We start from the raw sequence: 285249 nt of genomic DNA on the forward strand, positions 1-285249 counted from the left end.
CTATACTAAAGTATATACTAGGTGCATGTATATATTGTCTATAGCAACAATTAATAATTAATCTACCTGCAGGCAAAGATACTTATCAAAAGAATCAAAGTGTGGAGAGACTCCATTTGGGATGGAAAAGTCAATGGATGCCCAAAGTCTTTCTTTCTTAGCATTCTTGTGCTCATCTCCTATCATCGAGCTCCACAGCATCTACTCAGTGATGCAACTCCATTGAAAACCCTTGCAAAATGGTAATTAAACTCTAAGCTCCGTATAATATATACTAAAACTCTTACTAAACTATTGAATAATACATTGTACAGGGTGGCAAGAGATATACAGGAACTTGTGCAACATATTCGAATGGACCCAAACCTGGAGTAAGTCGAAATCAGAGTTCTATACAGCTATATAGTATTACCATGACAACCCCTATAGCCTCCATGTTCCCGGGGAGAACCAAGTGATTATGAGAAAGTATAGTCACTGCCTTCCTGACAAGCCACGCATCATCGACCCGGTCAACCCCTTCAAGAACTTCTACAAACAGGGTCTCTGTCAGATTGAGCCTCAAAAGAGCGACTGCAAGGCACGAGTGACAGTTACTATAGGCACGGACGAGTGATAATCATCAGTATCCATGGGATAATGCTTAGCAACCAAAATGCAGGTTAAATCTGCGCATGCGCGACATGCGATTGCTTTGTCAACCTGAAGGATGTGTATATAGCAACAAAATAGAGTTTCTCCCAGTTGAAGACGAGTTTAAGAGAAAGAAGACGGCTAGCTAAAAGACAAAGAAATAAGACTCTATATAGAACACCAGGAGAGCTTGCAGAAGGCTACTAAAAGATTTGTAGAGAAGTTATACTTTACTGTATCAGAAATATAAAGTAAATTCATTGCGACCATTACTTTAGAAAGTCAGAATTTATATTTTATTCACTATGCATTTATATATTATATTTCCCTCCTACTACACTTTTGCCATGTAGTCTAGTGGGGTTTAACTGTCATAAATTGGCACCTCAGGGCTACAAGGGAAAATATGGCTCAGAAATTGGCACCTCAAGCATATGCAGTAAAAATAAATTAATGGTGTTTTCGATGAATGAAAATGTCTTGCATGAGAAACAAAATGTCATAAATGAAAACATAGAGACAGAGGGTGTAGTCTGTAGACTAGTTCATCAAAAATTCTGCTGTGTGCTTGCAGAAGGAGCTGCTTTAGAGGCACTCTGGGAGAGGGCTAGGGCTCAGGCTGAGCCTTGCTCACTAGCACTAGTACTGCACGCACTGCACTAGGCCTGTTCAGCTTCTGTATTTAAATAAAAAGAAGCCAGTTTAGTAATAATAATTATAGGAGTGGCTATTTTAAGCTTACCTTTAATTTGCTTGCCTACTAGCCTGGCATAGCTGAAGAGAGCTGGCCTAGACACCGTCTAGAGCTAGCTGTGTTGTTTCTTCTGGCTGGTTGCTGCGCAGTAAAGTGGAGGGAGGGGCTGACTAATTGAACAGAGAGGGGGAGTGGCTCTGTACCGTTCGCTTTGAGGGAGGGGCTGGCTGCTCATATTCTGTCCAGGCTGCGCAAGGATTTGAGTGTGGACAGCAGCCCTGGTGTGAACGAGCTATCTTTCCTAGTTGTCTTCTTGTTTGAATAGTGTTGCTATGTGGTAGTCATGCAGCTTGATGCATAGCAACCAGTCAGCCAATCAGATGGGACATATATCAATTAATGCACAGTGCCTCGGGGTTTATGACAGTAAACCACACCTCCCCCTCGGGCTTACGCTCTCGTAGTCGGGAGGTTTACTGTCATAAACCCCTCTACACTGTACATTAACTAATACATAAATCTGGCTCAACTCACACAACCACTGAGAGAACTCCTATCCCAGTCAAGGAGTTTGAGTTGGGACTCACCCCAGGAGACAGCATTCGACCTAGTGAAGCAAGAGCTCCTTAAACCTGTTACACTTGCACTTGCTCTCTAATGCTCAAGCAAAGGTTTCGGCTGATGCATCCTCATACGGTCTAGGAGCGGTATTGTTACAATAATGTCAAAACGAATGGAAACCTGCTGCATTCGCAATGCCGATATGCCCAAATTGAGAAGGAAGCACTGGTATATAACAATGTGGGCTTGCAAAAAGTTCTCAGATTTCATCCTAGGAAAAATATATTATATTGGACAAGTGATCTAAGCACTAGCTATAACAATACAAGGCGGAATTTGCAAGTAATGTGGACAGCATTGACCTCACCAAAGACGCTAAGACGATCCTTGGAGAAGCAAAGAACTGGTTAACAGAAGTAGAAAACTTGCAAGAGACATGTACTTGCGCATGTATATATTCATGCATGGCTGATGCTAGCATATGCATGTGTGTGCGTGTGTTTGTTACTATTGTTAAACTTTTTAACTGACATGTGATTTACACCAATACCGATATTCACTGTGGGAAGACAATCCAACACTATAGAATCTAAACTACCCCTTGCATGCCCGCCATTTTAACTTTTGGCTGACTTGTGATTTCATTAACTAAAATAAAACATAGTTTAGGAAGGCAACGCTATATATAGTAAGTGTGCATGATGTCACTATATTCATTGAATAAACATTGTTTGGGCAAGGCATGCATTGCATGCATGTTAATAAATGATGTCATACACAAAATTAAGTACATATAAACTTCCCCCTGACTTCCACAGTGTATTTAAAGAGCCTGCATGCATCATTTTATCATTGCACAATATTCGAGATGGCTACAGTGCACGAAGCAAAAGTTTTAGTGGACGAACTTGTCACCATACTGCAGGTATAATTATATCATTATGCATGACAAAAGTGTATATATACTTTATACATAAATATTTCCCACCTACTACACTTTTGCCATGTAGTCTAGTGGGGTTTAACTGTCATAAATTGGCACCTCAGGGCTACAAGGGAAAATATGGCTCATAAATTGGCACCTCAAGCATATGCAGTTAAAATAAACTAATGGTGTTTTCGATGAATTAAAATGTCTTGCATGAGAAACAAAATGTCATAAATGAAAACATAGAGACAGAGGGTGTAGTCTGTAGACTAGTTCATCAAAAATTCTGCTGTGTGCTTGCAGAAGGAGCTGCTTTAGAGACACTCTGGGAGAGGGCTAGGGCTCAGGCTGAGCCTTACTCACTAACACTAGTACTGCACGCACTGCACTAGGCCTGTTCAGCTTCTGTATTTAAATAAAAAGAAGCCAGTTTAGTAATAATATAGGAGTGGCTATTTTATGCTTACCTTTGTGTTTGCCTACTAGCCTGGCATAGCTGAAGAGAGCTGGTCTAGACACCGTCTAGAGCTAGCTAGCTGTGTTGTTTCTTCTGGCTGGTTGCTGCGCAGTAAGTGGAGGGAGGGGCTGACTAATTGAACAGAGAGGGGGAGTGGCTCTGTACCGTTCGCTTTGAGAGAGGGGCTGGCTGCTCATATTCTGTCCAGGCTGCGCAAGGATTTGAGTGTGTGGACAGCAGCCCTTGTGTGGACGAGCTCTCTTTCCTAGTTGTCTTATTGTTTGAATACACAGCCAAAAATCCACGGGTCTGTTTCAGGCCGTTAGTTGAAAACGGGCCGTTACAGGCCCGTGAACGGCCTGTATACAGGATGTAGCCCACCCACGGCCTGTATACAGGCCGTTCTCACGGGCTGTAAACAGGACGTTAGCCCACGTCCTGTTTACAGCCCGTGGATACGGGCCTGTATTAGGGCGTAGCATCCACGTCCTGTAATACAGGCTGTTGCAGCTGTAGCTTATGCGCATGCGCTAGCTTGGGGCAGGATGACGTCACCTGACTACAAAAAGAGAATGAGACAGACAGAGCTATGAGAAAAAATCCTGCTGCTTGTCACAAGAGGAGCTGCTGGTCCAAAAAGACAACTTGAAGAGGACTATACACTATTAGTCTACCTGTGAACAGAAAAAGGTGAAGCTGTAGCAGCATGTTATTATATTAAACAGTTATATTATTTTTATTGAACTTTCTCATAGCATGCAGTTTGTGTTCCTCTAGTTCCACAGCTATTTCAAATCTGTAGTGAATTTGACCTCTAGTGTAGTTGGCAGCAAAGGTCTGTAAATTTCACCTCTACTGTATGTTTATAAATTCAGGTTTGCACGTTGTTATGGACTTTTGAAGCTGGAACACTGGCCAATTTTACAAGGTAAACGTTTCGTTTTGCTTCCTTTTTGAAATAATCCTCCTCATCGTAGGCTCCCATCTGAAGTTTTTTCACTATTGATAAAGAGGTGTTGAAGAATGCTCCCAGGTTTGTTATTCTCTTTCACTAGCATTCACATATTAAACACGCAATCAAATTGACTTTAGATAATGCTGCCGAGTTGAAGTCTGGACTAATTACGTAAGTGCCACTGTTCTATTGTGTTTTGTGATACGTTATTGCTTCTGTAGACACTAGATGTTGTCAGAAGAATGAACTAAAGATAAAGCAACAGTTTCCTGGTAATAAAATTCAGCAAGTATGTAATCTGTGTGAATAGCGTATTGGTGTACAGTTGCGGGATATCTTCGAGATGAAAAAGAGCCCTTGTAATGTGTACAGCACACTGTAAGCTGTTGACTGACTTCATAGTACGCCGGTAAGATTATTCACAGTGGACAGTGGTGTGTTCTTCTTTTAATCTTCTAACTCTTCTTCAGATGTTGCAAAACTCAAGGTTTGTTTATTGTTTTCATCTTTAGCACTCGTTACACATGTTATTTAATAGATTTCTTTATTGGCATGCCGAGTTGGAGTCTGGATGTGTTAGGTAAGTGCCATTATTTTGTATGTGTTTGGTGGTGCATTATATGCCTCATAGATTGAAGTTTTTAGACGAATGGTAAAGAGAATGCAACAATTGCCTGGTAAGCAACTTAGTTTAATCTATGTGAATAAGTATTATTAGTGTACAGCTGGTGAGCTATCTTGGAGATGAAGAACGGCCCTTCAAGCTGTTCACTGACTTCATAGTACGCCGGTAAGCAGTGGTGTATTTTTTGTATAATTCTCTTCTCCTCAGAGTCTATCTTTGTACACAAAAACAAGACGAATATAAATACAGTAAGTTAGTATACTTATGTGGCGTTAACGTACGGTTCAACTGGTTGTTTTTATCTGCAGTGCCACCGTGGGGATGTGAAGACACGGACATGATAATGAGAGACATAATGTAGCTGAACAGAAATTAATATAATTATATTATATATCTTGTTCTTGTCTTCTTTGTCTTTGAATTGTGACCTTTTGAAGCATGATACTAGCTTATTAAATTGTGCATGAGAACAGTATGATACAGGCTGAATACAGGCCGTTTGTACGGGCAGTTTACAGGTTGTATGTGAACGGCCTGTTTAGTAGTGTCTACCCAACGGTCCCGTATCAGGATGTGGTAAACGTCCTGTAACGGACATGTAACGGACCTGACACGCCCCGTGGATTTTTGGCTGTGTAGTGTTGCTATGTGGTAGTCATGCAGCTTGATGCATAGCAACCAGTCAGCCAATCAGATGGGACATATATCAATTAATGCACAGTGCCTCGGGGTTTATGACAGTAAACCACACCTCCCCCTCGGGCTTACGCCCTCGTAGTCGGGAGGTTTACTGTCATAAACCCCTCTACACTGTACATTAACTAGCATGGAGCTATTGGCCTAACTGTGAATGAGGTGATCAAGGCTGGCTCTCTAGGACACGGCACTGCAGTTCCAGGAGATTTTGACTTGGACCTTGTCATCTACTCTTCAGGTATTCATGGCTCTTGTATATTTCTGCCTTGGTGCGCATGTGCAAGCAAGGCGGTATACAGTAGTGTGTTTGTGTGTGTGTGTGTGTGTGCATAGACTATTTCAGCTGCTCAATGATCAATGAAGTGCAAGTAAGAGTTTCTATAGGCTTCTAGTCATGTTTTCTTGGCTTGCTATTTGTGGATTTGCAAAATAAAGCTTCGTTCTCGAGTTATGCCTAGTTTTGCTTAGTTGGAATGCCATTGCACCTTTTCAGAAGGGTCCGTAGCAAAACTTGTTCACCGAGTGTTGCTACTCTACTTAGTAGTTAGCTCTGCACTATAGAACGCTAGCTATTGGTAGCTGCAAGAGTGAGAAGAGAGCTGCAAGGCTCTGCTGACTTGCAGCCATTAATTTTGCGTTAATTTTAGACTTGAACTTTTGGCATCGATCGTTTTTAACAACAATTATGACCGATAATTACCCACTATTTGAGTTTCCCTGCGATTGCATGCAGTAAAATTATCATCATGATAAGTGTAATCAATCAATGTGTGCACAAAAGCTAGCTATTATATAGTAGTTTTATGTTATGTAGCTTTGGCACCTCCACCGAGGCATCAGCACCCGCGGTGCTTTCATATATAGACACTGTTTTGTCGGTCTCTATGGGCTTCTTAGTCACGTGGACACCGACAAAACACTCATTGAGATACTAGTATATTATGCGCAAACTTTGCCCTCGAGGTATACTAAGTAAGTTGTACTGATACATACTAAGTCCCGTAGTAGATCTTACCAAGGTCTATATAAAGCATTATTATAGACACTAGAGATATATATGCATGCATGGGAACTGCATGGGAAAAGTGCCTCAGAGGAGATATACTATGGGACTTAGTATATCTATATACAACTTACTTAGTATCTCGTTGTCAAACATTGTTGTATTGTAGTCAAGCCTCGAGGGAAAGTTTTACGCATGCATGCGCACTTACAGTATATATATATATGACTTACACACTGTTTAGAAGCTCTCAGGCACATATATATTAGTACCTTAATTTGGGCTTACCTCAAAAACAGTGTCTAAAAATTATTTAGCCTATAATTATATTATAGCCTTGCTTATGAAAAGACTATTAAATCTCTATAATTATATAGATGTAAATGCAATAGAGATAAGAGACATCGGAGCAAGAGGAGAGCGCACACCTTATGGAGATATAGACACGGGCTATGGAAAGTACTTGCACAGACTGAGAAGCTTCTTAGGCAGCAGTGTGCCGGGAGTGACACTCAACAAAGCCAAACCACATGCAGTGAACTTCAGCTACGGTGGAATTGATGTGGATCTGTTGGTTAGCCCAATCTGGCCAGACCAATCCACATTTTGGAAGTTTCTTCAGGATGTTGATCAAGACCAAATTTTTGAGTGAGTATAATGTTTAATGCAATTATACTGCAAGTCCTATACATCTGCATGATTTAGTTTCTCAGTGAATGCTTCGAAGTGGCAAGTGGAATTTTTCAGCGATGAAAAACAAGTTTCAAGTCAGGTAGCTACTCAAACAGCACAAGCAAATCTCTTCAAAATCTAGAGTATGTATATATATACTATGACATGCAGGTAAAAGAGTTTATCAAGCGTGCTAAGGCTTGGAGGAACAAAAAATGGTCACACAGTAATGTGGGAAAACCAAAGTCATACTTCCTCTCCCTCCTCGTACTGAAGGCATACGAAAATGCACGAGAGCGTGGTGTCAGCACATCATTAATTGCTAGAGAGTAAGTTCAGCAACTGAAACAGAATTTTGACCACTGCATGCATGCATGTACTTCAATAAATACATGCATGCATGTGTATCTATATCTATGCCCAACCACGCATGCAGAACAACAGTTGATCTAAAGAAGATTGTTAAAGATCACAGAAATGCCAGGTATATGGAAAACTTAACTATAATTATATAGTACTAATAATTATACAGAATACATTGGGAAAGGTTCTACCATTTTCAAGGTCCAGCTGGAACTTCATATCCACGATTGTATGTACCAGGTTATCCAAGAATACTCGACCCAGCAAACCCTACAAACAACTTATACGAGACTGGCTTTGGAAAACGCCATGATTATGACAAAGGGGATGGGAACTGGGCAGAGCTGGTCGCAAACATTGACACAATTGATCTCACAAAATCTGTTGAGGAGATGCATGCAGTGCAATAGTTATTATTAGCTATAGCTGTTGATGTACACTGGTTAGCAGTTAGAATTGGCAACTGACAAATTTACTAGAAAAAATAGTTACATGTACTACATGTTGTAACCATTAATGATATTCATTGATGGAGTATTACTTTCTCAAGCAATGATTTTTCACGGAAACCGTATATCCCTTTCCTTACCATTTGTGAAAGTCTGGAACAGGAGCGTCTTTAGGTCGATCAATTAGTGTGGATCCAGCCTCACCACGCCTCCATGTCATTCTATTAGTCTAGATCCGGCTAGCAATTCTAGCTGGGACTCCCAGTTCTAGCTCCTTTTGTTTAGCGTGTCAGAGACTGGGAGAAGATGATTGGCCCTGGCTCCTTTGGATGTACAGCTGTCCAGATCCCTAGAACATACCCTCCATTCTGACAAGTTATCAGTGCATAGGGTGCTTACTAGATTCTTGCCAGCCAGTACAGTTCAAGCTACACACAGCACCGCTCAACTATTCTCTACCCCATTATCTAGCTAAATCTGGTCCAACTAGACAGCAGACACAGCTAGTTAATTCAGTAAAGCCAGGGGTAGCTGTACTTCTACGGTTGTTCAGTACCCACGGTAACAATTCCTCTGGGCTGGGCTAACTAGTTGAGCCACGCCTCCCAATTCTCAAGGCTAGGTACATGTCTCTGTCTAGCTGCTTCTTCAGCTTCTTGCTCAGTTTTGTGGCTTAGAGAAAGGCCAGCTACTCAGGGGGAAGAGTCGAGATGAAAGTCTGGCAGCCAGGTGACGTCCAAACGGTCAGTTATTCTTTCCACCAACTTTTTAATCTAGTCTAGTCCTGCTTGCACTGCTACTACTACTGCTACTCTTCCTACTACTACTGCTGCTACTCTTCCTAGCTAGTCAAAGGTTTCTTTTTTTTTTTTTTTTATAACTACATATGCACAAAGAGACATCAAAGCTTACATCAAAGGACACAGATTTTTAGCCTACTTGACTGATAAGGCCGTTACCTAGACTACAGTTTGTTTGTCAGGGAGGAGCTCACATACAACTTCATCTAATTCATCATAACGATTCGTTACCGTTGTTGTAATTTCTACAACAGATTGCCAAATAATAGTTAGACACTGTTTAGGAAGTTTCTACATGATTTAGAAGCCCAAAGGGCTGGTTGTAGTATCCCGAACGCAGTGAGGGTTCTACTAGCCCTGAGGACTTCTAAATCATATGGAAACTTCCTAAACAGTGTCTAAGCATTTTAGATCATAGCAACCATGAGTATTTAGCCAATCAGATTTGAATGTTCTTATCTAATCTTTGCTACACGATTTTCTATTGAAGTACATGATTTTCTATTGAAGTACATGATTTTCTAAATTGGATAGAACATTTCCTCTAACCAATCAGATTGCAGTATTTATAACAAACATGATCTAAGGAAAAAGATATACAGATCCCTGTGGTTAGGGAAAATGTTAATACAGATGTACAATTGATGTTTTTCACGTGTTTAAATACATATTTAACATGATTGTGTGATAAGGAAAATAAACAAAGAAAATGATTAAGCATGACTTAAATAATAAGCAGTATGTGCATACCATAAATTATTAATGATTAAAAAGGAAGCACGTCTTCAGCAACGAAATCAAGCAGAGAGTCTAGCTCTGCATTAACAGCTACTGTTTAGGAGGGGTTGGTCTTGTCAAGGAAGTTGGGGGCGTTGGGGTTTATTCCACGCATGTGTCGAAGTAGCCTCGATCCCAGGCCGAGTTTTCGCTTTTATAACGGTTAGGCGAACAGTTATAAAAGAGAAAACTCGGCCTGGGATCGAGGCTAGTGTCGAAGCAGCCCACACAGTAGCTGGTAAAGGGTTTTTTTGGAGGATAAGGTTTTCCTTTGTTATTTCGGGCTTCCAGTACATAAAAAGACAACCAACGGTCCAATTGTTCGGCAGTGCCAGATGTTAGGAGCGCTTCAGGTATACTGGAACAGTTGGAAAACGCAAATTCCGCTGCTTTATTCAGTCTAAAAAGTTGCGAACAGCCTAAGTAGTAGAGTAATTTGTGTTTTTTGGTGCTTGTTTTTCTGTGTAGCTGTCTAGGTCTTCTTCAGTGGCAGTTTTAAATCGAGATTCAAGTTGAAGTTTTTGTTTCTTTGTCAAAGGACCTGTCAAAGGACCCTCTTCATCAGAGAACCACCTTCAGGGGCAACATTAAGTTTAAGGTCCATTGAGTAGCCTATACACCAAGTCTAGTAGAACTCATTCTCTACTCTACTTGCTCTTTGTATGGCTAATAGCTACATGTAATAATAAATTCAAAATTGCTGTCAATAGCAACATGCATGCAAGAAAACAGTTATTGACCAATCACACGGTTTGTATGAATATACAGTGCATTCAAACCTCGGGCAAATGCAAAGCCCTCGGGCATCATGCACTGTATATTCCATACAAACCTTGTGATTAGTCTATAACTATAACATATAAAATGCTCGAATCGTAGATCTTATGGCCTATATAGGCCAAAACTGCATGAGTTCTATAAGCAGAAAAAAGGGAACATAGTATATATAGCTATACCGTACGGGTGGAAAATTTCGAGGATGTAAATTTTCGTGCAATTGTCTTATTTGGAAAATTTCGCGGGTAGTAAATTTCGTGGAGTTAGGGTGTGGCACTATCTCGCATGCGTATACAAAGCCTTCCATGGGTTTTAATTTTCGTGTTCTGCAGCCACCCACGAAAAACGCGAAATTAAAAACACCTCGAAATTTTCTACCTGTATGGTATACTGTACCGCAAGAGAGGAGAGTTTCACAGAATATAGGGGCATGCCATTTCTTGTGTTCAAATCAGGATTAAAGACAAAGTATTCCTTGTTGTTGAAAGTAATTAGACTGCGGTTTCTTACTATAATTATTATTAGACTGTGGTTTTGTCATTCTATTAATAGACTAATAATTATTATGTTATATGTCATTATTTGTTTTGATTCTAGAATATTCTGCTAAAATAGTGTGTTGATATAACTGAGAAAATCAGCACTTGTACCTAGTGCATGCAATGTCTAGGTTAACTAGGCTGTATATCTCACTATGGCTGAAGAACGAAAATGGGAGAGAAAACTTGAAGAACAGAGCCACAGGTATTCCGAGGCTTGTAAGGAACAAAAAATTATGGCAGCTACTTTCGAGCATGTCGATGAAGGTTTCAAACCTCAGCCGACTGGTCGTTTCAAAGTGGATGATGCTAGAGCATTGGTGATTAATACAGTTATGAAAGCAACAGAAAGAGTAAGGGCTTAAAATACCAAGCTATCGTATATAGCTGGTTATTTTTGAGACACGAAATTTCCAGGTTTTCGAGGATTGACCCAGAAACACGAAAATTGGTTTACACCCAGTTTAAACCTATCTACTGTAGGGGTGTGGTCATTTGAACCTCTATCCTAGAAATAAAATCCTTGAAATGTTTTATTTGGGCAATCTGCGAAAATAGCCCGCTATATGCGATATTATAATACTGTATATAATTATAGAGAGTCATAATTATATATAAATACACTCTCATTATGTCAATTTGCGTATGCTGCATAATTATATAGAGAGAGTTTCAAAAGGAATGCGGTATTTTAAAGACTAAATTATATGAGGGTGGATCAGTCAAACAAGGTACGATGCTTTGACATTGACCTGGTGCTTTTCTCTAAAGGTAATTTAAATAAACCGGCCATTGTACCTCTCCCTGCATGGCTTATTGGCTTTATTCTAAACACAGATTTGAAATCGATAGATTGCATTAAAAACAAAGGCTATCCTGAGACACTTGAAAAAGTTGACGAGTATTTCGAGAAACAATTCCAAGAAAAGTATCACTGTGAAGATAAACAAGGAGTAACAGTGAAGTTCACATACAAATTGACTGATGATCGTAAAATCACAGTGAAGCTAAGCTTCTCCTGCTACTGGGACCCTGGTAAGCCTGAAGAGCTTTTTGATATGCTTGAAACAATCGACTCACATGAGATAAGAGAACTGTAAGTGATAATAACCATAATTATATATATAGAGCTGGTATATATTTGACGATCATTAACTTGGCTGCATGCGCATGCATATATAGATTCGCCAAATCTCCAAAGTATTTTGGGTGTCAAATACACCATGCATGCATGCTATATAATTATACAGTATAGACTCTTGTTAATCCGGTCACCCTTGGGCCCGGCCGACAGTGCAGTTTTGGCTGCAATAACGATGTGGCTGCGTTTCAGAAAGTATATAGCCACGGCTAAATAGCCACTTCGATAATGAATCACTTTGTTCTCTATATTTATGCTATTGTTCGGGTATATAATTGGCCTAGAGCACGCGATGTGCCAGAATAATTATGCCTCGGTGCGCATGCGCAAGCGAGGTATACGGTAGTGTGTTTGTGTGTGTGTAGACTGTTTCAGCTGCTCAAGGATCAATGAAATGCAAGTAAGAGTTTCTATAGGCTTCTAGTCATGTTTTCTTGGCTTGGTATTTGTGGATTTGCAAAACAAAGCTTCGTTCTCGAGTTATGCCTAGTTTTTCTTATACTTGGAATGCCATTGCAGCCTTTTCAGAAGAGTCCGTAGCAAAACTTGTTCACCATGCAGTGTTGCTACTCTACTTAGTAGTTAGCTCTGCACTAGTATTGGTAGCTGCAAGAGTGAGAAGAGAGCTACAAGGCTCTGTTGATTTTTTTTTTTTGCTGTTTTATATATAGACTCAAATTTTTTCGTGCTATCGCGCGACCTGAGCACCCTTCTACTGATATTCCTAGAAACGCCACTGCTTTCTCATGGCAGAGTTCAAGTTTATGCATGTGAAAATAACTTTTGATGACAAATTGTTATGCCTCGGTGCGCATGCGCAAGCGAGGTATACGGTAGTGTGTGTGTGTGTGTGTGTGTGCGTGCGTGCGTGCATGTCTGTCTGTGTGTGTATAGACTGCTACAGCTGCTCAAGGATCAATGAAGTGCAAGTAAGAGTTTCTATAGGCTTCTAGTCATGTTTTCTTGGATTTTAATTCGTGGATTGGCAAAATAATGCTTCGTTCTAGAGTTATGCCTATACTTGGAATGCCTTTTCAGAAGAGCACGTATATATAGCCAAATTTGTTTAACGAGTGTTGCTACTCTACTTAGTAGTTAGCTCTGCACTATAGAACGCTAGCTATTGGTAGCTGCAAGAGTGAGAAGAGAGCTGCAAGGCGGTTGGTACTTTAATTATTGCATTCTAATCACGTGCACTGTAAACCGTGTGGACGTGCGTCGACATCAAATACTCCGTGACGCGCCGACTCTCGCTCGGCTTATCTTCTGGTGCTGTGCTCAACGTCGACAGTGTGTCCAATGTGTTTGCTGTGTTGACTGTGTCCAATGTGTCTGCTGTGTCCAGTGTGTCCACTGTGTCTGCTGTGTTGACTGTGTCCACTGTGTCTGCTGTGTTTTTGTGTCCGCTGTGTTGACTGTGCCTGCTTGTGTCCTTGTGTCTGCTGTGTTCACTGCATGTGTCTGCTGTGTTTGCTGTGTTCAATGTGTCTGCTGTGTTCAATGTGTCTGCTGTGTCTGCTGTGTTCACTGTGTCTGCATGCTGTGTTCAATGTGTTCAATGTGTCTGCTGTGTCGCTGTGTTTGCTGTGTTCAATGTGTCTGCTGTGTCTGCTGTGTTTGCTGTGTTCAATGTGTCTGCTGTGTCTGCTGTGTTTGCTGTGTTCAATGTGTCCGCTGTGTCTGCTGGGTCTGCTGTGTTCAATGTGTCTGCTGTGTTCACTGTGTCCGCTGTGTCCTTGTGTCTGCTGTGTCCAGTGTGTCTGCTGTGTCCGCTGTGTCTGCTGTGTCCACTGTGTCTGCTGTGTTTTTGTGTCTGCTGTGTTGACTGTGTGTGCTGTGTCCTTGTGCTTGCTGTGTCTGCTGTGTTAATTCACTGTGTCTGCTGTGTTCAATGTGTCTGCTGTGTTCACTGTGTCTGCTGTGTTCACTGTGTCTGCATGCATGCTGTGTCTGCTGTGTCCTTGTGTCTGCTGTGTCCACTGTGTCTGCTGTGTTCACTGTGTCTGCTGTGTTCACTGTGTCTGCTGTGCCCTTGTGTCTGCTGTGTCCGCTGTGTCCTTGTGTCCAGTGTGTCTGCTGTGTTCACTGTGTCTGCTGTGTCCGCTGTGTTTATTTATTTATATTGTTCCGGCTGTGACTGCATGCATGATCATTTTTATTATACGATTATAAAATCTATAATTATATATCATAAATTATTATTATTAATCTATAATTATATATAATTATCATTATATAGCGTCTATCATACTTGCAATTATAATACATGACATTGTAGTTATATAATTATATAGGGAGATATATAGTTTGTAAGTTGAGTTGTCTCATTTTATTAATAGTTTGGTGTGCTGGATTTTCTCTTGAGCGATGTTGGTTTATAAAACTCGTTGAGCTGATCATCAAGAGTCTGAGAAATCCTCTTGCGTTTTAGGCGGGAGGGAGAATTTTTGCCTTCACTGTCACTATCAAGAGCGCCAGTATCCAGACCATCTAATTTAATATACATGATGCCGTCAATGTCAATGCATGCATGTTATAGGAGTCACCTTTTAAAGGGGATGTGACAGTCTCAATCAGTCCAGTGCCGCTAGTCAGAGTATCTGCCTCATGAGCTCCACCACCTTCCATGCATGGCTTTCTCCTGACCACCTAATTGCATGCATGCATGTGTCACTGATATAATGTTCACCTTGTATAAATGTAAATATAGCATGCATATATATAGTCACCTTTTAAAGGGGATGTGACAATCTCAATCACTGCCTGTGTTCTGCTAGTCAGCGCATCTGTCTCAGAAGCTCCACCACCATCACCACCATCACCAGTCTCGCCATCATCTTTCTTACCATCACCATCATTACCAGTCTTGCCGTCACCATTATTGCCATCACCATGCACCACCACCACCATTCTTGCCATCACCATCACCATCACCACCAGTCTTGCCATCACCACCAGCACCACCCCCGTGGCATTCTCATTATCCTGATCGCCTAATAATTATATATACATGCTGTCAATTAATGTCCATGTGTGCATGCATGCATGTGATACAGCTCACCTTGTACGAAATCTGTTGGAAAATGTTCCTTTACAAATGAAAGGCGAAAGGCTGTGACTCTCAGTCTCTTCTCTATTTGCTCTCCCTCCACTATAATTGAATTTTCTTATATATCCCGCAGTAGAAGGAAAGCCAAGATTTGGTAGAGACTTCAGAGCACTATTCACCAGTTTTATTGCGTTTGGTAGGGATTGCTGTAATTGCGGTAAATTTACAGCAATTACAGCCTTTCCCTCTATAAGTGAAGTAAGTGCATGCTTGGTAAACTATATACATGTTTAATTTCATCAACATCGATTCTTCTCGAGGAGGAAAAAAAACAAAAAACCCAAGCAGATGGTCAAAGCCATCGAAGGCCGAGTGTTCGAAAATTAGTTCTGATTTAGACTCTGTGCCTGTCAACGTTTGTGGGATATGCTTCCAAGAAGACGACTTGAACAGTGGTTGCAAACAATGAATGGGTTGATTGCCATAATTGTGGAATATGGATCCATAAATTTTGTAGCGTGTTACATATTTCCCGACATTAATTTTGTGTAAAACATGTTCTGAATAATACCAGATCTATAATTTAATCATAATGTTGATGAGAATGCAACTCGCATGCAGGCATAATTATATGCATCACATGTAGACGTAACACACATAATATAGTAAATTAGTGATATATATAATTATATATGAGAGCTAAATGCATGAACACACACATGCAGCAGACACATGCACTGGACACAATTAAGGACACATTGGACACATGCAGCAGACACAATGGACACAAGCAGACACACTGGACGCAGCAGACACACTGGACACAGCAGACACACTGGACACAGCAGACACACTGAACACAGCAGACACAGTCAACACAGCAGACACAAGGACACAGTCAACACAGCAGACACAGTCAACACAGCGGACACAAAGACACAGCAGACACAGCAGACATGCACAGCAAGACACAGCAGACACAGCGGACACAGCAAGACACAGCGGACACAGCAGACACAGCGGACACAGCAAGACACAGCGGACACAGCAGACACAGCGGACACAGCAATACACTGCGGACACAGACACAGCAAGACACAGCAGACAACACAGCGGACACAGCAGACACAGCAAACACAGCAGACACACTGGACACAGCGAACACAGCAGACACAGCAGACACACTGGATACAGCAGACACAGCGGACACAGCGGACACAGCGGACACAGCAGACACAGCAGACACAGCAAGACACAGCAGACACAGCGGACACAGCGGACACAGACACAGACACAGCAGACAACACAGCGGACACAGCAGACACAGCAAACACAGCAGACACACTGGACACAGCGAACACAGCAGACACAGCAGACACTGGACACAGCGGACACACAGACACACTGAACACAGCGGACACAGCAGACACAGCGAACACACTGTCGACGTTGAGCACACAATGAGCATAGCACCAGAAGATAAGCCGATAGAGAGTCGGCGCAGGCGCGTCACCGAGCATTTGTGTGCGGCAATGATCGACGCACATTCACGCGGTTTACAGTGCACATGATTAGAAGCAATAATTAAAATGGTAACAACGTCCTCTCTCGTAAATACCACACATGCATGACGTACACTTATTATCTCGAGCTCACCTTCGAGGATCGAGGACAGACAGAACTTGAGCAGCAATCGCCTCTTTCTTCATCTCTATACTAACATCTCCAAAAGGGCCCTGAATGTCGCTTGTGGAGGCTTCCTTCTTTTCCAGATTTCAAACACTCGATCATAGCTAGGTGGTTATACTGTCAATTTTCTTCAACCGAATGTCAGTTTTCCCGCCAGGGGTTAATTCCAACGCATTGACATAGAGCTCCACACTATCAAAACAGGCAGCCAAATATGATACATCTTTTTGTTGGATTTCCCCGACGATTTGTGAAGTACGTAGTGAGTTGACATTTGCCCAGCAACCGTTGAAGAGCTGTGAACTCACTGGTTGAGCAGATGATCCTATAATTATACAGTACGGAATGAAACTTAAAATAACACACTTATGCATATAATATACCGCTAAGTATATGAACACTATATATAACAACAAAACAACCAATGCATGTACACACTATAGTCGTGACGACAAAGAACGAGTGAAAAAGGTGTGGACTCTACTGGACAAGAAGGACGAGCCCACATTATACCTCACACAAATTAAAAATCATGCAGTCTATTACATGGGACCTACATGTATATAATTATGAAAGCACCGTGGATGCTGATGCCTCGATGGGGAGGCACAAAATAATATTATGAAGATAACCATATAGAGCGAAATAAAATATAGCGGTGGGTTGACTACTTACTGGAAGCCACGCCTTTAATCTTTGCACATAAATTTTTATTGCACATAATTAACGAACACTTCTCGTGTAGGATTACTAACCTACGAAAATGGTGAAAATTAAGCCCCTCAGGGCTATAATAACAGTACATTGAGAAGTGTATACTGAAGTGTGACACATTAATTATGGTGTGTTCTGACCTGGAAGAGTTCGTTGGAGGACTAACAAGCTAAACTGTCTCAGATTTCAACATGATAGCTTTGATGTGCAACGTGTGCACGCATGCATACACCTCAAAGTTAATCCTCTGCAGTGGCGTAGGAAGTGGGGTGGCTCCAGGGGCTGGAGCCCCCCCTTGTTGGAGACAATGGAGAGCAATGTTTAGCTTGAACTGTTGAGCTAGCATGCTGGCCGGCTGCAGTTTTTTTGTTTTTTTTTCAGGCCCCAGATGGGGTGGTTTTTGCTGTGTAATTATTAGAGGAATGGCATGTACAGTGACAAGGGTACGCGTAAAATAGTAGATAATTATTGTTAATATTAATTACTGTCCTATGTGATGGGATTCTGCTGAGATCAAGTCGATCTCAATGGGTGTCCTGGTTGGATGTCCTGGCTGCATGTCCCACCGACGATCTTGCGCCTCTAATTGCTTGGATGGCTGAGCGTAGGAGGGAGAAGGTTAGGCGACATCTTAGCCAGCATAGAGTTTTATTGTAGGTGATGTCCCATTTCTGGGCAAGTAGTGAGCTCAGGCGTTTGTAGAAGAGTGATGCTTCTACGCCCATGCCTCCTGTAACAGATAAAACTAACGGTGTGAAAGAGGAGTGTTCAACTTTCTGGACTGGACTCTTTGCTGATAAGCCCGTTTCTTTTCCAGTTCGTGTTTTCTGTATGTTGCTGCATGTGACTGCATGGTTTCTGTTGGAGGGGGCAAGGGGGTTGAACACTCTCACATCAAAGTATGTTTTTGGAATCTTCCCCCCCAGACACCATTGGCTGATATATCCAAACGTGCGTTTTCTTGGCTGTTCGCTGAGGCCCCGTTGAGTTGGTCCGCGTTCACAGGTTGTAGGTTGGGCTCCACACACACTTCACTGCATACTTCCGTGAGAAGGATGCTGTGGTATCTCTTATTTCGTTGTGCCTTAACGTAGGAAACCCTCCTTTGGCGCAGGAGAGGGCGTGCTCCACATTGAAGTTTTTGCCACAGTCGCATTTGGAGGGCAAGCGAGTTGGGGTCCAGCCATAGCGTAGTGCCAGGGTATCTTGGAAGGCCGACTTGTGTATAGTGTGAATCCATGGTTCCGATAGTGGGAGAACCGTGAGCCAAGTGGAGGCTCCTTTTGTCTTGAATCGCTCCACTGCCTTCTGGAGCCCGTCCGGTAGCTGTTGATGTATAGAGGCTGCTTGTCTGTTCCTGTTGTCCTTTAACTGACCTCTCTTTTCTTCAGTTGCTGGTCATACTATGTTATATCCATATTCATTGTCTTGAGCTAGGATGTGGTCAGAGAGGGATGAGGTGACTGTGAGAGAGTGGTGCAGTTCTTTGTCCGCTAGCTTGGAGGGGTAGCCTCGAGACCAGCCGTTCGTTATCTGAAAGAACGCCTGGTCAAGTTCCAATGTAGCACTGGTCCTATGGTCCAGGAATTTCTTGGACCGGTAATTGCCCACAAAGGTCCGTCCAAGGTGTATTATACCCATGAATATCATTATGATGCTATAAAACGCTGACTCAGCTAGAACCAGTGCTACATTGGAACTTGACCAGGCCTGGTCAAGTTCCAATGTAGCACTCGTCCTATGATCCAGGAATTTCTTGGACCGGTAATTGCCCACAAAGGTCCGCCCAAGGTGTATTACCCATGAATATCATTATGATGCTATAAAACGCTGACTCAGCTAGAACGAGTGCTACATTGCATGGAACTTGACCAGGCGTTCTTTCAGATAACGAACGGCTGGTCTCGAGGCTATTGGAGGGGATAGCCGGTAGAGCGTATAAAGTCGCATTCAACACTCAATGATGGGCTAGGTTTCAAAAGTCTAAAGTGCAAAGTGATAGATCTACCACAGAGATAGCCTCGAGTAACTATGAGCCTTCTTTGCAATACGAAATTAGGGCCGGGGAGGGCGTGGCTAGACTACTATGAGCCGGTGTCATAAAATTTTGGGCCCCCCCATGTTTAGGCCCCCCCAGGGCCTAGAATTTTAAAATTTTGGGCCCCCCGGGCCTAGAATGTTAACAGTTTAGGCCCCCCAGGGGGTCCAATCTGTTAAAATTCTAGGCCCCCACTGTGAGATTAGGCCCCCCTCTTCTGCTATCCTTTTCTGCACGATAGAACGAAGTCAAAGAGAGATATAATAATATAGTAAGGTTAGCTCTATTAGTTGACAAAGCATCAAAGAGACTGCATGCATGCAAAGACTCTGTATCAAAGTAGCAAAAATGTTTGCATTATTATTCTATCATGGAATTCAAAGTGAAGGAAGATTTACCTTTCAAGTTATACTCTAGCCTCGAGTTACTCATGCTTATAGCTATAAGAGTTAAATGCTTTGATGCAGCTCTGCAATTTTGGATCTGCCTGTAAGATAATCGATGTTGTGCATAGCTATCGCCATATTGGCAACTTTGTGCTTACTTTCTCTGCCAAATTTCAGGACAAAACATGGCGGCGTTATCCCCAAGCGGCTGGCCGCCAAAGGAGGCAAAATTTTGTGAATTCATAATTATTATAAAGTATAAAGCACACAATTTTCAGTGCAAAGACAACAATTCATATCTTCCTCCATGTTTGCCTACATAGAAGATGTAAATTGTTGTGGGGATCCGATGCTCCAATAGCATCACTGGCTCAGATCTCAAGTAATGTGGAATCATAGATAGAAGTCAAGAGAGAAACTGTTGTATCTATGGTGGAATCACAAGCAGTTTCCTTTCAAGACAAGGGTAATCTTGGACAGTCCAGACTCCTGACCAATTCGGGACAGTTGGCACCTATATGTGCTTTGTGCTGCATGAGGCCTGATTCATAGAATGACATGGTCCAGTGTGATGGCTGTGAGACCAGTGCCCTGTGGTATACTACTGTACATGCATGAAATGTGTGTGTGTGAGGAGAGCTGCATTCAGTAACTGGCACTGCATAGACTGTGAAGACCATAGAAGACTGTATTGGTGTATTTTGAGAATGCACTGTCACATAATGTTACCGCTGTTGCGCTGTTAATGGGGGGCCTAAAATTTTAAGAGGGGGCCTAAAATGTTAAAATTCTAGGCCCGGGGGGGGCCCAATCTCATGGGGGGCCTAAAATTTTATGACACCGGCCTCTGGGCAAAAAATCTTCCTACGCCACTGCTCTGCTGCTGTCTGCTACCACCTTGCTATCAAAAGTGTCAATTACCTGAAGTGTAATAATATAGCTCTTAAATCAGCATGTAGGCAGCTAGACTAACAACAGCCTGTCTCACTTGAGCACCTCGACTTCAGAGCTTAGCACTATCGCTATTTAATAACAACTGTTAATTAGTGATAGGACCCAGACCAGATACATTTATTACGTCAAAATTCAAATTGCGCTCTATGTATATAGCCTTATTCTAATGGTCATTTCGTAGGGTAAGCAATTATAGTAAATACCAATGCAGTGATACTTTCAATTGCTTACAGCTGTTTATTGGTGACAGCATCCCAGGCCATGCATATGTCAATTTTCTCTCTTACAATGTCATGTATCTTCACGTTCTAACAGTTTTTCGTAAGGCAAGCAATTTTAGCAGATGGTTTGAGCACCAATGATATAATTATAATGCAGGGCCTGCAGAATTCATGCATTTATATGTTCTGTAGTTGGAGACACTGGAGTGTGACAGGAGCTACGTGTCCACCCTGGCCCACACTTGTGACCAGCTTACAGAGGAGTTACAAACTACCAGAGCCCAGTATGAGAGCCTGGCCCTTGGAAAGCCGTTACATGCAACTAAATGAAGAGGTGAGTTTTATTTTATTCATATAGCTAAAGAATTAAAAAAGCCCCACAAAATCACTTGTACATGTAGATAGCAAACAGAAACATAGCCCTATAATCATCGTTGCTAAGGCTGTTAACGCTATACCTTGCACTATAAATTTCCAATATGATATTTGTCAACGTTAGCACCACTTCTCTCACTTGTTGACACCTATTGCAGTTTGTGTGTCAGTGCAAAGAGCTGGAGGACTCACAGGAAATAATGAAGCAGCTGGAGGCCGATCGACAGGTTAGCACTTCCTCGTAAGCCCACGCTCTAATTATTGTTTTATAAGCTCCCTCTGTTGCAATCAATTTAGCATGGAGACGAATATATTCATGTGCATGCATGCATGTGCTTAATTATAAGAAAAGTTTCCTACAAATTTGCAGAGAACGACCTCAATGTTGCCAACATCTACCATATGTCCCTGCATGACGAGTTATCTCACTCCATGAATAGTCTGGACATGATACTTCACCACGGCAATCAAAACAAACTTCACCACAACCTACAGAGGACATCTCTGCTGATCTAGTGCATGGTGAGTGCATGCATGGCCAATTGTGTTGGTGTGAGATTCTTAATTGATGTAATAAGAGCCTAATTTTTGTGAATCTCATTGAAAGATTGTTGCCCCATATATGCAGGTGAACTTTCTACTGTTCACCGACTAGCACATTGCGTCGTGCGTCAATGCGGTCGTTGCAATCGGGTCTGAGCACTCTTCGCAGAGTGGATCACCAGGAACTCATGGCCGCTTGGTCCACCAGTTCAGACGATGACAGGGACTCCCCCTGTCCAAGGTGGGTGGGGCTCATGTCGTGTAAACATTGCTCTTTGTCCTGCTAACAATTTCGTTTGGCGAGCACCCATAATTATTACAAGTATATAATTATAGTACGTGTGTATAAACATAAAGCCCTACTTAATTGGTTGCTATGCTACGGTGTGTATGTACACTTTACGTCTATACGTTGACATTGTACCCTTAGACTTTTCAGCAGAACGCTTGTTTATTATTATACAATATCAGTAATCTACTCCTGATACAATGCAGGCAGCCGAAGCCTCTTGAGGGTACGTGGCAACGATTAACATAAAATAACTTTTTACAGGTGTAAGAACATGCAGGAGATGGTGACCAACTATCAACAGGAATTGAGCCTCGTCAACAAGCAGCTGTTGTCAGCGGTCGAGCAGAAAATTAAACTGCAGGAACAAAATGAAGCTTGGCAGGTACAGTTATCATAATTATTGGCTGTCCTAAGAAACCAACGAATATGCATGAGTCTTGGAAAATTAGTTGTATTTCGTGGCCCTCTATAATACATACATGCGTGTAGGTCGCATGACTATATAAGCATGTAGGAAGTCTTGTATATAATTATTATGTCACTGTGGAGGGTACGTCCTTTTTTTAATTAAACTCCTGGACCACTGTAATTAGCTAATGCATGATTGAGACTTAATTGGAAATGTGCTCGCATTTCATGTCCTAAACTTTTATGTTTGTATATGCTATACCGTATAATTATAGCGGGTATAATTTGTGGGGTAAAATACTTGTGGGCAGGCTGACCTCAAGGCATCGTTTACCAGAACACATGCAATGCAGTGCACGTATAATGAAGCAAATTTAAACAAGACATTTTTTATTCACGAAAATCACTGCTGTTCAAATTTTTACCCTACGAAAATTACCCGCTATACGGTGCTGTATTTATATAGTTACTTTGCTGGGTACAAGGTTTGCTTATACGCCTATATAATACCGGCAGAGTGACATGGCTGAAATAGTACATCAGAACCTCTACCAGAGACTGGAGCAAGACTCCCCAGCTAGGAAGGAGAAACTGAGCAAATCTCCAAAGAGAAAGATGTTCACTTCGAATAAAGATGACGCAGAAAAGATATTCAAACATGAATTCATAAAACATTCATGGCTCTTTTGAAACTTAGCTTTTGCTACATTTCGTGTTTTTGACTCTGTTTTATACTCATCCTTCTGCTAACACAAGTGCAAAGCCCTGCTGTATAATCTTATAATTATATAGGGTCAATAAGAACAAGGCCCCTCAAAAATAATTTGCCAAACCATTGAGCTATATACGTCTCAAATAATCAATTTTCAAGCAAACAATGCATGGGTGTACATGACTATACATGTTGATTGTACATGTACGCGTGTGTGGTGAGTGATTCGATCTCAGAATAGTCAATTGCAATGCAACCTAGCTATAGTTATGAGTGTGCATGTCACTGTGTTCAATCAACTACATACCCTATAGCGCGAAATTTTAAAAGTACACACGTACATTTCGTGGAATGGCCTCTAAAAGCATTTCGTTGCACAATGTTTGTGGAATGACTGCTACGCTTTTAATATTTGCATGTTATCAAACGATGTTAGTGGACTTAATTTCGTGTAGGATTGCTAACCCACGAAATCAGCGAAAATTTAAGCCCCCGAAAATTTCGCGCTATACGGTAATGTACGATTGTGGTACATTTGGTATACATGTACTACATGCATGGTGCTAACAAACATAATTATGCAGCTGTCATGCACTCATTGGGGAGAAAATAGCAATATTTGAGTCCGGAATTACAAAAGATCCCCCAATAACTGTGGCAATTTGAGAGAGAGCATAACGGCATTTACACAAGATATCGAGTTATTTGGTAGCTATAATTATGCCTCGAGGCATAGCCGCACGAGGGATACGGTAAAGCTGACTGTGTGTGTATTCCAGCTGTAACTGCATGTGCTCAACGGTTGCAATGCGGCAAAAACAACAGCTTCTATAGGCTTCTCACGTTCTCATGGATTTTGATTCGTCGATTAGCAAACTAAAGCTTCTTTCTCGAGTTACTAGAGGATGGCTATATAGTTATACCTATATAATTATGGAGGAGGACTGACATTACAATAAGCTAGGGATAAATTAGCCGCAATGAAAGCAAGCTAGCGAACATGTTAACAGCTATAGATTAAGCATGCACATGAGAACTATAATAATTATTAGTATGAATGCAGTATAACAGTTAGCAGTACTAGTAAGGAGTGTGTGATCACATAATATTGCATTGTCATGGTGTCAGTGATCGGATAAAGGGAACTGGTAGATACCGGATAGCACCATTATTAATTCCGTAAATAATTGCCAGCAGCAGAATACCCTACAGATCTTTTTCTTCCTTATCCTAATATTCACAAGTGGTCCAGACATTCATTGCTTAAATATGTGCCAATACAGCAGAGACTTGCATTGCCAGCACATATCATTGCTGTATATGAATGTAGTTTAAAGGACTAACCTCTACATTGTATCCCAGTTCTTATGTTATCGGCTGGTACTGTTGTAGCAACAGTTTATTGCTATACCATCAATTACCATTAATTATTAGGTCATAATGGAGTGCTAGCTCATAACTAGTGTTCAAGCTGGCGCTGTGCTAATGCCTCTCGCCATGTTTTTGCTTTCGCTTTCGCTTAAAAGTATTAGAGTGTTATATTAGTATTAAAGTTAGCTTATCTATATAAAGTCACTGAGAAGAAAAGACTTATTTACATGCATCTATTGTTGTATTATGTGGCTTACCAGGATCTCAAGAAAGAAGAAAATTGATTCTTCCAGGATCTGTAGTTCAGTGTATATAATATCTAAGAAGAAAAGACCTGTGTACATGCATATTGTTATCTATATTGTTATATGGTAGTGTTTTGTGGCTTATATACCAGGCCCTCAAGACAAAGATGATTCTGCCAGGAGGATCTTGGGATATTATTTTCTCACACATGGGGAATGAGCGCGCATGCGCATTACATCCACAGGAATAATTAAAGGGTGTGTCCAAAGAGATCAATTTCACAAATGGCTACTGCTAGCTAGCTGTTTTAAAAGATATTTTCTGAGTATTGTAGCTAACAAAAAGCTAGCGCTTTAGTGCAAGGCTAACTCATATGTTGAATAGAAAGTTTGTGCGGACAGATGATGCTATGAAAGATTCTGAAGAGACTGCAACAGCCTTCAATGTGAGTCAAACTAGCCATAACTCGAGAAAGAAGCTTTAGTTTGCTAATCCACGAATCAAAATCCAAGAGAACGTGGCTAGAAGCCTATAGAAGCTGTTAGTTTTCGTTACATTGCAACCGTTGAGCAGTTATAGCTGGAATACACACACACACACAGACAGACAGACAGACAGACAGACACACACACAGTCAGCTTTACCGTATCCCTTGTGCGGCTACGCCTCGAGGCATAATAATCAGAAACAACAAAATTTCAACACACACAATAATTACAAAAACACAACGTGCATGAAAATAATAACTACACTTTGGGGATAAAGCTGATCTGTGGGTTCTGTTCTGATATCTTTATAATTCGGAGTGCTGTATTACGTGCACCTTCTCACAGCGCCTGTAAATGGAGGCAATAAAGAATAAGTTAGCTATATACCATAATTATAGCGGGTATATTTCGAGGGTATAAATGTTCGCGGTTTTCGCCTGTACCACGAAAATGTATACCTACGAAAATTATTGAATAGTAGGCGTGTTCAGTATTATTGACCACACCTATCGACAATGAGGAATCAAGAGACAAGGATGCCGCGCCGGTATAGCCAGCTAGCTAGCTTGCTCTATGTCTACTGTATCCCTTGACCATGGCCTGCACAGCAAACGTTCTGCTAGAGGTGGAGGACATAGTGCCTCACCGATTCTTAATTCTATATATATCCGACTAGAAAAACATTTGCAATGTGAAAAATTGCTAGGATTGGCCAGGGGAACCACAAAAAAGCGTGGAAACAAGAAATCAGACGAGAGCATAACTCCAATCCGTTACAACGTCAATCACATGTACTTGTAGTTTTCCATTTTTTGTAGTTTTCCATTTTTTCCCGGCCAATATACAACGCAATTTTTACTGGTGGGGTGATGACCACTCCCTATATATATTTATTATACATACATTGTGCGGGCATAATTATAATCATGATGATTTGTGATACATGCAGTGTTGAGCACAGGTACACACAGTCCATCCATGCGTAGTAACATGCACGGACCGTACTGGTGAACTGCATGGAATGATGTGGTGGATGGAAGCTGGTAGATGGATCTGGAACAGTCTATACTATGTATTGTACATGTTCATGACGTTGTAACGGATTGGAGTTATGCTCTCGTCTGATTTCTTGTTTCCACGCTTTTTTGTGGTTCCCCTGGCCAATCCTAGCAATTTTTCACATTGCAAATGTTTTTCTAGTCGGATTCCCTTTCTTTTCAGTACAAAAGTATAAACTTACGTATCATGACATGCATAAGTGGAACGTCATGAGGCAGTACAGAAGTTCAAGAAGAGAAGACAGGACTAATCAGATATCTTCTTGAATATCTCTGGACTAATAATTATAGTAATGAGTAATATTAATTGCTTGATATGTTGAATTTGTGTTAAATGACAGCCATTTTAAGAGCATGATATCTAGCCAGTTCATATAGCATGACTGTCAGAGAAAGGGAGCTAGAGGTGAACAGTGTGAAGTAAAGCAACACCTCAGGCTCTGGAAAAGCACAGCACTGGGCGCACGGTTTCTTAGCCACGCCTATCTATTATTAATTGGCCACAACGCAATTGCTGAGTCATTAAAGATGGCGGAATTGTCTAGGTAAGAGAAATAGAGACTGAGAGGTCATCTGCCTCATGGAAGCAATCGCAAATCTGAAGAAGCGCTTTGTAATCCAGGTTGTAGTCGTTTGGAAACCCTGTGCAGAATGTCCTGGAGATGGCTGTACTTGGAGCAAATGCTGGGCAAGAAACTTGCTCACTCACTTACTTACTCACTTACTTAGTCAGTCAGACAATGAGCGGTGAAACGTCGAAATAGTGCAATTTTTAAAATGACAATATTCATACATTTAAAACGTTCATGGATTATGAAATGAGAGATACAAAGAGAGAAAAGGCTAAATAAACTATCTGTCTAGCCAGTTTCTTGATGTGGCCTTTCCCTGCAGAGATAGAACAGTTTGAACATGAGTCAAAATAATTGAAATATTGCTAAACACATGCAGGCAAACCCACTGCCAATCCTATGTAAAACCTACTGGTTTTACTAATACGCTAGGCCTGGATTCGAGGCTAACGGTGTGGAGGTACAGCTGCATGTTGATGTGCGCATGCGCCAAAAGGCTGGAACTCAGACCACGAAAATAAAATCCGCGAAAATTTATACCCTCGAAATATATACCCGCTATACGGTAAGTTACACAGATCAGTACACAATGACTGCATGGTGGGTGTAAGACATAATATTTTACAGTTTGTCCGTAAAGTACCGTATAGCGGGTAATTTTCGGGGGACAAAATATTCGTGGCAATATTGAGACACTTTACGTGGGTAATATTTTCGTGGTTGGAGCTTGCACTGCAGGTAAAGGTAGGCAAGGTCGCTTCATTCGTGGGTAAAATATTCGTGGTCAGACCTCCAACCACGAAAACCACGAATACTTTGCCCCACGAAAATTACACGCTATTAGTAAAACCAGTAGGTTTTACATAGGATTGGCAGTGGGTTTGCCTGTGTTTAGCAATATTTCAATTATTTTGACTCATGTTCAAACTGTTCTATCTCTGCAGGGAAAGGCCACATCAAGAAACTGGCTGAACAGATAGTTTATTTAGCCTTTTCTCTCTTTGTATCTCTCATTTCATAATCCATAAACATTTTAATGAATGAATATTTTCATTTTAAAAATTGCACTATTTCGACGTTTCACCGCTCTTTGTCTGACTGACTAAGTAAGTAAGTGAGTAAGTAAGTAAGTAAGTTTCTTGCCCAGCATTTACTCCAAGTACAGCCATCTCCAGGACATTCTGCACAGGGTTTCCAAACGACTACAACCTGGATTACAAAGCGCTTCTTCAGATTTGCGATTGCTTCCACAAGGCAGATGACCTCTCAGTCTCTATTTCTCTTACCTAGACAATTCCGCCATCTTTAATGACTCAGCAACTGCGTTGTGGCCAATAATAATAGATAGGCGTGGCTAATAAACCGTGTGCCTAAAATCAGTGCAGCAGTGCTTTTCCAGAGCCTGAGGTGTTCCTTTTCTTCACACTGTTCAGCTCTAGCTCCCTTTCTCTGACAGGCATGCTATATGCACTGGCTAGATATCATGCTCTTAAAATGGCTGTCATTTAATACTGATTCGCAAATTCAACATAATTATCAAGCAATAAATTATTACTCATTATACTATAATTATTAGTCCAGAGATATTCGAGAAGATATCTGATTAGTCCTGTCTTCTCTTCTTGTACTGCCTCTTGACGTTCCACTTATGCATGTCATGATACGTAAACTGTACTGAAAAAGAAAGGGAATCCGACTAGAAAAACATTTGCAATGTGAAAAATTGCTAGGATTGGCCAGGGGAACCACAAAAAAGCGTGGGAACAAGAAATCAGACGAGAGCATAACTCCAATCCGTTACAATGTCATGAACATGTACAATACATAGTATATTAAATAATAGACTGTGTTCCAGATCCACCTATCAGCTTCCATCCACCACATCATTCCATGCAGTCACCAGTACGGTCCGTGCATGTTACTACGCATGGATGGACTGTGTGTACCTGTGCTCAACACTGCATGTATTAGGAACATCAATTTATCACAAATCATCATGATTATGTGCCCCACATTCTAAAATGGATGTATAATAAATATATAATAGGGATTGGTCACACTCCACCAGTAAAAATTGCGTGGCATATTGGCTGGGAAAACATGGGAAAACTACCAGTATACATGTGATTGACGTTGTAACGGATTGGAGTTATGCTCTCGTCTGATTTCTTGTTCCCACGCTTTTTTGTGGTTCCCCTGGCCAATCCTAGCAATTTTTCACATTGCAAATGTTTTTCTAGTCGGATACGGTATATTGGTTAATGTTAGTGTACAGTGTCCTAGCCTCGATCCCAGCAGCTCACACCAGAGGGCCTGGTAACCACCGTTTGCGTGTGGGTAGATTCAATAGTAAATTTGTTAGTAAACCTCTTTGTAATTTATCAATTAACCTTTTGTACTATGGTCGCCCACGTGGTTGATTAAACTTTTAGTGTCAAGAGAGAGAGAATCGCCATCACAACTCGAGGAGCACTGATCTTATAATTACTGAGATGGCATCAAACAAGCGTCAGGAAGCAAGTAGACTTACCAGAGCCTGTCGGTACTGACAGAAAACTCCCATCACTCTACCACAATAATTATACAAAAGAAGACAAAACCTAACTTTTCAACACTGGAGAGAGCGTGAGCAAGAGCAGAAGAGAAGTAGAAGCCATCACAACAAAACTGGTCACTAGTCCTATAGGCCATAAGTGTTGCAAGTACCTGTGTTATTTTACTAAAACTGCTACTATTTGTGCAATGACATCATTGTAAATATACAGTATACTGACTAATTTACTAAGATATCTCGACCCCCAAGATTCTTGGGGGTAATTGACGCATGCGCAGACAGTGTATACCAGGCCGTCTTTCTCAATTGAGAGCGGCCTGGAATCGAGGCTAACAGTGTCCTAAAAAAACACACAATTTGTTAGTTCCTATATACATGCGCATGTATTCATTTGGTACATAAATGTATGATTGGCTAAGAAATGCTGATGAAATACCATAAAGAATGATTACATGGCAAGCAAAGTGGCAGGTATGTGGCAGTTTATAGAACAGCTCTATAATAGTGGACAATCGCTTAGTGACAGAAATACTTAATGCTAACTATACATACGTAAATTAAGAGACAAACACTCACCTGTAAGTACTGACAGACTTGGTCAGCAACCTCCCCTTTCTTCAGCTTTACTAACATATCCAGAAGGGCACCGAATGTCGCTTGCGAGCGCTTATTTGTTTTCCAGATTTTCAAGCATTTAATCATGGCTACGTGGGTATTAGTCTCTTTGAATACATCATTTTGCTCGCTCAGAGTTAATTCCATCATATCGACATAGAGCTCAGTATTGTCAAAACAGGCAGCCAAAACTGGTATGTCTTTTTGTTGGATTTCACGGTTGATTTGTGAAGTAGTAAGCGGACATTTGTCTACCAGCTGTTGAAGAGCTGTACTCACTGATTGAGCAGGTGATCCTAAAGAAAGGTCAGAAAATACATTCATGCCTATAATTTGTTATGAGCATTAACAACAAAACCACCAATGTCAAGACAACAAAAGAGTTGAGGGAACGAGTGAGTGAGGTGTAGGACTGCTCTACTAGCAGGAGGGACAAGTTCGTATACTTTAGTAGTATACGTATGTATACCCAGGAGTACATAAAGGGGAGGAGACAACTACTATACACACGTTGTTGTCTCTCTACGTCACAAACACTTGAAACTGTGTGGGTTGACATGACCATGTTTGGCTAAGGCAGGCAGGCTACAATCAGAAATTCTACGCATATGCTTGCGCAATACATGTATACATGCAATTATAACCACAGTGTCGTGAGTGTGGTTGTAGAGCCACTTGAGAGTGTGTGTGTAAAACACACATACCGTATATAGCGGGTTATTTTTGTATGGTGGAAATTTCGTTCGTATTGAAGAGCATCATACGAAACGAAATTATTCTACCGCAATAGATTCAACACTATCCTAAACTGTACGAATATTAAAAATATTTCATACGAAAATTTGCATACTCCTATGCATACTCCTATAACAATTCATTCATTTCACTTTAATAAAAATTAATGTGCTAAAACAGTAAAGTAACAGAAAAATCTACATGTGAAAATACATGTATGTCACCTGAAACATGATTGTACTTTTGAGGGGGCTTAATTTTGCTGTTTTCGTAGGTTAGCAATGCTACATAAAACTTGTTCTTTTATTACTTGTTCTTTGATTACTACAACGTGCAAAACATTAACGATGTGGCCTGGGAGTGCTTCCAGTAAGCAGTAAACCACAAAATTTATTCAACGAAATGCTGCTATACCATATGCACGCTATATCATTCGACACAGAAACCATATACTGAGTATTGCATACTCAAAGCGTGACACATTAATTATGATGGTGTGTTCTGACCTGGAAGAGTTTTTTGGTCCAGATTAATAGTGACGATGTTGTAGGGAAACTTTGCACCCACTAGCTTGACTTGGTGGAACAGCTTGGGAGCAGACATTTCATGATTGTTTGTCACCTCAGCCTTCAAGTGGCAGTGTGGAATTCTCCGTCCAGGTTTGAACTGATCAACATGCTTCTTGGTGACCTATAATTAAAGATGATGTACTTTACATGAACATTAAGATTCGCTCACCGTGGGATGAAACATTGGCGTTATTCTCCACCCTCCACTGACTTCGGCACCAGTCATAGGAATATCCAGTGTTATTCTGTCGTCCTCAAACTCAACGATATGATCCACTCCGAGAATGGCTTCTTTAGAGGAGTACTCTTTACTTACACACTATATACAGTGTACATAGACAACAATGAATATGTATAGTATACTGCACTTACTGTTCTATGAATCTCATCATTCCAGCTGACAGCGAAATGTATTTCCCTGCTATGCAGCTCTGAGCCAAGGTAGTAGAGGCTGGCAGTGTACTCTCGCTCCACATTCTCTCCAGTCACCGCCAGTCCACTGAACTGAGACAGTTCCAGTGAACCGTACGATGTCTGATCAGCGAACGAGCCACGTCTTTTGAGCTGCTTGAATGTGTAGGGCAGACTCTCCTGGGAGCAAAGTGCTCTTACAAATGAGAGCTTGGTGGAGCCGGTCATCTTGGCACAGTGATGTATTTCGACTGTCAGCAGCTGCTGGAATGGACACGGGGAATGAGGACGCAACCAGAAGACACCGCTGACCAACTTGAGATTGTCAGGAAACTGGTACCGTCCAGCTACACTGGCCATGATGTCTAGTCGACACTGGTCAACACCAGCTGGCAGAGAGTCCTGGGGTATGTGAAGTTTGAACCCATGGCCATCCCAGACGAAGGTTTGGGATGAGTTAGTGACAATCACATGAGTGTGGGCTACAGCTTCAACACCAGGGAGATCTGAGCGGAGGAAAGGAAAAATAGAGGATACAAAAAGCACGTATTAGTGATTCTGAAAGGGTAATATACACATTCGATACATTCAAGTACAAATAACTTGTATACTCACCGAAACTGTGTTTGGATTTTTGCGGTTGACTGATGCTTCCAGTTGGTAGATGAGGAGACAATATAACATCTTGATAACCTAAGTTGGGTTCATATCATAATTATATGACACGTGCAGTTCCTTACTCCCTAGAGGTAGCAGTCCTTCGCGCTCGGCCAGGATTTGATAACCCTTGTTTTTGAGATACTCCTTTTCTGTGTTGATATTATAGCAGTACCCTAACTGAACATACAGCGTTACCTTTTCTAACTAGTAAATGTTCTTGCAGTCAAGCACGCGTGGAGCACCACACATTAAAGTACATAATACAGTCATGTACATAACTTACTTTCTTTGCTTCTCCAAGAAAACAATTGTTTAGCTTTTTTTCGAGTGATGCCTATATATTTCTGTAGAGTATTAATCACGTTTGTTCGAGATATGCGCTCTGACTGTTGAATAGCGGGTGATTGTAGCTTGTTCAACAACCCTGCACAGAGTAAAAACAGTACTGTACATCATAGTATACTGATCATGTGTGCAGAAAATAGGATAATGTACATGTAACATAATAAAGAAACCATGCAGAAGAGTGATATACAATAAACACAGTGCATGTATTTATGATTGTTATTCATGCACGCATGTTGCATACACTACGGCACTGCCTGCTCTATATACCACTAACTGTATATATGTACCTTGAGGCTGCTGGCCGACTGGAGGGTCGGTGCTCTGACTGGGAGCAGCAGATGGTGCCCCAAGAGACTGAAGATATTCGATGGTTTCAGTATGACCCTCCTGTATTGCATAGTCAAGTGGAGTCCTGCCTCCAGCATCAGTTACACCTGCACATAAGGTCAGCGATACTATAACCAACATATAAATAATTACACTCCACTGTCTACGGCCTAAAAAAATGTGTATCTTGTTTTGTTTGTAAGGGCTATATGCAAACCAGTCATGTGACTAATACGGTATTACTAACTGGATCATCACACTCACTGGTGTCACAGTGGGCTCTCTCCACCATGTACTGTACCACATCTTTGTGTCCATTGTAGCAAGCAAGGTGGAGGGGAGTCTGGCCATTAGTCAATTTTACAACTGGAATAAGACAAAAATTGATTCCACAGAGTAAAAAACAGTTCATATGGACGCAAACAATGCTATGAGGCTGACTCTTACTTATTTCACAATCATTCTACTTAACTGAACTGTCTGATATACTAATTATGAGGCCAGTACAAGCACATGATTAATTATAGCGGTTATTGAATGCAACTAGGAAACAACACTTGGCCCTATGGTTGCATGCAATGTTGTCACAGCTATATAGTTGCTATAATTATGTCTATGGGGGGGGGGGGTTAAAGTAGTGTAAGCGGCACTATCAGAATGAAAGCATAGCAGGTACTGACGCCTGGGTGGAGGTATAACATAAAACTACATGCAGGCTATTAGCAATAGCAAGGGCGTGTGAAAAGAAGAGGGCGTGCAACAACAATCTATCGTATTATAAATGGAGGGAGTTTATGTCAGAATAGTGAAGAATTTATTGCACGTGCACGCACTTTATACTCTTGTTTTTACTCTGTTTACTAGTGGGCAGCTGGCTAAATCTTAATCACAGCAGCATATCCTGCTGACGCACACACAGTATACATTGTGAGTTGCATGCCCTCTTCTCTTCATATGCCCTTGACAATAACAAACATTATATCATGATGAACATTTTTGCATTGCTGCATGCAGACCGAGGCGTAATATAATTATGTACATACATGTACATAGAACTCACTGGTGTCACAGTGGGCTCTCTCCACTAAGCACTCCACCACTTCACAGTGACCATTCTCACTGGCTATGTGCAATGCTGTGGCCCCATCCTGTACAGAGACAAGTGAATAAGTATAGGTCAACTACGTACAACCAAGGTGCGCCTCAAGCATGAGTTGAGCACCCCTAAACAACAAAAATATACCTAAGGGTGTGGTCATCAACATCATCTAGCTTGGATGCTAACCTAGCAACGGCATAAATATGGAAAAAGTAACGTCAATGGCTTGAAAGACTTTTAGATGCTAGAATTGAAAAGTATCTACTTAATATAGTTTTCTCAAGCTTTCTTCCTGAGGATAGCATAGAAGTCCTCGTCTCATGTGCATGACATGTGTACTCGATAATACATACACTACTCGCCATGCTACAGTTTCTAAAACAATCGTCCAGTCATAGAGTTTCCTCCTCACCATGTCCCGGTGATCGGTAAAATGTTACAAACTAGCGTAAAACGAATTCCCCAGATTCTGGGGAACTCAGTTGCGCATTTTCACTATCACCTTGGCTATAGATACTAGGCCCAGTTGCCGACCTAGTGTTATTTTAGAAAGAACTCGACCAGGGACCGAGCTTGGATAATGAAAGCACCGTGAGTGTTGATGCCTCGGTGGAGGTGTCAAAGCTACATAACATATAATGCTACTAATAGCTTAAAAATGCTATCATTATAATGACCATGATGAACATTTTTAATTTTGATGCAGCAAAGGCAAAATCTAGAAACACAAGGAAACTCAAAGAGTGGGTAATGATCGACCATGATTCTTATTAAAAACGATCAATGCCAAAAGTCCAAGTCTAAAATAAATGGCTGCATCAGCAGAGCCTTGCAGCTCTCTTCTCACCCTTGCAGCTACCAATAGCTACAGCGTTCTAGTGCAGCTAGAGCTACTACTAAGTAGAGTAGCAACACTCCGTGGACAAGTTATTCTGCGCACTCTTCTGAAAAGGCTGCAATGGCATTCCAAGTAAGCAAAACTAAGCATAACTCGAGACTCAAGCAGATATTAAAATACAGTTACTAGAAGCCTATAGAACCTCATACCTGCACTTCATTGATCTTTCAGCAGCTGTAGCAGTCCACACACACACACACACACACACACACACACACACACACACACACACACACACACACACACACACACACACACACACACACACACACACACACACACACACACACACACACACACACACACACACACACACACACACACACACACACACACACACACACACACACACACACACACACACACACACACACAACAGATCTTTACCACACCGTACTATTGCAGGGTTCTGCCCAGGAATTTTGAGAGGTGGTTAAAAATGATGGGGGAAAATTCGCCCATGCAGGGGGTGTGTACGGGGAGGGGGACACAAATTTGAACATGCAGCATTTGTTGTAAGCCATGTAAGTATATACAGCTGAAATAATTATATATGTACATTGTTGTACTTGCATCAGTACAGTATGGTGCTATACTAAGATTTCTTCATCACAGGGTCATAATCAGTACTTGGAAGTATTAACTGCACCCAGTTGCTCACTCTCTAGCTTGTCTTTCCCTTAGCAGGTGGTCCAACTCCCTGTTTTAAGGCAGAGTTACAGTATAGCTAGCTAGCTAGCTGCAGTATAGTACTCCTCGAACTCAACAAAGCCATGCAGCTTCAATTAATTGTTCTGGTCATGCGCAGTAGAGTTCAATTAATAGTTAGCTCTATATATATATAAGGCACATCAAGACAGTAAAACTGGTAAGCGAAGGGTTACCAAGCGAAGACTGTACTAGCAGCTAAACTGGACTAGCCAGTACTTGTAGAATGTAAAGCAGTGGTCGGAAAGGCTAAGTGGTGGTCGGAAAATATCTAGTGGTGGTCGCAGCTTACCTAAACGATCACTGTAGGCAGAACCCTGCTATTGTCTTTTTCATAAACCATGCACATACAGATATGCAATCACATAGAAGCGCACTGTGAATGATAGGTAAGGATTATGAGTCTTAAAAGCAGAGCTAAAAGCTTATTAGGTATTATAATTGTATGATGTGCTATTAGCGACTGGAGAGTGTACAGCAATTAATCTCCCGTATCACATCCGGTCAAGTAATTGCACGTCGTCATTGACAGCGTGAAATTACCTGTCAAGTAATTGCACGCTGTTAATTGCACACTGTATTTGATAACGGGTTGTTTTCGAATACGCTGGCAAGGTTAATACGACTTGGCTACGCCTCATGCAATTAGTATCCTTGCCATTGCTTGTTACTCGTGCTATTAATCCCATATTGCACTCTTAGCCATACTATTAATTATGAGCAATTAAACCTCACCTCCTCTTGCATGTCCACCTGAGCCATAGCTGCAATTAACACTTCAACTACCCTCAAGTGACCATTCTGAGAAGCTGCGTACAGCGCAGTAGCTCCAGTCTGTACAGAGTCAAGTGAGGAGTGATGAGAAGGTGAACACACACACACACACACATCAGCTCACAGACCACGTTTTAGGTTGATAAGCCTCACGACACACAACCAGGACATGACAGAGGAAACTTTATGACTAGCTAATCTCTGAGATGTGTACAGTTAGATACACTCACCTCTTCTTGCATATTAACATTGGCTCCAGCATCGATTAGAAGTTCCACACACTTCAGGTGACCATCGTAACTGGCTGACCAGAGAGGGGACTGACCAGACTGTACATGAGCAGTATGTTTATAAGTGTTTGCCAGTGTAAACAAAAGATAATTATGATTGTGATAATTATCACTAATGTTATTCATTTACAACTGCCAGTTAGAAAAAGGCAATGAATATAGTTACTGATCTTTATTCATTGCCTTTCCTGCTAGTTGCGGTTACAACAGCTAGTATCTGTGACGTAGGTCTGGAGGAATGCTTTTTGTGTACAGCAGTCTATTAGAGTTGCATACTGAACTCCTTGTCAATGCTTATAAGGCAATTGCCTTACAGTTATTGGCCTACTAACCCTAACCTACGTACACGCATGCATTTGATGAATACCTGCATGCTTTATTAATTACTCCATAGATAGAGCTGTAAAATACAGATACAACATATATCGACCTGCTTACCGTACTACTAGAATATTTTGCTGGCCTTTGCGAATGAGCAGAAATGTTGACCCGTTGCGATCTAACTATTGCGTTCTGGCAAGGATCATGTGTATTTATTTAGGTATTGCAGATTTTATTGTTCCGAATCATCACAGAGGCCCGGGGACTTTTTGCTCATTCAACCCAACCCTACTATTAGCCCATGCACTGTGCTAATGATCTATCATTATGTGGCCAAAACGAAAGTGTATACCGTAGATCTATAAACTACACTAATTGTTGTGAGGATTGAGCTAGCTATACATTATACTATTCGCCATGCTAGAGTTTCTAAAACAATCGTCCAGTCATACAGTTTCCTCTTCGCCATGTCCTGGTGATCTGTAATGTGCACAAACTAGTTTACTTACAAACTAATGTATAGAACAAATTCCTCAGATGATGGGGAACTTGTGCATTTGCACTATCACTTTGACAATAGATACCAAGCCCAGTTGTCGACATAGCGTTAATTTAGAGAGACTGAGGCTAATTTATTCATTACCCAAGATTGTGTAGATTATGTAGTGTTGTTAATGAGGTTCATCATTGCATGTGACGTCATGCCTCAATGTGTTTGCTGAAACTATTATACAATATCTTTAGCAACAAAAGCGGCTGGCTTAAAAACAAGCTGTTTAGGCCCTCAATAGATAGAGTATGTAAAACACAGAGGCCAAAAACCAAACCGTAGACCTACATATCTATACAAAAAACAAACAACGCAAGTGTGGATTGGTCTGAATGTTTTGGTTCTAAAAGGTGCGCCACTATATCATATAATTTTTGGCTCTGAAATCAATTACTGTAACTGACCTTGCTCTGAGTGTTGACTGTAGCCTTGGCTGCTAAGAGGACCCTCACCACCTCATCATGTCCATTGCTACTGGCTGCGTGGAGAGCAGTCCAGTTGTCCTGTATTAGAGTGAATATATACATTATTGTATACAAGGAGCTTGCACGGTTTGAGCAAATACACTTCACGTACTAGTTAATGCACCGTTGCAAGTATACCGGAAGTAATAATTAGTGGGCGTTCAGAAATTCCAGGCTCTTAAATGAATAGGACTATTCTTAGTGTAGTAGGTAGTTTATGCAGACGTTTCCTCCCGGAGGGACATTTAGGCTAATAACATAGAACACAACGAATATTCTTGCTGATCCATAAGAGATAATATCAGCACAGATTTTATCTAGCACGTACGTAAATTTTTTGGCTGCCACGTGCAGAAATGCTAGAGTCAAAGTTCACTGAGGCTACTATTTGAGAGCGGCTACTAAATGTTTCATTTTGCTAGCAAGGGAGGCCTTTATACAAGAGCGGCCTCTGATCGAGCATATACGGTACATGTAATATTCTTACTGATCCATTTAAGAGACAATACCAGCACAGATTTTATCTAGGACGTACGTAATTGCCTTTTAAAAACCATATACAGTTGCGCAATTAACCTACATGTACATAGAAAAGTGAATGATGGGTAAAGATCACGATTCTTAAAAGCAAATAACATGCGCAGGTCCAGGACACAGAAACAAAATGGTACAGAATTAATGCTTATGATGAGAATACAATACAACAGGGGTTTGCACCCTACTATTGTCTTTTTCAAAAACCACATACAGATGCGCAATAAATGTCTCACATAGATCGCACTTTGAATGACAACCAGGAGATGACAGAGGAAACTCTATGACTAGCTAATCTCTGAGATGTGTACAGTTAGATACACTCACCTCTTCTTGCATATCAACATTGGCTCCAGCATTGATTAGAAGTTCCACACACTTCAGGTGACCATTGCAACTGGCTACCCAGAGAGGGGACTCACCCGACTGTACATGTAGTACATGATCAGTAGTATGTTACACCATAGATATATGTGTAGAACAATAAGAGGGATTAGAAACAAAAATGTTTACGTGAAACACTCCGCGTTATAGGGTGTGGCTAAAACTACAAAGGATTATATTTATAGTCAGCATGCTCATTACCCGTCTTGACTGCCATACAATGTGCTGTATACATAGAAATTGTGAAATTTATGTTAATTATCTAACTATTGCGTTCTGGCAAGGATCATGTGTATTTATTTAGGTATTGCAGATTTTATTGTTCCGAATCATCACAGAGGCCCGGGGACTTTTTGCTCATTCAACCCAACCCTACTATTAGCCCACCGTGCTAATGATCTATCATTATGTGGCCAAAACGAAAGTGTATACCGTAGATCTATAAACTACACTAATTGTTGTGAGGATTGAGCTAGCTATACATATACTATTCGCCATGCTAGAGTTTCTAAAACAATCGTCCAGTCACACAGTTTCCTCTTCGCCATGTCCTGGTGATCTGTAATGTGCACAAACTAGTTTACTTACAAACTAATGTATAGAACAAATTCCTCAGATTCTGGGGAACTTGTGCATTTGCACTATCACTTTGACAATAGATACCAAGCCCAGTTGTCGACATAGCGTTAATTTAGAGAGACTGAGGCTAATTTATTCATTACCCAAGATTGTGTAGATTATGTAGTGTTGTTAATGAGGTTCATCATTGCATGTGACGTCATGCAGTCAATGTGTTTGGCTAGCTAGCTGCTGAAACTATTATACAATATCTTTAGCAACAAAAGCGGCTGGCTTAAAAACAAGATTTTTTGCTGTTTAGGCCCTCAATAGATAGAGTATGTAAAACACAGAGGCCAAAAACCAAACCGTAGACCTACATATCTATACAAAAAACAAACAACGCAAGTGTGGATTGGTCTGAATGTTTTGGTTCTAAAAGGTGCGCCACTATATCATATAATTTTTGGCACTGAAATCAATTACTGTAACTGACCTTGCTCTGAGTGTTGACTGTAGCCTTGGCTGCTAAGAGGACTCTCACCACCTCATCATGTCCATTCTGACAGGCTATGTGGAGAGCAGTCCAGTTGTCCTGTATTAGAGTGAATATATACATTATTATATACAAGGAGCTTGCACGGTTTGAGCAAATACACTTTACGTACTAGTTAATGCACCGTTGCAAGTATACCGGAAGTAATAATTAGTGGGCGTTCGGAAATTCCAGGCTCTTAAATGAATAGGACTATTCTTAGTGTAGTAGGTAGTTTATGCAGATATTTCCTCCCAGAGGGACATTTAGGCTAATAACATAGAACACAACGAATATTCTTGCTGATCCATAAGATAATTATAATACCAGCACAGATTTTATCTAGGACGTACGTAATTGCCTTTCAAAAACCATATACAGTTGCGCAATTAACCTACATGTACATAGAAAAGTGAATGATGGGTAAAGATCACGATTCTTAAAAGCAAATAACATGCGCAGGTCCAGGACACAGAAACAATACTAACAGGGGTATGAGCAATTAAACACACCCTACTATTGTCTTTTTCAAAAACCACATACAGATGCGCAATAAATGTCTCACATAGATCGCACTTTGAATGACAACCAGGACATGACAGAGGAAACTCTATGACTAGCTAATCTCTGAGATGTGTACAGTTAGATACACTCACCTCTTCTTGCATATCAACATTGGCTCCAGCATCGATTAGAAGTTCCACACACTTCAGGTGACCATTGTAACTGGCTACCCAGAGAGGGGACTGACCCCACTGTACATGTAGTACATGATCAGTAGTATGTTACACCATAGATATATGTGTAGAACAATAAGAGGGATTAGAAACGAAAATGTTTACGTGAAACACTCCGCGTTATAGGGTGTGGCTAATCAATGAAATCAATTACTGTAACTGACCTTGCTCTGAGTGTTGACTGTAGCCTTGGCTGCTAAGAGGACTCTCACCACCTCATCATGTCCATTGCTACTGGCTACGTGGAGAGCAGTCCGGTTGTCCTGTATTAGATTGAATATATACATTATTATATACAAGGAGCATGCACAGCATGTTTGGGGTGAGCTTGCACGGTTTGAGCAAACACTTTACGTACTAGTTAATGCACAGTTGCAAGTATACCGAAAGTAATAATTAGTGGGCGTTCGAAAATTCTAGGCTCTTAAACAAATAGGACTATTCTTGTATTCTTAGTGTGTTATTAGTTCTTAGGTAGTTTATGCAGACATTTCTTCGTGGAGGGAGCCACTCATTTGCCCAAAAGTGAGAGTTTGCACAAAACCTATAGTCTTATACAGCTGACATTTCTATTTGTTATAGGCTAATAACATAGAACACAACGCTCCCTCTAGAGGAAATGTCTGCATAAGCCCTACTATAACAAGAATTAGGGAACGTTTAGGCAACAGTTTTAGGATAAGTAGCTATAAACTAAATTTTTACACACAAAACATATTAAAAAACGTGGGCGTGGCTGCGTAATAGCTGATTCAGAGGCCGCTCTTGTATAAAGGCCTCAACCAAGTAGTAACCTCCCTACAGCCGGCCCATTTTCAGTGCAATAGAAGCCGCTCTTAAATTGTAACCTCAGCAAACTTTGAGGCTGCATGGCAACCATGATTCTAAGGTAGCAGCTAGCTAGGTAGCAGCTTGATAGTACTTTTGAAAGACTTTCTCATGGCAGAGTTCGAGTTTGTGCTAAAAAGAACTTTTCATGACAATAAAAGTTGTTGAATTATAAAAGAAGAGAGGGCATGCAACTCACTATCTAGTACACGTAGTTAGCAGAATTCAAATATGGGCGGTTAAAATACCGTATAGCGCGAAATTTTCGAGGGGCTTAATTATCGCGGATTTTGTGGGTTAGCAATCCTACACGAAAATTAAGCCCATGTTCTTTAATTAGAATTATCTGTTATAACGTGCAAAGATTTAAAAGCGTGGCTTCCGATATAAGCAGTCATTCCGCAAACATTGTGCAACGAAATATGGCCAATCCACTAAAAATATAAGTGCCTCGAAAATTTCGCGCTACGTGAATACGGTATGTGAAATTACATGAAGTGCTAAAAATAGAAATTTGTATCTTTAGCACTTAATGCACATTCATCCGCCCACATTTGAATTCTGCTGTTGCATGCCCTGCTGTTTTATACTAGTACGCCCTTGGCTGGGGCTAATAAACGCCTCTCTTGTGAAACATTTAGTAGCCGCGGGCTTTGATCAAGCATAATTATATATGCATAGTAATTAAAGGTCCCAGTCCTTAGACTCGCAAGCCAGAAAAGAGACTGGAAACTCCGTCAAACCCTGTGTAGAGACTCGTGTAACATTTGCCACAATGTTTATGGCAACTCAAGTGGCTAGACCGTACCGCATCACCGCATGCGGTTACCACAAGATTGATAGTGACCTTGAATGCATGCAATGCATGCACCACCATAATTATTATAACCATATATAGGCATTAGCATGCAAGTTGTTTTTGTAGTGTACATGTAGTCTATAGCTAGCTAAGCATCACGTGCAGTACACTGACGTTAAGAAAGCCACAGCCACTTAGAATCTTATCTGATATGCTGTCCCACACAAGATTTTACACTGAGTTTGACCAGTCTACTGTTTGCCATGTAACAAACAGACGGCTCGCGAGTCTATCCTATAATAAACCTGTCATTCAGAGCATCATGTGATACCACTACACCACACATGCATTGAACCTCACCTCATCTGCCTGGTTTGGATCCGCCCCTCCTTCTAGTGCCAACTGAACCACACCCACATCACCCGTCTCGCAAGCTTCCATTAATAATGACTGGAAAGATATTAAGATATCGTTTAATACTGTACAAAAACTGGCCAACTGAATGGAATCAGGAATACATAGACATGTAATACAAGTCACTCACCATCTCTGGATTTAGATCTAACTTTCAGAGTGACTTATAATTATACTGCATCCTCAGTCGAGTCACGATCACTCACTGGTACGTACCTGGTCTCTAGCTAGCTAGCTCTACAGATCTCAGTCATGAAAATCATCCCATTTGGTCTGGGGGCGTATCATCTCAGGTGATGTTACCTCCATTTGGCATGCGCAAGAGCTTTTTATGGTGATCGAGCATGCTACATAGCCTCGATTCCAGGCCGTTAAATTAATCGGCCTTTGAATCGAGGCTAACACCTACGTATAATTATAATTATACTGCAGTTCAAAATTTAATACAGATGAAAATGGGCTAGCTTGCAATGGTACATACTAGAAAAAGTAAATTTTATTGAATAAAATGTAGTGACATAATTTACAAATTAGTAGTCTACGTTTAGGAGCATAAAATTAATGACAATATCTTCGATCGGGACAGAACCGCGCGCAAAAATATTAGACTCATGGTAGGGTCATTTTGCGGCTATTATTTTTAATTTGTCTTATGAATGTTGAATGGAAAGTTAATTTGGGAGTCAGATAGAGATGAGCGTTAATTAAGGCCACTGTTAGTTTCATACTTGCAATTACCTCCCTCCTCAGTTTTGCTCACCTGCTCATTTAATTGCTGATGTCAGCCATTATTTGAGGTCAAAGTCCTTTTTTTTACCATGTGCCATATGCAAGTTGCATTGTGCACCAAAAAGCCAGTGCGTAAAAAAAATTAAACTATTTTTATGTTTAGACTCCGTCCTTTTGTGTATTTTCGTTAGTTAAAAAAACAGGATATGACGTCATCAAATAATGGGATAATGAGTAATGAAGACCTCCCTCCCTCATCTGGGTTGAGCTAGTATTCTCATCTGAAACAAGTATACAACTAACAGTGGCCTAATGACTCAAATTAATACCCGTTTATAACATCGTATCTAAGTAACTTAGCTAGTGGGTTATTTTGAGGCACATTCACGGACTGCCCAAACTAGCTAGTCGCGGATTTTAGAGGTTCAACTGGCCACAGCAGAGATCGAGGTCTTTCAACCTATTTTCGAGATTCAAGGTCAATCCTCGAAAACATTATATAGATAGTGCATCGAGCATGCATGAATGATTCATTGCCTCAATTTAGGACAAACGTGCAACAGTTCATTAGATTCGAGGTATAAATTATATAAGATCTGTCATCATTTTAAGCCACGGCTATTATCTGCCACATCGCTATTTCGGCCTAGCTGGACTGTCTAAGGGTGACCGAGTCTACTGTTCTCATTCAATTTACATAGCAGTGCAGTAAGTAATATATAGTGCACAAGAATAATACCCCCCCCCCTGCATGTACATGCAATCATTCTGGTATATTTATAGCTATTAATAATTATGGGATATCGAAACATTTCAACAATTTACACAAAACACAACATACACAACCACACATAGTGATAAAGCTGATCTGAGGGTTCTGTTCTGACATCTCTACAGTCCATGGACCGGAGTGCTGTATTATGTGCACCTCCTCACAGCTCCTATGCATGGAGGCAATAAAGAGTGAGTTATTGGGTAGTACAAAAACTATCAATGACAGGTGGGTGCAGGGCATACATCTGTTAGGCTATAGACACACTGAGTGTGAGTGGTAGACTATGGGCATAGGACACAAAGTTTGCAATGTAACATTCAAATACCACACTAGCCTCGATCCCAGGCCGATCCGTCTCTAATTGAACGCTAGGTCGCCTCCTCGGCCTGGTATTGATTGTATCTGGGCGTGACCGGAAACTGGTAAGTATCAGCTATGTACTGTAAAATCTTCAGTTTATCACAGTTGGCTAAAAATACAGCGATATAATGATATAATAAACTTGCAAAGAATAGACCTATGACACGGAGTTCTTTGTGATTTACGGAGTAAGTATGCTTACATACACTATTAGTGTTCTATTCTCTCCACCTTGCTCAGGTATTCGCTCTTTTTTAGCGAATACCTGAGCAACCACAGCAACCACAGCACATGCCCAGATACACGCCCAGATACAATCAATACCAGGCCGAGGAGGCGACCTAGCGTTCAATTAGAGACGGATCGGCCTGGGATTGAGGCTAATACCACACATGATGTACACAATAATATTATTATCTCGAGCTCACCTTCGAGGATCGAGGGCAGACATAACTTGTGCAGCAACCGCCTCTTTCTTCATCTGTCTAACATCTCCAGAAGGGCCCTGAATGTCGCTTGTGAAGGCTTCTTTCTTTTCCAGATTTCAAACACTTGATCATAGCTATATAGGTGGTTATACTGTCAATTTTCTTCAACCGAACGTCAGTTTGCTCGCCAGGGGTTAATTCCAACGCATCGACATAGAGTTCTACATTATCAAAGCAGGCAGCCAAATATGATACATCTTTTTGTTGGATTTCCCTGTCACCCAGTTGATTTGTGAAATAGTGCATGAGTTGACATTTGCCCAGAAACCGTTGATGAGCTGTAGCTAGCTATTCACTGGTTGAGCACGTGCAGATCCTACACTATGGAATGAAACTTAAAATAACACACTCATGCATATCCCGCTATAATTATGATACAACAACAAAACAACCAATACACACACTAGTCGTGACGACAAAGAGCGAGTGAAAGAGGCGTGAAACTATACTCTACTTGACAAGAAGGACGAGTCCACTTTATACCTCACATAAATTAAAAATCGTGCGGTCCATTACACGGGACCTAAATATAATTATGAAAGCACCGTGGATGCTGATGCCTCGATAGGGAGGCATAAAATATGAAGCTATAAATATTATCGATTTTACATTCAAAAAGTGGTAAATGATCGACCACGATTGTTGCTAAAAAGATGCCAAAACTTTGAAGTAATGGCTACAGCATGAAACAGCTCAGTGCAGCTTTTTTCTCACTCTTGCAGCTACCAATAGCTATAGCGTTTTGGTGCTACTAAGTAGAGTAGCAACACTCCATGGACAAATTTTGCTACGCAACTGTTCTGAAAGGCTACAATGGCATTCCAAGTAAGCCCACATATACAACTCGAGAAAGAAGCATTATTTTGCAAATCCACATCATTATGTAATCGCGACTAGAAACTCTTACGTGCACTCACTAAGCAACTGTAACACTCTACTCACACACACAACACACACTTATAGTCTAAGACTACGTACCATAATTATACCTCGCTGCTGTTATAATGACACTAACTGAATACGATGAATGCTCCAAAACGTATGGCAATAATTATTATTGTGTTATAATTATGATGGATTGGCCGGTAGCTATAAAGAGGGCGTGAGTGACAACATTCCCTGGCAAGCTCACAAATGATAATATTTGGGCAGCTGACCAATTTTGTAACAAGAAGACATTCTACATCTTAAAAGTACAACACAGACGTCTAGTTAAACAATGAAAGTTTGAGGAATGTGTGAGTTTGGCAATGAATACAAATGTTTATTGCAGCTCAATAGACAGTTATAAGCATGCAGTGCAAACTTGACGGCTGTATGTACAAGTGTGAGTATAGACAACAGTGTTGCTGGTGTGCATCATTAACTAGATACAGTGTGTTTTACTACGACATTGACAGCTTTAAAGACTAAAAAAAAAAGTTGAAGTTAATAACTAGTCGAAGCGATTATCAAATCAAGAGTTAATAGCTACGCAGATCAGTTAGCATTGTATACAAAATGGCAGAGAGGTGCTCACCAGTGGTTGACATGACAATAGAAGAGGCCCTAGAAATAATGGAGGCTATGATGGATCTGCTTAAGGTACGTATATAAGAAATAACTTATATATAATTATATATAATTATATATAATTATGTTGTATACTTATATATATAATTATATATAAGTATACAACATAATTATATACATGGCTATAAATTATACGTAATATATTTCTGCAACTTTAAGTGCTATAATTATAGCTGATTAATAAATAAACAAATTGTTTATACAATGTACATATGGTAGCAATCACTGATTTGCACCAACTGTAATGAAAATTACTTGCAGTGCCACAGAAGAGGTGAAGAGTATTGTATACAACTGTGACAAAGTCAAGTGAGTTATAGCCGGTTATTCATTTAACATAAAGGCGACAAGCTGTTGCTATAACAGTATATAAAGTGGAACCTCGGCTACTCGACTTGTCATATTCAGTTCACCACGATATAATCATGTTTAACTAATAATCAGAAAATGAGCGAGTCCATTAATGTGCATGCGCATTATATCTGTTACCATGCTGCATGCACCATGCATGGAGACATATTTTCTGCGCATGTGCAGACGACCACATACACTAAATTTGCACTGCTGTTTGTTAAGTGAGTAGATAAAGGCGTGGTTTATCCATTTGATTATCCGGTATATAATTATTCAGATATCTGGCCTGCCTCTGGAAATTAAGGTGTCCGGATAATCAAGTGAAGTACAACCTGTGCCTTAATCTTATAAGTGAACCAAGCTCTTTTCTACAGTAAAATTTGTAGACGTGTGCCTTGGCTAGTTATTGTAGCAGGATAGACTCACTTAATCAAATTGATAATCATTGCACAACTGAACTTTACATAAGATCAACTGCTGTTACATAGTTCCTATGACATCATACACTGTCATATTATAAATAGTACCAACTGTCACAAAATTAATCCCCCCCCACGCACGCACGCACGCACACACACACACATACACACATGCAGCATATACTGGGAGCAGTGCTACGCTATGAAGCAGTACCCTACCCTAGTTCCCCCGAGGGCACCTCGCATCATTGACCCGGCTAACCCCACACATAATCTGTACCTTACAGGGCTCGCAAATTTTGAGCCCTACAAAAGGTGTGGAGAATACGACACTGGGACGGGGGATTGGAGTTCTCTAATCAGAAACATTGGAACGCTAGACTTAAGTAAACCAGTAGAATGAATATAATTATCACAGCGTAATTGTGTCTATAACTATTCTATCGAAAAAATTAACATACGAATAGGGGCGTTTCACCATGCAGTATACGTGGGTGTGATTTCAATATAGAAAATATTAGCCTGCATGCATGGGGGCCAGACCTTTTCTCAGAGGGGAGAGCGGCCGAGGGGCAAGAGAAGAAAAGGCCTGGAGACTCTTGCAGCAGTCCATGTACCTACATGCTCTTGGAATGTCAATAATTAGTTAAAACTTGTGATATTGGAGGTTGTAAAGAAGGAGTAGATGTAGCAATACTCTCATTTCGTATTCAAGAGGCAATACTCGCATTTATTTGGGTTAAAAATCACAAGACATAGGATATGCATTTCATTGGCTCTGCATGGCCACATTCTGCAGAGCACACGGAAATGCTGCAAGAGTCTCCAGACCTAATCCTAGGGCTCACGAGGACAATGGCATGATATAAACAGATATAATTATAATTATATATAATCATTATCTATCTACATATTCACCTACAACGTAAATACATGCAAGAGACTGAGTCGAGTCGCAGCCAGTAGGCTACTCAGTGGCTGCGAGTAGCTAGCTAGCGAGTTTAAGAGTATGCATGGTAAAGTCAAAACTAACATTTAGTAACGGGTATTAAGCTTATAGATCTACATACACAGTATACAGTGTGAAGGCATGATCTCAGTCATGGAATAATAGTATATTAAACTGTCAGTACAGTTTGATCCCTAAAAACTCCATTCCATTCAATACCAGATGACATCCGCCGCCGTTCTTCAGAAACTTGTCAGACACTGAGTGGCTATATAGGTATTCACCATGGAATAACTGGACAAGAGCCAGGAGAATCAGAGCTTTCATAAGCTTCATGTAGACTCGCAAGCCGTCACTGTTCACCTGCAACAGTGACGGCTTGCGAGTCTAAGCTTCATGAGCATGCACGGGAAGCCATCTTTGAGTAATAAGGTCAAGTTTGGAATATTCCTGTAATAAAGTGAGTGAAGTAGATCTATATCGAAATATCAAAGTTTGTATCCTTCTGACAAGAAACAAGAGCAGTGGATAGCAGATTATATGAATGGCAGAGCAAACAGCATGATCACCAATTGTAAGGAATTGTATTTGAAGGTGCATCTGGAACACAGTGAAACAATAAAACAAGCTATATATATAGAGACTCCATGGTGGACAAAGTAGAAACACACAAAGTTACATGCAGCTATAAAAATGTTTAAGATTAAGGTCTATATAATTATAATTATAATTATAGACTAGAAATTAAAATAGTTATATACTGTTTCGGATATGTCTACGGGATTTAGAATGTCATGCAAAGGCACTGCTGTAGTATACCCCGAGCGTAGTGAGTGTATTAAAAGTGCCTGGCTCTATAAAAATGTAGCAAAAGACAAAAAATCAGCACCCCCCTAAATGTCTCTAGCTAAGGTAAGCTTTCACTAGACTGAAAAATGAACTCTCCACTAGCGAAGGTTAATCGCACTGTCCACTAGCTAAGGTCAACTCTCTACTATCGAAGGTCATCGTATACTGTCCGCTAGTAAAGGTTAATCGTACTCTCTGGGCCACTGTACAATACAAATTCGATTCACAACGTAGATATACACAAGCTGATTCGAAGGGAAAAAGCATGAGCGTACAAAAGTGACAAGACAGTGGAACCCAATGAGCCAAACTCCTATATTTCATCTCCTTGCTAGCACACTCCAAGAGTATCACGGGGACTGTGGGGAAAGTTCAGCTGTTTTTACAAAGTGTGAGGACAGGTATAATTATGGCCTCTTCTTAGAGTTTATAATTATAATCAATAGTGTACATGAACTGCATGTGTACCAAAAATCACCACTAGCCTATAACCTATGTCCTATAACCTATGTCATTTTTCAGTTGTGTGCTGTGTTTATGTCTATACGTCTAAATTTTGTCTACGTCCCATTTTTTGGAAAAAAAATCAGACACCTGATGCCTGGCCATGCTGGAAAAGACAGTTTGAACAATTTCGAGAAGCATCAGGCCTTGCAGGAGAGTCACAGTCGAAACAAGTCAATACATTTTAGGAGAAGAAGCGGAGTCAGTCCTAGTGTTCACTAATATTACTGCTGAGGAGCGAAGACAGTATGCTGCAGTAGTGGAAAAATGTGAGGAATTTTTCCAAGTACGCAAGAACATCATTCACGAGTACACATTTTTGCGATTTTACTCTCATTCGCAGAATTAGCAGAAATTAATACCCAATTAATTTTTATGCCACCTTTAGGTACAGTATAGAACCTAGCTAATCTGGACCCTTTTTAAAGTTCGGAGACTGGACAAAAAATAATATTAAACTGAAAAGAAGAGGGCTGTAGAATAGACTACTGCACATGCGCACTTTATTAATAAACTGCTCAATACCTCACTGAATACAATGGCTATACTGCAAAGAAAACGAAAAGAGCTCACAAGACTCGCTGTATATTAGAAATTTGAGAAAAAATTAGCTAGCAGCTTTCCTTCTGGCCACAGTAATATTACATGCATGCATGTGCATGTGAGTGTTCTTTGTTAATGATACTTAATGACATCCAAAATTTTCATGTATATTTGAATGGGGGTTTAGTCCCGCTTATTCGGATTAGCGAGGTTCTACTGTATATATATACAGTCCTTTATAGTGCTTTATTTTCGAGGAGCACAATTTTTAAGGTTCGAAGCCAATCCACGGAAACTGTATTTTAGTTCCTCAAAAGTAAAGTACCTTACATTATTGAAACAATAATTGATATGAAGCACTATAATGATGACATACATGTACCTTGCATGCACTATTACGCTTAATAGTCCAGAGCTAAAGACTCTGGGCTAAAGATGATCCGAGAGAAGTACTCTCACCTCCTTCCTGCTCCGTAGTGGCCGGCCAATCCCACCAACAATGTGTACGTCAGTGGCATGTCTGGTCGGAGGAAGGACAAAAGATGGCAGGAATTTGCTACGAAGGTGGACAACATTGACCTCACCATAGACGTCCAGCAGCAGTAGACACTTTACAATGTGCTATTATACGCTATATAATATAGGATATTCCAACAGCTGCATGCACATTTGTAACCTTAGCTATATACTCACGCATGCATCTGTTCAGTGTTTGTATAATTATGGACCAGTGCATGCAACCATGTATATATATTATCTATTATTATTATGCTTCGGTGTGCATGCGTAAGCGAGGTATACGGTAGTGTGTTTGTGTGTGTCTGTGCAGAGTGGTACAGCTGCTCGATCAATAAGTGCAAGTAAGAGTTTCTAATAGGCTTCTAGTCATGTTTTCTTCGAGTCAATAATGCTTTGTTCTCGAGTTATGCCTAGTTTTGCTTACTTAATTGGAATGCCATTGCATGCAGTTTTTTCCGAAGAGCACGTAGCCAAACTTGTTTACCGAGTATTGCTACTCTACTTAGGAACCTATAGCTATTGGTAGCTTCGAGAGTGAGAAAAGAGCTGCAAGGCTCTGCAGTGCTGATGACAGCCCATTAATTAGACTTGAACTTTTGGCATCGATCTTTTTAACAACAATTATGGTTGATCATTACCCACTTTTTGAGTTTGCATGCAGCAAATTGCAAAATGTTCAGTAATCTACAGTACACCAGTAATAAATATGCAAGCCATGCACCCGACTAGATACCATTACCACTACATAGTTATATATTGCTCTAGGTACCGCTGTAAGCGTTGAGTACAGCTACCCATTACCGCAACGCCCCTTGGAGGGTGAGCCGGACCATGACTGAAGGCCGTTATTATTGTTAGGAAGCCCCTCTAATTAATTAAAGGAGTGCAACCTCGCTAATTAGATAATAATTAAGCGTTTTTAATAATTATGTTGCTCCCCTAATTAAGTACTTGGGGGTAAAGAGGTGGCCTAGCCAACAGTCATAGCCACGGCTCAGTCATGTCGTAACGAAAGAGAAGTGTATAGAAACCAAGGGAGGGTTGGGTGTGGGGCTTTAACTCAGATAGCTATAATCAAGCACGAGGTGTAGAGATAATTGCACATGCGCGTAGATGCTGGGCAGTACATAATGCAGTAGGCAGGGCAAGCGGAGTACCTCGATTAACCTTGTTTAACCGTAGATGGAAGAGAAAGGGATTGAAAACGCACGTCATTTGACATCACATTTTGTACGTTGTGTGGGTGAAACCCTTTGAAGTCTAGGCGCGTTACGCCTAGGCTGCTAAGCAAGAACACTTATTTTTGTCTGTAATCACAAAAACAGCTATCTTGTGGTTGGTTCCTCTGAGGTGAAGATGTATATCTATGGACCAAGTCTGTTCTGAGGGGGAGAGGTGGCCGTAACAGTATTTGTTCTACATGCAGTATCAAGAGTCATTGATACATGGAAACCACACCTGGTCTGGCCTGCGCCAACAGGTGCGTCTTCTGTGGTAATATTTCTCGTCTCCCAGGTGCCATATTCATTGTGACCTTATAGTTTCGAGTGCATGGCTTGCATATTTATTACTCAGTGTACTGTAGATTAAATGATGTTTAAGGTAGTTAAACCATAGATGAAGGAAGAGAAAGGGATTGGAAACGATGGGCGTGGTTGAATCCAGGCGTGTTACGGTCATGTAATCATTATTTAGCGATACATTGCGCACGAGATTGGCGCCAATAAGAGAGGCTGCTGTGGCAGTGAATCAAAGCTTATCTTCTTCTCATCAAAGGGCTAACATGGTAAGATATCTTGCTCAGGTCATTATTAGAAGTCATAATAGACAAGCTAAAATAGTCAGAATGCTGAGAAGTCTGCTTAGACCTGGTAACTTCTGACAGGAATAATAATACACTGAAAATACACTTCCACGATAAGACTGAAGAGTTTTGGGCTCAATAAAGGAATGACTACGGTCTCTATTCACAGGATAATGAAAAGATACATTTTATGTTCAGACAACTTTCCAAGAGTAGTATACTTGGTATTTTCTTTATGAAGCACATCTCAGTCGCAATATCTAGCTCTTGTTAACAGTGACAGAACATTCTAAAAAGTGGCAGAATCGACACCGCAGAAAGTTACTGGTAATGGTCTCAGAATTAGAGACAGTCTGCACAGAACACTGTTCTCAGTCCGCCCGTCTCTTGAATATCATCACTGACCACACACACTTTTTCCAACAAACACACACACACACCTTGGCTGCTTGGTGAGGTACTGCCTCAAGGCGAGGGTCACCATTTTCTTTCGCTCTCTCAATCAGTTCTTTTCCTCACTTTATCCTCCTCTTGCGTGGAAACAACCATTGAATCTTATCCTTGTCCTCGGAGTAACCATGCACAGTAGCGGACGATAATTATATTGATGCATATCCTCCTTGTAGTGAGACGTGTACATGCATGCATATGTTAGGTTAACTATTCAGGAATGTTGTGCCAAAATTCCATACCTTAGCCGAAAACGATGGTGTTTTCCATTGCTAAGCGATTATCCACTATAGAAAAATGTTGGTGTTATATAAACCACCACATACCCACCACCTTTGGTTCCCATGGAAATTTTTTTGGACTTTTAGATAATTTGTTCACCAACACAATGGTATATCATCATATTTTCTTAGAAATGTTCCAATCCCAAAATATTTACATTTATGTACCATTACGCACCAAATTGCGTTTATTTACTCTATAGGCTGAATGCACTTGTATGTAAGTACATTATCAGTTTCTTGTTTTGTGATGATTGTAATTAGAACACACTTACATGTATGTCACATCACGGCACTGAGTTTTTCTACAATAATTATGCATGAGTGATGAAATGTGAGTCAAAAGAACCTATAATTATAGCGCGGTTGTTTTGACCGATCAGCTACTATATACCTACGGGAGGTTGCTACAACCTATAGCTGCATGGGCGGGTACTTCTACGTATGGCTGCTGCTGTGCATGGTTGCTAAAACCTACATATTATAGCTGGATGTTTCTACCTATGGGAAGTTGCTACGACCCATTACCAAGGGTGTATAAAAGAAGAGAGAGCATGCAACTCCACTATCAGTATACACGTAGCTAGCAAAGTTCAAACGTGGGCAGAGGAATGTGCGCATTAATTTGCATTAAGTGCTAAAAATATAAATTTCGCATTTCATGCCAGTCATGCACATTCATCCGTCCACATTTGAACTCTGCTCATATGGAGTTGCATGCATGCCCTCTCTTCTTTTATACGCCCTTGCCATTACCAAATATGCTTAAAAGAACCTATATGGCTGGTTACAACAACCTGTAGCTGAGTATTTCTACTTGTTTTAAATGTGTATACTTTTATCTGTTGTTGTAACCCAACATGTGGGTTACTTGAATTGCACATGTTTTAACCAGGGTTATAGTGTGACATGTTGCACTGGGGCAAAGTGACCTTGTAAAAGTCATCGCCTACTGCTACTCTGAGTATATGACAACTGTTCTGCAAACCACTGTTTATATATTGTAAATCCAGCCACCAAAAACAGAACAAAAACTACCAAATTACCTTTTTTTTTCACATCTATATGCAGCAAGTGGTTTCTATGCTGGTTTCTATATCAGAAAATGGTTTTCAAGGCAACAAATTAGTTATTACATGGCAATTCGTACCACAAGCAGTTTATTGGTCCTTGTAGTAGATAATGATCTTGACCTTTGTATTACATGTACTGAGTACTGCACAGGAAAGAGAGATTACTAGAACTGATTATTTTCAGGAATATACCCCTAAAACCTGGTAATTATACAACATAGACCACAATAGTCACCATTACAGAGAACCTTCTAGAATCTTGGAATCTATGAAACTACTTAATTTGATATAAAAGAGAGCAACTGTTTAAAATTAGGCAGCAGTCTCAGACAGGAATTTATAAGTTCAAGATGGCCTACTTTAGGAAACCTACACATGCTGAGGCTGAAGCAGCCATTAGGGAGTTGGTGTCTACTCTACAGGTAATAATGAGGTATATGCATGCAGAAATCTGTATAATTATATATGTTCAAAATGCAGCTTAATTTGTCAAGCTATACTCATCCAAATATTAGAGTGAGCGAGATCGTAAAAGCTGGCTCTATGGGACATGGAACAATTGTGCCTGGAAGCTTTGACATCGACCTGGTGCTCTACTCTCACGGCAAGCAAACCTGCGTGCATGCATGCATGTATATGTAGCTGTATAGAGTCTAGTATAGTAGTAGTAGTCTGTATCTAGCTTAAAAAATTTGAGGCGAAACTATAATTATTATAGACATGATCATCAAAAGCATACACTATGCACGCAAACATATATATTATAGTTGTGGCTTAACTGCATGAATAACACATGCATGTTGTGCAGATGTGAGCGGAGATACTATCATAACTGACGGATATGACCAACACATACGACGGCTAGAAGCTTTCATTAGCAATCGACAGGTGTTTGGAGCAGGGGTCATTACAGAGCCCAACATAACAAGATATGCTGTGCAGTTCAAGTACAAGAGCTACATCGATGTGGATCTCTTGATCAGTCCAGTTTGGTGGAGTGATTATCCAAACGATCCGACAATGTTTTTTCGGTTCCTTCGAGATAGTGTGCCAAGATACAACCTGGAAGTCATGCACAGATTTAGTGTGAACGCTTCCAAGTGGCAAGTGGAGTTTATGAGAAAAAAAGATCAGAAGGTACTATTACATATTAAACAACGAATTTTTAATTTTTAATGTGCATGCTTTGTGTTGCATGAATGCCTATACTTTTATAACGCTTATAATTATATCGTACACTGCATGCGTTCTGCTTGAGTCATCAGTAATATTGCGTGTATATGATATTTATAGGTCAAGGTGTACATAGTCCGGGCTAAAGCATGGAGGAATCGCCTATTGCCTAAAAGTAGAGTAGGACGAAGAAGCCCTAGTTCCTTTCTAATATCCTTGTTGGTGCTTCGAGCCTATGAAAACCAGCAGTTGAGCCAAACTTATGGCTACCGTGGACACAATGAAGCTAGAAGGTAAAATTAATCACCATGCATGCACGTATTATTTCATTAAACTTATAATTATGCAGTACCACTGAAGAGTTGAAGAAACTTGTTCGGAATCACAGCAGAATGGAGTATGTTTACTTAACTATAATTATATAGATAACAAATAATTTGTATACACATGCAGCATCTATTGGGAAGACTACTACAAAGCTAGAGACTACCCCACCCTCTTTCCCTCGTCCACTCCACGCCTGGTCGACCCGGCCAATCCAGCTAACAATGTCTACCTGTCTGGCATTGGTACGTACCCACCCAACAAAAGGCCAAGTGAAAACGAGCAGGACTGGAGTCAGTTTGTGGACAAAGTGCAATACTTTGACCTTGAGAAGAGTGTGGAGGAGATCACACGTTAAGACCGTTCAAGAGAGCTGACTAACTTAAACAGACAATTAAGACTATATAGCATGCAGCACACAATATTATAGTGTAGTAGTGTATTATTATAGTAACTTGTTTCGCTGATGGCTGTACGATGCTTAAACGTATTATTTGATTGTTAAACGTATTATTTTGATTTTTTTAATTCGTTTGCTGACCTTTTACTATAATTATATACACTAATACCCTGAGGCAATTCAGTTGGGTATACTCATTAGCAGTGCATGCATGCATGCATTGTGTATAGTTCTAGAAAATTAACAACTAGTAGGAATACAGGCTTATCCTTTATTCATTGATGGATTATTACTTTTCTCAAAACAATGAATATTCTTAAGGGACTTTTCATGGGAATCAGCTCTAACAGTATAAGAACTGCTATAAGCATGATGATGGTGCAAGACGTGGGTGCAGCTGTTGGGAGCATCAATTAATGAGCCTATAATTATGGACTTTCCCTGGGACAGTCCCTTTGCCCTTTGCTGACTAATCTCATAAACACTACTTAGTCTACTACCGCAAAAGAAAACAAACACACACATACCCCCAATTAGAGATATACACATAGACAAATAAGAACATAACAAATGGATTTTAGGAATTGCCTCCCCACAGCAATGAGCTACTCACTCACAAGGCTGCTAGAGAAGCAACAGATGAGATGGCTACCCTCCTAAAAGTACTATAGAGCAACAGTAATGTGCAAAATTCACTTATCTGCTTTACATGACAGGAACAACAGCCAATTACTATCAGTGAAGTCATCAGAGCTGGCTCTCTGGGACAAGGCACTGCAGTGAGACTTTGATCTGGACATAGTCATCTACTCAAGAAGTGAGCACCTGCTAAACACAGAATAATAGTAAGAACATTATTACCGTAAGAACCTCGATTTAAGGCGACCCTCCAAATTAATATGCGACACCCAGGAGCTTCAAAAATTTTCTGACCCCTAAAAGTAGCGACAGCTGCGTTGACAATTAATGTCGCGTTCTAAATAAAGGTAAATGTAGCCACCCCTATAGCTTCGATTGTAGCCCACTGGAAAATCTAGACTCGCAAGCCGTCACTGTTGCAGGTGAACAGTAGACTGGTCAAACTCCGTGTAGAGACTCGTGTTGCACCGTCAGCATATCTGATAAGATTCTAAGTGGCTGCAGTTTTCGTGACGTCACTATACTGCTGTGCTACGTAGAGTTTTCTAGTGGTACGTCACTATCAACGATCTTGCGGTAACCGCATGCGGTTAGTTGCCACAAATATCGTGGCAAACCTTACACGAGTCTCTACACGGAGTTTGACCAGTCTACTGTTCGCCTGCAACAGTGACGGCTTGCGAGTCTATGGAAAATCAGTGTTTCTAAGCGGCCTGAAATCGAGGCAAGTAGACTCTGTAAAGTTACCTCCAATTAGATGCGACCCTCTAAATATTCGACACCAGGACTTCAATACAATTTTTTAACCTCCAAAAAAAGCGACCTCTGGCTTCGTAATTATTAAAAAGTGTCGCTTTAAATCGAGAGAAGACGGCTAAAGCTAGAGAAGCTTGAGAAATTCTTGAAAAGAAGCAGCGATGTGCAATTTAAGAATAGGACACCTCACTCTGTCCAGTTTCGGTACAAGGACCTCATTGACGTTGACATGCTGGTGACCCCTTGGTGGGACAGTGTCTCCCAGCTGAGCCTGTTCTTAGACAAGATCCCGGTTCAAAAGCGCTTCCTGTGAGTTAAAATTCAAGAACAGAACTGCATATCAAGTATATATATATATATGCATGCATGCCAATGTACATGCAGGTTCTCAATTGGAGCCTCCAAATGCAGGTGCAGTTTATGCAGAAGCAAGATAATGAGGCAAGGGATACATACATTATATTATAGATTGCAGTTCATCTACATGTAACATTGTGCATGTACGTATATGTACCGCAATGGTATAGGTCAAAGTGCTTATTCAGCGTGCTAAGGCATGGAGAAATAAACAATGGCCAAATGTTTACCCATGCAGGACAGAAGAAGCCAAAGTCTTACTTTCTTTCTTTGCTCGTTTTGAAAGCTTATCAGCGTGCAAAGAAGAAATTTGGAAATCAAATCTTTCGCTGAATGAATGGCTGAAAAGTACGTACACGCATGCAGTTATCACATCATAGTATACCCTTACATCGATCTATTCACGCATAATTATACCATAATAGGACCTCCTATGAGCTTAAAGACCTTGTTCTTAGGGAAGATCAACAAGAGTAAGTCGATCTATACATTGTAGAAGTATATACTGGCATTGTTAATCACTATAATTATATACTGTATAAGGTATATATCTAGATCTGTTACACAACCACACACATCACTCATTGAAATACAGTATTCACTAGGACAACGACTATACTACATGGTGGAAGGAACTGGTAACACGATTCTGCATGACACCCCAAAACCCCCTCGCCTCCTGGACCCAGCTAACCCAGCCAACAATCTATTTGACACCGGGTTCACCACTACACGTACCGGTGACAGGTCACATGATGAGGGGGAGGGGAACTGGGCTGAGATAAAGAAGAAGATTGAGACCATCGACCTTACTGTAGATATAACAGCCTAATAATTATAAGAGTATTATAACTCATCATAAAGTATTTAACTTTATACGTATTATGTTGAAATTACTAATTGAGAGCTAGACATGCAGTGAGATTATAGGTACGGTATATAAACTTAACATGTTCCATTATTTACAGTATTTATTCTACTGAGATTACGCCCACCCTAATTGCATGCTACAAAGTAGCTATAGGTGGGATGGGCTTAATTTCGAAAACGATATAATTTTGTCTCGAAATTAAGACCACCCATGCAGGTTATTTGCCTCGAAATTACGCCCGCTCATTAAAAAACGATCTGCATGCGTCTGACCTGCAGCTATTGAAATACAATGCAATATACAACAATGCATAAGTAAAGTAGCTATATAATTTTATATATGTATGAAGAAAAGTATATAAGTCAAGATTCTGCATCAGAGAGTTGTTCCTATATATATATTCAGAGTCTTCAACAGAGATTTAGAGAAGATAGCTCATATAGATCCAATAATTACTGCTATTTGCAAGTAGACTATAGGAGACAAGAACAAATCAGCTCAAGAAATTGTTATTTTTTTTTAGCAGTGGGCGTATTCTCAAGGCAAATTAGCCTTTGCAGGAACTTTCACTCAAAAATGGGGTGGGCGTAATCTCGATAGAGTACGGTAATTATGCAAAAACAACAACCTATACATATTTTCGTGGGTTTTAATATTTCTGCTATTTCTGTAAGTGAGAGTAAAATCGCAAAAAATGTGTATACTTATGTCTAGCAGATAATTGGAAATGCAATGAACTTTGCAGCTCTCTTCTCACTCTTGAAGCTACCAATATAGCTAGCATTCTATAGTGCAGAGCTAAGTAGAGTAGCAACACTCCATATAATTATGGACAAGTTTTGCTATACGCATGCACTGTTTTGAAAAGGCTGCAATAGCATTCCGAGTAGGCATAACTCAAGAACGATTATTTTGCAAATCCACACATTAAAATCCCCCAAAAAACTTTGTAGAATCCTATAGAAACTCTAACTTGCAGTTCATTGATCCTTGAACAACTGTAGCAGTCTACACACATACAGACACACATGCATGCACACATTATATACCGTATATGTATACTTTGCTTGCGCATGCGCACCGAGGCATAACAAACATTAATTTCACAACTGCAGAATAGCAAAATGAGAAATTGTACTGTGAAAATATGCCACCTTAAGGTATTTACAGTGAATACTCCGAGTTCAGAGAAACTGAAATTCATGGGTATATAGCACTACAGAGTATATTCATTGAATTACTGCATTATCACAACTACAGGAATGCAATCCTTGTATGGAGTGAAAATCCCCACACACACACACACATGCAGTGGAATGAATAGAGTGCACGTACATGCAGCAATAAGCCTATAAAGCAATTGCTATAATAAACTAATTGCTATAATAAACTATGGCGACAACCCAAGTCAGAGTAAAGAGGCCATTAAGAAAAGCTCGGATATTAAGCAACAAAGTTAGAACTACACTGATAAAAATAAGTCAACAAACTTTCCAGCTGGAATCTGTTATCAGTGGCTTACTAAATTAATTGACATCACACAGGCATCTGAAGAGGAAGAAATAGACATTGACATATCAGATGTTGTTGTTGGAGGATCAGTGGCTCATGGTACAGCATTACCTGGGCACTTTACATTTTACCTGACGCCAGCTTGGAGTAAGTTCACTCTCAGTATACATAAATATTACGTATATTAAAAATTATTACATACATATCACAGCCTCATAGTCCCTGGGGAGAACCCCTTAATAATGGAGAAGTACTGTGACATCCTCCCAGACCGGCCATGCATGCCTCCTCGATCCTGCCAACCCATTCACAAACTTGTACCGACAAGGCCTCGGGGAAGTAAAACCGAGCGGGGGAAAGGACATTAAAGAACGATGGGAGATATTTGCAAAGAGAATAGAAACACTTAATCTTGTGATGAACCTCACATAGGTCATTTAGCCTTACAAGCACATTTACTAGCTGTTCATTGCAGCTATACATGTTCATGTTTGCTACCATCAATAAAATTGCAATAATAAATGCAGACTCTTGAGTCTAATATTCCAGGAACTATATAAGCAACCAATTAATGTATACACTATACACACATAATTATACAGAATTCATGACATACCACAATATTCACTCCAATACTACAGAAATACAGTTACGGAGAAACTCAATTATTACAACTATAAAAGAGCTAGGACCTCCAATGTGTATACGTATACCTATATACTTTGGATTTCTAACTTCATTTTAGCTGAAAGCTATATTACCCAACATGGCAGCCTCTCATGCCCCAAATCATACTGAAGCTGAGAAAGCAATTGGAGAACTAGTCCTAAAATTACAGGTACTCGACCCATGCGCCACTGTAACTCTACCCTATATAAATATTAATACCCCTATACATATATATATTAGCTATTCAGTACTGTGACAAATCTATATATAATTATATATCACAAGTTATCTATAGAATTTTCAATTCAGACAAACCTTTCAAAGTACACACAAAGCCCCAGTATTAGAGTGAATGAGATTGTTAAGGCTGGCTCCATGGGACATGGGACAGCTGTGCCTGAACACTTTGACATTGACCTGGTGCTCTACTCTAGCGGTGAGTATATACGGGACTATATGCATGTCTTTACAACATTATTAATAAATTACTGAATGCAATTTGAAAATGCAGATGTGAACAGAGATTCAGTGAACAGAATCGGATACGAAAGCTACTTAAAGCAAATAAGAGCTTTCATAACAGATGGCAGAGTCTTCAGGGCAGGAATCGTCACTAACATCAATCTGACCAGATACGCTGTTCAGTTTCAATATGAGGGCTACATCGATGTGGACCTCCTAGTCAGCCCTGTCTGGTGGGGGGGACAACCCAAACATCCACGAGAGCTCTTTGAATTCCTGCGAGATAGGGTGCCTAACGATGCTGAAGCCAGGCATAAGTAAGCATTACTTCACAATCATGTATGCTTTATGCTGACTATAATTATAATGAACGCACGAATGCTCTCTTTGAGTATAGATCGAAATCAATGCATGTATGATTCTGCAGGTTCAGTGTGAACGCATCCAAGTGGCAAGTTGCTTTCATGAAGAAGCAAGATTCATCCGTGAGTTCACCAACACATTATGTTCAGTAAATACCTAATAGATTGTCACACAAACAAACATAAGGTGAAGCAGCTAATCATACGAGCTAAAGCATGGAGGAACCAGCTATGGCAAAAGAGCAAGGGAGGCCGAGGTCGACCAAGCTCTTACTTGCTCACTCTGCTGGTACTTCATGCATACAAGACTTCCTCTGGTACTGCCAAAAGGTACGTAAAAATTACGATATGTACTATATAATTTTAAGTTAATATTTGACACTCCATATAGTACAACACAAAAACTGAAGGAAATTGTTCGCAACCACAGGACAATGAAGTAAGTATAACCCAGAGTGCATGTGCATGTTTTTACTGCACACACTCATGTGCATGGTATACAACTATATTATGTACACACTGTATGAGTCAACGTGCATGCTAATTTTCCAGCATTTACTGGGAGAACTACTACAACGCTAGAGACTACCCCACCCTCTTTCCCTCGTCCACTCCACGCCTGGTCGACCCGGCCAATCCAGCTAACAATGTCTACCAGTCTGGCATTGGGCCGTACCCACCCAAGAAAAGGCCGTGTGACTACGAGCGTGGGGATGGGGACTGGAGCCAGTTTGTGGACAAAGTGGAACACTTTGACCTTGAGAAGAGTGTGGAGGAGATCACACGTTAAGACCGTTCAAGAGAGCTGACTATAACTTTAGTACTTACATACACAGGACTATATATAATTATAGTAGCACATTGTTAGATATTAGAACTTATAGAGTTTCCATGCACGTGTGACCAAAAATAACAAAAAGTATTTTGCAACAAATTAAGGGACTCTCCGTAGCCAGACATACAATATTTAGAATAAAGACTTATAACATGGCAAGACACAAAAGAAGACCAATAGGACGAGCTACATGTAGGGAGATAGTTATAAGCACTTATCTGACATCCTAAACAAGGCCGGACTGTTTATAGAGGCCATTATATGAGTATTTATTATCATCATCGTGTACACATGAGGCATTTCAAAGGGAAGTATTATAGGACATGTAAAAAGGCATCTGAGATATTTGTAGAGGCTCGTTGGGCCAGGGCACCATGCATTGTTTATGAGCACTATAATTATAATTAAGCAATTACTTCTGATAGGTCTCCTTCCGACTAAAAGAGACGTGGCCCAGTTGAAGTTGCTACTGGATACAAAAAACTATATAGGAAAGCTTGAGTTAAGTGAAAATGTGCGTCACTACAAGCATATACCATGAAATAAATGTTACATTGAGCCCCTTTTCATACATGCACATCTATAACGTAATGAGTGCCTATAATTATGAGCCCAAGATTTCACTTCATTAAGCAATTATTGTGACTGCCGGTAGGATTAGTAATTAAGCAGGGGAACATACAACAGCAATCCAATGTAACAAAAATAATCACAGGACCAGTGTTTATATACTTCTCCGGCTAACAACTAGCACTTAACCAGACCCGCACACAGTATTATATAGTCCGAGTATATCACAAGAGCTTTTATAGTGGGAAATCAATGATTATGAATGATCCTGTGAACCTTTCAAACAATAATTATGTGTATTCGAGTGAAATAGGGGAAATGGCTAAGGGAGAGGGAAAATGCCGGGGAAATTAATTTTTTGTTGCAACATTGATAGATTGAAGCTTGAACATGCGAAAAAACGTATCTATTAGGCCAAAAATGTGTGAGAGCATGCATGATTAGCTACATTAACTAGATGAATAGAGCAAGACTAGAGGCTGAGGCAAAACGTTTTTTTATGCAGCATTCACATTACTCATTAGGTAAAGGTCCTTAACCAAACATCCATAAACAAGGAAGGGATCAAGCTAGCTAGCTAGCTTGCTACATAGTATACACAAGGCCATGTGACAATGGCACTGGCTCTGGCAGTACCCATGAGCAAAGCTAGTAGAGTGAGGACTCCACTCAAAAATGTCACAGCATTTGTGAAGAGGGTTAGAAGCATACTAAAAAAGAAGGTGATCCTCATTTGGAACTCTAGATATGCCATGTGCACTGTGTTTTTCTGGTCTAGGAGTCTACTCTGGGCATAAGCATATCTGAAGTATACCTTGGAGGGTCCCTAGGGCAAGAGACAAGTCTGCCTGCACACTTTGATGTTGATCTATGCATCTATTCACCAAGTACAAACACACTATGCATACACTATATATACTACAGTTCATGAGAGCAAATGAGCTATATTAATTCATGTTGTGCATTAGCCTAAATTCATGCTAACCCTACAAGCCCTACAAAGGCTCACACAGACTGAAACATAATTATTGTGCATATAAAAAAATTATAATAATTATGTTCAATCTCAAATTTAAAAACTAAAAATACTTACATGATTATACATAATTATGTTATCTTATGCGTTATGGTATCTTACTATACAGGTCTGCATCCGAGCACGAAAGAGGTATCTGAGGAACAGTACAAATTCATACTGGGCAGAACAATCAAGTGCCTAAGGCACTCCATTACTGACATAAAGAACATTGAGAGGTTGTACCACGGCTGGCGTTTCGAGACCTCTAACCTGAACATTGATTTACAACTCAGTCCTCAATGGAAGAAACAAAACTTGGAGGATTTGTACGACTACCTCAAAGGAATGCATCCAAAGAGGAGGAATTTGTGCGTAACCTTCTTGTCTCTTATCGTTCTATGATATTACTCTCTCTAATTATGCACACACAAAGTCAGGTTTTGCTGTGGACTGTTCAAGTATCAGACAATGCTAGTAAAATCACAACCACAACAAGTACGAAATATTTACGATATCTACAGTATGTCACATGATTTATTAACAGGTAAAAACACTTATAAAAAGATTCAAGGCATGGAGAAACAGAACATGGGACAAGCAGAAAAATGGCTGCCCTAAATCCTACCTACTGTCTATGCTCGTACTGATATCCTACGAACATGCACCTGCTGAGTTAGCACAGGCAGAATCACTAGAAGAACTGGCAAAATGGTGGGTGGGCTATTGATTTGGGAAAAGTTTGCATCCACTTGCTTCTCTCGCTTATATAGGATGACCAAGGATATCAAGAAGCTGGTCGAGAGTATTGCTATAAATCAAGACCTAGAGTGATTTGCTTTACCATTATTTTACCACTATGTACAGTAAAACATTGTGGTACAACATTATGGTATGTATATACTGTACCGTATAGCGGGTATATTTCGAGGGTATAAATTTTTGCGTTCATTTTCGTGGAATAGCAGCCTTTTGCAGCATGCATGCATGCGATATTAAATTCAGGGTTATAAATGTTCGCGGTACATGCTTAATCCGCAAAAACCACAAACATTTATACCCTCGAAATAATTATACCCTCTATACATATATACGGTATATACAGTCATGAATTTGTACAACATTTCATACCCTAAACACGTGCCAGGCTGCAAAAACATTGCAATGCAGTAGCCATTAAAGGAAGTACCAAAAACCTAATACAGACACACAACTACTCTCTATCAATACAGCATTCACGTCCCTGGGGAGAACCCTGCACTGTTAAAAATGTGGTGCTATTGTAACACCCAAAAGTGGGGTAAAACCATTGTACCAAATATGGCACTCATATATGGAGTTATTACAGCACCAGATTTTAGTGTTATTAAAACACTCATTTTGGAGTTGTAACAGCAGAAAATGTGCTGTACTTGCACTTTCTTGGAGTTACTGCAACTCCAAACTGTGTGTAACTTTTACAACTACACCTACAAGGTGTTATTAAAGCACTGGGGATGGGTGCTGCTGTTACTACAGGTACAGTTGTCATTGCTACTCTTCATGCAAAGCATAAAATATTGCATGCATGCTTATTGCACTTCTCGATAAGCTCATGCACTTGACTTAAATGACGTAACATAATTATAGCATGTGTATAATGATATGCATCACGATAGCATACAATAAAAGTATGAAGATATGTATACCTATAACCTCATAAAGTGTTTAATAACTACGACCACAATACACTTAGGCAGTTCGGGACCTTAAAAATATAAAAATAAAAGGGTGCCATGCAGACATGCACGTGGGTACTAAAATGTCAAAAACATAGTACAAGAGTTTCATAGAATGAATCTACTTCATACACTTCTTTCTCTACGATGACGAAGTAGTTCATTGATCCAGATTCAATAGCACTTTTTCTACCTTGAACGAACGTTGCATGTCATCCACCTGCATGTATATATTATGATGGGATAAGGATGGGGCTCACAAAAACAGTAGGCAGTGATATAAGTGAGTAGGAGACAATTATTCAAATAAGCCGAAAGCCTAACACTTTAACAACTGTTGTCACCTCTTCCAAATATCCAGTGTGCATGCATTACTGTGTATAATTATATATGTATGATGACAGGGTTATTCTCGTTATAATAGGCATATACCCCCCCACACAGGATGAATTCAAGGGCAACAGAAGAATCTGTTCTCAAGTATCAAGTATTTGTAACTGTTTATGCATTACATACGTGGAGCAGCAGCTTGACAAATATCATTTGTACTGCATCCTTCTTCTTACAGTATTATCTTCAGAACTGAATAAAAAAAATGTATGTTTGAAGATATGGGTTTCTATTTACCATTAGATTGTGACTGCACCAGTGACTGCATAGTCTTCGACCAGCTCCTGTAGCTTAACATTGTTCTCCTTTGTTCGAATTCTTTCCAATTTACCTCAAAAGTAAATCTATAGGTATCTTTCCTGTAATTTCAAAAAATTCTATTACTACTGCAAACATTTACAGCTATATGCTTGAACACAATAATGATTAATAGTGAACTTACATAGACATAATCGGTCAGTGGTGGATAGAAGGTAAGTATATATGCACATCTGTAACTGCTGGTCGATCATATCACTCCTGATAGCACCTTTGTTACGCTTTGTTTTTGGACTATTCCTTTTAAAGAGCAGTGGTTTATCTTTGGACAGATATTGAATCTCAATTTGCGACGCATATTCTTTAACCTCGTTTAAATAGCTCGACTCCATGAACCCTGCATGAAAAGAGTACCTATAGCTCTTACGATGCGATAATTTTGTAAGAAACAACCATTATCTTCTTGTCATTGGAAATTAATTTAACAATAATCGGAAGACAAAAATTATAATTATGATGATTTGTATGCAAATGTAGATACGTGCGAAAAACCAGTCTGACAGGAAAGTGTTCCTAACGCTCAACATACATCTAACTGACGGACACGTGCCCACAAAGCCCAACATATCAGACTGACAGACAAGTGCCCACAAAGCCCAACATATCAGACTGACGGACAGCTGCCCACTTAGCCCAACATATCAGACTGACGGACAGCTGCCCACAAAGCCCAACATATCAGACTGACAGACAGCTGCCCACAAAGCCCAACATATCAGACTGACGGACAGCTGCCCACAAAGCCCAGCATATCAGATGGACGGACAGCTGCCCACAAAGCCCAACATATCAGACTGACGGACAGCTGCCCACAAAGCCCAGCATATCAGACGGACGGACAGCTGCCCACAAAGCCCAACATATCAGACTGACGGACAGCTGCCCACAAAGCCCAACAAGAATTATTATATAGTTACAATTATAGTAGTGAGTAGTAGACTTGCAGTCCTGTCTATGTCAAGCTTTTTAGCACAACAATGGTTTTGCAGCAACTTACTCTATAGTTCCGAGTCAAAGCAGTGTGCCATCTTGCAGTGTAGTACATCTAGCAACTTAGTCCATGTAGTACCAGAGCATGCACAGTACAGAGCTAGAGTAGGCCTGGCGCCTTCGTACAGTTAAGGTGCACGCAGCTGTGTGCAGAGACTCTCATGCAGGCAGCTGTCTATCACAAGGTTCACGTGAGATCAGTGCTGCACGTCTACCACCCACGATTTTGTTTTGTTTATGTAGTCTTGGCTACCCACCACGCATTTGAGTCTGTGCTCATCAATTAATTATGATCATATCATCAGTGTATGCCCTTGCATGGAAGAGGGGAGGGGTGGGAGCAAAGTAAGAGTTAAATTTGCAGGGCAACTGTACGAGTAGAAAGAACACACTATAAGCCAGCTACTTTGCTAAATACAGGATGTATGATTTTTCAGACGATTGAATTGTTAATAATTATTGTTGGGCATTAATTTGTCCGTTAGCGTGACATGCACATAGTCTAGTCCTCAATAGATGTTGCAACTTCAAACACATAGTTTTACAGTAACTAATAATGATAACTAGTACTGGTTCATCACATAAGTTATAAATACTGAATAGCTAAAATATTGCCGGTACACTTGAAAAGTGCACTAATTTTTTCTTGGAAAGTTCCTCACAGGGCCGATTGTTCCGTCATCAGTACAAGTGTACTGCTTTACTCCTGTATACATAATTACGCATGTGATTAGAATTTATACTGAATAAGTATAATAAATAAGGTGACTATAATTATAATCTACTTGCATGCTTGAATACAAAGGTATAATAATTATACCAGATTCAACTATTTTAATGGAACGGGTTTGTTATACTATATAAGCAACTATTTATTTACACATGCAACTACACGAATCATTATAGACTGGCCTTGATTTGCATGCAGGTGATTTGTAGAGGTGCTTACATTGCACCATGTATAGTGCTACAATCACACAATTCTTATTTGAGTAACACCATCTGGTGTATAGTTAGAGTAATATGATTTTAACAACTAGGTAAGTGCATGCACAACACTGTTTAAAATGTTCCACAAGCACTTTTAAGTGTATAATAGCACCCTTTATTGTTCTAGTAACACGTAGCAGTTACGACTGCACTCTTAGTGTTGTGATAGCACCATTAGGTGAGTGTTGGCATAGCACTTTGGGTGCTATTGTAACTACCCATTTTTAACAGTGTGTGATTATGGAGAAGTACGGTCACTACCTACCCGAGAAGCCACGCATCATCGACCCATCCAACCCTTACAAGAACCTCTACAAACATGGGGTCTGTCAAATTGAGCCACAGAAGAAAGATTCGTTTCCCATGAGATGGCAGTTGTTTCTCAGAGAGATCCATAACTTAGATCTGACTGTTGATCATTCATCCTTGTGTATATTATTTGCTTTGTACAAAAATTTGAATCATTCTTTTAAGGGTATAATTTTATAAGTACAAGCATAAATTGTTATTAAGATAGCAAAACACTTCCAAGAATGAGTGAAATGCCTTTTTTGTTTACCCATAATTATTATTATAGCATATTTCTCAGGTAATGTGTGATTTTCATTAGTTCACGTGACCATCTTATAAGAGAGCGGTGGTCCTGACTATCTACAAAGCATTCTATAGTTCTAACACATCCAAACAAAATGGCACTATTTGGCGGCAAAAGTGGAGCATCCATGTATATACTAAAATCAGTAACATTAACATAATTTTATCGAAGAAGCATTTAAGGCAATCTCAGTAGAGCAGAATCGGAATAACTATAATAATTATATTTCCGAGGTTATTCTCGGAGGATCAGTGGCCGCAGTCCAGGGGAATTATGATGTGTTGCATTCTCACCAAGCCTCATGACACGAAGGAATAATGACGATGCATGCAATAAAGGGCATTAAGCAGTTTACAATTTGTAGTACTAATGGACTAATGTTATAACTGCACAACTGTACGAATACATATAATTTTTGCTTTACTCACAGTATCATAATTATACATCAAACCTTTAATGTACGTACATTTAACATCAAATACTCTTCTTAAATCAGGTGCCCACCCGCAACGACGGGACGTGTCTGAATGGGAAACAAACGGACAAAATCCTAACGGCACGATGCAGGTATTGATCATAGACATACACATCTCGTTGCACTTAATTAGTATACATGTACTATTATAAGGAACATAAGACTATAGGCAGTTACCATGGTGATCGAGACAATACATCATATTATTCTCCTGAAAATCATAAACAAGTCATTCTAACATCTCAAGTTCCAAGTAGGACATAATGTGATCACGAGTTCACAGAAGTCATATTCATCTATATAATTAATATACGCTAAAAGTCAGCAACTATATACATAACATGTACATGTACTAACGTTAGACTACCCAGAAAGTATATATAGTACAGTACAACCATGACGTAGTATTGCCAGCTGGCTATAGATAACGTTTTCCCCTCAGTTTAGTCTGTGTACCCGGGAGTTGCCTGAGAATGACATGACACATTTGGTGGAGGGTAAAGCCCTACATCAAAGTTGTTAGCGCAGAGACAGCTAGGGTTATAAAGTGAGGCTACAATCAGTGCCACACACAGACCTTCAAATAACAGAGTGACAGGATAGAGATACAGAATGGCTCACCCGGACATTTTAAACCACAGAAGAGCTAAAGAGGCAGTTAACGAGATTGCTACGCTACTCAAGGTAAATACATAATAAAATTCATACTAAACCTAAACCACAAGTTGTATAAAGTACTTGGAAATAGTATGACCTACTATTAATACTCTTTGTACATGATGTACGTACAAAGGATAACCAACCAATTGCCATCGGTGAAGTGGTAAAAGCAGGCTCTCTAGGGCATGGAACAGCCGTCCCGGGGGACTTTGACCTCGACCTGGTCATTTACTCACCAGGTAGGCCAAAACAGAGTTACCTGAATTAGCTATGGTATGATAAGCATTGCGTTTTGGTCGCAAATATCTTGTGACAAGTTTGTGAAGAGTTGCAAGTTTTGTGTCGCATATAGCTACACACAATTTCAATTCAGATGTTGATACGCATACGATGCGGTACAAGGGATTTGGTAAGTGGCTAGATCAGCTGGAGACGTTTCTCGAAAGACAGCCCAAAGTCGTGATAACCAAACGGACCAAGTTTTCCGTCCAGTTTAAGTTTGACGACATTATCGATGTTGACCTCCTGGTTAGTCCGTACTGGAACAACCAACACGACTTTTACGACTTCCTCCGAGGTGTCCCAAAAGAAGAAAGATACGAGTGAGTACAGTTAACAGTATATATAGCAGGTAATTTAAACGGACAAATTACATTGCAATTGCAAATACATGGCCATTCCACGCATACAAAGGTGGGGCTGCAGTTTTTAGATATTGCTGTACGTGTGCAGGTACTCTGTGTGTGCAGCTAAATGGCAGGTGGAGTTCTTTGAGCAACAACCTAACCAGGTACTGTATAGCCTAAGGCATGATCGACAATTACACTGAGCTACAGGTGAAGGAGCTTATCAAGCGTGCAAAGGCTTGGCGTAACAAGCTCTGGTCCGAAAGGAAGCTGTCCAACAAGCCCAAGTCCTACCTCATCTCTTTACTCGTACTCAACGCCTACGAGAAGGCCACAAAGAGAATGGGAACTTCCAACACAAGGAGGATCGCCGAAGCGTAAGCTAAAAACACTTTAAACTACACAAATGATATGTATATACACACTATAGCACAATGGATGAGCTGAAGAATCTCCTCCTTAACCGCCACGGCATAGAGTAAGTCAGCAATATATGGTACGTATTAATTTATCTCATGTATGATTGCATTGCATACAGTATCTACTGGGAGAAGTTTTATAGCGTGGGTGGAGGTGTGCCCTCTGGTCCCAACCTCTTCCCAACTTCACTGCCGCGTATCGTTGACCCGGCCAACCCAGCCAATAATCTGTATGACACGGGCGTCGCCAAGAGTCGTGGTCAGAGAGGCGACGGGTGGTCTGAGCTGGTAGAGAACATACACTCAGTGGACCTGCTACAGCGTCTAGTGTAGCCAAGCATGACTTGGAACTATAAAACATTAACCTGTGTGCTTAGAGTATCAGGTGTGTATATATACATTGTAATGTAAGACTAGTTGCCTAGTTATAATAGCTTCAGAGACAAATTTGTGTAAATGATAAAACCGAATGTAAAATGTACATTCGTAAAGCAAACGTGATTTATTGTATACTACCATGCACAATTTTACGTACACGGAAGGTGACACAGTAAGTACCAGAATGACATGGCATATTGGCAAATAAAGCCCCTATATACATCAAAGGATAGCTGTGCCCTACTACCATAGTTCGTTATTCATTGTATGCCTCCACAAAGCCATGAATACTGGTAGTAAATTCATCTGCATCAAATTTTCCATGAAAATATTTTCTGCAAGTCATAGTAGCAGTTCAAACAAACAACCCAAATTCCAAGTATACTATAAAACCTCCCATGCATGCACACACCCACACAAACACATAATCAAGTGACATCTGTACAATGAAGTACACCGTAGGTACATGTACATAACTAGTGTTCAAGCTGGCGCTGTGCTAATGCCTCTCGCCATGTTTTTGCTTTCGCTGAAAAGTATTAGAGTGTTATATTAGTTTCTATAATGAATTTTATATTAAAGTTAGCTTATCTATATAAAGTCACTGAGAAGAAAAGACTTATTTACATGCATCTATTGTTGTATTATGTGGCTTACTAGGACCTCAAGAAAGAAAAAAATTGATTCTTCCAAGATCTGTAGTTCAGTGTATATAATATCTAAGAAGAAAAGACCTGTGTACATGCATATTGTTATATGGTAGTGTTTTGTGGCTTACCAGGCCTTCAAGACAAAGATGATTCTGCCAGGAGGATCTGGATCTGGATCTTGGATATTATTATTTTCTCACACGTGGGGAATGAGCGCGCATGCGCATTACATACACAGGAATAATTAAAGGGTGTGTCCAAAGAGATCAATTTCACAAATGGCTACTGCTAGCTAGCTGTTTTAACAGATATTTTCTGAGTATTGTAGCTAACAAAAAGCTAGCGCTTTAGTGCAAGGCTAACTCATATGTTGAATAGAAAGTTTGTGCGGACAGATGATGCTATGAAAGATTCTGAAGAGACTGCAACAGCCTTCAATGTGAGTCAAACTAGCCATAACTCGAGAAAGAAGCTTTAGTTTGCAAATCCACGAATCAAAATCCAAGAGAACGTGGCTAGAAGCCTATAGAAGCTGTTAGTTTTTGTCGCATTGCAACCGTTGAGCAGTTACAGCTGGAACAGACACACAGACACACAGACACACACACACACAGTCAGCTTTACCGTATCCCTCGTGCGGCTACGCCTCGAGGCATAATTATTACATGAAGTAGGTTTCATCATCAAGTGACGACTATTCTTGGCTTGTCTACAAAATTAGCACGTCATCCTCATGATTAATCATTCTAATATTAGCCAAATATGAATACTGTTCGTAGGAAAATGGGGAAACCCACAACCATTGACTAACCTATATAACAGCTGACTGGTATATAGAAGTTGACCAGTGAAAAGAAAAAGAGAGAGAAGATGGCAAGGAACAAGGACATCACATTTGATGATGCTATGAGAGTTGTGGATGAGCTTGCAAGAGAAATAAAAGTAAGTCAGGATCGATAGTCGATATCAGTGCCACTGATGTGCCCAGGTGGTGGCTAATTCCAATCACACAAATTGCCTGTGGTTTAGCATATTAGTATTATGTGGTAAAACTGTGCCTATAAGAGGTGGTTATTTTTGTCTAGAGCAATTTTCTCGAGGTAGTTTGTACCATAGATTGAAGAGTTAGAGGGATAGGAAACGGAGTGGTGCACGTGATGATTTTACATTGAATCTGCAGTGGAGCCACAAAAATTATCCGCATTACGCCCTATGAACGAGGCTATTAAGCACATTTTTGCCGGGTACCCAAAGCTGTGTTTCCTCGAGACATCATCTCTTTCAGCAACTTATAACACCCCTATAGTCCATGAGCCACGTGTATAGTACTTGCTAATGACTGACCACACCCAGTAAAAAGAGACTTTCCAATAAAGTTATATGTTCCCAAGGCTGTTTTAGAGCTATTGGAACATGTAACGTGTAAGCGTGCTGGTTATGACTACTACAATAGGTATAGACCTAGAAATATAAGTGAGTTGCACGGACTAAGCACAGTTACTTGTAGTTTATTATGCACTGGGTGTAGAAATAGATATTGTTGTGATGGTCTCGATTAAACCGCAGCGTAGCGCGGATGTTACTCGAGATACAAACCGTTTCCTATCCCTCTAACTCTTCAATCTATGTTTGTACTAATCACCACGACCAGGGTGGGAACATATCTGTGTCACATTTACTACATGTATATAATTATGGTAACTAGCATGAACACATATATTCACTAGCATCATAGACATGGCCTGAACAGAGTCCAGGTGCTCAAGGCTGGCTCCCTTGGTCAGTACACAGCCATTCCAGGCAACTTCGATGTGGACCTAGTGGTCTACTCAGAGAGTAAGTTACTCACTTGGCTGCCCTACAAACAATATTTTTCGTGCAGCAAATACATATGCTGAGATAAAATGTCGATACTCTACACATAATCATTACATAACAAACCTCGCTATACATAATTATAGGAAACCTCAAATAGCGGAAGGGGGCTTACTTTAATTAATGAGACTCAAGTACACTTAATTATACAGGTGTGGATCCAGACACTGTCCTGAGTGAAGGATATCGTACGCCTCTACACAAACTGCGAAGCTTTTTGGGAGGTCTACGGAGTGTCATGCTTCAAACACCACTAAAAATGTCTGTGTCACTGAAATACAAGACATATGACCAGCAAGATCGAGAGCTATCGATAGACGTTGACGTCTTGGTCAGCCCAAAATGGGAGAATCCAGCAGATCTCTATGACTACCTGAGGAAAGCCAAACAAGACGGAGCAAAACCTGCCCAATTATTTCGGTAAGCTAAACACACAATAACAACACAACAAGTGTTGAGTTGTAACACTATACCATGCACATTAGATTCTCAGTGAATGCTTCAAAATGGCAAGTTGCATTTATTGAAAAGCAGGATGATAAAGTGAGTATACACATGTACAATGTCACGAATCTGACACACATGTATACAGTAGGTAGGGCATGCGTTTCAATTTGTATACTTAAAATCCTACAGGCTAAAGAACTTATTCGCCGTGCTAAGGCGTGGAGGAACAAAGAATGGCCTGAGGGGAAGCTATGTACTGGAAGGCCAAAGAGTTATCTCATCTCAATTCTGGTGCTTAGAGCTTATGAGCTGGCATTGAAACAGCACTATGGTGGAACTATTGAGCAACGGTAGGGGAACTCCCTTGTGTACAAATAATTATTAGCTTCCGTTTCTACAGAACAACAGCCACTTTGAAGCAGATAGTGAAATCTCACCTAACAGCGGAGTACGTTGAGTCTAAAACTAGCCACACGCACTATATGTGTTAGCGAATTGTGAAAACTAACATAATCACATTATTTTGCTTAGACAAATGACTAAAGTCAACACATGCAGAATTTCAGTGTCAAACGTTTCTTTCACAAGGTATTTTCCAATCTATGCATGCACACAGTATCTATTGGGTTGACTACTACAAACCAGGGGACTACCCAGACTTGTTTCCAGCCAGGCTCCCCCGTATCGTTGACCCTGCCAACCCGGCCAACAACCTCCACAACACAGGCATAATCGGAGGCAGCACCTACACCTCACACTCGTACTACGAGCAGGGAGACGGCAATTGGACGCAGCTGGTTGGAAAAATTGAGTCTGTCGATTTGACCAAAACTATTGAACAGATACAAGCCTAAATTACGTTTTTAAACCACCGAGCACAGACTTAGCTATAACAAAGCACCTTTTTGTATTGTGTATGTTGACATTAGCCGTACAGTCAGTTAGTGCATGTTAACCTGACCTTTAATTTGTTTGACCATTTTGGTAGTGAGTTTTTTTATCCGCATCGTCCATCTTCCAACACCACTCCGTGCCCACTGGGTTGGTATAGTGCCTGCATGGGGGGAGTGCATGGAGCGTTAATTGGGGGGGAGGATATGTGGGGAAACAATTCCTGGGGGAGAGGGGGAGTCATTTTGAATTCACGAAACTTACTTTCCAAATTCACTACAGAGAATTAAGGTATATTAATCAGACTATAGTGAGAGATGGCAAAAACCAACCTCCTTATAACTATAGGTCACAGCACCTGGGAGACGAGAAATATTACCACAGAAGACGCACCTGTTGGTGCAGGCCAGACCAGGTGTGGTTTCCATGTATCAATGGCTCTCGATACTGTAGAACAAATACTTGTGACAATCACCCCTCCCCCTCAGAACAGACTTGGTCCATAGATACATCTTCACCCCGGAGGAACCAACCACAAGATAGCCTACAGAGGGTAGATAATCAACATCATGTAGACATTGGGCCTACTAAAGTTTGAACCCCTGTGACAACAGTACAAACACCATGCACAGTGGCAGAACATTCTAAAAAGCGGCAGAATCGACACCACAGAAAGTTACTGGTAATGGTCTCAGAATTAGAGACAGTCTGCACAGAACACTTCTCAGACCGCCCGTCTATTAAATATCATCACTGACCACACACACCTTGCTTGGTGAGGTGCTGCCTCAAGGCGAGGGTCACCATTTTCTTCCACTCCCTCAATCAGTTCTTTTCCTCACTTTATCCTCCTCTTGCGTGGGAACAACCATTGAATCTTATGCTTGTCCTCAGAGTAACCATGCACAGTAGCGGACGATATATTGATGCATATCCTCTTGTAGTGAGACGTAACTCAGCTCCTCAATTTTCCTCCCAGCCTCGAGTCATATTTTCCTAGAATCCAGAACGTGCTGCTTAAGATATCATCATACAATAGGTCGTTGGGGTCACTTGATGCAACGTACATTTTCTTCATTATTTTGGAGATTCTTCAATTGTTTCTTGTTTCGACATAAAAGGGTATCGTCAGTTTCAACTCTCAAGGCAGAGTTTGCTGATCAACTGGAGGTGATCTGTGAGAATGATGCAACACACATTAATCTCTAATTGTTATGTTTAATATAGCGTGACTATCCGTTCAGCTCAGAATATTTCTCCAAGAAAGATGACAAAATCTTTCTCCGATTTACAGCTAGCAGGGATACCACCGTTGACCCCTAAAAAATCCAGACTAACAGAAGTTTAGAATACTGTTAGGTATGTATACGGGAAAACCGCTACATCTTTTGCACCAATGTGCAATGCAACATGGACAATAATATTATTGCAAATAGATTTCTCTGCTGCTTGTACTCTTCAAATCTGTAAAAAATAATCAGTTCTGTAGCTAGAAGCTGAAATTTACTAAGGTGATATCATAGATAATAGAGGAAGGTATCACAGTAATATTATTCATCAGTGAAGCAAGCATGATGATGGAAGTAATCAGTATTATTAGCTTCTGATTCTATCTAGGCCATAGTCAGAATATAGAATAAACTTCTACTTGTTGGATTTACAATACGTGAATGTTACTAAGAGCTGTTACAGCTAGAATATTCCTCCATCACTCGTACTTGGAGCTTGAAAGAACTAGATCTAGTATTTGCATCATTGCATTCCTGTACATGTCAAAGCCATGTGGACCTGGTACTAATCGTCACACTAATGTGTCTACTTCCACTTTGGTAAAACCATTCATGACTCGCTATACAATTTGGACTCGAAGCTAATCTTAACAAGAGACTCTCACAAAGACCTGGGAGTGACCATCCAGAATAGTCTCTCCTGGGACCAACATATCAACAACCTATGTTCGAAGGCCTACAGTACAGCTGTTTGTACCTTATTAAAAGAAACACTCAATGCATGCTCTCATGATCTCCACACAAAAAGAACACTTTATACTAGTCTACGCTTGTTAGATCTAATTTAACATTTTGTTCGCAACTGTGGAGACCACAGACACACAAGGCCATCACAAAAGTGGAACAAATCCAGAGAAGATCTTCAAAGTTTATTCTGAACCTTACATGTAGATCTGATATTCTCGACTACAAAAGTCGCCTCATTAAACTGGACCTTTTACCACTAATGAACTGGCTAGAGTTGCAAGATGTCATATTCGCCGTCAGGTGTCTCCAAAAACCAGTAGACAACTTCAACATTACTGAGTTCATATCATTCTCTACCAGCAACACAAGACTATCGTCTAATCACAAGCTAGTTCATAAAGGTCATCATCGCTCAAACACAACAAGACACTTTAACTTCAAAAGATTGGTCAGACTCTGGAACACCCTCCCTTTTATAGATCTCTCTCACTCGATGTCAACTATCAAGAATCAACTCTACAAACATTTCTGGGACAGTTTTCTAGAACGCTTTGATCAATCAAGAATTTGCACTTATCACCTAGTCTGTCCCTGTTGGTCTGTATAACTGTATAATTATGTATACATTTTATGTAGATTTAGTCAGGTGTTCCTTCTAGGAACTTCCTGTCAGTATGTTTAATTTCTGACGCACAACAATCTATTCACCTTGTGTAAATGTAAAGTCATACTGTAAAGCATCGATTATTATTATTATTATTATTATTATAAAACGCTTTGAAGAGGCAACAACAAGACTCACTTGATAGCCATTATGTATAATGATGGAAGTACAAATTACAAATTCAAACATATCTCCTTAGCAAATACGTACACACTATACACACAAGTGGAATACTGAATGCACAGTGGATGAGATGAATAGGATACAAACAAGAAAGTTAACAAAAATAATGTTTTACACTTCGACATCTCATATCTGAGTTGTGATCATTTGAATCGTTTCGCCATAACAAACATTTCTGTTTTCTTCACTGAGCTCCTTAAATTTCCTCTCAGCCTCGAGACTTCTTTTCTTAGAATCCAGAACTCGATAATTCAACAGGTCTTCTGTTCTTTCGAAATCAAATCAGATCTTTTGGTTGGTCAGTTCAACAGCCGAGGCGAAGTGTTGCTGATAACTGGAGGTAATCTGTGAGCAATGATGCACTGTAAACTGATGGGTATTTGAGAGAGAACACACCCACTGTTCAAATAGGGACCCCTCTACATTCACCAATTCACCACCCCAGCCCCTCGGATACTATCGCTAGAAATAGGCCAGAATAATTATGGATCAAAAAGACTCACAGAAAACACCTCACTATTCGACAAGGTCACTATTTAACTAGGACACCTACATACGTATAGGTCTAGAGATCTGATGATTATAGGTCTTGACAAATTATGCTTCTTTTGCCTATCATTCTTTTCAAAAAAAAGTCAGCCTATTATAATTCCAGTTTGGTGACCCATTATTTTAAAGACAATTTATTTGTTTGTATTGACTGTAGCAATACAGAAAGCTAAAGTCCCACAACGGCTACAAAACCAGCAAGATATAGCAGAGTTGCACTCTAAGAGCTATTCTAGGTCAGAGGGCAAAGTCAGTGCATGCCTGCCTATAGTGGCTATATAGTGCTTACAGTACAGGTCTATTGTAAAGATGCCTAGCTACATGAACCAAGTGAAATTAGGTTTATACCAGACTCTGAGGGTCAAATTATGCTAGTTTAGTGCCCTATATATTATTCTCAATTATGATAGTTCCTAAAAGTCTCCCTATATTATTCCAAATATTACCAAGCCCTACTGATGATCCAATTAAAGGTTCATGCTTTTCTGATACCGTACAGCAGGAAATTTTTGCGCTTTTCGAGGGTAGAGCACCTAATGTGAAAATTAAAACTGGGGTAAACTCACACGCACCGGTATTTCACATGCAAAGCTCTTGGTGGGTGTTGTTTCCTGGCATGCATTCAAACGCCAAAATTTCTTCTAAGGCTCCGTAACCAAATAGCTTTATGCTTGTATTATTTCTAGCACTACAGTATGATTACTTGAATCTAGATCTCTGTGACAAAATTCCCTCTAAAGGCACCTGTCACAGAACATCTTAAAAGCAACAGACACCAAAGAAAGTTACTGCATGCTAATAAATAATGGTCTCAGAATTAGAGACAGTCTGCACAGAACACTGTTCTCAGACCGCCCGTCTCTTGAATATCATCACTGACCACATACCACCCTAACCTACCCACCAACACACATACCTTGCTTGACTGCCTCAGGGTGTGGGTCACGATTTCCTTCGGTTCCTTCAGTCTTTTTCCTACTTCATTCTCCTCCTACGTAGGAACAAGTATTGATCTTAAAGCCTGCTCCTTAATTGGAGTAACCACATGCAGTACCGGGCGCATATCTCCGTAGGTGTGATATATATTTGTTTATCACAGTGCTTAGTAATACGTGTGCTTCTGAGTCCTGGCCTGTCAATAAGGAAAACACCACATCTTTAGGTCACCAATCTGGACAATTGTAGTCTATCACACCTGAAAATGTCTGTGTTTTCTGGAGCTACAAAAAAAACCTTATAAAGTAGATTCATACATTCGGTTCATAATACCGTACAGCGGGAAATGTTCGCTATTTGGCTCCAAAGCCCTCAGCATAAATTTTCGTGGGTTCTAATATTCGCATTTCAATGCCAGGAACAGTGGCATAGGCGCATAGCCAGGATTTTGGGAAGGGCAGGGCTTGAGCAGGACCAGAGCAGGCGCGAATAGCTTGGAATTTTACCTGGTCATCACTTTTCATCAGCAGTAAGCATGCACAGTACATGGCCCTGCCCACATTTCCATTGAATGACATCATTCTAGTAGCTACGAGTGCAGAATAGATTGACAGATCAAGGTAATTCAAGCTGAGTTGGAGTTGATGAAGCACAAGGGGGGGGGCTCTAGCCCCGTCAGCCCCCCTCTGCCTACGCCACTGAGGAAATCACACCCACAAGAATGTGAAATACCGGTGCGTAAGAGTTTATCTTTTAATTTTCTCGTTTTCTGTCTGCCTCCGAAAAACACGAAATGTTGCACCTCATGAAAATTTCCCGCTGCACGGTAAGTCTACAACAATCTCTTTAGAGCTTGGAATTAAAGAACCGTCGAAGAACCTATATATCATGCTTCAGGCAATGGCAACCACATCGACCCGGTACTAATCGCTAGAATCTATACGAAAAGTTTTGAACAGGCATGCAACTGAATGCCAGCTGACTTATATAGGTAAACTTACACACAAGTTGAATACTGAATGGACCATATGGATGAATAAGAAAGTGAACAATAATGTTCATTTTACGCATATCTCCATTTGACAGTTAAATAGGTATTTGAACTAAAATTTTAAAAACTTTTGATGGAATCGTGATCGTTCACAATAATTATAAGTAGAACCTACACACTTTATTTCTTTTCTGAGACGTTTGTTTTCTTCACTCAGCTCCTCAACGTTCCTCTCAGTTTCGAGGCATCTTTTGCATGGTTGGTCATGATCAATTGGAGGTGATCTGTAAGCAACACCCACTAATATAATATCTGTAAGAGGGTAACTATTCACACTTATTTATATTTATATAGATCTAGTCTCACATAGTTGTACTGCTAGGACATTTCTCCAAACAAGCTGCTAAAATCTTTCTCAGGTGTACAGCAGTCATTATACGTCCTTTGTTTGTGCTGTAGCCAATACTAGATACCCAGGATTCATTTTAATAATAGGAAGGGACTTTCTCTCGCAAGAAGCCACGTGGACTTGGTACTAATCGTAAGAGAAAAAGCTTTGAACAAGCAACAACAATTTGAAGACCATGGCCCAGTAGAAGATTATAAACACATAAATTTTATAAACACATAAATTGAATACTGCACTGTACTGATGCAGATTGTACAATCCTTCACATAAACAAACAATAGCTATACGTATACATGTAGGTATATGCATGGGAGAGATTACATGACACATGCATGCATATGAGTATCGATGGAGTGGTGATCATTTTACAATAGAACCTATACACTTCATTTCTTTTCTGAGACGTTTGTTTTCTTCACTCAGCTCTTCTTTTGATCTGGGACCAATGCAACATCCATTACTGAATAAAACTTAGAAAATATGCCAAAATCTTTCTCGGTGTACAATAGTGATGCCATTTGCGGTAGCCTTTGCCTCTGAAGAAAAATGACAAAAATGACAAGCATTATAATTTATTCTGGAATCAGCCGAAAAACGAATATTTTAACATAATTATCATTAGCCTAGCAACAAATAAATTCGGAACTTATCTATTGTTACTGCATGTGCATGCATGCATGTATATAACCTGTCACAGAATTAGCATATCTTTTGGCCACCATGCAATTAATATGGACAATTATCACACGTGTAGAAGTTTCTACCCTTCCAACCTAGCTACCAGAAGTAGCTTTTTATACCTTTAGGTTTTGCTATACATGAAATTATGCTACACAGAGCAATTTCCAGAATATTCTTCAACATCAGAGCTTGGATTAACTATCTTTGAGCCTGGCATCATTCTGCATTAACGAGTGAGCCTTCTGCATGGTGCATGCATTGGTCAGAGTTTTGCTGATGAACTGGACGTGATCTGTGAACACATGAACATCCATTTGCATGTCTTAGAGCAGCATGACTATCCACACTTACATTGTGTATACTGCTCCGGACATTTCTCCAAGAAAGCTACTAATATCTTTCTCTTGTTAAAATTTCGTGGAGGTCAGCTTGCCCACGAAAATAACGAATATTTTTACCCCACAAAAATTACCCGCTATAATTATAACAATACAGTAGCAGGAGCACAGTAGTAAGAAGCAACAAGAGACATTAATTGATCATGCAAACACGAGTCTTCATCATGCATGTGTGCAGTTTTGTCGGAGACAATGCAGTGTGTGGTACCGACAGTGCTTTGGAATTAGTGACAGTATTATACTGCTCTGAATGGCACCGTGAGGGAAATTAAAAATCAAAAGTAACTGCGGGAAATCCAATAAGAAGCTTTTCAACTTGGTTCGTTGCACATAATTATGGGATATCGAACAGTTTTTATAATTCATTTCAAACACACAATGTACAAAACACACGTACACAATAATAACCACACATTAGGGATAAAGCTAATCTAAGGGTTCTGTTCTGATATGGAGTGCTGTATTACGTGCACCTTCTCACAGCTCCTGTGCATGGAGGCAATAAAGAATGAGTTAGTGGGTGGCTGACTAATCACACTAGATCAGTTCAGTAACCTATATCAATGACAGGTGGGTGTAGGACGTACAGTTTGACAGTGAAACACCAGTAGGGGGAGACAAACATAAGAGTGCGCACACACACCTATATACTGAGTGGTATGGGCATAACTTCCCCTCATGCATAAGACGAAGGTTTGGTGACACTATGATAATTAAGGGGTACACACAAACACTCACTTTCAAGTACTGACAGACTAGGTCAGCAATCTCCCCTTTTCTCAGTTTTACTAACATCTCCAGAAGGGCCCTGAATGTCGCTTGTGAGCGCTGTTTTCCTCTCCAGATTTTCAAACACTCGATCATAGCTAGGTGGTTACTCTTTTTCAACTGGACATCACTTTGTTCGCCAGGGGTTAATTTCATAGCATCGACATAGAGCTCCACATTGTCAAAACAGGGAGCCAAATATGATACGTCTTCTTGCTGGACTTCCCTGTTGACTTGGGCAGTAGTGAGCGGACATGTGTCCATCAGCTGTTGAAGAGCAGTACTCACAGATGATCCTACAGTATGAAAATTAAATAACACATAACACATGCGAGCACATCCCACTATATGAATACTAACAACAAAACAACCAATGTACACACTATAGTCGTGACGACAAAGAATGAGTGAAAAAGTGGGGCACTATTGACAAAAAGCCACATAGGAAAAGTGTATCATAGGAAAAGTGTATCTTTAATGCACTAAGGTAATTTCGTGTGAGGTAAAAACTTGTTCAACTCGAAACAGTGATTTTTGTGAGTAAAATTTTTCGTTTGACTTTATTGCGATTTTATTGCCTGCACTTTCATCGCATGCGTTCTGGTAAGCCACGCCTACGTTTTTGTGGAGGTCAAAAATTACCCGCTATATGGTATGTGTTCTGATAAAAATCATGCTGAAAACTGCCTGGGGCTGTATGTTATTTTTCAATGTAATGTACAGCTGTTGACCAATGAAATCGATTAGTGGTGATGTATACGACGTGTCGGCATAAATCCTGTGACATAAGAAAGCATAGAAAAAACGAGGTAAAAACTTACAGTGTATAGGGTTTGTTGCGGTTTCTATCTGTCTTAATGTAACACTTATATAGTAAATATTTGATAGACTAGTAAAAGATGCCTCTTCAGAAAAGATAAACACGAAGAAGAGTAAACTGTAGTGCATAAAAATTAATAACCTGCTAATAAAATATCTAAATACCTACACAAAAATCAGGTGCGCGTGACATCCTGTCATGCTGCAGGAATGCCATACTTATGTGACCTATTGAGAAAAGGTCAACCCATGTCGTACCTCCTCTGCACTGCCAGACTGCGCAATCACAGTACCGTAATTGATGTAATTACAGCGCCACCATAATTTAAGCGCCACGTCAGCATCAGCATAATTTTTTAGGTCCTAAAAATGCGCCAACCGTTGCTGGAATTATTTTTTTCTGGCGCTTATAAAAAAGGTTTGTTTGAGACATCAAGACAATCATCCTGCATCTTTGACTTCCTTCACTTCTAAACAGTTGTCTAACCCATAGCTACAGTCACTGAATGTTGTTCACGAGTCACTCAGCTCTCAACGATGCAGCTAGCAAGTGAAACTGAGCTAGAACACGCCCATTTTCTCTACAAATTCTATACTAGCTGTAGAACATAAGCGCCACCATAATTTAGGCGCTAGCTTGGGCTGAACGCAATTTTTTGTGTTCTAAAGATGTGCCACTCAGAAGTAGAATTAATTTTTTCTGGCGCTGTAATTACATCAATTACGGTAATACGTATGCATATGCAGTTTCTGGGATTTCTGGGAGGTGTTGCTAACATAACAAAATAGTACTGATTACTGGTGACACAGGAGCAGGCAAATGCTGTTACTATCAGTTCAACATTCTTACTAAAACTACTACGACTCATTAGAGGCAAAATGTCATATATATAATACAAGAGAGACAGACAAGCAAGAATGGAAGAGTTAGATAAAATACTGACTCAGCAGGATCAAAAAGGATCGGTTAAGCGTATTCATGAGATTATTGATGACTAAGTATTAGTTATTGCATGAGCACGCTACGGCCCTCGACGACTAATTTACTACTGAGCCAATATCTGGCATATTCACGAGTGATCATGCGATTTGTTGCGTGGGAGAAGCATATAGTTATAATTAGATTCATGCCTTCTGCATTCCTTATTTTGATACCACGAAAAAGTGAGTTGTATAACTATAGGAACAATATAAAAGAGATCATTCCCAAGCTTTCTGGCTGTGCAAATATATGGCATATTGCACTCCGGTGACTTGTTAGCTTTGATGTGCCTGGCTTCACTGTGTAATATGCCATATATATTTTCACTGTGGTTTCTTTGATCTTTTGCTCAAACATGCAACAATGACTTACGGATGACTGGTAAAATGTTATTTGCGAATGTTTTCAGCTCTATACTATATGGCTGAGTGTGATGCAAGGAGTGTCTCCAATTGCTTTCAAGGACTAGAAAGAATAGGGTGCTATAAAGCTATCATGTCAAGAAAAGGAGCATAGACAACAAAGACAATGCATGGATAAACCAATGGACTGAATTGTAGATTTATAGAGCTGCACACACATGAAAATGTTTGTCTATTGCATTAATTTCTGTTTCCATATCATGTTTATGTTCCGTATCTTTTGGAGAGAGAGGGTCTTGACTTTTTCTGCCTGTGTTAGAGCAAAACGGTAATTTTGCCAACTTTTGTGCTCCCCATTCTTTCCCTTGACTGCAGCTATCCATCAACTATGGAATTCTAGACATAGAAGAAAGCAATACAATAATAGTCTTGATCCTTTAGAGTGTCTGATTGCACTACAAACAGTGTAGCAGCACTATAGCCGTAGCTCAACTTTTAGTATTTTAGCCTAGTCACCTAGTTGGGCACCGCCGCCCTCTATACCGTTGCCAGGAAGGAGGTCGGGAATCAAGCCTATATCCATGCACAGTTTTGTTCTACTGCATGGTGGAATTCCACCAGCTCCAATCGGATTGCAATATCTCAACACACCCACTCAACTGTACCACGTGTGAATTTTCCACATATTGGATTGACTGAGAGACGTGGCCAACACCCACTTTGAGATATTCATCGCTATTGGCTAGCACCCACATAGAATGAATGATATTCATGATTGCGTAACAGGCCAGAACAAAAGTGGATATAGGCTTGATTCCCGACCTCCTTCAGGGAGGCCCGACTACATTTAGCCTACATATCAAGGTATTTTTTTCCACTCAAAATGGCGGACATATGTAACCACGCCCCTTTTTAACAACTGTATATATAACCACACCCCTTTTTCTAGCCTCGATCCCAGGCCGAGTTTTCGCTTTTATAACGGTTAGGCGAACAACTGGGCCTGGTACTAGTTGTCTGCGCATGCGTCAAATTTTCATTGTATATTTGTGGTCGGCAAAAATATTTAATAAATCAATAATGGAAATTTGTACACAGAAAATGCACAGAGTGAGTACACAAAAGATGCACATAGGGAGCTGCTTCACAAAGGCCTGGGGAGTTGCCAGTTGTGCTGCAGCACAATTACAGTGACCCAGGGCAACTTCAGGATGATTGAATGCCTTCAAATTACGTTTCAAAAAGATTTAGCAGGCTGCTGGACTTCTCTGATTCTAGGCCCCAACTCGTAACTCATTGCTTGAGAAAACGTAGATTCTCTTGATGTCTCTGAGCTACCCAGCAACGCTCGAATGAGCAGGTCATACTCCAGTCCTGTGTCTGTGAGTATAGGACAATATTAAAAGAAACCAAAGACGGTTAAACCCTTACCTCAAACTGTCCAGTCTCGTCCGTTAGTATAGCCAAGAGGAGCACTGTTGGGATAGCTGGATATTAGCCATTGCTCCTGTACAGAGAAGTAGACATTTTAAATACGTGTAGATCTATACATATTAAATTTCTCGGTTATAGTGTCATTGTCGACGAGCTGATGATGGCAGCACCAAGTTCTCTAGCTCACACTCTTCACTTGATCCACCATATTAATGATGAAACTATAGTCTACCTACATTCTTGCCAAACATGAACAAGACTTGATAGCATAGCCGGCCATAGGGCCCACACAAAATATCTGACCTTAACAAGCTTGACAAAGCTTTATACCTCTTCCCTTGTTGTTCAGTCTTCAGAATAAGCTTCAGAGAAGAGAGAAGCTTCAGCTAAGAGCCATTCCAAATAATGATAAAACGGGAACTGACTTCTAGTACACGATAGTACACAAATATAAATGTCACGAAAGTGAACGAGAATATCCATTCGTCAGAATCTGACGAACGACTGACGCATGCGCAGACAACTAGTACCAGGCCCAGTTGTTCGCCTAACCGTTATAAAAGCGAAAACTCGGCCTGGGATCGAGGCTACCCTTTTTCATGCTTTTTGAGCGAATCTGCATAACCTCTATATAGAATGTGATAGCTGACTCTGGGATCCATGCAGGAGCCATACTTCTCTGAGACTTCTTTGCTGTGATCCTAGTCCACAGTGCATATATCTATGTGCCACTAAAACCCTGTTCTCAAATGTTTCAGCATGCCTCCAGTCTGGTTCTGTGCTAGACAAATCATACATATCGAACATGATAACATCTGCACTACATGCACTGTATTATATCACTCCTCTGGTTTCTTTGTAATCATGTCACCAGCCGAGGGTTTGTACTTTAGTGCTCTAGTTACCTTGTGTTTTTCGTGTTTCTGCTGTGGGGTTGTTTATGGTGGGTTGTTGAGATTCTACCACTTTCGTTCTTGTGGATTGATTCTGAAGTATAGGTGTATGCGTGTGTAATTTATTATCATTATTATTATATACCTGATCCACGTATTGTATGGTGATTAGTAGTTCTGGCACACAGTCTTGTGATACTTCAAACTCTTGCCCAATTCTCATCTTCACTTTAGTACGTGTGTTCCTCTCACTAGATCTTGTTGTTGTTATTGTGCTGTACGATTCAAAGCAATTGTTTAGTTTCCCAACAATTGAATCTGTCCATGCTCCTTGTTTCTTTAATAGAGCAACAAATTCATGATAGACTCGAGGGTCCTGTTCAATTGAGGTCTCTAAAGTGTACATACATTTCCTATAGCTTTTTCGTCTGGCATGAAACTGCTGTGATGTATGTAATTTTTCACTTCTCTTGAAATCAACCCCTTTGAGTATAGACTATCTCCTATGCTAGCAACAGACTGTTGAAGAACTTGTACTAACATGTCATAACACTCTATAATGGTCTTGTGCTCTGGTGAACTCTCACAAGTAGCTTGAGGATTGAATGTAGCCATTTAAAAACACAAGTATTAGTAAAACCAGTAGGTTTTACATAGGATTGGCAGTGGGTTTGCCCGTGTTTAGCAATATTTCAATTATTTTGACTCATGTTCAAACTGTTCTATCTCTGCAGGGAAAGGCCACATCAAGAAACTGGCTGAACAGATAGTTTATTTAGCCTTTTCTCTCTTTGTATCTCTCATTTCATAATCCATAAACATTTTAATGAATGAATATTTTCATTTTAAAAATTGCACTATTTCGACGTTTCAACGCTCTTTGTCTGACTGACTAAGTAAGTAAGTAAGTAAGTAAGTGAGTAAGTAAGTAAGTTTCTTGCCCAGCATTTACTCCAAGTACAGCCATCTCCAGGACATTCTGCACAGGGTTTCCAAACGACTACAACCTGGATTACAAAGCGCTTCTTCAGATTTGCGATTGCTTCCACGAGGCAGATGACCTCTCAGTCTCTATTTCTCTTACCTAGACAATTCCGCCATCTTTAATGACTCAGCCAATAATAATAGATAGGCGTGGCTAATAAACCGTGCGCCTAAAATCAGTGCAGCAGTGCTTTTCCAGAGCCTGAGGTGTTCCTTTTCTTCACACTGTTCAGCTCTAGCTCCCTTTCTCTGACAGGCATGCTATATGCACTGGCTAGATATCATGCTCTTAAAATGGCTGTCATTTAATACTGATTCGCAAATTCAACATAATTATCAAGCAATAAATTATTACTCTAATTATTATTATTAGTCCAGAGATATTCGAGAAGATATCTGATTAGTCCTGTCTTCTCTTCTTGTACTGCCTCTTGACGTTCCACTTATGCATGTCATGATACGTAAACTGTACTGAAAAAGAAAGGGAATCCGACTAGAAAAACATTTGCAATGTGAAAAATTGCTAGGATTGGCCAGGGGAACCACAAAAAAGCGTGGGAACAAGAAATCAGACGAGAGCATAACTCCAATCCGTTACAACGTCATGAACATGTACAATACATAGTATATTAAATAATAGACTGTGTTCCAGATCCACCTATCAGCTTCCATCCACCACATCATTCACCAGTACGGTCCGTGCATGTTACTACGCATGGATGGACTGTGTGTACCTGTGCTCAACACTGCATGTATTAGGAACATCAATTCATCACAAATCATCATGATTATGTGCCCCACATTCTAAAATGGATGTATAATAAATATATATAGGGATTGGTCATCACTCCACCAGTAAAAATTGCGTGGCATATTGGCTGGGAAAACATGGGAAAACTACCAGTATACATGTGATTGACGTTGTAACGGATTGGAGTTATGCTCTCGTCTGATTTCTTGTTCCCACGCTTTTTTGTGGTTCCCCTGGCCAATCCTAGCAATTTTTCACATTGCAAATGTTTTTCTAGTCGGATAGGTATACAATAGCAGTGGGTGTGTGCATGACTCAGCAAGTTAATGATATTCAATACCAAGGGGCTTATGGACAAACCTAAAGCCTTGAGTTAGAACCACATGATACTCCCTTACACTATTCTCTCCCAATGCACTCAAGGACGACTGCCACCACTCATGGTGGAGTGTGTTCCTCCCCACCCCTCCACTACCCTCACCCCCGACCAATGTCTTCCCCTACGACCAGGAACACTTCACTGCAGCCACTCAACTCTGTGTAGTGAGAATGAGTGGGTGTATATTATTGTGTGGTGCGTGCTTGCATTGTTTACAAAGCCATATGCAGGGGCAGATCCAGGAATTTTGAAAAGGGGGCAGTTTGAAGAAAACTTTTACTAAAAAAAAAGTCATCAACAGTTTTTTTAAAGCCCAATCAGTGTAGCTTTTCTGATCATGGATTGATTGATGACAGTATGACCATAGATAGTAGAGGAAGGGGATTGGAAACGAGATCACGTGAACACAATTTCATGGACTGTCCGTGTTAGACGGAAGCATTAGCAGAATGGCCGGAAGTAGACAGGAAGTATATAGATCTGTGTTGCTGGGTATGGTTGCAGCCTCCTCTGTGGGCCCTCCTGCTAGTGAAGACATATCAAGGAAGTAGGGCTATGTGTGTATGCAAGCTTTTAGTTTTGAAATTCTTTTTTTTGTAGGTTCTTTCTACTCTGGAAATGTGCCCATGCTCTACAATTATACAATATAAAGTATCCATGACAACTCATCATCTATATAACATTATTATGAACTGCAGACAAGCTATGACAATGTAAAGATACACGTACATTATGAACGATATGAGTCAGAATGTGTTGTCAGAGTCCGGTCTTCTGCGTTTGGGTAACGGTTCGTGAACAATTTTTGACAGAACTTACCTGATCAACTATAATAAGTGTAGAAGAGTGATGCTTTCACTAAACATTTAAGGCCAGGATTTTCATCACACAAGTTCAGGGAATCGATGGATCTCAATCAAAATAGCACAGCACGCAGGTGAAGGTAACTTAGGTTGATGAGTTGAGAGAGGGGGTGTAAGGGTATATTCAGAACGTACTGACAAATTCCAAATGAGTTGGCACTGAACACACGAGGTGACGATGACATCAACTCTTAGCAGCTTGACAATGGTGAGCACGTTCTTGACGGCAATTAGTTCAACACTGACTTGACAACCAAGAAGTGGAGAGATTCAAGAGTTGCTGGTCGACTCAGGTAAAGGCTGATGAGAACAGACGGGGGATGTCTGCTGCTTCTTGCTTTTCTTTCGCTGAAAAAAACGCAATTTCTGACTTCCCATGCCCATTGTTTACAATCACACCTGTGTGGGAAAAGAGCAACATGACATTTTCATTGAGGCAAAATTCTTCTTTCGAGTTAGTACAGCTACTATGTAATAGCTATTCTCATAGAGTAAAGCTAAAAGAATCAGAAAATTCACACTAAAATTGTGAACAGTCAGATCAGGACACCCCACACAAAGAAGGCACCCCATTCGACTTACTTCACAACACTGGAGAAGAACAAAAAGCTTACATATCAAAAAAAGGGGCTATCCTGTTAAAGCTCAAGTCAAGGAAACAGCCAATAATTATGCTTACTAGCTTCTAAAAGTGTATCAAAAACTAGATTCTCCCCAAACAGTGCTAAAAACAGGTAAATGGTGAGTCATAGCTAACTTGTAGCTCAACAGGTATATCTTATTACTTAAAACGCTCAAAATATTGTTAGTATAGATTACTACTGACATTAAAGCTCTTAGATAGTCGTTTCTTACCTTTAGAACTGAGTAAAACTCTGAAAAGTCTTTAGCCTGCTCAAAATTAGTCAATTCGCGGTCTAACGCGGATAGCTCAGCTCTCAATGTATGATCTATAGCGCACATGATCTCATTTCCAATCCCCTTCCTCTATTCTATATCTATGGTATGACATACATATAGTAGCAGGAGATAGCAGAAATGGATGAAATCATCTTGCTCTTCAGCTTCAAAAGTCTACAACTAGAGATCGTCTGCTATTCTGCATGCAATTATTGATTGCTGCTCCTGGCTGCTCTAAGTCACACCCACTTCGTGAGCTAGTTTTATTCGAGCTGGTCAGAAAGGGGGGGGGGCACATGCCCCTTGTGCCCTGCACTGGATCCGCCACTGTTAATTTAATATGTACCATGTACGTACTGCTGTACTGTATGGCTGTACATTGTGTATACAAAGGGTTCATTTAGCCTGCTGTAGCTACTTTACTTTTCGTCCTCCCCCACACCCACATTCGTTTTTTTGTGTGTGTTTTCTCTCTTGGTTATTATGCCTCGGTGCGCATGCACAAGTGAGGTATACGGTCGTGTGTATTATGTGTTTGTGTTTGTGTGTGTGTGTGTGTGTGTGTGTGTGTGTGTGTGTGTCTGCAGGTGTCTGTGTCTGTGTCTGCATGTCTGTGTCTGTGTCTGTGTAGACTGCTATAGCTGCTCAAGGATCAATCAAGTGCAAGTAAGAGTTTCTATATATAGACTTCTAGTCATGTTTACTTGGATTTTAATTTGTGGATTTGCAAAATAATGCTTCGTTCTCGAGTTATGCCTAGTTTTGCTTACTAATTGGAATGCCATTGCAGCCTTTTCAGAAGAGTACGTAGCAAAACTTGTCCATGGAGTGTTGCTACTCTATTTAATTTATAGTTCTGCACTAGAACGCTAGCTATTGGTAGCTGCAACAGTGAGAAGAGAGCTGCAAAGCTACTGATGCAGCCATCATTAATCTTAGGCTTGAACTTTTGGCATCAATCATTTTTAACAACAATCATGGTTGATCATTATACCTACTCTTTGAGTTCTAGAAGATTCTGCCTGCATGCAGCAAAATTAATCAATGCAAAAATGTTCATCATTATAATTATAATGATATAATGTGTGTATAAACGCTATTAGTATAGCTTTGGCACCACCTCCACCGAGGCATCAGCACCCGCGGTGCTTTCATTCGTTGCTGTTTTTCTAGCTAATCTCCTGAAGGCTCCCTAATTAAGGCTCTAAATACCTAATTCCCTGCCCTATATATAATGTAAACACTATACACATAACGAGTGTTGCAAGCGTGCGCTAGCTATAATGCCTCTCGCCATGTCTATCCAAAACTTGATCATTTAAAAGCTATTTATAGACCTCAATTGATATGTCTCTGTGAAACTCGGTTGGGACCTGAAATTAATGACAATGATAGTCAAAAAGAAAGATGGCTCCTTGAGGTTTTGTATTGACTATACCGTGAACTCAACTCGATCACCAAAGCTGATGCATGTGTTCCCCTTGCTGAGAATTGATGACCTGCTAGATCAGTTAGGGGAGTCGAAGTTCTTCTCTACCTTGGATTTAGCATCAGGATATTGGCAGGTGCAGGCCGGTTCACCTGGAGTCTGTGGAGAAGACAGCATTCGTCACTCACCAAGTAGTCTATAAATTTCGGAGAGTTATGCCGTTTGGACTCAAGAATGTTCCCGCAGTGTTCCAGAGACTTATGCAGCAAGTGCTTATTAGAGGTCTCAACCCAGAAGAGGGCATGCCGTTTGTGTCAGTATATCTGGATGACATCCTTGTTTTCTCCAGAACGTTCAAGGAACATATGACTCACCTACAGTTGGTAGTGGAAAGGCTACACCGTGCTGGCCTAAAACTCAAACAATCCAAATGCCACTTTATCCGTCAGCGAGTAGAGTATCTAGGGTATTTCATTACGCCGGACGGCATACAGCCAAACCCGCAACGTATATCTGCTGTGAAGGACTTTTCTACGCCAAAGTCTGTACACGAGGTTATAGACAGTTTTTGGGTTTAACGTCTTATTACCGCCGTTTTATTAAGAGCTTTGCCAAGATTGCGCAGCCACTGCATGCGTTGACATGCAAAGCAGCGTAGTCAATGCCAGACTGCATTTGACACTCTTAAGTATCTTTCTATTTCTGCATCAGTTTTATTATGTCCAAATGTTAACAAAGGCTTTAAGGTTACGATGCTATGGGGTGCCGTTTGTCTAAAATTGATTATGTTTTTAACTTTTATTTGACACTTACAAACATAAGTATGCCACCTATGTATAAGTACGCCACTTATATATATAAGAGGGTGACTTATACGTATACAAGTACATCACCCATATACCTCTGCATGATACAACCTTTTTGGAACAGCATGAGATAGATATAGATACTCTTCATAAATACATGTAAAACGTAAGCAATAAGTAAACAGACGAAGGGCTTAAACTGAATTATATAGGTGTGGATCCAGACACTGTCCTAAGTGAAGGATATCGTACGCCTCTACACAAACTGCGTACCTTTTTGGGAGGTCTACAGAGTGTCAAGCTTCAACCACCACTAAATATGTCTGTGTCACTGAAATACAAGACATATGACCATGCAGCAAGATCGAGAGCTATCGATAGACGTCGACGTCTTGGTCAGCCCTAAATGGGATAATCCAGCTGATCTCTATGACTACCTGAGGAAAGCTAAACAAAACGGAGCAAAACCTGCCCAACTATTCCGGTAAGTTAACACACACAATTACAGCAAGTGTTGAGTTGTAATACTAGGTTCTCCAGTGAATGCTTCAAAATGGCAGGTTGCATTTATTGAAAAGCAGGATGATAAAGTGAGTATACATGCACATGTACAATGTCACGAATCTGACACACATGTATACAGTAGCTAGTGCATGTGTTTCAATTTATATACTTAAAATCAGGCTATTCGAGAAACAAAGAACGGCCTGAGGGAAAGCTGTGTATTGGAAGGCCAAAGAGTTATCTCATCTCAATTCTGGTGCTTAAAGCTTATCAGCGGGCATTGAAACAAAACTATGGTGGAACCATTGAGCAACGGTAGGGGAACTCCCTTGTGTACAAATCAGTAAAGCTTCCATTTCTACAGAACAACAGCCACTTTGAAGCAGATAGTGAAATCTCACCTAACAGCTGAGTACGTTGAGTTTAAAAACTAACCACACGCACTATTATGTACAAAACGCAAGCAAATTGTGAAAGCTAACAAAATCACATCAGTTTGGTTAGACAAAATTTAATGACTAAAGTCAATACATACAGAATTTCAGTGTCAAACATTTCTTTCACAAGGTCTTTTCCAATCTATCATGCACACAGTATCTATTGGGTTGACTACTACAAACCAGGGGACTACCCAGACTTGTTTCCAGCCAGGCTCCCCCGTATCGTTGACCCTGCCAACCCGGCCAACAACCTCCACAACACAGGGATAATCGGAGGCAGCACCTACACCTCACACTCGTGCTACGAGCAGGGAGACGGCAATTGGACGCAGCTGGTTTGAAAAATTGAGTCTGTCGATTTGACCAAAACTATTGAACAGATACAGGCCTAAAATAGGCTAAATCACCGTGCACACACTTAGCTATAACAAAGCACCTTTTTGTATGTGCGGTGTATGTTGACATTAGCCGTACAGTCAGTTAGTGCATGTTAACCAGACCTTTGATTTGTTTGACCATTTTGGTAGTGACTGTCCAGAGCTTTTTTATCTGCATCGTCCATCTTCCAACACCACTCCGTGCCCACTGGGTTGGTATAGTGCCTGGGGGGAGTGCATGGAGCGTTAATTGGGGGGGAGGATATGTGGGGAAACAATTCTTGGGGGAGAGGGGGAGTCATTTTGAATTCACGAAACTTACTTTCCAAATTCACTACAGAGAATTAAGGTCTATATTAGTGAGAGATGGCAACAACCAACTTCCTTATAACTATAGGTCACAATGAATATGGTGCCTGGGAGACGAGAAATATTACCACAGAAGACGCACCTGTTGGCGCAGGCCAGACCAGTTCCATGTATCAATGACTCTCGATACTGTAGAACAAATACTTGTAACAACCACCTCTCCCCCTCAGAACAGACTTGGTCCATCGATACATCTTCACCCCAGAGGAACCAACCACAAGATAGCCTATAGAGGGTAGATAATCAACATCATGTAGAGATTGGGCCTACTAAAGTTTGAACCCCTGTGACAACAGTACAAACACCATGTACAGTGGCAGAACATTCTAAAAAGAGGCAGAATCGACACCGCAGAAAGTTACTGGTAATGATCTCAGAATTAGAGACAGTCTGCACAGAACAATGTTCTCAGACTGCCCGTCTCTTAAATATCATCACTGCTGACCACACACACTTCTTTCCGACACACTCACACACACCTTGGTTGCTTGGTGAGGTACTGCCTCAAGGAGAGGGTCACCATTTTCTTCCGCTCCCTCAATTAGTTCTTTTCCTCACTTTATCCTCTTCCTGCGTGGGAACAACCATTGAATCTTATGCTTGCATGTCCTCAGAGTAACCACAGTAACGGACAATAATTATATTGATGCATATCCTCCTTGTAGTGAGACGTATGTTTTCTTAACTCAGCTCCTCAATTTTCCTCCCAGCCTCGAGTCATATTTTCCTAGAATCCAGAACGTGCTGCTTAAGATATCATCATACAATAGGTCATCAGGATCACTTGATGCAACGTACATTTTCTTCTTAATTTTGGAGATTCTTCAATTGTTTCTTGTATCGACATAAAAGGGTATCTTCTGGTTGGTCAGTTTCAACTCTCGAGGCAGAGTTTTGCTGGATCAACTGGAGGTGATCTGTGAGCAACACACATTAATCTCTATAGCGTGACTATTCGTTCAGCTCAGAATATTTCAGATGCCAAAATTTTTCTCCGATTCACAGCTCGCAGGGATACCACCTTTGACCCCTAAAAAATCCAGCCTAACAACATTAATTTTTGGAACATTTAATACTAGGTAGATGTATACGGGAAAACGCTACTGTAACATCTTTTGCACCAACGTGCAATGCAACATGGACAATTATCACTCTGCTTGTACTCTTCAAAAATCGTAATTAGTTCTGTAGCTATATAGAAGCTGAAATTGACTGAATGTGATATCATAGATTGTAGAGGAAGATATCACATAGTAATCTATTCAATGCCAAGTATTAATGAAGCAAGCATGATGATGGCCTGATTCTATCTAGGCCATTATAGAACATGCAGAAACTTACTTTTGTGGGATTCACATGGTGTTACTGACTAAGATATAAGAGCTGTTACAGCTCCTGACACCGCACATTCTGGTCCGAAGCCATACCTGGTACTAATCGTCACACTAAAACGCTTTGAAGAGGTAACAACAAGACTCACTTGATAGGCATTATCAGGAGTACATGAATAGGAGTAAGCAACTACTATGTACACCATATAAATTCGTTATTATCTCACTACGTCACAAACACATGTAGTAGTGTAAACTGTGGTTACTTTGTGTACACATGACCATGTATGGCTGCATGCTAGGCTCACTTAGAATTAGAAATTGTCAACAAGAGTGCAAGTGCATGTGCAGGCTAGGCTGAAACTATATACAAGACTTAGAGAATAACATAGATATAGATCTACTCAGCTAATATCATCTAGAGAATGCTTAACCTTAGAAAAAGACGGAAAATTGGCTGTTCACCATGAAATTGGTAACTAATCTTTGCTGAATAACATGTTTGATGCAATGCGAAGCAGTTAGCATTGTGTGTGGTGCCGGGTTACCGTGTATAGAGAGAACTAAACTAGAGGTGTGACAAGCTGCTAAAGTTGCTCCATCTCTTACTTGCAATGTCATGGAATATTGCAAGTTGTGTGTCTGAGGAAAACAACGTCAACCTTGAGAGACACAGCAGTAACAAGGGATGCCCATGCACTAAAAGTAGGAGTTTCTTCAGAGTCTGAGTCGATTACTTGTGAGTCTTTTGAGAGGTTTATTTCTACCCCAGATGCAATGTAACGTAGGAAATCGTACCACTGAATTTGAAAATTTAAGTATGCATCTTTGCCTTTACACTTGATGTAAAATTGTTTATATTGATTGCACAGGCAGTCTGCAAGCTTCACCAAGCCATCATCCTGTTCCTTAGAGATTATATTAAAAACCTGTTTTCTCCAGGGTACATCTCTAGTTGTGGTAGCTTCTCTACTTCTTCAGTTAATTTTCTCACCAATGCTAGATTATTTTATTCAGTAACAAGCTTTTGGCAACTTCTATCACAGTTGCTTTGCTGTGTTCATGTTTCTTTGCTTTTCTTCATTTTGCAAGAGCTAGCCACCTCTACCAAGTGTGCTTGCACAATGCATGTAATTAACCACACTGTTTTGATTGTGGTTGTAGGCCACCTGAGATGTGGGCGTTTTACACATGTAGTATGACGTGGCATGACACAGTGAGATAACAACACGTTTGTATGGGCTGTATAGTAGTTGCTTACTCCTATTCATGTACTCCTGGCATTATGTATATGGAAGAAATTCAACCATGGCAAATAAGTATACACTATACACACAAGTGAAATACTGAATGCACAGTGGATGAGATGAATAGGATACAAACAAGAAAGTTAACATTACACATCTTACACATTAATGAATCGTTTCGCCATAATTATTATCAATAAACATTCTGTTTTCTTCACTGACTGTGAGCTCCTCAAATTTCCTCTTAGCCTTGAAACTTCTTTCCTAGAATCCAGAACTCACTGCTCTAGATAATTCAACAGGTCTTCTGTTGTTCATGAGATCTTTTGGTTGGTCAGTTTCAACAGTCGAGGCAAAGTGTTGCTGATAATAACTGGAGGTAATCTGTGAGCAATGATGCAGCACACACTGCATGTAAACTGATGGGAATTTGAGAGAGAACACACCCACTGTTCAAATAGGGACACCTCTACATTCACCAATTCACGTGACCCCGGCCCCTCGGGTACTATCGCTAGAAATAGGCCAGAATAATTATGGATCAAAAAGACCCACAGAAAACACCTCACTATTCGACAAGGTCACTATTCAACAAGGACACCTACATACGTCTAGAGTTCTGATGATTATAGGCCTTGACAAATTATGCTTCTTTTGCCTATTATTCTTTTTGAGTGGCATTGAGCTCCCTTTTTCTCTTTTTGACCTCTAACTTGGCAGTAAATGCTTTGTGAGAGCCGCGTGTGTATAGTCCAGACTTCCGTTTAGTATGAGGTTGTAGAGGGGCGCAGAGATTTGTTTGGAGGCATCTATGATAGCACCCCTTTCTCCAAAATCCTAGCACAAATAATTATTATCAAGCCCTACTGATGATTCAAAATTTATGATACCGTACAGCAGGAAATGTTTATGAGGTGCAAATCCGCGCTTTTCGAGGGCAGAGCACCTAACGCGAAAATTAAAACTGGGGTAAACTTTTCCGACCTACAAAGAAAATTTCGAGGATTGAAATCATGCGCATAAATTCATATAGAAGGGTTGAACCAAGGTATTTGTATGCTGTTCCATCATAATACTTTGCAGTGGTGAACGTTTTTCGTTTTGTTGTGATTATCCGCATTAATTTGCAAAACGAAAAAACATTAGTGCAGTGTTTCAAGTGGATTGATCACACCCACTTTACCACATGTGAATTTTGCACATGCTAAAATTGACTAAGAGGATTGGCCGATAAACCATTTCAATAAATATGCGTAACAGGCCAGAACAAAACTGTAGATATAGGCTTGGTTCCCGTCCTCCTTTGTACAACGGTGAGGGCGGCGAGTCAAGAGTCTCCAACAATAGATTTCAAAGTAATAAACGTATAGAAGCCTATAGAAACTCCATTGAGCATATAATTATAGCACTCTACACGCAATATGCAGTGACATGCACACAAACAAATTAACACACTACGTATCATATATATACCTCGCTGCACATGCATGCGCATAACTTGTACACTGAATGCTAATGAACGTACCATCACCTTGAGCCACATTCTGATCACAACAGGCTGGTAAACATAGGTCTTGTAGTGAACTTTAATTTCTTAATTAATCAGGTATTTCTCGATCGCCAGGCAACTTTGTATCATAAAGAGAGTGACCTAACAAACACGGTGAACTTGACTCCTGCTAGAAATAATTTCGGAACTCTGAAATTATCACTTACTTCGTTGATTCATCAAAATAACCACTCGACCGTGTGAGGGGGTGCTCCATCAGTGTACGAGGAGAGGAGGAAGAGGAACACGGAAACAACAGGGAATCAGAGCATGCACTGCAAGAAACATGCAAGATGCAAGAAATACAGAGTATGTCTTTAAAATTAAAAATGCTGAAGAGGTAGCTAGTTAATTTTGAGACAGTCAACACAGATTTAAACTTCAGTCCGCCCGCATTTCTTATATTCATCACTAATCTCACTCTAGGCACTCCGTAGAATATGCTAGTATATGTAACATAGAATTCTTATATTCAACTGAACACGTGTAACACATCACGTGTTACACCCACACACACAGCACTACTAAGGTAATACAATAAAGCACTACTCTAAGGTAATACAATTAAATACAGTAAGTTAGTTTCTATGGTTAGTTTCTTCTAGTCAGTTACATATCTCCTCCCCTAAGATTGCTCGTCCCGAGCAAACCCATATCGATTAGGGGGCTGGTGCTGTCTCCGAAGGGGGTATCGGCCAACCGGTTCAGGGCTCCTCACCAATTGGGCTCCATCATCTTGACCGTCTTCTACTGGGCTAGGGTCCAACGCTTCGTCCACAACCTCCGCTTCAGTGTCCACTGCGTCTCCTGTCCGGTCGTCTTCCGCCAGATTGGCTTCAGTGTCTCCTGTCGGGTCGTCCTCCACCACATCTCTTGTCGAGTCGTCCTGCAGTATTCCATCAACCCACGTAGGGACATGCCCTAAACTCTTTCTGTTCCCACCGTACCAGTAGAAGCCAGTGGGCAAGCCTTGGGGACTCAGCTTGACCCTGGAAATGTGGATTTTCATATTTGAATCAGGGTGATATACTCCCGTTACGCACACATCCGGTCCGCTCAATGTAGTGATCCTATATGGACCATGCCATGGCCTCGAGAGCTTCCGAAGACGTCCTGTTTCTTCTTGGGGAAACCTCACAAAGACCCAATCACCGATCTTGAATGAGGTGCATCTGGCACCCGTATCATAATGGTGTTTGTAGCGATCTTGTGCCTTCTTGATAGTTCTAACTGCTAGATCTCTAGCAGATTGCAAAGTCAACACTACTTGCTCTCGGTAGTCTTCCAGGTCCAAATCTCGAATGGTCGCATCGGATGGCGGCAGCAGGGCAGCCTCGGTAGGTGTCCTACAGTCAACCCCGTAGAGTAGGAAAGATGGTTTTTCCCCGGTTGATTCGTGAGGGGTATTCCGGTAAGCATACAGGACACCATACAGGTATGTGTCCCACTGATCTCCAAACGTCGCGGCATGTTTTCTTAGGGTAGTCTTTAGGGTTCTGTTGAATCTTTCTACCATCCCGTCACATTGCGGATGGTACGCAGTTGTGTTCAACTTTTTAATGCCCATCAACTTACACAAGTCCAGCATCAGATGAGAGAGCAAGTTTGTTCCACGATCAGACAATAAAGCCTCAGGAACTCCGAAAGTAGGGATTACCTCCTCAACAAGAAGTTTGGCCAGTGTAATTGCCTTCTGGTCTTTCACAGACACTTTTCAGTTATTGACGATATTTTATTTTTTGTTGATACTAAGAATGGTGGACAGAAGAGATGTGCTGTACCCAAACACTTGTGTGATCAAGTAATGACGGAGAACCACGGTAGTCCAATGGCCGGGCATTTTGCTGGAGGAAAATTATACAAGTCCTTGTGCCGTCACTGGTGGTGGCCCCGTATGTACAGCGATGTGGTTGAATTTTGTAGATCATGTCCACAGTGTTTAATTGTCAACAGCCATGGACGAGTAAACAAGCCACCTTTACACCCTATACCTGTCCAGAACAGACGTGTCAGTAGGTTGCAAAGTTTGGGAGACAGTTTCGGGGCTAGCTTGTAATAATTGCATGGGGTATGGTTGCTTGTACCGAGGCTACCTGTACTTGCTCAAACTCGGCAACAGGGGGTGTGGGTCCAGTAGGATTCCGTGAGAGTGCATCAGCATTTGCATTCTCCTTACCAGCCCGGTACACAATGTTGATGGTCTTGATCCCACTGCCAAACACCTTCATCTACCATCTGGCATGCTTGCCAGATGGGTTGGGGGTCTCCAACACAGCTTTGACCGCAGAGTGGTCGCTGTACACCGTAACTTCATGTCCATAGAGGTAAGCCTTGAAGTGGCTTACTGACCACACTACTGCTAGGGTTTCTAGTTCTGTTATCGAGTAGTTTCTCTCCTGTGGTGAGAGGGCTCTGCTAGCATATGCCACGGGGTGGTACTTTCCGTCAAGTTGTTCTTGAGAGAGGACCGTTCCCAGGCCTTTAATGCTAGCGTCTGTCTCAAGTCTAAAAGGTTTTTCAAAATTTGGGTAACATAAAATTGGCGCAGAAAGTAAAAGTTGTTTCAAAAAACAAAAGCAGTTTCGCAGTTTTCCGACCACTCAAACAGTGCACCCTTTCGTGTCAGCGCGTGTAGCAGCTGTGCAGTTCGCGCAAAGCTCTTAACAAAGCGACGGTAGTAGGATGTGAGTCCCAAAAACTGGCGCACTTCGTTACCGATTTAGGTCTTGGGAATTCCTTGACAGCAGACACGCGCTGTGGGTTTGGCTTAATCCCTTCTGGAGTGATCAAGTGTCCAAGGTACTCGACTGTCTGGCAAATAAAGTGACACTTAGAAGGTTTAAGTTTCAGTCCAGCACTCTGCAACCGTTCTATGACCAACTGTAGATGGCGTACGTGGTCGTCAAAGGTTCGAGAGAAAACAAGAATGTCGTCCAAATACACAGAGACAAAAGGGACTCCATCGTCCGGGTTCAGCCCGCGGAGAACCTGCTGCATTAGCCTCTGAAAGACAGCTGGCGCATTCTTGAGGCCAAAGGGCATTACCATAAACTCATACAGCCCCTGATGGGTGATAAAAGCTGTCTTTTCCATGGAGTTTGGGTGTACCTGTACCTGCCAGTAACCGGAGGCAAGGTCCAGTGTGGAGAAGAATCTGGATTTCCCCAGCTGATCCAATAGGTCGTCAATTCGTGGTAAGGGAAACAAGTCAGATTTGGTGACTGAGTTGAGCTCCCTGTAATCAACACAGAACCTCAATGAACCGTCTTTCTTTTTGACTAGAACAATAGGGCTCGCCCAATCACTAGAGGATGGTCTAATTACACCAAGACTCTGCATTTTCTTCACTTGGCGCAACGCAAAGGGTGCTCGTCGCGGCGCTTGCTGTTTGGGACGCGCATTGCTCGTGTCTATTTCTAGCTTTACTAGTCCTGTCTCACCTCTCTCTTCGTCATTGAGTGCAAAAGCTTCGTGGTACTGAAATAGTAGTCCGTTCAGCAGATCCCTCTCTTGCCAAGTCAAACTAGCTGCTTCTTCTTTGAAGAGCCTAGCTAGATCGCTCTTACGACGAGTATCCTCATCGTCAGTACTTACCACCCTGACGCTTGCTGATTGTTCCACCTCTAACTCATGGCTTGCCTCTACAAGCGTAGCGGCAGTGGCAGATCCCATGCAAATTCCTTCACTCAGGCACTGCGTGAATCCAGTAGGGTTGGTCACTACCACCTGTGCCAATCCATCCATTCTACTTACCAGTGTTTCACAGAATCGCAGGCCAGCTCCAGTGAAATCTCGAGTAGGCTCTAGGAGTACTGGTCCGTCTAGTTGCTCTCCCCTCTCTACCGCCAGCTGCACTACTGAGCTAGATAACGGCAGCACACGTACGGCTCCCACTAGGCGTACCTTCACTACCTGCTGCTGCATCTCTTTGACAGGCTCTATTCCCAAACTAGGGTGGTAGGACACGATGCCAAGTTGGCGACAAACCCCCTCAGAAAGGAGGAGTTGTTCTGGTGAGTCCATCTTCACATACACTGGTGTATGTATTGTCCTGTCTAAAAAGGTAATGTCTAACATGATCTTGCCATGGAGCTTAAATGGGCGTTGATCATACGTATATGGGGTATCTTATCAGGGTTTTTAAGCTCCCGCTTTCGCAACCGGTTGACAGTAGCAACCTGCCTAAACAAATCTGCCCCAATGATATTAATATCGGCACCAGTGTCGATCACTCCCTTTGCTGGGACTCCCTGGACATGTACTGGAACTGCTCGGAATTTGCTACCCCTGTCTTTCACTCTTATCTGCCCTACTTCTCCATCCTCATCAGATGAGTACAAGTATTGTCTAGGATCCTCTGCTTCCTCTGTAATCATGGCATCGTTCTGCTCTGAGCGGACGGACTTGGTACCAGCAGGTTTGGTTGGTTGGAAATACCTCGACTCTGTCTTCCGTGCCTTACACTGCCTAGCTAAATGATCAGGGGAGTCACATAGATAACATCTCCGACTGATAGGTTGCTTTTGGGCAGATTGTTGAAAACCTCCCTGGGTCTTTGTTGATGAGGTACTGCGAGTACTACTGGTATAGAGTTGTCTACGCCTTAACTCGGCCACCTCCTGTCTGCCATGGCAGCTAAACAAAGCTCTTGGTACGACTGGGCGCCAGACACAGCTTTTTTTTTTTAGAGGTGAGTTTCCATAGAACAGCTTTAACTGTGGTGTGTGGGCAGCTAGTGGAGGAGTGGAGGGTGTCTGCTCTGAGATATGGTCAACGATATATATTATAGGTACGTCTGCATTGATGAGACATTAATTGATACAAGCATGAGTCTTTGTCATGCATGTGTGTGAGACAATGCAGTGTGTGGTGCCGACAGTGCTGTGGATTAGTGACAGTATAATTATACTGCTCTGAATGGCACCGTGAGGGAAATTAAAAGTCAAAAGTAACTGCGGGAAATCCAATAAGAAGCCTTTTCAACTTAATTGGTTCGTTGCATATAAAAACTAAACATATACAATGTACAACACAACCTACACAAGCTAATCTATAAGGGTTCTGTTCTGATATATCTACAGTCGATATGGAGTGCTGTATTACGTACGTGCACCTTCTCACAGCTCCTGTGCATGGAGGCAATAAAGAATGAGTTAGTGGGTGGGTGGCTAATCACAGTTCAGTAACCTTATATCAATGACTGGTGGGTGTAGGACGTACAGTTTTCAGTTTGACAGTGAAACACTAGTATAGGGGGGACACACATAGAGTGCATGCGCACACACACCTATATATATATACTGAGTGGTATGGGCATAACTTCCCTACATGCATAAGACACAGTGTTGGGAAGGTTTGGTGCATGACACTACGAAAAGGGGTACACACAAACACTCACTTTCAAGTACTGACAGACTAGGTCAGCAATCTCCCCTTTTCTCAGTTTTACTAACATTTCCAGAAGGGCCCTGAATGTCGCTTGTGAGCGCTGTTTTCCTCTCCAGATTTTCAAACACTCGATCATAGCTAGGTGGTTACTCTTTTTCAACTGGACATCACTTTGTTCTCCAGGGGTTAATTTCATAGCATCGACATAGAGCTCCACATAGTCGAAACAGGGAGCCAAATATGATACATCTTCTTGCTGGATTTCCCTGTTGACTTGGGCAGTAGTGAGCGGACATTTGTCCATCAGCTGTTGAAGCGCTGTACTCACTGGTTGAGCAGATGATCCTACAGCTGGAATGCAAGGTCAGATAATAATTATACAGTTACATAAACACTAACAACAAATGAAAGCACCACAGGTGCTGATGCCTCGGTGGTGATGCCTCGGTGGAGATGCCAAAGATACATAACATAAAGCTGCTTTTATTCAGTCCAATCATGCATGCAAACTCAATAATGATCGACCACATGATTGTTGTTAAAAACGATCGATGCCAAAAGTTCAAGTCTAAAATTAATGGCTGCCGTCTGCAGAGCCTTGCAGCTCTGTACCAATAGCTAGCGTTCTAGTGCAGAGCTAACTACTAAGTAGAGTAGCAACATTCGGTAAACAAGTTTGGCTGCGGCTCTTCTGAAAAGGCTGCAATGGCATTCCAAGTAAGCAAAACTAAGCATAACTCGAAAAATAAGTGGGTGAGGTGTGGGATTGCTCTATATACTGACAAGAGGGATGAGTCCGTATAGGAAAGTAAACCTCATATAAATGTGTCATTTGGCACAAAAACCATAAACTGAGAGTTTAAGGGTATCACGCATAATAGTTGGTTCTGACCTGGAAGAGTTTGTTGGAGGACCAGATTAAGAGTGATGAATTTGAAGGGATCCTTTGCACCCACTAGCTTGACTTTGTGGAGTAGCTCGGGAGGAGACACCTCATGGTCGCTTGTCACCTTAGCTTTCAAGTGGCAGTGCGGAATCGACTGTCCAGGTTTGAACTGATCAACATGCTTCTTCATTACCTATAATCATTTTATATTGAGACGATGTAATAATTATAAAATTTAAATACCGTAGGATGAAACATGGGCGTTATTTTCCACCCTCCACTGACTTCATCATCAGGAATATCCAGTGTTATTCTGTCCTTCTCAAACTCAACAAAATGATTCACTCCGAGAATAGCGTCTTTAGAGGAGTACTCCTCACTCACACGCTGTGCAGCGTACATGCATAAATGCTGTTGTGAAATGTTGTCACTTACTGTTCTATGAATTTCATCATTCCAGCTGACAACGAAATGTATTTCCCTGCTATGCAGCTCTGAGCCAAGGTAGTAGAGGCTGGCAATGTACTCTCTCTCCAGATCCTCTCCTGTTACCGCCAGTCCACTGAACTGGGAGAGCTCTAGTGAACCGTACGATGCCCGATCTGCAAACGAGTCACGTCTTTCGAGCTGCTTGAATGTGTAGGGCAGACTCTCTTGGGAGCAAAGTGCTCTTACAAATGAGAGCTTGGAGGAGCCGGTAATCTTGGCACAGTGCTGTATTTCAACTGTCAGCAGCTGCTGGAATTGACCCGGGGGATGAGGACGCAACCAAAAGACACCGCTGACCAACTGGAGATTGTCAGGAAACTTGTACGGTCCAGCTACACTGGCCATGATTTCTAGTCGACACTGATCAACACCAGCTGGCAGGGAGTCCTGGGGTATGTGGAGTTTGAACACATGGCCCTCCCAAACAAAGGTTTGGGATGAGTTGGTAACAATCACATGAGTGTGGGCTACAGCTTCAACACCAGGGAGATCTGAGCAGAGGAGAAGTACACAAAAAGCAGTTTTATTAGTGATTCTGAAAGGCAATACCTTTAAGGTTACTATTATCATAGATAGAACAGTAGGAGGGATTGGAAATGAAAATGTTTGCGTGAAACACTCTGCGTTATAGGGTGTGGCTAAAACTATAAAGGATTATTTTTATAGTCAGCATGCTCATTACCTGTCTTGACTGCTACAATGTGCTGTGCATAGAAACAGTGAAATTGATCACTATAGACGCCAGTATATGCAGCGTATAAGATTGGCATGACCGACGAATAGCTTGATACAAAATTGTTGGGAGTTCCAACGCTGAAACCACTGCAAAACAGCCCCACCCCACTACTGCTGCAAAGAAACAGCCCCACCCTACTTACTACTGCTGCGAAGAAACAGCCCCACCCCACTATTTAGTGTAACTGCATGCTGCTCGAACAGCCCTCCACTATCCTCGGCATCATAACCAAGCCAAAGAAGCTCGCCTCTACACTGCTGCAAAACAGCTCAAGCCCCCAGCAAAAAGAGCCGCTTCTAGTGCTATGGTGAAGCAGAATTGACATGCATCACAAAGTCGAGGACTAGGAACACAGAATCTTCCACAAAATGAGCCTTGGACAATTTTAAAACCTGCATGGTTGCAAAGAAAAAACTCCAGCAGTGCTGAACATTCCTGCATGGCTGGACTTACTTTAATTGATACTTGTTATTTCTCATGATACAATATTATTTTAATTTAATTGTCTGTCTGATGCCCAGAGGGGCGTTTTGTGGTTAGTGCATTATGACTTTGCGGTTAGTGCATTATGACTTTCAGCAGTGCATTATGCTGCATACTGCACTTAGCAACAACGTAGCAACGGGATATAAAATCAGTTAGCTGGTATAATTTAGGCTTAAAAATTAATTGTGGATTTGGTTAGTTTCGTGCAAATGCAACCCTAGCTGCTACCAGGGGCGGATCCAGGATTTAGGGAAGGGGGTTCTTACTTCTTGGCTGCGCAAAGCGCGGACAAGAAAGTGTCACTCGGCCGAAATTTTTGGCTGACCACGCCCCTTTTACATGCCACGCCCATTAATTAACCACATTCCCCTTCAACAAAAACAACAAACAGACACACACAGTCAGCTTTACCATATCCCTCGTGCGGCTACGCCTCGAGGTATAAAAACATAAATTATATAATATCTGAAAGAACACAAGGCAAAGCCATTCTCATGCTCTGGGATAGTGATTGCACTTTCTTCTCTTTCAGGAGAGCACCAATGTCCATTGGCTGATCCTCAGCGGAACATCTCGTTGCTTGCTTCGATGAACATGGAGGGGTGATGGAGGTGGCTGGTGGTTCCAGTGGAGCCTGAGATAGTTGTGACTGGAGGAGAGATGGTTGTGACTGGAGGAGAGACGGTGGTGGCTGGAGGAGAGACGTTGATGACTGGAGGAGAGACGGTGGTGGCTGGTGGTTCTCTTGAAGAGGAGACTGGCTGTAGACTTGCCGCATCATCTAGATTATTATATTATTATTATAGAAATTATAATTAATCTATACAGTGTCTATCATTCAGTATGCAGTGCCATGAACTCTCCCTTACCTGAAACTTTACTCTTCTTAAACCAGGAGTCAATGGAGGGTTGCAATCTAGACCTTTTGTTAGGATTCATGGCCAGGCTCAATTATCACTGCGACCATGGCTGGATGAGTCAATATAGCCAGCCCCACCCTCATATTATGCAGAGAGTACCAGCCCCACCCTCACATTATGCAGAGAGAACTTTGTACCCTATTGTCACGACAGTAAGCTAGCTAGCTAGCTATAGCTAGCCAGGTGTAATATAAAGTATCAACTTAGTGGAAGGGTAGTTCGTACGAACCCAACAAACTACCTCTGGATCCGCCCCTGTGCTACTGCTGCAGAACGTGTGTTTTTTCTATCAGTATACACATACATGCATAATTTACCAAATATATCTCTGCTCCAAGTGACAATGCATGATGCATGCATATACATTGTAGTTTGCTAGCTAATCTATTGCTTAAAAAAATGCAGTCTCACGTGTGCATGTATGAGTTAGGTGCACTGCTTTGAAGCTTGGTAGATTTATGTATATGTATCGTTATTCTCAGATTATTATTATGTAAAACCGAAGATAGTATCTCTTACGTGGGGTCAATTGCTGACAGATTTGATGAGCTGTGTCTCCTTTCCCCATTCCCATGCAGAACGATATCCAGTAGAGCTCCGTAAGTTGCTTGATAAGGATTATATCGTTTCCAGATTTGCAGGCACTTCATCATGGCTGCTTGAGTGTCATTTATACGATGCAATTCTTTCACATCGGCAATAGCTAGCCCCATAGAACTCGAATAAAGTTCCACATTATCAAAACATAAGGCCAGTTTTAGAGTATCAGGGTCCTCTATTTCACTGTTGAGTTGCTCGTCAGTCAGACTGTATCGTTTTATTAGTTCTTGGAGCATGACTTGATTAGCAGGTGGTCCTATAGAGAAAGTGAGCATTTATATTAGTGACATGAACAACGTCGATGTACGTAGTCAGACACATGAGTTCTGCATGCTTCAGTTGTTAGGGGCATGCATATGCATGCATCGTTATCCATGAGGGGATGATGCATGCTCGTTGCTGGCAATACAGTATGAATATTAAACTATTGATAGTCATATTAAAATATCTGAAGTCTTACCTGAGGTAGAGGTAGAAGGTATCTGGTGCTCTTCTCTCAATGTCTGTGAAAAGATATAGTACAACACAGTTTCATACATACTTCGAACTGTGATTATTGCAATGTATACATACATGCAGACAGTTTTTGTAATTTTTACTCTAATTATTTATACTAAACACAGAGGGATCAATATCATCATGAGTCACACCAGCTAGGTCCTGTATGTGCATGATAGCAGTATAGTACTAGTAAAGTTATATTCACCATGAAAGCAAAATAAATTCAAGAGAAGTAATCTCATGCATGCAGTGCTCCAGTCCTGGCATGTATACTATACAATCATTGACTGCTGTATACACCACATGAGCAGAAGAGTGCTCCAGTCCTGGCATGTACTATACAATCATTGACTGCTGTACACCACATGAGCAGAAGAGTGCTCCAGTCCTGGCATGCACTATACAATCATTGACTGCTGTACAACACATGAGCAGAAGAGTGCTCCAGTCCTGGCATATACTATACATGCAATATTGACTGCTGTACACCACATGAGCAGAAGAGTGCTCCAGTCCTGGCATGCACTATACAATCATTGACTGCTGTACACACATGAGCAGAAGAGTGCTCCAGTCCTGGCATGTACTATACATGCAATCATTGACTGCTGTACACCACATGAGCAGAAGAGTGCTCCAGTCCTGGCATGCACTATACAATCATTGACTGCTGTACACCACATGAGCAGAAGAATGCATGTTAACATTAACGATACATGCAGTATAACACCAGAGGAAGATTATCCGGTCAATTAAAACATGCGTCCAGAAGATTTTACTCTATATCAGAGGATTGGAGGTACCAAAGGAAGAATAAGACGATCAGAATGTAATTAAAGTTCAGATATAATTATTGTTGACCCTCTCTATCGTATAGTGGGTAATTTTCGTGGGGTAAATGTATAGTCGTATAAATAGTCGTTATTTTTGTGGGAAAGCTGGCGACATTTTTCATCACAAAAATGTAGCCGTAACGCATCTAAACGAAATTTATGCTGACGTAAATCACCGTTTTCCAGATAAACGAATTTTTTTACCCCACGAAAATTATACTCGCTATATATATACGGTATCCCATCCTATAACACAGTATACAGTATGTATACTTTATGTATACATGCAGCGGCCCATATATAATTATATAAAACTGTGTTTACGTGCTGACATAACAATTTACCAAGTATTGACAGATGCTGGTAGCAATCTCTTTCTTCCTCAGATCCAATAAGATCCTAATCAGTGCTCTGAAGGTTGCTTTGCTGGGTTCGTGACCCCTCCAGATTGACAAACAGTTGATCACTGCCACTTGATTGCTTCTACTTATATAATTCTCTCGCCTCACGTCAGCTTGTTCATTTCCAGTCAACTTCAGTGGGTTGAGGTAGAGCTCCACATCATCGAAGTGCATAGCTACTGGAGCATAGTCGTTTTGTGCAATCTCTCGATCCAACTGCTCGTCAGTGACTCCATGCTTGACCATCAACTCATGGAGGCTGGTAGTCCCTGGATCCTACACATGACAGAAACCATTATAGTAACTAGACCCACTAATAGACAGCCCAATCCGGGCAAATCAACAACACTAGGGTACAAGGACACACATTCACCAAATTTGTGCCACGTCGGCAATGATTTAGACCCTTTAGACTTATAAACTTACAGTTTTAGCACATTGAAGTATGTAATTATAATTTATTTTATTTATAGCTATCTCTGCGTAGTTAAGGCCCGGGTCTGGCTGTAAATACCAAAATTTAACACTATGTTCATACTGCTGTATTATTTGCAATATACAGTGTATGCTGCATCAAAATGATCCAAAATGAAGCTCAATGTTTTCTTTTTCCAAAAAACTAATTAGCTTAATTCAATTATGCTAATTAGCCCCAAAAATGGTGATGACGTCATGCCACTTTTAATAAGAAGAACTGCAAATGCGGCCATGAAGATGCTAAGATCAAGCTTCAAAAACAAGGCTAGATGAACTTATCATTGCTAGGTACTAATATCCGGCGGGGGAAGAGTAGGAGTTACTGTATTCTTGAGATACACAGCATAGCCTACCTCTAGAGTGGCTGTCAGAGCTAAAGAAGCCAGTATAGCTAAGGCAGTTTTGCACATATTGACTTCCCCCGCTGGAAATATAATCATGACAACCTACTCTATCTTTTGAGGGCCTAAACAACTAGTCTTACCTTGTGCAAGTCCACCGCATTTGTTGCTAAAGATTCTGTACAATAGTTCCAGCAGCTAGCTAAGCAAGTACCTTGACTTCTTGACACGCGACATCAATTGCAACGAATAAAATTAATAATGGTTATGAATCTCATTAACACTACATAATCTACATCATCTACATTAAATGTTGGTAATGAATAAAATTAATCTTATCAGTGCCTGACCCAGGCCTTAACTACACAGAGATGATACCTACCTATGGAAAGGACAGTATGACTTTTTACACCCTCGTTACTTTGATAACGTGATATCATATCTAGCGCTGGCCTCACGAATTGTTCTTAATTTTTAAAGGCGTGGCCAGGGAATGTAGCATGCAGTCAACCCACGAACGAAAATTAATGCTTTTTAGAGGCCATTCCACGAAATTTAAGTGCCTCAAAAATTTCGCGCTTAAGGTACCAAATTAGAGCAGGACAGTTCAGTGCTTTGATCAGTGGTTAGGTTAGCGTTGCAGGATTACGGTACATATGTAGTTACACACTTGCATGGAAAAGCGAGTTTCTTACAGCCAATATAATGATATAATTATGCATCGTATACATTACCTCTGATAGTAGTGAAATGTGGTGGTTTCTCTGAGACGGTTTAATTCCTTGCTTGTCTGGAACATCTTTGTGATTGTACTCTACTAGTAAAGATACTGCATGTGTGTTGTTTCTGCGTTGGACTTCATGAAGCATTGTCCTTTCGTTTGAGTCGATGTATATTGTATTGATGTCAACTTCATTTTGTTTCAGTAAATCTATATATAGCACTGCTCTAAACGTACTCAACTTATTAGGATCATTCGGAATACAGTTCATGAGATAGTAAAAGGGCGTGTGATCCTTTTCATCCAGAACTTGTATAGCAGGAATGATATCATGGTGAAATTGTTTACATGCGTCAATAACGATGTCAAGGAACCATGACCACTTACTCTCTCTAAAAGCAATGTGGAGAAGGGTGTTACTTCGATCAAGCATGTTAAAGTTGATTCCTGTTAGATTGGATAGGACATTGTGCTGAACACACAGGTTAAACAGTAGCTTGACTGCTGTACGATGTTGCGTTTCGAAAGCTAATTCGATGGGAGTTTGTCCTTTACCGGTTTTTGCATGCAGAATTTTCTTAATTTGCTGCATGAGGATCTCCTTGGACGAAAATACCTATTTTTTTTATCGACTCTAGTGCCACTGAGAATAGCACTATGAACTGGCAAATCTCCATCTTTATCCGTTTTAACCAGCTGTTCAGGAGGCATCTTAGAAATAATTTTCTTCATGCTTTCAAAAGTGAAAAATGTACTGCTTCGAGCTAGGCCATGAGTTACAGTTCCTCCGAATTGCTCATAAACTTTGTCAATTGAGTCTCGATACCCCACATTGAGGGGATTATTATCCACTAGATGTTGGAAATGTTCTTTTAGCCACAGCTCCCAGGCCCACTTCAGACCCTGCAAATAAGCACAAACATCAATGTACTAGAATTGGCCTGAGAAACACCAAAAAGTGTGTTAACAAGAAAACGGAGCTTTACGCCAATACGTATTAAGCAAAATCCTTCATTAAAATCCTTACATAATATAATTTATGTGTATTATCAAAAGAGAGTATCACAATGACAATGGTACATGTGTCTAATATAATATTAAACTAGCTCTAGATCTACCTGCTTTGTTGACATAGTTGACAATGTGTGCCTTGATCAATCACTAGACAAAGAACTACTCATAAGGCCTTAGGTTGATGATCTTCATTGTTCACCAAATATAGTGCTTGCAGTAAAAAAATCAGTAGATCTATACCACAACTGTACCGTATACCTTGCGCGCTGTGCATGCGCAACTACTGGATCAGGCTCAGGTGATCAGGAGCCACGGCTACTAGTAATGATCTTTACCACACTGATTGTTACTCGGGTCATTATAGCCTCGATTCCAGGCCGCAGGGAAAAGCGTTCATAGATTGCGTATCAATTTTATGCGCAAGCTCCTCATTTAATATTTGGTCTCTGTGTTAAATCTTACACGAAAATCGTTCTTAACGTCCAAGATTAAAGGCGTGGCCTGGGAATGTTTCCGGTAAGCAGTCAACCCACGAAATTTAAGTGCTTCGAAAATTTCGCGTAACACTTCCCAGAAACCACACATGCTGATTGCGCAGTTCCTAATACAGGCAGTATGCCCTGGCAAATTATGCCGGCATAATTCGGGGCATAATAGGTTAGGTCATTATGCTGGCATAATTGGGGCACATACAGTGCAACAACCAAAGAGAGTAGATTTTTATTTATTTTCACATTTTGTGGCATATCTAATGAAGTAAAAGTGATATGATCTATTTGAGTGCAGGTACTGAAAGTTAAACTATTGGCGCTTCCATTGGACCACCACCTGTTACATCATATGACATCATCACTATGAAATGGCTGTCTGAAGATGTGTACCTCCGAAAATATGTTAGGAATAGAAGTAGCTTATTTGTTTGAGTTAAGATCTGAAATTTGTTGTATGTACCTGAGTATATTGCTCATCTTTTGAGCTTCAACGGAAGTCTGGGCTACTAGTAAGTTCTGAGAAATACTGCATTTTGTTGTTTTTTGGTGGCAAATATGTTAGGAATACAACTTTCGATTTTATGCTAGTTAAGGTCTGATTTTTGAGAAGGATGTACTACAATAGTGTAAAATTCATTTGCACTAACTTACAGGAGTTAGGCTAGCCTCTTCTTTGCTAGAGCAGCCCTTCTTGTCAAAAATGGTGATTTTGCTCCGTTTTGCTACTTTTGCTGACGTATGCAATGATGTTCATTGATTTGTGACATCATAAATCATCTTGTTGTTATTTGCTACATCCAAAGGTCATGTGATGTCTACCTGCAACTACACAGTTGGTGTGTTGGTCATTCTGTGTCACAGGGGCGTGGCAATTGAGCTTACTGTACTAGTAGCCAAATCGCCCCAAAAGTCATAAAAAGCACTGTTTTTGACAAGATGGGCCGCTCTAGCAAAGAAGAGGCTAGCCTAACTCTTGTAAGTTAGTACAGATGAAAAGTACACTATTGTAGTACATGCTGCTCAAAAATCAAACCTCAACTAATATAAAATCGAAAGTTGAATTCCTAACATATTTGCCACCAAAAAAAAACAAAATGCAGTATTTCTCAGAACTTACTAGTAGCCCAGACTTCCGTTGAAGCTCAAAAGTTGAGCAATATACTCAGGTACATACACAACAAATTTCAGATCTTAATTAACTCAAACAAATAAGCTACTTCTATTCCTAACATATTTTCGGAAGTATACATCTTCAGACAGCCATTTTATATTGATGATGTCATGTGATGTAACAGGTGGTGGTCCAATGGAAGCGCCAATAGTTAAACTTTCAGTACCTATACTCAATTAGTGCTGTCACATGATCTCCAGCCAATCAGCTTATCTGAAAGCAGTCAGGTGACCATGGATTAAATAACTTAATCCACACTTAACTCTTCCCCTACTGTACTCTAGATAATAATTTGCTTATCGTTTTCCCTCAGGCGAACTCAGTACACGTTCAGTGATGACGAGGAGGAGAAAAGAGTTGTCAGGCCAGAGAAAGAAAAACGGTCAGTATAATAGTCTATTACGCAGAAATCATCTTAACGAATGAACTACTCCAGTTATGATGAGATCAAGGAGGTCATTCAGTCGCTCAAGAACAGTGTCAAGATCAAAGATGTAGCAAAAGTGCAAACATGTGAGACCTCTATACCGATTAAACTGTACACCAACTGAGTTATACATTTTCCTTCTTTTGTTAGGTTTTGATGGTTTACAGAAAGTCTTTCTTAAAGCAAAGGCTGTGATTGACAAAGAACCTGAGACCCCACGATTCTACATTCGAGCTTTGATGGAGCTCGAGGATTTTGTTAAGGAGGTAAGGAGGTGAGTAAATGGCACAAAGCAAAATTCGGATCTTCATGCCTACATGCATGCAGAATGTACGTGTATTCATTGTATATACATGTATAATCATGCACATGTAAACCGAATGATAAATTTTATATTGATGGCTTCATGAAGCAGAACCAGCTCCAGTGAAGAAAGAGAAAGACGCTAAATCAAAACCTAAAACTGAGGTGAGTGTTGGCTTTAATTAATTAGCTCATGTTTATATAGTGTTGCAACAAAAAGATTTCATATCTGTGTATCTTTCCATTCCGGATTAGGGTGAGTCTGATTCCGATGACAGCATGGACTGGGACATGACAGAATCCAGTTCCAGTTCTAGCAAGGCTGAGGAAGGCACTGGAACCACCTACCACTATACTGCCGACTACTTCCTCAAAAGGTGGGCGTGGCATACAGGGTTTAATCTAGGATAAACAGTTTGAGGAGGAAGGTTTGGGCGCGTAAGCCTATGATGATGTCATGCGTCTGATGTTGTACTAATGCATGTACCTTAACGTTAAGGTGACATATTTTCACAGGTAGATTTGTTTGCGTTTTTACATTTGCTGGTATAATTTTTTGCGAAATGTCGATCTAAACAAGAGGGCGGCCAATTATTTGCGAGTACTAATTTTTGCGATTTTACTCTCGAAATAGCAGAAATTAATACACGCGAAAATATGTCACCTTAAGGTCTAATGTGATGATATCATTATTCTACGTAATGCTTGAGGTGAACCTTCCCTGCCCCCCTCCCCCCCCCCCCCACTACATGAAACCCTGACATGTAGTTCTTTTGTTTGCAATTGTGTTTCTTGTTGTCACGTGACCTACTATACTTTGATTGGCTCATCTTGTCACATGATTGCAGAGACAAGAATGTGCAGGAGAGCAAGACGCGTAAGAGACGAGAGGAGAGAATCAGGAAACCCATCGCTCCCGACGATGACGATGAGGACTGGGAGACAGTCACCAGACTCGGCAAGCAGATGACCATACAGGTAGGTATGTGTGTTGTGTGTGTGGAACCCTTTTACAATGGATTGGATTTGCAAAGGCTAATTGCTTGAGCTGCACCGCGCCTGTCGGACACTTTTGTAGAACAAAAAAGTGGCCTTTGTTGAGGGTACATTGGTTTTGTACGTTAGCTGTTCATTTATGACATCGGTGCCTGGCCTTAATATATATTACAGGTGACCTTTCTTTAGTAGTGCAGGGTTCCATTGTAGCTCTTGTCCTAATAGCCTTTACATGCACCTCCTTCCAAAATCAACTTTCTACAATATTGGCCCTCTGCTGCACAATAGAAGTGTGTTCCCTGAGTGTCCACAACGTACATGTACACTTACATGTAGTACATGTAGTTCGTAACGTGTATATATCACCCACTCCAGGACAGGACCAAGATGCTGTTTGGCAAAGATGTTGAGGTGGGGCATGACGTCATCAAGAGAAAAAGAGACGAATTTATGATGAATCGCGGAAAAAGACAACCGATCGTACACAGACCACGTTAACCCCTCGTGGCTCCAGGGAGAAAAGACGGTGGCAGACTTTATCTATCGAGTACAATTGTACGTTGAGAGGAAGTTTGAGAACTCTTGTCTGGACCTTCTTTGTAGGATCTATATACGCACCATCGAGCACGCCTACTACAAGGTACAGCATGCATCGGCGTTATAGGATATGTACCTTTAGAGGTATAAATAACAGTCGGTCATCGGTCAATTTCCGAGCAATTAGCCTATTTGACCGGCCATTTAGCTACTTGCTCGGTCATAGTGTCCTAACATGCAAAGATTGAAGGCCAAAGGTCATAGTTATGATGCGCATGCGCACTAAAATAATGATCTCATAACAGCCATGTGTCTTTGTTCATTGCACAAGAGGCCTAGATGTTTATATAGCTATGTAGCAGAGTGATAAGACGACTAGGTAAGCTTTTATTTTGTGTGCTAAGCATTACCTTGCCTTTCCTAAAGCTTAGAGATTACTAAGGACATTGCATGGGTAATTTAGTGTCCGACCAATATCACCTGATAGCAGAACAAAATGTATTTTGCTATGACAACTTGTCAGGACAATCACGATGTGTTATTTATACCTCTGTGCCTTCCTTAGTAATGTTGTGTACGTAAGTGCACCTTCCTCTAGTAACAACAACTAGCCCCTCCCACTGTCTGTATGCTCGTGTTGTAAATCTCAGTAGGATACGTATCTTATCAACTATGTAGTGTCGATCTGGTAAATATAGTTGACATTCGCTGTTTAGGAAGTTTCTAAGAATCCAAAGGGCTAGTTGCAAACATAGATTGGGTGCATGGAGTTACTTCCGGACAGGGGTTTGACACAGTGTTCACCTTATCTTCAACTGCAATACGTACTTTTTTCGTAGTCACGGTTTCTTTAGGATTAGAAGAATATAATTATTATGCACGTGTACTAGTAGTTGGATATACTCTGGATACTAAATCAGTGCTTTTGAGCTTCTAAGTCCCATAGACACCTCTAAAACAGTGTCGGACTAATTATTTATTCAGGGGGTAAGTATAAGCATTAATGTTTATCTATTTGCTTGATCAGAGTCTGATGGGGCTTTTATGCAAAGGAGGCTAGCTGATACCATATATACTGTATAGAGGGTAATTTTCGTGGAGCAAAATGTTCATGGTTGAAGGTCTGACCACGAATAGTTTACCCACGAATGAAGCGACATTGCTTAAAGACCTGCAGTGCAAGCAGTAACCACGAAATGACTAAATATTGCTCAACCACGAATATTTTGCCCCCCGAAAATTACCTGCTATACGGTATATCAAAGCTGCTGCGTGCACAGATTAAAGCTATTATTTGGAGTAAATACAGTAATAGTGCAGTCACGTATAATGTCGTAAATCAAAATCAGAGAAGAGGGGAACCTAGTATATACAAAAAACGATAAATGATGTGATTAACTATACAATACTGAACTAATGTGTCTCCAAATACATGTAAGTTAACTCAAGTACAGTGTTCAATTAGAAGTTATTCAACTCCTCGAGGTAGTGAGGGTTGTAGTGTTTTAGCATTCAATTTGGCTTCGATCGATTCAATACGCTCGTGTAGTTTGTCAATAGCAGCTAGGTTATGTACTCCGACTTCTCTCTTATGTTGTTCTATCTCATCTCCAGCTCCCTCGTGTGTGCAACCTGCCCACACGTATTTACATGGCCTCATTCGCTTTGTGCACTCGTTTTTAACATGGCTTTTGTTTTCTCGGTTAATAGTGAGAGTTATTGTTCCACCACATTTAGCATGCGTATGTTGCCGCTAGTGACCTTATCAGAGTTGTACTGGCTGATTTTCCCACAGTTAGTGCAAGCCTGGTATGTGCAGTCACTACAGGATAGACCAGTATTGTCTTCAAATCTTACTTTACCTTTTCCAATTTCCTTTTTTCCACAATTGCATCGAAAAAAACTCTTCGGTATTTTACAATGAATGCATTTATTGGCAAACGTTTCTTCACCATGATATTCTGCTGTTTTGAAGCGCTGAAAAAATAAGCAATCAACCTAAATTTTGCTAATTAATTGTTTGCTGCTTGCCTTCTGGTGAAGTGCTGCTGGTTGGCCTCTTCTTTCCCATTTGAGCAGTACTGGAGTGACCTCTTTCCTGAGTACCACTGGCTTCTGGTGTAATACTGTTATTTGTGCTTGAGGCTTGTGGTGTGTTTGCAATGGGAGTGGTAGGTTGCTTGGAATTCATAGACACATGTAATTGCATATTGGTAGGAGTGGTGGTAGTTGTAGTGTGAGTCTCCGTTGTGAGTCCTGTTGCTGTGCTAGTTACCGGGGACATTACTGGCATGCTATTTGCTGCAAAAGGTTTAGGATTACTATACTGTAAACATAAACAGTTATTTGTATAGTTACTGTACTACTACGCTTATATAGTTACATTGTACCTCCTTCTACTGGTAGTGTAGTAGTTGCAAGTTGTGGTGTGATGTATTTCTTTGTTATTTTATCGGCAATAACTTTTTTGCCAACAGTAGGATTTTCTAGAGCCTCTGTAATCTGATCCCATGTCAAATCTCCTTGGTCTAGCCTCGCAGTGAGCATCTCACGCAGTCTCTCTGTATTGTTTTGGAGGGTGCCCTCATTTAAAATCCGTTTTAGATCATTTGGGTCTACGTTAAGTTGAAGGCCCATATTAAACCATTTATCAGTCGCATCATATAGTGCTGTGTAGACATCTTTCAGTTTAAGAGAGTTTGGGCTAGAAAGAAGTAAATATATGAGCTTTAATTGTCATTATCTGAATACTAGAACACTTTTTATTACCTGACATACCCTCTGTCTGTATCACCACTCATTTCTTTTAGAGTCTCTTTCTTGTTTTTGGGCCATGAGTGTGATAAATTGTCAATCGTAGTTGCACGTGATCAGGCTTGAGGCTTTTAGCTATGTCTGATTTTTGATGAGTATGTACTATAATAGTGTAGTTTTCATCTACCTACCTTTAGAGAACCTGCAAGAGTCTCTTTCTTTGCTAGAACAGCCCTTCACATTTCTTGTTTTGCTACTTTTTGCTGATGTAAGCAAGGATTTTCCCTGAAATGTGACATCACACAAATCATCATGTCATTATTTGCTACATCCAAAGCTCATGTGATGTGCCTACCTGCAACTGCACAGTTGGTATCATATCAGTCATCAAACGTTGACATTGAAGCATCAAACCAAGATGATGTTTTACACACAAAACATATTGACTTTGCTGTTTCTTGCTTATGTTGTACTGTGCTGGCTATAACTCGAGATACCAACCAAATATACTCCTATCAAGGTCAGCAAAGAAGCCTATAGTCTTAGAAATAATTTATGGCTCCTGCGTGAGATTATGTCCTGCGGCTAAAGCACAATCATAATTCTAGCTTTCTGCTGTAGTAAGCACTAGCACAATTCTATAGCTTTCTGCTTTAGTGACCCTTTTCCATTGTTCCTGGTACGGGATCACTTCAGCTGTAAATACGTGTATACCTCGAGTAAAGGCCGCGTATAGCTAGTTAGCCAACACTAATAGCTTCTTAGCATTTGCTCGCTCGTATTCGACAACGAAGCTTTAATATGAAATTCTGCCACTATTAGAACTAATAACTTGTTGTGTGAAGGCTATCCATGCTGTAAACGCAGTGCTGTGACATCCAGGTGAGGCTCAGAAATCACAGACAGATAGAAAGAAACTCTTACTTGAACTTCGTTGATCCTTGAGCAGCTGTTGCAGTCTATACATACAGACTGGAAAACACACTACCCGGCATATACCTCACTTGCACATGCGCACCAAGGCATAATTACCCACACCATACACCTGCTTACCCCATCTCCATGCATAAACACACACACACACAGTCTGACACCACATGTACCTGGCAGCAGTGGCCGTGGCAGTTCTCTGTTTACACTACTCACAGACCAACAGAGACCTTACACTTTAGCGTTGAGTAGCTAGCTTGATCTGTATCATTATTTATCATATAATTATACTGTACTGTTGTCAATAATTTATGTTTTGCAATATAAATGTAAAGAATTTTGGAACGTAATAATTATGATACAGTATAAGTGTTCATCTATTTAGAGTTGATCACCAGCACCACTGGACTCTGCTTATTGAGAGGTAAATTCTTCTTGCTTTATCAATAGCTCATCAGTATCGAGTCTAAGCTTCTTGATGTATGATGATTTAGCATCAGGCTTCTTGATTGGTGCTATAATGTGGGGAGTGAGGCATGACGTGAAGTGTATGTGTGAAGCATTATAGACATGTGGCTACACCTTGTAAACTGGTGTGAGTTTTCATTAGCCCAGATCCACGAGGATGCCAGTAGATTGGCTCCTTGAGACGGTCAATCTGTCACAGTCATGGTACTTGTAGGTGGAAGCTTGTCGCTAATTGAAGTGAAGATCTCTTGCACAGGCATAAGAGCCTCTTATGCCTGTGCAAGATATCTTAAGAGGTGACCCCAGTTCGTTTTGTACAAGTCTGTTATCCTCCAAACATCATTGATACTACATGCAATAATTATAACAAACAATGTAGTTTTCCCAGATTGCTTCAACTTTGGCAAGGGAATGAAGAACATGGCTTTCAAAATAGGCCGAATACACAACAAATAGGAATATCTTTGGGTTGGCAGTAAGGTGCATTTGTGGGAATAGTGGTGCCATAATATCTTCCATGATATTTGTGGTATCCTTACCACATTTGGCTGGTTCTATGGAACTAACGTTAAGATAAAGAGTCTGACTGTGATTCCGTAAATACTGTACTGTACCTGTTCGTGTTTATTAGTTCTAGTAGTTCCTTTCTAGTTTATGTTCTTATTTAGTCATTTCTGTACTAGTGTTCTAGAAGGTTCTCTCTAGTATTGTTTTTGTATAAATAGCCTGTATTGATGGGGCCACAACAAAGAGTGTGTAGAAGATTACCTGGTCCAAATCCATTTATCGACACTATTATGGGATGGTGTTTTAGCTCCACAAGATCTGGAGCTTGAATGTATATGATGTTAAAGATAATTATTTTATCACGAGGTTGGTACCACAATACTCAATAGCCAATCCTAAGCTTGTCGTTAGTTTCATCTCATCTGCTATCATTTGATGTGGTTCAAGAGAGGTCAAACCGGGTATTCCAGCTCCAGCTTCAATCGCAGGACCACTATGCCCACCTCCTCTCAGTTATGCTAGGACTGCTCTCAATAAAACTCTTAGAGCGTTCTGATAACACACTGGGTGGCCACAATAGGCCTTGGCAAATTATGCTTTTTTCTATTCTCAAAAAGTCAGCCTATTAATTATTCCAGTTTGGTGTACCCATTATTCCAGTTTAAAGACATCAATGAAAAGACAATTTATAGCACTACCTGAGGTAGCCTCGTTGTCTCTATAGCTAGTATTTTCAAATCGGCGAGGTAGCATTACAGAAAGTGAAATATAATCCCTCTAGATAGTGCGGAAAAAGAAAACACTCTTCCATGCCTGCCTAGTGGCTAGTGTTTACAGTACAGATCTATTGTGCATGTATCTAGCTAAAATTAATTATAAGATGTGAAAATTAAGTCTACCAGACTCTGAGGGTCAAATTATGTTAATTTAGTGCATGCACTATTATTCTCAATTATGCAAAGGTCACTGGAATGCAGTATGAACTAATTTTCTAGTGTCTCTGACCTGTGAATCTGCCCTCAAGCATGCAGATTCACAGGTCAGAGACATTAGTACTATCAGCATGATAACTTGTGAAGTTGTGTCCATTATGATAGATAAAAATTATATCCTTTTCTACGTACCTATATGTAGCTGTCTGCATGGCTTGTAGGCAATAATATCATTATCCTAGTGCAAGTGAAGCATTGCATGCATATGTACAGGCTCATGTTAATGGCGTATTAAATGAGCATATATACCAATTGCCCTCCATGCATGCATGCAGTATAACACTGAACAGTAGCATATCTCATATCAACGCTAAAAATGCTATGACTATAGTCAAACTAAATACATTGATATGTTCTCATTGTCCACAATAAGAACATGCAGAGAAACTGCATGGTGGATGAATTACATGTTTGTGTCAGCAATATTAATTTACATACCGTATAGCGGGTAATTTTTGTGGGGTAAAAAATTCGAAAACGGTGATTTTTGTGAGTATAAATTTCGTTTAGTCTCGTTGTCTGCACTGAATTCGGTAAGCCACGCCTACGTTAAAATTTCGTGGAGGTCAGCTTGACCACAAAAATAACGAATTTTTTACCCCACAAAAATTACCCGCTATATGGTATATAAAAAAAATGGTGTTGAGAGTGCATGTAGTGACAGCTATATAAAGCAGATTCAAGTACGTCTATAGATCTCTATACAAGTAGATCTAGCAGTGGTATACAGAGCACCTATTCTTTCGATGCAGCAACTTTTAAAGCATACAATTATAATGATTATGTTGCTTCACCATGTCCATAGAAAACAAGGCAACAGGCAACAGTTTATTTTACAATATTAAAAAAATCATTATACGATAATTATATTATTGACCAGAAACTGGAACAAAAAGGGTCCACGTCCACCTTTAATATATAATATGCATTCTCTTAGCATGATCAGACAAGGTAACAGTGTGCCCAATTAAGAGTCCATCCAGATGGATATCACTGCAGCTATACAGCTACCATGCATGCACTGTAAAAACAGGGTGGTGACCGTCACTACCAAATGTGGTGATGGTCACTACATAAGCGAATCACTACATGGTGGTGATTTATGTATGTGGTGATCCTCACTACCAATCACAGTGACGGTCACTACCTAAGTCCTACCACATAGCTCAATACCAACTGTGGTGACGGTCACTACCAAAGTCCTTCACTACATTCAACCTCCGCCATGTCTCTATAGTACTGTCCTAAGTCCTTCATCACAGTGTGCATGCAGTGGTACCTCTCACTTAACTTACTGTTCCCTGTACCTTCTCATGTGTGAGGTCACAAGCTCCATTAATTATTATTTTATAGATAATTATAGGCATGCAGCATGCAATGTGATACTTTAATATTTCATGGTGAAAGTCACAAGTTGTCATTTTTACGGTCTATCCTGCTACCGTCGAAGACCAAGTCAGAAGAATACAACGGACTATAAATATTCTATATCAGTGCATGACGACTGTTTGGTCGGCTACTTACTATAATTATAATTATACGATAATGTAATGGTGTCTTTTTAATATCCACCACTGACTGTAAACTTGAAACAACATGAAGTTTACCTAACACACTTGCGGTACACAATTTTAATATTGTTCTTGTATAGCTACAATTGCTCCTCCCCTAACAATGATGACAAACTGGGACATAAATAATACGACCACTCCCCACAGGTACAGACGTAAGCTTTGGTTGTAACTTTAAGGCAATCAGCATCAATAATAATTATGCCGTTAAATCTAAGGGAGTGACAAACTCAGGCAGATGCTTGATGGATCTAGTTTGCTGACTAAATATAAAGGCTGCAAAGAGGCCCCATGGTGCCCTGATATCTCACTAAGCTTTTTTGCCTGAGCAGCATTCCATATTCTGCAATAAAAGAGAAGCATGAGATTATTAATCCATAGACGTATAATGTTACTGCTAGCTTGAACAGTTACAATGGCATATCTGCATTCATATTAAGGCCAGTACACAATAATAAAAGATTTTACCAAACAAAATAATTAACAATTGATTCACACACGTATTTACAAATACAATTACTAGTTGAAGCGATGTATTAATTGTGTAACATCTTTGAAAAGAGGTTTCTGTACCTGGTCGATCAACACGCAACACGACTTACTGCTAACCCGTACCAGGTAGATCTAGATTTAGTGGTCTATTTTACAGAAACTGAGTCACCAAGACATAGTCAACACGCAACCCGGCTTACTGTTAACCATAATTGCCTCAGTAAAACAGTTCATGGAATGCTTTTACTATAAGATGTTACACGACATCAACATGCTCCATATCTAAGCTACATGATTCAACACTATTCATCCACACACTACTATTCCTTATCCTTTGGTAGCAGCAATAATTATAAGACTGCCAAATGCCTTTCCTTGTCACTGAATTGAACTGTAATAGGAAGATCTAGTTAGCTTGCTAGCTCCTTCCATGGCCATATCCATATCTTCACTTGCGCGCTCTTGTTTGTTGAATAGACCTATGACCAAATAAGGGCACGTGCAATTATGCAGCTGCAGATTTGCAGCTGCACACATCAACAAAAATTTATTTGCTGGAGTTTTTAAGGAAGCAGACAAGTTGAGCTTTTAGAGAACGCTTTGAGAGTTGTTTGACAAAACTGTGTAACTAGGTAAGTTCCTCAACATGCTGCACAGTTTAAATTAATATTTTATGCAGAACTGAATTTCTCCTGAAGGACAAGCAAAGCGCAAGTAAACACTTCATTAGGGCTTAAACAAGGGGAGACCAAAGCCCATTGCCCTAAGCTTCATTCAGCATGCACAACACAAGTGAGTTAATTAACTATCAGAAGAAGTAGGGACTTCACATTGTAATACTTCCAGGCTAACCCTCTCAGCATTGTAGGGCTTACATTCCTGTACTCTCACAAATAATCGTCCATCCTCTTTCAGCAAAATTTATAGAATTCAAACTACTGATGCATGCTTGTACGTATAAAGTAGTCTTCAATAGAAGCTGGTCTCAAATAGTAGCCTCAGTGAGCTTTGAGGCTACGTGTCTCTGCACTTGCAGCCATATTAATACTGGTATCTACGGTTGCAGCTTAATTGTTAGGTTCAGTGAACTTTGAGGCTATGTGTATCTGCACTTGGCAGCCATATTAATACTGGTATCTACGGTTGCAGCTTAATTGTTAGGTACCGTTATATGCTTGAAGGCCGCACTCAAATAGTAGCCTCAGTGAACTTTGAGGCTATGTCTCTGCACGTGGTTGATTGGTATCTATGGTAGCAGCTAGCTAGGGTAGCAGCTTGCTTAAGTAGTGCTTTTAGAAGACTTTCTCATGGCATAGTTCGAGTAAAAATAACTTAAACAATTAGCTAGGGCTAATAAACACCTCTCTTGAACAATGTGCTCTCTCGAATTGTAGCCTCCTTTGTCAGCAAAATGAACATTTAGTAGCCATGCGCACAGCCTCTGATCAAGCATATACATGCTAATAATATTATTATACAGATGAGCGACACAACAGTAGTTGTGTTTGTGTGTGTATGTGACTGTCTGTCTGTGTGTAGATTGCCATAGCTGTTACAATGAACACGAAGTGCAAGTATAATGTAAAGGCTCTATAGCCATTTCATCGTTCCCGAGTTATGGGTAATTTTGCTCTAATACTTGGAATGCCGTTGCATGCAGTGTTTTGTCTTTAAGTGTCGCAGCAATCATGTCATCATTATGTATTAGCTTTATGTCCCGCTTGGGTTGTATCATAGCAACTGGGTGGAGTTTCACTACCATAAACTCCGTTGCCTTAAGGGCGCACTGATTTTGTTAGATCTATAATACACAAACAGCCAAAAATAAGTTAGCAATGGGATAGGCTCGTTACACATGGACAAGTTAGTGCGTAGCGCTAGAAGTTTAGCACTGGCTATACAAGCTATATATATGCACACGCTTTTCGTTCATTTTCAATAGTTTTTAACTGTTTACTAGTCCTTGCAAGGTGAGTTAGCTTAGGTATATATAGCAAGCATTTTTCATTTCAGTGGGTATAATTATAATTATAAAATTTATGGCAACGTTAAACCATCCTTGGCCTCGAGACTTCGCCTTCGTCCTCGGAGGTTTACTGCCATAAATAGTGGACAAGGCATCAGCACCTGCAGCGCGTTTATTTATACTGTTATTGTTGTTACACACTATTGCGTTCAGTAACTGTTGTAATTGACTTGCAGGATATGAAGTAAAAAAAAACGTGTGGAGCAACCATACTACTGGACACCCTAAGTATAGACATAAATCAAGGTATGTGCATGCTGCTGCCGTATTGCCACAATTTGTTGTCAGTGATTAATATGTTAGTTCTGTTAGTCCTGCTTTTGCACACAAAACAAGAGTGTAACAGTTCATTTTGTTCCAAAAATAATTGTCTTACTTCAACCTCTCTTCGTATCACATCTTTGTACTTAGCCTATAAAGTCAGCAAAAGATTTGTAGAATTGTTGTTACTAGGTTACTAAACACCCCCTAATCTGTATGTATATAAATTGTGCTTGATCAGAGGCCGCTCTTACAATTATAAAGGTGGAATAGTAGCATCTCAATTGCATCTTTATTGGTAGCCTCAGTGAACTTTGACCTTTGCTGAGACATATCTGCAGTGGGAGCCATGCTTATTGATACTGCACGGTATCTATGTGCCAATTAGCTTGGTAGCAGCTTGCTAGTGCTTTAGTTAAGAGACTGTCCCATGGCGGAGTTTGAATGTGTGCAGATGAAAGAAAATTGTACCTATTGGCCTTACAAATTGTAGCATTTTTTGCCAGGAAAATAAGTAACCGCGGCCTCTGATCACGCAAATAATTATGAATCTGCCACCTGTAGCACATTGACCTTAATTTTCAGTATGATTATGATAGCAAGTTGTTCCTCTTCAGAGTTTTAGGCAGACCCATTGTTTACATTCATTTTGAATTATTTATAGCAAGCTATTAATTGTTTTGACAATGCTTGCAGTATAGCAGTTCTTCCAAACCTTATTGTTCTGCTCACAATAATTGATTACTGCTCTATATAGAGTAATAAGAATTTGCATAGCCTCCCTGGCTCTCCACAGTATAGCAGTTCTTCCAAACCTTATTGTTCTGCTCACAATAATTGATTACTGCTTTATATAGAGTAATAAGAATTTGCATTGCCTCCCTGGCTCTCCAGTGTGCTGTTCAGGTATACCACTATAGTCTGGGCCGATACTTCTTCTTGTAAACATAGTTGTGCCTGCTATTTTCTGTAGCTATAATTGGCTCAGCTTCACGCATTGTTTTCATACTCCAGTATTTGTGACATCATGGATTACTTTATTTGGCTTATAATTAATTATACATAGCAGGTAATTACAAAAACTTACCAACGAAAACGTAAACGTGGTTTACCGGTACACATGCGCGTATAATTGAAGCTCAGTAGGTATGCAAAAGTTTTGTTGTTAATCATGCGATATCCCCCGGCACATAATCTAATTTGTATAATTATACACTTCCAACCTACATAGTTGACTCTATTATTAATTTTGTCAATGAAATAAACATACTTTCTCCTTCATGCATACCGTATAGCGCGAAATTTTCGAGGGGCTTAATTTTCGTGGATTTCGTGGGTTAGCAATCCTACACGAAAATTAAGTCCACGAAAATCGTTCTTTACCTGCTATAACGTGCAAGATCTAAAGGCGTGGCTTCCGGTAAGCAGTCATTCCGCGAACATTGTGCAACGAAATGGCTTTTAGAGGCCAATCCACGAAATATAAGTGCCTCGAAAATTTCGCGCTATACGGTATACAGGAGGAGGGAGGAGGTTGGGATGTAAAGACAGCCAAGAACTGATGATCAACTCAAGCCATTAGACACTGTCATTATTATACTCTGTTAGGCTAGTAAGCATAATGCTTGTTATTATTTTCTGTGCACATTTTCAGAATTTTTGTATAGTGATTTTTACTAGTTCTGGTGATGTTCACTACCTAAATGTAGTGATCGTCACTACTTAAATGTAGTGATTTGAAAAAGTGGTGAGGGTCACCAGTCGATTTGCGGTGACTATTGTGGCAGCCGTTTCACTACCTTTTGGTGGTGACGGTCACTTTCCAGTTTTTACAGTGTGCATGCACTGTACAAGCTAGCACAGATAAAACGAAAGTAGCTGATAAATGTTCACTAATAATATTATTATCCTTATTGGAAAAGCGCTTCAATTCGAGTACAAAAAACCTGAAGTTGAGTGTATAATTATAAGCGCTAATAATTAATTCTACAGTACTTTATGTTTTGTTTTCTCACTTTTTATTCCTGTCAATGAGACCATAGATAAAAGAGAGAAATGGATAGGAAACGGATCACGTGATCCCATAAGCTGCACATAAAATACATACACTGAGCTAAGATACAGCCGTGTTTTGCTCCCAAACACCCAGGAAAACTACTTCTATGGCTGTTTTGAAAAATTCAGACCTTTCCAAGTCTCCCTATACCACTTCAATTTAATGTCCCTTTGTACTAGGTATCATTTGGAAATAACAGAAACTTTTTTGGGATTGCTAAGAAGTAGCTATAGAGGTACAGAAACATTGCTTTCACTACTTAGGATGTTTCTTGTACCAATAACACCTATAATACAGCTAGAACAACCTAAATAAGTAATGTACTGTATGTCATATAGCCTCAAGTATTAAACAGAAGTAAAAGTTCAGCAGCAGGGTTCTCACACTGACAGTAAGACAATCATTTGTCTCTTTTTTGTGTTTTTGGCCATTTTTTCCATGTACAGTAGGCGGCCTCGAATGAATCCCAGGGGAAACGCGGATAGTTTTCGAGGCGCTAAGTGTTTCCTATCCATTTCTCTCTTTTATCTATTATGAGACTGAACAGTTATATGAACACACATGGAAAAGTCTCTGTGTTTTCCCCTGGGATCACCAACAACATGTTGATTCCTAAATATTGAACTGCTCCCTCCAAAATGTATACATGTACATACGTAACAGCACACTCGACAAAAATAGTATATACTCGTATAATTTATAATGTAATAATGTTTCAAAGCAAATGCAAAAATGTGTACATGTAATTAAATACCAGTAGGTATAGCAACTGCGGTGTTTCCATAATATTATTATGTATAATTATGCTGTAAAGTTAAAAAACATCGTGACTAATTATAGTATAGCGGTAGGTGAACTACATGTATCTTATACATCTGGTTCATTACTAAGATCTTCAGCAGCAGAGTAGTAGTTGGTATCATCACCGGAAGAATTTTCTAAATCTGTGTGCTGTGAGTACATTGAGATAATATTAAGTAAAAACATGATAAGCATGCATGCATGCAGTGGTCCAGGAATCCCTGTTACCATGCAGCCACTCCTAAAGCGATATAAAAGCCATGCAGGCACCCAGGACCCAAATTTAAACTTTTGCTGTGTATTGGCCAACATTATTTTTGATAAGGAGGGTTCCACCATAATTATAGCAACACAACAAATCAACTGATAAGGTATCTGTTGCAATCACAAAGGGCCTTTGACATTAATTGTGATAAATAATTAGATCAAGCTGCTGGAATTCTCTTGTTAGAAGGTTTAGCCATGCAATATTAGGAAATCGCTCTAAAATACAAGCTGCAAGTATATAGAGTCCAAAGATGATATAGCTTAGGGTGAAAGAGTGAACTTTAGCATCTTACAATGTGACGGAAATAATGCACAGCTGCAGCAGATGTAATGACAAAAGAGCTGCATGGGTTCACAGCCTAAGAGGCAAAGCAAGGTTATCAACTAAATGGCACAAGCATGCAGTGAACAATTGCAACCTTCTAGCAAGTCAGCTGCTCTAGCCTGTTGCAGGCGGCTTCATGTAGGAGTCCCGTCTGAGCTGTATGCCAATCATGTACAATTATGGCTATAGCTTGCACATGCGCGTATAAGTTGGAAATGGAACACGACACTCAAAAGCAAATATTGTGTGCCGGTCCATGACAAACATACTAACATAAAATTGCAACGTTGAGGTAGGGACTTGCTTTGCTCACACTAAAACAGTAAATGGACACAATCATACAGTATTGCTATCGTACAAATTTAAAAGTGAAGATAAGAAAATTAAGGTACACATTTTGTGAAGTTATAGGACAAGATTTTAAGACATCTCAATGTCACTTGAAGCTAATATACGTACTGGGTGCAATAGATTGCCTTGTCAAAAATGCAGGCACTCTGACTCTTGTAACTCTAAAAACTGACATAAAGTGTGTACTCACATTCTGAGCCAAGTACCGACAGACTCGAACAGCTACTTCCACTTTATTCAGTCTCTGCAGTAGCAGCTCCAACAGTGCTCTGAATGTTACCTTGTATGAGTAGTGGCTTTTCCATATTGACAAGCATTTTGCCATGGCTTCCTGAACATTGTATTGAACGAGGGTATTTCTCACAGTTGCTTGATCAGCGGCACTCAGATTCATTGCTTGAGAGTAGAGGTCTACACCGTCAAAATAGGCAGCTATGACTGGGAAATCATCATCAGGGATCTCTCGATCAAGCTTGACAGTATCGACATGGTACTCGTCTACCAACTCTTGTAAACCAGCTCCTCCCATATCACAGGCTGTGCCTACACAAGGAGCACAGCATTCCTACAATAGAATCACCAAACACATTTTTCCCATATTCCAAACTAGCACAGATTACATAGTGGATGCTTCAACTACTTACGCATGCACTATACAGTTTCCAACAGAACATATCATATACATACCAGACATGCAACAAACGTCTGAAGCGGTAGAGTAGGTAACCAATCTTCGCCAGACACCTATATAATCAGCGGCTACCTTAAGGTGACATATTTTCACAGGTAGATTTGTTTGCGTTTTTACAGTTTTGTACATTTTTCGGTATAATTTTTTGCGAAATGTCGATCTGGATACATTAAACAAGAGGGCGGCCAATTATTTGCGAGTACTAATTTTTGCGATTTTACTCTCATTCGCAGAAATAGCAGAAATTAATACACGCGAAAATATGTCACCTTATAAGGTATATTACACGAAGCACAAGACAATTTTCCACAAAACTATAACTATACATGGACCTACAGATGAGTAAGAAAGTAACAGCTTCAGGAAAGAATAACGTGCTTGCAGACTGAATGGTGGTCATGAGAATTGAGAGGTAAAATTAATACACTCATGAATATATCCCTCTATATATGAACACTAACAACAATACGTGTATATATAAATAATGGTAACAAAGAACACACCCTGTGTAGATGAGCGTACGCATTTGGTACTGGATGTTTCCCCAGCGGATAGACGTCTCTTCTGACTAGCTCCTCCTGAACATTCTCCGGAATCTGTGATGTTGGTCAATATATACTGTATGCCGTTAATTAATTACAACACACCCCGCCATACATGTATAAACAAAACTGACCGGCCAACAAAACAATACAAGTTATGCCTAGTTTTGCTTACTTAAGATGCCCATATAGATATAGGAGAGGGATTGGAAACAAAAGTGGCCTCGGAAAACATCCGCGCCTTGCTTTCTTGTTGTTCTTTTGCCTCAATGCTGTCTCTCCATGACTACATGGCAGCAGACATAGCCTAGCTAGCTACGGTACAACAGGAAATTTTTGTGAGGTGCTAAATTTTGCATTTTTCGAGGGAAGACGTGAAAATTAAAACCGGGATAAAGTCTACCAATATTTCACATGCAAAGTTATTGGTGGGTGTGGTTTCCTTGCATCGAAAACGCAAAATTTGTACTCGCAGATAATTGGAAATTGTCATTAAAACTTGCGAGTAATTATGAATAACATCAGGAGCCCATAGAGAAGGAGCGGCTGACTACGGGGATCACGTTTCGTAAGTGGTTATGACCGCATTTCCATATATGCAGAGTCACTTAAGTGGTTGAATCCCTACACGTGTTATACGCAATACAGGGCTGCGGTTTGCAAGCACTTAGTCGCTTCCAAACAAGGAAGTGCGGTTTCACCGGCAATTACGATGTGATCCCCGAGTGTACGTTGAAGTTAGCCGCTCCTTCTCTTATGGGCTCCTGATAACATTAATTTCACAACTTGAGTAAGAATTCGCAGAATTTAATGCCAGCTAAACAGTGAATTCGCAAACAAATCTACCTGTGAAAATATGTCACCTCAAGGTATATGCGGTATATATACCGTATTTCATTTAACACATACGTATTTACTTGGTATACGCCTGGGCGTTTATTTCAGATCGAAGTCTTTAGAGGGGACGTTTAAACGAGGAGGGTGTTCAGGGGCGTAGCCAGGATTTGAGAGAGGGGGGTGCTGGATGAATGGATTGTCTGAATTACCAGTGCGCTTCGGCAGTGCAAAATACGCCCCAACGGGGGCACTCCCCCAGAAAATTTTTGTTGTTACATGCTCTGAGATTGATTCTAACGCAATCTGGCTAAAGAAATGAGGGTACTGCTGCTTTGAGGGTACTGGTGGTTAAGCCACATCTTCATCTGAATTATGTCCTATAAAATGCATTGTTTTGAGTTGTGACAATTAAATCATGCAGCTGCTAACCAGGTTCTGCTTGTGAATTAGCAGGACAGGGTGGCAAGCCACTTGCAGTTTTGCAGTGCTGCTCTGTGAACTGGGCTCAACTGAAAGATGATGATGGTGATAGCTGCTGAATAGTCTGCAACTCTGTGGGAGACCTTGGTCTGCTCAGCCCCCCACGTGGCTTTGCGCATGTGTACTGGCTGGAATGAAATTTGGAGGTGGAGCTAGCTAGTTGGAGGTGGAGTTTTGAGTTGATCGCATATTAAAGAGCTCTAGTTTTCTCATATCAGCTAGCTAGCTACATTGTAGCTTAGCTAAGGAACTTGTGGAGCAGAGTCTGAGGCCATAGGGGGGTGCTGGAGCACCCTCTGCCCCCCTCTGGCTACGCCACTGGTGTTTATTGTTATGTCTCCTCCAAAACTCTTGCACAGCAGCAGTTATTGTGCTCTTCTTGGGCTGCTATCTCAGCTTAAATCTATTTCTCAGCTTAAATTTAAGTTATAGGAGTGCCCTCTGTGTCGGTATCTCTCTCTCTGCCATCGATGCATCATAAAAAAGTATTTTTATTCTATGCTGCCACGCTTGTAACAGGGTTCCACGTGCTATTTCAGCTCCACCCACAGTGCCTACATGGGCGATTATTTAAGATGGGCGTTTATTGACAAAGACAGAGCTTTTACCCTGGGCGTTTAAACGAGATGGGCGTTTATTCAAGGAGGGTGTTTAATCAAGTAAATACGGTAGCTAACTGGCTGAAAGAGACACGATCAACAGCATTGCTAGTGAGGAGAATGTGCAGAGAGCTAGTGGTATTGAATACTTGTTTCACAGTCTATAAATTATTAGAGGATGATTAGTTTCTTGAAATTGTGAAGCTATTTGTGAATGTCAAAGGCTTCTCACTTCAACTACATGTACTGGATGGTAAAAAGAAAACCATCAAGAAGTAACCGCGATCATTTCATACATAATCGTATGATGTGCTAATAGTGACTGCATAGAGAGTGTACAGCTATTAATCCTGTATCACCCAGTAATTGCACGTCGTCATTAACAGTGTGCAATTATACCTGTCAAGTAATTGTATACGCTGTCAATGACAACGTAACAATTTTCGAATAACGGCCACAGCTAAAATGTTAATAAAACTACAGAGCACTTTGAGGATCCAATGAATACATGAGTATAGCTACAGACACAAACACTCCATGCACTGTATACACGAACTGACCTCTCTGTGTGGCTGAGTCACTCGTCCCCAGAGTCTGAGGTACTGAGGAAAAAGAGGAGAGTTGTTAAACTACAAAGATACGCCTATTAAAGGGAAAGTGGTATCATTTTCATCTGTATTATACAGGACCTGTTTGTGCATGCAAAGGATGAATCAGGCCCGGTTTGTGCATTCCAGTGTACTACAATATAGATACTGTAAACTACGTAAATCATCCCCAGAGGAAAGACAAGATTTTGCATACAATTTAGATTCAGATTACTTACAGTCAATATGTAAGATTAGACGATGGCTCTCTTCATCTAAATCGGTTTTCGTCAGCAGAAAGTTTACTGATTCAGAAATATTTTTTTCCTTCAGCGTAAATCTATAATAGATGGCTGGAACAACTCCGCGTCGACTATTAGAATCCAACACTCTTGAGTATCCATCAATACAATCTCTGGACAGCTACAACATAGAAAGTGCATTCATGAATGCACACATAATTATGCATGCACATTGTTTTGTCGCATGTTACCCTCCCCAAGAGTATAATTATGCTTTTTGCTAGTTTTAATATTACCGCCTGTTGATATAATTATTATAATTATGTAGCAAACTATAACTCACAGTGGATGTTACTCTAGTAACAGTCCAAAGCTCTGTATTCTCTGAATGCAGTTCCATCTCTACTGCATTTTCAAATTGAATTTGATCTAGATCCATTTCTTTTGTGAATCCATCTCTTTCTAACGCCTCTCTAATTACCTGTAATAACGAAAGCTCATTATCATGTTACTTAACATTCACTGCGCGGTATAGGCACATTATTGACCGGCTGTGGAAAATATTGAAACCTACCTTTACATGAGTATCTAGATCCTGACATATCACACATTTTGTGTCAATTACATCACAGCAGCGCAAGTTTTTTCTGAAGAGCAATGCACTGTATATTTTCTCGATTGGAAAGCCAAATACTTTACGAATAAAAACACCGAGGCGACTGAAACGAGTAAGCTGGATGGATCCATAGCGTTCACCAATAGGAAAGTGACCACCCTCAAGGATCTCAAACTGTTTGCTCTGATCTGTTGCTCGAGCAAAAACAAGCCTTTGTTGATGGTCAGAGCTTAAACTTGCACAGTATTGTATTTCCAGGACAACAGGTTTCTTGAACTGCACTTTGGGCTCACATTTCACATGATAAATTGAACTGACTAGTTCAGAGTTAGCGGGAATCTCAAAGTCAGTGGATAACTCGAAGGATACGTGTAGGACACACATATTGATACCTTTAGGTAGCGAATTTTCCAGGACAGTAATTTTAATTCCAAAATTGCTGAACTCGTTAGATTTGTTAGTGACTTCCACAACAGCTTCTCCAATGTCACCTGTGCATAAGATATTCTGTCAGCGAAATAAAATAATGACAGCAAAGTATATATAAGGGGAATGTTCGATTGCACAATAGTTTTAATTTTATTGCTCATTGTGATCAGACATCAAAGGATTGTACACAGGATGTGGTCAATATAACATCTAGATGATATTGATATTACCCAGGATGCAACGATTCAATATATTAGCTTGCATTACTTTTACATGACACTGCATGGAGTACATTGATGCATGGCGAATTTCAATTAATGCAATCGGGTGGATCCTGCAATCTGATTGGTCCGTTACGTATTACACAATCAGTAATAAGTAGGTTATTACGTCATGCCCTCGTGCTGTACTGCTGGCTTGAGTTGTATGTACATCTCTCGTGCTTGTAATAACATAATTATGGACATACACCATGTATAGCTGTTTTGTTTTACAAACAAGGAAAGTGGTTAAGAGGATAGTGAATCGCAATACTATATGCATATAGTAATCCCTCCTGGTGATAGCAATGTTAAAATGTACCGTTACAAGGTTCATATGATAATTTACAGGTTAGTATGGGAAATATATACATACTGCTGACTGACCATTGGCAATCAGATCGAAACACAGCGGGCTTATCCCCTCTTTCCTAGACTATACTCTATATGGCTTATAATTATGTCTATCAGTGGCGTAGGAAGCAACTTTTTAATGGGGAGGGGCTCTAGTTTTTTGAATGGAAAAAAGTTTATAGTGCAGCTTGAAAATAAATTTCACAAGCTGCACTATATTTCATCTCTACTTAAATATAGCCTAGAAAGATTGGGGGAGCTCCAGCCCCTGGAGCCCCCCTTCCTACGCCACTGGATAATATCAAGTGGATCCTGGATCGATGAGATTACACTTCTTCAATTAATCTATTCCTGCATGCATGGCTTCTATATCATTCTATTATAATTAGGCCCTGAAAAATTCTGCGTGCATATTTGGGGAATATGTTAAGTTATAACACGGGAAGGAGGGATGTATGGAATATATTGCACTGAAGCACGAGGGCTGAGTGTAATATATGCCATGCATCCCGAGTGCACCTGTTATAACTAGTTTATATCCCGAGGGCATAGCAACATAACACTGTCTTAGTAACACAATATAAACTGCACAAAAAGATGACAAAGACAGCTCTAGACACAGCTCCATCTCTTAATTCTCTCTTCTAGTACTTTTAATGCTGATTTTTCTAAAAAGTAAAGAGAATCTAGCTCTAAAAAGTCGACTAAGCCACGCAGCCACTATCACTAAACAAATAAATGCTATAAAAGAAGGAATAGCCGTTACTATAAAGTCGTGAGAGGTCAAGGCCTGTGGTGTGTCTAAAAGTATACTAAAAGTATACTAAAGCAGTTTGAAGGACGTACTATACTGCAAACGTTTATGAACAGTATAGCTTATCCATAGCATGAAGCCATTCTATGTAGCACTTAGATACATAATAACCAAGTCAAGCAATGTACTTTGCTGTTTTGACTCCACAGCAGGGAAAGAGAAAAATTGACATAGAGTAATTCAATCAACAAAAATTGGAAACAGAGTAAAGACAACCGACTCAGAGCTTGTCAGTGGTATAAACTTACTTATCTAGAGTACCCCCCAGCTTCTGAGTGATCGCTAGTGGATAGGAGAGCTAGAAACAGTTAAAATACAACACAGAACGATCAACCACGAAAATATTTGCGAGCGCAAAATATAACGCGGAGTGTTTCAACCTTTTACACAGGGCGGCCCGGTTGTTTCCAATCCCTCTTACTGTTCTATCTATGCTATTATAGACGGTTAGTAATTTTAGCGTTTTCAGATATTTCTCTGTTTTTATAGGGCACTAATTTATTCGAGAGAAAGTTGATATATAAAGACTTTTGTAGCTACAGTGCCTTCAGCTTTGAGAGTAAATTTAACCACAGAGTGAGTAGTTGTACTTAAATGTATCTCAAGATTGGAACATTTCTAAGAAATTGTGCTGATACCATTGTGTATAGGTGAATAAATAAGCTACAACCTTATTTGAAAATATTTCCCCAAAAGTTGTTGTAGTGGGAAATCATTTTAGGTAAAAATGGGGGTAATAGTAAAATATATGTGTAACATGAAATATCTCCGGAACTAAAGTATTTCTGGACAACTTTTTCGTATCAAAAGATAGAAAATTTATTAACAATTAATGTGCAAAAACAATTAGACCTTAGCCGACAAATTTGCTTGAGTTCCATCGCTAAGCGAAAAGGCACCTAAAATATCCCATAATTGAGTATTAATCAGTACGTGTACTTATGTAAGCTATACGTAACCATGCATATGTTAGCTAAACTATTCAGGAATGTTGTGCCAAAGTTCCATACCTTAGCCGAAAACAATTGGTCTTTTCCATCGCTAAGCGATTGTCCACTATAGAAAAATGTTGGTGTTTTATAAACCACCACATACCCACCACCTTTGGTTGCCATGGAAATATTTTTGGATATGTTTTAGATAATTTGTTCACCAACACAATGGTATCATCATATTTTCTTAGAAATGTTCCAATCTCAAAATATTTACATTTATGTACTAACACGTACCAAATTGCGTTTATTTACTCTATAGACTAAAGGCACTGTAGCAGCTTCCCTTCTGGCCACAGTATTATCATACATCTTCGTTAATGATATTCATAATCACTTAATGATACCCAAAACTTCATGTATTTGAAATTTCCATGTATCCGGCTCTATTCGGATTAGCGAGGTTCTACTATAGTGTGACATTTTCGAGGGGCTCAATATTTCGCTGTTTTCGTGAGTTAACAAATCCCACACGAAGATTGTTCATTTAGAATTATCTGCTAAAACGTGCAAAGATTAAAAGCGTAGCCTGGGAATGCTCGAAAATGTTGTGCTATACGGTATATATATACTGACCGAAACTGTGTTTGGATTCTTGCGGTTGACTTATGCTTCCAGTTGGTAGATGAGGAGACAATATAACATCTTGATAACCTAAGTTGGGTTCATATCATAATTATATGACACGTACAGTTCCTTACTCCCTAGAGGCAGTCCTTCGCGCTCGGCCAGGATATGATCACTCTTGTATTTGAGATACTCCTTTTCTGTGTTGATATTATAGCAGTACCCTAACTGAACATACAGCGTTACCTTTCCTAACTAGTAAATGTTCTTGCAGTCAAGCACGCGTGGAGCACCACACATTAAAGTACATAATACATGCAAACAGTCATGTACATAACTTACTTTCTTTGCTTCTCCGAGAAAACAATTGTTTAGCTTTTTTGCCTATATATTTCTGTAGAGCATTAATCACGTTTGTTCGAGATATGCGCTCTGACCGTTGAATAGCGGGTGATTGTAGCTTGTTCAACAACCCTGCACAGAGTAAAAACAGTACTGTACATCATAGTATACTGATCATGTATGCAGAAAATAGGATAATGTACATGTAACATAATAAAGAAACCATGCAGAAGAGTGATATACAATAAACACAGTGCATGAATTTATGATTGTTATTCATGCACTCATGTAGCATACACTACGGCACTGCCTGCTCTATATACCACTAACTGTATAATATATGTACCTTGAGGCTGCTGGCCGACTGGAGGGTCGGTGCTCTGACTGGGAGCAGCAGATGGTGCCCCAAGAGACTGAAGATATTCGATGGTTTCAGTATGACCCTCCTGTATTGCACAGTCAAGTGGAGTCCTGCCTCCAGCATCAGTTACACCTGCACATAAGGTCAGCGATACTATAACAAACATATAAATAATTACACTCCACTGTTGCTGTAGCTATAAGATACACATTTTTTAGGGCGTATACGGCCTAAAAAATGTGTATCTTATTTGTAAAGGGTTATGCAAACCAGTCATGTGACTAATACGCTATTACTAACAGGGTCATCACACTCACTGGTGTCACAGTGGGCTCTCTCCACCATGTACTGTACCACATCTTTGTGTCCAACGTAGCAAGCAGTGTGGAGGGGAGTCATGCCATTATTCCTCTTTACAACTGGAATAAGACAAAAATTGATTCCACAGAGTAAAAACAGTATAAACAGTTCATATGAATGCTATGAGGCTGACTCTTGCTTATTTCACAATCCTTCTACTTAACGGAACTGTCTGATATACTAATTATGAGGCCAGTACAAGCACATGATTAATTATAGCGGTTGTTGCATGCAACTAGGAAACGACACTTGGCCCTATGGTTACATGCAATGTCGTCACAGCTATATAGTTGCTATAATTATGTCTATGGGGGGGGGGGGTTAAAGTAGTGTAAGCGGCACTATCAGAATGAAAGCACAGCAGGTACTGACGCCTCGGTGGAGGTATAACATAAAACTATATACACAAAACTACATGCAGGCTATTAGCAATAGCAAGGGCGTGAAACAACAATCTATCGTATTATAAATGGAGGGAGTTTATGTTTAAGAATAGTGAAGAATTTATTGCACGTGCACGAACTTTATACTCTTGTTTTTACTCTGTTTAATAGTGGGCAGTTGGCTAAATCTTAATCACAGCTAAATATAGCGCTGACGCACACACAGTATACATTGTGAGTTGCATGCCCTCTTCTCTTCATATGCCCTTGACAATAACAAACATTATATCATGATGAACATTTTTGCATTGCTGCATGCAGACCGAGGCGTAATATAATTATGTACATACATGTACATAGAAACTCACTGGTGTCACAGTGGGCTCTCTCCACTAAGCACTCCACCATTTCACAATGACCATTATCACTGGCTATGTGCAATGCTGTGGCCCCATCCTGTACAGAGACAAGTGAATAAGTATAGGTCAACTACGTACAACCAAGGTGCGCCTCAAGCATGAGTTGAGCACCCCTAAACAACAAAAATATACCTAAGGGTGTGGTCATCAACATCATCTAGCTTGGATGCTAACCTAGCAACGGCATAAATATGGAAACAGTAACGTCAATGGCTTGAAAGACTTTTAGATGCTAGAATTGAAAAGTATCTACTTAATATAGTTTTCTCAAGCTTTCTTCCTGGATAGCATAGAAGTCCTCGTCTCATGTGCATGACATGTGTACTCGATAATACATACACTACTCGCCATGCTACAGTTTCTAAAACAATCGTCCAGTCATAGAGTTTCCTCCTTACTATGTCCCGGTGATCGGTAAAATGTTACAAACTAGCGTAAAACGAATTCGCCAGATTCTGGGGAACTCAGTTGCGCATTTTCACTATCACCTTGGCAATAGATACCAGGCCCAGTTGCCGACCTAGCGTTATTTTAGAAAGAACTCGACCAGGGACCGAGCTTGGACAATGAAAGCACCGTGAGTGTTGATGCCTCGGTGGAGGTGTCAAAGCTACATAACATATAATGCTACTAATAGCTTAAAAATGCTATCATTATAATGATCATGATGAACATTTTTAATTTTGATGCAGCAAAGGCAAAATCTAGAAACACAAGGAAACTCAAAGAGTGGGTAATGATCGACCATGATTCTTATTAAAAACGATCAATGCCAAAAGTCCAAGTCTAAAATAAATGGCTGCATCAGCAGAGCCTTGCAGCTCTCTTCTCACCCTTGCAGCTACCAATAGCTACAGCGTTCTAGTGCAGCTAGAGCTACTACTAAGTAGAGTAGCAACACTCCGTGGACAAGTTATTCTGCGCACTCTTCTGAAAAGGCTGCAATGGCATTCCAAGTAAGCAAAACTAAGCATAACTCGAGAATCAAGCAGATATTAAAATACAGTTACTAGAAGCCTATAGAACCTCATACCTGCACTTCATTGATCTTTCAGCAGCTGTAGCAGTCCACACACACACACACACACACACACACACACACACACACACACACACACACACACACACACACACACACACACACACACACACACACACACACACACACACACACACACACACACACACACACACACACACACACACACACACACACACACACACACACACACACACACACACAAAGGCCATAACAGATCTTTACCACACCGTACTATTGCAGGGTTCTGCCCAGGAATTTTGAGAGGTGGTTAAAAATGATGGGGGAAAATTCGCCCATGCAGGGGGTGTGTACGGGGAGGGGGACACAAATTTGAACATGCAGCATTTGTTGTAAGCCATGTAAGTATACAGCTGAAATAATTATATATGTACATTGTTGTACTTGCATCAGTACAGTATGGTGCTATACTAAGATTTCTTCATCACAGGGTCATAATCAGTACTTGGAAGTATTAACTGCACCCAGTTGCTCACTCTCTAGCTTGTCTTTCCCTTAGCAGGTGGTCCAACTCCCTGTTTTAAGGCAGAGTTACAGTATAGCTAGCTAGCTAGCTGTAGTATAGTACTCCTCGAACTCAACAAAGCCATGCAGCTTCAATTAATTGTTCTGGTCATGCGCAGTAGAGTTCAATTAATAGTTAGCTCTATAATTATATATATAAGGCACATCAAGACAATAAAACTGGTAAGCGAAGGGTTACCAAGCAAAGACTGTACTAGCAGCTAAACTGGACTAGCCAGTACTTGTAGAATGTAAAGCAGTGGTCGGAAAGGCTAAGTGGTGGTTGGAAAATATCTAGTGGTGGTCGCAGCTTACCTAAACGATCACTGTAGGCAGAACCCTGCTATTGTCTTTTTCATAAACCATGCACATACAGATATGCAATCACATAGAAGCGCACTGTGAATGATAGGTAAGGATTATGAGTCTTAAAAGCAGAGCTAAAAGCTTATTAGGTATTATAATTGTATGATGTGCTATTAGCGACTGGAGAGTGTACAGCAATTAATCTCCCGTATCACATCCGGTCAAGTAATTGCACGTCGTCATTGACAGCGTGAAATTACCTGTCAAGTAATTGCACACTGTATTTGACAACGGGTTGTTTTCGAATACGCTGGCAAGGTTAATAGGACTTGGCTACGCCTCATGCAATTAGTATCCTTGCCATTGCTTGTTACTCGTGCTATTAATCCCACATAATTATTGCACTTAGCCATACTATTAATTATGAGCAATTAAACCTCACCTTCTGTTGCATGTCCACCTGAGCCATAGCTGCAATCAACACTTCAACTGCCCTCAAGTGACCATTCTGAGAAGCTATGAACAGCGCAGTGGATCCATCCTGTACAGAGTCAAGTGAGGAGTGATGAGAAGGTGAACACACACACACACATCAGCTCACAGACCACGTTTTAGGTTGATACACCTCACGACACACAACCAGGACATGACAGAGGAAACTTTATGACTAGCTAATCTAGATACACTCACCTCTGCTTGCATATCAACATTGGCTCCAGCATCGATTAGAAGTTTCACACACTTCAGGTGACCATTGCAACTGGCTGTCCAGAGAGGGGACTGACCAGACTGTACATGAGCAGTATGTTATAAAACAAGTGTTTGCCAGTGTAAACAAAAGATATGATTGTGATAATTATCACTAATGTTATTCATTTACAACTGCCAGTTAGGAAAAGCCAATGAATATAGTTACTGATTTTATTCATGCCTTTCCTGCTAGTTGCGGTTTATACAACAGCTAGTATCTGTGACGTAAGTCTGGAGGAATGCTTTTTGTGTACAGTCTATTAGAGTTGCGTACTCTTCCTAATGAACTCCTTGTCAATGCAATTGCCTTACAGTTATTGGCCTACTAACCCTAACCTACGTACGCGCATGCATTTGATGAGCATGCTTTATTAATTACTCCATAGATGGAGCTGTAAAATACAGATACAACGTATATCGACCTGCTTACCGTATTACTAGAATATTTTGCGGGCCTTTGCAAATGAGCAGAAATGTTGATCCTTTGCGATCTAACTATTGCGTTCTGGCAAGGATCATGTGTATTTATTTAGGTATTGCAGATTTTATTGTTCCGAATCATCACAGAGGCCCGGGGACTTTTTGCTCATTCAACCCAACCCTACTATTATCCCATGCACTGTGCTAATGATCTATCATTATGTGGCCAAAACGAAAGTGTATACCGTAGATCTATAAACTACACTAATTGTTGTGAGGATTGAGCTAGCTATACATTATACTATTCGCCATGCTAGAGTTTCTAAAACAATCGTCTAGTCATACAGTTTCCTCTTCGCCATGTCCTGGTGATCTGTATAATGTGCACAAACTAGTTTACTTACAAACTAATGCATAGAACAAATTCCTCAGATTCTGGGGAACTTGTGCATTTGTACTATCACTTTGACAATAGATACCAAGCCCAGTTGTCGACATAGTGTTAATTTAGAGAGACTGAGGCTAATTTATTCATTACCCAAGATTGTGTAGATTATGTAGTATTGTTAATGAGGTTCATCATTGCATGTGACGTCATGCGTCAATGTGTTTGGCTAGCTAGCTGCTGAAACTATATCTTTAGCAACAAAAGCGGCTGGCTTAAAAAAAAAAGGTTTTTTGCTGTTTAGGCCCTCAATAGATAGAGTACAGAGGCCAAAAACCAAACCGTAGACCTACATATCTATACAAAAAACAAACAACGCAAGTGTGGATTGGTCTGAATGTTTTGGTTCTAAAAGGTGCGCCACTATATCATATAATTTTTGGCTCTGAAATCAATTACTGTAACTGACCTTGTGTTGAGTGTTGACTGTAGCCTTGGCTGCTAAGAGGACCCTCACCACCTCATCATGTCCATTCTGACAGGCTACGTGGAGAGCTGTCACGTTGTCCTGTATTAGAGTGAATATATACATTATTATATACAAGGAGCTGCACGGTTTGAGCAAATACACTTCACGTACTATAGTTAATGCACCGTTGCAAGTATACCGGAAGTAATAATTAGTGGGCGCTCGGAAATTCCAGGCTCTTAAATGAATAGGACTATTCTTAGTGTAGTAGGTAGTTTATGCAAACGTTTCCTCCCGGAGGGACATTAGGCTAATAACATAGAACACAACTAATATTCTTGCTAATCCATAAGATATAATATCAGCACAGATTTTATCTAGCACGTAAGTAATTGTCTTTCAAAAACCATATACAGTTGCCCAATTATAATAATTCATCTACATGTACATAGAAAAGTGAATGAATCCTAGCAAGGGAGGCTACTATTTGAGTGCGGCCTTTATACAAGAGCGGCCTCTGATCAAGCATATACGGTACATGTAATATTCTTACTGATCCATTTAAGAGACAATACCAACACAGATTTTATCTAGCACGTACGTAATTGCCTTTCAAAAACCATATACAGTTGCGCAATTAACCTACATGTACATAGAAAAGTGAATGATGGGTAAAGATCACGATTCTTAAAAGCAAATAACATGCGCAGGTCCAGGACACAGAAACAAAATGGTACAGAATTAATGCTTATGATGAGAATACAATACAACAGGGGTATGAGCAATTAAACACACCCTACTATTGTCTTTTTCAAAAACCACATACAGATGCGCAATAAATGTCTCACATAGATCGCACTTTGAATGACAACCAGGACATGACAGAGGAAACTCTATGACTAGCTAATCTCTGAGATGTGTACAGTTAGATACACTCACCTCTTCTTGCATATCAACATTGGCTCCAGCATCGATTAGAAGTTCCACACACTTCAGGTGACCATTGTAACTGGCTGACCAGAGAGGGGACTCACCCGACTGTACATGTAGTACATGAGCAGTAGTATGTTATACCATAGATATATGTGTAGAACAATAAGAGGGATTAGAAACGAAAATGTTTACGTGAAATACTCCGCGTTATAGGGTGTGGCTAAAACTACAAAGGATTATATTTATAGTCAGCATGCTCATTACCCGTCTTGACTGCCATACAATGTGCTGTATACATAGAAATTTATGTTAATTATCTAACTATTGCGTTCTGGCAAGGATCATGTGTATTTATTTAGGTATTGCAGATTTTATTGTTCCGAATCATCACAGAGGCCCGGGGACTTTTTGCTCATTCAACCCAACCCTACTATATATTAGCCCATGCACTGTGCTAATGATCTATCATTATGTGGCCAAAACGAAAGTGTATACCGTAGATCTATAAACTACACTAATTGTTGTGAGGATTGAGCTAGCTATACATTATACTATTCGCCATGCTAGAGTTTCTAAAACAATCGTCCAGTCATACAGTTTCCTCTTTGCCATGTCCTGGTGATCTGTAATGTGCACAAACTAGTTTACTTACAAACTAATGTATAGAACAAATTCCTCAGATTCTGGGGAACTTGTGCATTTGCACTATCACTTTGACAATAGATACCAAGCCCAGTTGTCGACATAGCGTTAATTTAGAGAGACTGAGGCTAATTTATTCATTACCCAAGATTGTGTAGATTATGTAGTGTTGTTAATGAGGTTCATCATTGCATGTGACGTCATGCGTCAATGTGTTTGGCTAGCTAGCTGCTGAAACTATTATACAATATCTTTAGCAACAAAAGCGGCTGGCTTAAAAACAAGGTTTTTTGCTGTTTAGGCCCTCAATAGATAGAGTATGTAAAACACAGAGGCCAAAAACCAAACCGTAGACCTACATATCTATACAAAAAACAAACAACGCAAGTGTGGATTGGTCTGAATGTTTTGGTTCTAAAAGGTGCGCCACTATATCATATAATTTTTGGCTCTGAAATCAATTACTGTAACTGACCTTGTTCTGAGTGTTGACTGTAGCCTTGGCTGCTAGGAGGACTCTCACCACCTCATCATGTCCATTCTGACAGGCTACGTGGAGAGCAGTCCAGTTGTCCTGTATTAGAGTGAATATATACATTATTATATACAAGGAGCTTGCACGGTTTGAGCAAATACACTTCACGTACTAGTTAATGCACCATTGCAAGTATACCGGAAGTAATAATTAGTGGGTGTTCGGAAATTCCAGGCTCTTAAATGAATAGGACTATTCTTAGTGTAGTAGGTAGTTTATGCAGACGTTTCCTCCCGGAGGGACATTTAGGCTAATAACATAGAACACAACGAATATTCTTGTTGATCCATAAGATATAATATCAGCACAGATTTTATCTAGCACGTAAGTAATTGTCTTTCAAAAACCATATACAGTTGCCCAATTATAATAATTCATCTACATGTACATAGAAAAGTGAATGAATCCTAGCAAGGGAGGCTACTATTTGAGTGCGGCCTTTATCGAGCATATACGGTACATGTAATATTCTTACTGATCCATTTAAGAGACAATACCAGCACAGATTTTATCTAGCACGTACGTAATTGCCTTTCAAAAACCATATACAGTTGCTCAATTAACCTACATGTACATAGAAAAGTGAATGATGGGTAAAGATCACGATTCTTAAAAGCAAATAACATGCGCAGGTCCAGGACACAGAAACAAAATGGTACAGAATTAATGCTTATGATGAGAATACAATACTAACAGCGGTATGAGCAATTAAACAAACCCTACTATTGTCTTTTTCAAAAACCACATACAGATGGGCAATAAATGTCTCACATAGAGCGCACTTTGAATGACAACCAGGACATGACGAGGAAACTCTACGACTAGCTAATCTCTGAGATGTGTACAGTTAGATACACTCACCTCATCTTGCATATCAACATTGGCTCCAGCATTGATTAGAAGTTCCACACACTTCAGGTGACCATCGCCACTGGCTACCCACAGAGGGGACTGGCCCGACTGTACATGTAGTACAGAGCAGTAGTATGTTATACCATAGATATAGATACATATAGAACAATAAGAGGGATTAGAAACAAAAATGTTTACGTGAAACACTCCGCGTTATAGGGTGTGGCTAAAACTACAAAGGATTATACAGCATGCTCATTACCTGTCCTGACTGCCATACAATCTGCTGATGTTAAAAAGTAATAGAATTTAGCTCTAAAAGGTCGACAATAAAATACTCTACAAGAAGGAATAGCCCTTACTATGAAGTCATGGGAGGTCAAGGACCGTGGTGTGTCTAAAAGTATACTAAGCCAGTTTGAAGGACAAACGTTTCTGAACAGTACAGCTTATCCATAGCATATAAAGCATTTAGATACAGTAGAACCTCGCTAATCCGGACCCCTTTAATCCAAAACCTCGCAAATCCGGACAAAATGGCAAACTGAAAAAGAGGAGGGGCTGTCAGTAGAATAGAGTACTGCGCATGCGCAATGTAAATTGCTTAGCTGAATCAGCAATACATTTATCGATAAACTGCTCAAGACAATGGCCACTGCAAAAAAAACGAAGAGAGAGCTCACAAGACTCAACTGTATTGGAGAGAAAGTTGAGATAAAGACTATTCTAGCTAGCAGCTTCCCTTCTGGCCACAGTAATATCATAATACATGTACAAAAGTGTCTTCGTTAATGATTTCATAATCAATTAATGACATCTGGTAATCCGGAAATTTCATGTATTCGGATAGGGTCTGGTCCCGCTCTATTCGGATTGGCGAGGTTCTACTGTACATAATAACCAATGTCCTTCACTGTTTTGGCTTCACAGCAGGGAGAGAGAAAAGTTGACATGGAGTAATTCAAGAGTAAAAACAACGGACTTAGAGCTTGTCAGTGATGTAAATTAATTAATTCCCATACAGAAATAACTACCTTGTGGCAAGGTTCAAACAAGCAAGTCTTACAAGGTTGTGGCAAGGTTGCAGCAACCTTGCCAGAACCATGGATTTGAAATTGTTTCAAGCTTGTTTCAAGGTTGTAGCCAGGTGGTTTTAACCTGGTTATTAACCCTTTCCCGGCTTTGGACGACATATGTCGTCCAGCAGACCGAGATTATTCAAAAATTTGCTGTGCGGGCTATGTTGGAGCTATGCACACGCTGTAGGTACCAGCATATGCGCATTGAGCTGCTCTTTCACGTGGTATTTTCAACATCTTGCTTCGAGGTACGCTTTGTGCAGTACCGTCGAAAGAAAAGTGACCGTTTGATGATGACTTCAAGATCTTTGTAGTACAACCTCAGTGGGGCTCTAGAGCTGCTAGACAGTGAGAATATCGATGCTTATGGCCTTGTAGAGTGAGAGGACAGTGACTGGGATCGTAGCTAGGTAGGAAGCTACCTCAAGCTAAAAAATAAAGAGCCTGAGGAGCCTGAAGGAGCTGGACCAAGTTTCTGGATCTGGTAAGTCTAGAGTAGCATTTGTACAACATACTGTATTCTGATAGCTTCAGGATAGCTTCAGTATAGTTTGCTTAGGCTAGTTAGTACAGCAGTGGATATCACGAGCCACCATTGAACTTGTCAACGTGTGTGTAGGTGAAGAACGTTTCCCGGGAAAAGGGCGTCTGCTGATATGACCTCGCAGAGAAGTTTCGGCAGATCCTGATCGAACTATGTCACCGTGAGAACATTGAGAACACTTACTTAGTGTCTATAGTCACTTTGTGCCTTCGTATAATATTGTTTGTGTACATAATTGTGAATGTTTGTAAAAATCGCTAATTAGTTGGGGGTGGTCAGTTGCTAGGTAACGATGATGATGTCATGGTACCCCCGGGGTCTGGGCTACCTGTAGGAAATAGTTACGAGTGATTTCAATGTATGGTTCATAAGATATGGATTTTTAAAGAAAAACATGTATTTATTCTGTATTATTTTGTTTTAATTAAAGCCGGGAAAGGGTTAAGGTTGCAACAAGGTGGTTTCAATCTGGTTACTAACAGGGTTGCAACAAGGTAGTTTCAACCTAGTTAAACAGTGAAATCTATTAAGAGTGAGATAAAAAATAAATAACAGAACAAAGTATATATATAGTATTACAAAGTATAATACTAAGCAAACTATATTATAGTCTCTTCGAGTATCGATTAATGATGAGAGATTGATTGAGTTTCAAACCACTACGCTGCCTTCTCATGGCACGGCGACATGATGCACATTTGTCGTTTACTGCATCGATTAACCAGTGCATGGTTTACTACACAGCTTTCTCTGCGTGCTGGCATAATTATAAGTGTCATAATTATAGGACCATATCTATCACTAATTATATATGCTTTGTGATGAGCAAGAGGGATGGACTATAGAGGTATAGGGGATGATGCTTTGTACAAAATCTTTGAGACGTACATTCAACATTGTTATGCCTCAGGTGTACGTGTAGCCGCAAGAGGGACACGGTAAAGCTGACAGTGACTGTGGCTGTAAATGCTGCAATGCGACGAAAACTAACAGTTTCTATATATAGGCTTCTATAGCCACATTCTCTTGGATTTTGATTCGTAGATTACAAACTAAAGCTTCTTTCTTGAGTTATGGCTAGTTTGACTCACATTGAAAGCTGTTGCAGCTTTCGTAGCATCACTTGTTTGCATAAAAGTTTCTATTCGAGTTATAGTCCTGCACTAAAGCGCTAGCTTTTTACTAGCTACCTAGCTATTTAGTAGCCATTAATTGTGTGAGCTCTTGCAGACATACCCCTATATATATATATAGAGATTATTCACTTTCAAATTCAAATTGAAAAAAGCTTAATTCCCCTTATACTAAGTCTCTAGTACTATAACACCTCTAATAAGAAAGCATGACATAGCAAGGCTAGGCATTAACACAGCGCGCGCAGCTTGCAGCACTCGTTTGTCTGGCTTTTAATATCACATCTTTAAAATGTTGGCATCATAGTACTTCTTGGCCAACCATTGCAGTCTCACGACAGCTACAGCAACTTGGTGCACATTGGAGGAGGGCATGATTCCTACTGACTCCTCTTCGATCCACCTCACCAAGAGATACCAATAGATGTGTCATTCATTTTGGCTTGTAAACCTAAACATCTAGTTGTTCTATTATAGAGTAGTCTGAGTTAGCTAAACTAGTATGCAGTAGGTCTGTCCTGCTCTTTAAAAGCTAGACAGCTGACATTTAAGATATGAAAATAATTCCAATTGGGGTGCACTTGCCATGTCTTTTACAAGGTTGTAAACAGCAAAATGAGCAACCAGAACGCAATGTTGCTGCAACTATTTTACAAGGTTGTAAATCAATTGTACAGAATGACAACCACAATGCAAGGTTGTTACAACCTATTTTCCAGGTTGTAACAACTTTTCTGCAACCAAACCACCTTGTAGCAAGCTTGTTACAACCTTGACATTTCCTATGGGAATTACTTCTCTAGAGTACTTGAGTGATTGCTAGTAGATAGTGGCTAAATACAGCCTCATGCACGGTAAACCACGAAACAGTGCATGCCAATAGCTAGCGTTCTACTGCAGAGCTAACTGCGCGATCGCTAAATTATAACCGCGGAGTGTTTCAACCGCTTATAAGGCAATTGCCTTACAGTTATTGGCCTACTAACCCTAACCTACGTACGCGCATGCATTTGATGAATACCTGCATGCTTTATTAATTACTCCATAGATGGAGCTGTAAAAAACAGATACAACGTATATCGACCTGCTTACCGTACTACTAGAATATGTAGTACATGAGCAGTAGTATGTTACACCATAGATATAGATACATGTAGAACAATAAGAGGGATTAGAAACGAAAACGTTTATGTGAAGCACTTCGCGTTACAGGGTGTGGCTAAAACTACATTTATAGTCAGCATTTATAGTCAGCATGCTCGTTACCTGTCTTGACTGCCATACAATATGCGAATTGATCACTTTTAATGTTGATTATAAAGAGAATCAAGCTCTAAAAGGTCGACTAAGCAACTCAGCCACTATCACTATAAACAAATGAAAGCACCCGCGGGTGCTGATGCCTCGGTGAAGGTGTCAAAGCTACATAACATACTGCTAGCTTTATCAAGATGAACATTTTTGTTTTGCTGCATGCAGGCAGAATCACAGAGAAAGAGTGGGTAATGATAGATATTTTTAATTTTGCTGAAGAGTGGGTAATGCTCGACGATGATTGTTGTTAAAAAGGATCAATGCCAACAGTCCAAGTCTAATCAACAGAATCTTGCAGCTCTAACTATTACGTGCATCCTCTATTATAGATGCAGCTGTAAAACACAGAGGCCAAACACCAAACCGTAGACCTACATATCTATACGAAAAACAAACCACATAAGCACCGCCATGACTATTTTAAACGCAAGTTTGGATTGGTCTGAATGTTTGGTTCTAAAAGGTGCGCCACTATATCATATAATTTTTGGCTCTGAAATCAATTACTGTAACTGACCTTGTCTTGAGTGTTGACTGTAGCCTTGGCTGCTAAGAGGACCCTCACCACCTCATCATGTCCATTCTGACAGGCTACGTGGAGAGCTGTCACGTTGTTCTGTATTAGAGTGAATATATACATTATTATATGCAAGGAGCTTGCACGGTTTGAGCAAATACACTTCACGTACTAGTTAATGCACCGTTGCAAGTATACCGGAAGTAATAATTAGTGGGCGTTCGGAAATTCCAGGCTCTTAAATGATTAAGACTATTCTTAGTGTAGTAGGTAGTTTATGCAGACGTTTCCTCCCGGAGGGACATTTAGGCTAATAACATAGAACACAACGAATATTCTTGCTGATCCATAAGAGATAATATCAGCACAGATTTTATCTAGCACGTACGTAATTGTCTTTTAAAAATAAATTTTTTGGCTGCCACGTGCAGAAATGCTAGAGTCAAAGTTCACTGAGGCTACTATTTGAGAGCGGCTACTAAATGTTTCATTTTGCTAGCAAGGGAGGCTACTATTTGAGTGCAGAATTAATGCTTATAATGAACAGGGGTATGAGCAATTAAACACACCCTACTATTGTCTTTTTCAAAAACCACATACAGATGGGCAATAAATGTCTCACATAGAGCGCACTTTGAATGACAACCAGGACATGACAGAGGAAACTCTATGACTAGCTAATATCTGAGATGTGTACAGTTAGATACACTCACCTCTTCTTGCATATCAACATTGGCTCCAGCATTGATTAGAAGTTCCACACACTTCAGGTGACCATTCACACTGGCTGCCCAGAGAGGGGACTGGCCCGACTGTACATGTAGTACAGAGCAGTAGTATGTTATACCATAGATATAGATACATATAGAACAATATGAGGGATTAGAAACGAAAATGTTTACGTGAAACACTCCACGTTATAGGGTGTGGCTAAAACCACAAAGGATTATACAGCATGCTCATTACCTGTCCTGACTGCCATACAATCTGCTGATGTTAAAAAGTAATAGAATTTAGCTCTAAAAGGTCGACAATAAAATACTCTACAAGAAGGAATAGCCCTTACTATGAAGTCATGTGAGGTCAAGGCCCGTGGTGTGTCTAAAAGTATACTAAGCCAGTTTGAAGGACAAACATTTCTGAACAGTACAGCTTATCCATAGCATTTAGATACAGTAGAACCTCGCTAATCCGGACCCCTTTAATCCGAAACCTCGCAAATCCGGACAAAATGGCAAACTGAAAAAGAGGAGGGGCTGTCAGTAGAATAGAGTACTGCGCATGCGCAATGTAAATTGCTTAGCTGAATCAGCAATACATTTATCGATAAACTGCTCAAGACAATGGCCACTGCAAAGAAAACGAAGAGAGAGCTCACAACACTCAACTGTATTGGAGAGAAAGTTGAGATAAAGACTATTCTAGCTAGCAGCTTCCCTTCTGGCCACAGTAATATCATAATACATGTACAAAAGTGTCTTCGTTAATGATTTCATAATCAATTAATGACATCTGGTAATCCGGAAATTTCATGTATTCGGATAGGGTCTGGTCCCGCTCTATTCGGATTGGCGAGGTTCTACTGTACATAATAACCAATGTCCTTCACTGTTTTGGCTTCACAGCAGGGAGAGAGAAAAGTTGACATGGAGTAATTCAAGAGTAAAAACAACGGACTTAGAGCTGTCAGTGATGTAAATTAATTAATTCCCATACAGAAATAACTACCTTGTGGTAAGGTTCAAACAAGCAAGTCTTACAAGGTTGTGGCAAGGTTGCAGCAACCTTGCCAGAACCATGGATTTGAAATTGTTTCAAGCTTGTTTCAAGGTTGTAGCCAGGTGGTTTTAACCTGGTTATTAACCCTTTCCCGGCTTTGGACGACATATGTCGTCCAGCAGACCGAGATTATTCAAAAATTTGCTGTGCGGGCTATGTTGGAGCTATGCACACGCTGTAGGTACCAGCATATGCGCATTGAGCTGCTCTTTCACGTGGTATTTTCAACATCTTGCTTCGAGGTACGCTTTGTGCAGTACCGTCGAAAGAAAAGTGACCGTTTGATGATGACTTCAAGATCTTTGTAGTACAACCTCAGTGGGGCTCTAGAGCTGCTAGACAGTGAGAATATCGATGCTTATGGCCTTGTAGAGTGAGAGGACAGTGACTGGGATCGTAGCTAGGTAGGAAGCTACCTCAAGCTAAAAAATAAAGAGCCTGAGGAGCCTGAAGGAGCTGGACCAAGTTTCTGGATCTGGTAAGTCTAGAGTAGCATTTGTACAACATACTGTATTCTGATAGCTTCAGGATAGCTTCAGTATAGTTTGCTTAGGCTAGTTAGTACAGCAGTGGATATCACGAGCCACCATTGAACTTGTCAACGTGTGTGTAGGTGAAGAACGTTTCCCGGGAAAAGGGCGTCTGCTGATATGACCTCGCAGAGAAGTTTCGGCAGATCCTGATCGAACTATGTCACCGTGAGAACATTGAGAACACTTACTTAGTGTCTATAGTCACTTTGTGCCTTCGTATAATATTGTTTGTGTACATAATTGTGAATGTTTGTAAAAATCGCTAATTAGTTGGGGGTGGTCAGTTGCTAGGTAACGATGATGATGTCATGGTACCCCCGGGGTCTGGGCTACCTGTAGGAAATAGTTACGAGTGATTTCAATGTATGGTTCATAAGATATGGATTTTTAAAGAAAAACATGTATTTATTCTGTATTATTTTGTTTTAATTAAAGCCGGGAAAGGGTTAAGGTTGCAACAAGGTGGTTTCAATCTGGTTACTAACAGGGTTGCAACAAGGTAGTTTCAACCTAGTTAAACAGTGAAATCTATTAAGAGTGAGATAAAAAATAAATAACAGAACAAAGTATATATAGTATTACAAAGTATAATACTAAGCAAACTATATTATAGTCTCTTCGAGTATCGATTAATGATGAGAGATTGATTGAGTTTCAAACCACTACGCTGCCTTCTCATGGCACGGCGACATGATGCACATTTGTCGTTTACTGCATCGATTAACCAGTGCATGGTTTACTACACAGCTTTCTCTGCGTGCTGGCATAATTATAAGTGTCATAATTATAGGACCATATCTATCACTAATTATATATGCTTTGTGATGAGCAAGAGGGATGGACTATAGAGGTATAGGGGATGATGATTTGTACAAAATCTTTGAGACGTACATTCAACATTGTTATGCCTCAGGTGTACGTGTAGCCGCAAGAGGGACACGGTAAAGCTGACAGTGACTGTGGCTGTAAATGCTGCAATGCGACGAAAACTAACAGTTTCTATATATAGGCTTCTATAGCCACATTCTCTTGGATTTTGATTCGTAGATTACAAACTAAAGCTTCTTTCTTGAGTTATGGCTAGTTTGACTCACATTGAAAGCTGTTGCAGCTTTCGTAGCATCACTTGTTTGCATAAAAGTTTCTATTCGAGTTATAGTCCTGCACTAAAGCGCTAGCTTTTTACTAGCTACCTAGCTATTTAGTAGCCATTAATTGTGTGAGCTCTTGCAGACATACCCCTATATATATATATATAGAGATTATTCACTTTCAAATTCAAATTGAAAAAAGCTTAATTCCCCCTATACTAAGTCTCTAGTACTATAACACCTCTAATAAGAAAGCATGACATAGCAAGGCTAGGCATTAACACAGCGCGCGCAGCTTGCAGCACTCGTTGTCTGGCTTTTAATATCACATCTTTAAAATGTTGGCATCATAGTACTTCTTGGCCAACCATTGCAGTCTCACGACAGCTACAGCAACTTGGTGCACATTGGAGGAGGGCATGATTCCTACTGACTCCTCTTCGATCCACCTCACCAAGAGATACCAATAGATGTGTCATTCATTTTGGCTTGTAAACCTAAACATCTAGTTGTTCTATTATAGAGTAGTCTGAGTTAGCTAAACTAGTATGCAGTAGGTCTGTCCTGCTCTTTAAAAGCTAGACAGCTGACATTTAAGATATGAAAATAATTCCAATTGGGGTGCACTTGCCATGTCTTTTACAAGGTTGTAAACAGCAAAATGAGCAACCAGAACGCAATGTTGCTGCAACTATTTTACAAGGTTGTAAATCAATTGTACAGAATGACAACCACAATGCAAGGTTGTTACAACCTATTTTCCAGGTTGTAACAACTTTTCTGCAACCAAACCACCTTGTAGCAAGCTTGTTACAACCTTGACATTTCCTATGGGAATTACTTCTCTAGAGTACTTGAGTGATTGCTAGTAGATAGTGGCTAAATACAGCCTCATGCACGGTAAACCACGAAACAGTGCATGCCAATAGCTAGCGTTCTACTGCAGAGCTAACTGCGCGATCGCTAAATTATAACCGCGGAGTGTTTCAACCGCTTATAAGGCAATTGCCTTACAGTTATTGGCCTACTAACCCTAACCTACGTACGCGCATGCATTTGATGAATACCTGCATGCTTTATTAATTACTCCATAGATGGAGCTGTAAAATACAGATACAACGTATATCGACCTGCTTACCGTACTACTAGAATATGTAGTACATGAGCAGTAGTATGTTACACCATAGATATAGATACATGTAGAACAATAAGAGGGATTAGAAACGAAAACGTTTATGTGAAGCACTTCGCGTTACAGGGTGTGGCTAAAACTACATTTATAGTCAGCATTTATAGTCAGCATGCTCGTTACCTGTCTTGACTGCCATACAATATGCGAATTGATCACTTTTAATGTTGATTATAAAGAGAATCAAGCTCTAAAAGGTCGACTAAGCAACTCAGCCACTATCACTATAAACAAATGAAAGCACCCGCGGGTGCTGATGCCTCGGTGAAGGTGTCAAAGCTACATAACATACTGCTAGCTTTATCAAGATGAACATTTTTGTTTTGCTGCATGCAGGCAGAATCACAGAGAAAGAGTGGGTAATGATCGATATTTTTAATTTTGCTGAAGAGTGGGTAATGCTCGACGATGATTGTTGTTAAAAAGGATCAATGCCAACAGTCCAAGTCTAATCAACAGAATCTTGCAGCTCTAACTATTACGTGCATCCTCTATTATAGATGCAGCTGTAAAACACAGAGGCCAAAAACCAAACCGTAGACCTACATATCTATACGAAAAACAAACCACATAAGCACCGCCATGACTATTTTAAACGCAAGTTTGGATTGGTCTGAATGTTTGGTTCTAAAAGGTGCGCCACTATATCATATAATTTTTGGCTCTGAAATCAATTACTGTAACTGACCTTGTCTTGAGTGTTGACTGTAGCCTTGGCTGCTAAGAGGACCCTCACCACCTCATCATGTCCATTCTGACAGGCTACGTGGAGAGCTGTCACGTTGTTCTGTATTAGAGTGAATATATACATTATTATATGCAAGGAGCTTGCACGGTTTGAGCAAATACACTTCACGTACTAGTTAATGCACCGTTGCAAGTATACCGGAAGTAATAATTAGTGGGCGTTCGGAAATTCCAGGCTCTTAAATGATTAAGACTATTCTTAGTGTAGTAGGTAGTTTATGCAGACGTTTCCTCCCGGAGGGACATTTAGGCTAATAACATAGAACACAACGAATATTCTTGCTGATCCATAAGAGATAATATCAGCACAGATTTTATCTAGCACGTACGTAATTGTCTTTTAAAAATAAATTTTTTGGCTGCCACGTGCAGAAATGCTAGAGTCAAAGTTCACTGAGACTACTATTTGAGAGCGGCTACTAAATGTTTCATTTTGCTAACAAGGGAGGCTACTATTTGAGTGCAGAATTAATGCTTATAATGAGAATACAATACTAACAGGGGTATGAGCAATTAAACACACCCTACTATTGTCTTTTTCAAAAACCACATACAGATGGGCAATAAATGTCTCACATAGAGCGCACTTTGAATGACAACCAGGACATGACAGAGGAAACTCTATGACTAGCTAATATCTGAGATGTGTACAGTTAGATACACTCACCTCTTCTTGCATATCAACATTGGCTCCAGCATTGATTAGAAGTTCCACACACTTCAGGTGACCATTCACACTGGCTGCCCAGAGAGGGGACTGGCCCGACTGTACATGTAGTACAGAGCAGTAGTATGTTATACCATAGATATAGATACATATAGAACAATATGAGGGATTAGAAACGAAAATGTTTACGTGAAACACTCCACGTTATAGGGTGTGGCTAAAACCACAAAGGATTATACAGCATGCTCATTACCTGTCCTGACTGCCATACAATCTGCTGATGTTAAAAAGTAATAGAATTTAGCTCTAAAAGGTCGACAATAAAATACTCTACAAGAAGGAATAGCCCTTACTATGAAGTCATGTGAGGTCAAGGCCCGTGGTGTGTCTAAAAGTATACTAAGCCAGTTTGAAGGACAAACATTTCTGAACAGTACAGCTTATCCATAGCATTTAGATACAGTAGAACCTCGCTAATCCGGACCCCTTTAATCCGAAACCTCGCAAATCCGGACAAAATGGCAAACTGAAAAAGAGGAGGGGCTGTCAGTAGAATAGAGTACTGCGCATGCGCAATGTAAATTGCTTAGCTGAATCAGCAATACATTTATCGATAAACTGCTCAAGACAATGGCCACTGCAAAGAAAACGAAGAGAGAGCTCACAACACTCAACTGTATTGGAGAGAAAGTTGAGATAAAGACTATTCTAGCTAGCAGCTTCCCTTCTGGCCACAGTAATATCATAATACATGTACAAAAGTGTCTTCGTTAATGATTTCATAATCAATTAATGACATCTGGTAATCCGGAAATTTCATGTATTCGGATAGGGTCTGGTCCCGCTCTATTCGGATTGGCGAGGTTCTACTGTACATAATAACCAATGTCCTTCACTGTTTTGGCTTCACAGCAGGGAGAGAAAAGTTGACATGGAGTAATTCAAGAGTAAAAACAACGGACTTAGAGCTGTCAGTGATGTAAATTAATTAATTCCCATACAGAAATAACTACCTTGTGGTAAGGTTCAAACAAGCAAGTCTTACAAGGTTGTGGCAAGGTTGCAGCAACCTTGCCAGAACCATGGATTTGAAATTGTTTCAAGCTTGTTTCAAGGTTGTAGCCAGGTGGTTTTAACCTGGTTATTAAGGTTGCAACAAGGTGGTTTCAATCTGGTTACTAACAGGGTTGCAACAAGGTAGTTTCAACCTAGTTAAACAGTGAAATCTATTAAGAGTGAGATAAAAAAATAAATAACAGAACAAAGTATATATAGTATTACAAAGTATAATACTAAGCAAACTATATTATAGTCTCTTCGAGTATCGATTAATGATGAGAGATTGATTGAGTTTCAAACCACTACGCTGCCTTCTCATGGCACGGCGACATGATGCACATTTGTCGTTTACTGCATCGATTAACCAGTGCATGGTTTACTACACAGCTTTCTCTGCGTGCTGGCATAATTATAAGTGTCATAATTATAGGACCATATCTATCACTAATTATATATGCTTTGTGATGAGCAAGAGGGATGGACGTATAGAGGTATAGGGGATGATGATTTGTACAAAATCTTTGAGACGTACATTCAACATTGTTATGCCTCAGGTGTACGTGTAGCCGCAAGAGGGACACGGTAAAGCTGACAGTGACTGTGGCTGTAAATGCTGCAATGCGACGAAAACTAACAGTTTCTATATATAGGCTTCTATAGCCACATTCTCTTGGATTTTGATTCGTAGATTACAAACTAAAGCTTCTTTCTTGAGTTATGGCTAGTTTGACTCACATTGAAAGCTGTTGCAGCTTTCGTAGCATCACTTGTTTGCATAAAAGTTTCTATTCGAGTTATAGTCCTGCACTAAAGCGCTAGCTTTTTACTAGCTACCTAGCTATTTAGTAGCCATTAATTGTGTGAGCTCTTGCAGACATACCCCTATATATATAATTATAGAGATTATTCACTTTCAAATTGAAAAAAGCTTAATTCCCCCTATACTAAGTCTCTAGTACTATAACACCTCTAATACTTTTGATAGAAAGCATGACATAGCAAGGCTAGGCATTAACACAGCGCGCGCAGCTTGCAGCACTCGTTTGTCTGGCTTTTAATATCATGAATGCTACTTACTGAACATCTTTAAAATGTTGGCATCATAGTACTTCTTGGCCAACCATTGCAGTCTCACGACAGCTACAGCAACTTGGTGCACATTGGAGGAGGGCATGAATCCTACTGACTCCTCTTCGATCCACCTCACCAAGAGATACCAATAGATGTGTCATTCATTTTGGCTTGTAAACCTAAACATCTAGTTGTTCTATTATAGAGTAGTCTGAGTTAGCTAAACTAGTATGCAGTAGGTCTGTCCTGCACTTTAAAAGCTAGACAGCTGACATTCAAGATATGAAAATAATTCCAATTGGGGTGCACTTGCCATGTCTTTTACAAGGTTGTAAACAGCAAAATGAGCAACCAGAACGCAATGTTGCTGCAACTATTTTACAAGGTTGTAAATCAATTGTACAGAATGACAACCACAATGCAAGGTTGTTACAACCTGTTTTCCAGGTTGTAACAACCTTTCTGCAACCAAACCACCTTGTAGCAAGCTTGTTACAACCTTGACATTTCCTATGGGAATTACTTCTCTAGAGTACTTGAGTGATTGCTAGTAGATAGTGGCTAAATACAGCCTCGTGCACGGTAAACCACGAAACAGTGCAAGGTTACAGCTGCAAATAGCTAGCGTTCTACTGCAGAGCTAACTGCGCGATTGCTAAATTATAACCGCGGAGTGTTTCAACCGCTTATAAGGCAATTGTCTTACAGTTATTGGCCTACTAACCCTAACCTACGTACACGCATGCATTTGATGAATACCTGCATGCTTTATTAATTACTCCATAGATGGAACTGTAAAATACAGATACAACGTATATCGACCTGCTTACCATAATTACTAGAATATGTAGTACATGAGCAGTAGTATGTTACACCATAGGATATATATACATGTAGAACAATAAGAGGGATTAGAAACAAAAACGTTTATGTGAAGCACTTCGCGTTATAGGGTGTGGCTAAAACTACATTTATAGTCAGCATGCTCGTTACCTGTCTTGACTGCCATACAATATGCGAATTGATCACTTTTAATGTTGATTATAAAGAGAATCAAGCTCTAAAAGGTCGACTAAGCAACTCAGCCACTATCACTATAAACAAATGAAAGCACCCGCGGGTGCTGATGCCTCGGTGAAGGTGTCAAAGCTACATAACATAATGCTAGCTTTATCAAGATAAACATTTTTGTTTTGCTGCATGCAGGCAGAATCACAGAGAAAGAGTGGGTAATGATCGATATTTTTACTTTTGCTGAAGAGTGGGTAATGCTCGACGATGATTGTTGTTAAAAAGGATCAATGCCAACAGTCCAAGTCTAATCAGCAGAATCTTGCAGCTCTAACTATTACGTGCATCCTCTATTATAGATGCAGCTGTAAAACACAGAGGCCAAAAACCAAACCGTAGACCTACATATCTATACGAAAAACAAACCACATAAGCACCGCCATGACTATTTTAAACGCAAGTTTGGATTGGTCTGAATGTTTGGTTCTAAAAGGTGCGCCACTATATCATATAATTTTTGGCTCTGAAATCAATTACTGTAACTGACCTTGCTCTGAGTGTTGACTGTAGCCTTGGCTGCTAAGAGGACCCTCACCACCTCATCATGTCCATTGCTACTGGCTGTGTGGAGAGCAGTCCAGTTGTCCTGTATTAGAGTGAATATATACATTATTATATACAAGCTTGCACGGTTTGAGCAAACACACTTCACGTACTAGTTAATGCACCGTTGCAAGTATACCGGAAGTAATAATTAGTGGGTGTTCGGAAATTCCAGGCTCTTAAATAAATAGGACTATTCTTAGTATAGTAGGTAGTTTATGCAGACGTTTCCTCCCGGAGGGACATTTAGGCTAATAACATAGAACACAACGAATATTCTTGCTGATCCATAAGATATAATATCAGCACAGATTTTATCTAGCACGTAAGTAATTGTCTTTCAAAAACCATATACAGTTGCCCAATTATAATAATTCATCTACATGTACATAGAAAAGTGAATGAATCCTAGCAAGGGAGGCTACTATTTGAGTGCGGCCTTTATCGAGCATATACGGTACATGTAATATTCTTACTGATCCATTTAAGAGACAATACCAGCACAGATTTTATCTAGCACGTACGTAATTGCCTTTCAAAAACCATATACAGTTGCGCAATTAACCTACATGTACATAGAAAAGTGAATGATGGGTAAAGATCACGATTCTTAAAAGCAAATAACATGCGCAGGTCCAGGACACAGAAACAAATGGTACAGAATTAATGCTTATGATGAGAATACAATACTAACAGCGGTATGAGCAATTAAACACACCCTACTATTGTCTTTTTCAAAAACCACATACAGATGGGCAATAAATGTCTCACATAGAGCGCACTTTGAATGACAACCAGGACATGACAGAGGAAACTCTATGACTAGCTAATCTCTGAGATGTGTACAGTTAGATACACTCACCTCTGCTTGCATATCAACATTGGCTCCAGCATTGATTAGAAGTTCCACACACTTCAGGTGACCATTGCGACTGGCTACCCAGAGAGGGGACTGTCCCAACTGTACATGTAGTACATGATCAGTAGTATGTTACACCATAGATATATGTGTAGAACAATAAGAGGGATTAGAAACGAAAATGTTTACGTGAAACACTCCGCGTTATAGGGTGTGGCTAAAACTACAAAGGATTATATTTATAGTCAGCATGCTCATTACCCGTCTTGACTGCCATACAATGTGCTGTATACATAGAAATTGTGAAATTTATGTTAATTATCTAACTATTGCGTTCTGGCAAGGATCATGTGTATTTATTTAGGTATTGCAGATTTTATTGTTCCGAATCATCACAGAGGCCCGGGGACTTTTTGCTCATTCAACCCAACCCTACTATTAGCCCACCGTGCTAATGATCTATCATTATGTGGCCAAAACGAAAGTGTATACTGTAGATCTATAAACTACACTAATTGTTGTGAGGATTGAGCTAGCTATACATATACTATTCGCCATGCTAGAGTTTCTAAAACAATCGTCCAGTCACACAGTTTCCTCTTCGCCATGTCCTGGTGATCTGTAATGTGCACAAACTAGTTTACTTACAAACTAATGTATAGAACAAATTCCTCAGATTCTGGGGAACTTGTGCATTTGCACTATCACTTTGACAATAGATACCAAGCCCAGTTGTCGATATAGCGTTAATTTAGAGAGACTGAGGCTAATTTATTCATTACCCAAGATTGTGTAGATTATGTAGTGTTGTTAATGAGGTTCATCATTGCATGTGACGTCATGCGTCAATGTGTTTGGCTAGCTAGCTGCTGAAACTATTATACAATATCTTTAGCAACAAAAGCGGCTGGCTTAAAAACAAGCTGTTTAGGCCCTCAATAGATAGAGTATGTAAAACACAGAGGCCAAAAACCAAACCGTAGACCTACATATCTATACAAAAAACAAACAACGCAAGTGTGGATTGGTCTGAATGTTTTGGTTCTAAAAGGTGCGCCACTATATCATATAATTTTTGGCTCTGAAATCAATTACTGTAACTGACCTTGCTCTGAGTGTTGACTGTAGCCTTGGCTGCTAAGAGGACCCTCACCACCTCATCATGTCCATTGTTACTGGCTGCGTGGAGAGCTGTCACGTTGTTCTGTATTAGAGTGAATATATACATTATTATATACAAGGAGCTTGCACGGTTTGAGCAAATACACTTCACGTACTAGTTAATGCACCGTTGCAAGTATACTGGAAGTAATAATTAGTGGGCGTTCGGAAATTCCAGGCTCTTAAATGAATAAGACTATTCTTAGTGTAGTAGGTAGTTTATGCAGACGTTTCCTCCCGGAAGGACATTTAGGCTAATAACATAGAACACAACGAATATTCTTGCTGATCCATAAGAGATAATATCAGCACAGATTTTATCTAGCACGTACGTAATTGTCTTTTAAAAATAAATCTTTTGGCTGCCACGTGCAGAAATGCTAGAGTCAAAGTTCACTGAGGCTACTATTTGAGAGCGGCTACTAAATGTTTCATTTTGCTAGCAAGGGAGGCCTTTATACAAGAGCGGCCTCTGATCGAGCATATACGGTACATGTAATATTCTTACTGATCCATTTAAGAGACAATACCAGCACAGATTTTATCTAGGACGTACGTAATTGCCTTTCAAAAACCATATACAGTTGCGCAATTAACCTACATGTACATAGAAAAGTGAATGATGGGTAAAGATCACGATTCTTAAAAGTAAATAACATGCGCAGGTCCAGGACACAGAAACAAAATGGTACAGAATTAATGCTTATGATGAGAATACAATACTAACAGCGGTATGAGCAATTAAACACACCCTACTATTGTCTTTTTCAAAAACCACATACAGATGGGCAATAAATGTCTCACATAGAGCGCACTTTGAATGACAACCAGGACATGACAGAGGAAACTCTATGACTAGCTAATCTCTGAGATGTGTATAGCTAGATACACTCACCTCTTCTTGCATATCAACATTGGCTCCAGCATTGATTAGAAGTTCCACACACTTCAGGTGACCATTGTAACTGGCTGACCAGAGAGGGGACTGGCCCGACTGTACATGTAGTACAGAGCAGTAGTATGTTATACCATAGATATAGATACATATAGAACAATAAGAGGGATTAGAAACAAAAATGTTTACGTGAAACACTCCGCATTATAGGGTGTGGCTAAAACTACAAAGGATTATACAGCATGCTTATTACCTGTCCTGACTGCCATACAATCTGCTGATGTTAAAGAGTAATAGAATTTCGCTCTAAAAGGTCGACAATAAAATACTCTACAAGAAGGAATAGCCCTTACTATGAAGTCATGGGAGGTCAAGGACCGTGGTGTGTCTAAAAGTATACTAAGCCAGTTTGAAGGACAAACGTTTCTGAACAGTACAGCTTATCCATAGCATATATAGCATTTAGATACAGTAGAACCACGCTAATCAGGACCCCTTTAATCCAAAACCTCGCAAATCCAGACAAAATGGCAAACTGAAAAAGAGGAGGGGCTGTCAGTAGAATAGAGTACTGCGCATGCGCAATGTAAATAGCTTAGCTGAATCAGCAATACATTTAGCGATAAACTGCTCAAGACAATGGCCACTGCAAAGAAAACGAAGAGAGAGCTCACAAGACTCAACTGTATTGGAGAGAAAGTTGAGATAAAGACTATTCTAGCTAGCAGCTTCCCTTCTGGCCACAGTAATATCATAATACATGTACAAAAGTGTCTTCGTTAATGATTTCATAATCAATTAATGACATCTGGTAATCCGGAAATTTCATGTATTCGGATAGGGTCTGGTCCCGCTCTATTCGGATTGGTGAGGTTCTACTGTACATAATAACCAATGTCCTTCACTGTTTTGGCTTCACAGCAGGGAGAGAGAAAAGTTGACATGGAGTAATTCAAGAGTAAAAACAACGGACTTAGAGCTTGTCAGTGATGTAAACTTAATTAATTAATTACTTCTCTAGAGTACTTGAGTGATTGCTAGTAGATAGTGGCTAAATACAGCCTCATGCACGGTAAACCACGAAACAGTGCAAGGTTACAGCTGCAAATAGCTAGCGTTCTACTGCAGAGCTAACTGCGCGATTGCTAAATTATAACCGCGGAGTGTTTCAACCGCTTATAAGGCAATTGCCTTACAGTTATTGGCCTATACTAACCCTAACCTACGTACGCACATGCATTTGATGAATACCTGCATGCTTTATTAATTACTCCATAGATGGAGCTGTAAAATACAGATACAACGTATATCGACCTGCTTACCATATTACTAGAATATTTTGCGGGCCTTTGCGAATGAGCAGAAATGTTGATCCTTTGCGATCTAACTATTGCGTTCTGGCAAGGATCATGTGTATTTATTTAGGTATTGCAGATTTTATTGTTCCGAATCATCACAGAGGCCCGGGGACTTTTTGCTCATTCAACCCAACCCTACTATTAGCCCATGCACTGTGCTAATGATCTATCATTATGTGGCCAAAACGAAAGTGTATACCGTAGATCTATAAACTACACTAATTGTTGTGAGGATTGAGCTAGCTATACATTATACTATTCGCCATGCTAGAGTTTCTAAAACAATCGTCTAGTCATACAGTTTCCTCTTCGCCATGTCCTGGTGATCTGTAATGTGCACAAACTAGTTTACTTACAAACTAATGTATAGAACAAATTCCTCAGATTCTGGGGAACTTGTGCATTTGCACTATCACTTTGACAATAGATACCAAGCCCAGTTGTCGACATAGCGTTAATTTAGAGAGACTGAGGCTAATTTATTCATTACCCAAGATTGTGTAGATTATGTAGTGTTGTTAATGAGGTTCATCATTGCATGTGACGTCATGCGTCAATGTGTTTGGCTAGCTAGCTGCTGAAACTATTATACAATATCTTTAGCAACAAAAGCGGCTGGCTTAAAAACAAGGTTTTTTGCTGTTTAGGCCCTCAATAGATAGAGTATGTAAAACACAGAGGCCAAAAACCAAACCGTAGACCTACATATCTATACAAAAAACAAACAACGCAAGTGTGGATTGGTCTGAATGTTTTGGTTCTAAAAGGTGCGCCACTATATCATATAATTTTTGGCTCTGAAATCAATTACTGTAACTGACCTTGCTCTGAGTGTTGACTGTAGCCTTGGCTGCTAGGAGGACTCTCACCACCTCATCATGTCCATTCTGACAGGCTACGTGGAGAGCAGTCCGGTTGTCCTGTATTAGAGTGAATACATACATTATTATATACAAGGAGCATGCACAGCATGTTTGGGGTGAGCATGCGTGGTTTGAGCAAACACTTTACGTACTAGTTAATGCACAGTTGCAAGTATACCGGAAGTAATAATTAGTGGGCGTTCGGAAATTCTAGGCTCTTAAACAAATAGGACTATTCTTGTATTCTTAGTGTGTTATTAGTTCTTAGGTAGTTTATGCAGACATTTCTTTGTGGAGGGAGCAACTCATTTGGCCAAAAGTGAGAGTTTGCACAAAACCTATAGTCTTATACAGCTGACATTTCTATTTGTTATAGGCTAATAACATAGAACACAACGCTCCCTCTAGAGGAAATGTCTGCATAAGCCCTACTATAACAAGAATTAGGGAACGTTTAGGCAACAGTTTTAGGATAAGTAGGCTGCCACGTGCAGAAATGCTAGAGTCAAAGTTCACTGAGGCTACTATTTAAGAGCGGCTACTAAATGTTTCATTTTGCTAGCAAGGGAGGCTACTATTTGAGTGCGGCCTCTGATCGAGCATATACGGTACATGTAATATTCTTACTGATCCATTTAAGAGACAATACCAGCACAGATTTTATCTAGGACGTACGTAATTGCCTTTCAAAAACCATATACAGTTGCGCAATTAACCTACATGTACATAGAAAAGTGAATGATGGGTAAAGATCCCGATTCTTAAAAACAAATAACATGCGCAGGTCCAGGACACAGAAACAAAATGGTACAGAATTAAATACTAACAGGGGTATGAGCAATTAAACACACCCTACTATTGTCTTTTTCAAAAACCACATACAGATGGGCAATAAATGTCTCACATAGAGCGCACTTTGAATGACAACCAGGACATGACAGAGGAAACTCTATGACTAGCTAATCTCTGAGATGTGCACAGTTAGATACACTCACCTCTGCTTGCATATCAACATTGGCTCCAGCATTGATTAGAAGTTCCACACACTTCAGGTGACCATTGAAACTGGCTGACAAGAGAGGGAACTGACCCGACTGTACATGTAGTACATGATCAGTAGTATGTTACACCATAGATATATGTGTAGAACAATAAGAGGGATTAGAAACAAAAATGTTTACGTGAAACACTCCGCGTTATAGGGTGTGGCTAAAACTACAAAGGATTATATTTATAGTCAGCATGCTCATTACCCGTCTTGACTGCCATACAATGTGCTGTATACATAGAAATTGTGAAATTTATGTTAATTATCTAACTATTGCGTTCTGGCAAGGATCATGTGTATTTATTTAGGTATTGCAGATTTTATTGTTCCGAATCATCACAGAGGCCCGGGGACTTTTTGCTCATTCAACCCAACCCTACTATTAGCCCATGCACTGTGCTAATGATCTATCATTATGTGGCCAAAACGAAAGTGTATACTGTAGATCTATAAACTACACTAATTGTTGTGAGGATTGAGCTAGCTATACATATACTATTCGCCATGCTAGAGTTTCTAAAACAATCGTCCAGTCACACAGTTTCCTCTTCGCCATGTCCTGGTGATCTGTAATGTGCACAAACTAGTTTACTTACAAACTAATGTATAGAACAAATTCCTCAGATTCTGGGGAACTTGTGCATTTGCACTATCACTTTGACAATAGATACCAAGCCCAGTTGTCGACATAGCGTTAATTTAGAGAGACTGAGGCTAATTTATTCATTACCCAAGATTGTGTAGATTATGTAGTGTTGTTAATGAGGTTCATCATTGCATGTGACGTCATGCGTCAATGTGTTTGGCTAGCTAGCTGCTGAAACTATTATACAATATCTTTAGCAACAAAAGCGGCTGGCTTAAAAACAAGGTTTTTTGCTGTTTAGGCCCTCAATAGATAGAGTATGTAAAACACAGAGGCCAAAAACCAAACCGTAGACCTACATATCTATACAAAAAACAAACAACGCAAGTGTGGATTGGTCTGAATGTTTTGGTTCTAAAAGGTGCGCCACTATATCATATAATTTTTGGCACTGAAATCAATTACTGTAACTGACCTTGCTCTGAGTGTTGACTGTAGCCTTGGCTGCTAAGAGGACTCTCACCACCTCATCATGTCCATTTTGACAGGCTATGTGGAGAGCAGTCCAGTTGTCCTGTATTAGAGTGAATATATACATTATTATATACAAGGAGCTTGCACGGTTTGAGCAAATATACACTTCACGTACTAGTTAATGCACCGTTGCAAGTATACCAGAAGTAATAATTAGTGGGCGTTCGGAAATTCCAGGCTCTTAAATGAATAGGACTATTCTTAGTGTAGTAGGTAGTTTATGCAGACGTTTCCTCCCGGAGGGACATTTAGGCTAATAACATAGAACACAACGAATATTCTTGCTGATCCATAAGATATAATACCAGCACAGATTTTATCTAGGACGTACGTAATTGCCTTTCAAAAACCATATACAGTTGCGCAATTAACCTACATGTACATAGAAAAGTGAATGATGGGTAAAGATCACGATTCTTAAAAGCAAATAACATGCGCAGGTCCAGGACACAGAAACAATACTAACAGGGGTATGAGCAATTAAACACATCCTACTATTGTCTTTTTCAAAAACCACATACAGATGCGCAATAAATGTCTCACATAGATCGCACTTTGAATGACAACCAGGACATGACAGAGGAAACTCTATGACTAGCTAATCTCTGAGATGTGTACAGTTAGATACACTCACCTCTTCTTGCATATCAACATTGGCTCCAGCATTGATTAGAAGTTCCACACACTTTTGGTGACCATTGCAACTGGCTACCCAGAGAGGGGACTGACCCGACTGTACATGTAGTACATGATCAGTAGTATGTTACACCATAGATATATGTGTAGAACAATAAGAGGGATTAGAAACGAAAATGTTTACGTGAAACACTCCGCGTTATAGGGTGTGGCTAATCAATGAAATCAATTACTGTAACTGACCTTGCTCTGAGTGTTGACTGTAGCCTTGGCTGCTAAGAGGACTCTCACCACCTCATCATGTCCATTGCTACTGGCTACGTGGAGAGCAGTCCGGTTGTCCTGTATTAGAGTGAATATATACATTATTATATACAAGGAGCATGCACAGCATGTTTGGGGTGAGCATGCGTGGTTTGAGCAAACACTTTACGTACTAGTTAATGCACAGTTGCAAGTATACCGGAAGTAATAATTAGTGGGCGTTCGGAAATTCTAGGCTCTTAAACAAATAGGACTATTCTTGTATTCTTAGTGTGTTATTAGTTCTTAGGTAGTTTATGCAGACATTTCTTTGTGGAGGGAGCAACTCATTTGGCCAAAAGTGAGAGTTTGCACAAAACCTATAGTCTTATACAGCTGACATTTCTATTTGTTATAGGCTAATAACATAGAACACAACGCTCCCTCTAGAGGAAATGTCTGCATAAGCCCTACTATAACAAGAATTAGGGAACGTTTAGGCAACAGTTTTAGGATAAGTAGGCTGCCACGTGCAGAAATGCTAGAGTCAAAGTTCACTGAGGCTACTATTTAAGAGCGGCTACTAAATGTTTCATTTTGCTAGCAAGGGAGGCTACTATTTGAGTGCGGCCTCTGATCGAGCATATACGGTACATGTAATATTCTTACTGATCCATTTAAGAGACAATACCAGCACAGATTTTATCTAGGACGTACGTAATTGCCTTTCAAAAACCATATACAGTTGCGCAATTAACCTACATGTACATAGAAAAGTGAATGATGGGTAAAGATCCCGATTCTTAAAAACAAATAACATGCGCAGGTCCAGGACACAGAAACAAAATGGTACAGAATTAAATACTAACAGGGGTATGAGCAATTAAACACACCCTACTATTGTCTTTTTCAAAAACCACATACAGATGGGCAATAAATGTCTCACATAGAGCGCACTTTGAATGACAACCAGGACATGACAGAGGAAACTCTATGACTAGCTAATCTCTGAGATGTGCACAGTTAGATACACTCACCTCTGCTTGCATATCAACATTGGCTCCAGCATTGATTAGAAGTTCCACACACTTCAGGTGACCATTGAAACTGGCTGACAAGAGAGGGAACTGACCCGACTGTACATGTAGTACATGATCAGTAGTATGTTACACCATAGATATATGTGTAGAACAATAAGAGGGATTAGAAACAAAAATGTTTACGTGAAACACTCCGCGTTATAGGGTGTGGCTAAAACTACAAAGGATTATATTTATAGTCAGCATGCTCATTACCCGTCTTGACTGCCATACAATGTGCTGTATACATAGAAATTGTGAAATTTATGTTAATTATCTAACTATTGCGTTCTGGCAAGGATCATGTGTATTTATTTAGGTATTGCAGATTTTATTGTTCCGAATCATCACAGAGGCCCGGGGACTTTTTGCTCATTCAACCCAACCCTACTATTAGCCCATGCACTGTGCTAATGATCTATCATTATGTGGCCAAAACGAAAGTGTATACTGTAGATCTATAAACTACACTAATTGTTGTGAGGATTGAGCTAGCTATACATATACTATTCGCCATGCTAGAGTTTCTAAAACAATCGTCCAGTCACACAGTTTCCTCTTCGCCATGTCCTGGTGATCTGTAATGTGCACAAACTAGTTTACTTACAAACTAATGTATAGAACAAATTCCTCAGATTCTGGGGAACTTGTGCATTTGCACTATCACTTTGACAATAGATACCAAGCCCAGTTGTCGACATAGCGTTAATTTAGAGAGACTGAGGCTAATTTATTCATTACCCAAGATTGTGTAGATTATGTAGTGTTGTTAATGAGGTTCATCATTGCATGTGACGTCATGCGTCAATGTGTTTGGCTAGCTAGCTGCTGAAACTATTATACAATATCTTTAGCAACAAAAGCGGCTGGCTTAAAAACAAGGTTTTTTGCTGTTTAGGCCCTCAATAGATAGAGTATGTAAAACACAGAGGCCAAAAACCAAACCGTAGACCTACATATCTATACAAAAAACAAACAACGCAAGTGTGGATTGGTCTGAATGTTTTGGTTCTAAAAGGTGCGCCACTATATCATATAATTTTTGGCTCTGAAATCAATTACTGTAACTGACCTTGTTCTGAGTGTTGACTGTAGCCTTGGCTGCTAAGAGGACCCTCACCACCTCATCATGTCCATTGCTACTGGCTGCGTGGAGAGCAGTAAAGTTGTTCTGTATTAGAGTGAATATATACATTATTATATACAAGGAGCTTGCACGGTTTGAGCAAATACACTTTACGTACTAGTTAATGCACCGTTGCAAGTATACCGGAAGTAATAATTAGTGGGCGTTCGGAAATTCCAGGCTCTTAAATGAATAGGACTATTCTTAGTGTAGTAGGTAGTTTATGCAGATATTTCCTCCCAGAGGGACATTTAGGCTAATAACATAGAACACAACGAATATTCTTGCTGATCCATAAGATATAATATCAGCACAGATTTTATCTAGGACGTACGTAATTGCCTTTCAAAAACCATATACAGTTGCGCAATTAACCTACATGTACATAGAAAAGTGAATGATGGGTAAAGATCACGATTCTTAAAAGCAAATAACATGCGCAGAAACAATACTAACAGGGGTATGAGCAATTAAACACACCCTACTATTGTCTTTTTCAAAAACCACATACAGATGGGCAATAAATGTCTCACATAGAGCGCACTTTGAATGACAACCAGGACATGACAGAGGAAACTCTATGACTAGCTAATCTCTGAGATGTGTACAGTTAGATACACTCACCTCTTCTTGCATATCAACATTGGCTCCAGCATCGATTAGAAGTTCCACACACTTCAGGTGACCATCGTAACTGGCTGCCCAGAGAGGGAACTGACCCGACTGTACATGTAGTACATGATCAGTAGTATGTTACACCATAGATATATGTGTAGAACAATAAGAGGGATTAGAAATGAAAATGTTTACGTGAAACACTCCGCGTTATAGGGTGTGGCTAATCAATGAAATCAATTACTGTAACTGACCTTGCTCTGAGTGTTGACTGTAGCCTTGGCTGCTAAGAGGACTCTCACCACCTCATCATGTCCATTGCTACTGGCTACGTGGAGAGCAGTCTGGTTGTCCTGTATTAGAGTGAATATATACATTATTATATACAAGGAGCATGCACAGCATGTTTGGGGTGAGCATGCGTGGTTTGAGCAAATACACTTTACGTACTAGTTAATGCACCGTTGCAAGTATACCGGAAGTAATAATTAGTGGGCGTTAGAAAATTCTAGGCTCTTAAACAAATAGGACTATTCTTGTATTCTTAGTGTGTTATTAGTTCTTAGGTAGTTTATGCGGACATTTCTTCGTGGAGGGAGCCACTCATTTGGCCAAAAGTGAGAGTTTGCACAAAACCTATAGTCTTATACAGCTGACATTTCTATTTGTTATAGGCTAATAACATAGAACACAACGCTCCCTCTAGAGGAAATGTCTGCATAAGCCCTACTATAACAAGAATTAAGGAACGTTTAGGCAACAGTTTTAGGATAAGTAGCTATAAACTGAATTTTTACACATTAAAAAACGTGGGCGTGGCTGCGTAATAGCTGATTCAGAGGCCGCTCTTGTATAAAGGCCTCAACCAAGTAGTAACCTCCCTACAGCCGGCCCATTTTCAGTGCAATAGAAGCCGCTCTCAAATTGTAACCTCAGCGAACTTTGAGGCTGCATGGCAACCATGATTCTAAGGTAGCAGCTAGCTAGGTAGCAGCTTGATAGAAAGACTTTCTCATGGCAGAGTTCGAGTTTGTGCTAAAAAGAACTTTTCATGACAATGAATTATAAAAGAAGAGAGGGCATGCAACTCACTATCTAGTACACGTAGCTAGCAGAATACCGTACAGCGCGAAATTTTCGAGGGGCTTAATTTTCGCGGATTTCGTGGGTTAGCAATCCTATACGAAAATAAAGTCCTTGTTCTTTAATTAGAATTATCTGTTATAACGTGCAAAGATTTAAAAGCGTGGCTTCCGATATAAGCAGTCATTCCGCAAACATTATGCAACGAAATATGCTTTTAGAGGCCAATCCACTAAAAATATAAGGCTGGGGCTAATAAACGCCTCTCTTGTGAAACATTTAGTAGCCGCGGGCCTTGATCAAGCATATATATGCATAGTAATTAAAGGTCCCAGTCCTTAGACTCGCAAGCCAGCACACGAAAGGAGACTGGAAACTCCGTCAAACCCCGTGTAGAGACTCGTGTAACGTTTGCCACAATGTTTGTGGCAACTCAAGTGGCTAGACCGTACCACATCACCGCATGCGGTTACCACAAGATTGATAGTTACCTTGACTGCATGCACCACCATAATTATTATAACCATATATAGGCATTAGCATGCAAGTTGTTTTTGTAGTGTACATGTAGTCTATAGCTAGCTAAGCATCACGTGCAGTAGACTGACGTTAAGAAAGCCACAGCCACTTAGAATCTTATCTGATATGCTGTCCCACACAATATTTTACACTGAGTTTGACCAGTCTGCTGTTTGCCGTGTAACAAACAGACGGCTCGCGAGTCTATCCTATAATAAACCTGTCATTTAGAGCATCATGTGATACCACTACACCACACATGCATTGAACCTCACCTCATCTGCCTGGTTTGGATCCGCCCCTCCTTCTAATGCCAACTGAACCACACCCACATCACCCGTCTTGCAAGCTTCCATTAATAATGACTGGAAAGATATTAAGATATCGTTTAATACTGTACAAAAACTGGCCAACTGAATGGAATCAGGAATACGTACATAGACATGTAATACAAGTGACTCACCATCTCTGGATTTAGATCTAACTTTCAGAGTGACTTATAATTATACTGCATCCTCAGTCGAGTCACGATCACTCACTGGTACATGCATGATGTACACACTCACTGGTACATGGTACTACGTACCTGGTCTCTAGCTAGCTCTACAGATCTCAGCATGAAAATCATCCCATTTGGTCTGGGGGCGTATCATCTCAGGTGATGCTACCTCCATTTGGCATGCGCAAGAGCTTTTTATGGTGATCGAGCATGCACCTACAAAGCCTCGATTCCAGGCAGATTAAATTAATCGGCCTTGAATCGAGGCTAGCACCTACGTATAATACTGCAGTTCAAAATTTAATACAGATGAAAATGGGCTAGCTTGCAATTGGTTCACATACTAGAAAAAGTAAATTTTTATTGAATAAAATGTCGTGACATAATTTACAAATTACAATAATTTACAAATTAGTAGTCTACGTTTAGGAGCATAAAATTAATGACAATATCTTCAATCGGGACAGAACCGCGTGCAAAAATGTTAGACTCATGGTAGGGTCGTTTTGCGGCTATTATTTTTAATTTGTCTTATGAATGTTGAATGGAAAGTTAATTTGGAAGTCAGATAGAGATGAGCGTTAATTAAGGCCACTGTTAGTTGCATACTTGTTTCAGATCAACCTCCCTCCTCGGTTTTGCTCACCTGGTCTTTCAACCTATTTTCAAGATTCAAGGTCAATCTTCGAAAACCTTATATAGATAGTGCATCGAGTATGCATGAATGATTCATTGCCTCAATTTAGGACAAACCTGCAAAAGTTCATTAGATTCGAGGTATAATTATATAGGATCCGTCATCGTTTTTAAGCCGCGGCTATTATCTGCCACATCGCTATTTCGGCCTAGCTGCACTGTCTAAGGGTGACCGAGTCTACTGTTCTCATTCAATTTACATAGCAGTGCAGTAAGTAATATATAGCGTACAAGAATAATACATGCAATCAATCTGATATATTTAATAATTATGGGATATCGAAACATTTCAACAATTTACACAAAACACAACATACACAACCACACATAGTGATAAAGCTGATCTAAGGGTTCTGTTCAGGCATCTCTACAGTCCATGGAGAGCTGTATTATGTGCACCTCCTCACAGCTCCTATATATGCATGGAGGCAATAAAGAATGAGTTATTGGATGGTACAACCGCAACCTATCAATGACAGGTGGGTGCAGGGCATACATCTGTTAGGCTAGACACACTGAGTGTGCATGAGTGGTAGACCATGGGCATAGGACACAAAGTTTGCAATGTAACATTAAAATACCACACATGATGTACACAATAATATTATTATCTTGAGCTCACCTTTGAGGATCGAGGTCAGATATAACTTGTGCAGCAATCGCCTCTTTCTTCATCTCTCTAACATCTCCAGAAGGGCCCTGAATGTCGCTTGTGAAGGCTTCTTTCTTTTCCAGATTTCAAACACTTGATCATAGCTATAGGTGGTTATACTGTCAATTTTCTTCAACCGAACATCAGTTTGCTCGCCAGGGGTTAATTCCAACGCATCAACATAGAGTTCCACATTATCAAAGCAGGCAGCCAAATATGATACATCTTTTTGTTGGATTTCCCCGTCACCCAGTTGATTTGTGAAATAGAGCATGAGTTGACGTTTGCCCAGCAACTGCCGTTGATGAGCTGTAGCTATTCACTGGTTGCATGAGCACGCGCAAATCCTACACTATGGAATGAAACTTAAAATAACACACTCATGCATATCCCGTTATAATTATGATACAACAACAAAACAACCAATACACACACTAGTCGTGACGACAAAGAGCGAGTGAAAGAGGCGTGAAACTATACTCTACTTGACAAGAAGGACGAGTCCACTTTATACCTCACATAAATTAAAATTTGTGCGGTCTATTACACGGGACCTAAATATAATTATGAAAGCACCGTGGATGCTGATGCCTCGATGGGGAGGCATAAAATATGAAGCTATAGATATTATCGATTTTACAAGTCAAAAAGTGGTAAATGATCGACTACGATTGTTGCTAAAAAGATGCCAAAAGTTTAAAGTAATGGCTACAGCATGAAACAGCTCAGTGCAGCTTTTTTCTCACTCTTGCAGCTACTAATAGCTATAGCGTTTTGGTGCTACTAAGTAGAGTAGCAACACTCCATGGACAAATTTTGCTACGCAACTGTTCTGAAAGGCTACAATGGCATTCCAAGTAAGCCCACATATTAATTATACAACTCAAGAAAGAAGCATTATTTTGCAAATCCACATATTGTAATCGCGACTAGAAACTCTTACGTGCACTCACTAAGCAACTGTAACACTCTACTCACACACACAACACACACTTATAGTCTAAGACTATACGTACCATAATTATACCTCGCTGCTGTTATAATGACACTAACTGAACACGTTGAATGCTCCAAAACGTATGGCAATAATTATTATTGTGTTATAATTATGATGGATTGGCCGGTAGCTATAAAGAGGGCGTGAGTGACAACATTCCCTGGCAAGCTCACAAATGATAATATTTGGGCAGCTGACCAATTTTGTAACAAGAAGACATTCTACATCTTAAAAGTACAACACAGACGTCTAGTTAAACAATGAAAGTTTGAGGAATGTGCGAGTTTGGCAATGAATACGAATGTTTATTGCAGCTCAATAGACAGTTATTATAAGCATGCAGTGCAAACTTGACGGCTGCATGTACAAGTGTGAGTATAGACAACAGTGTTGCTGGTGTGCATCATTAACTAGATACAGTGTGTTTTACTACGACATTGACAGCTTTAAAGACTAAAAAAAAGTTGAAGTTAATAACTAGTCGAAGCTAGCGATTATCAAATCAAGAGTTAATAGCTACGCAGATCAGTTAGCATTGTATACAAAATGGCAGAGAGGTGCTCACCAGTGGTTGACATGACAATAGAAGAGGCCCTAGAAATAATGGAAGCTATGATGGATCTGCTTAAGGTACGTATATAAGAAATAACTGTTAGTGAACAAATGTATTTTATCAATTCTGCCTCGCAGGCAATGCAAAGAGTTACGTATAAGTACAATATACAAGTTTCACTGCAAACACCATAGATACATGTCAAGCGCTTTAGCTGATTAAGAATTTGAACACAAAGCAACTAATTTTAAAGACATTAACTCAGCAATAATGCACAGAAACTTTTGAGATTATTCTATAGCACAAACTGACTTCTTACCTCTAATAGATAATTATAGTTATCATACACGATATAATATATAACATATAGTGCAAAATTTTCGAGGTTGTCGTGCACGAAATCTTTCTGCTATAATGTGTAAATATTAAAGGCGTGGCTTCCAGTAAGCAATCAACCCACGAACGTTATGCAACGAAATGCTTTTAGAGGCCTTTCTACAAAAAAATATAGTGCCTCGAACATTTTGCACTATATATACAGGTATACTTTTATGTTAGTGACCATTTTCAGCAAAAGTTGCCTGTAAGGTGCGGCCTACGAGTACCGGAGATAGTACTAGGAGGGTCGCTAGGCACAAGGACAGAGTTACCAGAACAATACGATGCTGACATCATCATATACTCACCAGGTATATATATACCATGCAGAGGCTTATTACCATAACCACCTGTTTTTTCAAGCAGTTAAAAGAGTTTTGTCGACAATTTAACTCTGCATATAGCTACATTTCAACGCTAACCCTCTCACAGACATCACAATTAAGGAGGTGATAAGGAATGGCTATGGACTCTGGCTAAACCAGATCAATCAGTTAATGCACTCGGAGAAAGACCTAGCTGAGGGGTTCGAATTCCATGCCCTCACAGACAAGGGGTTGCAATTCACATTTGAGGGGATTGAGATTGAGATTATGGTCAGTCCAAATTGGAGAAAGCCAGCTGACTTCTACACCTTCCTAGAGACTTTGAGACCAGCACACAGAAAATTGTGAGTTGGTGCTAATTGGCAGGTAATTTATTATTACGCTTTGGTCTGTCTTTGTATAGGTTTACTCAGTGTGCTGCAAAATGGCAGATCCAGTTTCTAAAAAATCAAGCTACTCGGGTGAGAAAGAGACCGTTTACTATACTATAGGTGTCTTATATGTGAAAGTATAGGAGACGTTTTAGTCTTGCTTACAAGCATGATTATGAGAAAGCAGTTCTGCCATTACAGATAATTTCATTAATACATGAAAAAAGTATCATCACTATGATTATAATAAAATTAATGCAGTGTGAGTTTTGTTGTTTATCCCATTTAGAGAGGTAATTTTTGTCGTGAGTTCATTCGTCGAGCAAAGGCATGGCGTGCGCTCAAGTGGAGGCAGTGTACGGGGGGACGAGGGAGGCCCTCCTCCTATCTGCTCTCCCTCCTGGTCATCCACGCCTACGAGAATGCTCACAAGACACTGGGCGTGTTCTCCACACTCAGTCCAGAGACACTAGCACAACAGTGAGTGGGCGGGTAGAGAGGTAACCAAGGGTACAATGGGCACAATGTACATCAATGAGTGCATGGGTGAATAAGGGAGGTATATATAGCTAAGTACATGCATGCATGTACAGTTAGTGGGCAGGTAAGGAAGTAACTATGAGAGCATAGTATATATATAGGCCTAGCTAATAATTACATAAATCGAAAACATACAACTGTATAATATATATAATTTATATACAACATAATTATATACATTGCCTATAAATTATATTTCTGCAACTTTAAGTGCTATAATTATAGCTGATTACTTACTAAAAAGTATTAATAAATGAACAAAATTAATTGTTTATACAATGTACATATGGTAGCAATCACTGATTTGCACCAACTGCATGTAATGAAATTACTTGCAGTGCCACAGAAGAGCTAAAGAGTATTGTATACAACTGTGACAAAGTCAAGTGAGTTATAGCCGGTTATTCATTTAACATAAAGGCGACAAGCTGTTGCTATAACAGTATATAAAGTGGAACCTCGGCTACTCGACTTGTCATATTCAGTTCACCACGATATAATCATGTTCAACTAATAATCAGAAAACGAGCGAGTCCATTAAATATGCATGCGCATTATATCTGTTACCATGCTGCATGCACCATGCATGGAGACATATTTTCTGCGCATGTGCAGACGACCACATACACTAAATTTGCACTGCTGTTTGTTAAGTGGGTAGATAAAGGCGTAGTTTATCCATTCGATTATCCGGTATATAATTATTCAGATATCTGGCCTGCCTCTGGAAATTAAGGTGTCCGGATATTCAAGTGAAGTACAACCTGTGCCTTAATCTTATAAAGTGAACCAAGCTCTTTTCTACAGTAAAATTTGTAGACGTGTGCCTTGGCTAGTTATTGTAGCAGGATAGACTCACTTAACCAAATTGATAATCTTTGCACAACTGAACTTTACATAAGATCAACTGCTGTTACATAGTTCCTATGACATCATACATGACATCATACACTGTTATATTATAAATAGTACCAACTGTCACAAAATTAATCCCCCCCTACGCACGCACGCACGCACACACACACATACACACGTGCAGCATATACTGGGAGCAGTGCTACGCTATGAAGCAGTACCCTACCCTAGTTCCCCCGAGGGCACCTCGCATCATTGACCCGGCTAACCCCACACATAATCTGTACCTTACAGGGCTCGCAAATTTTGAGCCCTACAAAAGGTGTGGAGAATACGACACTGGGACGGGGGATTGGAGTTCTCTAATCAGAAACATTGGAACGCTAGACTTAAGTAAACCAGTAGAATGAATATAATTATCACAGCGTAATTGTGTCTATAACTATTCTATCGAAAAAATTAACACGCGAATAGGGGTGTTTCACCATGCAGTATACGTGGGTGTGATTTCAATATAAAAAATATTAGCCTGCATGGGGGCCAGACCTTTTCTCAGAGGGGTGAGCGGCCGAGGGGCAAGAGAAGAAAAGGTATGTAGACTCTTGCAGCAGTCCATGTACCTACATGCTCTTGGAATCATTATCTATCTACATATTCACCTACAACGTAAATACATGCAAGAGACTGAGTCGAGTCGCAGCCAGTAGGCTACTCAGTGGCTGCGAGTAGCTAGCTAGCGAGTTTAAGAGTATGGTAAAGTCAAAACTAACATTTAGTAACGAGTATTAAGCTTATAGATCTATACATACACAGTATACAGTGTGAAGGCATGATCTCAGTCATGGAATAATAGTATAAATTGTCAGTACAGTTTGATCCCTAAAAACTCCTTTCCATTCAATACCAGATGACATCCACCGCCGTTCTTTAGAAACTTGTCAGACACTGAGTGGCTATATAGGTATCCACCATGGGATGACTGGACAAGAGCCAGGAGAATCAGAGCTTTCATGAGCTTCATCTAGACTCGCAAGCCGTCACTGTTCGCCTGCAACAGTGACGGCTTGCGAGTCTAAGCTTCATGAGCTCGATAATCGATCATGCACGGGAAGCCATCTTTGAGTAATAAAATTGAAAGGTCAAGTTTGGAATATTCCTGTAATAAAGTGAGTGAAGTGCCGTAAAACCTCTATTTAAGGCGACCCTCTAAATATGCAACATTTGGAAACTCTACTTTCGCAAAACGTAATTATTAAAAAGTGTCGCCTTAAATCGAGGTCTTACGGTGTATCGAAATATCAAAGTTTGTATCCTTCTGACAAGAAACAAGAGCAGTGCATAGCAGATTATATGAATGGCAGAGCAAACAGCATGATCACCAATTGTAAGGAATTGTATTTGAAGGTGCATCTGGAACACGGTGAAACAATAAAACAAGCTATATATATATAGAGGCTTCATGGTGGACAAAGTAGAAACACACAAAGTTACATGCAGCTATAAAATTATTAAGATTAAAATAAACATGGTCTATACATAATTATAATTATTATACACTGTTTCGGATGTGTCTACGGGATTTAGAATGCAAAGCACTGCTGTAGTACCCCGAGCGTAGCGAGTGTATTACAAGTGCCTGGCTCTATAAAAATGTAGCAAAAGTCAAATATAAGGTATAAGGTCAGCACCCCCCTAAATGTCTCTAGCTAAGGTAAGCTTTCACTAGACTGAAAAATGAACTCTCCACTAGCAAAGGTTAATCGCACTGTCCACTAGCTAAGGTCAACTCTCTACTATCGAAGGTCACCGTATACTGTTCGCTAGCAAAGGTTAATCGTACTCTCTGGGCCACTGTACAATACAAATTCGATTCACATGCAACGTAGATATACACAAGCTGATTCAAAGGGAAAAAGCATGAGCGTACAAAAGTGACAAGACAGTGGAACCCAATGAGCCAAACTCATATATTTCATCTCTTTGCTAGCACACTCCAAGAGTATCACGGGGACTGTAGGGAAAGTTCAGCTGTTTTTACAAAGTGTGAGGGCCGGTATAATTATGGCCTCTTCTTAGAGTTTATATATAATCAATAGTGTACATGAACTGCATGTGTACCAAAAATCACCACTAGCCTAGTATAACCTATGTCCTATAACCTATGTCATTATTCAGTTGTGTGCTGTGTTTATGTCTGCGTCTAAATTTTGTCTATGTCCCATTTTTTGGAAAAAATCAGACACCTGATGCCTGGCCATGCTGGAAAAGACGGTTTGAACAATTTTAAGAAGCATCAGGCCTTGCAGGAGAGTCACAGTCCAAATTTTAACAAGTCAATACATTCTTTACTGCCTATAAGAGAAGAAGCGGAGTCAGTCCTAGTGTTCACTAATATTACTGCTGAGGAGCGAAGACAGTATGCTGCAGTAGTGGAAAAATGTGAGGAGTTTTTCCAAGTTTACGCAAGAACATCATTTTTGAAAAAGCTAGGTTCAACCGGAACCAACAAGCAGGAGAGACAGCGGAGCAGTACAATATGGCACTCTACACCCCTTGCCGAAAGCTGTGAATATGGTGAGACAAAGGATGAGATGATTAGAAATCGCTTATAGTAGTGGGCATCAGAGACAATACACTCTCAGAGAAGTTACAGATGGACCCAGCACTCACACTGGAATCAGCCACGATTCGCCAGAGAGAGGCAGTACATGAACAAAAAAATAACTCTTAAACAAGAAGAAGGAGCTGGTAATATCGATTTGTTAAAACGGAAATCAACCTATGGTCAAGGATGTTAGAGGAAGTAATTGATCAAGTGGTAAACCACAAGTGTAGTGATTAGGTGAACTCTTCACTTAGACTGTACATCTAGATTATTCTAGTTAATGTTTATTCTAGAACTGTAGCTGCTGCTGAACTTTGACATTAGAGAACTAGGTAGAACATTCTAGAGTTATATGTGTTCTGTATATAAGTTCTTGAGTTTTGTGCAAGCTAGGTTATGATTAGGTTATGATTAGGTTATGAGTGTTATGCTGTTTCTGTTGTCTACTGAACAAAGTGTGACTAGTGTCAACTGCGATATCTGCGAACAGGTTATGGGCCCAGATCCCTACGGACTTATCACACTGAATTTTGTTCAAGACTAGACTATGGCTACGACAGATGAGAAGTGGGTGATCGATAAGTTAGATGACTCTAACTGGACCACTTGGAAGTTCCAGATGAAACACTTGCTACTTGCAAAAGGTGTCTGGGAAGTTGTGGACGGAACCGAGGAGCTTGCAGAGGATGCGACAGCAGCAGCCCGTGCTGAGTTTTTGAAGAAGTCGCAGAAGGCATTCTCTTCAATTGTCCTGGCGATAAAAACTTCTCAGTTGTATCTTGTGACGTCGTATGAGCAGCCGAGAGAAGCTTGGGATGCCCTGAGAAACCATTTTGAGCGTGACACTCTAGCCAACAAACTTTTCCTGAAGAAGCAATACTTCCGGATGGAGATGAAGGAGGGGACATCGATCGAGAAACACCTGAAGCGCATGAAGGAGTTGACGGACCGATTAGCAGCAATTGGTGCTCCTATCGCTGAAGAAGACCAGGTGGTTACTCTTTTAGGAAGCTTGCCCAAAAGCTACTCCACGCTTGTTACTGCTCTGGAAGCCCGGGTTGACGGTATCTCGCTCAACTATGTGCAGCAAGCTCTAGCTCATGAGGAGCAGAAAATGCTTGGACGAGGACACTCAGGAAACTCTGATGCACAAAGAGGAGATGCAGCACTGTTTGGAGGAGAATCAAAGAGGAAATTCAAGCCACGGAAACCTATTTGCTATGGTTGTCAACAACCAGGTCATTTTCGACGGGACTGTCCCAAAGCAAAGAAGGGACCATCACACAAGGCAGAGACTGCTGGAGAGGAAGACAAAGAATCCGAGTCTGAAGAAGGCAGTGCATTTGCAGCATCACAAGATGGATCTCAAAATGGTAAATGGCTGGTAGATTCTGGAGCATCCAGTCATATGACCTGGGACAAAGAACTCTTGACTGACTACCAAGAATTTGAGGTTCCTGAGAAAGTTGGTTTAGGTGATGGACGGACTGTGGACGCAGTTGGTTTTGGAAGTGTTCACTTGAGGATGTGCTTCAAAGTTAGCCAACCAAAGAAATTTGTTATGTACAAGGTTTTATACGTTCCTAAGCTAGCCTGTAATCTTTTCTCGGTAAGAGCAGCTGTATCCAAAGGAGACTTCATCAAGTTTGGTCACTCTCGATGCTGGATTCGAGACGGAAATGGACATCTCCATGGAATGGGAACATTGGTGGATAAACTCTATCAACTCGATTGTGAAGCGATTCTCTCTGAGGCAGCAACACTGGTGAATGCTCAGAAAGACAACAATTTTGACGTATGGCATTTTAGACTGGGACATGCAAGTGAGAAATGCATCAAAAATATGTCCTACAAGAAGCTGGCTACTGGTATCAAATTACCAAAACGAGCTAAGCTGTCATTTTGTGAGGGATGTATCGCTGGAAAGATGAAACGAAAACCTTTCAAGGCAGTGGGAGAAATACGATCCAAGAGGAAGCTTCAACTTGTGCACAGTGACGTATGCGGTCCAATGCCTACGGACTCTATTGGTGGAAACAAGTATTTTGTCACTTTCATCGATGATTACTCAAGATGTTGTGCAGTCTACTTTCTCAAAAATAAATCTGAAGTTCCTGAGAAATTTAAGGAATTTGAAGCTCGTGTATTCAATGACTGCAGTCAGAGAGTGAGTACATTGCGGAGCGATAATGGAGGAGAGTACCTGTCTAAGGAGTTTAGGAGCTATCTGAAGTCAAAAGGTATACGCCAGGAACTTACGGTACCACATTCTCCAGAACAGAATGGTGTTGCGGAGAGGATGAACAGAACCCTCATGGAGACAGCTCGGTCAATGATGGCTCATGCAGGATTACCTGAAAGATTTTGGGCTGAAGCTGTAGAAACGGCAGCGTACATCAGAAACCGTACTCCAACAACTGCTATCAAGGATACGAAGACACCAATGGAAGTCTGGAATGGAAACGTACCCAACATTGCAAACATGAAAGTGTTTGGCTGTATGGCATATGCACATGTACCTGATGTGCAGAGAAAGAAGCTCGATAAGAAAGCTGTGAAACTTCGGTTTGTCGGATATTCTATTCAGTCGAAAGCCTACAGACTGTTGGATGAGAAGACATCGAAAATCTATATTCGGAGAGATGTGATCTTCAATGAGCAAGATTTTGGACAGAAAACAGAGGAAGTCCCTAAAGGTGATCTACTTGAAACAATTGAGGTAGAGCAAAACCCTGATATCGAATCAGAGACAGAGGAGGAGCAGGCTGAGTCAGAAGAGAGAAGACAATCTGAACGCACCAGACGACCTCCTGTTCGTTTTGGAATAGATGAGTATGCTGACACAGCTACAGCCAGTATTCCACATGTGGCTTATGTAGCACATCAGATTGCTGAACCAAATACTATGGACGAAGCATTGGCAGGTGATCTCTCAAATGAGTGGAAAGAAGCAGCCGATTTGGAGTATGACTCACTCCTACAGAACGAGACATGGGACCTTGTGGAACTGCCAAGAGGAAGAGAAACGATTGGCAGTAAGTGGGTCTTCAAGATCAAGTACAAAGGAGACGGAGAGATAGAGAGGTTTAAAGCCCGACTAAAGATGCTTGAAAAATACAATCTTCAAGATGCTAAACCCGTCTCTACCCCTGCTGATTCAAATGTGAGATTACGAAAGGATGACAATGTTAGCAAGGCTGTGGATTCAGTGATGTACCAATCGATAGTTGGAAGCTTGCTGTATGCTGCCGTTGCAACCAGACCCGACATTTCTCAAGCAGTGGGAGTCGTGTCAAAATTTAGCTCAAAGCCATCAGAAGCTCACTTAACTGCTGTGAAGCGAATTTTACGATACCTCAAGGGAAGCTTGGACATTACTTTGCAATACAGGAAAACGGAGGATGGAAGTAGTCTGATTGGCTATTCTGATGCAGACTATGCAGGTGACTTGGATGACCGGCACTCAACGAGTGGGAATTTGTTTCTCATAAGTAACGGACCTGTCAGTTGGTTAAGCAAGAAACAACCAATTGTCACACTCTCTACCTGTGAGGCAGAGTATGTTGCCCTGAGTACAGCAACCCAAGAAGCTGTATGGATCAAACGACTTCTATCGGATTTCCATGTATCACAGAAACAAGCAACCGTTATCATGGAAGATAATCAAGGAGCTATATGTATAGCTAAGAACCCAGTGGTACAGGCAAGGACAAAGCATATCGACATCCGCCACCACTATATTAGAGAAGCTGTCAGTGACGGCACAGTCAGTTTACAGTACTGCCCGACCGAAGAAATGATTGCCGACATTTTTACGAAAAACCGTTACCCAAGGCAAAGTTTGAGAAGCTACGTCGTAACATGGGACTCAAGAAACTGATGTCTTCCCCACATGATAAATTAAGTGGGAGTGTTAGAGGAAGTAATTGATCAAGTGGTAAACCACAAGTGTAGTGATTAGGTGAACTCTTCACTTAGACTGTACATCTAGATTATTCTAGTTAATGTTTATTCTAGAACTGTAGCTGCTGCTGAACTTTGACATTAGAGAACTAGGTAGAACATTCTAGAGTTATATGTGTTCTGTATATAAGTTCTTGAGTTTTGTGCAAGCTAGGTTATGATTAGGTTATGATTAGGTTATGAGTGTTATGCTGTTTCTGTTGTCTACTGAACAAAGTGTGACTAGTGTCAACTGCGATATCTGCGAACAAAGGAAAAGGTCCTCCACGTAACCCCAAGAAAGTTAAACGAGGACAGCCAAAACAGAACAGTTTGGGGGATAAATGCCGTCGCTGTGGATGAGAGAAGCATTCCTGAGACGAGTGTCCCATGCACAAAAGACGCAGAATGTCATCACTGTAAGCGCAGAGGTCACTACAGTGTAGCTAGTTGCTACAAAAAATCCCTTTCAAGTGTCCAACAAGAAGAAGAGAGCAGTTTTTCAGACACCTCATTCCTGGATGCGGTCACACAACAAGAGAAGGAGAGCTGGACAGCTAACCTCAAAGTCAATGACAAAGAGATACCATTTAAGATTGACACAGGAGCCGAGGTCACTGCCATTACAATTGAGACATACATTACCAGGAGAGCAAAGACCAGACAAATAACGTACTGTCTGGTCCAACACAACAATCACTAGTATAGTAGTAAAAGGACAAATCACATGTGATCTCACTCTGGGTGCCAGGCGAGCCAGACAGAAACTATTCGTCGTCGATCATCTCAAAACCAACCTTCTTGGCTTACCTACTATCAAAGCTCTAAAAATGATTGCCAGAATGGGTTAAGTCCAGGCAACCGATTGGTTTCACCAAGGTATTCAAAGGACTCAGGTACGCTGTCAAGGGAATACGAAATTAACTTGGAACCTGATTGCGAAACCACACGTAATTTACACCCCAAGACACGTGCCCCTACTATTACAACCAAAGGTCCAGTAGTTGCTTAAACGAATGGAAAAGGCAGGAATGATATCAGAGCCGACACGTGGTGCGCAGGTATGGTTGTGACACCTAAAAAGAACGGAAACCTCCGTATCCGTATCTGTCGATCTCAAGCCACTTGTGAGACTAGAAGTCCACCCACTGCCTACCGTCGACGAGACCTTAGCACAGATAACAGGAGCGAAAATCTTCTCCAAACTAGCAGCTTTTGGCAGACACCCCTAGCTCCCTCGTCGTGGCTACTAACCACGTTCATCACTCCAATAGGACGCTACTGCTTCAATAAACTTCCATTTGGTATTTGCAGTGCACCAGAAGTGCTCCAACGCTGCATGAACAAGATTCTATAGTAGGCCTACCGGGAGTATAGTATGTCAGATCGACGACATATTGGTGTTTGGGAGCACCCAAGAGGAACACGACACGAATCTGGAAACGTATTGAGAAAGCCCATGCATGTATATACACTCAGCAAAGAGAAATGCGAGTACAACATGACTACAATCACATTCTTAGGACACATGGTTGGCCCGGACGGTGTCAAAGCATACCCAAAGGAAGCGGAAGCAATTGAAAAAATGAACCCTCCAACCAACACGTCGAAGCTTCGAAGATTCCTAGGAATGGTAAACCAACTGGGTGGAAAATTTCGAGGGTGTAAATTTTCGTGCAATTGTCTTATTTGGAAAATTTCGCGGGTAGTAAATTTCGTGGAGTTAGGGTGTGGCACTATCTCGCATGCGTATACGAAGCCTTCCATGGGTTTAATTTTCGTGTTCTGCAGCCACCCACGAAAAACGCGAAATTAAAAACACCTCGAAATGTTCTACCCGTACGGTATACTGTACCGCAAGAGTAGAGGAGAGTTTCACAGAATAATTATAGGGGCATAATTTCTTGTGTTCAAATCAGAATTAAAGACAAAGTATTCCTTGTTGTTGAAAGTGATTAGACTGTGGTTTCTTACTATAATTATTATTAGACTGTAGTTTTGTCATTCTATTAATAGACTAATATTATGTTATGTCATTATTTGTTTTGTATCTAGAATATTCTGCTGTAAAAATAGTGTGTTGATATAACTGTGAAAATCAGCACTTGTACCTAGTGCATGCAATGTCTAGGTTACCTAGGCTGTATCTCACTACAGCTGAAGAACGAAAATGGGAGAGAAAACTTGAAGAACAGAGCCACAGGTATTCCGAGGAACAAAAAATTACGGCAGCTACTTTCGAGCATGTCGATGAACCTCAGCCGACTGGTCGTTTCAAAGTGGATGATGCTAGAGCATTGGTGATTAATACAGTTATGAAAGCAACAGAAAGAGTAAGGGCTTAAAATACCAAGCTACCGTATATTATAGCTGGTTATTTTCGAGACACGAAATTTCCAGGTTTTCGAGGATTGACCCAGAAACACGAAAATTGGTTTACATCCGGTTTAAACCTATCTACTGTAGGGGTGTGGTCATTTGAACCTCTATCCTAGAAATAAAATCCTTGAAATGTTTTATTTGGGCAATCTGTGAAAATAGCCCGCTATGCGATATTATAATACTGTATATAATTATAGAGAGTCATAATTATATATAAATACACACTCATTATGTCAATTTGCGTATGCTGCATAATTATATAGAGAGAGTTTCAAAAGGAATGCGGTATTTTAAAGACTAAATTATATGAGGGTGGATCAGTCAAACAAGGTACAGCTGTACCTGGATGCTTTGACATTGACCTGGTGCTTTTCTCTAAAGGTAATTTAAATAAACCGGCCATTGTACCTCTCCCTGCATGGCTTATTGGCTTTATTCTAAACACAGATTTGAAATCGATAGATTGCATTAAAAACAAAGGCTATCCTGAGACACTTGAAAAAGTTGACGAGTATTTCGAGAAACAATTCCAAGAAAAGTATCACTGTGAAGATAAACAAGGAGTAACAGTGAAGTTCACATACAAATTGACTGATGATCGTAAAATCACAGTGAAGCTAAGCTTCTCCTGCTACTGGGACCCTGGTAAGCCTGAAGAGCTTTTTGATATGCTTGAAACAATCGACTCACATGAGATAAGAGAACTGTAAGTGATAATAACCATAATCCTATATAATTATACAGTATAGACTCTTGTTAATCCGATCACCCTTGGGCCCGGCCGACAGTGCAGTTTTGGCTGCAATAACGATGTGGCTGCGTTTCAGAAAGTATATAGCCACAGCTAAATAGCCACTTTGATAATGAATCACTTTGTTCTCTATTTATGCTATTGTTTGGGTATATAATTGGCCTAGAGCACGCGATGTGCCAGAATAATTATGCCTCGGTGCGCATGCGCAAGTGAGGTATACGGTAGTGTGTTTATGTGTGTGTGTATAGACTGTTTCAGCTGCTCAAGGATCAATGAAATGCAAGTAAGAGTTTCTATAGGCTTCTAGTCATGTTTTCTTGGCTTAATTGGTATTTGTGGATTTGTAAAACAAAGCTTCATTCTCGAGTTATGCCTAGTTTTGCTTATACTTGGAATGCCATTGCAGCCTTTTCAGAAGAAGAGTCCGTAGCAAAACTTGTTCACCAGTGTTGCTACTCTACTTAGTAGTTAGCTCTGCACTAGTATTGGTAGCTGCAAGAGTGAGAAGAGGGCTACAAGGCTCTGCTGACTTTTTTTTTTTGCTGTTTTATATATCGACTTAAATTTTTTCGTGCTATCGCGCGACCTGAGCACCCTTCTACTGATATTCCTAGAAACGCCACTGCTTTCTCATGGCAGAGTTCAAGTTTATGCAGGTGAAAATAACTTTTGATGACAAATTGTTATGCCTCGGTGCGCATGCGCAAGCGAAGTATACGGTAGTGTGTGTGTGTGTGTGTGTGTGTGTGTGTGTGTGTGTGCGTGCGTGTCTGTTTGTCTGTCTGTCTGTGTGTGTATAGACTGCTACAGCTGCTCAAGGATCAATGAAGTGCAAGTAAGAGTTTCTATAGGCTTCTAGTTATGTTTTCTTGGATTTTAATTCGTGGATTGGCAAAATAATGCTTCGTTCTATAGAGTTATGCCTATACTTGGAATGCCTTTTCAGAAGAGCACGTATATATAGCCAAATTTATTTCAATGAGTGTTGCTACTCTACTTAGTAGTTAGCTCTGCACTATAGAACGCTAGCTATTGGTAGCTGCAAGAGTGAGAAGAGAGCTGCAAGGCTCTGCTGATGGCAGCCATTAATTTTAGACTTGAACTTTGGCATCGATCGTTTTTAACAACAATCATGGTCGATCATTACCCACTCTTTGAGTTTGCATGCATCAATGAAGAATGTTTATTATGTGTATAAAATTAAGCTTTATGTTATGTAGCTTTGGCATCTCCACCGAGGCATCAGCACCTGCGGTGCTTTCATTGAATTAGCTGGAGCTAATAAACGCCACTCTTGAACAGTGGCCTCTCTCGAATTGTAGCCTCCTCTTTCAGCAAAATGAAACATTTAGTATAGCCACGGCTCCTGCATGATCAAGCATATACGGTAATACTATATATAGGACAGCCAGAAGTGACCAATATAAAAGAATATAGCGAGTTGGCTGCGTTTTGAGCAATATACAACATAATAATAATGATCAAGCTAGCAATCGGAGCCAAATGAAGCGACCAGTATATTGAGGTGACCGTATTTCAGAGAGCCAGATTAGCGAGAGTCTATACTTACTGTATATAATGTATACGGTTACCTCATGTATGAGATATGACCACTCAGGTGCATTAAGGCACGTCCAGAATCAAGAAAAGACCAACGTCACATACGTTGAAAAGTGTGCGATATTAAACATATCAATTTGACATTTTGTTTTCTCATAAAAATTTAAGTTTCCTTAATCAAAAATAAAGATCATGTGATTATCATGTGACCAATTAACATGAAATTTCATTGTAAAACTAATTATAAATAAAGCATTTGTTCCAGGTTAGTTAGATCCTATCTTTTCCAGGAATCCTGATGTACATATCATATACTGATGAAATCCTGCTGCGCAAAAGCAGATTCATAGGTAATCATGGTCTATACAAACAACAAGCTAATATTTACCTGAATTGTCCCTGATTTCTCCTCCTAACTTTCTTGCTTGGCTGCACTCTGTCTTGCGCAGCAGGAAACAAGTTCTCTACTATCTAATAGTCTTAGTTAAGGCCTTTAATAGCTACTAGGTAGCCTACAACAAATGCTTTCAGGGTTTTACTCGATCAACTAGCTACGGTCAACTTTAATAAATTAAGTACAGTGTCATGTGACCCAAGCTCCGCCCTCACTAGTAATTGCAGACATTTGCCACCCACGCACGTGATAAACATTCCAAAGCGATGACGTCGCGCACATGAATATCATTATAACAAAATTCCATGTCATTTTAATTTGGACAGTCCTTAATACCCCTGAGCATGCATGCTTTGAATAATTATACTCCGACCTATGCACAGAATTATATATACATGCAGGTTCATTCCTGGTACATTCAAAATGCAGTCTGACTTTATTAAGTGCGTGGACCCTGAAAATCACCCTAGAGGAAATCATAGGACCTGCCAAAACGTAAAAATTATACCTAGAATCATGCAGTTAGTTTGCGAGTGAAGAAAATGAGCCAAATCAGATCAGCAGAAAATGTGACCCTTTGCAAGCTACCATGCAGCATAATATCAGGAGTGTATGAAGAGGAGTATCCAACTGTAGCAGTTGTAGTGTAAACCATGTTTCGGTACCAGTATGTCATACTACGTCACTATCAGACCGCATCTTAAGTGGGTGCGTAGAATTAGTTAAAAATGATATCAGCATACACGCATGTGGTTTGTACCTCCAAGCCCACATTTATGCATGGCTAACAGTTTACACAACTACAAGTGTTAGTGACGGATTCAATCCGAAATATAGAATGGAATGTGCATGGGAGTCGCATACTCCTCTTCATACACTCCTGATAATATATACCAGAGATTTTGCGATTTTATTTTTTTGAAGTGACACAAGCTGGCCTCCACAAATAACGTAGGCGTGGCTTACGGGAACATAGGAATGCAGACAGGCAACAAGACTAAATGAAATTTTTACTCACGAAAACCACCGTTTCTCAATTAAGTTGAACGATTTTTTACCCCACGAAAATTACCTGCTATATACAGTATATACATGCATTGTTATACAGATACATCATCTGATTAAAAGGGCAAAAAAGTGGAGAAACAAACAAGATTGGACAGTCCACACTGAACATGGAGATCTACATGGCGAGCCTGGCTCCTATCTCATTTCCTTGCTAGTGATCACAGCACACTTTCATGTCGAAGAGAAGTTCGGGGAATACGGGTCCAAAACACAGCATTTTAGGCAGTATACAGCCAGGTATATAACCCTTTATAATGTTTATATATCTGTCTGTCTTGACATCTGAGGTTGTACGAGTGTACCTAACAAAAGTCATGAATTATATAGAGTGACTGATGAATTCAAGAGAATTGTTAAGCAGATAGGAGAAAAAGAAGACTTTGGGTGAGCTAGTACCGTATCTGGAGTTCTGTGATGTTATTTTCGTATGAAACCCTATATATAGGCATGGTTTACCGGAATGCATGTATAATGATGCAAAAGAAATTTTTAGTCACAAAAAGTACCGCTGTTCAATTTTTTTACCCCATGAAAATTACTTAGGGTGACATAAAATTATTTTCACCATTGTCAAACGTAGACTTTTCTGCGATTTCAAGTACTGTTTAGTTCATTTTGCTGGTATTAAATTCTGCTAAAAGTTGTGAAATCACAGTGTTTGTAATTAATTACTCGTAATAATTTTATGTGGTTTCTATAATCATTCCCGAGTACACATTTTTGCGATTTTACTCTCATCCGCAGAATTAGCAGAAATTAATACCCAATTTTATGTCACTTTTAAGTACAGTAGAACCTAGCTAATCTGGACCCTTTTTAAAGTTCGAAGACCGGACAAAAAATAATATTAAACTGAAAAGAAGAGGGCTGTAGAATAGACTACTGCACATGCGCACTTTATTAATAAACTGCTCAATATACCTCACTGAATACAATGGCTATACTGCAAAGAAAACGAAAAGAGCTCACAAGACTCGCTGTATATTGGAGAGAAAGTTGAGATAAAATTAGCTAGCAGCTTTCCTTCTGGCCACAGTAATATCACACGCATGCATTTGAGTGTTCTTTGTTAATGATACTTAATGACATCCGAAATTTTCATGTATATTTGAATGGGGGTTTGGTCCTGCTCATTCAGATTAGCGAGGTTCTACTGTATATATATATATATATAAAGTCCTTTATAGCGCTTTGTTTTCGAGGAGCACAATTTTTAAGGTTGAAGCCAATCCGCGGAAACTGCATTTTAGCTCCTCAAAAGTAAAGTGCCTTACATTATTGAAACAATAATTGATATGAAGCACTATAATGATGACATACATGTACCTTGCATGCACTATTACTCTTAATAGTCCAGTGCCTTTCAAAGCTAAAGACTCTGGGCTAAAGATGATCCGAGAGAAGTACTCTCACCTCCTTCCTGCTCCGTGGTGGCTGATTGACCCGGCTAATCCTGCCAACAATGTGTACATCAGTGGCATGTCTGGTTGGAGGAAGGACAAAGGATGGCAGGAATTTGCTACAAAGGTGGACAACATTGACCTCACCATAGACGTCCAGCAGCAGTAGACACTTTACAAAGTGCTGCTATACATAATAATTATAGGATATTCCAACAGCTGCATGCATATTTGTAACCTTAGCTATATACTTACGCATGCATCAGTGCATGTTTGTATAATTATGGACCAGTGCATGCAACTGTGTATATATTATCTATATGCTTCGGTGCGCATGCGTAAGCGAGGTATACGGTAGTGTGTTTGTGTGTGTCTGTGCAGAGTGCTACAGCTGCTCAAGGATCAATAAGTGCAAGTAAGAGTTTCTAGTCACGTTTTCTTCGAGTCAATAATGCTTTGTTCTCGAGTTATGCCTAGTTTTGCTTACTTAATTGGAATGCAAGGCCTCGGGGAAGTAGAACCGAGCGGGGGAGAAGACATTAAAAAACGATGGGAGATATTTGCAAAGAAAATTAAAACACTTAATCTTGTGATGAACATCACATAGGTCATTTATATAGTATGTTATACTGTTATGTCATTTAGCCTTACAAGCACATGTCTCAATGCAGCTATACCTATACAGTGCCTTTAGTCTAGAGAGTAATTTTGCTCCTATATAAATATTTTGTGATTAGAATATTTCTAAGAAATTCTGCTGTTACCATTGTGTAGGAAAAATCACATATTCAAAAATATTTCTATGGCAACCAAAGGTGATGGGTATGTGGTGCTTTATATAACGCCAACATAATTATTTCTATAGTGGACAATCGCTTAGCAATGGAAAAGACCAATCGTCGTCGGAAGGTCTGGAACTCTGGCACAACATTCCTGAGAATAGTTTGCTTAACATAATTTATATTATAATTTTGTTTAGCCTACGTAAGTACACACACTAATCACTACTCCATTACTAAGTTGTTTTTTGAGTGTCTTTTCGCTTAGCAATGGAGTTAAAGTAAACTTGTCGGCTAAGATATTTTTCACAACATGAAATTGTCTATCTTCTGGTAGCAGCAACTTCATTGAAAACGAGGTTAGATCGTAAGTACTCTGTTTCTGTGACGTCAAGGACAAACCGCGATGGTAATGATGTTATACTGGCTTGTAATCTATGAATTTCCTGACTAAGAATCGTGTGGGCAGTGACCAATACCTACCACAATGTTAACGAAGCCATTTCACAGATGTATTGATGTCAATAAAACATCCCTCCAAGATGGCTGCTCCACACACAGTATATAGATAGAAAAAGTAGCACTTAGCTATCCACAGCCTCATTGAAGTGTTTTCACACTCCTAGCTGGGCATATGCATGCAAAGTAAATACATTTACACCAACAAGTGAGAGAACATATTTACTCTAGGCTATAAAGGCACTCTACTGTATAATCATAGATAAAAGAGAGAAATGGATAGGAAACATTTAGCGCCTCGAAAACTATCCGTGTTTTGCCCTGGGTTTAATCGAGGCCGCCAACTGTACATTTAAAAAAAATGGCCAAAAACACAAAAAAAAGACAACTGATTGTCTTACTGTCAGTGTGAGAATCTTGCTGCTAAACTTTTACTTCTGTTTAATACTTGAGGCTATATGACACACAGTACACTACTTATTTAGGTTGTTCTAGCTGTATTATAGGTGTTATTGGTACAGAAACTTCCTAAGTAGTGAAAGCAATGTTTCTGTACCTCTAAGCAATCCCAAAAAATTTCCTGTTATTTCCAAATGATATAGCTACCTAGTATAAAGGGACATTAAATTGAAGTTGTAGGGAGACTTGGAAAGGTCTGAATTTTCCAAAACAGCCGTAGAAGTAGTTCTCCTGGGGGTAGGGAGCGAAACACGGCTGTATCTTAGCTCAGTGTACGTATTTTATATGCAGCTTATGGGAACACGTGATCCGTTTCCAATCCATTTCTCTCTTTTATCTATGGTATATAATATGATGTTTACTATCTCAGGTAGGTTCAGGACTGGGACCTCCCGATTGAAGTCTGCACAAACCTTTGAACTACCTACTACACTAAAAATTTCGAGCTGAAAGGAAGGTTTATACCTCCGGAATTAGAACTAAAAAAGATAAGTAATTTTTTACACACAAAACATATTAAAAATCGTGGGCGTGGCTGCGTTTTAGCTGATTCAGCAATAATTGCTGGTCCCAGTCCTTAACCTACTGAGATCTGATGACTATATAATCAGCGTGCAATTACCTGTTGAGTAATTATACACGCTGTCAATGACAACGTAATGTTTTGAATAACGGCCACGGCTGAATGTTAAGAAAACTGCAGAGAACTTCATCATAAACGATTAGAAATCAATAGTATGGTACTCGTGCAATAAGTACTCAACAAGCACTGTATGGCAAGGTTAATAGCACTCGGCTACGACTCTAGAAGCCTTGACATTGCTTATTAATCCTATATTACACTATTAACCATACTATACTTATTGACAGCCTAACATAATCCAAAAACTATAAGCAATGCACATGCACACACAAATCCAGAGTGAACTATAACAGTATGATAGATACCATGCACAATACAGTAGAACCTCGCTAATCCGGACCTTTTTAGTCTGAAACCTCGCAAATCTGGCAAACTGAAAGAGGAGGGGCTGTCAGTAAAATAGACTACTGCGCATGCACAATCTAACTTGCTTTGCTGAATCAGAACTGCTCAAAACATTGGTCACTGCAAAGAAAACAAAGAGCCGGAGAACTCACAAGACTCACTGAATTGGAGAGAAAGTTGAGATAAAAGACTATATAGCTAGCAGCTTCCCTTCTGGCCACAGTACATATGCATTATTTTGTTACTGATATTCATAATCAATTACCGTTAATCCGGAAATTTCATGTATTCGGATATAGGCTCTGGTCCGGCTCTATTTTGATTAGTGAGGTTCTACTGCATGTACTGATTATGCAGTTACCAAAAAACTCAATAAAAAGACATGGCCATATTATACATAATTAATTGACAACTGATGAAGTTAACTATCTATATGGGCTGCCATAGCGGTGAAGCTGTGATAGATTGAAGTTTCCACAGGGTGTCATATAGGATTTTGAAGTGTAGAGGGGGAAATAAGAAAGTAACCAGAACATTAATTTTTGCTAAAAAAAGGTCAACTGTTATTTTAATACCCTATATGTAAAATTGCCAGCTATGGACACTCAGTCATACAACTAGTACCTGAATGCAAAAAAGGGGGGGTACCCCCCTTTCCCCCTGGCAAAATGGTGGGTGGGCTATTAATTTAGAAAACTTTCCATGCACGTTTTTCTCTTAAGGGATATCAAGAAGCTGGTGAAGAATATTGCTAAAAATCAAGACTTATATATCACTGAGTTTTTGGTGCTCCTTGCCTGTATAATAAAGGAATTAAGAAGTGCATATTATAGAGTGAGTTGCTTTATCATTTACTATACTATAATTTATGTATAATATTATACAGTGCAACATATGCACCGCGGTTGAGTTAGCCCGCACAGAATCAGGGAAATTAGGAACTGGAAAAATGGTGGATGGTCTGCTATTGATACTATGGACATGCAGAATTCTTTTCACTTACTTGCTTATAGAATTATGACCAAGGATATCAAGAAGCTGGTGAAGAGTATTGCTATAAACGCACAACAATGTGTATGTACCATAATAAACACATAACGTATACTATAGCTATAGACAACAAAGATTGCAATTGCATTAGCTAAGTAATATGCACTTCTTAATTCCTTTATTATACAGGCAAGGAGCACCAAAAACTCAGTGATACATTTAGAGATCGAAATCCTCACATAATTGTATATACATCTACATCCAAATAATTGTGTATACAGACACACACAATATAGCTACAACGCTCTATTAATACAGCATTCACGTCCCTGGGGAAAACCATGTATATAAGTACAGCCGGTACGTACACGAGAAGCCATGATCATTGACCGGTCTATAACCCGTACAAGAACCTCTACAAACATGCATGGCGTCTGTCAGATTGAGCCACAAAAGAGAGACTCGTTTCCCAAGAGATGGCAGCTGTTTCTCAGAAAGATCCATCTTATATACATCTAACTGTTGACTTCTAATCATTTTTCTCTTGGACCCTGTGTACATTTATAACATTTACAAGAACAAGATTAAGGGTGACCTGCTGACTCAATAAAACAAAAGTTCCAAGAATGAATGATTATTCTATCTTTTTTGTTTACTGCAGACAACGTTATTCATATTTTTCAGGTAACGTGCACAATGCATGCGTGATTTTCGTTAGAGCAACGTACACACCCATAATCAGTACTATAAGAGTAATGGTCCTGACTATCTATGCACAAAGCATCCTATATAATAGTTCTAACACAACACCAAACGAAATGGCACTAGAACTGGCAGCAAAAGTGGAGCATGTACTAAGATCGGTAAGATCCGTATAATAATTATTATATGCAAGTGTTTTTGGCGATTTGGCAAATCAGGTGAGGTTTGCCAAATTTGTAAAAAAAAAAAAATGTTGTCAAATATAGCGTACCCTATAAGCAATTTCCAAATGTGTAGCAAGCCGTGCAGAGCAGAATCGGAATAACTATTTCTGAGGTTGTTCTCGGAGGATCAGTGGCTTATGGAACCGCAGTCCAGGGGAACTATGATGTGGATTTGGTTGCATTCTCACCAAGTCAGTGACTGATATTACAACAGCACAACAAACTAGAACACATGCACGTACATATCACATAATAACTATAATTATATGTATAATTCTATGTACATGCATATAGCATCACATTTTTAAATCAGACATACATGCATATATTTAACACAAAGTTGTGTTCAATTAGTCTTCTTAAATCAGGTCTTCACCCAAAACAAGGGAAAGTGTCTGAAGATGGGTACAGCACAATACTATAGCCAAACTCAAGATATACCTTCTAGAGCACCTAACTGGGAGATATATACCCCAAAAAATGGAGAAGCAATTTCATGGCTGGCGCTTTACTGCTAACTACTTGCAAGTTGATTTGCAGATCAGCCCTCAATGGGAGGACCCTAACCTGGAAGACATGTATTCCTACATGAGAGACATGCATCCGGACAGGAGAATCTTGTATAGCTATATACGATATTATGGCTAAAGCTATTATATATGAATGCATTATATACGTACAGGTTTTCTTGTGGAACAGCCAAGTACAAAAACTCCTTAATGGAGGGCCAGCCGAGAAGGGTAACTATATTAAAGTATATACTAGGTGCATGTATATTATTGTCTATAGCAACAATTAATAATTAATCTACCTGCAGGCAAAGATACTTATCAAAAGAATTAATCAAAGTGTGGAGAGACTCCGTTTGGGATGGAAAAGTCAATGGATGCCCAAAGTCTTTCTTTCTTAGCATTCTTGTGCTCATCTCCTATCATCGAGCTCCACAGCAACTACTCAGTGATGCAACTCCATTGAAAACCCTTGCAAAATGGTAATTAAACTCTAAGCTCCGTATAATATATACTAAAACTCTTACTAAACTATTGAATAATACATTGTACAGGGTGGCAAGAGATATACAGGAACTTGTGCAACATATTCGAATGGACCCAAACCTGGAGTAAGTCGAAATCAGAGTTCTATACAGCTATATAGTATTACCATGACAACCCCTATAGCCTCCATGTTCCCGGGGAGAACCAAGTGATTATGAGAAAGTATAGTCACTGCCTTCCTGACAAGCCACGCATCATCGACCCGGCCAACCCCTTCAAGAACTTCTACAAACAGGGTCTCTGTCAGATTGAGCCTTAAAAGAGCGACTCGTGTGAGAAACGAAGGGACATATTTGCAAGACAGATTGCAAGCCTCAACCTGGTGATGAATGTCGTGTAGCCTAGTGGCATACTTATATGAACAACATACTATAAGCGTGTATCATTTACAGTACATTTTAAAAGGGATACACTTTAATGAAAAAGAGAAGATACTATAATAGTTTTATTCTACTGTGTTATTTATTAGTAAATTAATAGTGTTGTGGTATTGTGTAAACATTATGACAATTATTAGTACATAATTAATATTTGAACACTCGCCACCCCCAAGTGCTTTGATATTACCTATGGATACCGAAGATTATCACGAGTCTGTGTCAGTAACTGCACGAGTGCCTGCAAGGCACGAGTGACAGTTACTAATAGGCACGGACGAGTGATAATCATCAGTATCCATGGGATAATGCTTAGCAACCAAAATGCAGGTTGAATCTGCGCATGCGCGACATGTGGTTGCTTTGTCAACCTGAAGGACGCGTACATAGCAACAAAATAGAGTTTCTCCCAGTTGAAGACGAGTTTAAGAGAAAGAAGACGGCTAAAAGACAAAGAAATAAGACTCTATAGAACACCAGGAGAGCTTGCAGAAGGCTACTAAAAGATTTGTACAGAAGTTATACTTTACTGTATCAGAAATATAAAGTAAATTCATTGCGACCATTACTTTAGAAAGTCAGAATTCATATTTTATTCACTATGGTAACCAACCAAACAGTCCCTATCAGAAATACAGTTTAGCCTGTCCAATACACTCAATAATTATATGCTGGCTAGTTTCAAATCTAAGACCTAGATGTCGGAGTCAGAGCTACCAAGTTTGTATTTTTCAGAAAGTGAAAAGAAGGAATGGTGGGATAAAATAGAGAAAGGAAGTGAGGCCTTTCTATCAAAAAATGAGGCCCTTCTATCAAAAAAAAAATGAAAAGGTGCTCGAGATGAAGGCGGGGGCTGAAGATACAAAGGGGGTTACGATAAAAGATGCCCAGTCATACGTGGTGAAACAAGTAGTGGACATATTACAAGATGTAAGCTGAAATCTGACCGTTTCTTTGTACTAAATCAGCTTCAATATTATTTTTGCAGAAAGGGGAGTTTCAAAAAAAGTTCGATATAAAAACTAACGAGGTGTATGGAAATGGGTCTCTGAAGCAAGCAATCACAGTGCCTGGAAATTTTAACATTGATTTGGTTCTGTTCTCAGAGAGTAAGTATACATAATCGTTACAGGCAAGCCAACTATAATTATATCAAAATTTACGAATTAATTATTATATTCAGCTTTGTGATCATGACAGATTATGCTTATTATGCCTCGAGGCGTAGCCGCACGAGAGATACGGTAAAGCTGACTGTGTGTTAGCCTCCACCCCAGGCCGATCCGTCTCCAATTGAACGCTAGGTCGCCTACTAGGCCTGGTATTGATTGTATTTGGGCGTGATCTGGGCGTGGTTTTTTAATACATAAAAACAAATTGACTTGTGGTACAACAAAAAATGAATCCTCCAACAGTGGTCTTCAACAACAGCCTCTGGGGCAGTATACAGCAGGAAATACTTCCCAGAAGACACTTCTTTGGCAGTGGCAACCAAATCTTTGTCGATTCCTTTATTGCTACTGAGGATGGCAGCAGAAACACCTCTATTGTTTAGACTCCTGATCTGGTCAATCATGAGTCTCATGATGAGAGATACAAGGGGAGAGACAATTAACAAGAACAACACTTTTGTCAACAGGAGGAGCCTTGGTCCTACCTAGCTTGTAGTCCATTAAAAAGGGTAGCAACTGATATAGCAGAGAGACTTGCCATACCCCGTTGGGAACCAGATAAACACGTCCCTTCCCTCAAACAGGAGCTTGAGAGCCTGGGCCTGTTCTGCCATGAGATCGAGAGTGAGGCCATCTTGCTTCAAACAAGACAACGCGTTGCATGCCATAGCTAGCTAGCTAGCTATAAATTGAGAACATGACACGGAGCTAAATTACTGTAACTTTTACGGGAGTAAAATGCCTCTACGTACACCTTTAGTATTACAGAAAAAAAGCAGGAAACAGAATCTCTGCTTTTGTTTCCTGTTCCTGCCACGCCCAGATACAATCGTATTTTTCAACTTCGTTCTATTAAAAAAAAATCGGCCTGGGACCAAGGCTGACTGTGTGTGTGTGTTGTGTGTGTGTCTGTGTGTCTGTTCCAGCTGTAACTGCTCAACGGTTGCAATGCGACGAAAACTAACAGCTTCTATAGGCTTCTAGCCACGTTCTCTTGGATTTTGATTCGTGGATTAGCAAACTAAAGCTTCTTTCTCGAGTTATGGCTAGTTTGACTCACATTGAAGGCTGTTGCAGTCTCTTCAGAATCTTTCATAGCATCATCTGTCCGCACAAACTTTCTATTCAACATATGAGTTAGCCTTGCACTAAAGCGCTAGCTTTTTGTTAGCTACAAGACTCAGAAAATACCTGTTAAAACAGCTAGCTAGCAGTAGCCATTTGTGAAATTGATCTCTTTGGACACACCCTTTAATTATTCCTATGGATGTAATGCGCATGCGCGCTCATTCCCCAGATCCAGATCCTCCTGGCAGAATCATATTTTTCTTGAGGGCCTGGTAAGCCACAAAACACTACTATAGATAACAATATGTATGTACACAAGTCTTTTCTTCTTAAATATTATAATTATACACTGCATGAACTACAGATCCAATTTTCTTCTTTCTTGAGGTCCTGGTATTAAAGCCACATAATACAACAATAGATGCATGTAATAAGTCTTTTCTTCTCAGTGACTTTATATAGATAAGCTAACTTTATGAAATAATTATGCACTTCCGCTTATAATTAATTGAAAACAAATCTTCTTCTTTGTTGCTTCCTAGATCCTTGAGGTCCTGGTATAAGCAGCCACAAAACACAACAATGATACCATAATTATACAATTGCAAGTCAGTTTTAGACAGATTATTTTATAAACTTTTTCCTCTTCTATACTTTCTCTTCTATACTTTTGAGCGAAAGCAAATCATGGCGAGAGGCATTAGCACAGCGCCAGCTTGAACACTAGTTATAATACAGTAGAACCTCGATTATCCGGACACCTTGGTTCCAGAAGCAGGCCGGATAAGTGAATATGCCGGATAATTGAATAGATAAACCACGCTTGATCCACCCACTTTATTGATAAACAGCAGTGCCACATGGTTGTATGCGCATGCGCAGAAGATAAGCAGGCATGTCTCCATGGTAACAGCTGCAATGCGCATACGCATTTGAGGGACACGCCCATTTTCTGATCTTGTTATCAGTGATAACAAGAAACTGCCAAGCCGGATAATGGAGGGCCGGATAATCGAGGTTCTACTGTACAAAGAAAGGGCGAATAAATTAAAGAAGAGGGTATATGCAACAGCAAAACAGCAGAATTCAAATTGTCCATGGGCGAATGAATGTGCACGAATAATTTATAATAAAGGTAGAAATTTCTATTTTCACATTCGTCTGCCCACGATTTAAATTCTGCTCACTACCGTGTATTATAGATAGTCACTTGCACGCCCTCTCTTTTTTTATGCGCCCTTGCTATTACTATAATTACAAAATATCTACAGGTTTTACAACTGAAGATTATCTTGCTAACAACGGCTATCCTGAGAAGCTGGAAGAAATCAACAAACACATCAGTGAAAGAAAAACTTAAAGACAACTATCAACGCATTGAAATAAAGAAAACGGAAAAGAAAACATACACAGAGCTCATTTTTAACTTCATGCCCACCAAGGACAATCGTATGGAGAGTATCAGAGTGACTTTAATGCTTTTTCCATTCTGGAAGGATACATCTACATGTACTAAAAAGCTCTTTGATTTGATTTTGGCACAGGATTCTTGGGAGAAGAAGCAGCTGTAAGTTTTTGAGATACTTATATCCTGAAGCTATTCTATATGCACCTATATACCTATTATATAAAGCCTCTTCCCTGGTGTCATCAAACTCCAGACACAGTATATACGGAAAGTTGACAGAGATCACAGAGTTTGTCAGAAAGTAAGAGTTAGTCTATTGTGATTGTCAATGATGTTTCTTTTATATAATAATTATGTATAGATACACGTCCTAATTCAGAGGGCAAAAGCATGGAGAGACATTCAAACGTGGCCCGAGGACAGTGATGACTGGGTACTTCAAAGACCTAACTCATACCTGATTTCCATGCTAGTTATCAAGGCGTACTATATTATATGAAGTACCAGAGACAGAAAAAGGCAATAAATTGAAACCTTATGCCACCAAGTAATTATCATCTTAATTTATCATTCCTGCTTTACATTCTATATAACAACAGGGTGACCAAAACGTTTATAAGTATCGTAAAAAGATTAGGACAACTTTATGACTGGGAGTAAGTTTTTACTGTAATATATGTGCAATGGCTGTGACACTATAATACCTTTTGTGCATCCATGCATGCAGTGAATTGGATGAACCTATAGAGACAAGAGTTTGGTTGCCATTAGAATTAAATATGCCTGCCTCCTTCCTGCTCCGTGGTGGCTGATTGACCCCGCCAACCCTGCCAACAATGTGTACGTCAGTGGCATGTCTGGTCGGAGGAAGGACAAAGGATGGCAGACATTCGCGAAGAAAGTGAACACCATTGACCTCACCAAAGACGTTGCATGAGAAGATCCTTGGAGAAGAGAATTAAAACTTGCAAGAGACATGAATCCTCTTGCTATAATTATAGCGCATGCACTTTGATTTTTGTGACTTGTGATACCAATACCAATATTCATTTGGTATAAACACAGGCATTTCAAATTTTCTATAGCACTATAGTACACATGATGTCACTTCTAAAATTAGGTACTGTATATGGTAATTTTCAGGGGACAAAATATTCGTGGTTTTGTGGTTGAAGCTCTGACCACGAATATTTTACCCACAAATGAAGCGACCTTGACTACCTTTACCTGCAGTGCAATCAGTATACCACGAAAATATTATCCACAACATTGTCTAAATATTGCCAAGAGTATATGATAATATTATGTTTGTAGGGATTTGGTAAGTGGCTAGATCAGCTACAGACGTTTCTCGAAAGACAGCCCAAAGTCGCGACAACCAAACAGACCAAGTTTTCTGTCCAATTTAAGTTTGACGACATTATCGACGTTGACCTCTTCGTTAGTCCGTATACTGGAACAACCATGTTTACGACTTCCTCAAGGTGTCCCAAAAGAAAAAAGATACGAATAAGTTGAATGTATATATATACGTACAGTATTGTAGGTAACTTTTAAAGGAGAAATTAAATATTTGACAATTGTAAAATGCACGGTCTATCGATGTAACTATAAGATGGGGCTGCCGCTCTCCATAATTTGCGATAGTCTAAACTCTAATGTGTGCGTGTACAAATATACTCTGTGTGCGCTGCTAAATGGCAGGTGAAATTCTTTGAGCAACAACCAAATCAGGACGGTACGATGTATGTTGACATTAGCCGTACAATCGGCGACTGAGTGTATTGTTAATCTGACCTTTGAACTGTTTGACTATCTAATAGTGATTGTCTAGAGCTCCTTTTAGAATGGTATCTGCATCGTCCATCTTTCAACGTCACACCATGCCCACTGTTGTGCTGGTATGGTGCCTGGGGGAGTGGAGTGTTAAGTGGGGGGGTGGAGTGAGTATGTGGGGAAATAATAAGCATACGTGCACGTGGGAAGGGGGAGGTAGTTTTGAATTTACTTGCTAAGTCAGCTGCAGAGAATTTGTATGGTAAAAGCCAACCTAATCACACACACACACACACACCATGCTTAGTGAGGTATTGCCTCAGAATGAAAATCATCGTTTACCTCAGCTCCCTCAGTTCTTTCCTCACTTCATCCTTCTCCTGCGTGGGAACAACCATTGATTCGTACAACATGTATGCTTGTCTTCAGAGTAACCATAGTACCAGACGATATCATTTATGGGTGCGTATATCCTCCTCGTAGGTGTGGTATATCATAATTATACAGTAGACTCTTGCTTTTCCAGCTCTCTAAAGCACGGCGGCCACCTCGATAATATCGGCCATTTGGTTCAGGACAGATTGCTAGCTATACCGTATTACTAGAATGTTTTGCGAGCAACATTTACGAACTTTGCGATGGTTGATCAATTCGCAATAAAAAAATCCGCAAAACCTAAATTATTACTAGTATTTACACATGATCCTTGCCAGACGCAATAGTTAGATCGCAAAGGATCAACTTTTCTGCTGATTTAGCTCATTCGCAAAGGTTTTTCACCAGCAAAATATGCTATAGTAATACGATATAGATGTTTACTGCACAAAACTCGCCCTGAATGCAGCCACTTGCTATTCTGTATACTGCATGGGCTTCCACAAATACTAAGTCTTCAATGTTTATTACGGCCGGATATGACGTTTTGGGTGTGGTTTGGCAGATAAAATAGAGAGCAATTATCCTTGAGACAGAACCGCACAATTAGTGAGGTAGGTTCGTTTTTTAGCCGCGGCTATTTTCTGAAATGCGGACACCTCGCTATTCTGGCCAAGCTGCATTGTCCCAAGGATAGATAGATTAACAAGAGTCTATACTTATAGCCTGTATGTGTGCTTCTGACTATATACCTGTCAATGGGGAAAATACCACATATTTTGGCTTCCAGATTGGTCTATCACACCTGAAAACGTCTGTGTTTCCCGGACCTACAAAACTATTATTAGCTTGTAGCTAAATATATATTATACCTTGAGGGTTCACATGTCTCTTACAACATCAAGAACCATGGAGAACTTAACTATATATTATTTGAGCCTGGCATCATCATCTAGCTTGCTTCAGGCAATGGATGCATGCATCTCGAAGCAACATGGACCTGGTATACTAATTGCCACAGGAAAAAGCTTGATAGCCTGCCTATCCCTAGTAGTAGTAAAAATACACACAAGTTGAATACTGAATGCATCATAGATGAATAAGAAAGTGAACAATACGTATTCAGTTCACACATCTCATACAGTTGGTATATACGAGGAACTAAAATTTAAAACACTATTGATGGAGTCGTGATCGTTTCACAATTTTTTTCTTCACTCAACTCTTCACTTTCCTATCAACTTTGAGGCATAATATTATGTTCTATAACCCAGAAGGTGCTGCTCTATAGACCATTCAACAGGTTTTCTGGTTCATGCACTTGGTATACTAACATTATCTTCATCAGATTCATTTGAAGCTTTTCAGTCGTTTCGACATCAATGATGCATGGGGTCTTCTGGTTGGTCAGTTTCAACTGTCGAGGCAGAGTTTGCTAATCAATTGGAGGTGATCTGTGAGCATTATGCAATACTCATTGATATATCTGTAAGAGCGTTACTATAATTATTGTGTACTGCTCAGGACATTTCTCCAAGCAGGCTGCCTATATTTAGAGGGCAAAAGCATGGAGAGATGATCCTTAGAGAAGGGTATTAGACTTGTAAGAGACACGATATACTCGTGCTATAGCATTTATGTGTCTTATATATAGTTTATTCATAATCTGATTTGTCTGGCTTGTGATTTACACCAACACCAATATTCATTAGGTACAAATGTTATATAATGATGCTAGTAAATGATGTCACTTCTAAAATTAGGTACTACCCCCTAACTGCATGGCCTCAACAGTTTGTATTTTATAAAGACTTCAAGCCTGCATACATACACTGTAAAAAAAAAAGTGCGGTGAGCGCACTAAAACCGTCGCATATAGCACACTTTTTCAAAAAAGCGTGCTATATGCGACGGTTTTAGTGTGTCCACCGCACTTTTTTTCAATCATTTTTTACAGTGTAGATCTTTCTATATCATAGCATATCTGAAATGGCTCATAAAGTGACTAAAGTACTCACTATAGAGGAAGCAAAAGTTAAAGTAGACAAACTTGTCACTGCATTCCAGGTAATAGCTCTATACATGAGTTCTACCTGCATGACTCAACTGTATAATTGTAAGTGAACATGCTTAAATGTTTATATTACTATCATATACGTATATAGCATGGAGATATCGGCCTAGCTGTGAAAAGAGGTGATCAAAGCTGGCTCTCTGGGACATGGCACTGCAGTTCCAGGAAAGTTTGACTTGGACTTAGTCATCTACTCTTCAGGTATTTATAAGCCGACATTGAGAGTGTTTAGGAAAACGATTATAAAATATATGTATACAATAAATTATTTAGCTAAAAGCTGGCCCATGCATGCATTTCCCACGTACTTTTGTAGATGTAGATGCAAGAGAAATAAAAAACACCAGGGCAAAAAGACAGTGCACAACTTTTGGAGATATAGACACGGGCTATGGGAAGTATTTAGACAAACTGAGGATCTTCTTACGCAGTGTGCCGGGAGTGACGCTCAGCAAAACCAAACCACATGCAGTGAATTTCTACTACTATGGAATTGAAGTGGATCTGCTGGTTAGCCCAAACTGGCCAAATCTAGATGCACTCTGGACGTTTCTCCAAGATGTTGACCGAGAACACCTTTTCGAGTGAGTACAGTAATATATAGCTATACACTGCATGTCATAATGCCATACATGCATCTGTTTCAGTTTCTCAGTGAATGCCTCAAAGTGGCAGGTGCAATTTTTCAGTGAGGTTCCAAGTCAGGTAAGCAAACAATAATTATTCTAAGACATACACATAACCGTATGACATGTATGCATGCAGGCTAAAGAGTTTGTCAAGCGTGCTAAGGCTTGGAGGAACAAAACATGGTCACACAGTAATGTGGGAAAACCAACATCTTATCTCATCTCTCTTCTTGTATTGAAGGCATACGAAAATGCACGAGGGCGTGGTGTCAGCACATCAAGCACCTCATTAATTGCTAGAGAGTAAGTTCAGTAAAGCAGAATTTTAGTTTATATATATAACACAATTGTGTGTATCTATACCCAACCATGCACGCAGGACAAAAGTTGAGCTAAAGAAGATTGTTAGGGATCACACAACTGTTAAGTAAGTCAGATGAATATAAGATTGACACTGATAACCATGCACAATAACATAAACTACAGTATGCACTGGAAGAGGTACTACACTTATAGTGTATCTACTCTCTATCCACGACTATATATACCAAGTGAAAGAGAACCAAGAATTCTCGATCCGGCAAACCCTACAAACAACGTGTATATAAAACTGGGATAAATGGGAACTGGACACAGCTGGTCACTAACATTGACACTATCGATCTCACAAAAGCTGTGGAATATTAAAGTCTTAAATGAGCATGCATGTATAGGTGTAATAGCTAATGGTTAGCATTTCATGCATGTAGTACTAGAAACTGGCACAACTGAAAACTTTACTAGGAATTAATACTATAATGTTTGTCATGTTCATGATGGTTAACCTCAAAACAATGAATATTCTGAAGGAACTTTTCATGGGAATCATCTCAGTACAAAAGTTGCTAAGCATGAAGGTGCGTGCTAGTGAGTGCGGAGCTGGAGGCATTTCAGTAACTACCTTAAATTTAAATGGATGAACTATAAACTAAAAGATGCATTCTGTAGCTATATCTATAGCTATAACATGACATGTGTTTCTTTATAGTCATTAAAGCTGAGGGGGGGGGGGCAGTCAAATTATACACATCAGAGAAAACAACCAATTTTACGTGCCTCTATACAATCAATCCCATTGCCATTAGAGTGCAGTGCACTTATATACGCACACTACGTTACTGATAAAAGTATAACAGCACATGAAAAGCAGCAATGTTGTGGACCATGCAGTACAACCACACGTGCATTTAGTGCTATCCTTTGATCTATATAGATTACTAATTATTGTCAGGAATACATACCAGATTTACCCTAAACTGATAACTATAACACTGACCATAAAATACTATAAGGTGACATTATTGTCGCGAGTATTAATTTATGTTACTTCTGCAAATGCATGATAGTAAAATCGCAAAAATCTGTTCTCGCAGACAATTGGAAATTGCATTAAAACCACTTGCGAGTATACACCAAGTGGTGCATCGCCCAAAATCTATATTCCTTGTTGTAATCTCATACGACAGTGGCTCAGAGTCTGTGTTGAACAAGCAAAACTACTAGAATTGGCAGAATGGTGAGCAGTCTGGACTGGCTAGAGAAAAATGAATTATTGACCATAATTATCACGTATATACAGGATGACAAATGATCTGAAGTATCTAGTTAAAGAAGATATTTTACCTGACGCCAGCTTGGAGTAAGTTCACTCTCAGTATACATAAATATTACGTATAATAAAAATTATTACATACATATCACAGCCTCATAGTCCCTGGGGAGAACCCCTTAATAATGGAGAAGTACTGTGACATCCTCCCAGACCGGCCATGCCTCCTCGATCCTGCCAACCCATTCACAAACTTGTACCGACAAGGCCTCGGGGAAGTAAAACCGAGCGGGGGAAAGGACATTAAAGAACAATGGGAGATATTTGCAAAGAGAATAGAAACACTTAATCTTGTGATGAACCTCACATAGGTCATTTAGCTTTACAAGCACATTTACTAGCTGTTCATTGCAGCTATACATGTTCATGTTTGCTACCATCAATAAAATTGCAATAATAAATGCAGACTCTTGAGTCTAATATTCCAGGAACTATAAGCAACCAATTAATGTATACACTACACACACAATTATACAGTTACTGTATAACAGAATTCATGACATACCACAATATTCACTCCTACTATAGAAATACAGTTACGGAGAAACTCAATTATTACAACTATAAAAGAGCTAGGACCTCCAATGTGTATACGTACCTATATACTTTGGATTTCTAACTTCATTTTAGCTGAAAGCTATATACATACCAACATGGCAGCCTCTCGTGCCCCAAATCATACTGAAGCTGAGAAAGCAATTGGAGAACTAGTCCTAAGATTACAGGTACTCGACCCATGCGCCACTGTAACTCTACCCTATATAAATATTAATACCCCTACATATATATACTAGCTATTCAGTACTGTGACAAAGCTATATATAATTATATCACAAGTTATCTATAGAATTTTCAATTCAGACAAACCTTTCAAAGTACACACAAAGCCCCAGTATTAGAGTGAATGAGATTGTTAAGGCTGGCTCTATGGGACATGGGACGGCTGTGCCTGAACACTTCGACATTGACCTGGTACTCTACTCTAGCGGTGAGTATATATATACGGGACTAGCTATATGCTTGTCTTTACATCATTTAATAAATAATAATTACTGAATGCAATTTGAACATGCAGATGTGAACAGAGATACAGTGAACAGAAACGGATACGAAAGCTACTTAGAGAAAATAAGGGCTTTCATAACAGATGGCAGAGTCTTCAGGGCAGGAATCGTCACTAACATCAATCTGACTAGATACGCTGTTCAGTTTCAATATGAGGGCTACATCGATGTGGACCTCCTAGTCAGCCCTGTCTGGTGGGGGGGACAACCCAAACATCCACGAGAGCTCTTTGAATTCCTACGAGATAGGGTGCCTAACGATGCTGAAGCCAGGCATAAGTAAGCTACACGCATTACTTCACATGCATGCATGCTTTATGCTGACTATATAATGAAAGCACGAATGCTCTCTTTGAGTAAATCGAAATCACTGCATGTATGGTTTCTGCAGGTTCAGTGTGAATGCATCCAAGTGGCAAGTTGCTTTCATGAAGGAGCAAGATTCATCTGTGAGTTCACCAACACATTACGTTCAGTAAATACCTAATAGATTGTCACACAAACAAACATAAGGTGAAGCAGCTAATCATACGAGCTAAAGCATGGAGGAACCAGCTATGGCAAAAGAGCAAGGGAGGCCGAGGTCGACCAAGTTCCTACTTGCTCACTCTGCTGGTACTTCACGCATACAAGACTTCCTCTGGTACTGCCAAAAGGTACGTAAAATTACAATAATATAATTATATACAAGTTAATATTTGACACTCCACACAGCACAACACAAAAACTGAAGGAAATTGTCCGCAACCACAGGACAATGAAGTAAGTAACCCAGAGTGCATGTGCATGTTTTTGCAGTGCATATACGCATGTGCATGATATACAACTGTATACAACCGAGTCTGCATGCATGCTAATTTTCCAGCATTTACTGGGAGAACTACTACAACGCTAGAGACTACCCCACCCTCTTTCCTTCGTCCACTCCACGCCTGGTCGACCCGGCCAATCCAGCTAACAATGTCTACCAGTCTGGCATTGGGCCGTACCCACCCAAGAAAAGGCCATGTGACTACGAGCGTGGGGATGGGGACTGGAGCCAGTTTGTGGACAAAGTGAAATACTTTGACCTTGAGAAGAGTGTGGAGGAGATCACACGTTAAGACCGTTCAAGAGAGCTGACTAACTTTAGTACTTACATACACAGGACTATAGTAGCACATTGTTAACTTATAGAGTTTCCATGCATGCATGTGTGACCAAAAATAACAAAAAGTATTTTGCAACAAATTAAGGGACTCTCCTCTCCGTAGCCAGACATACAATATTTAGAATAACATGGCAAGACACAAAAGAAGACCAATAGGACAAGCTACATGTATATAGGGAGATAGTTAAGCACGTATCTGGCATCCTAAACAAGGACTGTTTATAGAGGCCATTATATGAGTATTTATTATTATACACAATAATCATCATCGTGTATACACATGAGGCATTTCAAAAGAAAGTATATATTATATAGGACATGTATAAAGGCATCTGAGATATTTGTAGAGGCTCGTTGGGCCAGGGCACCATGCATGCATTGTTTATGAGCACTATAATTATAATTAAGCAATTACTTCTGATAGGTCTCCTAAAAGAGACGTGGTTGACGTTGCTACTGGATACAGTATAACCGAGGCTGATTCTATATATAGGAAAGCTTGAGTTAAGTGAAAATGTGTGTCACTACAAGCATATATATAATCAAACAATAATTATGTGTATTCGAGTGAAATAGGGGAAATGGCTAAGGGAGAGGAAAAATGTCGGGGAAATTTATATTTTGCTGCCGATTGATAGATTGAAGCTCAAACATACAAAAAAACGTACCTATTAGGCCAAAAATGTGAGAGCATGCATGATTAGCTACATGAACTAGATGAATAGAGCAAGACTAGAGGCTGAGGCAAAAGTTTTTTTTTATGCAGCATCAACTTGATAAGCAAACAGCAACATTATTTATTAGGTAAATGTCCTCAACCAAACATCCATAAACAAGGAAGGGATCAAGCTAGCTAGCTAGCTTACTATACCAGGGGCGGATCCAGGGGTGATTTTGAGGGGCTGAAGCCCCCCCCTTTTGAAAAAACTACCATGTGTTGTAGTCTGACTCTACAACAATTTTGCCACCAATTATGCATCTGTAGACTCACTTGAAATCACTTCAGAGATGCTAGACAACAGCTACTAGGAGTATAAAGGATCTAGGGTAGCTAGCTGGACGTACCTAGCTAGCTAGCTAGCTGTACGTACGTACGTACATCTGATCAGTACAGTATCACCATAGTATTAAAAGTAAGTGCAGAGGTCAACGTATTCTACTCATTAATATGAACGTTCAAAGGTCAAATCTTGCAAAAAAATTCGCCTCCGGCGAGGCTGCCCTCGTACAGGGCTTCGCCCCTTTCTAGCTAGTCTAGCCCCCCCCCTTTGTTTTTCCTGGATCCGCCCCTGTATACATAGTATACACAAGGCCATGTGACAATGGCACTGGCTCTGGCAGTACCCATGAGCAAAGCTAGTAGAGTGAGGACTCCACTCAAAGATGTCACAGCATTTGTGAAGAGGGTTAGAAGCATACTAAAAAAGAAGGTGATCTTCATTTGGAACTCTAGATATGCCATGTGCACTGTGTTTTTCTGCTCTAGGAGTCTACAGTACTCTGGGCATAAGCATATCTGAAGTATACCTTGGAGGGTCCCTGGGGCAAGAGACAAGTCTGCCTGCACACTTTGATGTTGATCTATGCATCTATTCACCAAGTACAAACACACTATGCATACACTATATATACTACAGTTCATGAGAGCAAATGAGCTATATTAATTCATGTTGTGCATTAGCCTAAATTCATGCTAACCCTACAAGCCCTACAAAGGCTCACACAGACTGAAACATAATTATTGTGCATATAAAAAAATTATAATAATTATGTTCAATCTCAAATTTAAAAACTAAAAATACTTACATGATTATACATAATTATGTTATCTTATGCGTTATGGTATCTTACTATACAGGTCTGCATCCGAGCACGAAAGAGGTATCTGAGGAACAGTACAAATTCATACTGGGCAGAACAATCAAGTGCCTAAGGCACTCCATTACTGACATAAAGAACATTGAGAGGTTGTACCACGGCTGGCGTTTCGAGACCTCTAACCTGAACATTGATTTACAACTCAGTCCTCAATGGAAGAAACAAAACTTGGGGGATTTGTACGACTACCTCAAAGGAATGCATCCAAAGAGGAGGAATTTGTGCGTAACCTTCTTGTCTCTTATCGTTCTATGATATTACTCTCTCTAATTATGCACACACAAAGTCAGGTTTTGCTGTGGACTGTTCAAGTATCAGACAATGCTAGTAAAATCACAACCACAACAAGTACGAAATATTTACGATATCTACAGTATGTCACATGATTTATTAACAGGAAAAAACACTTATAAAAAGATTCAAGGCATGGAGAAACAGAACATGGGACAAGCAGAAAAATGGCTGCCCTAAATCCTACCTACTGTCTATGCTCGTACTGATATCCTACGAACATGCACCTGCTGAGTTAGCACAGGCAGAATCACTAGAAGAACTGGCAAAATGGTGGGTGGGCTATTGATTTGGGAAAAGTTTGCATCCACTTGCTTCTCTCGCTTATATAGGATGACCAAGGATATCAAGAAGCTGGTCGAGAGTATTGCTATAAATCAAGACCTAGAGTGAGTTGCTTTACCATTATTTTACCACTATGTACAGTAAAACATTGTGGTACAACATTATGGTATGTATATACTGTACCGTATAGCGGGTATATTTCGAGGGTATAAATTTTTGCGTTCATTTTCGTGGAATAGCAGCCTTTTGCAGCATGCATGCATGCGATATTAAATTCAGGGTTATAAATATTCGCGGTACATGCTTAATCCGCGAAAACCACGAACATTTATACCCTCGAAATAATTATACCCTCTATACATATAAAATTAATTATACGGTATATACAGTCATGAATTTGTACAAAATTTCATACCCTAAACACGTGCCAGGCCGCAAAAACATTGCAATGCAGTAGCCATTAAAGGAAGTACCAAAAACCTAAATAAATGTACAGACACACAACTACTCTCTATCAATACAGCATTCACGTCCCCGGGGAGAACCCTGTGATTATGGAGAAGTACGGTCACTACCTACCCGAGAAGCCACGCATCATCGACCCATCCAACCCTTACAAGAACCTCTACAAACATGGCGTCTGTCAAATTGAGCCACAGAAGAAAGATTCGTTTCCCAAGAGATGGCAGTTGTTTCTCAGAGAGATCCATAACTTAGATCTGACTGTTGACTTTTGATCATTCATCCTTGTGTATATTATTTGCTTTGTACAAAAATTTGAATCATTCTTTTAAGGGTATAATTTTATAAGTACAAGCATAAATTGTTATTAAGATAGCAAAACGCTTCCAAGAATGAGTGAAATGCCTTTTTTGTTTACCCATAATTATTATTATAGCATATTTCTCAGGTAATGTGTGATTTTCATTAGTTCACGTGACCATCTTATAAGAGAGCGGTGGTCCTGACTATCTACAAAGCATTCTATAGTTCTAACACATCCAAACAAAATGGCACTATTTGGCGGCAAAAGTGGAGCATCCATGTATATACTAAAATCAGTAACATTAACATAATTTTATCGAAGAAGCATTTAAGGCAATCTCAGTAGAGCAGAATCGGAATAACTATAATAATTATATTTCCGAGGTTATTCTCGGAGGATCAGTGGCCGCAGTCCAGGGGAATTATGATGTGTTGCATTCTCACCAAGCCTCATGACACGAAGGAATAATGACGATGCATGCAATAAAGGGCATTAAGGGTGCTGGAACACCTACGCCCACGTACGCCCACACACACGTTGCTAGGGAAAGCTAACTATGAAACTACCTGCAGGGGAGACATGGATCCTTCACAGGATTATGAAGCAACACTCTACTAGTGTGCATTCCAAAAATGGAGAGGAAAGGATGATGACAACAGATTTTACACTTGATTTTCATCATATAGCTAAAAGAAGTTCCGCTTAGGAAACCAGTAGAGCTATGGACTTGATTGTTTGTTTGCAGGTGCACTACACACAGCTCTTCAACATTACGAAGAGCTTTTGTTGTAAAATCCCTTTGTTATCTATTTATGAGAATTTTTTGTCATGACACACCCTCTAGAGAAAAATCTAGACCGTATATGGACAAAGTCAGCCCGTAACTTTGTTCACCTTACCTAATTATAGCAGCATGCTAAATATAGACCAAGTCCTGTACGTAGATAGTCAGATCGAACACTTTTTATATCTGGCTCTAGCGTACGCGTACGCTAGAGTATAAATTAAGACGTAAGCCTGTAGACCACGCCCCAATTGCGTGCGTAGAGTGCAGAATTAGCGTTGAAGATCAAGAGCCATTTGTTAGTAGCCTGAAGAGAAGAGATAGGCAACGCTGGGGCTACAGACAGCGCTGACAATTGGCTGGCTCATGGTAAACTATGAACTAGCTTTGCTAGCTTGATACACAGGGCCTTGCTTTTCACTCCCTTCCCCTTCAGAGCTTCCATGAAAGCCTGTGTGTAATACCACTCTTGGACCTCAGTGTCACCAGAGTGCTGTGCTCCAGGCCAAGTTGGACCAGTCTCTTTGTCTGGGCTGCAGTAATGCTTGGCTTCCCCGGGCATCAGATTGGTGGAACCTCCGCTTTTGTGAGGTCTACACAGCTCCATCTGCTTATTAGCAGACCGAATAGGGAGGTTGGGGAGGCAGCTGATCAGTGAATGGTGTGTTGTAACTGCCTCCATCGCCAGGACATCTGGAAATGAGCTTCTGTGAGTGTGATACATAAAATAAATAATAACACATGATTGCCAACCTTCCAGACGAGTTCCTAGCGTGTTTGTAAGTATAGGTCCTCCATCCCAAGTTTTTTGCCAGAAAGGTGACTGTCCCCTTCATCTGGACAATACATGTGCATGTACAGTGAATAATTATGTAGTGGCACCGGGTCAGGTAGAATCCATCCATAGGAACCAACTTATTTTTGTCATCACCCCTGTTCACAATATTTTTTTCGTACCTGACCACAGGACCATTCTGCTAACTTGGTGGCAAGGATCTCCAGCTTCTGAAGGATGCGATGCCATTGTGTGCTGGAACATGGTGGAAGACCCAACCAGCCACTCAACCGGACGTATCAACATGCAGGTGGCCATTGAGGAGAAAGGACAACACTGGATAGTGCCATGAACAGCTCGAATCGTGGATAGTACACGTCTAAAGCACTGAAGAGAAACGTCTCCACTCGACACAAATGAAGACAGTGTGTATTAACATTAAAAGACAATCCAACCTGCTGTGTGACTAATGCTAGTTGAGGAACTTGGACACTCGTGCTGATTGTACTGAGACTGGGGTCTATTGGCACACTTACGTTTCTCCCATCTACTACTGAAGGCACTCCTTTGCTACAAATCTGGCTCTGTATTTATTGGATTGTGTTATTTTGTTATTGATTTATTAGTTTGTGTAGCTACCTGATTTTCTTTTGCAGCTTGTAGTTAATTTAATTGAAGACATTCTCACAAAACCACTATGTTGTTACTTGTGGTTACTACTATACTAGCGCACGCATTGAAATTAAATACTGCGTGTGCAAGTCTCAGGATCTAAACGTTGCATTTTTGTGGTTAAATTATGTCAATTTGTTACTATGTGCGGGCACCCTTAAGCAGTTTACAATTTGTAGTACTAATGGACTAATGTTATAACTGCACAACTGTACGAATACATATAATTTTTGCTTTACTCACAGTATCATAATTATACATCAAACCTTTAATGTACGTACATTTAACATCAAATACTCTTCTTAAATCAGGTGCCCACCCGCAACGACGGGACGTGTCTGAATGGGAAACAAACGGACAAAATCCTAACGGCACGATGCAGGTATTGATCATAGACATACACATCTCGTTGCACTTAATTAGTACATGTACTATTATAAGGAACATAAGACTATAGGCAGTTACCATGGTGATCGAGACAATACATCATATTATTCTCCTGAAAATCATAAACAAGTCATTCTAACATCTCAAGTTCCAAGTAGGACATAATGTGATCACGAGTTCACAGAAGTCATATTCATCTATATAATTAATATACGCTAAAAGTCAGCAACTATATACATAACATGTACATGTACTAACGTTAGACTACCCAGAAAGTATATATAGTACAGTACAACCATGACGTAGTATTGCCAGCTGGCTATAGATAACGTTTTCCCCTCAGTTTAGTCTGTGTACCCGGGAGTTGCCTGAGAATGACATGACACATTTGGTGGAGGGTAAAGCCCTACATCAAAGTTGTTAGCGCAGAGACAGCTAGGGTTATAAAGTGAGGCTACAATCAGTGCCACACACAGACCTTCAAATAACAGAGTGACAGGATAGAGATACAGAATGGCTCACCCGGACATTTTAAACCACAGAAGAGCTAAAGAGGCAGTTAACGAGATTGCTACGCTACTCAAGGTAAATACATAATAAAATTCATACTAAACCTAAACCACAAGTTGTATAAAGTACTTGGAAATAGTATGACCTACTATTAATACTCTTTGTACATGATGTACGTACAAAGGATAACCAACCAATTGCCATCGGTGAAGTGGTAAAAGCAGGCTCTCTAGGGCATGGAACAGCCGTCCCGGGGGACTTTGACCTCGACCTGGTCATTTACTCACCAGGTAGGCCAAAACAGAGTTACCTGAATTAGCTATGGTATGATAAGCATTGCGTTTTGGTCGCAAATATCTTGTGACAAGTTTGTGAAGAGTTGCAAGTTTTGTGTCGCATATAGCTACACACAATTTCAATTCAGATGTTGATACGCATACGATGCGGTACAAGGGATTTGGTAAGTGGCTAGATCAGCTGGAGACGTTTCTCGAAAGACAGCCCAAAGTCGTGATAACCAAACGGACCAAGTTTTCCGTCCAGTTTAAGTTTGACGACATTATCGATGTTGACCTCCTGGTTAGTCCGTACTGGAACAACCAACACGACTTTTACGACTTCCTCCGAGGTGTCCCAAAAGAAGAAAGATACGAGTGAGTACAGTTAACAGTATATATAGCAGGTAATTTAAACGGACAAATTACATTGCAATTGCAAATACATGGCCATTCCATGCATACAAAGGTGGGGCTGCAGTTTTTAGATATTGCTGTACGTGTGCAGGTACTCTGTGTGTGCAGCTAAATGGCAGGTGGAGTTCTTTGAGCAACAACCTAACCAGGTACTGTATAGCCTAAGGCATGATCGACAATTACACTGAGCTACAGGTGAAGGAGCTTATCAAGCGTGCAAAGGCTTGGCGTAACAAGCTCTGGTCCGAAAGGAAGCTGTCCAACAAGCCCAAGTCCTACCTCATCTCTTTACTCGTACTCAACGCCTACGAGAAGGCCACAAAGAGAATGGGAACTTCCAACACAAGGAGGATCGCCGAAGCGTAAGCTAAAAACACTTTAAACTACACAAATGATATGTATATACACACTATAGCACAATGGATGAGCTGAAGAATCTCCTCCTTAACCGCCACGGCATAGAGTAAGTCAGCAATATATGGTACGTATTAATTTATCTCATGTATGATTGCATTGCATACAGTATCTACTGGGAGAAGTTTTATAGCGTGGGTGGAGGTGTGCCCTCTGGTCCCAACCTCTTCCCAACTTCACTGCCGCGTATCGTTGACCCGGCCAACCCAGCCAATAATCTGTATGACACGGGCGTCGCCAAGAGTCGTGGTCAGAGAGGCGACGGGTGGTCTGAGCTGGTAGAGAACATACACTCAGTGGACCTGCTACAGCGTCTAGTGTAGCCAAGCATGACTTGGAACTATAAAACATTAACCTGTGTGCTTAGAGTATCAGGTGTGTATATATACATTGTAATGTAAGACTAGTTGCCTAGTTATAATAGCTTCAGAGACAAATTTGTGTAAATGATAAAACCGAATGTAAAATGTACATTCGTAAAGCAAACGTGATTTATTGTATACTACCATGCACAATTTTACGTACACGGAAGGTGACACAGTAAGTACCAGAATGACATGGCATATTGGCAAATAAAGCCCCTATATACATCAAAGGATAGCTGTGCCCTACTACCATAGTTCGTTATTCATTGTATGCCTCCACAAAGCCATGAATACTGGTAGTAAATTCATCTGCATCAAATTTTCCATGAAAATATTTTCTGCAAGTCATAGTAGCAGTTCAAACAAACAACCCAAATTCCAAGTATACTATAAAACCTCCCATGCATGCACACACCCACACAAACACATAATCAAGTGACATCTGTACAATGAAGTACACCGTAGGTACATGTACATAACTAGTGTTCAAGCTGGCGCTGTGCTAATGCCTCTCGCCATGTTTTTGCTTTCGCTGAAAAGTATTAGAGTGTTATATTAGTTTCTATAATGAATTTTATATTAAAGTTAGCTTATCTATATAAAGTCACTGAGAAGAAAAGACTTATTTACATGCATCTATTGTTGTATTATGTGGCTTACTAGGACCTCAAGAAAGAAAAAAATTGATTCTTCCAAGATCTGTAGTTCAGTGTATATAATATCTAAGAAGAAAAGACCTGTGTACATGCATATTGTTATCTATATTGTTATATGGTAGTGTTTTGTGGCTTACCAGGCCTTCAAGACAAAGATGATTCTGCCAGGAGGATCTGGATCTGGATCTTGGATATTATTATTTTCTCACACGTGGGGAATGAGCGCGCATGCGCATTACATACACAGGAATAATTAAAGGGTGTGTCCAAAGAGATCAATTTCACAAATGGCTACTGCTAGCTAGCTGTTTTAACAGATATTTTCTGAGTATTGTAGCTAACAAAAAGCTAGCGCTTTAGTGCAAGGCTAACTCATATGTTGAATAGAAAGTTTGTGCGGACAGATGATGCTATGAAAGATTCTGAAGAGACTGCAACAGCCTTCAATGTGAGTCAAACTAGCCATAACTCGAGAAAGAAGCTTTAGTTTGCAAATCCACGAATCAAAATCCAAGAGAACGTGGCTAGAAGCCTATAGAAGCTGTTAGTTTTTGTCGCATTGCAACCGTTGAGCAGTTACAGCTGGAACAGACACACAGACACACAGACACACACACACACACAGTCAGCTTTACCGTATCCCTCGTGCGGCTACGCCTCGAGGCATAATTATTACATGAAGTAGGTTTCATCATCAAGTGACGACTATTCTTGGCTTGTCTACAAAACAAAATTAGCACGTCATCCTCATGATTAATCATTCTAATATTAGCCAAATATGAATACTGTTCGTAGGAAAATGGGGAAACCCACAACCATTGACTAACCTATATAACAGCTGACTGGTATATAGAAGTTGACCAGTGAAAAGAAAAAGAGAGAGAAGATGGCAAGGAACAAGGACATCACATTTGATGATGCTATGAGAGTTGTGGATGAGCTTGCAAGAGAAATAAAAGTAAGTCAGGATCGATAGTCGATATCAGTGCCACTGATGTGCCCAGGTGGTGGCTAATTCCAATCACACAAATTGCCTGTGGTTTAGCATATTAGTATTATGTGGTAAAACTGTGCCTATAAGAGGTGGTTATTTTTGTCTAGAGCAATTTTCTCGAGGTAGTTTGTACCATAGATTGAAGAGTTAGAGGGATAGGAAACGGAGTGGTGCACGTGATGATTTTACATTGAATCTGCAGTGGAGCCACGAAAATTATCCGCATTACGCCCTATGAACGAGGCTATTAAGCACATTTTTGCCGGGTACCCAAAGCTGTGTTTCCTCGAGACATCATCTCTTTCAGCAACTTATAACACCCCTATAGTCCATGAGCCACGTGTATAGTACTTGCTAATGACTGACCACACCCAGTAAAAAGAGACTTTCCAATAAAGTTATATGTTCCCAAGGCTGTTTTAGAGCTATTGGAACATGTAACGTGTAAGCGTGCTGGTTATGACTACTACAATAGGTATAGACCTAGAAATATAAGTGAGTTGCACGGACTAAGCACAGTTACTTGTAGTTTATTATGCACTGGGTGTAGAAATAGATATTGTTGTGATGGCCTCGATTAAACCGCAGCGTAGCGCGGATGTTACTCGAGATACAAACCGTTTCCTATCCCTCTAACTCTTCAATCTATGTTTGTACTAATCACCACGACCAGGGTGGGAACATATCTGTGTCACATTTACTACATGTATATAATTATGGTAACTAGCATGAACACATATATTCACTAGCATCATAGACATGGCCTGAACAGAGTCCAGGTGCTCAAGGCTGGCTCCCTTGGTCAGTACACAGCCATTCCAGGCAACTTCGATGTGGACCTAGTGGTCTACTCAGAGAGTAAGTTACTCACTTGGCTGCCCTACAAACAATATTTTTCGTGCAGCAAATACATATGCTGAGATAAAATGTCGATACTCTACACATAATCATTACATAACAAACCTCGCTATACATAATTATAGGAAACCTCAAATAGCGGAAGGGGGCTTACTTTAATTAATGAGACTCAAGTACACTTAATTATACAGGTGTGGATCCAGACACTGTCCTGAGTGAAGGATATCGTACGCCTCTACACAAACTGCGAAGCTTTTTGGGAGGTCTACGGAGTGTCATGCTTCAAACACCACTAAAAATGTCTGTGTCACTGAAATACAAGACATATGACCAGCAAGATCGAGAGCTATCGATAGACGTTGACGTCTTGGTCAGCCCAAAATGGGAGAATCCAGCAGATCTCTATGACTACCTGAGGAAAGCCAAACAAGACGGAGCAAAACCTGCCCAATTATTTCGGTAAGCTAAACACACAATAACAACACAACAAGTGTTGAGTTGTAACACTATACCATGCACATTAGATTCTCAGTGAATGCTTCAAAATGGCAGGTTGCATTTATTGAAAAGCAGGATGATAAAGTGAGTATACACATGTACAATGTCACGAATCTGACACACATGTATACAGTAGCTAGGGCATGCGTTTCAATTTGTATACTTAAAATCCTACAGGCTAAAGAACTTATTCGCCGTGCTAAGGCGTGGAGGAACAAAGAATGGCCTGAGGGGAAGCTATGTACTGGAAGGCCAAAGAGTTATCTCATCTCAATTCTGGTGCTTAGAGCTTATGAGCTGGCATTGAAACAGCACTATGGTGGAACTATTGAGCAACGGTAGGGGAACTCCCTTGTGTACAAATAATTATTAGCTTCCGTTTCTACAGAACAACAGCCACTTTGAAGCAGATAGTGAAATCTCACCTAACAGCGGAGTACGTTGAGTCTAAAACTAGCCACACGCACTATATGTGTTAGCGAATTGTGAAAACTAACATAATCACATTATTTTGCTTAGACAAATGACTAAAGTCAACACATGCAGAATTTCAGTGTCAAACGTTTCTTTCACAAGGTATTTTCCAATCTATGCATGCACACAGTATCTATTGGGTTGACTACTACAAACCAGGGGACTACCCAGACTTGTTTCCAGCCAGGCTCCCCCGTATCGTTGACCCTGCCAACCCGGCCAACAACCTCCACAACACAGGCATAATCGGAGGCAGCACCTACACCTCACACTCGTACTACGAGCAGGGAGACGGCAATTGGACGCAGCTGGTTGGAAAAATTGAGTCTGTCGATTTGACCAAAACTATTGAACAGATACAAGCCTAAATTACGTTTTTAAACCACCGAGCACAGACTTAGCTATAACAAAGCACCTTTTTGTATTGTGTATGTTGACATTAGCCGTACAGTCAGTTAGTGCATGTTAACCTGACCTTTAATTTGTTTGACCATTTTGGTAGTGAGTTTTTTTATCCGCATCGTCCATCTTCCAACACCACTCCGTGCCCACTGGGTTGGTATAGTGCCTGCATGGGGGGAGTGCATGGAGCGTTAATTGGGGGGGAGGATATGTGGGGAAACAATTCCTGGGGGAGAGGGGGAGTCATTTTGAATTCACGAAACTTACTTTCCAAATTCACTACAGAGAATTAAGGTATATTAATCAGACTATAGTGAGAGATGGCAAAAACCAACCTCCTTATAACTATAGGTCACAGCACCTGGGAGACGAGAAATATTACCACAGAAGACGCACCTGTTGGTGCAGGCCAGACCAGGTGTGGTTTCCATGTATCAATGGCTCTCGATACTGTAGAACAAATACTTGTGACAATCACCCCTCCCCCTCAGAACAGACTTGGTCCATAGATACATCTTCACCCCGGAGGAACCAACCACAAGATAGCCTACAGAGGGTAGATAATCAACATCATGTAGACATTGGGCCTACTAAAGTTTGAACCCCTGTGACAACAGTACAAACACCATGCACAGTGGCAGAACATTCTAAAAAGCGGCAGAATCGACACCACAGAAAGTTACTGGTAATGGTCTCAGAATTAGAGACAGTCTGCACAGAACACTTCTCAGACCGCCCGTCTATTAAATATCATCACTGACCACACACACCTTGCTTGGTGAGGTGCTGCCTCAAGGCGAGGGTCACCATTTTCTTCCACTCCCTCAATCAGTTCTTTTCCTCACTTTATCCTCCTCTTGCGTGGGAACAACCATTGAATCTTATGCTTGTCCTCAGAGTAACCATGCACAGTAGCGGACGATATATTGATGCATATCCTCTTGTAGTGAGACGTAACTCAGCTCCTCAATTTTCCTCCCAGCCTCGAGTCATATTTTCCTAGAATCCAGAACGTGCTGCTTAAGATATCATCATACAATAGGTCGTTGGGGTCACTTGATGCAACGTACATTTTCTTCATTATTTTGGAGATTCTTCAATTGTTTCTTGTTTCGACATAAAAGGGTATCGTCAGTTTCAACTCTCAAGGCAGAGTTTGCTGATCAACTGGAGGTGATCTGTGAGAATGATGCAACACACATTAATCTCTAATTGTTATGTTTAATATAGCGTGACTATCCGTTCAGCTCAGAATATTTCTCCAAGAAAGATGACAAAATCTTTCTCCGATTTACAGCTAGCAGGGATACCACCGTTGACCCCTAAAAAATCCAGACTAACAGAAGTTTAGAATACTGTTAGGTATGTATACGGGAAAACCGCTACATCTTTTGCACCAATGTGCAATGCAACATGGACAATAATATTATTGCAAATAGATTTCTCTGCTGCTTGTACTCTTCAAATCTGTAAAAAATAATCAGTTCTGTAGCTAGAAGCTGAAATTTACTAAGGTGATATCATAGATAATAGAGGAAGGTATCACAGTAATATTATTCATCAGTGAAGCAAGCATGATGATGGAAGTAATCAGTATTATTAGCTTCTGATTCTATCTAGGCCATAGTCAGAATATAGAATAAACTTCTACTTGTTGGATTTACAATACGTGAATGTTACTAAGAGCTGTTACAGCTAGAATATTCCTCCATCACTCGTACTTGGAGCTTGAAAGAACTAGATCTAGTATTTGCATCATTGCATTCCTGTACATGTCAAAGCCATGTGGACCTGGTACTAATCGTCACACTAATGTGTCTACTTCCACTTTGGTAAAACCATTCATGACTCCCTATACAATTTGGACTCGAAGCTAATCTTAACAAGAGACTCTCACAAAGACCTGGGAGTGACCATCCAGAATAGTCTCTCCTGGGACCAACATATCAACAACCTATGTTCGAAGGCCTACAGTACAGCTGTTTGTACCTTATTAAAAGAAACACTCAATGCATGCTCTCATGATCTCCACACAAAAAGAACACTTTATACTAGTCTACGCTTGTTAGATCTAATTTAACATTTTGTTCGCAACTGTGGAGACCACAGACACACAAGGCCATTACAAAAGTGGAACAAATCCAGAGAAGATCTTCAAAGTTTATTCTGAACCTTACATGTAGATCTGATATTCTCGACTACAAAAGTCGCCTCATTAAACTGGACCTTTTACCACTAATGAACTGGCTAGAGTTGCAAGATGTCATATTCGCCGTCAGGTGTCTCCAAAAACCAGTAGACAACTTCAACATTACTGAGTTCATATCATTCTCTACCAGCAACACAAGACTATCGTCTAATCACAAGCTAGTTCATAAAGGTCATCATCGCTCAAACACAACAAGACACTTTAACTTCAAAAGATTGGTCAGACTCTGGAACACCCTCCCTTTTATAGATCTCTCTCACTCGATGTCAACTATCAAGAATCAACTCTACAAACATTTCTGGGACAGTTTTCTAGAACGCTTTGATCAATCAAGAATTTGCACTTATCACCTAGTCTGTCCCTGTTGGTCTGTATAACTGTATAATTATGTATACATTTTATGTAGATTTAGTCAGGTGTTCCTTCTAGGAACTTCCTGTCAGTATGTTTAATTTCTGACGCACAACAATCTATTCACCTTGTGTAAATGTAAAGTCATACTGTAAAGCATAGATTATTATTATTATTATTATTATTATAAAACGCTTTGAAGAGGCAACAACAAGACTCACTTGATAGCCATTATGTATAATGATGGAAGTACAAATTACAAATTCAAACATATCTCCTTAGCAAATACGTATACACTATACACACAAGTGGAATACTGAATGCACAGTGGATGAGATGAATAGGATACAAACAAGAAAGTTAACAAAATGTTTTACACTTCGACATCTCATATCTGAGTTGTGATCATTTGAATCGTTTCGCCATAACAAACATTTCTGTTTTCTTCACTGAGCTCCTTAAATTTCCTCTCAGCCTCGAGACTTCTTTTCTTAGAATCCAGAACTCGATAATTCAACAGGTCTTCTGTTCTTTCGAAATCAAATCAGATCTTTTGGTTGGTCAGTTCAACAGCCGAGGCGAAGTGTTGCTGATAACTGGAGGTAATCTGTGAGCAATGATGTACTGTAAACTGATGGGTATTTGAGAGAGAACACACCCACTGTTCAAATAGGGACCCCTCTACATTCACCAATTCACCACCCCAGCCCCTCGGATACTATCGCTAGAAATAGGCCAGAATAATTATGGATCAAAAAGACTCACAGAAAACACCTCACTATTCGACAAGGTCACTATTTAACTAGGACACCTACATACGTATAGGTCTAGAGATCTGATGATTATAGGTCTTGACAAATTATGCTTCTTTTGCCTATCATTCTTTTCAAAAAAAAGTCAGCCTATTATAATTCCAGTTTGGTGACCCATTATTTTAAAGACAATTTATTTGTTTGTATTGACTGTAGCAATACAGAAAGCTAAAGTCCCACAACGGCTACAAAACCAGCAAGATATAGCAGAGTTGCACTCTAAGAGCTATTCTAGGTCAGAGGGCAAAGTCAGTGCATGCCTGCCTATAGTGGCTATATAGTGCTTACAGTACAGGTCTATTGTAAAGATGCCTAGCTACATGAACCAAGTGAAATTAGGTTTATACCAGACTCTGAGGGTCAAATTATGCTAGTTTAGTGCCCTATTATTCTCAATTATGCTAAAAGTCTCCCTTATTATTCCAAATATTACCAAGCCCTACTGATGATCCAATTAAAGGAATTCGTGATTTTCTGATACCGTACAGCAGGAAATTTTTGCGCTTTTCGAGGGTAGAGCACCTAATGTGAAAATTAAAACTGGGGTAAACTCACACGCACCGGTATTTCACATGCAAAGCTCTTGGTGGGTGTTGTTTCCTGGCATTCAAACGCCAAAATTTCTTCTAAGGCTCCGTAACCAAATAGCTTTATGCTTGTATTATTTCTAGCACTACAGTATGATTACTTGAATCTAGATCTCTGTGACAAAATTCCCTCTAAAGGCACCTGTCACAGAACATCTTAAAAGCAACAGACACCAAAGAAAGTTACTGCATGCTAATAAATAATGGTCTCAGAATTAGAGACAGTCTGCACAGAACACTGTTCTCAGACCGCCCGTCTCTTGAATATCATCACTGACCACATACCACCCTAACCTACCCACCAACACACATACCTTGCTTGACTGCCTCAGGGTGTGGGTCACGATTTCCTTCGGTTCCTTCAGTCTTTTTCCTACTTCATTCTCCTCCTACGTGGGAACAAGTATTGATCTTAAAGCCTGCTCCTTAATTGGAGTAACCACATGCAGTACCGGGCGCATATCTCCGTAGGTGTGATATATATTTGTTTATCACAGTGCTTAGTAATACGTGTGCTTCTGAGTCCTGACCTGTCAATAAGGAAAACACCACATCTTTAGGTCACCAATTTGGACAATTGTAGTCTATCACACCTGAAAATGTCTGTGTTTTCTGGAGCTACAAAAAAAACCTTATAAAGTAGATTCATACATTCGGTTCATAATACCGTACAGCGGGAAATGTTCGCTATTTGGCTCCAAAGCCCTCAGCATAAATTTTCGTGGGTTCTAATATTCGCATTTCAATGCCAGGAACAGTGGCATAGGCGCATAGCCAGGATTTTGGGAAGGGCAGGGCTTGAGCAGGACCAGAGCAGGCGCGAATAGCTTGGAATTTTACCTGGTCATCACTTTTCATCAGCAGTAAGCATGCGCAGTACATGGCCCTGCCCACATTTCCATTGAATGACATCATTCTAGTAGCTACGCATGCAGTAGAGTGCAGAATAGATTGACAGATCAAGGTAATTCAAGCTGAGTTGGAGTTGATGAAGCACAAGGGGGGGGGGGCTCTAGCCCCGTCAGCCCCCCTCTGCCTACGCCACTGAGGAAACCACACCCACAAGAATGTGAAATACCGGTGCGTAAGAGTTTATCTTTTAATTTTCTCGTTTTCTGTCTGCCTCCGAAAAACGCGAAATGTTGCACCTCATGAAAATTTCCCGCTGCACGGTAAGTCTACAACAATCTCTTTAGAGCTTGGAATTAAAGAACCGTCAAAGAACCTATCATGCTTCAGGCAATGGCAACCACATCGACCCGGTACTAATCGCTAGAATCTATACGAAAAGTTTTGAACAGGCATGCAACTGAATGCCAGCTGACTTATATAGGTAAACTTACCCACAAGTTGAATACTGAATGGACCATATGGATGAATAAGAAAGTGAACAATAATGTTCATTTTACGCATATCTCCATTTGACAGTTAAATAGGTATTTGAACTAAAATTTTAAAAACTTTTGATGGAATCGTGATCGTTCACAATATAAATAGAACCTACACACTTTATTTCTTTTCTGAGACGTTTGTTTTCTTCACTCAGCTCCTCAACGTTCCTCTCAGTTTCGAGGCATCTTTTGCATGGTTGGTCATGATCAATTGGAGGTGATCTGTAAGCAACACCCACTAACATAATATCTGTAAGAGGGTGACTATTCACACTTATTTATATTTATATAGATCTAGTCTCACATAGTTGTACTGCTAGGACATTTCTCCAAACAAGCTGCTAAAATCTTTCTCAGGTGTACAGCAGTCATTACGTCCTTTGTTTGTGCTGTAGCCAATACTAGATACCCAGGATTCATTTGGGAAGGGACTTTCTCTCGGAAGAAGCCACGTGGACTTGGTACTAATTGTAAGTTAACAACTTGTGTCGCAGTATCGGGTATAATTCTACGAGTATATCGTTATGCAGAATTACTTGCTAATAATATTATATGCAAACCAATAGCATAATGATATTGGTTGGGGTTCAAGAGCATTGTTCATCTGAATGGGCATCCCCGCCTAGGGGATTAACCCCTCAGCCTTTCGGGGGTTATATTTTAGCCAGATCTTGTTTTCTTTAAAATGGTATTTTACCACAGTAACCTATTACTCAATCTGGTGCCCATGCACATGATTTGCTCTTGTCACAGTGCCGGACAGGGTGCAAACTGACCGACACTGGAGATACAAAAAGAACTAAAAGAACTAAGCATAATTATAAGTACAAGGGGTGGGAATGAGGAGGGGAATGAACTAAAAGAACTAAGCATAATTATAAGTACAAGGGGTGGGAATGAGGAGGGGAATGAATGATGGACGTCTGATATGCTCACAAAGTGACTGCTAATAGTTCTGAGACTGCCACGAGGCTTCAACTTTAGTGCACATGCGTTGAGATGAGTGACGTCATTGCGGCCTGCTCCTTGTTGTTAACCCCATTTAATATGCTATTAAATTCCATTTAACAACTTGTGTCGCAGTATCGGGTATAATTCTACGAGTATATCGTTATGCAGAATTACTTGCTAATAATATTATATGCAAACCAATAGCATAATGATATTGGTTGGGGTTCAAGAGCATTGTTCATCTGAATGGGCATCCCCGCCTAGGGGATTAACCCCTCAGCCTTTCGGGGGTTATATTTTAGCCAGATCTTGTTTTCTTTAAAATGGTATTTTACCACATATCTTTACGTCTATCTTTTGTTTGGGTGAGGAATGAGTCCCTTCGACTCACAAATACTCCCAAGCTGAGCCCAAACAACCCTTTATTGTCATTTATGTACCTTTTATTTACTCAGTCTGACGTATGTTATATTATCTCCATGATATTACAGATCTTTCTTTAGTTAGTGTATATAGGAAGCCTATCTTGATTTCATGTATACCGGTATAATCATCATTATATAGATAATGTACTAAGGGCATGACGGAATTAGCTCCATAATTCAGACACAAGACACAACAACCAAAGTTAGAGAAGAACGATTACTTCTCGGCTCTTTCTATAATTATGATGCTGGGAAAAACGTAGCCAAGGAGTGCATGTGCATGCAGAGCTTGACCATGCAAATAACGCTTGCTGTTAGCACTATTGCTCTGATTCTAAAGGAGTGGCCAGTATAGTAAAGAGGATTCAGGCCAATTGTGGATATGCGTGGACAAAGCGAGATTTTCTGAGTAGTCTACCGTCGTTGAACTGACTAAAACGCCATGTAAGCTAATATAACATAGCATATGCAGAAGTGATTGTTGCGAGAGAGAGCGTCGGCTAATTAGTTATGTATTCCTCTAATATGGGATGCCAACACTGTAAAGTTAAATTTGGCTGTAATAGAGACCAGACATCTCTCCTCATGAGGCTATACCACGGCTGAGTTATCTGATTGGAAACGAACCGAATGTCTAACCCAGCGTTTGCCTGCTGCTATGATCATTTCTTTTATCGATATATAACTATATGGCAATCCTCCCTTGGGTTAGGCCATTGGAGTTGGAACCATTGTCCTGCTTCATAGGCACCGCAGCCCCATGTATAACAGTGAAACTATAGGGTTGTCCTTGATGCAGCGAACGAGCAGGAAGTGGCATGTATTCCACTGTGAAGCAAATGTTGACCACCATTGAATGTCAGAACGTGCAGCGACATTCAGGCGGCGAAAGCCGTCTAAGTGATGGAATGTGGTAGATGCATCAATCAGTCACAAACATGCTGAGGTATGTCCAATGAGGGACAGCAACCCCTTGTCCTCCCCGCCTTTATTTAGTTTAGTGCTCTACAATATTATAGTGAATTCCAATTTAATTGGCCATCCGCCCATCCCTGAGAATTTGCTAAGCTCCAAGAGGGGGGGGGGGGCCGTTGCCTGTTCCGCGGTTGTTTCATTATATCCACTGTATAACGCCGTCTGCGGGAGATGAGCACTTTACTATTCCATTGCATGCGCACCTATATATAGCAATCATATAATACTGATACGATAATTATACTGCAACATATCGTTGTTGATTCTATCATTGACGCTGGCGTTATAATAGATCAATAATAAGCTGCCATGCCATTTGCCTTTTTGCAATGTTAATATATGGGACCTGTCCCTGAGGTTTTATCACCATGCATGCTGCTGCAGGTGTAGTCTTTGGGCGGAAATTTCATGTAATTTGTAAGGAGCCTTTGACTATATCCCAATCTGTTTACGACATACTAACTACATTGGGTATTATCTGGGTGGTGGCTCGGTTCTGCCTCCCAGGTTTCGGCTTTTAATGGTGTGCATGCATTACCGCGCTTCCAGCTGTTGAGTGTAAATGGTACCCTTTAGTTTTGGGCCTGCAGATCATGCATGCATGGTAATGTCTTTTGTAGGCTGGCCCCTTGCTGCCAGGCATGTTGCAGATAGATATAGGTTACCATTAAAGTTAGGAAATACGGGTAAATTAAAAATGATTGTGGTGAATGTAGTGATAACATGGGGATGAACTAGAAAATGTAAACAAATACCTGAGAAGTGGAGTAAGTATACTAAACGTGCACAAGCTAGCTGTTTCATTGTTTTTGTGCAAGAGAGTATATCGCTCTCTTTGGGGTTATACATGCACTTGTGGGCAGCATGGTTTAATTTATTTTGGTTTGCACATAATTATATATACATACAGAAATCGGAGCTGTAGGTTTCCAGTCCCACCAGCCGTAGCTGCTTTGGGGGGTGGAGTCGACAACACCGAGCGACGCTAGTGCCCCTTATACTGGGCTATTTTGGAGCGGCTGCATGCTTGGGAATGGGTCTGAGGAGTTGCAAATGTGACACCAGCCCGACATATAATATTCCAGCCTCCATTTTTTTTTTTTTTTTTTTTACCAATCACGCTGTCCTATATTGCTGCTGCGTCCTCCCGAAGGTTGTGGTCATACGTGGTCCATGATGGAATTTTACTTTTTGCTGAGCTTGGCGATTGTATATAGCCGTGTACATTAGTAAGCATAAGGGGCATGGCTTGCATGGCTGAGAATAACGGCTGTGCATGTATGCCTAGTTCCAATGTGTTTATACCCTATAATAGTGCCACTAGCAATGTATATTATAGTGGCTTGCTCAGCCCTCAGCCCCCCCCCCTTCATGATGGCAATCGATTCCACCATGGAGCGTTTGACTATAATGATAGTGTTAGATCGAGACTACTTTCTTCTTTGTTGGGTAGGAAGCTGAGTATCCGTAGTTGAGAACTCCTGATTGTCAGGGTGTTTAGCAGGCGGGGCATTGATCCGGTACCTGCGGTGAGCCGTGTATAATTTAAAAGTGCTCTTTGCTTGCTTGCTGTAGGGAGGTGCACTTATATCTCCCATGGCTGTGATGGGTGGCGACCATCGTTTAAGGCCATTACTATCAAGACATGTAGGTTTGCCAATACCGCCTACCCTGCCATTTTATTGAGTTTGCTGCCAGTTACCATAACCCGCCTTTTGTCGGTGCCATTTTCTGAGTTTGCCCTGCACTTGTTCCTAAATGTTGTTGAGTTTGCCATACCCCTCCTGTTGTTGGTACCATTTGTTGAGTTTGCCATAGCTATACCCTACTGAGTTTTGCTGCGTTTGCCATACTCAGAGTTTTCCATACCTGCGAACTTTGCGAGATACCTGTGGTGCGTGCAGGAGCAGTTCATAAAGTGTACTGTGGCTCTTTGCTTGCTGAGGTGTATATTGTGTTTGATTGACCTGCCCCGACATTTATTTTGGGGGATGGGCCCAGGGGGGTAAATATGCCATACCCCGCTACTTGAGGTTAACTTGCAATACCAGGGTTTGCCACACCCTACTCGGCTATATTTGTTGAGTGTGTTGCCATTTGTTGAGTTTGCATTTGCTATACTCTGGTTTATTAGTATGCCATTTGTTGGGTTTTGCCATACTCGCCATTATTGTGCCTCGGTGCACATGCGCAAGCGAGGTATACGGTAGTATGTTTGTGTGTGTGTGTGTCAGTGTAGACTGCTAAAGCTGTTCAAGGATCAATGAAGTGCAAGTAAGAGTTTCTCTATAGGCTTCTAGTCATGTTTTCTTGGATTTGCACAATAATCAGTGCTTCGTTCTCGAGTTATGCCTAGTTTTGCTTACTTGGAATGCCAGAGCATGTCAGGGGCGTAGGGAGGGGGAGGGCTTTGGGGGCTGGAGCCCCCCTTTCTCTGCAAAAACTACACTAAGAGCCCCACCTTCTCTGATGATAGTCTCGAATACCCGCCTCAACCTAAAAGCTTGAGTCTGGTCAAACTCACATATGAACTTTGTTCTGCACAGTCAGCAAAGTCAAGTGGGCTACACGCCCACAAGCATAGTGATAAAGCCACCGCATGTTAGGGACAGAACATACACGTACACAGAGGGCTATATCAGACAGTGTATCAATTAAGGCTAGGAGTTGAAAGCCTAAAAGAAAAACACTGAGCTTGAAGCCATCATTGCACAGAGCTAGAGGGCCATGAAACCATGGTCGACGGTCACATTCACATAAATGAGCATTTAGGCTGTTAATTTCGACAAGGTGTTCCAAAGGTCCTGTTGCTAGTCTGGAGAGTTCTAGTATCACATCCTTACAACTCTATCCATCTACGTCGCCTTCTGTCATGTCAGGGGCTAATTCTTCTACTAGTAACAATCCATGCTGCGTGGCGGTTAGCTATAATGATATTCATGTAGACTATAATTTTATTCATGTTCCACACCCACTTGTGGTCAATTAAATGTCCAAGAAATTCCTGGACACACTTGAACCAAACCTCAATGTGAGTTTGACCAGACTCAAGCTTTTAGGTTGAGGCGGGTATTCGAGACTACTCTGATGAGTCTTCAGCCTGGGAATTACTGGTATAGATTAGTGGCAGACAAACAGCATGTCCAAGAGCTAGCTATACTATACTAGTAACTTTGATTCTTTAGTGCAACTAAGCTAGCTAGCTACGGCTAGCTAGCTAGCCTCGATCCCAGGCCGATCTGTCTCTAATTGAACGCTAGGTCGCCTCCTCGGCCTGGTATTGATTGTATCTGGGCGTGTATCTGGGCGTGACTTCGTTATTATTATTAAGTCCATGTGGTGAAATGAAAATTGAATAAAATTAATGATGGCTTCTAAGTTTGTTCTTTGTAGGTTATGTTGCAGCACTGATGTGCCATACAAAACAGAAGATTATAAACATTTGTTCAGCAGTAAGGCTCTCAAAGAAGATATTCCAGGGAGGCTCAGTCTTGCATTGGATCTGCCTGTTAGTGATTCAGATGGCCTGTCAAAGATTGTCTGTCTTTCTTGTATCAAGAAGATAAAGTCCATAGAGGTGTTCAGGCTCCTGGCCAGACGTAGCTACCAGAAACAAGTGTCCAAAGAGCAGCTCCCTAGTAGTCCAGTAAGATCAGCCCCTAAGAAAAGGACTAAGGACACGAGTGGTTCCGACGCATCTCCTTTCACTGTGAGCTCGCGTCCATCAGCAAAGAGGAGTACCATCAGGGTTCGAGGAAAAAGGCTTGCTTTTACTCCTGCACAAAGTAGGAAATTTTTAATGTGATAGTGTTGTAAATAAAATTATTTTTTTAGCTCACATTGATGGTCCACATAATGCCAGTGCCTCGACATCATCTGCAATCGCTGTGGAGCTAGAGGGTAGGTCAGAAACTATCCAGTTTGCAGCCAACATTGGAGCACCAGGAGGGGCAAATGCTCTAAGCTCACCTAGGTGTGCATAGGCAGGACGAAAGTCAGAGCTCCTACAGAACATACATAATAATCACAACGGGAGTTATTAATAACTTACCACTTGTAAACACAGTGTGCTTCGTCCACAGCTATTGCCACTAAAGAGGAATTGAGTGGAGGCTCTAGTAATAGCATCCTCCAACGATAGTCTTCAACAACAGCCTCTGGGGCAGTGAACAGCAGACGGTACTTTCCATCCGACACATCTTTGTTAGTGGCAACAAGACTTCTGTCGATTCCCTTATTACTACTGAGGATGGCAGCAGAAACACCTCTAGTGTTCAGACTCCTGACCTGGTCAATCATGAGAGACACAAGGGGAGAGATGACAAGACTACACTTCTGGCGACAAGAGGACCCTTAGTCCTACCAAGCTTGTAGTCCATCAAGAAGGGTAGCAATTGATAGCACAGAGACTTGCCATACCCAGTTGGGAACCACACAAAAACGTCCCTTCCTTCTGACAGGAGCTTGAGAGCACGGACCTGCTGTTCCTTGAGGATCAGTCCTTTTTGCTTCACACAAGACAGTACATATGCTAATGCTTCTTGGATATCAAAAGACGTTGAAATTGCCATAGTATAGTAGCTAGCTTAGCTTTACAGAGCTATTCATGAGATTACAATTACTTTTACGGAGTAGGTGCTCATACATACACCATTAGTGTTAAGTCGCTCAGGAATTCGCTCTTTTTTAGCGAATACCTGAGCGAGGTGGAGCCAATAAGAGCACGCCCAGATACACGCCCAGATACAATCAATACCAGGCCGAGGAGGCGACCTAGCGTTCAATTAGAGACGGATCGGCCTGGGATCAAGGCTACTAGCTAGCTAGCCTCTACACAGGCTCTCCTTTTTCTGTTCTTTATCACAATCGTTCAATAAGATAATTTAATACTGTATTATTCGTTCAATGAGATAAAATACGGTATTAATTGGAGGAATAAAGAAAGAAATAGACGTAAAGTTAGGAAAAAGGAGAGCCTGTATCGGGAAGTCACGTGAGGGTAGAAGGGTGGTAGAAGGGTGAAAATGAGCGTGGGCATACTGAGCTAGAGATGTTGGACTGCCCACGCAGAGATCTACGACTAGTAAAACTTTGCCTGCAGCAAGCTGGACATGGACTTGGAACTGGAAGTTTGCAAGCACTATAGAGCTAGCTATACCTTAGGCTTAGCTAGATGATCTACTAGTCTAGATTGTGTGTTTAGATTCTATCACTATTACCTTTTCTTGTGTCTTTCTACATGCTATAGTAGAATAGCTTAGTCATCATTATCATATAGCAGGTAGCTACTGCCACCAGAGCTGGCCACGCTGGTTCTCTGATCTGACTTGCAGCACAGCTTGGTGGTTGTCTCAGTGCAGTACAGTACAGTCGAGTCTTACTCAGAATGCGTGGGAGAATACCTTACGTCACGATTGTGGGCTACATATCGCCCACGTTCATAAAAATCCTTGTGGATCACGCGATTTCCCAAACCAGGCCTTACGTTTTCTTAACTGTACGCCCATTTCTTTCTTTGCTGCCTCACTATGTCTTTCTTATGTTTATGGATGAACAGTGACAACAGCAAGAAAAAGTAAGGCCTGGGAACGAGGCTACTAGCTAGCTAGCTTTAGCAGTATTATTAATTGAAGCAAGGTGTGGCTATTTCTTGCACATGCGCAATGAGTCATTAATTAGGGGGTGTGGCTTCCGGTCACCGGAATTTTCGGCGCTCCGCGCCAAGTAGTTTCTGGCGCGAACAGCTCAGCCCCCCCTTCCTCAAATTCCTGCCTACGCCCCTGCATGTATCCAAACTTGTTTACCGAGTGTTGCTACTCTGCGAAGTAGTTAGCTCTGAACTAGAACGCTAGCTAATTGGTAGCTGCACGAGTGAGAAGAGAGCTGCAAGGCTCTGCTGATGGCAGTCATTAATTTTCTGACAGAGAGATTAATTTTAGACTTGAACTTTTTAACAACAACCTTGGTCGATCATTACCCACTCTGAGTTTGCATGCAGCAAAAATGTTCACCAGACCAGGCAAAGCAGACCAGCAGCCTCCCACCACCACATGGTTTTTTAAAAATTGATGAGGCCATAAGGGGTCACTAATCACTCTTCATTATGCTGACAATGCAATATTTCGGTACACAACCATTACATCATCAGTAATCGGTTTCTAATTTGCCGTGTGGGCTGGGTGTAACTCATTAATTGTAGACCACTGCCTAATATACAGTGGGTGTGGCTCATTAATTTAGGCCACACCTAACAAATAATGAATAATGAACTTTTGGGGGGAAGGCTAAAAGTGATGAGGGGGCTGATGAGAAATTACTGATCTAGTCTGCCTGGTATAATAACTTTGTGTCTCCTGTGGTGCTTTCATTTGCTGGGTTTGCCACGCCCTGCCAGTTGTTGCGTTTGCTACAGTCGGCATTTATTAACATGCACACTCGGCAGTTTGTTAGTATGCCATTTGTTGGGTATGCCATCACCCTGGCATTTGTTGGGTCTGCCATCACCCTGCCATTTGTTGGGTATGCCATCACCCTGGGTCTGCCATTACCCTGGCATTTGTTGGGTATGCCATCACCCTGGGTCTGCCATTACCCTGGCATTTGTTGGGTATGCCATCACCCTGGAATTTGTGGGTATGCCATCACCCTGCCGGTACCTGGCATTTGTTGGGTCTGCCATCACCCTGCCATTTGCTGTGTTTGCCGTACCTTGTTGAGTTGGCCGCTGTCCGTGGAGCGACATGACATGTACTGTATATAGCTAGGTACTTAACTACGTATAAAGCATTTGATCCTACACCACCTTGGCAGTGGTTTGCTATACCCTGCCATTGTTGAGTTTGCCATACTCTGTTGCTATTTGTTGAGTTTGCCATACTCATACTCTTATCTGTTTGAGTCCATGCAGCGACATGATCATTATAGGTATTGTCTATACAGGTATACGAATAAAGCATCTATATGCACGTACATAGGCTTACTCTGTTGCTATGTTGATTTTGCCATACTCTGTTGCTACTTGTTGAGTTTGCCATACTCTCCATGCAGCGACATGATATAATTTATTAATTTATTGTCTATAGCTACATGCACTGAGCATGAGGTACGTATAAGGCATGGTTAGCGACTATATGTATTGATCCTACACCACCTTGGCAGTCAATTGTGCCCCTGATTTTTCACATTCGTATTAGAATGGAGAGGGGTTATCGACGTGCCAGCTGCGGTGGTGTCTAAGTAACTTTTGGCTAAAGGCTTAGGTGTTCTGTACCTGCCAACTGAGGGGGGGGGGTCCATGGCCGATGACCGGGCACTAATCGGTAGAGAGAATTGGTAGACAGAAGATGAATGAATGAATGAATGAATGATGGACGTCTGATATGCTCACAAAGTGACTGCTAATAGTTCTGAGACTGCCACGAGGCTTCAACTTTAGTGCACATGCGTTGAGATGAGTGACGTCATTGCGGCCTGCTCCTTGTTGTTAACCCCATTTAATATGCTATTAAATTCCATAGAAAAAAGCTTTGAACAAGCAACAACAATTTGACGACCATGGCCCAGTAGAAGATTATAAACACATAAATTGAATACTGCACTAGCTGATGCAGATTGTACAATCCTTCACATAAACAAACAATTGCTATACGTATACAAGTAGGTATGCATGGGAGATCGAGATTACATGACACAACACATGCACTATGAGTATCGATGGAGTGGTGATCATTTTACAATAGAACCTATACACTTAATTTCTTTTCTGAGACGTTTGTTTTCTTCACGAGCTCCTCTACTTCCCTCTCAGCCTCGAACCATATTTTCCTAGAATCCAGAAGGTGCTGCTTAGACTATTTAACAGGTGTTCAGGGTCATTTGGCACGCTAACATTTCTTCAATATCTATAATTATCTTCATTTGTTTCGACATCAACCATAACCGGGGTCTTCTGGTTGGTCAGTTTCAACTGTCGAGGCAGAATGTTGCTAATCAATTGGAAGTGATCTGGGACCAATGCAACACCCATTACTGAATAAAACTTAGAAAATATGCCAAAATCTTTCTCGGTGTACAATAGTGATGCCATTTGCGGTAGCCTTTGCCTCTGAAGAAAAATGACAAAAATGACAAGCATTATAATTTATTCTGGAATCAGCCGAAAAACGAATATTTTTAACATAATTATCATTAGCCTAGCAACAAATAAATTAGGAACTTATCTACATTAAACTGCATGTGCCGTATATGCATGTATATAACCTGTCACAGAATTAGCATATCTTTTGGCCACCATGCAATTAATATGGACAATTATCACACGTGTAGAAGTTTCTACCCTTCCAACCTAGCTACCAGAAGTAGCTTTTTATACCTTCAGGTTTTGCTATACATGAAATTATGCTACACAGAGCAATTTCCAGAATATTCTTCAACATCAGAGCTTGGAGTAACTATCTTTGAGCCTGGCATCATTCTGCATTAACGAGTGGGCCTTCTGCATGGTGCATGCATTGGTCAGAGTTTTGCTGATGAACTGGACGTGATCTGTGAACACATGCATGAACCATAGATAGAAAAGGGAGGGATTGGAAACGAACGACAGTTTCAATGATATCCGTTGAAACACTCCTTGTCTTGTTACGTAATCACCTTCTGGCGGGATTGTAACAAAGATTTTCTCTGACTCAGTTCTTGCAGACGTTGTTAGAGAGTGAGTTATTACACTTTCCAGATTGTTTACAATCGACTCTGATGAATGGACCAACGGTAGATTACGTCATGAGGAGGCTGAGAGCCTGCAGGGTGGGTGGATATGATATTCTGATAGACCATGCAGGGAACAGGTTTTCGAGTTTCCAACAAAGCCACCATGCATGCAGCATTTGAAATGAGCTGATACCCATGCATGCACCTATAAAAGAATGAATGCAAGCTAAGCTGCATGAACTATTTTCTTACCTGTCAGTGTCGTCCAGGCCGTTGGTCCACCCAGTTTCCAAAAACAGAAAAGGTTATGGGCCAACGTCCAGGTTTTTTAGTATAACTGCATGATGCCAACGGAGAGCCACTAAGCTCTGACACCAAATATGCAGGAACACATTAAAAGAATGCTCAAGCTGCGTGAACTATTTTCTTACTTGTCGTCCAGGCCGTTGGTCCACCTAATTTCCAAAAACAGGAAACCTCATAGACCAACAAGCAGGATTTCCAGTTTATAATGATGCCAACGAAGACACTAAGCTTTGAAATGAGGTCATAATCACACCAACCTGGGGAACACATTAAAAAGAATACATTCGAAGTGTGCGAACTATTTTTTTACTTGTTGTCCAGGCCGTTGGTCCATCCAGTTTCCAGAAACAGGAAACCTCATAGACCAACAAGCAGGATTTCCAGTTTATAATGATGCCAACGGAGACACCAAGCTTTGAAATGAGCTCATAATCACACCAACCTGGGGAACACAGAATGCATTCAAAGTGCGTGAACTACCGGAGTATTTGTTTACTTGTCGTCCAGGCCGTTGGTCCACCTAGTTTCCAGAAACAGCCTCCTGTATGGACCAACGAGCAGGTTTTCCTGATGCCAACGAAGACACCAAGCTTTTAAATGAGCTCGGATACGGCTATAAAAAAGAATGTATACAAAGTAAGTAAACTATTTTCTTGCTTGTTGTCCAGCCCGTTGGTCCACCCACTGAAATAGGAAGTTTAATGGACCAACGAATGCATTTTCAGGTTTACTTGATACCAACGGAGCCATACCGAGAATGTTTAAACGCTTGTACTTTGTGTAGGGAGTGAAAGGACACCAAGGAGACCTGGACCAGCTGTTCCATACCTTTCTTAAATTGTTGCTTCAGATAGACTATAATTATAGTAGAGGAATGAATCGACAGACATGTTTCGAGAGACTACTCCTTTACTTCTTCTACTATCTATGCTTCAATCAACAGTAGATCTAGACATGCTGCAGGGATACTTGAGCGTCTATATAGCTCTGTACTGTACTACTGCATGCTGTACTACTGTGTGCATACTGCGCATGTAGGACCAGAAAGCCAGAAATCGGAAAAGGCGGAAGTGAAAGGTAAATGAGTGGGCGTAGCAGGGCAATGCATTCCAAGGTTAACCCTTGATTTTGCACTGAGATATGCTCTTGCCTGATCACTCTACTAGTCTATGTAAGTAAGTAGAAAGCTGGCCAGCCTAGTTTTAAAAAGACTCTCCATTGTCTGCAGTATAGACTTGATATAATAGCTAGCTACTTGCACATGTCTGCAGTAGACTCTAGCTATAGCTACATGCACAATGAATTAATTAGGTCTGTACACTGAGCTAGACAAGTTTAGTATGATTATATCATTTTTAATTCAGCCAGTCACCTAACTCCTACTTATACTTCCCAATTTATTGTCCAGAGGTTATTTGGCTCTATACTGAAACACGCCGAGCCACTTTTCTGACTTTATGAGAGCCATGCATGATTATAGAACGGGAACTGGAATAATTATGTTCAATCCTGGTCTATAATACAAGCAATTAAGTATATCAGCCAATAAGTTATGTTGATGTACTCAAGTTACGACTGGAACTTGCTGAGAAACTTTTTTGATTTTCCGAGAGCAGTGGTTCGTTAAGGAACCCTGAAGAATAATATATTCAGTGCTGGTCTAGACATGCAGGCAGATATCAGCCAGTATGTTGATATTATTATACTCAAGTTTACAATTCTGAGGTTATTTTAATCGACTGGAACTTGCTGAGCAACTTTTCTGACTTTCCGAGAGCAGTGGTTCGTTAACGGGAACCCTGAAAATAACATATTCAGTGCTGGTCTAGACATACATGTAAATATCAGCCAGTATGTTGATATATACTCAAGTTTACAATTCTGAGGTTACTTTAATCGACTGGAACTTGCTAAGCAACTTTTCTGACTTTCCGAGAGCAGTGGTTCGTTAACGGGAATCCAGAAAAATAACATATTCAGTGTTGGTCTAGACATGCATGCAGATATCAGCCAGTATGTTGATATATACTCAAGTTTACAATTCTGAGGTTACTTTAATCGACTGGAACTTGCTGAGAAACTTTTCTGACTTTCCGAGAGCTGTGGTTCGTTAACGGAAACCCTGAAAAATAACATATTCAGTACATGCTGGTCTATACATGCATGCAGATATTATCAGCCAGTATGTTGATATAATTATACTCAAGTTTATAATTCTGAGGTTACTTTAATCGACTGGAACTTGCTGAGGAACTTTTTTGACTTTCCGAGAGCTGTGGTTCGTTAACGGAAACCCAGAACATATATTTAGTGCTGGTCTTACAAGCAGGTAGCAGCCATATTGAATACGTTGATACACTCTTCTGAGGTTACTTTAATCGACTGGGAACTTGCTGAAAAATTTTTCTGACTTTCCGAGAGCTGTGATTCGTAAACGGAAACCCTGAAAATATATTCAATGCTGGTCTTACACAAGCAGGTATATCAGCCAATAATTATGTTGATATACCTAAGTTTACACTTATGAGGCTCCTTTAATTGACTGCATGGAACTTCCTGAGCAACTTTTCAGACTTTCCATGAGTTCAACGGTAATTCATATAAAAAGTATTTCTCGGACAAGTAATGCAGGCAGTTAGTCCATTCATACCTTCAGGTATTGTCAACTAGAACGACTTATGACGTTCCGTGGGCAGTAATTCGTGACTCTCAAATATTGATTACAATTTCACTATGCAAGATTATTATTCAAGGCTCAGTGCCAAGATATAAGCCTTTTGAGTAAGTTCGTGACAGATCGAAGGTCCAATCATAATTATATAGAGAAACTATATTGAGTTCTGACTAGAGATTGAATCAAAGTGTACAGACTATATACGTAGACTCTATACTATATAATTTTATTTGGCTGGGCTAGCTGATGTCTTGCATGGTGTGTACCTGGTTTGTTGCATGACTATCTATATAATTATATATAGTCTGTTGTCAGCAGTAATTACTATAGGTTTTGCTTAATAGATGTATAGTATACTGTGTATTGTCTTGATCTTTACATTAATTTGATAGGTGCAGACTAGATTCTATACCAGGATCCAACACAGTATACACTAACAATCCTCATTATAGTTAAGTCCCGGCAGTGTATATACGTATAGTCTACACCAGTCCTATATACAATAAATTTATAGGTATATAGATGAGCAGTGACGATGAAGTAGGCAGTGATGATGCTGCGATTGAAAGACAGTTATGAGAGAGAGTGAATAAAACTCACTGGATAAAAAATATACAGGCGTATATATATATATAGTTACAACATAAACTATATTGCAAGTAGATAATAATCGCTATAGTTAAGCTTGTAGATTGTACACCATCGTCTCTAGATGTATATGTCCTATATAGCTGTAATGCAAGGCCTATATATATATAGGCGATAGGAAAATGGGAGTGAGGCTGAAGCCCCCCATGCATGCAGGGCTATTTACAAGTGATTTTGATGCATCCAAAGCACTTCCTGACACAGTAATTTCTGTTGTTTACATTTTATAGAAGGCAAGCATAATTATATCCCTACCAAAGATCGGAGCGCCCCAATAAAAAAGACTTACTACTGTCAATATACACATACCGTGACAATTAATCGTAAAATTAATTTTTTACACCATAAATACACCAACACCAAGCCACAGGTGTTTTAACCATTGACGAAAAGTCTGTCGTCTGATTCGCTCAACCAGAAAAAAGTACAATCATACTTTTCCAGGAAAACAAAGCGACAACCCATAATTAAAGTTCATTTTGCTGCAAATTCTATAATTTATTACAATAGATCGAAGGGAGACAAGGAAAGAAAGAGATTCCATGAAGTGTTCTGGCATTAGCGAAGATGAGGTGCAAAATCATTACTTCTCGACTCAATAATAATTATAATGAGCATATATAATTATGCATGGACTATCCCGTAGACATACAAAGCAAGATAATAATACAACGTACATACCAGACAGCTAGGCTTTAATATGGGGCTGTTAAATGTTGTGTCGTTGAAACTTATTCAACTGATAGCCTCCTTCACAAAAAAAATTATACAGGGCAATATTCTAGATTTATTTTAACAGATACACCGGAGAGGGTATAGTGGATCAACCAATCCTTATTATAATTATATATAATATGCAAGAACTATATACTCCGACCACTTCTTAGTTTTATTCTCTCTCACAGCCAACTATATATAATTATAAGCCGCCTATTCGATCCACAAATAACTTCTTTTTTTTTACAATTCAAGCTATAACTTCAGCAATATGATTTTAATAATGGAATTCTACCCAATCATTTCCCCAAGCCTCCCAAAATGTGAAAACTGCCTGGTTATAATTATATAGAACTAAAAACAGACATAACATCATCTATTATACAGACATGTATACCAACGGCCACAACAGCGTCCTTAACTGGTTCACCAAGGAATAAGACATAGCATTAAAAACTTGGATTCACTCTCTGAAAAGGAAACGCTACTATCAAGCTATGCAAACTAGAAGAACTGCAATTACAAAACCAATCCCTGATCCTAAAATTGATTATGACACAAACCTATAGCACAAACTCTATAGCAGCCAACCCCAAAAATCTGTTCTCTAAATCCACTATACCTATGCATGCCCTTGTAACAGATGTATCGTGAACTGCATGCATATAAGAACTTACCAGAACTATATAGCTATAGCGTTAACAATCTGTCTATATATGTTATGTGTTTATCCAATACAATTATATACATGTGTTTTACACTCAGCGGCATCATATTAGTGATGTCTGTCTGTCTGTCACAACTTTCCAAGCCATCCCCTTATATCATCACCTCTAAATTGAATAATCAGAGAAGACGAGGGAATCCGTACACGAACAAATTCTTTGTTCCAAAGTCGATTATATACCTATAGTACAATTAATTATTATTGATTGGTTGATCCACTATACCCTCTCCGGTGTATCTGTTAAAATAAATCTAGAATATTGCCCTGTATATGTGAAGGGAGGCTATCAGTTGGATAAGTTTCAACAACACAACATTTAACACCCCATATTAAAGCCTGTCTGGTATGTACGTTGTATTATTATCTTGCTTTGTATGTCTACGGGATAGTCCATGCATTATAATTATTATTGAGTCGAGAAGTATTGATTTTGCACCTCATCTTCGCTAATGCCAGAACACTTCATGGAATCTCTTTCTTTCGTCGTCTCCCTTAATTTGATCTATCGTAATAATTATAGAATTTGCAGCAAAATGAATTTCAATTCTTGGTCGTCGCTTTGTTTTCCTGGAAAAGTATGATTGTACTTTTTTTCTGGTTGGACGAATCAGACGACAGACTCTTCGTCAATGGTTGAAACACCTGTGGCTTGGTGTATTTATGGTGTAAAAAATTATAACATATTAATTTTACGTACTGACAGATTAATTGTCACGGAATGTTTATATTGACAATAGTAAGTCTTTTTTATTGGGGCGCTCTGATCGTTGGTAGGTAGGGACATAATTATGCTTACCTTCTATAAAATGTAAACAACATAATGTATGGAAATTACTGTGTCAGGAAGTGCTTTGGATGCATCAAAATCACTTGTAAATAGCCCTGCATGCATGGGGGGCTTCAGCCTCACTCCCATTTTCCTATCGCCTATATATATATAGGCCTTGCATTACAGCTATAGGACATATACATTTAGAGACGATGGTGTACAATCTACAAGCTTAACTATAGCGATTATCATCTACTTGCAATATAGTTTATGTTGTAACTATATATACGCCTGTATTTATCCAGTGAGTTTTCCTCACTCTCTCTCATAACTGTCTTTCAATCGCAGCATCATCACTGCCTACTTCATCGTCACTGCTCATCTATATACCTATAAATCTATTGTATATAGGACTGGTGCATATAGACTACGTATAATTATATATACACTGCCAGGACTGTTTGTGCATGTATACTGTGTTGGATCCTGGTATAGAATCTAGTCTGCACCTATCAAATTAATGTAAAGATCAAGACAATACACAGTATATATACTACATCTATTAAGCAAAACCTATAGTAATTACTGCTGACAACAGACTATATATAGATAGTCATGCAACAAACCAGGTACACACCATGCAAGACATCAGCTAGCCCAGCCAAATAAAATTATATAGTATAGAGTCTACATATTATAGTCTGTACACTTTGATTCAATCTCTAGTCAGAACTCAATATAGTTTCTCTATAATTATGATTGGACCTTCGATTTGTCATGAACTTACTCAAAAGGCTTATATCTTATTGGCACTGAGCCTTGAATAATAATCTTGCATAGTGAAATTGTAATCAATATTTGAGAGTCATGAATTACTGCCCATGGAACGTCATAAGTCGTTCTAGTTGACAATACCTGAAAGTATGGAATGACTAACTGCCTGCATTGCTTGTCCGAGAAATGCTTTTTATATGAATTACCGTTGAACTCATGGAAAGTCTGAAAAGTTGCTCAGGAAGTTCCATGCAGTCAATTAAAGTGTACAGACTATAATACGTAGACTCTATAAAGTATAACCTCATGCAGAAGAGTGTATCAACGTATTGGCTGCTATATACCTGCATGTATAAGACCATGCAGCATTAAATATATTTTCTGGGTTTCCGTTAACGAACCACACCTCTCGGAAAGTCAGAAAGTTTCTCAAGTTCCATGCAGTCGATTAAATTAACCTCAGAATTGTAAACTTGAGTATATATCAACATATAATTATATACTGGCTGATATCTGCATGACCAGCACTGAATATATGTTATTTTTCAGGGTTCCCGTTCACAGCTCTCGGAAAGTCAGAAAAGTTTCTCAGCAAGTTCCAGTCGATTAAAGTAACCTCAGAAGAGTGTATCAATGTATTCAATTTGGCTGCTACCTGCTTGTAAGACCAGCACTAAATATGTTTTCTGGGTTTCCGTTAACGAACCACAGCTCTCAGAAAGTCAAAAAGTTTCTCAGCAAGTTCCGGTCGATTAATTAAAGTAACCTCAGAAGAGTATATATCAACATACTGGCTGATACCTGCATACATGTCTACATTATATTATTTTTCAGGGTTCCCGTTAACGAACCACAGCTCTCGGAAAGTTAGAAAAGTTCCTCAGCAAGTTCCAGTCGATTAAAGTAACCTCAGAATTGTAAACTTGAGTATATATATCAACATACTGGCTGATATATCTGCATGCATATATCTAGACTAGCACTGAATATATAATTTTTCAGGGTTACCGTTAACGAACCACTGCTCTCGGAAAGTCGTTCCAGTCGATTAAAGTAACCTCAGAATTGTATATTAAGCCTTATATCAACTAATTATACTGGCTGATATTTGCATGCATGTCTAGATCAGCACTGATTTTCAGGGTTCCCGTTAACAAACCACAGCTCTCGGAAAGTCAGAAAAATTTCTCAGCAAGTTTCAGTCGATTAAGTAACCTCAGAAGAGTATATATCAACATACTGGCTGATATCTGCATGCATGTCTAGACCAACACTGAATAATTATATTATTTTTCAGGGTTTCCGTTAACGAACCACTCTTCTCGGAAAGTCAGAAAAGTTGCTCAGCAAGTTCCAGTCGATTAAAGTAACCTCAGAATTGAGTATATATCAACATACTGGCTGATATCTGCATGCATGTCTAGGCCAGCACTGAATATATTATTTTTCAGGGTTCCCGTTAACGAACCACTGCTCTCGGAAAGTCAGAAAAGTTTCTCAGCAAGTTCCAGTCGATTAAAGTAACCTCAAAAGAGTATAATTATTATATCAACATATACTGGCTGATATCTGCATGCATGTCTAGACCAGCACTGAATATGTTATTTTTCTGGGTTCCCGTTAACGAACCACTGCTCTCGGAAAGTCAGAAAAGTTGCTCAGCAAGTTCCAGTCGATTAAAGTAACCTCAGAATTGAGTATATATCAACATACTGGCTGATATCTACATGCATGTCTAGACCAGCACTGAATATGTTATTTTTCTGGATTCCCGTTAACGAACCACTGCTCTTGGAAAGTCAGAAAAGTTGCTTAGCAAGTTCCAGTCGATTAAAGTAACCTCAGAATTGTAAACTATCAATATACTGGCTGATATCTGCATGCATGTCTAGACCAGCACTGAATATATTATTTTTCAGGGTTCCCGTTAACGAACCACAGCTCTCAGAAAGTCAGAAAAGTTGCTCAGCAAGTTCCAGTCGATTAAAGTAACCTCAGAATTGAGTATATATCAACATACTGGCTGATATCTGCATGCATGTCTATAGACCAGCACTGAATATGTTATTTTTCAGGGTTCCCGTTAACGAACCACTGCTCTTGGAAGTCAGAAAAGTTGCTCAGCAAGTTCCAGTCGATTCAAGTAATCTCAAAAGAGTATATATCAACATATACTGGCTGATATCTGCATGCATGTCTAGACCAGCACTACTTTCCATTGTACAGTGCAAATGTAGACCTGAGCTAGAAAGCCATTCTTGAGAACTAGAAAGCCATATACTCGAAATCAGCTGGCTGGAACACAATTTTTATTTTGAGGAAGTATAAGTATAGTGATCACTTCACTCTTCGATCTATGCTTCCGGCAGACAAGGAGTGTTCGGCACACGTGATTCGTTTCCAATCCCCTTCCTCTTCTATCTATATGCATGAACATCCATTCATGCATGTGTGACATGCATGTGTTAGAGCATGCATGACTATCCACACTTACATTGTATATACTGCTCCGGACAAGAAAGCTTTCTCTTGTTAAAATTTCGTGGAGGTCAGCTTGCCCACGAAAATAATGAATATTTTTACCCCACAAAAATTACCCGCTATAATTATAATACAGTAGCAGGAGCACAGTAGTAAGAAGCAACAAGAGACATTAATTGATCATGCAAACACGAGTGCATGTGTGCGCTGCAGTTTTGTGAGACAATGCAGTGTGTGGTACCGACAGTGCTGTGGTATTAGTGACAGTATATATATACTGCTCTGAATGGCACCGTGAGGGAAATTAAAAATCAAAAGTAACTGCGGGAAATCTAACTGAGGGAAATCCAATAAGAAGCTTTTTCAACTTGGTTCGTTGCACATAATTATGGGATATCGAACAGTTTTTATAATTCATTTTAAACACGCAATGTACAAAACACACGTACACAATAATAACCACACATTAGGGATAAAGCTAATCTAAGGGTTCTGTTCTGACATATCTACAGTCGATATGGAGTGCTGTATTACGTGCACCTTCTCACAGCTCCTGTGCATGGAGGCAATAAAGAATGAGTTAGTGGGTGGGTGGCTAATCACAGTTCAGTAACCTTATATCAATGACTGCATGGTGGGTGTAGGACGTACAGTTTTCAGTTTGACAATGAAACACCAGTATAGGGGGGACACACATAGAGTGCGCACACACATGCACCTATAATTATACTGAGCATAACTTCCCAGCATGCGTAAGACGAAGGTTTAGTGACACTACGATAAGGGGTACACACAAACACTCACTTTCAAGTACTGACAGACTAGGTCAGCAATCTCCCCTTTTCTCAGTTTTACTAACATCTCCAGAAGGGCCCTGAATGTCGCTTGTGAGCGCTGTTTTCCTCTCCAGATTTTCAAACACTCGATCATAGCTAGGCGGTTACTTTTTTTCAACTGGACATCACTTTGTTCTCCAGGGTTTAATTTCATAGCATCGACATAGAGCTCCACATTGTCAAAACAGGGAGCTAAATATGATACGTCTTCTTGCTGGACTTGCCTGTTGACTTGGGCAGAAGTGAGCGGACATTTGTCCATCAGCTGTTGAAGAGCTGTACTCACTGGTTGAGCAGATGATCCGACAGCTGGAATGACAGGTCAGATAATACAGTATATATACTGCTATGTGCATAAACACTAACAACAAAACCACCAATGCACACATATAGTCATGACAACAAAGACTTTAGGGGATGACAAATAATGAGCGAGGGAGGTGTGGGACTGCTTACTGGCAAGTCCGTATAGGAAAGTGAACCTCACATATATACACCTTCCTTCGGCACACAAACAATAAACTGAGAATTTTTTAATGAAGGGTATCACACAAAACATGCATGATGGTTGGTTCTGACCTGGAAGAGTTCGTTGGGGGTCCAGAATAAGAGTGATGAATTTGAAGGGATCCTTTGCACCCACTAGGTTGACTTGGTGGAACAGCTTGGGAGGAGACATCTCATCGTTGCTTGTCAGCTCAGCATTTAAGTGGCAGTGCGGAATCGACTGTCCAGGTTTGAACTGATCAACATGCTTCTTCATTACCTATGGAGATATCGTACTATCGTACTATCAGTACATGTATACACATTTAAATACCGTAGGATGAAACATCGGCGTTATTTTCCACCCTCCACTGACTTCAGCACCATCCTTAGGAATATCCAGTGTTATTCTGTCCTCCTCAAACTCAACAAAATGATTCACTCCGAGAATTGCTTCTTTAGAGGAGTACTCTTCACTTACACGCTGTGCAGCATATATATATATATAGGCAACTGTTGCATGTGAAAATGTTGTCACTTACTGTTCAATGAATCTCATCATTCCAGCTAACAACGAAATGTATTTCCCTGCTATGCAGCTCTGAGCCAAGGTAGAAGAGGCTGGCAGTGTACTCTCTCTCCACATCCTCTCCTGTCACCGCCAGTCCACTGAACTGAGACAGTTCCAGTGAACCGTACGATGTCTGATCAGCGAACGAGCCACGTCTTTCGAGCTGCTTGAATGTGTAGGGCTGACTCTCTTGGGAGCAAAGTGCTTTTACAAATGAGAGCTTGGTGGAGCCAGTCATCTTCGCACAGTGCTGTATTTCGACTGTCAGCAGCTTCTGGAATGGATCCGGGGGATGAGGACGCAACCAGAATACACCGCTGACCAACTGGAGATTGTCGGGAAACTGGTAACGTCCAGCTACACTGGCCATGACGTCTAGTCGACATTGGTCAACACCAGCTGGCAGAGAGTCCTGAGGTATGTGAAGTTTGAACCCATGGCCATCCCAGACGAAGGTTTGGGATGAGTTGGTGACAATCACGTGAGTGTGGGCTACAGCTTCAACACCAGGGAAATCTGAGCGGAGGAAAGGAAAAATAGAGTGCACATGCAAAAAGCAGTCATTCTGAAAGGCAATACACATACCTCAGGTTACTATTATAGACGGGTAGTAATTTTAGCGTTTTTCAGATGTTTTTAGGGTACTAATTTATTGGAGAGAAGTTGAGATATAAAAGACTTTTCTAGCTAGCAGCTTCCCTTCTGGCCACAGTATTATCATAATACCATCTTCTTTAATGATATTCATAATCAATTAATGATAATCCGAAACTTCATGTAATTGAAATGTCATATATCCGGCTCTTTGCATTAGCGAGGTTCTACTATAGCGCACAATTTTCGAGGGGCTTACTGTTTTCGTGGGTTAGCACTCGTACACGAACATTAGAATTATCTGCTATAACGTGCAAAGATTAAAAGCGTAGCCTGAGAATGCTTCCGGTAAGCAGTCAACTCACAGAATTTATTCAACGTGCTTTAGAGGCCATTCCACAAAATATAAGTGCCTCGAAAATGTTGTGCTATACAGTAAAGGTATATACACTCACCGAAACTGTGTTTGGATTCTTGCGGTTGACTTATGTTTCCAGTTGGTAGATGAGGAGACAATATAACATCTTGATAACCTAAGTTGGGTTCATATCATAATTATGTGACACGTACAGTTCCTTACTCCCTAGAGGTAGCAGTCCTTCACGCTCGGCCAGGATATGATCACTCTTGTTTTTGAGGTACTCCTTTTCTGTGTTGATATTATAGCAGTACCCTAACTGAACATACATCGTTACCTTTTCTAACTAGTAAATGTTCTTGCAGTCAAGCACGCGTGGAGCACCACACATTAAAGTACATAATACATGCAAACAGTCATGTACATAAGGCCACTCCAAGTGATACTCTGGTTTCTGGTCCACCGCCCGCATCAGATTTTATTCTTGGATTTCTATCTCATTATTGGATTTCTATCTCATTATTTCTACTACGCATGCGCAGAATGGTCCATGTGGTACAAAATAGTGTGATAATGATATTCATTTGCAAAATAATGAGATTCATAAGGTGAAATTGATAATGACATAATGAGAAAAGCCGCCCGCCCGCATGCAATTAGAAAAACTTCAGGACCAGAAACCAGAGTGTCACTTGGAGTGGCCTAACTTACTTTCTTTGCTTCTCCGAGAAAACAATTGTTTAGTTTTTTTACGAGTGATGCCCATAAACTTCTGTAGAGTATTAATCACGTTTACTGTTCGAGATATGCGCTCTGACCGGTGAATAGCGGGTGATTATAGCTTGTTCAACAACCCTGCACAGAGTAAAAACAGTACTGTACATCATAGTATACTGATCATGTATGCAGGAAATAGGATAAAGTCATGTGACATAATAAAGAAACCATGCAGAAGAGTGATGCACAATAAACACAGTGCATGCATGTAGAGTATGTATATATGATTGTATTCATGCACGCATGTAGCATACACTACGGCACTGCCTGCTCTATACCACTAACTGTATATATGTACCTTGAGGCTGCTGGTCTACTGGAGGGTCGGTGCTCTGACTGGGAGCAGCAGATGGTGCCCCAAGAGACTGAAGATATTCAATGGTTTCAGTGTGACCCTCCTGTATTGCCAAGTCAAGTGGAGTCCTGCCTCTAGCATCAGTTACAACTGCACATAAGGTCAGTGATACTATAACCAACATATAAATAATTATACTCCACTGTTGCTGTTGCTATAAGATACACATTTTTTAGGGCGTATACGGCCTAAAAAATGTGTATCTTATTTGTAAAGGATAATGCAAACCAGTCATGTGACTAATACGCTATTACTAACAGGGTCATCACACTCACTGGTGTCACAGTGGGCTCTCTCCACCATGTACTGTACCACATCTTTGTGTCCACCGAAGCAAGCAGTGTGGAAGGGAGTCAGGCCATTATTCATTTTTATAACTGGAATAAGACAAAAATTGATTCCACAGAGTAAAAACAGTTCATATGGACGCAAATAATGCCATGAGGCTGTCTCTCGCATATTTCACAATCCTTCTACTTAACTGTACTGTCTGATATATTAATTATGAGGCCAGTACGAGCACATGATTAATTATAGCGGTTGTTGCATGCAACTAGGAAACGACACTTGGCCCTATGGTTACATGCAATGTTGTCACAGCTATATAGTTGCTATAATTATGTCTATGGGGGGGGGGGGGGGGGTTAAAGTAGTGTAAACGGCATTATCAGAATGAAAGCACAGCAGGTACTGACGCCTCGGTGGAGGTATATAACATAAAACTACATGCAGGCTATTAGCAATAGCAAGGGCGTATGAAAAGAAGAGGGCGTGCAACAACAATCTATCGTATTATAAATGGAGGGAGTTTATGTCTAAGAATAGTGAAGAATTTATTGCACGTGCACGCACTTTATACTCTTTACTCTGTTCACTAGTGGGCAGTTGGCTAAATCTTAATCACAGCTAAATATAGCATATCCTGCTAACTCATCAATAATACGACGCATACACAGTATACATTGTGAGTTGTATGCCCTCTTCTCTTCGTATGCCCTTGACGATAACAAACATTATATCATGATGAACATTTTTGCATTGCTGCATGCAGACCGAGGCATAATATAATTATATTTATACCGTAAAAATTGTAGCGGGTAATTCGTGGGTAAAATATTCGTTATTTTCGTGGGCAAGCTGACCTCAACGAAAACCTATAGGCATAGTTTACCAGAACACATGCAATGCAGTGCACGTATAATGAAGAAAACAAGACATTTTTTATTCACGAAAATCACTGCTGTTCAAATTTTTACCCCACGAAAATTACCTGCTATATACGGTGCTGTATTTAGCACTCTTATCATGCATGTAGTTACTTTGTTGGGTTACAAGGTTTGCTTATACACCTACAGAGTGACATGGCTGAAATAGTACATCAGAACCTCTATCAGAGACTGGAGCAAGACTCCCCAGCTAGGAAGGAAAAACTGAGCAAATCTCCAAAGAGAAAGATGTTCACTTCGAATAAAGATGACGCTGAAAAGATATTCAAACATGAATTCATAAAACATTCATGGCTCTTTTGAAACTTTGCTTTTGTTCATTTTGTTTGTGTTTATTTATAATTATGTTCTTCACGGCATGAAGTGTGGTTACAAGGATTGGTGCATACATGTCACTTTCATCAACGTTTTTTTCAGACAGCATAATTTTTTTTCAATGACAATGACAAACATAAATAATAATAGCGCCATGACACGTATATCGTCATAAGTATATATAGTTATAAGATTTAGTATAATTATAGCTATAATTATTATGACATTGTTCTGACCACACGTGTGTAGAATAATTATAGTGTAAACGTGCATAATTTATGATCATGTCAATGTGGTCCCACTGGGTACAAAAAATGTAGTGGTTGATTTACATTATGTATATACGGTTTGACTGCAAAAAGTACATACTGGTACATAGCTCACCTCGAGCCCCCCGTGCATGAGTGCATGTATTTGACTCTGTTTCATACTCATCCTTCCTATTCCTGCTAACACAAGTGCAAAGCCATGCTGTATAATCTTCAAATAATATTAGGCCCCTCAAGAATAATTTGCCAAACCATTGAGCTACGTCTCAAATAATCAATTTTCAAGCAAACAATACACATACATGTTGATTGTACATGCAATGCAACCTATGAGGGGGTGTGTTCAATCAACTACATACCGTATAGTGCGAAATTTTCGAAGCACACACTTACATTTCGTGGAATGGCCTCTGAAATAAGTTCGTTGCACAATGTTTGGGGAATGACTGCCACGCCTTTATAAATTTGTATTTTATAGCAAATGATGTGTTCGTGGACTTAATTTCGTGTAGGATTGCTAACCCACGAAATCAGCGAAAATTAAGACCCTGAAAATTTCGCGCTATACAATATACAGTAATGTACGATTGTGGTACATTTGGTATACATGCATGGTGCTAACAAACACATACAGCTGTCTGTCATGCACTCATTGGGGGAAAAATAGCAATATTTTAGTCCGGAATTACCTCCAATAACTGTGGCAATTTGAGAGAGAGCGTAACGGTATTTACACAAGATATTGAGTTATTTGGTAGCTATAATTATGCCTCGAGGTGTAGCCGCACGAGGGATACGGTAAAGCTGACTGTGTGTGTACATGTATACGGTTGTAATGCGACGAAACCTAACAGCTTCTATAGGCTTCTAGCCACGTTCTCTTATTCGTGGATTAGCAATTAAACTAAAGCTTCTTTCTCGAGTTATGGCTAGTTATAGAGGAAGACTGACATTGCATTAAGCTAGGGATAAATTAGCCACAATGAAAGCAAGCTAGCAAACATGTTAACAGCTAGTATGCACATGATAACTATAATTATGAATGCAGTAAACAGTTAGCAGAACTAGTAAGGAAGGTGTGATCACATAATAATAACAATGCATTGTCATGGTGTGGACAGTGATCGGATAAAGGGAACTGGACCATCTGGTTACCGGATAGCACCATTATATTAATTCCGTAAATAATTGCCAACGGCAGAATACCCTCCAGATATTTTTCTTCCTTATCCTAATATTCACAAGTGGTCCAGATATTCATATGTGCCAACACAGCAGAGACTTGCATTGCCAGCACAAATCATTGCTGTATATGAATGTAGTTTAAAGGACTAACCTCTACATTGTATCTCATGCAGTTCTTATGTTATCGGCTGGTACTGTTGTAGCAACAGTTTATTGCTATACCATCAATTATTAGGTCATAATGGAGTGCTAGCTCATAATAATCAGAAACAACAAAAGTTCAACACACACAATAATTACAAAACACAATGTGCAGGACAATAATAACTACACTTTGGGGATAAAGCTGATCTGAGGGTTCTGTTCAGGCATCTCTACAGTCCATGGACCAGAGTGCTGTATTATGTGCACCTCCTCACAGCTCCTATGCATGGAGGCAATAAAAAGAGTTAGTGAGTGGCTGGCTAATCATACAAGATCAGTATAGTGAATAGCCTCGTCCCCAGGCCGAGTTGTCCCTAAAGTAACGCTAGGTCGCCAACTAAGCCTGGTAAAGATTGTATATGGGCGTGGTTTCAGATTCAATAATGTGGATATTCTCCATAAAAGCTGCTGTAATCTCAAAAATCTCTTAACACCTTATAATTTTAATATTAGCTACAAGAAAGCTATGACTGCAGCTTCAATGAGCATCAAAAGCCCACAGTAGTGATTAAAATAGACATACATGTGTACGGTATGTTTTACAACAACAGTTTACTATTGCTATAGACACGCCCATAATACAACTTTACCAGGTCTAGTTGGCCACCTAGCGTTATTTTAGAAACAACTCGGCCTGGGGACGAGGCAATACAGTGAGCAGTTTGTCAGCAAAATACCTGTTAGTAATAGTAGGGGCTATAGACACACATACAGTGAATGCACAGTAAGACTATGGGCATATTATAAGAGTAGCCTGACATACACAGACAAACGCTCACCTTCAAGTACTGACAGACTTGAGCAGCAATCGCCTCTTTCTTCAGCTTTACTAACATCTCCAGAAGGACCCTGAATGTCGCTTGTGAGAGCTTCCTTCTTTTCCAGATTTTCAAGCACTCGATCATAGCTACATGAGTATTTGCCTTTTTGCTGACATCATTTTGCTCGCCAGGAGATAATTCCATCACATCGACATAGAGCTCAACAATATCGAAATATGCAGCCAAAAATGGTATGTCTTTTTGTTGGATTCCACGGTTGATTTGGGTAACACTGAGCTGACAGTTGTCCATCAACTGTTGAAGAGCTGTACTCACTGGTTGAGCAGGTGATCCTACAGTATAGAATGAAAGGAGAGATAACACACACACACACACACACCCATCCCGCTATATGAAGATTCATAACAAACCACCAATGTACAGAATAATTATAGCCATTATGACAACAAAGCCTTGAGGGGATGACAAAGAAAGAGGGAAAGAGGTGTGGAACGTACTGCTCTATATAGCACATAATAATTATGTTTCCACCATTATACCCTGGAACTAAATACATTCGACACAGAAACCTGTAAAACAAATTTAAACCGAGAGTTGTATACCGCATAGAGCAAAAGTTTCGAGGCACTTAAATTTCATTTCGTGGAATGGCTTTTTCGTTGAATAAATTTCGCGCTATCTGGTCAAATGACGTACGTTGTGTCTTCTGTCAGTTAAGCATTTCGTGGTCCTACAATGTCGTAGGATTGCTAACCCACGAAAACAGCGAAAATTAAGCCCCACAAAAATTGTGCACTATACGGTATACTGTAAAGTATCACACAGGGCATATAAAAGAAAACAGGGCATGCAAGTAACTATCTCTATACATAAATCAAAATTCAAACCGTGGGCGAATGAATATAGACACGGCATGAAGTGCTTATGTGCATTCATCTGGCCACGGTTTGAATTTTATTTTGTTGTTGTTGCATGCTCTTTCTTTTTTATACTCTTTTGGTATCACACATACACAATCAATGGTGTGTTCTGACCTGGAAGAGTTCGCTGGAGGACCAAGTTAAGAGTGATGAATTTGAAGGGATCCTTTGCACCCACTAGCTTGACTTGGTGGAGTAGCTTGGGAGGAGACATTTCATCGTTGCTTGTCAGCTCAGCATTTAAGTGGCAGTGCGGAATCGACTGTCCAGGTTTGAACTGATCAACATGCTTCTTCATTACCTGTACAGAAATGATGTAATAATTATAAGTACATGTATAATTTAACTACCGTAGGATGAAACATTGGCGTTATTCTCCACCCTCCACTAACTTCAGCACCATCATTAGGAACATCTAGTGTTATTCTGTCCTCTTCAAACTCAACGATATGATTCAGTCCGAGAATGGCTTCTTTAGAGGAATACTCCTCACTTACACGCTGTACAGTGTACATAGACAACAGTAAATTGCTGTTGTGAAATAATATTGTCCACTTACTGTTCTATGAATCGCATCATTCCAGCTGACAACAAAATGTATTTCCCTGCTATGCAGCTCTGAGCCAAGGTAGTAGAGGCTGGCAGTGTACACTCTCTCCACATCCTCTCCAGTCACCGCCAGTCCACTGAACCGAGACAGCTCCAGTGAACCGTACGATGTCTGATCAGCGAACAAGCCACGTCTTTCAAGCTGCTTGAATGTGTAGGGCAGACTCTCCTGGGAGCAAAGTGCTTTTACAAATGAGAGCTTGGTGGAGCCGGTCATCTTCGCACAGTGCTGTATTTCGACTGTCAGCAGCTTCTGGAATGGATCCGGGGGATGAGGACGCAACCAGAATACACCGCTGACCAACTGGAGATTGTCAGGAAACTGGTAACGTCCAGCTACACTGGCCATGATGTCTAGTCGACATTGGTCAACACCAGCTGGCAGAGAGTCCTGAGGTATGTGAAGTTTGAACCCATGGCCATCCCAGACGAAGGTTTGGGATGAGTTGGTGACAATCACGTGAGTGTGGGCTACAGCTTCAACACCAGGGAAATCTGAGCGGAGGAAAGGAAAAATAGAGTGCACATGCAAAAAGCAGTCATTCTGAAAGGCAATACACATACCTCAGGTTACTATTATAGACGGGTAGTAATTTTAGCGTTTTTCAGATGTTTTTAGGGTACTAATTTATTGGAGAGAAGTTGAGATATAAAAGACTTTTCTAGCTAGCAGCTTCCCTTCTGGCCACAGTATTATCATAATACATCTTCTTTAATGATATTCATAATCAATTAATGATAATCCGAAACTTCATGTAATTGAAATGTCATATATCCGGCTCTTTGCATTAGCGAGGTTCTACTATAGTGCACAATTTTCGAGGGGCTTACTGTTTTCGTGGGTTAGCACTCGTACACGAACATTAGAATTATCTGCTATAACGTGCAAAGATTAAAAGCGTAGCCTGAGAATGCTTCCGGTAAGCAGTCAACTCACAGAATTTATTCAACGTGCTTTAGAGGCCATTCCACAAAATATAAGTGCCTCGAAAATGTTGTGCTATACAGTAAAGGTATATACACTCACCGAAACTGTGTTTGGATTCTTGCGGTTGACTTATGCTTCCAGTTGGTAGATGAGGAGACAATATAACATCTTGATCACCTAAGTTGGGTTCATATCATAATTATATGACACGTACAGTTCCTTACTCCCTAGAGGCAGCAGTCCTTCGCGTTCGGCCAGGATATGATCACTCTTGTATTTGAGGTACTCCTTTTCTGTGTTGATATTATAACAGTACCCTAACTGAACATACAGCGTTACCTTTTCTAACTAGTAAATGTTCTTGCAGTCAAGCACGCGTGGAGCACCACACATCAAAACACATAATACAGTCATGTACATAACTTACTTTCTTTGCTTCTCCAAGAAAACAATTTTTTTTCTTTTTTTCGAGTGATGCCTATATATTTCTGTAGAGTATTAATCACGTTTGTTCGAGATATGCGCTCTGACCATTGAATAGCGGGTGATTGTAGCTTGTTCAACAACCCTGCACAGAGTAAAAACAGTACTGCACATCATAGTATACTGATCATGTATGCAAAAAATAGGATAATGTACATGTAACATAATAAAGAAACCATGCAGAAGAGTGATATACAATAAACACAGTGCATGCATTTATGATTGTTATTCATGCACTCATGTAGCATACACTACGGCACTGCCTGCTCTATACCACTAACTGTATATATGTACCTTGCGGCTGCTGGTCTACTGGAGGGTCGGTGCTCTGACTGGGAGCAGCAGATGGTGCCCCAAGAGACTGAAGATATTCGATGGTTTCAGTATGACCCTCCTGTATTGCATAGTCAAGTGGAGTCCTGCCTCCAGCATCAGTTACACCTGCACATAAGGTCAGCGATACTACATATAAATAATTACACTCCACTGTTGCTGTAGCTACGGCCTAAAAAATGTGTATCTTGTTTTGTTTGTAAGGGCTATATGCAAACCAGTCATGTGACTAATACGATATTACTAACTGGATCATCACACTCACTGGTGTCACAGTGGGCTCTCTCCACCATGTACTGTACCACATCTTTGTGTCCACCAAAGCAAGCAATGTGGAGGGGAGTCATGCCATTATTCATCTTTACAACTGGAATAAGACAAAAATTGATTCCACAGAGTAAAAACAGTATAAACAGTTCATATGAATGCTATGAGGCTGACTCTTGCTTATTTCACAATCATTCTACTTAATGGAACTGTCTGATATACTAATTATGAGGCCAGTACAAGCACATGATTAATTATAGCGGTTGTTGCATGCAACTAGGAAACGACACTTGGCCCTATGGTTACATGCAATGTTGTCACAGCTATATAGTTGCTATAATTATGTCTATGGAGGGAGGGGGGTTGAAGTAGTGTAAGCGGCACTATCAGAATGAAAGCACAGTAGGTACTGACGCCTCGGTGGAGATATAACATAAAACTACATGCAATAGCAAGGGCGTATGAAAAGAAGAGGGCGTGCAACAACAATCTATCGTATTATAAATGGAGGGAGTTTATGTCAGAATAGTGAAGAATTTATTGCACGTGCACGCACTTTATACTCTTGTTTTTACTCTGTTTACTAGTGGGCAGTTGGCTAAATCTTAATCACAGCTAAATATAGCGCTGACGCACACACAGTATACATTGTGAGTTGCATGCCCTCTTCTCTTCATATGCCCTTGACAATAACAAACATTATATCATGATGAACATTTTTGCATTGCTGCATGCAGACCGAGGCATAATATAATTATGTACATACATGTACATAGAAACTCACTGGTGTCACAGTGGGCTCTCTCAACTAAGCATTCCACCACTTCACAATGACCATTCACACTGGCTACGTGCAATGCTGTGGCCCCATCCTGTACAGAGACAAGTGAATAAGTATAGGTCAACTACGTACAACCAAGGTGCGCCTCAAGCATGAGTTGAGCACCCCTAAACAACAAAAATATACCTAAGGGTGTGGTCATCAACATCATCTAGCTTGGATGCTAACCTAGCAACGGCATAAATATGGAAACAGTAACGTCAATGGCTTGAAAGACTTTTAGATGCTAGAATTGAAAAGTATCTACTTAATATAGTTTTCTCAAGCTTTCTTCCTGGGGATTGCATGACAGGTGTACTCGATAATACATACACTACTCGCCATGCTACAGTTTCTAAAACAATCGTCCAGTCATAGAGTTTCCTCCTCACCATGTCCCGGTGATCGGTAAAATGTTACAAACTAGCGTAAAACGAATTCGCCAGATTCTGGGGAACTCAGTTGCGCATTTTCTCTATCACCTTGGCTATAGATACTAGGCCCAGTTGCCGACCTAGCGTTATTTTAGAAAGCACTCGACCAGGGACCGAGCTTGGACGATGAAAGCACCGTGAGTGTTGATGCCTCGGTGGAGGTGTCAAAGCTACATAACATATAATGCTAATAATAGCTTAAAAATGCTATCATTATAATGATCATGATTAACATTTTTAATTTTGATGCAGCAAAGGCAAAATCTAGAAACACAAGGAAACTCAAAGTGATCGATCATGATTCTTATTAAAAACGATCAATGCCAAAAGTCCAAGTCTAAAATAAATGGCTGCATCAGCAGAGCCTTGCAGCTCTCTTCTCACCCTTGCAGCTACCAATAGCTACAGCGTTCTAGTGCAGCTAGAGCTATTACTAAGTAGAGTAGCAACACTCTGTGGACAAGTTATTCTACGCACTCTTCTGAAAAGGCTGCAATGGCATTCCAAGTAAGCAAAACTAAGCATAACTCGAGAATCAAGCAGATATTAAAGCCTATAGAAACTCATACCTGCACTTCATTGATCTTTCAACAGTCTGCACACACACACACACGCACGCACGCACGCACGCCCACACACACGCACGCACGCACGCGCACACACACGCACGCACGCGCACACACACACACACACCCTAACCCTAGCCAGTACTTGTAGAATGTAAAGCAGTGGTCGGAAAGGCTAAGTGGTGGTCGGAAAATATCTAGTGGTGGTCGCAGCTTACCTAAACGACCACTGTAGGCAGAACCTTGCTATTGTCTTTTTCATAAACCATGCACATACAGATATGCAATCACATAGAAGCGCACTGTGAATGATAGGTAAGGATTATGAGTCTTAAAAGCAGAGCTAAAAGCTTATTAGGTATTATAATTGTATGATGTGCTATTAGCGACTGGAGAGTGTACAGCAATTAATCCCGTATCACATCCGGTCCAGTAATTGCACGTTGTCATTGACAGCGTGAAATTACCTGTCAAGTAATTGCACACTGTATTTGACAACGGGTTGTTTTCGAATACGCTGGCAAGGTTAATACGACTTGGCTACGCCTCATGCAATTAGTATCCTTGCCATTGCTTGTTACTCGTGCTATTAATCCCATATTGCACTATTAGCCATACTATTAATTATGAGCAATTAAACCTCACCTTCTCTTGCATGCCCACCTGAGCCATAGCTGCAATTAACACTTCAACTACCCTCAAGTGACCATTCTGAGAAGCTACGTACAGCGCAGTAGCTCCAGTCTGTACAGAGTCAAGTGAGGAGTGATGAGAAGGTGAACACACACACACACCACGTTTTAGGTTGATAAGCCTCACGACACACATGACAGAGGAAACTTTATGACTAGCTAATCTCTAAGATGTGTACAGCTAGATACACTCACCTCTGCTTGCATATCAACATTGGCTCCAGCATTGATTAGAAGTTCCACACACTTCAGGTGACCTTCGAAACTGGCTGACCAGAGAGGGGACTGACCAGACTGTACATGTAGTACATGAGCAGTAGTATGTTATACCATAGATATAGATACATATAGAACAATAAGAGGGATTCAGTCCCGACTGTACATGAGCAGTATGTTTATAAGTGTTTGCCAGTGTAAACAAAAGAATAACATGATAATTATGATTGTGATAATTATCACTAATGTTATTCATTTACAACTGCCAGTTAGAAAAAGCCAATGAATATAGTTACTGATTTTTATTCATTGCCTTTCCTGCTAGTTGCGGTTACAACAGCTAGTATCTGTGACGTAGGTCTGGAGGAATGCTTTTTGTGTACAGTCTATTAGAGTTGCATACTGAACTCCTTGTCAATGCTTATAAGGCAATTGCCTTACAGTTATTGGCCTACTAACCCTAACCTACGTACGCACATGCATTTGATGAGCATGCTTTATTAATTACTCCATAGATAGAGCTGTAAAATACAGATACAACGTATATCGACCTGCTTACCGTATTACTAGAATATTTTGCGGGCCTTTGCGAATGAGCAGAAATGTTGACCCGTTGCGATCTAACTTTTGCGTTCTGACAAGGATCATGTGTATTTATTTAGGTATTGCAGATTTTATTGTTCAGAATCATCGCAGAGGCCCGGGGACTTTTTGCTCATTCAACCCAACCCTACTATTAGCCCATGCACTGTGCTAATGATCTATCATTATGTGGTCAAAACGAAAGTGTATACTGTAGATTTATAAACTACACTAATTGTTGTGAGGATTGAGCTAGCTATACATAATTATACTATTCGCCATGCTAGAGTTTCTAAAACAATCGTCCAGTCATACAGTTTCCTCTTCGCCATGTCCTGGTGATCTGTAATGTGCACAAACTAGTTTACTTACAAACTAATGTATAGAACAAATTCCTCAGATTCTGGGGAACTTGTGCATTTGCACTATCACTTTGACAATAGATACCAAGCCCAGTTGTCGACATAGCGTTAATTTAGAGAGACTGAGGCTAATTTATTCATTACCCAAGATTGTGTAGATTATGTAGTGTTGTTAATGAGGTTCATCATTGCATGTGACGTCATGCGTTAATGTGTTTGGCTAGCTAGCTGCTGAAACTATATCTTTAGCAACAAAAGCGGTTGGCTTAAAAAAACAAGGTTTTTTGCTGTTTAGGCCCTCAATAGATAGAGTACAGAGGCCAAAAACCAAACCGTAGACCTACATATCTATACAAAAAACAAACAACGCAAGTGTGGATTGGTCTGAATGTTTTGGTTCTAAAAGGTGCGCCACTATATCATATAATTTTTGGCTCTGAAATCAATTACTGTAACTGACCTTGTGTTGAGTGTTGACTGTAGCCTTGGCTGCTAAGAGGACCCTCACCACCTCATCATGTCCATTGCCACTGGCTACATGGAGAGCTGTCACGTTGTCCTGTATTAGAGTGAATATATACATTATTATATACAAGGAGCTTGCACGGTTTGAGCAAATACACTTCACGTACTAGTTAATGCACCGTTGCAAGTATACCGGAAGTAATAATTAGTGGGCGTTCGGAAATTCCAGGCTCTTAAATGAATAGGACTATTCTTAGTATAGTAGGTAGTTTATGCAGACGTTTCCTCCCGGAGGGACATTTAGGCTAATAACATAGAACACAACTAATATTCTTGCTGATCCATAAGAGATAATATCAGCACAGATTTTATCTAGCACGTACGTAATTGTCTTTTAAAAATAAATTTTTTGGCTGCCACGTGCAGAAATGCTAGAGTCAAAGTTCACTGAGGCTACTATTTGAGAGCGGCTACTAAATGTTTCATTTTGCTAGCAAGGGAGGCCTTTATACAAGAGCGGCCTCTGATCGAGCATATACGGTACATGTAATATTCTTACTGATCCATTTAAGAGACAATACCAGCACAGATTTTATCTAGCACGTACGTAATTGCCTTTCAAAAAACCATATACAGTTGCGCAATTAACCTACATGTACATAGAAAAGTGAATGATGGGTAAAGATCACAATTCTTAAAAGCAAATAACATGCGCAGGTCCAGGACACAGAAACAAAATGGTACAGAATTAATGCTTATGATGAGAATACAATACAACAGGGGTATGAGCAATTAAACACACCCTACTATTGTCTTTTTCAAAAACCACATACAGATGCGCAATAAATGTCTCACATAGAGCGCACTTTGAATGACAACCAGGACATGACAGAGGAAACTCTATGACTAGCTAATCTCTGAGATGTGTACAGTTAGATACACTCACCTCTTCTTGCATATCAACATTGGCTCCAGCATCGATTAGAAGTTCCACACACTTCAGGTGACCATTGCAACTGGCTGCCCAGAGAGGGAACTCACCCGACTGTACATGTAGTACATGATCAGTAGTATGTTACACCATAGATATATGTGTAGAACAATAAGAGGGATTAGAAACGAAAATGTTTACGTGAAACACTCCGCGTTATAGGGTGTGGCTAATCAATGAAATCAATTACTGTAACTGACCTTGCTCTGAGTGTTGACTGTAGCCTTGGCTGCTAAGAGGACTCTCACCACCTCATCATGTCCATTGCTACTGGCTGCGTGGAGAGCAGTCCGGTTGTCCTGTATTAGAGTGAATATATACATTATTATATACAAGGAGCTTGCACGGTTTGAGCAAATACACTTTACGTACTAGTTAATGCACAGTTGCAAGTATACCGGAAGTAATAATTCGTGGGCGTTTGAGTATTCTTAGTGTGTTATTAGTTCTTAGGTAGTTTATGCAGACATTTCTTCGTGGAGGAAGCCACTCATTTGGCCAAAAGTGAGAGTTTGCACAAAACCTATAGTCTTATACAGCTGACATTTCTATTTGTTATAGGCTAATAACATAGAACACAACGCTCCCTCTAGAGGAAATGTCTGCATAAGCCCTACTATAACAAGAATTAGGGAACGTTTAGGCAACAGTTTTAGGATAAGTAGCTATAAACACACACAAAACATATTAAAAAACGTGGGCGTGGCTGCGTAATAGCTGATTCAGAGGCCGCTCTTGTATAAAGGCCTCAACCAAGTAGTAACCTCCCTACAGTCGGCCCATTTTCAGTGCAATAGAAGCCGCTCTCAAATTGTAACCTCAGCGAACTTTGAGGCTGCATGGTAACCATGATTCTAAGGTAGCAGCTAGCTAGGTAGCAGCTTGATAGTACTTTTGAAAGACTTTCTCATGGCAGAGTTCGAGTTTGTGCTAAAAAGAACTTTTCATGACAATAAAAGTTGTTGAATTATAAAAGAAGAGAGGGCATGCAACTCACTATCTAGTACACGTAGCTAGCAGAATTCAAATGTGGGTGGTTGAATACCGTGTAGCGCGAAATTTTCGGCTTAATTAATTTTCGTAGATTTCGTGGGTTAGAAATCCTACACGAAAATTAAGTCCTTGTTCTTTAATTAGAATTATCTGTTATAACGTGCAACGATTTAAAAGCATGGCTTCCGATATAAGCAGTCATTCCGCAAACATTGTGCAACAAAATATGCTTTTAGAGACCACTAAAAATACAAGTGCCTCGAAAATTATGTGTAGAACAATAATATATTTATATATTTTTTATTTGTTATAGTAGTCCGCGTTATAGGGTGTGGCTAAAACTACAAAGGATTATACAGCATGCTCATTACTTGTCCTGACTGCCATACAATCTGCTGATAAAAAGTAATAGAATTTAGCTCTAAAAGGTCGACAATAAAATACTATACAAGAAGGAATAGCCCTTACTATGAAGTCATGGGAGGTCAAGGCCCGTGGTGTGTCTAAAAGTATACTAAGCCAGTTTGAAGGATAAACATTTCTGAACAGTACAGCTTATCCATAGCGTGACCATTCTATATAGCATTTAGATACAGTAGAACCTCGCTAATCCAGACCCCTTTAATCCAAAACCTCGCAAATCCAGACAAAATGGCAAACTGAAAAAGAGGAGGGGCTGTCAGTAGAATAGAGTACTGCGCATATGCGCAATGTAAATTGCTTAGCTGAATAAGACAATGGCCACTGCAAAGAAAACAAAGAGAGAGCTCACAAGACTCACTGTATTGGAGAGAAAGTTGAGATAAAGACTATTCTAGCTAGCAGCTTCCCTTCTGGCCACAGTAATATCATAATACATGTACAAAAGTGTCTTCGTTAATGATTTCATAATCAATTAATGACATCTGTTAATCCGGAAATTTCATGTATTCGGATGGGGTCTGGTCCCGCTCTATTCGGATTGGCGAGGTTCTACTGTACATAATAACCAATGTCCTTCACTGTTTTGGCTTCACAGCAGGGAGAGAAAAGTTGACATGGAGTAATTCAAGAGTAAAAACAACGGACTTAGAGCTTGTCAGTGATGTAAACTTAATTACTTCTCTAGAGTACTTGAGTGATTGCTAGTAGATAGTGGCTAAATACAGCCTCATGCACGGTAAACCACGAAACAGTGCAAGGTTACAGCTGCCAATAGCTAGCGTTCTACTGCAGAGCTAACTGCGCGATCGCTAAATTATAACCGCGGAGTGTTTCAACCGCTTATAAGGCAATTGTCTTACAGTTATTGGCCTATACTAACCCTAACCTACGTACACGCATGCATTTGATGAATACCTGCATGCTTTATTAATTACTCCATAGATGGAGCTGTAAAATACAGATACAACGTATATCGACCTGCTTACCGTATTACTAGAATATTTTGCGGGCCTTTGCGAATGAGCAGAAATGTTGATCCTTTGCGATCTAACTATTGCGTTCTGGCAAGGATCATGTGTATTTATTTAGGTATTGCAGATTTTATTGTTCCGAATCATCACAGAGGCCCGGGGACTTTTTGCTCATTCAACCCAACCCTACTATTAGCCCATGCACTGTGCTAATGATCTATCATTATGTGGCCAAAACGAAAGTGTATACTGTAGATCTATAAACTACACTAATTGTTGTGAGGATTGAGCTAGCTATACATATACTATTCGCCATGCTAGAGTTTCTAAAACAATCGTCCAGTCATACAGTTTCCTCTTCGCCATGTCCTGGTGATCTGTAATGTGCACAAACTAGTTTACTTACAAACTAATGTATAGAACAAATTCCTCAGATTCTGGGGAACTTGTGCATTTGCACTATCACTTTGACAATAGATACCAAGCCCAGTTGTCGACATAGCGTTAATTTGAGGCTAATTTATTCATTACCCAAGATTGTGTAGATTATGTAGTGTTGTTAATGAGGTTCATCATTGCATGTGACGTCATGCGTCAATGTGTTTGGCTAGCTAGCTGCTGAAACTATTATACAATATCTTTAGCAACAAAAGCAGCTGGCTTAAAAACAAGGTTTTTTGCTGTTTAGGCCCTCAATAGATAGAGTATGTAAAACACAGAGGCCAAAAACCAAACCGTAGACCTACATATCTATACAAAAAACAAACAACGCAAGTGTGGATTGGTCTGAATGTTTTGGTTCTAAAAGGTGCGCCACTATATCATATAATTTTTGGCACTGAAATCAATTACTGTAACTGACCTTGTTCTGAGTGTTGACTGTAGCCTTGGCTGCTAAGAGGACCCTCACCACCTCATCATGTCCATTGCTACTGGCTACGTGGAGAGCAGTCCGGTTGCCCTGTATTAGAGTGAATATATACATTATTATATACAAGGAGCATGCACGGTTTGAGCAAATACACTTCACGTACTAGTTAATGCACCGTTGCAAGTATACCGGAAGTAATAATTAGTGGGCATTCGGAAATTCCAGGCTCTTAAATGAATAGGACTATTCTTAGTGTAGTATAAATTATAGGTAGTTTATGCAGATATTTCCTCCCGGAGGGACATTTAGGCTAATAACATAGAACACAACGAATATTCTTGCTGATCCATAAGAGACAATATCATCACAGATTTTATGTATAATACGCACGTAATTATCTTTCAAAAACCATATGCAGTTGCACAATTATAATAATTCACCTACATGTACATAGAAAAGTGAATGATAGGTAAGGATCACTATTCTTATGAGAATGCAATACTAACAGTGGTATGAACAATAAAACCTCACCTTCGCTTGGATATCAACTCGAGCCATAGCTGCAATTAACACTTCAACTACCCTCAAGTGACCATTCTGAGCAGCAACATGCAGCGCAGTAGCTCCATGCTGTACAGATTCAAGTAAGGAGTGATGAGAAGGTAAACACACACATCAGCTCACAGACCACGTTTTAGGTTAATACGCGTCACGACACACAACCAGGACATGACAAAGGAAACTCTATGACTAGCTAATCTCTGAGATGTGTACAGCTAGATACACTCACCTCTGCTTGCATATCAACATTGGCTCCAGCATCGATTAGAAGTTCCACACACTTCAGGTGACCATCGAAACTGGCTACCCAGAGAGGGGACTGACCCGACTGTACATGTAGTACATGATCAGTAGTATGTTATACCATAGATATAGATACTTATACCACACTTACGTCACCACTAATTGATCTCATTGGTCAACAGCTGTAGGATATATAGAATATTAGCATACAGCCCCAGGCATGCACAGTTTTTCAAGTTGTTTTTTAGTTTTTTCATTTGTTCAAGAAAGTAAGCAAAGAGAAAAGAGCCATGCTTGACAGTACTAAGACTCAAAGCGACGGCAGAAACAAGGAAGGTGCTCTCCAACAAGATGGCTAAGCTTCCATGGGTCCATGGGCGCGGTTTAGATACATTTTATCCAAGGAGAGCTTGCAACTCCAGTAGGGGACGTCGAATGGTCAAAGCTTGGACCAAGGAAGCTCTTGAGCATCTGTAGGAGTCAACATGTTGCTCAACTAGCTCTTTGACGGCTGCAAAATCCGGCATAGTCTTGTTCTTTTTTGCAGTCTGCATCGCGATTGAATTGTTGCTAGGGGGAGGTCCTTTTATAGTGCTACGGTCACGTGGTATAAGTCAGATATGCCACACCTACTCGGAGGATATGCACCCTATATATCCTCCGCTACCGTGGTTACATACCCCTCGGCTCCGCCTCGGAGTAACCACGGTAGCGGAGGATATATGGGTGCATATCCTCCTCTTAGGTGTGGTATATCCTATACATATAGAACAATATGAGGGATTAGAAACAAAAATGTTTACGTGAAACACTCCGCGTTATAGGCTGTCTAAAACTACAAACGATTATATTTATAGTGAGCATGCTCATTACCCATCTTGACTGCCATAAAATGTGCTGTACATAGAATTGATTATTATGCTTCGGTGCGCATGCACAAGCGAGGTATATGGTAGTGTGTTTGTCTGTCTGTGTGTCTGTAGGCTGCTCAAGGATCAATGAAGTGCAAGTAAGAGTTTCTATAGGCTTCTAGTCATGGATTTTAATTCGTGGATTTGCAAAATAATGCTTCATTCTCAAGTTATGCCTAGTTTTGCTTGCCTTTTCAGAAGAGCACGTAGCCAAACTTGTTTACCGACTCTACTTAGTAGTTAGCTCTGCACGTAGCTGCAAGAGTGAGAAGAGAGCTGCAAGGCTCTGCTGATGGCAGCCATTAATTTTAGACTTGAATCTTGCCATCAATCGTTTTTAACAACAATCGTGGTCCAATCATTACCCACTCTTTTAGTTTGCATGCAGCAAATTGAAAAAAATACTGTTCATCATGTGTATTAGTAGCTTTATGTTAATTATGTAGCTTAGGCATCTCTACCGAGGCATCATGCAGCACCTGCGGTGCTTTCATAAAAGTAAAGATAATCTAGCTCTAAAAGGTCGACTAAGCAACTCAGCCACTATCACTAAACAAACTAAAGTGCAAACCCTCGTCTGGAGACGTGACATTATTATAAAGAAACCAGAAGAGTTATATAATGCAGTGCATGTATAGTGATGAATATCATGTATGACTTATTAAACTGTCTAGCACAGCAACTTAGGAGCTAATTTTAAAACCAGACTGGAGGCACGCGCACTGTGGACTAGCCTGGAGTCTCATGCAGAGAGGCTCCTGGAGTAGGATCCCAGAGTCAGCTAACAGAGACAAACCAGACACAATTCTAGCTTTCTATTGTATCGATCCTTTTCCACAAACAATCAGGCTTATGTTTCGAATAATAGCCGTGTTTAGTAGTACGCAAAAAGCTTCTTAGATTTAGCTCACCTTTTTTCTTTGCAAAATCTGCCAAATTTTAAGCCTTAGAAGAGAGGGAATGTGCAACTCAACACGTAGCTAGCAGAATTCAAATGTGGGCGGTTGAGTATGTGAATTTGATTGAATTGCTAAAAATAGAAATTTGTATTTTTAGCACTTAATGCACGCTCTTCTTTTATATACTAGACACTAGTACGCCCTTATAGCTAGGGCCTCTCTCGAATCAGTAAAATGAAACATTTCGTAGCCGCGGACTTTGATCAAGCATATATACATGGTAATTAAAGGTCCCAGTCTTTAGACTCGCAAGCCAGCACACGAAAATGAGACAGGAAACTCCGTCAAACCCCGTGTAGAGACTCGTGTAACATTTGCCACAATGTTTGTGACAACTCAAGTGGCTAGACCGCATGCGGTTACCACAAGATTGATAGTGACTACAAGATTGATAGTGACGTTGAATGCATGAATGCACATGATGCTCACCACCATAGCCGGCATTAGCATGCAAGTTGTCGACTAGACTACCTTAGTATAGTACGTACTGAGAGCACTAGGAGACTTTTTGTGTAGCTGTTTTTAGTGTACATACTGTCTATAGCCATGACGTTAAGAAAGCCACAGCCACTTAGAATCTTATCTGATATGCTGTCCCACACAAGATTTTACACCGAGTTTGCTCAGTCTACTGTTTGCCGTGTAACAGACAGCTCGCGAGTCTATCCTATGTCATTCAGAGCATCATGTGATACCACACATGCATCAGCCTCAAATCCAGGCCGATTAAAATACGGCCTGGTATCTATTGCATGTGTAATTAATCATAGGCGTGGTCCATACACGCCCACGTACTATCTACTATGTATATGAAGCTTTATAGCCTAGCTAGCTAGCTGTGGTCGTTGTCAAGAAGGCTTGCACACTAGTCTGAAAGCAAAAGAGGCTCTCATCTATCTCTATGATGGTTAGATGGTCGTGAACTTGGTTTCTGTACAAATGAGAGCTTCTTCTGGCTTCAGACTAGTGTGCAAGCCTTCTCGACAACACCATAGAGGGCCACAGCTAGCTAGCAAGTCTTCTCGACAACGCAATAGAGAGCATAAGCCACAGCTTCACAGGAGACAAGCATTTGTTAAAATTAATACGGAAAGAAACTAGTAAACAAACTAGTTTACGGTAAAATTTTACAAAGGTTTACTAAAGTATAACGAATCACCCAGATTCTGGGTAACCACTCATGCAATAGAGACCAGGCCGTATTTTAATCGGCCTGGTCTCGAGGCTACACATGCATTGAACCTCACCTCGTTGGCCTGGTTTGGATCCGCCCCTCCTTCTAGTGCCAACTGAACCACACCCACATCACCCGTATCGCAAGCTTCCATTAATAATGACTGGAAAGATATTAAGATATCGTTTAATACTGTACAAAAACTGGCCAACTGAATGGAATCAGGAATACATTGACATGTAATACAAGTCACTCACCATCTCAGGATTTAGATCTAACTTTCAGAGTGACTTATAATTATACTGCATCCTCGACCTCAGTCGAGTCACGATCACTCACTGGTACGTACCTGGTCTCTCTCTAGCTCTACAGCAGCTACAGATCTCAGTCATGAAAATCACCCCATTTGGTCTGGGGGCGTATCATCTCAGGTGATGCTATATACCTCCATTTGGCATGCGCAAGAGCTTTTTATGGTGATCGAGCATGCACCTACATAGCCTCGATCCCAAGCCGCTCTTCCTCGATTAGGGTTAGGGTTAGGATTAGGCCTTGTGAAGGAGGCTAGCACCTACACCTTGTTTCCAGGCCGATTAAATTAAACAGCCTTGAATCGAGGCTAGCACCTATGTACCGTATATCTTCTAATTTATCGGACAGCAAAAAATTATTATTTTGGAAATTGTCCGGGTATAAATTTGCAAAGCAGAGCATGCAAAGCTAGTGTGACGGGAATAATTAGAACAAGCAAGCAGCTGCATGCGAGCTAGCTAAGTTTAATAGAACAGTGTGCAACTGAATAGTTGCACTAGCTACAGGGGAGGATCCAGGATTTAAGGAAGGGGGGTTCTTATACAGTACTTCTTGTCCGCGCAAAGCGCCGAAATTTTTGTGACCACGCCCCTTTTAAAGTACCACGCCCACTAATTAACCCTCATGTTCTCCCTCATGATTTATAAGCACAGGAGAGATGGTTGTGACTGGAGGAGAGATAGTAGTGGTCCCCAGTGGAAAGACAGACGGTGGTGGCTGGTGAAGAGGAGACTTGGCTATACACTTGTAGAACTTGACCATCAATAATATTAATGATTATAGCAATTATACATGTAAGTATGCAGTATCATTCAATATGCAGTGTCATGCACTCTCCCTTACCTGAAACTTTCCTCTTCTTACACCAGGAGTCAAGGATTCATGGCTAGATATAATAATATTATCGCTTGACCACGGTGCAAATCAATGTGGCTGCAGTAGCCAGAGAACCAGCCCCACCCTTTTATTATGCAAAGAGAACCAGCCCCACCCTTTTATTAAGCAGAGAGGACGTACTTTGTACGACTTTGTCACGACAGTACAGTTAGCTAGCTTAGACTCGCCAGCCAGCCCTTGAGAAATGGACTGGTCAAACTCCGTGTAGAGACTCGTGTAACGTTTGCCACGATATTTGTGGCAACTAACCGCATGCGGTTACCGCAAGATCAATGATAGTGACGTTTCACTAGAAACTCTACGTATCACATGCAGTATACTGACGTCACGAAAACCGCAGCCCGGAGTTTGACCAGTCTATATACTGTTCGCCAACAGTGCAGTGACGGCATGCGAGTCTAAGCTAGCTAGCTAATAGATACTAGCTGGAAGGGTAGTTCGTACGAACCCAACGAACTACCTCTGGATCCGCCCCTGAGCTATCTAAAACTAGCTCTCAAAGCTATCTAACTGCAGCACAATTTACAAATTAGTAGTCTACGTTTAGGAGCATAAAATTAAGGCCACTCCAAGTGATACTCTGGTTTCTGGTCCACCGCCCGCATCAGATTTTATTCTTGGATTTCTATCTCATTATTGGATTTCTATCCCATTATTTCTACTACGCATGCGCACAATGGTCCATGTGGTACAAAATAGTGTGATAATGATATTCATTTGCAAAATAATGAAATTCATAAGGTGAAATTGATAATGACATAATGAGAAAAGCCGCCCGCCCGCATGCAATTAGAAAAACTTCAGGACCAGAAACCAGAGTGTCACTTGGAGTGGCCTAATGACAATATCTTCGATCGGGACAGAACTGCGTGCAAAAATATTAGACTCATGGTAGGGTCGTTTTTAAACTGTGGCTATTATTTTTAATTTGTCTTATGAATGTTGAATGGAAAGTTAATTTGGGAGTCAGATAGAGATGAGCGTTAATTTTAAGGCCACTCTTAGTTGCATATACTTGTTTCAGATCAATTACCTCCCTCCTCAGTTTTGCTCACCTGCTTATTTAATTGCTGATGTCAGCCATTATTTGAGGTCAAAGTCATTTTTTTTCCCATGTGCAAGTTGCATTGTGCACCAAAAAGCCAGTGCGTAAAAAATATTTTTATGTTTAGACTCCGTCCTTTTGTGTATTTTCGTCAGTTAAAAAAACAGGATATGACGTCATCAAATAATGGGATAATGAGTAATGAAGACCTCCCTCCCTCATCTGGGTTGAGCTAGTATTCTCATCTGAAACAAGTATGCAACTAACAGTGGCCTAATGACTCAAATTAATACCCGTTTATAACATCGTATCTAAGTAACCTAGCTAGTGGGTTATTTTGAGGCACATTCACGGACTGCCCAAACTAGCTAGTCGCGGATTTTAGAGGTTCAATTGGCCACAGCAGAGATCGAGGTCTTTCAACCTATTTTCGAGATTCAAGGTCAATCCTCGAAAACCTTATATAGATAGTGCATCGAGCATGCATGAATGATTCATTGCCTCAATTTAGGACAAACCTGCAAAAGTTCATTACATTCGAGGTATATATATAAGATCCGTCATCGTTTTTAAGCCGCGGCTATTATCTAGCTGCCACATCGCTATTCCGGCGCTGTAAGGGTGACCGAGTCTACTGTTCTCATTTAATTTACATAGCAGTGCAGTAAGTAATATATAGCGCACAAGAATAATACCCCCCCCCCCACCCGGTACATGCAATCATTCTGGTATATTTATAGCTATTAATAATTATGGGATATCGAAACATTTCAACAATTTACACAAAACACAACATACACAACCACACATAGTGATAAAGCTGATCTAAGGGTTCTGTTCTGGCATCTCTACAGTCCATGGACCAGAGTGCTGTATTATGTGCACCTCCTCACAGCTCCTATATATGCATGGAGGCAATAAAGAGTGAGTTATTGGGTAGTACAACCGCAACCTATCAATGACAGGTGGGTGCAGGGCATACATCTGTTAGGCTATAGACACACTGAGTGTGAGTGGTAGACTATGGGCATAGGGCACAAAGTTTGCAATGTAACATTCAAATACCACATGATGTACACAATAATATTATTATCTCGAGCTCACCTTCGAGGATCGAGGGCAGACATAACTTGTGCAGCGATCGCCTCTTTCTTCATCTGTCTAACATCTCCAGAAGGGCCCTGAATGTCGCTTGTGAAGGCTTCTTTCTTTTCCAGATTTCAAACACTTGATCATAGCTATATAGGTGGTTATACTGTCAATTTTCTTCAACCGAACGTCAGTTTGCTCGCCAGGGGTTAATTCCAACGCATCGACATAGAGTTCTACATTATCAAAGCAGGCAGCCAAATATGATACATCTTTTTGTTGGATTTCCCTGTCACCCAGTTGATTTGTGAAATAGTGCATGAGTTGACATTTGCCCACACTGCAAAAACACTTTTGTTATTGTGACACAGTTTGCTACCGGCACAAAATGTTATCTTGACAAAACGTTTGTCAATTTCCTGCAATTATTGTTATAACGACAAATCATAGTTTATTTAACTATTAATATAGTTTATCTAACTATTAATATTTGTTATTATAATGGTAGATTGTTATTTGAACACATGTGTTGTCATTTTGTCGAAGTGTTGTTGATCTCACATTTAGTGGAAGTTACCGTTCATTGTCAAATTAACATTAATGTGTGACAATAACAAATTATAAAGTTACAGCTAGAACTCTACTAAAAGATACGTGCAAGTTTGCATCACTGATTTCAACCTACTCAACCTATACTCGATTACCCTAGCTCATAATAAATTGTCTACACTGAAACATCTCAGTTGCCCTGATGCTTATATCTTTGCATGCTCATGTTCAATTGTGTATGTAGCAATTGGAGACTTGTGACTGGGCATGGTAAGTTACAGTGGCAGTGAAGAAGTCAGGAGCCTCCAGAGTCCTTCAGTGCAGTGCAGTGCAGGCAGCCTTCTCTCTAGCCTCCTTCACAAGGCCTGGCCGAAGAGCGGCCTGGGATCGAGGCTACCTTCTCTCTAGCCTCTAACTCTAGCTAGTCTCGAGGCCAGATTCTGATAAGGAGAGTTTGGCCTCGAGACTATAATTATAAGCTGGAACTATAGGTGTGGCATGAGGGGGCGTTCAGGAATAACAGGGCGAGGCCTCAAACATACTTAGCACATGGTGCTTGCAGCTGCACCAGACTGCAGCTGCTCATGCAGCTTTATACCATCACTGACTGCATGCCTGTACCCCTGGCCCTGGCAGTGGGCTACCATGTTCCATGTACACCAGCTAGGATCTAGGAGTCAAGAGTCACCTGCATCTGCAGCTTGAAAGAAAAGACAATTGCAAGTTAGTCAGTGCTCATTGCTAAACTCAACTTATTGCCCAATACTCTCTTTCAGATTTTCTTAAAGAGTAGATAGTACCACCATCTCAAAGAAAAAAGTTAAGTTCCATTGCATGCTGTTGGCGCATGGCATGTACATGATCCCAAAACTCTCTGAATTCACAGTTTACAAATCACTGCTATACCGTATCGGCGTATAACTCCACCATGTACCAGCTTCAAAGAAAAAGGATTTAAGTTATGTTGCTCATTGCTAAATAAATGTGTTTACGTGTTTCTTCCAGCTGCAGATTTTACCGTACCTCGGCCCCACAATGTGTACCAGCTAGGAGTTTACTTAACCACCTTCATCGACTTCAAAGAAACGACTTGCAAGTTATGTCAGATTCCATAAAACTATATAGCTAGCTAGAGGGCAACTGTCCCTGGTTTCGACCTTCATCTGTAGCATACTGATTTACGAGTTTGTGTCTTCATGTGTCAGTTACACTGGTTTCGACTGGTCAACTTCGTCCATGGGGTGATAGCTAGTATACTGATTTACGAGTTTGTGTGTATGTGTCCTCATGTGTCAGTTACACTGGTTTCGACTGGTCAACTTCGTCCATGGGGTGATAGCTAGCATACTGATTTACGAGTTTGTGTGTATGTGTCCTCACGTGTCAGTTACACTGGTTTCGACTGGTCAACTTCGTCCATGGGGTGATAGCTAGCATTGTAATTTACCAGTTTGTGTGTATGTGTCCTCATGCGTCAGTTACACTGGTTTCGACTGGTCAACTTCGTCCATGGGGTGATAGCTAGCATTGTAATTTACGAGTTTGTGTGTATGTGTCCTCATGCATCAGTTACACTGGTTTCGACTGGTCAACTTCGTCCATGGGGTGATAGCTAGCATTGTAATTTACGAGTTTGTGTGTATGTGTCCTCATGCGTCAGTTACACTGGTTTCGACTGGTCAACTTCGTCGATGGGGTGATAGCTAGCATTGTAATTTACGAGTTTGTGTGTATGTGTCCTCATGCGTCAGTTACACTGGTTTCGACTGGTCAACTTCGTCCATGGGGTGATAGCTAGCATACTGATTTACGATTTTGTGTGTATGTGTCCTCACGTGTCAGTTACACTGGTTTCGACTGGTCAACTTCGTCCATGGGGTGATAGCTATAGCATACTGATTTACGAGTTTGTGTGTATATGTGTCCTCACGTGTCAGTTACACTGGTCAACTTCGTCCATGGGGGTGATAGCTTATACTATTTACATTTTGCACTACATATGTGTTGGTAACTATAGTGACTTCAATCTTTTGTTCTGTAGGGGCTTATTGTGACGAAAATGATCTGAGGGATGTAGCGTTCATGAAACCAAACGAAACGCCTGCAGTTCACTGTACTGGAATTTCAAGAAACGCTAAGTGATGAACACTAAAAACAATTTACTGACAGAAGAAATGTATTGTGCTGCATGTCATGTGATCCAGTGATCTTATTCTATCATAAACTCATTGTTCTAATACCGTTTGACCTTCTGCATGTGTGTACGTGCGCGAGAAAACAACTAATTAAATGACAAAGGTATAGTGTTAATTTAACAAAGAAATTCACTTTATAGCAGTGTTAATTCAGCATTCACTTTGCTATTTTGACATAGAAGTACAATAAATTGGTGAAATTCAGATGACATAATACTTTGTTGTTTTGACATCATTTCTTTGCTTGAATGACAAAACATTGTAGGTTGTTTTACCTTTGTCATTCTAACAAATATTATTCTGTCATTGTGAGATTCATCACCGGGACAAACTTTTGTTTGTTAAATTAACAAAAGTGTTTTTGCAGTGCAGAAACCGTTGATGAGCTGTAGCTATTCACTGGTTGAGCACGCGCAGATCCTACACTATGGAATGAAACTTAAAATAACACACTCATGCATATCCCGCTATAATTATGATACAACAACAAAACAACCAATACACACACTAGTCGTGACGACAAAGAGCGAGTGAAAGAGGCGTGAAACTATACTCTACTTGACAAGAAGGACGAGTCCACTTTATACCTCACATAAATTAAAAATCGTGCGGTCCATTACACGGGACCTAAATATAATTATGAAAGCACCGTGGATGCTGATGCCTCGATGGGGAGGCATAAAATATGAAGCTATATAGATATATCGATTTTACAATTCAAAAAGTGGTAAATGATCGACTACGATTGTTGCTAAAAATATGCCAAAAGTTTAAAGTAATGGCTACAGCATGAAACAGCTCAGTGCAGCTTTTTGCAGCTTTTTTCTCACTCTTGCAGCTACCAATAGCTATAGCGTTTTGGTGCTACTAAGTAGAGTAGCAACACTCCATGGACAAATTTTGCTACGCAACTGTTCTGAAAGGCTACAATGGCATTCCAAGTAAGCCCACATAATTATACAACTCGAGAAAGAAACATTATTTTGCAAATCCACATAATTATTGTAATCGCGACTAGAAACTCTTACATGCACTCACTGAGCAACTGTAACACTCTACTCACACACACAACACACACTTATAGTCTAAGACTACGTACCATAATTATACCTCGCTGCTGTTATAATGACACTAACTGAATACGATGAATGCTCCAAAACGTATGGCAATAATTATTATTGTGTTATAATTATGATGGATTGGCCGGTAGCTATAAAGAGGGCGTGAGTGACAACATTCCCTGGCAAGCTCACAAATAATAATATTTGGGCAGCTGACCAATTTTGTAACAAGAAGACATTCTACATCTTAAAAGTACAACACAGACGTCTAGTTAAACAATGAAAGTTTGAGGAATGTGCGAGTTTGGCAATGAATACGAATGTTTATTGCAGCTCAATAGACAGTTATTATAAGCATGCAGTGCAAACTTGACGGCTGCATGTACAAGTGTGAGTATAGACAACAGTGTTGCTGGTGTGCATTATTAACTAGATACAGTGTGTTTTACTACGACATTGACAGCTTTAAAGAAGTTGAGGTTAATAACTGGTCGAAGCGATTATCAAATCAAGAGTTAATATAGCTACGCAGATCAGTTAGCATTGTATACAAAATGGCAGAGAGGTGCTCACCAGTGGTTGACATGACAATAGAAGAGGCCCTAGAAATAATGGAAGCTATGATGGATCTGCTTAAGGTACGTATATAAGAAATAACTGTTAGTGAACAAATGTAACCCAAGCAGTTACGTATAAGTATAATATACAAGTTTCACCACACAGATGCATGTCAAGCGCTTTAGCCGATTAAGAATTTGAACACAAAGCAACTAATTTTAAAGACATTAACTCAGCAATAATGCACAGAAACTTTTGAGATTATTCTATAGCACAAACTGACTTCTTACCTCTAATAGATAATTATAGTTATCGTACACGATATAATATATAACGTATAGCGCAAAATTTTCGAGGTTGTCGTGCACGAAATCTATAATGTGTAAATATTAAAGGCGTGGCTTCCAGTAACCAATCAACCCACGAACGTTATGCAACGAAATGCTTTTAGAGGCCTTTCTACAAAAGAATATAGTGCCTCGAACATTTTGCACTATATATACAGGTATACTGAAATAAATTTTATGTTAGTGACCATTTTCAGCAAAAGTTGCCTGTAAGGTGCGGCCTACGAGTACCGGAGATAGTACTAGGAGGGTCGCTAGGCACAAGGACAGAGTTACCAGAACAATACGATGCTGACATCATCATATACTCACCAGGTATATATATACCATGCAGAGGCTTATTACCATAACCACCTGTTTTTTCAAGCAGTTAAAAGAGTTTTGTCGACAATTTAACTCTGCATATCTAGCTACATTTCAACACTAACCCTCTCACAGACATCACAATTAAGGAGGTGATAAGGAATGGCTATGGACTCTGGCTAAACCAGATCAATCAGTTAATGCACTCGGAGAAAGACCTAGCTGAGGGGTTCGAATTCCATGCCCTCACAGACAAGGGGTTGCAATTCACATTTGAGGGGATTGAGATTGAGATTATGGTCAGTCCAAATTGGAGAAAGCCAGCTGACTTCTACACCTTCCTAGAGACTTTGAGACCAGCACACAGAAAATTGTGAGTTGGTACTAATTGGCAGGTAATTTATTATTACGCTTTGGTCTGTCTTTGTATAGGTTTACTCAGTGTGCTGCAAAATGGCAGATCCAGTTTCTAAAAAATCAAGCTACTCGGGTGAGAAAGAGACCGTTTACTATACTATAGGTGTCTTATAATTATGTGAAAGTATAGGAGACGTTTTAGTCTTGCTTACAAGCATGATTATGAGAAAGCAGTTCTGCCATTACAGATAATTTCATTAATACATAAAAAAAGTATCATCACTATGATTATAATAAAATTAATGCAGTGTGAGTTTTGTTGTTTATCCCATTTAGAGAGGTAATTTTTGTCGTGAGTTCATTCGTCGAGCAAAGGCATGGCGTGCGCTCAAGTGGAGGCAGTGTACGGGGGGACGAGGGAGGCCCTCCTCCTATCTGCTCTCCCTCCTGGTCATCCACGCCTACGAGAATGCTCACAAGACACTGGGCGTGTTCTCCACACTCAGTCCAGAGACACTAGCACAACAGTGAGTGGGCGGGTAGAGAGGTAACCAAGGGGTACAATGGGCACAATGTACATCAATGAGTGGGTGAATAAGGGAGGTATATATAGCTAAGTACATGCATGCATGTACAGTTAGTGGGCAGGTAAGGAAGTAACTATATAATAGTTAGACACTGTTTAGGAAGTTTCTACATGATTTAGAAGCCCAAAGGGCTGGTTGTAGTATCCCGAACGCAGTGAGGGTTCTACTTAGCCCTGAGGACTTCTAAATCATGTGGAAACTTCCTAAACAGTGTCTAAGCATTTTAGATCATAGCAACCATGAGTATTTAGCCAATCAGATTTGAATGTTCTTATCTAATCTTTGCTACATGATTTTCTAAGTGAAGTACATGATTTTCTATTGAAGTACATGATTTTCTATTGAAGTACATGATTTTCTAAATTGGATAGAACATTTCCTCTAACCAATCAGATTGCAGTATTTATGACAAACATGATCTAAGAGAGCATAGTATATATATAGGCCTAGCTAATAATTACATAAATCGAAAACATACTACTGTATAATATATATATATACAACATAATTATATACATTGCCTATAAATTATATTTCTGCAACTTTAAGTGCTATAATTATAGCTGATTACTAAAAAGTATTAATAAATGAACAAATTGTTTATACAATGTACATATGGTAGCAATCACTGATTTGCACCAACTGTAATGAAATTACTTGCAGTGCCACAGAAGAGCTAAAGAGTATTGTATACAACTGTGACAAAGTCAAGTGAGTTATAGCCGGTTATTCATTTAACATAAAGGCGACAAGCTGTTGCTATAACAGTATATAAAGTGGAACCTCGGCTACTCGACTTGTCATATTTTCACCACGATATAATCATGTTTAACTAATAATCAGAAAATGAGCGAGTCCATTAAATGTGCATGCGCATTATATCTGTTACCATGCTGCATGCACCATGCATGGAGACATATTTTCTGCGCATGTGCAGACGACCACATACACTAAATTTGCACTGCTGTTTGTTAAGTGGGTAGATAAAGGCGTGGTTTATCCATTCGATTATCCGGTATATAATTATTCAGATATCTGGCCTGCCTCTGGAAATTAAGGTGTCTGGATAATCAAGTGAAGTACAACCTGTGCCTTAATCTTATAAGTGAACCAAGCTCTTTTCTACAGTAAAATTTGTAGACGT

At 40.2% G+C, this 285249-nt stretch overlaps 26 protein-coding genes and 12 long non-coding RNA genes across 96 annotated transcripts in view; 23 read left to right on the plus strand and 15 right to left on the minus strand.

The window, feature by feature from the left end:
- The window catches only part of LOC135340559 (uncharacterized), a 1778-nt gene extending 922 nt beyond the window's left edge, over positions 1-856 (plus strand). For both annotated transcript variants that reach the window (XM_064536915.1, XM_064536916.1), the window contains 3 exons: positions 73-242; positions 315-371; positions 430-856. In XM_064536915.1, coding sequence (XP_064392985.1) covers positions 73-242; positions 315-371; positions 430-616 — 414 coding nt within the window. In that variant the 3' untranslated portion in view covers positions 617-856. The remainder of the gene's footprint in view (positions 1-72; positions 243-314; positions 372-429) is intronic.
- The window catches only part of LOC135339652 (serine/threonine-protein phosphatase 6 regulatory ankyrin repeat subunit B-like), a gene marked incomplete in the record, with an annotated part of 1209744 nt that extends 1166158 nt beyond the window's left edge, over positions 1-43586 (minus strand). The window contains 6 exon segments of the mRNA XM_064535867.1: positions 39371-39469; positions 40482-40580; positions 41177-41275; positions 41422-41520; positions 43245-43334; positions 43429-43586. Of these exon segments, the coding sequence (XP_064391937.1) occupies positions 39371-39469; positions 40482-40580; positions 41177-41275; positions 41422-41520; positions 43245-43334; positions 43429-43431 (489 nt within the window).
- LOC135339764 (2'-5'-oligoadenylate synthase 1A-like) lies at positions 2687-8156 on the plus strand. The gene is made up of 7 exons (XM_064536029.1): positions 2687-2813; positions 5679-5787; positions 6930-7200; positions 7258-7324; positions 7396-7553; positions 7661-7708; positions 7757-8156. The coding sequence occupies exons 1-7, from the start codon at positions 2757-2759 to the stop codon at positions 7995-7997; spliced, it is 951 nt and encodes a 316-aa protein (XP_064392099.1). The 5' UTR covers positions 2687-2756; the 3' UTR covers positions 7998-8156.
- LOC135340563 (110 kDa antigen-like) lies at positions 11670-19442 on the plus strand. The gene is made up of 3 exons (XM_064536920.1): positions 11670-11700; positions 11767-12025; positions 15845-19442. The coding sequence occupies exons 2-3, from the start codon at positions 11988-11990 to the stop codon at positions 16581-16583; spliced, it is 777 nt and encodes a 258-aa protein (XP_064392990.1). The 5' UTR covers positions 11670-11700; positions 11767-11987; the 3' UTR covers positions 16584-19442.
- LOC135340564 (BICD family-like cargo adapter 1) lies at positions 20793-23509 on the plus strand. Of its 2 annotated transcripts, none has more exons than XM_064536923.1 (6): positions 20793-21455; positions 21655-21723; positions 21867-22066; positions 22125-22280; positions 22593-22713; positions 23256-23508. In XM_064536923.1, exons 4-6 carry the CDS (start codon positions 22171-22173, stop codon positions 23427-23429), a joined length of 405 nt encoding a protein of 134 aa, XP_064392993.1. In that variant the 5' UTR covers positions 20793-21455; positions 21655-21723; positions 21867-22066; positions 22125-22170; the 3' UTR covers positions 23430-23508. The 2 variants fall into 2 exon arrangements, with proteins under 2 accessions (XP_064392993.1, XP_064392992.1); XM_064536922.1 differs by having other exon boundaries at positions 21314-21455; positions 21867-22018; positions 23256-23509.
- Positions 43587-55176: 11590 nt separating the features above from the next.
- LOC135339747 (uncharacterized) lies at positions 55177-57004 on the plus strand. 2 transcript variants are annotated; one of them, XM_064536009.1, is made up of 6 exons: positions 55177-55389; positions 55448-55571; positions 55776-56104; positions 56261-56433; positions 56490-56537; positions 56594-57004. In XM_064536009.1, the coding sequence occupies exons 1-6, from the start codon at positions 55318-55320 to the stop codon at positions 56820-56822; spliced, it is 975 nt and encodes a 324-aa protein (XP_064392079.1). In that variant the 5' UTR covers positions 55177-55317; the 3' UTR covers positions 56823-57004. The 2 variants fall into 2 exon arrangements, with proteins under 2 accessions (XP_064392079.1, XP_064392080.1); XM_064536010.1 differs by having other exon boundaries at positions 55198-55389; positions 55483-55571.
- Positions 57005-58794: 1790 nt separating this feature from the next.
- On the plus strand, positions 58795-60517 carry LOC135339884 (uncharacterized). The gene is made up of 3 exons (XR_010396125.1): positions 58795-58964; positions 59042-59089; positions 59212-60517. It is a non-coding gene; the product is annotated as an uncharacterized LOC135339884 (long non-coding RNA).
- A 1123-nt stretch (positions 60518-61640) lies between these two features.
- On the plus strand, positions 61641-63392 carry LOC135339755 (2'-5'-oligoadenylate synthase-like protein 2). Its single transcript, XM_064536021.1, has 7 exons — positions 61641-61837; positions 61978-62104; positions 62180-62447; positions 62558-62615; positions 62680-62822; positions 62884-62931; positions 63045-63392. Exons 1-7 carry the CDS (start codon positions 61766-61768, stop codon positions 63280-63282), a joined length of 954 nt encoding a protein of 317 aa, XP_064392091.1. The 5' UTR covers positions 61641-61765; the 3' UTR covers positions 63283-63392.
- Positions 63393-64417: 1025 nt separating this feature from the next.
- LOC135339772 (uncharacterized) lies at positions 64418-67240 on the plus strand. Its single transcript, XM_064536039.1, has 7 exons — positions 64418-64619; positions 64676-64784; positions 65043-65283; positions 65353-65410; positions 65460-65626; positions 65686-65742; positions 66145-67240. The coding sequence occupies exons 1-7, from the start codon at positions 64512-64514 to the stop codon at positions 66302-66304; spliced, it is 900 nt and encodes a 299-aa protein (XP_064392109.1). The 5' UTR covers positions 64418-64511; the 3' UTR covers positions 66305-67240.
- On the minus strand, positions 66523-82139 carry LOC135339852 (uncharacterized). Of its 6 annotated transcripts, none has more exons than XR_010396068.1 (10): positions 82000-82139; positions 81813-81917; positions 80623-80697; positions 77983-79502; positions 77102-77509; positions 76728-76878; positions 76405-76497; positions 68336-70436; positions 67463-67675; positions 66523-67379 (listed from the first exon to the last, which is right to left on the minus strand). It is a non-coding gene; the product is annotated as an uncharacterized LOC135339852 (long non-coding RNA). The 6 variants fall into 6 exon arrangements; XR_010396070.1 differs by having other exon boundaries at positions 81809-81917; XR_010396071.1 differs by having other exon boundaries at positions 81813-81945.
- Positions 70887-72606, plus strand: LOC135339774 (2'-5'-oligoadenylate synthase-like protein 2). The gene is made up of 7 exons (XM_064536041.1): positions 70887-71072; positions 71182-71287; positions 71422-71650; positions 71781-71838; positions 71885-72051; positions 72105-72152; positions 72213-72606. Exons 1-7 carry the CDS (start codon positions 71001-71003, stop codon positions 72424-72426), a joined length of 894 nt encoding a protein of 297 aa, XP_064392111.1. The 5' UTR covers positions 70887-71000; the 3' UTR covers positions 72427-72606.
- Positions 73203-76449, plus strand: LOC135339760 (inactive 2'-5'-oligoadenylate synthase 1B-like). Its single transcript, XM_064536026.1, has 7 exons — positions 73203-74063; positions 74849-74957; positions 75149-75416; positions 75482-75539; positions 75633-75793; positions 75844-75891; positions 76060-76449. Exons 1-7 carry the CDS (start codon positions 73992-73994, stop codon positions 76295-76297), a joined length of 954 nt encoding a protein of 317 aa, XP_064392096.1. The 5' UTR covers positions 73203-73991; the 3' UTR covers positions 76298-76449.
- A 1331-nt stretch (positions 82140-83470) lies between the features above and the next one.
- LOC135339784 (uncharacterized) lies at positions 83471-97241 on the minus strand. 5 transcript variants are annotated; one of them, XM_064536055.1, is made up of 9 exons: positions 96980-97241; positions 96815-96908; positions 96661-96751; positions 96264-96407; positions 95936-96037; positions 88525-88654; positions 88392-88473; positions 83860-84185; positions 83471-83607 (listed from the first exon to the last, which is right to left on the minus strand). In XM_064536055.1, exons 3-9 carry the CDS (start codon positions 96702-96704, stop codon positions 83599-83601), a joined length of 837 nt encoding a protein of 278 aa, XP_064392125.1. In that variant the 5' UTR covers positions 96705-96751; positions 96815-96908; positions 96980-97241; the 3' UTR covers positions 83471-83598. The 5 variants fall into 5 exon arrangements, with proteins under 5 accessions (XP_064392125.1, XP_064392121.1, XP_064392124.1 ...); XM_064536051.1 differs by having other exon boundaries at positions 96661-96908; XM_064536054.1 differs by having other exon boundaries at positions 96868-97241.
- On the minus strand, positions 87099-88384 carry LOC135339854 (uncharacterized). Its single transcript, XR_010396076.1, has 2 exons — positions 87484-88384; positions 87099-87432 (listed from the first exon to the last, which is right to left on the minus strand). It is a non-coding gene; the product is annotated as an uncharacterized LOC135339854 (long non-coding RNA).
- On the minus strand, positions 91150-95590 carry LOC135339869 (uncharacterized). Its single transcript, XR_010396099.1, has 2 exons — positions 92212-95590; positions 91150-91755 (listed from the first exon to the last, which is right to left on the minus strand). It is a non-coding gene; the product is annotated as an uncharacterized LOC135339869 (long non-coding RNA).
- Positions 97242-105227: 7986 nt separating the features above from the next.
- On the minus strand, positions 105228-115923 carry LOC135339700 (uncharacterized). 5 transcript variants are annotated; one of them, XM_064535939.1, is made up of 8 exons: positions 109163-109879; positions 107754-109074; positions 107018-107562; positions 106826-106969; positions 106589-106775; positions 105707-106047; positions 105496-105552; positions 105228-105434 (listed from the first exon to the last, which is right to left on the minus strand). In XM_064535939.1, exons 2-7 carry the CDS (start codon positions 107839-107841, stop codon positions 105502-105504), a joined length of 1356 nt encoding a protein of 451 aa, XP_064392009.1. In that variant the 5' UTR covers positions 107842-109074; positions 109163-109879; the 3' UTR covers positions 105228-105434; positions 105496-105501. The 5 variants fall into 5 exon arrangements, with proteins under 5 accessions (XP_064392009.1, XP_064392008.1, XP_064392013.1 ...); XM_064535938.1 differs by having other exon boundaries at positions 107754-109879; XM_064535943.1 differs by lacking the exons at positions 105228-105434; positions 105496-105552; positions 105707-106047; ... (1 more) ...; positions 106826-106969; positions 107754-109074 and adding exons at positions 110274-110316; positions 111492-111589; positions 111707-111824; positions 113101-113990; positions 115244-115923 and having other exon boundaries at positions 107520-107562; positions 109733-110069.
- Positions 115924-116002: 79 nt separating this feature from the next.
- LOC135339814 (eukaryotic translation initiation factor 3 subunit C-like) lies at positions 116003-122055 on the plus strand. 6 transcript variants are annotated; one of them, XM_064536095.1, is made up of 9 exons: positions 116003-116145; positions 116200-116276; positions 116341-116464; positions 116603-116658; positions 116749-116870; positions 117342-117471; positions 117865-117958; positions 117996-118129; positions 121867-122055. In XM_064536095.1, exons 5-9 carry the CDS (start codon positions 116773-116775, stop codon positions 121960-121962), a joined length of 552 nt encoding a protein of 183 aa, XP_064392165.1. In that variant the 5' UTR covers positions 116003-116145; positions 116200-116276; positions 116341-116464; positions 116603-116658; positions 116749-116772; the 3' UTR covers positions 121963-122055. The 6 variants fall into 6 exon arrangements, 4 of the variants coding, with proteins under 4 accessions (XP_064392165.1, XP_064392163.1, XP_064392164.1 ...); XM_064536093.1 differs by having other exon boundaries at positions 116606-116658; XM_064536094.1 differs by having other exon boundaries at positions 116341-116456.
- On the minus strand, positions 119357-121083 carry LOC135339799 (uncharacterized). Of its 4 annotated transcripts, none has more exons than XM_064536072.1 (5): positions 120972-121083; positions 120805-120921; positions 120417-120730; positions 120058-120327; positions 119357-120003 (listed from the first exon to the last, which is right to left on the minus strand). In XM_064536072.1, the coding sequence occupies exons 2-5, from the start codon at positions 120825-120827 to the stop codon at positions 119975-119977; spliced, it is 636 nt and encodes a 211-aa protein (XP_064392142.1). In that variant the 5' UTR covers positions 120828-120921; positions 120972-121083; the 3' UTR covers positions 119357-119974. The 4 variants fall into 4 exon arrangements, with proteins under 4 accessions (XP_064392142.1, XP_064392140.1, XP_064392141.1 ...); XM_064536070.1 differs by having other exon boundaries at positions 120796-120921; XM_064536071.1 differs by having other exon boundaries at positions 120805-121053.
- Positions 122019-124703, minus strand: LOC135339888 (uncharacterized). The gene is made up of 2 exons (XR_010396130.1): positions 122293-124703; positions 122019-122225 (listed from the first exon to the last, which is right to left on the minus strand). It is a non-coding gene; the product is annotated as an uncharacterized LOC135339888 (long non-coding RNA).
- Positions 124704-124784: 81 nt separating this feature from the next.
- Positions 124785-129862, plus strand: LOC135339868 (uncharacterized). Its single transcript, XR_010396098.1, has 4 exons — positions 124785-126372; positions 126420-126532; positions 127943-128012; positions 129548-129862. It is a non-coding gene; the product is annotated as an uncharacterized LOC135339868 (long non-coding RNA).
- Positions 129863-130715: 853 nt separating this feature from the next.
- On the minus strand, positions 130716-176116 carry LOC135339645 (serine/threonine-protein phosphatase 6 regulatory ankyrin repeat subunit B-like). 11 transcript variants are annotated; one of them, XM_064535839.1, is made up of 38 exons: positions 175964-176116; positions 175776-175865; positions 174153-174251; positions 173908-174006; positions 173230-173328; positions 172116-172214; positions 171079-171177; positions 170834-170932; positions 170141-170239; positions 169027-169125; positions 167990-168088; positions 165811-165909; positions 164860-164958; positions 163758-163856; positions 162840-162938; positions 159152-159250; positions 158426-158524; positions 153859-153957; positions 153146-153244; positions 148568-148666; positions 147647-147745; positions 146536-146634; positions 145597-145695; positions 144263-144361; positions 144015-144113; positions 141652-141739; positions 140858-140959; positions 140526-140672; positions 140180-140311; positions 139972-140037; positions 139847-139924; positions 136380-136912; positions 136149-136286; positions 135803-135986; positions 135537-135578; positions 133022-133114; positions 132018-132370; positions 130716-131034 (listed from the first exon to the last, which is right to left on the minus strand). In XM_064535839.1, the coding sequence occupies exons 1-38, from the start codon at positions 175964-175966 to the stop codon at positions 130951-130953; spliced, it is 4410 nt and encodes a 1469-aa protein (XP_064391909.1). In that variant the 5' UTR covers positions 175967-176116; the 3' UTR covers positions 130716-130950. The 11 variants fall into 11 exon arrangements, with proteins under 11 accessions (XP_064391909.1, XP_064391910.1, XP_064391914.1 ...); XM_064535840.1 differs by lacking the exon at positions 133022-133114; XM_064535849.1 differs by lacking the exon at positions 130716-131034 and having other exon boundaries at positions 132217-132392.
- A 2324-nt stretch (positions 176117-178440) lies between these two features.
- LOC135339751 (2'-5'-oligoadenylate synthase 1-like) lies at positions 178441-181819 on the plus strand. 2 transcript variants are annotated; one of them, XM_064536014.1, is made up of 7 exons: positions 178441-178974; positions 179469-179586; positions 179708-179945; positions 180005-180062; positions 180262-180452; positions 180851-180898; positions 181552-181819. In XM_064536014.1, the coding sequence occupies exons 1-7, from the start codon at positions 178891-178893 to the stop codon at positions 181775-181777; spliced, it is 963 nt and encodes a 320-aa protein (XP_064392084.1). In that variant the 5' UTR covers positions 178441-178890; the 3' UTR covers positions 181778-181819. The 2 variants fall into 2 exon arrangements, with proteins under 2 accessions (XP_064392084.1, XP_064392085.1); XM_064536015.1 differs by lacking the exon at positions 180851-180898.
- An 8115-nt stretch (positions 181820-189934) lies between these two features.
- LOC135339721 (uncharacterized) lies at positions 189935-195707 on the plus strand. Its single transcript, XM_064535968.1, has 7 exons — positions 189935-190247; positions 190560-190677; positions 190744-191002; positions 193406-193499; positions 194113-194309; positions 194400-194456; positions 195425-195707. The coding sequence occupies exons 1-7, from the start codon at positions 190038-190040 to the stop codon at positions 195639-195641; spliced, it is 1152 nt and encodes a 383-aa protein (XP_064392038.1). The 5' UTR covers positions 189935-190037; the 3' UTR covers positions 195642-195707.
- LOC135339851 (uncharacterized) lies at positions 192743-193917 on the minus strand. Of its 2 annotated transcripts, none has more exons than XR_010396065.1 (2): positions 192999-193917; positions 192743-192935 (listed from the first exon to the last, which is right to left on the minus strand). It is a non-coding gene; the product is annotated as an uncharacterized LOC135339851 (long non-coding RNA). The 2 variants fall into 2 exon arrangements; XR_010396066.1 differs by having other exon boundaries at positions 192743-192938.
- A 4172-nt stretch (positions 195708-199879) lies between the features above and the next one.
- Positions 199880-201551, plus strand: LOC135339874 (uncharacterized). Its single transcript, XR_010396110.1, has 7 exons — positions 199880-200010; positions 200147-200264; positions 200442-200693; positions 200756-200813; positions 200891-201064; positions 201137-201193; positions 201252-201551. It is a non-coding gene; the product is annotated as an uncharacterized LOC135339874 (long non-coding RNA).
- A 423-nt stretch (positions 201552-201974) lies between these two features.
- LOC135339836 (uncharacterized) lies at positions 201975-205835 on the plus strand. 2 transcript variants are annotated; one of them, XR_010396051.1, is made up of 5 exons: positions 202121-202435; positions 202494-202614; positions 205017-205312; positions 205379-205454; positions 205515-205835. XR_010396051.1 is itself a non-coding variant. In XM_064536119.1 (3 exons), the coding sequence occupies exons 1-3, from the start codon at positions 202304-202306 to the stop codon at positions 205103-205105; spliced, it is 342 nt and encodes a 113-aa protein (XP_064392189.1). In that variant the 5' UTR covers positions 201975-202303; the 3' UTR covers positions 205106-205356. The 2 variants fall into 2 exon arrangements, 1 of the variants encoding a protein (XP_064392189.1); XM_064536119.1 differs by lacking the exons at positions 205379-205454; positions 205515-205835 and having other exon boundaries at positions 201975-202435; positions 205017-205356.
- Positions 205836-206847: 1012 nt separating this feature from the next.
- On the minus strand, positions 206848-227396 carry LOC135339860 (uncharacterized). Of its 3 annotated transcripts, XR_010396083.1 has the most exons (7): positions 227222-227375; positions 226341-226748; positions 225967-226117; positions 225644-225736; positions 219602-219658; positions 207272-207309; positions 206848-207063 (listed from the first exon to the last, which is right to left on the minus strand). It is a non-coding gene; the product is annotated as an uncharacterized LOC135339860 (long non-coding RNA). The 3 variants fall into 3 exon arrangements; XR_010396082.1 differs by lacking the exon at positions 219602-219658 and having other exon boundaries at positions 206853-207063; positions 227222-227374; XR_010396084.1 differs by lacking the exons at positions 206848-207063; positions 207272-207309; positions 219602-219658 and having other exon boundaries at positions 220698-225736; positions 227222-227396.
- On the plus strand, positions 209049-214052 carry LOC135340164 (2'-5'-oligoadenylate synthase 2-like). Its single transcript, XM_064536488.1, has 15 exons — positions 209049-209067; positions 209499-209579; positions 209695-209962; positions 210026-210083; positions 210144-210310; positions 210387-210434; positions 210494-210623; positions 210856-210913; positions 212184-212380; positions 212517-212643; positions 212731-212998; positions 213111-213168; positions 213233-213375; positions 213434-213481; positions 213585-214052. Exons 1-15 carry the CDS (start codon positions 209049-209051, stop codon positions 213820-213822), a joined length of 1908 nt encoding a protein of 635 aa, XP_064392558.1. The 3' UTR covers positions 213823-214052.
- Positions 215168-217125, plus strand: LOC135339778 (uncharacterized). Its single transcript, XM_064536045.1, has 6 exons — positions 215168-215469; positions 215728-215968; positions 216038-216095; positions 216145-216311; positions 216371-216427; positions 216847-217125. The coding sequence occupies exons 1-6, from the start codon at positions 215325-215327 to the stop codon at positions 217058-217060; spliced, it is 882 nt and encodes a 293-aa protein (XP_064392115.1). The 5' UTR covers positions 215168-215324; the 3' UTR covers positions 217061-217125.
- Positions 218135-219344, plus strand: LOC135339855 (uncharacterized). The gene is made up of 3 exons (XR_010396077.1): positions 218135-218242; positions 218310-218582; positions 218841-219344. It is a non-coding gene; the product is annotated as an uncharacterized LOC135339855 (long non-coding RNA).
- On the plus strand, positions 220107-221826 carry LOC135339773 (2'-5'-oligoadenylate synthase-like protein 2). The gene is made up of 7 exons (XM_064536040.1): positions 220107-220292; positions 220402-220507; positions 220642-220870; positions 221001-221058; positions 221105-221271; positions 221325-221372; positions 221433-221826. The coding sequence occupies exons 1-7, from the start codon at positions 220221-220223 to the stop codon at positions 221644-221646; spliced, it is 894 nt and encodes a 297-aa protein (XP_064392110.1). The 5' UTR covers positions 220107-220220; the 3' UTR covers positions 221647-221826.
- On the plus strand, positions 223084-225688 carry LOC135339758 (inactive 2'-5'-oligoadenylate synthase 1B-like). The gene is made up of 7 exons (XM_064536024.1): positions 223084-223302; positions 224088-224196; positions 224388-224655; positions 224721-224778; positions 224872-225032; positions 225083-225130; positions 225299-225688. Exons 1-7 carry the CDS (start codon positions 223231-223233, stop codon positions 225534-225536), a joined length of 954 nt encoding a protein of 317 aa, XP_064392094.1. The 5' UTR covers positions 223084-223230; the 3' UTR covers positions 225537-225688.
- An 890-nt stretch (positions 227397-228286) lies between the features above and the next one.
- Positions 228287-231380, minus strand: LOC135339833 (uncharacterized). 15 transcript variants are annotated; one of them, XR_010396043.1, is made up of 5 exons: positions 231225-231380; positions 230202-231142; positions 230060-230147; positions 229844-229918; positions 228287-228737 (listed from the first exon to the last, which is right to left on the minus strand). XR_010396043.1 is itself a non-coding variant. In XM_064536117.1 (4 exons), exons 1-4 carry the CDS (start codon positions 231338-231340, stop codon positions 228675-228677), a joined length of 363 nt encoding a protein of 120 aa, XP_064392187.1. In that variant the 5' UTR covers positions 231341-231380; the 3' UTR covers positions 228297-228674. The 15 variants fall into 15 exon arrangements, 1 of the variants encoding a protein (XP_064392187.1); XR_010396044.1 differs by having other exon boundaries at positions 230197-231142; XR_010396049.1 differs by lacking the exon at positions 230060-230147 and adding an exon at positions 229982-230059 and having other exon boundaries at positions 228296-228737; positions 231038-231142.
- Positions 231381-236573: 5193 nt separating this feature from the next.
- Positions 236574-237876, minus strand: LOC135339826 (ATP-dependent DNA helicase RecQ-like). Its single transcript, XM_064536107.1, has 3 exons — positions 237323-237876; positions 237111-237275; positions 236574-237047 (listed from the first exon to the last, which is right to left on the minus strand). The coding sequence occupies exons 1-3, from the start codon at positions 237568-237570 to the stop codon at positions 236996-236998; spliced, it is 465 nt and encodes a 154-aa protein (XP_064392177.1). The 5' UTR covers positions 237571-237876; the 3' UTR covers positions 236574-236995.
- A 3782-nt stretch (positions 237877-241658) lies between these two features.
- On the minus strand, positions 241659-243373 carry LOC135339886 (uncharacterized). The gene is made up of 5 exons (XR_010396128.1): positions 242780-243373; positions 242594-242725; positions 242409-242540; positions 242230-242345; positions 241659-242066 (listed from the first exon to the last, which is right to left on the minus strand). It is a non-coding gene; the product is annotated as an uncharacterized LOC135339886 (long non-coding RNA).
- An 8086-nt stretch (positions 243374-251459) lies between these two features.
- On the minus strand, positions 251460-275210 carry LOC135339662 (ankyrin repeat domain-containing protein 50-like). 5 transcript variants are annotated; one of them, XM_064535886.1, is made up of 21 exons: positions 275063-275210; positions 274879-274968; positions 271748-271846; positions 271489-271587; positions 270949-271047; positions 267900-267998; positions 267655-267753; positions 266704-266802; positions 265279-265377; positions 265037-265135; positions 263356-263443; positions 262570-262671; positions 262266-262412; positions 261916-262056; positions 261713-261781; positions 261588-261665; positions 260511-261055; positions 260302-260451; positions 260066-260252; positions 259029-259363; positions 251460-251626 (listed from the first exon to the last, which is right to left on the minus strand). In XM_064535886.1, the coding sequence occupies exons 1-21, from the start codon at positions 275063-275065 to the stop codon at positions 251618-251620; spliced, it is 2736 nt and encodes a 911-aa protein (XP_064391956.1). In that variant the 5' UTR covers positions 275066-275210; the 3' UTR covers positions 251460-251617. The 5 variants fall into 5 exon arrangements, with proteins under 5 accessions (XP_064391956.1, XP_064391957.1, XP_064391958.1 ...); XM_064535884.1 differs by lacking the exon at positions 251460-251626 and adding an exon at positions 258285-258469; XM_064535887.1 differs by lacking the exons at positions 259029-259363; positions 260066-260252; positions 260302-260451; positions 270949-271047 and adding exons at positions 251878-252218; positions 252489-252675; positions 252730-252879.
- A 4066-nt stretch (positions 275211-279276) lies between these two features.
- LOC135339320 (uncharacterized) lies at positions 279277-280253 on the plus strand. The gene is made up of 3 exons (XR_010395979.1): positions 279277-279420; positions 279474-279516; positions 279584-280253. It is a non-coding gene; the product is annotated as an uncharacterized LOC135339320 (long non-coding RNA).
- A 1926-nt stretch (positions 280254-282179) lies between these two features.
- The window catches only part of LOC135339329 (2'-5'-oligoadenylate synthase 1-like), a 3549-nt gene continuing 479 nt past the window's right edge, over positions 282180-285249 (plus strand). The window contains exons 1-6 of one of the 2 annotated variants that reach the window (XM_064535399.1): positions 282180-282591; positions 283056-283173; positions 283297-283534; positions 283594-283651; positions 283855-284045; positions 284769-284816. In XM_064535399.1, coding sequence (XP_064391469.1) covers positions 282508-282591; positions 283056-283173; positions 283297-283534; positions 283594-283651; positions 283855-284045; positions 284769-284816 — 737 coding nt within the window. In that variant the 5' untranslated portion in view covers positions 282180-282507. The remainder of the gene's footprint in view (positions 282592-283055; positions 283174-283296; positions 283535-283593; positions 283652-283854; positions 284046-284768; positions 284817-285249) is intronic. The other variant, XM_064535400.1, reaches the window with a different exon arrangement.

Source organism: Halichondria panicea, chromosome 8, assembly GCF_963675165.1.
Source record: "Halichondria panicea chromosome 8, odHalPani1.1, whole genome shotgun sequence".
Lineage (NCBI taxonomy): Eukaryota > Metazoa > Porifera > Demospongiae > Suberitida > Halichondriidae > Halichondria > Halichondria panicea.

Bases quoted from the DNA above. Each gene is read 5' to 3' on its own strand.
- LOC135339764 (XM_064536029.1), top strand. From the start codon at position 2,757: ATGGCTACAGTGCACGAAGCAAAAGTTTTAGTGGACGAACTTGTCACC. The intron at 7,325-7,395 runs GTAGCTACTCAA...TATGACATGCAG, and splicing joins AAAAACAAGTTTCAAGTCAG to GTAAAAGAGTTTATCAAGCG. The intron at 7,554-7,660 runs GTAAGTTCAGCA...CCACGCATGCAG, and splicing joins ACATCATTAATTGCTAGAGA to AACAACAGTTGATCTAAAGA.
- LOC135340563 (XM_064536920.1), top strand. From the start codon at position 11,988: ATGCTTGAAACAATCGACTCACATGAGATAAGAGAACT. The intron at 12,026-15,844 runs GTAAGTGATAAT...ACACACATGCAG, and splicing joins TCACATGAGATAAGAGAACT to CAGACACATGCACTGGACAC.
- LOC135340564 (XM_064536923.1), top strand. From the start codon at position 22,171: ATGCGGTCGTTGCAATCGGGTCTGAGCACTCTTCGCAGAGTGGATCAC. The intron at 22,281-22,592 runs GTGGGTGGGGCT...AACTTTTTACAG, and splicing joins AGGGACTCCCCCTGTCCAAG to GTGTAAGAACATGCAGGAGA. The intron at 22,714-23,255 runs GTACAGTTATCA...TAATACCGGCAG, and splicing joins AACAAAATGAAGCTTGGCAG to AGTGACATGGCTGAAATAGT.
- LOC135339747 (XM_064536009.1), top strand. From the start codon at position 55,318: ATGGCCTACTTTAGGAAACCTACACATGCTGAGGCTGAAGCAGCCATT. The intron at 55,390-55,447 runs GTAATAATGAGG...TTCAAAATGCAG, and splicing joins AGTTGGTGTCTACTCTACAG to CTTAATTTGTCAAGCTATAC. The intron at 56,538-56,593 runs GTATGTTTACTT...ATACACATGCAG, and splicing joins CGGAATCACAGCAGAATGGA to CATCTATTGGGAAGACTACT.
- LOC135339755 (XM_064536021.1), top strand. From the start codon at position 61,766: ATGGCAGCCTCTCATGCCCCAAATCATACTGAAGCTGAGAAAGCAATT. The intron at 62,616-62,679 runs GTGAGTTCACCA...AACAAACATAAG, and splicing joins TGAAGAAGCAAGATTCATCC to GTGAAGCAGCTAATCATACG. The intron at 62,932-63,044 runs GTAAGTATAACC...CTAATTTTCCAG, and splicing joins CGCAACCACAGGACAATGAA to CATTTACTGGGAGAACTACT.
- LOC135339772 (XM_064536039.1), top strand. From the start codon at position 64,512: ATGGCACTGGCTCTGGCAGTACCCATGAGCAAAGCTAGTAGAGTGAGG. The intron at 64,620-64,675 runs GTGATCCTCATT...TTTCTGGTCTAG, and splicing joins GAAGCATACTAAAAAAGAAG to GAGTCTACTCTGGGCATAAG. The intron at 64,785-65,042 runs GTACAAACACAC...CTTACTATACAG, and splicing joins TCTATGCATCTATTCACCAA to GTCTGCATCCGAGCACGAAA.
- LOC135339774 (XM_064536041.1), top strand. From the start codon at position 71,001: ATGGCTCACCCGGACATTTTAAACCACAGAAGAGCTAAAGAGGCAGTT. The intron at 71,288-71,421 runs GTAGGCCAAAAC...ATTTCAATTCAG, and splicing joins CCTGGTCATTTACTCACCAG to ATGTTGATACGCATACGATG. The intron at 72,052-72,104 runs GTAAGCTAAAAA...TACACACTATAG, and splicing joins ACAAGGAGGATCGCCGAAGC to CACAATGGATGAGCTGAAGA.
- LOC135339760 (XM_064536026.1), top strand. From the start codon at position 73,992: ATGGCAAGGAACAAGGACATCACATTTGATGATGCTATGAGAGTTGTG. The intron at 75,794-75,843 runs GTAGGGGAACTC...CCGTTTCTACAG, and splicing joins GGTGGAACTATTGAGCAACG to AACAACAGCCACTTTGAAGC. The intron at 75,892-76,059 runs GTACGTTGAGTC...GCATGCACACAG, and splicing joins AAATCTCACCTAACAGCGGA to TATCTATTGGGTTGACTACT.
- LOC135339784 (XM_064536055.1), bottom strand. From the start codon at position 96,704: ATGGTGACCCTCTCCTTGAGGCAGTACCTCACCAAGCAACCAAG. The intron at 96,408-96,660 runs GTGTGTGTGAGT...TACCCTCTATAG, and splicing joins TACCTCACCAAGCAACCAAG to GCTATCTTGTGGTTGGTTCC. The intron at 88,655-95,935 runs GTCTGGTTAACA...TGAATCGTACAG, and splicing joins AATGGTCAAACAAATCAAAG to CACAATAACAACAACAAGAT.
- LOC135339700 (XM_064535939.1), bottom strand. From the start codon at position 107,841: ATGCCAATCTTATACGCTGCATATACTGGCGTCTATAGTGATCAATTT. The intron at 106,970-107,017 runs GTAAGTGACAAC...TACGCTGCACAG, and splicing joins ATGATGAAATTCATAGAACA to CGTGTGAGTGAGGAGTACTC. The intron at 106,048-106,588 runs GTCAGAACCAAC...CTTGCATTCCAG, and splicing joins CCTCCAACAAACTCTTCCAG to CTGTAGGATCATCTGCTCAA.
- LOC135339814 (XM_064536095.1), top strand. From the start codon at position 116,773: ATGGACTGGGACATGACAGAATCCAGTTCCAGTTCTAGCAAGGCTGAG. The intron at 116,871-117,341 runs GTGGGCGTGGCA...ACATGATTGCAG, and splicing joins GCCGACTACTTCCTCAAAAG to AGACAAGAATGTGCAGGAGA. The intron at 117,472-117,864 runs GTAGGTATGTGT...CACCCACTCCAG, and splicing joins GCAAGCAGATGACCATACAG to GACAGGACCAAGATGCTGTT.
- LOC135339799 (XM_064536070.1), bottom strand. From the start codon at position 120,827: ATGAGTGGTGATACAGACAGAGGGTATGTCAG. The intron at 120,731-120,795 runs GTAATAAAAAGT...ACTTCTTTCTAG, and splicing joins ACAGACAGAGGGTATGTCAG to CCCAAACTCTCTTAAACTGA. The intron at 120,004-120,057 runs GCAAGCAGCAAA...TTATTTTTTCAG, and splicing joins CAGCAGCACTTCACCAGAAG to CGCTTCAAAACAGCAGAATA.
- LOC135339645 (XM_064535839.1), bottom strand. The intron at 169,126-170,140 runs GTCAGTTACAGT...CTACATGTACAG, and splicing joins CAGTCAACACTCAGAGCAAG to TCGGGTCAGTTCCCTCTCTT. The intron at 139,925-139,971 runs GTAAGGAACTGT...AACCCAACTTAG, and splicing joins CGAAGGACTGCCTCTAGGGA to GTTATCAAGATGTTATATTG.
- LOC135339751 (XM_064536014.1), top strand. From the start codon at position 178,891: ATGGCAGAGAGGTGCTCACCAGTGGTTGACATGACAATAGAAGAGGCC. The intron at 179,587-179,707 runs GTATATATATAC...ACCCTCTCACAG, and splicing joins CATCATCATATACTCACCAG to ACATCACAATTAAGGAGGTG. The intron at 180,063-180,261 runs GTGAGAAAGAGA...TATCCCATTTAG, and splicing joins TAAAAAATCAAGCTACTCGG to AGAGGTAATTTTTGTCGTGA.
- LOC135339721 (XM_064535968.1), top strand. From the start codon at position 190,038: ATGTCTAGGTTACCTAGGCTGTATCTCACTACAGCTGAAGAACGAAAA. The intron at 190,678-190,743 runs GTAATTTAAATA...TTCTAAACACAG, and splicing joins CCTGGTGCTTTTCTCTAAAG to ATTTGAAATCGATAGATTGC. The intron at 194,310-194,399 runs GTATATAACCCT...TGAATTATATAG, and splicing joins TTTAGGCAGTATACAGCCAG to AGTGACTGATGAATTCAAGA.
- LOC135339836 (XM_064536119.1), top strand. From the start codon at position 202,304: ATGAGGCCCTTCTATCAAAAAAAAAATGAAAAGGTGCTCGAGATGAAG. The intron at 202,436-202,493 runs GTAAGCTGAAAT...TTATTTTTGCAG, and splicing joins TAGTGGACATATTACAAGAT to AAAGGGGAGTTTCAAAAAAA. The intron at 202,615-205,016 runs GTAAGTATACAT...AAATATCTACAG, and splicing joins TTTGGTTCTGTTCTCAGAGA to GTTTTACAACTGAAGATTAT.
- LOC135340164 (XM_064536488.1), top strand. The intron at 209,963-210,025 runs GTGAGTACAGTA...CATCTGTTTCAG, and splicing joins GACCGAGAACACCTTTTCGA to TTTCTCAGTGAATGCCTCAA. The intron at 210,311-210,386 runs GTAAGTTCAGTA...CCATGCACGCAG, and splicing joins ACCTCATTAATTGCTAGAGA to GACAAAAGTTGAGCTAAAGA.
- LOC135339778 (XM_064536045.1), top strand. From the start codon at position 215,325: ATGCCATGTGCACTGTGTTTTTCTGCTCTAGGAGTCTACAGTACTCTG. The intron at 215,969-216,037 runs GTGCGTAACCTT...ACACAAAGTCAG, and splicing joins CATCCAAAGAGGAGGAATTT to GTTTTGCTGTGGACTGTTCA. The intron at 216,428-216,846 runs GTGAGTTGCTTT...CTATCAATACAG, and splicing joins GCTATAAATCAAGACCTAGA to CATTCACGTCCCCGGGGAGA.
- LOC135339773 (XM_064536040.1), top strand. From the start codon at position 220,221: ATGGCTCACCCGGACATTTTAAACCACAGAAGAGCTAAAGAGGCAGTT. The intron at 220,508-220,641 runs GTAGGCCAAAAC...ATTTCAATTCAG, and splicing joins CCTGGTCATTTACTCACCAG to ATGTTGATACGCATACGATG. The intron at 220,871-221,000 runs GTGAGTACAGTT...GTACGTGTGCAG, and splicing joins CCAAAAGAAGAAAGATACGA to GTACTCTGTGTGTGCAGCTA.
- LOC135339758 (XM_064536024.1), top strand. From the start codon at position 223,231: ATGGCAAGGAACAAGGACATCACATTTGATGATGCTATGAGAGTTGTG. The intron at 224,197-224,387 runs GTAAGTTACTCA...TTAATTATACAG, and splicing joins CCTAGTGGTCTACTCAGAGA to GTGTGGATCCAGACACTGTC. The intron at 224,779-224,871 runs GTGAGTATACAC...AAAATCCTACAG, and splicing joins TTGAAAAGCAGGATGATAAA to GCTAAAGAACTTATTCGCCG.
- LOC135339833 (XM_064536117.1), bottom strand. From the start codon at position 231,340: ATGAATCCTGGGTATCTAGTATTGGCTACAGCACAAACAAAGGACGTA. The intron at 231,143-231,224 runs GTGAGACTAGAT...TGTTGCTTACAG, and splicing joins TGTCCTAGCAGTACAACTAT to ATCACCTCCAATTGATCATG. The intron at 229,919-231,033 runs GTAGGTTCTATT...GTTCCCACGTAG, and splicing joins TCAGAAAAGAAATAAAGTGT to GAGGAGAATGAAGTAGGAAA.
- LOC135339826 (XM_064536107.1), bottom strand. From the start codon at position 237,570: ATGATTGACCAGGTCAGGAGTCTGAACACTAGAGGTGTTTCTGCTGCC. The intron at 237,276-237,322 runs GTAAGTTATTAA...TATGTTCTGTAG, and splicing joins GCACACTGTGTTTACAAGTG to GAGCTCTGACTTTCGTCCTG. The intron at 237,048-237,110 runs GTGAGCTAAAAA...TACTTTGTGCAG, and splicing joins GCATTATGTGGACCATCAAT to GAGTAAAAGCAAGCCTTTTT.
- LOC135339662 (XM_064535886.1), bottom strand. The intron at 262,672-263,355 runs GTGAGTTTCTAT...GTCTTATTCCAG, and splicing joins GAGAGCCCACTGTGACACCA to TTGTAAAGATGAATAATGGC. The intron at 261,666-261,712 runs GTAAGGAACTGT...AACCCAACTTAG, and splicing joins AGGACTGCTGCCTCTAGGGA to GTGATCAAGATGTTATATTG.